The following is a 288,358-nucleotide window of genomic DNA, read 5'->3' as shown; positions in this document are numbered from 1 at the left end:
TTTTCTTTTCTTTCTTTCTTTCTTTCTTTTTGTTTTAAGATTTTATTAATCTATTTGACAAAGAGAGAGACATCGAGAGAGGAAACAAGCAGGGGGTGCGGGAGAGGAAGAAGCAGGCTCCTTGCTGAGCAGGGAGCCCAACGGGAGGCTTGATCCCAGGACCCTGGCATCTTGACCCTGGCCAAAGGCAGATGCTTAATGACTGAGTCACCCAGGCACTCCTCATTCCCTATTTTCAGTAGTTTAAAGGTGTCATCAATCTTCAAGTATAACTACTGGTGAAAACTGACCGCTTGCAGGGTCTTCAACTAAATTATCAATGGTCATTTTCTTTTTTAAAATTTAAGGTATCGGGGAAACCTGGGTGGCTCAGGTCATGATCTCAGCAGGGAGCCTGCTTCTCCCTCTGCTGCTCCCCCTGCTTGTGCTCTCTCTCTCTCTCTTTCTCTCTGTCAAATAAATAAATAAAGTCTAAAAAAAATTTTTTTTTAAAGTATCAGTCTCAGAGTTTGGAAAGACTATCTCTTCTCTTTATTTCTTTATTTTCCACTATATCATCAAATACTTAAAGCTCATATATGATTCTCTAACTGTCAAATTCAGGATGCACTATTACAGTATGAAAAAGCAAAATAATTATTTAAAAAATGTTTCTGCGGTTAGAAGAAACATAGTCTTTCTTTCTTTCTTTCTTTCAAGATTTTATTTATTTATTTGACAAAGAAAGAGATAGGGAGAGAGTGAACACAAGCCAGGGGAGAGGCAGAGGGAGAAGCAGGTTTCCCACTGGCGGGGAGCCCGATGCAGGGCTCGATCCCAGGACCCTGGGATCATGACCTGAGCTGAAGGCAGATGTTTAACCATCTGAGCCACCCAGGTGCCCCCAATCACCTTATTTAAAAGTAGACTTTTCATTTAAAAATTTTAATGGAAATCTTTACTAAGAACTGTCTTCACATACAATTGCCAAGGAATAAAACAAAGAAATCCCATAGACCTTTTCTGCCCAGTTTTTCCCAAAGGTAACATTTTGCATAACTATAATACAACAGCACAACGAGCACAATGTCACTACTGACACCGATACAGTCCACTGATTTTTTTTTAAGATTTTATTTATTTATTTGACAGACAGAGATCACAAGTAGGCAGAGAGGCAGGCAGTGGGGGAGAGGGGGGAAGCAGGCTCCCTGCTGAGCAGAGAGCCCGATGCAGGGCTCAATCCCAGGACCCTGAGATCATGACCTGAGCTGAAGGCAGAGGCTTTAACGCACTGAGCCACCCAGGTGCCCCCAGTCCACTGATCTTATTTGGATTTTCCATTTCATTCCTTAAAGTATAATTTATTTTTTCTGTGGCACTTCTTACCATCCAATGTTTTCTATTTTACTTATTCTGTTTATTGTCTTGTTCTGCTTCACTAGAATATAAGTTCCAGGAGAGTGGTAATTTTTGTGTGTTTTGTTCATGTTGCTATTTCAGAACCTGGCAGAGTGGGAACTTACACTATTTTTTCCCCCTGTAAGGACACCAGCTTGCCTCACTTGTACCACGCAGAACTTTGTAGGCTGCCATAAGACCCAGGTGTCTGGTTTTTTTTTTTTTTTTAATTTAAATTCTAGTTAACATACAGTGTAGTATTAGTTTCAGGAGTAGAATTTAGTGATTCATCTCTTACATGTAACACCCAGTGCTCATCCCAGCAAGCGCCCTCCTTCATACCTGTCACCCATTTAGCCCATCCCCTGCCCACCTCCCCTTCAGCGACCCTCAGTTTGTTCTCTATAGCTAAGAACCTCTTAGGGTTTGCCTCCCTCTTTTTTTTTTTTTTAAGATTTTATTTATTTATTTATTTAACAGACAGAGATCACAAGTAAGCAGAGAGGCAGGCAGAGAGAGAGGAGGAAGCAGGCTCCCTGCTGAGCAGAGAGCCCGATGCGATGCCGGGCTCCATCCCAGGCCCCTGAGATCATGACTTGGGCTGAAGGCAGAGGCTTTAACCCACTGAGCCAGCCAGGTGCCCCATGCCTCCCTCTGTTTTTATCTTATTTTATTTTTTCCTTCCCTTCCCCTATGTTCATCTGTTTCGTTTCTTAGGTTCCACATACGAGTGAAATCATATGATATTTATCTTTCTCTGGGTACTTAAACATTCTTGTTGGTTTAGTGAATGAATAGTATATCGTCTCTCACACTGGACTCTGTGTAAGGGATGGATCCAAGGAAGCAACCCCTGGGCCCGTCTTTGATAGCTGCAGTGACACCACATTTAAAGCGGAAGAAGTGAGAGAAGTTCTGATGGTTCATGGCACTTCATCTTGGAAGTGCTACAGAATATAAGTCTCTAGTTCAGAAAGAGCCGAAGAAGAAGACTTTGCTTTTCTGCCCTAGAAGGTCCCTTTCTGTATCTTAAGCTGTTAAGGGTGGCTAAGCTGGTAACAAGTACGGAATTTCATTTTTATATTAACTAGCACTATAGCCTAGAAATACCAAACAAATCAGATCCAAGGGGTGAGACTGATTTGTCATTAGAAGAATGAACTAATGACACTGCTCAGCCAGGGCTACCCTTATTTTAAATTCTTAGGTCTTCCGCTGTCCGGAACCATTCGCAGATGGTTGGTGAAAAGGATACGGACGAAACCATCCTTTCCCCCAAAGACCTGTTTGGGTTAAAACAGTGCAGAGAACAATGTTTGACTTACCTCTCAGAATGTTAAGAATGTGATTAGAAAAGTAGATACTCTAGATCAAATTTTGACCACAAGATAGAATTTGTTGGTAAGGGACAAGTTATGAGAAACTTGAGGAAAACAGGTATCATATACAATCTCTTTGGAGCATACTTTGTATTTTTCAATTAATATGTGTATTCTTTGAATCAGCTCTTACATTTCTAGGAGTTTAGCAGATATTACTTGCACATTTGCTATTAACAGAGACATTGAACTTAAGTTTCTTTCTTTTTTTTTTTTTTTAAGATTTTATTTATTTATTTGACAGAGAGAGATCACAAGTAGGCAGAGAGGCAGGCAGAGAGAGTGAGAGGGAAGCAGGCTCCCTGCCGAGCAGAGAGCCCGACGCGGGACTCGATCCCAGGACCCTGAGATCATGACCTGAGCCGAAGGCAGCGGCTTAAACCACTGAGCCACCCAGGCGCCCCTTAAGTTTCTTTCTTGATAACTGTAGATTTAGGACTGATTTGTCACTGACAGAAATACTTTGTTAAGTAGAAGGAATGTTTATATCATTTTCCCCCTCATTTCATTGGCTATGCAGAATTCTGTAATCTGCCAGAAGCTTTGTTTAGAAAACTCTAATATATCCTATGCCTATAAAAGGTTAGAATCATTATTAATCAAAATGACACTTTCCTATGACATTTGTATTGTTTTTTCTTAAAGATTTTTACTTATTGATTTGACAGAGAGAGAGAGACAGCGAGAGAGGGAACACAAGCAGAGGGAGTGGGAGAAGGAGATGCAGGCTTCCCGCTCAGCAGGGAGCCTGATGAGGGGCTCGATCCTAGGACCCTGGGATCATGACCTGAGCCAAAGGCAGACGCTTGGTTAATGAATGAGCCATGCAGATGCCCCAACATTTTGAATTAAGGATGATATTTGTTTGATTTATCTATAATAGCAGAACTGAAAACAATTTCCTAAGACTTTCAAAATGTATATGTGGAAAAGAGAATATGCATAATTACTTATGCACTATGGTTATTTATATGCTGTATAATATGTATATATGATGTTAAGGATATTTATCACAGCACATTTGTATGAACATTGATATGGGGGTAAAAAAAACTAGGGCTCATCCATATAATGGAAAATTATACAAATGATGTAGATTGAACATAAAAATGAGATGTTATTTGTGCTGATATGGAACAATTTCCAAGGCATATTGCTAGGTAAAAAGCCACTTGTAAGACAGCGTGTATGCTCTGATCCAATTTGGGTTAAAAATGTGATACAAAACTGTGTAAGCAAATATAAATGTGCTTGAAAATTCATAGAGTATTTCCAAAGGATACACAAAACACACAATAATGTTTACTTTTAGAAGAAGGGGTGACTTACTTTTTATTTTTATACTCTTTAGTATATAATGTGTGTCTTTTTCTTCTTGTTGAGAAGGAAAAAAAAAAGATACAGTTTCATTTCAGCTAAGGAGAGCCAGAGAGGAAGAAGGTTGGAATCATTTCATATGAACCTCAGCATGTAGGAATACAGATTTGTATTTGGAAAAGTTCATAAAAAATATGTGCATGACTCTGTTGACATGAGTCTCTTTAGAGAAAATGTGGTTCAAGCAGGATGGACCTCTTTCCACAACATAATTCTGACTTTCTAGTCACAAATAATCCATTTTAGAAGAGGAGGGAAAGAGGAAGGTAGTGTTTCTAGAAAGTTCTCTGAGAGACTCAGATCTTTTTTAAATATTTTATTTATTTATTTGACAGACAGAGATAGGCAGAGAGGCAGGCAGAGAGTGGGGGGAAGCAGGTTCCCTGCCAAGCAGAGAGCCCGATGCAGGACTCGATCCCAGGACCCTGGGATCATGACTTGAGCTGAAGGCAGAGACTTTAACCCACTGAGCCACCCAGGTGCCCCTCAGATTTTTTTTCAAGATTTTATTTATTTATTTGACAGAGAGAGAGAGGGGGACTATAGGCAGGGGGAGGTGGCAGAGGGAGAGGGAGAAGCAGGCTCCCAGGGGCTTGATCCCAGGGACCCTGGGATCATGACTTGAGCTGAATCAGGTGCTTAACTGACTGAGCCACCCAGGCACACTTAAACTCATATATATATTTTAAAAGATTTTTATTTATTTATTTGACACGGAGATCACAAGTAGGCAGAGAGGCAGGCAGGGGCGGGGGGGGGGGCAGGAAGCAGGCTCCCCGCTGAGCAGAGAGCCCGATGCGGTACCCCATCCCAGGACGCTGAGATCATGACCTAGCCGAAGGCAGATGTTTTAACCCACTGAGCCACCCAGGCATCCCAAACTCATATTTTAAAGGGATATGAATAAAAGATGAAAAGAAGGGCAAATGCCAACAGGAATGGTTAAGGAGAGGCACAGAACTACATAAATGGTGTCAGAAGAGTTGCACCTACTCTGAGTCAGCAGACGACAAACAGCATTGGACCTTTATGACAGCCCCATGAATTGTTACCACAATTATAATTTGATCCTTAATTGTGAAAACTATCATAATTGTTAATCATCTCATTTTACTGACAAGAAAGTACAGTACAGAGAGGCTAATAACTTGCCCAAGATAATGCAACCAGAAAGGAAAGACTGGTCTTGCTCTTAATTATTCTGTTATTCGTCCTTTGGTAGCCAAAAATATGCCAACAGATAGAAGCAATGGCCTTATTCCAGCAAAGAAAAATGCAATGGAGTTAAAGGAAAGGTTCTACAATTTTCTTAGATCACAAAGTAAAAGGTATTTTTGTTGTCACTGAACTCAATGAGAGTAACATGCAAGCAGGTCTTGTGGTCTTGGGCTGTGTTAGTTGTGATAGCGTCTGAAGTATGATGAAGATGGTGGACTTACAGAATTCGGCAACTAGTCCTCTTTAAAAACATCAAACTTGGGCGCCTGGGTGGCTCAGTTGGTTAAGCGTCTGCCTTCGGCTCAGGTCATGAACCCAGGGTCCTGAGATTGAGTCCTGTGTTGGGCTCCCTGCTCTGCAGGGAGTTTTCTTCTCCCTCTGCCCCTCCCCAACTTGTTCTCTCAATCTCTTTTCACTATCTCTCTCAAATAAATAAAGTCTTTTTTAAAAAATAAAAACATTAAACTTTTGGGTGCTTGGTTAAGCATCTGTTTTTGGCTCAGGTCACGATCCCGGAGTCTTGGGATGGAGTCCTGCATTGAACTCTGTGCTCAGTGGGGAGTTTGCTTCTCTCTCTGACCCTCCTCCTTCCACTTTCTCTCTCTCTCTCTCTCTCAAATAAATAAATACAATCTTTAAATTAAAAAAATCAAACTTTTAAAAATTAAAAGATGACTCAACATAGCATTAAAGAAAATTTTGAAAAGAAAATTTGCTACAAATTTCCCTACTACAACTACTGATTTAAGTTTCTTTCCATATTATTTCCAAGTAGTATTTTATAGTAGATGCATTTTACCGCAATCCATGTATATAAAATATTTTGCATTTTTGTTCCCATATACCATACATAATCGTAATTATCATGTAAAGATATCATTAAAGATTATCATTAAAGATTAATTATCATTCTTAGAGGCTGAATAATTTTCTGTCATGTTGATGCACCATAATTTACCAAACCAAATTGTTGGGTACTTAACGTTTTTGTGTTTTATTTCTACTATAGGAAAATGTCTTTTGATCAATTGCAATTCTAACTCTTCTGTGTAGGATGTATTATGATTGTCTAAACATAGCTCCAGCTGGTTATAGAATTTTCAGAGCCAAAGCAATAAAAAAAACAACCATAGAACATTTCTGTTTTTTCATTAGCCAATGTTTTTTCTGTCAGTGACTTACTCCATGCCTAAGCAAAGGAACCTGAGGTCACTGACAGCCATCCCAAAGTCTGGTATATATGAAAACCAAACCACAGCAATTGTCTTCAGTGAGACAGACAAATACAGGTTTCTTTTGATTACAGTAACTGCAACAGTAATGCGGAAACTGAATGCTATGGTGATGAGATATATCTCATCTCTGGGATATGTTAGTCTGGTTTATGAAAAATCAGTAAGTAGCAAGAACTGAAAATTATTTCAGTCCTTGAGCAAATTCACCTTGACAGTGGTGTTTCCAAAAGCCATACCCTCTCAACATCCACCTGGTGAGCTTTAATTCCTTTCTTAATGGCAGCTTAGCTGTCACCATCCTTGGGAAGCTTTCCTTCTTCCTTCCAAGCACAGAACTCTGTAATTCACCCCTTTTACTGCTTTTACCCTGACATTCCCAACTCCAGTTTTCAGAACAAACTATGAGCTTTTTGGGGGCTCTGACTTTGTCTTGCTCAGTCTTCTAGCCCCGTTATCTAACATAGTGTCTCTCATGTAGCATTGATTTACAAAGAGTTTAATGATTGCTTGTTGACTGTGTTACAGAGTGAACAATAGGAATCTATTACCTCTACTGTACTCTGTCCAACAACTGAAATGCCGAGGAGTGTTCCAGCTCTTAGTCTACAGCACACAGGGGCATGTGTGAGCATACACACACACACACACACACACACACACACACACACTTACTGCGTGGGAGAGTTGGAAAGGGATGATCAGACCTACACCATCATTTATAAAAAGGTAGACAGAAAGTGGGGGAGCTGGGAAAGGACAAAGTTGAGCCATCCTACGGTCTGACGTACCTTCTTTCATAAGTCCCACTAACACCTCCAACAAACGTGGTCATTCAAGGGTTACAGACTGCCTCTTCTAGAATGCATATACATGTAGGCTTATCTTCATTTCTTAAGTTGGTGTTTCATTTCCCACAGTCTCTATACTTTTGTTAAAGCTGAAAAGCACGTTTATTCATCTTACCACTCACAGAGCCAAACTGTTTGAAATAGTTTTTCTTCAGAAAGTAATCAGAGATGTAAGGAAAAGGATCACAGGGTCTGTATATTAACAGGAAGGAAGTTCCAGACATGCAGGCTAGAAACTTCTAGCCTTAATGCCAGCTTTTTTTTCCTTCTTTATTCACTTTTCATTTGAATTTCTAAGTCTCCCATCATGTCCAGACATCTGTTCTAATCTGACAAATATGCCTGCCCCATACTGCCTTTCCAGCTTTGTTTCAGAGTTGAATTCCCTTTTTTTAGGTTGCAGCTGTAGTCCGCATCCCTTCTTCAAGTGCACGTTTGAATTTGCGCTCCATTCCTCGTCACTTTAGCTTGTCACTTCTCTGCTCTTCAACACAAATTGCTGTTTGACCGTAATGATTTTCGTCAAACCTTGCAAGGCTGAGTTACTGGCAGGAAGCTAGGCTTTGACACTGGAAGTGTCTAAACTTCCAGAGACTTCTGCATTAAATGTTTCCAGTCTCTTCTTAGGCTGCTGCCTATTCACATAGAACCAAGATTTGGGATCCTTAGAAGTAGCCAGTAAATTAGAGGGAAGCAACAACTCTAAAGTACAAATTCAAGCCACATATCTGTATATGTTATCTTTTTATTTTTTTTTTTTTTGAGAGAGAGAGAAAGAGTGTGTGTGTGTGTGTGTATGAGCCAGAGAGGATAGAGGGAAAGAGAGAGAGAGAGAATCTTAAGCAGGCTCCATGCCCAGTGCAGAGCCTGAAGCAAGGCTCGAGCTCACGACCCTGAGATCATGAACAGAGCTGAAATCAAGAGTCAGACACTTAAGTGAGCCACGCAGATGCCCCCATACATGTTTCCAATGGAACAGTACATGATACAACAGTCATCAGAGAAAATCCAGTGCTACATTAATTCTCTTCAAACATGGCTGGATGATAAGCACTTCAGGTTTCAGGCAGCAATGAACACTTTCCAAAAGGCAACTCCTGGTGGGCTTAATCTTAATTGTCAAGATTATAAAGTGATTAATTAAAAGGGTGGATTTTTTTGAGCACATAGTAAGCTGGATGATCCTAAGGGCATATGATGTCAGATGAGTCAAATTATTTTGGGGGGTGGGTCAGGGTTGCTAAATTGGCATTTAAGAGGAGTGGCGTTTATTTATATAACATTCGGATTTCATCAAGATGTTTATTTCCTGTCATATTTTCTGAAGTAACATGGGAAGAAATAGACTGGATAAGAGTAAGTTTAATGGCTCAAAATTACTGAACAGCTTTATTCCAAAATGCTTACTAATGTGCCAGTTTTGTTTCAGGAAAGTTCTTTAATGCCAGATGAAAGGATTGAAAACCTGTTCTAGTCAACATTTTTCTAAAATGTAACCCAGATCTTGGCTGCCCATCATTCTCCCATTCTGTTTTGCTTGCATAATGACTACTACCTCTCGAAAATTCCATGAAAAATCCACTCACATCAGAGACTGAGCAATGTAGACTTTACCGAAGTTTTTGGTACCACTGAGTTCTTTCTCTTCCTTTTTCTGATACTTTGTGTTCCTGGTTCTTATTTCTTCTCTGAACATAATTCCCCAAGCGTTTAGAGTTCCTTTATAAAGCAAAGCAATTCACCTTTAGATTACTTTCTACTTCCAGGTCTCACCTATGCGTTTATATACTGAAAGGCATCAAGGCATTCGTCAAAATAAGGAGCTCTCCAGAGTAACAGAATATAGCCTCTTTGGCAAGAAATAGGATTATAAAGAGTTATTCAGGGCGCCTGGGTGGCTCAGTTGGTTAAGCCTCTGACTGTTGATTTTGACTAAGTTTATGATCTCTGGGTTGTGAGATTGAGCCTTGAGTTGGGCTCCACACTGGGCATAGAACCTGCTTAAGATTCGCTTTCTCCCTCAGTCCCTCCCCCCAACTCATTCGTTCATTTGTGAATGTTCTCTCTTTCTCTCTCTCTCTAAAAAAAAAAAAAAAAAAAAAAAAATTCAGTAACAGCATTAACTTAGATGAAAAAAAAATAGAACTCAAACAGAGTGAAGTGAAGAGAATGGTAAGAGGGCTCAAAACCATGTTGCCTGGTTATCTACTGCAGTATAATAAACATTCTAAAATGTAATGGCTCAAAACAACAATGCATTATTTTTTCCATGGTTCTAAGAGTTGTTTGTATGCAGCTGAGCTGGTCTCTCTAGGGTTTCTCTCATGCAGGGACAAGAGTGGCTGGGACTGGAGTCACCTGATGGCTTCATTGGGCTGGATATTCACTCAGTGTCAGATACTCAGGGCTCCTCCACACACCTCTTTTTCAGAAGAGTAGTCTGGACTTTCTACATGGTGGCTCAGGGTTCTAGAAGGAGTGTGCTGAGAACACATATTCTTAGGCGGAGGATGCAAGACTTTTCATAGCTGATGGATGATGTCCTAGAACTTCATTTGCACTGTATTCTGTTGGTCAAGGCAAGTCATTAAAGTGAGCCCAGATTCAGAGGTAGGGGAATTAGCCTGCAGTTTTGATTTGAGGAGCAACATACTTGTGTAAGTGTGGAAGGGACTGATAGTGGCACCTTTGACTTTCTTCCACTGCCCACCCTCTTGCCACAATTCATACCTTTCCTAATGTGCAAAATTATATTCATTCTCTCCCAAGTCCCCAAAACCTCCTTTTATTTCAGCAGCGGGTCACATTCCAGGATCTTTTCTTCTAATCAGATACAGGTACAATTCTTTGGGTACCACATCTTGAGTATGATTTCTGGTACAGTGAAGACCTTGAGCTAAAGAAACAAGTGTACCTGGTGATACAGGAATAGGGTGCCAGCAGTTGACATTCCTGTACAAAAAGGGATGGGCTGACATGTAGTAGTCACTGGTCTAATTCTGAAATCCAGGTAAAGCACCTATCACCTGTTTGTTCCTTTAAATAGCCCAATCCTGCTTCCTGGAATGATCCACCATGGTTCTTGGCTCTGAATTAAGTCATCCTTCCTTTTATACAAGAAATGGCTCATGTTTGCAGCTGAGTAGTTTCCCTAGTCTGATCCTCATAGAAATTTGGGGGTCCAAAGCCCCTTTTTTGCATTTATATGTGATATAAATGGAATTATATAGCATGAAATCTTCTGTGACTTCTTTCTTTTACTATTATACCACCAGTGTATGAAAGTTCTCTTATGCCCCATATCCTCATCTGTCCTTTATAGGGTTAAACTTTTAAAATGTTGCTAATCTGGGGTGGCTGGGTGCTCAGTCATTTAAGCCTCATACTCTTGGTTTCGGCTCAGGTCATGATCTGATGGGTTGTGGGATTGAACCCCACATTGGGCTCTGCGCTCAGTGGATGGAGAGTCTGTTTGAGATTCTCTCCCTCCCTCCCCTCCCCATTTTCTCTCTCTCTCCCTCAAATAAATAAATAAACAGGTAAATCTTTAATAAATGAAAAAAATTAAGATGTTGCTAATCTAAGGGTACAAAAGGACATTTCATTGTGGTTTTAATTTGCATTTTTCTGATTCATAAATAGTAGTGAATTTGAGTATGTTTCTTATGTTTCTGGGTCATTCATATTTCTTGTTATGTGACATGCCTATTTATGTCTTTTGCTTACTTTCCTTTACCAGATTACTTCCAAAAGAACTGTAAGGGCTGTTTATATATTCTGGATTTTTTTAAAAAAGATTATTTATTTATTTATTTCACAGAGAGAGAGCGATCACAAGTAGGCGGAGAGACAGGCAGAGGGAAGGGGGCTCCCCGCTGAGCAGAGAGCCAAATGCGGGGCTCTATCCCAGGATCCTGAGATCACGACCTGAGCCAAAGGCAGAGGCTTAACCCACTGAGCCACCCAGGCACCCGTATATATTCTGAATTTTAATCCTTTTTTGGTGATAAGTGTTGGAAAGACCTTTTTCAAGTTTGTGGCTTATCTTTTCACTTTCTTTATTATGTTGTTTCGACAGAAGTTACTAATTTCAAAGTATTCAAAATTGTCCGGTCCTTCTTTTATGGTTTTGCTTTTTGTTTCTTTTTAAAGGACTTCTTTACCTTGAGATCATAAATATATTCTTTATTTTCTCAAAAGCTTCATAGTTTTGGCTTTTTTTTTTTTAAAGATTTTGTTTATTTATTTGACAGAGAGAGATCCGAAGTAGGCAGAGAGGCAGAGAGAGAGAGGAGAAAGCAGGCTCCCTGCTGAGCAGAGAGCCCAATGTGGAGCTTGATCCCAGGACCCTGAGATTACAACCTGAGCTAAAGGCAGATGCTTAATCCACTGAGCCACCCAGGCGCCCTAGTTTTGACTTTTGTATTGAAGCCATTAACCCATAAGTAGGATGTGAGTTAAGGATTAGTTTTCATTTATTTAATATGGAAAACCTATTTTACTAACTTCATTTATTGTATATGCTTTCAACACTATGTGCAATGTCAGCTTTGCCCTAAATCAGATTTCTATGTATTCAAGTCTCTTTCTGTGCTCTTTATTCTGTTCACTGTCTGTGACTAATACTACATTGGCCTCTGAGATCAATGTTTTATCATTTTAAATACTGTATCTTTAAAATAAATCCTGATACCTGCTATGGCGAGTTCCCCAGCCTGGTTATTCAGGACTGTCCTGGATCTTCTTGACCCTTTGTGCTTTTTTTTTTTTTTTTTTTTGATAGTTTCTATAACAGACATGGGGCTTGAACTCACAATCTTGAGATTAAGAGTCGGATGCTCTACTGACTGAGCAAGCCAGATGCCCTAAACCTTTGTGCTTTCACACAAATTTTAGAATCAGTCTGTCAGGTTCCATAAAAATGAAACAAAGCAATACAAACAATTCTTCATTCATACTTTGATTGGAATGACAGACTTTACTACATTTTTGCTGTCACTCTCATGTTTTTATTTCCTTCCTCACCCAACTTGGATTCCATGTGTAATGCCTTCCTTAAAAATCCCCTTAACGCCCTTGCCCCTGTCCCCCATCTCAATACTTCTACCACATAATTGTTTACTCTGTGCCTGTACCCAATCAGCTAAAATTGCTGGAGAAAAACAAATAACTATACTGAGTGGTTTCATTTAAAATTTATGACCGTGAACCTCAAATAGGCACTCAACACTATCTCACATTCTACTACACTTCAGCATTCTGCAAGACTTTCCCTCTCTTCTCAAACTTCTTATTCTTTTCCCTCCTTTTTCCACTCTTGACTGAAATCTTACCTCACACTTCATTGAGACAGAGCAATGAGCAAAGACTCCCTTGTTACCTTGTCTCCAAATCTACCTACACGTCAGTCCCAGTGTCTGCTATCTCTGTTGTTACTAAGAATGAGGCTCACTGTTCCCACCCACGGTCAATTCCTTAACTTGTGTTCTGGATCTCATCCCCTCTCATCTTTTCAAGATGTCTTCCTTTGCATTCTCTCTCTTCTACATCATCAATTTTTCACTTTCCACTGATGAATTTCCATTGGCACAAAAAGCTCTATCATCAAACTAATAAATAAGCAAGATCTCTTAGGATCTCTTCTTTCAATTAATATCCCTGTAAGGGCGGTATGAGGTAGTAATTGTCAATGTTAACTCTAATGCTAGACTCCTGAGGTTCCAGTTTCATCTCTGCCATTAACTAGTATTGTGATCCTGAGTAGGCTACCCCGTCGAGTACAGAAGCCAAGCCACATGTAGCTGTTTATGTTTACATTTATATTAATTAAAATTCAACAAAATTAAAAATTTTGTTATTCAGTGGAACTAGTCATATTTCAAGTGTGGCTAATGGCTACCACATTGGATGGTACACTATAGAACTCTCCTATCATTGCAGAAATTTCTCTTGCACACCACTGGTCTAGAATACCCACTCTCTCTTTCTCTTTCTTTATGTATTTATTTATTTATTTGAGTGACAAAGATCATGCACGCATGGTGGGGATGGTAGGAGCAAAGGGAGAGGGAGAGAGAGAATTACAAGCAGACTCCCTGATAGGCATGGAGCCCAACACAGGGCTTGATCTCATGACCCTGAGATCATGACCTGAGCCAAAAATCAAGAACTGGATACTTAACTGACAGCCACCAGGCATCCTAGCCACACTCCTTTAAAAAATTAATTTATCTTTATAGTATTTATTTTTACTAATTTTCTAGCCTTATTCAGATGTAATTGACATATGACATTGTGTAAATTTAGGGTATGCCATGTGTTGATTCAATATACTTACATATTGCAAAATGATTCTACCATAGTAGCCAACATTACCATCGTATCACATAATTATCTTTTTTTATGGTGAGAACATTTAAGATCCCTTTTCTAACTATATTCTATCATATCACCATTTAAATTTTTATAACCTTATTCCTGTCTGATATATTTTATGTTCACTTGTTTATTTATTTATTGCCAATCTGTTCCTATCAGAAAGTAAGTTCTGTGAGAGCAGATTCTGCATCACCATCTGATTCTCAGTACTTAGAGCCATACCTAACAGTGCTGAGTTCAACAAATATTTATTCAGTGGTGGCTGATAAGATATTAAAAAGCTTTGGGTTGGGAAGAAAAATTGTTACCTAGACACAGTGTACTCATTTTTATGTTGTCAGTGGATAATAGCTATGATGTATTGATAGGGAGGGATGCAGTAGTTCCTCATATTTAGAAGTTGATGGACTTTAGGAAAGACCACCTGTCCTGAGACTGGGAGATGGGAAGCCTGAGTCCTGATATTTACACTATGTCAGCTGTGCAATATTATGGACCAGCCAAAGTTCTGATTAGAATATTTGAAAGTTTAAAAACTAGAGAACACATGTGAAACATTGTTGAGGAATTATAGACTTTATATGTGGGTTGTTTTGGAAGTAGGCTACCTCACATTCTAAAGAATGTTCATTGCTTGGGGTGCCTCAGTGGCTCAGTGGGTTAACCCTCTGCCTTAGGCTCAGGTCACGATCTCAGGACCCTGAGCCTAAGGCAGAGCCCTGCATCAAGCTCTCTGCCCAGTGGGGAGCCTGCTTCCACCCCTCCCCACCTCCCTCTCTGCCTACTTGTGATCTCTCTCTCTCTGATAAATAAATAAAACCTTAAAAAGAAAAAAGAATGGGGGGCACCTGGGTGGCTCAGTGGGTTGGGCTGCTGCCTTCGGCTTGAGTCGTGATCTCGGTGTCCTGGGATCAGGTCCCACAACGGGCTCTCTGCTCGGTGGGAAGCCTGCTTCCCTCTCTCTCTCTGCCTGCCTCTCTGCCTACTTGTGATCTCTCTCTGTCAAATAAATAAATAAAATCTTAAAAAAAAAAAGAATGTTCATTGCAAAAGTGTCTATGGCAGCAAACAGTTGAAAACAACTTAAATGTTCGTCAGTGTGGCACATGATAAATACATTATGGTACAGCCACAGTGGCACATTGTGGAACAGTAAATTGACTAAACTAGAGATCTTGATTTATCAGTGTGAATAGATCTCAAAATCTAATATGAATTGAAAAGAGCATTTGTAGATGGATAAACATGGTATAAACATTTGTATAAATTTTAAAAACACAAAAAGTAACATGTGTGGCTGCTTATCCAAGTAGTTAAAGTATTAAAGCATTGATAGTGAGGCTATCCATATCTAAGTGGATACTTTTAGGGCAAGAAGAGGGAGAATGGGATCAGGGAGAGGTACACAAGACTTCAAAGGCATTTAAAACATTTTATTTCCTTAAAATTTTGGAAACCAACATACAATTTGAAAATCAGGGAGTTTATTGTTATTCTCTAGAGTTTGCTATATATTTGAAACATTTTATGTGAGGTGTGTGTATAACAAGGGACGACAGGACACATTATTTCAATAGTATGTGTGTGTGTCATAATGCAAGGTGCAGAGGATTATAGAGAACTTGCTCCCCAGAAGTCTCCATTTTTTTTTAAAGATTTTATTTGAGAGAGAGAGAGAGCATGAGAAGGGAGAGGGTCAGAGGGAGAAGCAGAGTCCCGCTGAGCAGGGAGTCCGATATGGGACTCGATCCCAGGACTCCAGGATCATGATCTGAGCTGAAGGCAGTTGCTTAACCAACTGAGACAACCAGGCGCCCCAAAGTCTCCATTTTTTATTTTTATTTTTATTTTTTTAAAGATTTTATTTACTTATTTGACAGAGAAAGAGAGATCACAAGTAGGCAGAGAGTCAGGCAGAGGGAGAGGAGGAAGCAAGCTCCTTGCTGAGCAGAGAGCCCGATGCGGGGCTCGATCCCAGGACCCTGAGATCATGACCTGAGCTGAAGGCAGTGGCTTAATCCACTGAGCCACCCAGGCGCCCCCAAAGTCTCCATTTTTTAAAGATTTATTTATTTATTTGAGAGACAGAGAGAGAGAGAGACAGAGTGTGTGTATGTATGTGTGTATGCAAGTGGGGGGAGGGGCTGAGGAAGAGAAACCCAAGCCAACTCCCCACTGAGTGTGGAGCCTGATGTGGGGCTTGATTCTATGACGCAGGAGACCACGACCTGAGCTGAAATAATGAGTTGGATGCTTAACTGACTGAGCCACCCAGGTGCCCTGAGAAGTTTGCTTTTTTATTTGAAATGATAAAACATACTTATATAAAACAGTTCAGGAACGCAAGTTGGCATGTAATTATGTATCAAAATGAGGTATAGAAGACTGGAAATTAGAGTTCCTGGAGCAGCTGGAGAACTTATTGATGGATGTGTAACTTGAAGAGTGAATTTGGGCAGACAGTATCTTCCAACCTGGAGAAGCATCACGTGCCTAGGTTTAAATGACACTAGGAGAAGCTCTCCTGTAGAAGTAAAGAGGGTTTTGTTGGAGAGAAAATTGAATAGATAGTATTAAGAATACTCTGAGATAGTTTAATGCCAGGTCTAGGAATTTAAACACCATCCAATGATTAAGTGGGAAGCCACCGACCACTGTGAGAATTAGAGTGACATGGTTGCTTTGATTTCACTGAATATTAATCTGATTGCAGGGTGCGGGGTAGACTGGAATGGGGGAAGACTTGAAACAGGGAACTCAGCTAGGTGGTTATTTCTGCTGTGCTCTGATGTGTTCATCTAACCATAATTACCTCCCAGAGGCCCCATCTCCAAATGTCATCACATTAGGGGTCAGGCTTCAAAAGAGGGATTGTGGAGGAGACAAACATTCAGTCTGTAGCAGTAAGGAGTTATCCAGAAGTCTCCTGGCTATTAAATACCAAAGCCTGCAATCATACCTAGGTCTTTTTTATTCCAAAGTTTGTGTTGAAATTTTGAAAAAATGGATCACAAATGATTGGATTTAGAAGATGAAAGAGAAGGAAGGGATGTAAGAATCATGGGCTTTTGGTTGCCAGTAAAGGGCTTGATGGAAACTGGAAATTTGCAAGGGTAAGCAAGTTTGACAGAGGCAAAATGAGTTTGTTGTGGAAGATGGAAAGTTAGAGTTGATGGTGTGCCCTCCCAGTGCAGATGGTTTATAGTCTGATGGAACTCTGGTGGTTTGAGGCTCTTAGATCTACAGTGTTGAAAGTCATCAGCGTAGAGGTGTTAATTAAAGCCTGAAGACAACAGTTCCCAGAAGGAATGAGTAGAAATAAAAAGAGAAGCAGACATGGTGCTCTTAAAAATGTGTAAAGAGGCTAGAGTGCATGTTCAGTGAGTGAATGAGAGAAAGGGCCAGGGGAGTAAATGACAAAGACAGAGACAGAGAGAGACATGAGTGTCTTTAGGAATGCCCGACTTACAACTTTTTACTTGCTGAAATAGATGTACAAAGAAGAAAAGCAATCAGAGAAGAATTGCTCCTTGGTTGGTTGGTTTGTGTCATTGAAGTCTGTTCCTTGAAGGGGTTTAAGGAAGAAGAGGATGGTTGAATATGTCAGATATGATAGTGTTGGTTAAAGAGGATGACACCTGGTGCTGGATGATTGTGATCGTCAGTGATTTGGTAAAAAAGCCGTAGGAATAAGAAGGGATCTTCTAGTTCCTATGCTTTTGGATTTCACAGACCAGTAATACTTCAAAAAATATTTAAGGGAACTAAATAAGATCATTTTAAACACTACAGTCTCTTATCTAGCTCATTTTCATAAAAGGGTAAAGAAAACCTTTTAACATAAATTGAGAAGGCCGTAATTGTAGGGTAAAAATGTTTTGTGCTGAGGGTAGCATTTTTGATGTGGACTAGTGCAAATTTGATCCCCAACTAGAGCAGAACTTGCATTTGGGAAATACTGGAATAATACGATACAATACAAACAATGTGGTGTTTCTCACTCACATTCGCAGTAAGTCTGATGTGTTCTTGTTTCTAAAGCCAACTTTTGGGGATTCCTGGGTGGTTCATTCGTTAAGTGTTTGCCTTCAGCTCAGGTCATGATCCCAGGGTTCTGGGCTCCCTGCTTGGTGGGAAGCCTGCTTTTCTCTCCCACTCCCCCTGCTTGTATTCCCTCTCTCACTGTCTCTCTCTGTCAGTTAAATGAATAAAATCTTTAAAAAAAAAAAACCCCAAAAAACTCAACTTAAAAAAACAACAACACCCAACTTTTGTTTACAAGACATCTTTCCACAGAGCACCAAAGAGGAGGTCTTAGGAAGTTTAGTAGATCTTTCTACACATAACAGAGGCCAGTCGAAATTAACAAAGTGGTAGGGATATTCGGGAATATTCTTGGTGGGAATAGTACTCCAAGTTCAGGAACAAGTGAGACTGAATAAGTAGTAATAGTTTGTCCCATAAAACTGTAGTGGAATTTCACACATGGCTAGGAGAAAAACCATGGCTTATTTATTCCTTGACATTTCCAAGTGTATTTAGTTTCTAAGAGGAATCCAGGAGTCCAATAATTCTGTGAAGGAGCTCCCGAGACACTATAATTTTCTACCCTCTGTCTGCCCGCTGCTACCAAGATGGAGCATTGGAAGCTTGACTTCATTGCCAAAACTTCATGTCCCAAACGAACTGGACAAGTTTAGAATGGGCAGCCCTCAGGACTGGGGCTAGGTAGGAGCCAGACCGGATTCAGAAATAAGATAAAAAGCCCCTAACAATGCTGGGACCTACCAAAGCACAGGCTCACATGGGATGCTTACATGTGGAACCTGAAGTTTTATTACACAAAAACAGTTTTCTGCTGGTTTAAGAAAGAAACATTAAGAAACTAATTATGCAGGCTCAAAAAACAACAACAAAATGTATTATGCATTAAAATCTGTTTTGTTTTTTAAAAATAAATAGCTCTCAGGCAGACACTGAAACGAACAGATTTCAGTGCCAAGAGAGATAAAAATTGCCCACCCACTCACCACACAATATTATCCTGTATCTGTAGTATAGGTTTCTGTTGCTTCTGTGACTATATTTGGCGGTCGCTGCTTTCACCAACTGTTCTCTTAAGTTTGAAAATACTGTCTTTGGTCAGTTTCCTTCATTGGTGTGATCTACAAGAAGTGTATATTTCTAAGTTCTGGGAAAAAAGCTTCTACAGGTCAAAATAACACTGTGCTGATGTTAATGAAACCACCAACATGAAAAACATTTCCTCAAAAAGTACTCTTTGTCATCCAACAGTCTCTAAGGAAAAAAACCAACAGCAATAGTTACAAAACATATTTACAAAGGCACAACTTAATTTTTCCCCTTTTACTATGGAATATAAAATATATAGAGAGAAGTCCACACAACATGTATATAAAACCACATGAATAATAAGACAACCACCATTCAGATGAAGAAGATCAATTTTGCTGGAGCATCCCCCATCATTCCCGTCTACAGATAACAGATAATCTTAATTTTTAAAGTAGTAATTCCTTGCTTTTTCCAAAGTTATATTCTCTATGGCATCTCCTATCAATACAGTTTAGTTTTGTCTCTTTTTGAATTTATGTCTTTGGCTGCTTTTAAGAGGATTTTCTTTTCTTTTCTTTTTTTTAAGATTTTGTTTATTTATTTGACAGAGATCACAAGTAGGCAGAGAGGCAGGCAGAGAGAGAGGAGGAAGCAGGCTCCCTGCTGAGCAGAGAGCCTGATGCAGGGCTTGACCCCAAGACCCTGAGATCATGACCCGAGCTGAAGGCAGAGTCTTAGCCTACTGAGCCCCCCAGGCGCCCCTAAGAGGATTTTCTTTATGTCTTTGGTCCACAGAAGTTTTACTGAGGTATATTCTGGGGTTAGTTGCAGGTCCCGAATCTTCTGTTGTTTTGGAAAATTCTCAGCCGTTATCACTATTCTTTCATTATTATCCTCATTCTGAACCATAACTCTACTTCCTGTAGAGTTAGTTTTTCCCTGCCCCTTAGGTGAAACCACCACTAATTCTGTCTTTTCTAATATCTTTAGATAAAGAAAAGTCTGCTTTTAATTCAATAATTAAAATGCCCATTTAATAGTAAAAAAATCCTAACTTCTTTAAAATATTCTTTAACAGCTTTATTGAAGTATAATTTTACATACTATAAAATCATCCACAGTAAGTATATGATTTGATGATGTTTGGCAATGTACACAGTAGTGAAACCATACCTATACCCATTCGCAGTCTGTTCCAACTCCTAGCTCCAGCTCCAGGTAACCACTCATCTGCTTTCAGTCTCTATTTTTGCCTTTTCTAGAAATTTCATATAAATGAAATCATATAAATGAAGTGTATGGTATTTTGTGACTAGCTTCTTCCATTCAGCATAATGTTTCTGAGTCTCATTCATGAGGTTACATATGTTAAGCATATCCATATCAATAGTTTGCTCCTTTACACTGCTGCATAGTATTCCTTGGACACCACATTGTATTCGTCCATTCACTGGTTGATAGACATTTGGATTGCTGCCAGTTTGGGCTATTCTGAATAAGCTGCTATGATCATTTGTGTAAAAGTTTTTGTTTATATATATGGTTTGGTTTCTCTCGGGTAGATACCCAGGAGTGGAATTGCTGGGTGATATGGTAAGTTTATGCTTAACTTTGTAAGAAACTGCCAAACTGTTTTCCAAAGCTGCAGTACCATTTTATACACCATGTTACCATTCCACCGGCAGTGTACGAGGCTTCCAATTTCTCCACGTCATTCCCCACACTTATTATTATCTATCTTTTCTATTCCAACCTGGTTGGGGTGTGAAGTGGTATCTCACTGTGGTTTTGATTTGCATTTCCTGATGGCTAATGGCATTGAGCATGAACCAATACTCCTTTAATCCTGGTGAAGTACAGATGGTGATGTACACTAAAGGACAGAAAACATTCTGCAAATGGCCGATTAGCATGTTGCTGTTGGAGCACATTTAGCAGTTCTTCCTGAGATGGGCACCCATTGTGAAGACAAGTGGTCTTACTCATTGTCTTCAGCCCCTGTAATCTCATCACTTGGTGTTCTAGGTCAGCATTTCTGATCTAATACACATATTGGTCACGTGTCGCTACATATTACATTGCTCATACCCTGCCCCAAATTATGAACATGAAAAAGAGAAAAAGAGAGTTTGGTACCTCAGTAAGAGACTCCATGGAAATTCATGACTTGATTTGAAAAAAATCGGTGCAATCTTGTATTGTTGCAGAAATCTCGAGTCATAGATCAAAAGCCTCTTTTCGTGGTCACTAGTAAAGAAGGAAAATCTTTCTTTTTGTGTGTGTGTGTGGACACAGGACAGCAAGCTGTTTCTGTAAACAGCTGGATAGTAAATATTTTTAGCTTTATGAATCATAAAGTTTTTGTTTCAGAAACTGCAGTTGTAGTGCAAAAGTAGCCATAGACCATACATAAACAAATGGGTAGGGTCGCATGCTAATAAAACTTTATTTACAAAAACAGGCATTGGGCTGAATGTGGCCCTAGGCTCTAGTTTGCAGATCTCTGATATAGAAGAAATGGGAGATTCTTGGGAAGATCTGTTTCTATAGTAACGTTGAAAATGAACAAGAGAGGATGCTTTTTTATTTTTCCTACACAGATGTTTTACAACTGGACTTGGCTTCTTATTACCCTGGGTGGGTCAACTGATTGATTTTGCGGAAGTTATTTGTCTCTTTCCTTTATAAATTTTATTTTTTTTTATTGCTAGGATAGCATCTTTGAAGCATTTAAAACTAGATCAGAGAGAATTTAGAACAACTTATTCTCTTTTTTTTTAAAGATTTTATTTATTTATTTGACAGAGAGAGATCACAAGTAGAGAGAGAGAGAGAGAGAGAGGGAAGCAGGCTCCCTGTTGAGCAGAGAGCTCGATGCGGGACTCGATCCCAGGACCCCGAGATCATGACCTGAGCCGAAGGCAGCGGCTCAACCCACTGAGCCACCCAGGCGCCCCTTATTCTCATTTTTTGACTACTTTTTTTCTTAGAGTGTAAGAGCATGTAAGTCTTTATTTAATTATTCCATTAATTTAATCAGTTATTTTTTGATCATTTTAAACTTTTTCAGTTGCATCTCATTTCTATTACAGTGGAAAAGCCTATAAAATGATACTAGTTATTTTTTTAATATTATTTATTTATTTATTTGAGAGACAGACATCACAAGTAGGCAGAGAGGCAGGCAGAGAGACAGGGGGAAGCAGGCTCTCTGCTGAGCAGAGAGCCCGATGCGGGGCTCGATCCCAGGACCCTGAGATCATGACCTGAGCCAAAGGCAGAGGCTTAACCCTCTGAGCCACCCAGGAGCCCCAATACTAGTTATTGATAGACATGAGAGGACAGCCAACTAGGGGAAAAAAAAAAACCCTCCAGTGTTTCATTTCTATGTTTCGATTACTAGAGCTGTTGTCTTTAAAAATGCTCTTTAAGCAGCTTAACTGAATCAAAATTTAGAGTGAAATAGAAGCATGAAGTGAATAACCTTCTGGGCTGAGAGGATAGGCGGGGGCATGGGTTTCAGGAAATGTTGAACCCCATCTGTGATTTTTCCTCAGACCCTTCCTAGTTACATAATACAGTAGATTCCCCTAGGGCTCAAGCTAGTCGAGATATATTTCTATCGCTTGCACCTTAAAAAGTCCTACCTAATACAGAAGACTTCATACTGGCATTGAGATTCAAAAGATAGTGGCTGCATTCTAGTAGATAAGGGAAGGAACAGGGTCCAGGCAGAGGGAAAAGTAGGCACAAGTTACAGAGCATGGAAGCAGATGAAAATATTGTGTGCTCTGGGAATACCAGGGACTTTACTATTGCTAGAGATTACAGTAAGAACAGATAGAGGTAGGAGATGAGGCTGGATACGAAGACCAAGTCATGAAGGGCTTTATGTGCCTTTCTGAGGTGTTTAGGATTTATACTGTAGGTGAGAATTTCGAACAAGGGAGCTTGTCTTCTATTCATGTCTTCTGCCCATTTCTTGACTGGATTATTTGTTTTTCGGGTGTTGAGTTTGACAAATTCTTTATAGATCCTGGGTACTAACCCTTTATTGGATATGTCATTTGCAAATATCTTCTCTCATTCTGTAGGTTGCCTTTTAGCTTTGTTGGCTGTTTCCTTTGCTGTGCAGAAGCTTTTTATCTTGAAGCAGTCCCAGTAGTGCATTTTGCTGTTGTTTCCATTGCCTAGCAAGAAATCGCTGTGGCTGAGTTCAAAGAGGTTGCTGCTTGTGTTCTCCTCTAGGATTTTGATGGATTCCTGTCTCACATTTAGGTCTTTCATCCTTTCTTACTTTATCTTTGTGTGTGGTGTAAGAAAATGGTCCCGTTTCATTCTTCTGTATGTGGCTGTCCAATTTTCCCAACACCATTTGTTGAAGAGACCATGTTTTTTCCATTGGACATTCTTTCCTGCCTTGGTTGAAGATTCTGTTCTCTATTCGGTTCCATTGATCTATGTGTCTGTTTTTGTTCCAGTACCATACTGTCTTGATGATTACAGGTTTGCAATGTCTTGATAATTACAGCTTGAAGTCCAAAATTGTGATGCTACCCGCTTTGATTTTCTTTTTCAACATTCTTCTGGCTATTCAGGGTCTTTTCTCATTCGATATACATTGTAGGATTATTTGTTCCAGCTCTTTGAAAAATGTCAGTGGTATTTTGAAAGGGATTGTATTGAATGTGTAGATTGCTCTGGGTGGCATAGACATTTTAACAATATTTATTTTTCCATTCCATGAGCTTGGAATATTTTTCCATTTCTTTGTGTCTTTCTCAATTTCTCTCTTGAGTGTTCTGTAGTTTTTAGAGTACAGATCCTTTACCTCTTTGGTTAGGTTTATTTCTAGTTATCTTATGGTTTTTGGTGTTATTGTAAATGGGATCAATTCCTTAACTTCTCTTTGTTCTGTCTCATTGCTAGTGTATAGAAATGCAAATGATTTCTGTGCATTGATTTTATATCCTGCCACATTTCTGAATATCTGTATGAGTTCTAGCAATTTTGGGGTGGAGTCTTTTGGGTTTTCCACACAGAGTATCATGTCATCTGCAAGAAGTGAGAATTTGACTTCTTCTTTGCCTGTTTCTGTGCTTTTTATTTGTTTTTGTTTTCTGATTGCTGAGGTTAGGCCTTCTAATATTATGCTGAACAACAGTAGAGAGACTGGGCATCCTTGTTGTGTTCCTGAATTTAGGGGAAAGCTCTCAGTTTTTCCCTGTTGAGGTGGATATCCGCTGTGGGTTTTTCATAGAATGCTTTTATGATATTGAGGTATGTTCCCTCTATTCCTGTACTGTAGAGAGTTTTAATCAAGAAAGAATGCTGTATTTTATTAAATGCTTTTTCTGCATCTATTGAGAAGATCATATGGTTCTTGTCCTTTCTTTTATTAATGTGATGTATCACATTGATTGATTTGTGGATGTTGAAACACATTTACAACCCACGAATAGATCCCACTTGGTTGTGGGATAGTCCTTTTAATGTACAATTGGATTCTAGTAGTCATTCTAGTATTCTTCTGTCCAGAGAAGAATAGATGAACAAGAGAACAGAATAAAAAATATTAACCACGGACCTCAGAGAAATACACACTATACTAATCTGAAGAGGACAGAAACCAAAAAAGAAAAGGAAAAAAAAAGGAAAATAGAGAGACTATAATCTCACAGGTGGACAAAACAGGGTGATCTACTTGGTCCTGGGTGTATTTTGCTCTGTTCATTAGAAGATGCTAACTCCCAAAATTGTAAAGAAAGAAAAAAATATGTGTATGCTTACATACAAAAATAAAATTGAATACAGTGAAAGGAAGCCAAAAATGAAGGATATATCTATAAAATATAAACATAAAAATGAAAATTTTAAAAAAGACTTAAAAATAAAGAGTTGAAAAAATAAACTAGTTGAAAGGGGAAAGAAAAAAAAGGAAAAGAAAATTTGGACTGAAAAACCAAAGACATGAGAAAAAAACATCACATTCTATACACTATTTTCCCCTTTCTCAGGAGTTTTCCAGTTCTATGTGATCCATAAACTTGGTATTCCCTTGATGTTCCTGCTGGTCTTTTGGGGGAGGGGCCCGTTGCACTGATTCTCAGGTGTCTTTGCCTGGGCAGAGTAGCACAGGGGACCAGGCTCAGTGTAAGCTGTTTCCAGTTGCTCTATGTGGTTTTTGTTCCCTGAAGGATTTTTGTGCCACTAGCAAGAACTGGTCATTTTCCTATTTGTAGACTTGTAGCAATGCTTTCTTAGATCTCAGGTTGAATTCACAGGTGTTCAGTATGATCTGATAGATATCTACCTGAATTCAAGGGACCAGATGAAACGCGGGACCCCTACTCTTCCCCCATCTTCCCTCCTACTTGAGACATGGCCATTTAAACTGTAGTCAGAAATAATCAGAGAAAGAAGAGAAATAACCAAGGGGTGAAAAAATAAAGGGGTGAAATAATTCTAAGAAGAATGGAGAGGTTAAGGGTGTCTGATATTCTAGAGAGGGCGAGCTTTATAAGAGCTGAAAAGAGTACACTGAATTTGGCCAGTAATGGATAGCTGGTGATGAACGCAAAAGAATAATTTCAGTGAGTCTCCATGAGGGAAGAACCCAGATTGAGGAGCTCAGAAGAGGGATGGAAGATGAGGACTTGCAGGCGGTCAGTTTAGACCACTCTTTTTCTGTGTTTCACTGTGAAGGACAAGAGAAAAAATAGCAGGGAAGGTGGGAGCACACGTGTTCATGTGCTGGGGAGAAAGAGTCGCTGAAGAAGGAAAAGATGAAAATAAAGGAAAGAGAAGGAATATTGATTTAGCAAGGACCATGAAGATGGAGTGGAGGATAGGATCCAGAGAACAGGTAAATGGATGCGTAGAGGATGAAGGGATTGCCTTGGTTTCTGTTTCCCTTTTTCCCAATTTTTCCATTGTGGTAAAATACACATACCATAAAATTTACCATCATCATGATTTTAAGTTAAATATATTCATAATGTTGTACTACATGACCACTATCCATCTGCATAATTCTTTTCATCTTGTGAACCAGAAACTCTATATTCATTAAACGATCTCTCCCCATTCTTCCCTCTTCCCGGTCCATGGCAACCACCATTCTACTTTCCGTTTCTATGATTCTCACCACTCTAAGTATCTGATATAAGTGGAATCATTATAGTACTTGTCGTTTTGCAATTGGCTTATTTCACTTAGCACAATGCCTTCAAGTTTTGTCCATGTTGTAGCACATGTCAAAATTTCCTTCCTTCTTAAGGCTGAAGAGTATTTCAATGTGTGAACACTGGACAATTGAGTTGCTTCCACATTCTCACTACTATGAACATGGGTGTACACAAGCTCTTTGAGACCCGGATTTCAATTCTTGTGTGTATATACCCAGAAGTGGAATTGTTGGGTCATATGGTAATTTTATTTTTAGTATTTTGAGGAACTGCCATACTGTTTTCCACAGTGACTGTATCATTTTACATTCCCACCAACAGTGCACAAGGGTTCCAAATTCTTCACATCCTGGCCAATGCCTGCTATTTTCTGTTGTGATGCTATAGCCCTTCTAACGGGTGTAAGGAGGTATCTCACTGAAGTTAGATTTACATTTCTTCATGATAAGCGATATTGAGCATTTTTTCATGTGTTTATTGGCCATCTGCATATATTCTTTGGATAAATGTGTATTTAAGTCTTTTATCCATTTTTGAATTGGGTTTTGTTGTGATTGTTAAGAGTTCACTAAATATTCTAAATATTAACCATTATCATTGCAAATCCCTTGTGCTTTGCAAATATTTTTTCCTCGTCCTGTGGGTTGCCTTTTTATTCATTTGATAGTTTTTTTGATGCACAACACTTCAAAATTTTCATGAAATCCCACTTGTCAATTTTTTCTTTTGTTTCCTTTCTTTTGGTGTCACACTTAAGAAATCATTGCCAAATCCAATGTCATCAAGTTTTGTTCTGTGCTTTCTTTTAAGAGTTTTTTATTTTAGATCTTATATATAGGTATTTGATTATTTTGAGTTAATTTTTGTATATGGTGTTAAGAATCCCACTTCATTCTCTTACATATGGATATCCAGTTTTCCCAGCACCATTTGTTGAAAAGAATTTCCTTTCCCCATGGAATGATCTTGTTACCCTCGTCAAAAACCACTTGACCATATATGTGAGGGTTTCTTTCTGGACTCTATTCTATTTCATTGTCTATATGTCTTTCTTTATGCTGATGTCACCCTATTTTGATTACTATAGCTTTGTTAAGTTTTGAAACCAAGTGTGAATCCTCCAACTTTGTTTTTCTTTTTCAAGGTTATTATGGTTATTCAGGGTCTCTTGAGATTCCATATGAATTTTAGGATGGGATTCCAGTAAAAAAAATCATGAAGTTTTGATAAGGATTGAATTGAGTCTGTAGATTGTGTTGGATAGTATTGACATCTTAACACTATTGAGCCTCCCAATCCATGAACATGGAATCTGTTTTCATCTATTATGTCTTCTCTAATTTCTTTATGCAGTATCTTGTAGTTTTCAGTGTATAAATGTCTCACCTCTTTGGTTCTTCTATTCTTTTCAATGTTATTATAAACAGAATTATTTTTATAATTTCCTTTTCAGGATTGTTCATGTTAGTATACAGAAATGCAACTGGGTTTTGTGTGTTGACTTTGTATCCTTCTACATTGCTGAATTCATTTATTAGCTCATACTCTGTGTGTGTGTGTGTGTGTGTGTGTGTGTGTGTGTGTGTGTGTGTAATCTTCAGAGTTTTTTTGGGGGGGGGGTGGGTACTATTTTTTTTAATTTAATTTTATTTTTTTCCAGTGTTCCAAACAGGGTTTTCTACATATAAGATCATATTATCCGCAAACAGAGATAATTTTACTTCTTCCTTTCCAATCTGGGCGCACTCTACTTATTTTTCTTGCCTACTTGGTGTGGCTGGAACTTCCAGTACTATGTTAAATAAAAGTGGTGAAAGTGGGCATCCTTGTCTTGTTCCTGATCTTAGAGGAAAATCTTTCAGTCTTTCACCAATGAGGATACTGTTTGCTGTGGGTTTTTCACACATGGCTATTATTATATTGAGGTAGTTTCTTTCTATTCCTTGCTTGTTGAGTGTTTTTATCAGGAAAATGTGTTGAATTTTGTGAAAAGCTTTTAAAAAAATTTAAATTTATTTATTTTTATGTACTTACTTTTAAAGATTTTATTTATTTATTTGACAGAGAGAAAGAGTGAGAGAGCACAAACAGTGGGAGTACACAGGGGGAGGGAGAAACGGACGCTGTGCCAAGGGAGCTGGATGTGGGTCTTAATCCCAGAACCCTTGGATCATGACCTGAGCCAAAGGCAGATGACTGAGCCACCTAGGTGCCCTTATTTATTTTTAAAATTTGAGTGTAGTTGACATACAATGTTACATTGGTTTCACATGTACAACTTAGTGATTTAACAAGGTTATACATTACGTTGTATTCCCCATATGTGTAGCTACCATCCATCCCATTACATCACTATTACCAATCACTGACTGTATTCTTTATGCCATGACTTTTATTCTGTGACTTATTTATTCCATAACTGAAAACCTGTATCTTCCTTTCCCCTTCATCCATTTTGCCCAAACTTCCACCTCCTTCCCCTCTGGCAACCATCAGTTTCTTCTCTGTATGCACAGTCTGATTCTGCGTTTTGTTTGTTAATTCATTTTTTTTTTTTTTAGGTTCCACTTATGAGTGGAATCATATGGTATATTTCTTACTTAGGCTGACTTATTTCACTTACCATAATATCCTTTAGATCCATCCATGTTGTCTCAAATGGCATAATCTCACTTTTTAATTTTTTAAAAAGATTTTATTTATTTATTTGACAGAAAGAGAGATCACAAGTAGGCAGAGAGACAGGCAGAGGGGGAGGGGGAAGCAAGCTCCCCGCCGAGCAGAGAGCCCGTTGTGGGGCTTGATCCCAGGACCCTGAGATTGTGACCTAAGCCAAAGGCAGAGGCTTACCCCACTGAGCCACCCAGGCGCCCCTAATCTCACCTTTTTAATGGTTGTCTAATATTCCATTGTCTGTCTGTCTATCTATCTATATATCTATCTAATATCTCACATTTTCCTTAACCATTCACCTATTGTTAGACACTTGAGTTGCTTCCATAGCTTGGCTATTGTAAATAATGCTGCAATACACATAGGAGTGCATATACCTTTTTAAATTAGTGTTTTCATTTTCTTTGGGTAAATATGGTATTTCTATTCTAGAAATTTTTTAGGAACCTCCATACTGTTTTCCACAGTGGCTGTACCAATTTACATTCCCATCAATGGTGCATGAGGGTTCCTCAAAAACTTTTTCTGCATCAGTTGAAATGATTATGTGGGTTTTCCCTTCATTCTGTTAATGTTATGTTTTACATCGATCAATTTTAATTTGTTGAACTGTTCTTATGTTCCTGGAATAAATCCCAATTGGTCTATCATTAGGTGTCTAAATATTTATAATTGTTGTAAATTCTTGCTGTATTGAAACCTTGCTGTATTAATATACATAATGGTCTTTGTCTCATAAAATTTTTAGATTTAAAGCCTATTTTGTCTGGTATTAATATAGCTACCTCTGCTCTCTTTTGGTCACTTATTTGCATGAAATATCTTTTTCCCTTTTTTCACTTTCAGACGGTGTATAGTTAGAGCATATGTTTTTAGCTAGTCTGACGATCTCTGCCTTTTGATTGGAGAGTTTACTTACATTACAGTAATTCTTGATAAGGAGGGACTAACTTTTGTCATTTTATTATCCATTTTCTCTATGCTTAGAGCTTTTTTGTCCCTCATTTCCTGCATTGCTGTCTCCTTTTGTGTTTAACTGTGTTTTTTTGGTAACAAAATGTTTAAATTTCTTTCTCATTTAGTTTTGTGTATGTTCTAGCTATTTTCTTTGTGGTTACGGGGCTTATAATTAACAGCTTAAAGTTGTAACATTCTAATTTGAATTTATACCAGCTTCACTTGAAAAATATACAAAAATGCTGCTCCTTTACAGTTCTATTCCTATCCCTTTCAGTTGTCAATGTTACAGAGTTACATCTTTCTACATCATGGCGTGCCCCAAAACATAAACCAAAAATTCTCTTAAGACCAATGGTCTTAAGTCTCTTGGGGCACCTGGGTGGCTCAGATGGTTAAGCATCTGCCTTCAGCTCAGGTCATGATTCCAGGGTCCTGGAATTGAGCCCCACATAAGACTCCCTGCTCAGTGGGGAGCCTGCTTCTCCGTCTTCCACTCCCCTTGCTTGTGTTCCCTCTCCCGCTGTTCCTCTCTCTATTAAATAAATAAATAAAATCTTAGAAAAGACCATTAGTCTCTTAAAATATGTAGAACACAAAATATGAAGTAACAAACCAAAGTTATCATAATACTAGTTTTAGACAAAATCTTAAAAAATGTGTTAGTCTCTTAAATCATGTAGAAAAGAGAGAGTTATAAAAGTGTTACAATAATACTAGATATTTTTCATTGTCCTTTTTTGATATCTTAATTTCTTTCCTTTTTTTTTTTTTTTTTTAAGAACAAGGGAGAATAAGAGAGTGAGCAAGTGGGGAGTGGAGAGGGAGAGAGACAATCTTTTTTTTTTTTTAGATTTTATTTATTTATTTATTTACTTATTTGTCATAGAGAGAGAGAGCACAAGCAGGGAGAGGAGCTGAGAGGGAGAAGAAGGCTCCCCACTGAGCAGGGAGTCTGATGCAGGACTCAATCCCAGGACTCTAGGATTGTCATGACCTGAGCCAAAGGCAGACACTTAACCGAATGAGCCATCCAGGCATTCCAGAGAGAGAGAATCTTAAGCAGCCTCCATGTCTGCCATACAGCCCAATGCAGGGCTCAATCTCACAACCCTGAGACCATGACCTGCTCCAAAATCCAGAGACTGACACTTAACGGACCAAGGCACTCAGGTGGCAAAGATCTGCACTTCTTCAAAAGACTTTAAGTTACTGTCTAGTGTCCTTTCATTTCACCCTGCAAGACTCCTTTGAGCATGTTTCAGGGCAGGTCTAGTGGTAATGAACTCCTTCAGTTTTTGTTTTGCTGGGAATGTCTCTGTTTCTCCTTCACTTTTGAAGGACAGTTTTGCCAGATATAAGATTCTTGGTTGAGTTTTTTGTTTTAGCACTTTGAATATATTGGCCCACTGTCTTTTGGTGAGAAATCCGTTTATAATATTGAGAATCCCTTGAATGTGATGAGTGCTTCTCTCTTGTTGCTTTCGGGATTCTCTCTTTGTCTTTGTCTTTCCAAAGTTTGATTATAACGTGTCTTGGTATGAGTTTTTTCAAGTTCCTTTTACGTGGAGACCACTGAGTTTCTTGGATGTTTATATGCAGGGTTTCCATCAAGTTTGGGAAGCTTTCAACCATTATTTCTTCAAATATTCTCTCAGCCATGTTCTGTCTCTCAATGTCTTCTGAGGTTTTTCTGAGCCTTTCCCTGAACATTTCTAATTTTCCAATTTCCCCTTATACGCAATTGTTTTTGGATATCCTAGTTTGTAATGCCTGGTTTCCAAAAAGGTTTTAAAATGTTGGAAGTGTGGGGAAGGGCACCAGCCCTTTAAATTCCCTGGAAATCACTTCAGCTGCAGAGAAGGGGGCTTGTAATAAATAGGGGGAGACACAACAATGGCTGCCCACCTCTTTGCACCTCTGTGATCAGAAGCAGCAATGAGCAATGAGCCATTAGAGCACAGATCCCTCATGATCGGAACACAGGGTCTTTTTGCCCACCTTAACTCCCACAAGCTGTGTGCAAGCTGTTCCAGGGACATGGTGCACAGCTGCCTGCCACATGGCTGAGGATGGGGGATGGTTGGTGCTGTGATAAGAGCTGAAATATCCTGAAATTAACTGCAGTGTACCATTCAGTCTTCTTCCCTTGGAAGTTATGGGCTTCTCTAGTCTCCAGAGTTCCCAAATGGTTACATCAGACATACTCTGCAATTGTTGTGTAGGTGGGCACACAGATTCCTGGTGCTTCTTACTCTACCATCTTTCCAGAAGCCCTCTCCTTAGCTGTTTGTCACATTATTGTGTATTTATACAGTTCTTAATACTGTGCTACTTTGTGGGGATTCTAGGTAAGTAGAAGATACAGTACTGATGGCTATCCTGAAGTTCATTTTACCTGGAGAGACAAACAGAAACAATTATTTATCAATGCTAAGCAATCAATAATGCATAACAAAGTACAAGAGTTTTGGCAGGAATGGCCAGGATATGACACTCTTACCCTTGCTTGTCTCTTCCTGACCCATGACAAACAACAATAACTAATTACAGTGTTTTCTCGTGTGCCCAGTCTTGGGTTTGGAATTCATCACAGGCTTTCTCCAACAGTATATAAGGGTGATGCTTGAGTTAAAGCCGTTTGTCATCCCTGGTTTATGGTAAAAATGTTAAGTACCCTAAGAACTTGAAGAAAGTTACATTGTTTGCTAGGGCAAATTGTATGTTTTTCAAAGAAAAGGACAATGTGTTCTATTTCTTTGGTAGTTCCCACACCATTATAATAAGAGGTTCAGTTATGGAATTAATTTTATAATTTTATGCGATTTTACCATAAGGAAACTTTAACTTAATGTGTTAACTAACACAGGGTTTATAGCACTTCTATAAATGCTAAAGGAAAAACATACTTTTCTTTTTCTTTTCCTTAAAGCATACTCTTTTCTTTAAGAGTTTCTATTCAGCACCCGACAGCTTTTTCTACACTTGTCCTTTAAACTAATTTTCTCTTGTTTCCTTTGTCCTTATGAAAGATGGAAAACGGCTGGTCAGCATCCTCAGCTAATACATGTTAAATGTCTTCTTAAAAAATACCCTTTAGCTTGAGGACATGACGCTAGATGAAATAAGCTAGTCTCAGAAGGATAGATACTGCACAATGCACTTATGTGTGTTGTCAAGGGCGGCCAGAGTGGCCTAACTCCTTGGATCCCGAGTTAATGGGAGTTGCCTGGGCCTGGAGGGAGGAGGCCCCACTGAGTTGTTTCATGGATACAGAGTTTCAGTTTTGCCACATGAAAAGAGTTTTGTGGTTGGAGTAGTGATGGTAGCGCCACAAACTCTATGCTCCTGAAGTATTCACTTAAAATCTGTTACGATGGTTAAAAAGTCCCTGGGATGGGTGGAGAGGCAAACCTGTGCGGCCATCAGAGAAACCATTGCCAGTTTGTCTGCAGGAGTCTTGGCTTTACTTCCCATTTGTTTCTCATCTTCCTTTGTGGCCCCTCTTGCCATGCTTCCAGGAACTTCTGCTCTCTTCTCTGGACCATCTTCAAGCTTCCACAAACCAGATGTCGTTTTGGAAAGATGGCAAGGCCATGCAGCAGGAAGGCTGTCTCAGAGGTCCTCTAGTTTTGTGCTGCATTAGGACCCTGTTGCTAGACAGCAACACAGCATCACCCGTGGTTTGTTCTAATCCACACATATGCCTTCTGTTCTTTTCATCTGTAAAATTGGGGTCGATGAGCTCCAGTGGAATTTATAGCTCAGAATCACCTTTGATACAATTACTTTTTCACTGTGGACTTACAGATGAACATTGCTATCATTTAGGGGTTTAAGTGACAAAATATCATGCTTTGGTTTTTCAAAACTAAGAATTCAGTACAAATTGAAAGCACCGAACTTGTTTTTCCATTTTCCCCTTCTCTTTTCTCTACTGAATTTCACTCTTTTGAAAATTTTTTTTAAAAGATTTTTTTTAATTTGTCAGAGAGAGAGAGAGTGCGCACACAAGCAGGAGGAGCTGCAGGCAGAGGGAGAAGCAGACTCCCCGTTGAGCAAGGAGCCTGATATAGGACTGGATCCCAGACCCCTGGGATCATGACCTGAGCCAAAGGCAGACGTTTAACCAAATGATCCACCCAGGTGTCTCTGGAATGATTTTTTAAAATTACACCCCCCCTTTTTTTGATTAAGGATTGCGATTCCTAAATGGAGCACCTGAATGCAATCAGGCATTATGTCTTAATTAGTGTGCTTTCTTTTCTCCCCAGAAACACTGAGCCAGCTGAAAGTCCTTAATTTCCTAGTTTGTAGCTTACAATTAAATATTATAGGTTGCAGGCTTTACTGGGAATGCCTCATCAATAAAGTAGATCAGCCTGGCTTAATTTTAAATCTCTGTGCCCTTATCCAGTGGAAGCTTGGAAAGGAATTCTTCCTCTGTTACAGTAAGTGCGTGGCTATTTTTCAGTTTCCTCTAAGAGAAAAACGATCATATAACAGAGATACGGGTTTATGTCCTTATCCACGTGATTTGATGATACAGTCGGTTTGGCTTATTATTTGCTTTCACTCATCAGCTGTTCCAGTGAGGTGCAGAGGAGAATGGGGAGGTATTTAGTAGAATAATGGTATTAGTAGAGTAAGAGATTAAGATTTGTCCACCTCCCCAAAAATTTGTACCAAGAACCCAACCCAAGCAATTCCTATGAAACTGATGTTGTGCTGGTTAAAAATTGAGTTTGTGTGACTCTCTTTTGTAACCACCACTCTGAACTCTACTTCATGTCCCCTCCCAGCCAGTAACCCCCCAAAGGCTGCCAGTGGCACAATTAGGTGCTGTGGCTCTCTGCTCTGTGGACGTGCACTATAAGAAATGTGGCTTCAGTTTCAGTAAAGCAATCACATGCAGGACCTAAGTGACTTTGGGTCTGTCTTGGTATTTCATATTGAGGTGACGCTGTTGAACAAGACGGTTGTTGACCTCTGTGGTATGTAGGTCCAAGTTTTACCCCGCACCAGAAGAGCTTAGCTGTTGCCATTGATTTATAGAAGGTGATGTTGGTCTGGAGTGTGATCCCATGCTGGCGCCATGCTGTCTGCTGGCCTTTCAAAGGGAATTCTGGCCTTTCCTAATTTGGCTTCATATTTTTTGGATGACCGTGTGTTTTGGACGGTATGCTGCCTGTGTGGCAGAGTGTAGTGGCGCCATTACCCGAAAGTGGCTCGGCCTTACGTGAGCGCCGTGCTTTGTGACCAGAGCCGGCTTTAGGCTTCAGTCCTTGTTACCAAGCTGATGCGCCAAATGGGCCCGGATCAGTTGTTTATATTAGTCTGTATGCAGTCGACAAAGCAGTGTTTTGATGATCTCAGTAGGTTAAGAAGAAAGCTGTTTCCCCAGTGTCTGGAATGTGCAAATTTGTACTCCCAAGGGAGATGGCATGGCATTTATTAAATAAAATCCATTACGCCACAATGTTGTTGTATTGATGAAGTTAGAGCACTCTAAATTTCACACATGCAATCAGAAAATGCTGGAGAATATTTTTATGCTGCCAAATGAATCATGGAAGCTGTTCCCCAGCCCCTTAACACAACGTATGACAATGAATCTGCACTCAAAATATGTGTGAATAGATGTGTGAACAAATGAACAAATTTAATTAGTAGCTCTCAAAGTCAAGTTCTTCAAATTGTGTTAAAAATTTCCATAAAGCCTCGATATGGTTCCTTGCTATTTTCCTCTACCTATGACATAGCAAAGATCATATCCCCCCAGCTAAGTTGTCTGAGGCTCCAGAATGTGTCTCAACCACTGATGGTGAGAAACGAATCCCAGAGAACTTTTCCTGGGATCTTAGAGAAGAAAAGAGATCCCCTTCCAGTGCCTTCTGAGAATATAACTGAGATTGCAAGAGGTACTCCTTTCAACCCCAGAGAAAACAGCAAAGGCGATCTGAGAACTCAAGAGAGAAGTCAGCAATGACTCACACGTGGGAATCATCAGCTCCAGAGTCAGACCCCAAGTGAATCGCTGCTAGACTTGATGTTATTGACCTGGCAAGGAAAATGTTTTCAGGAGGTCGCTGTAGATTTTGAAGCTGTTGGGGAGGAGGTTGCAAAAGTGGTTTTCTCTCGGGGTGAAAGGGCACAACCACTTTAAAGGTGTTGGAAAAATAATACGTTCAGAAGTGCAGATCCCAGGGAGAACCCAGCGCGTCCAGGGCGATGATGGAAGAAATAAAGACCAAAACAAATACGAGAGGACAGAAAAGAGTCAAAAATGTGCCTTCCCACCCCAGCCGATGTGCCGCACTTGGAAGGGACACAGAAGGAAAGGTTCTTCTCTTTTTAAACAAAAATTACTCTTAATTGAAGTCTGGTTGGCGTACAGGTTATATTAGTTTCAGGTGTACAACACAGGGATCTGACATTGGTAAACATTACACAGGGCTCAGCGTGGTACGCGTCGTCACCATCTGTCTCCAGTTATTTCATTACTATTCACTATATTTCGTCTGCTGTACTTTTCATCTTCCTGACCTACTTACTTTATAACTGGAAGTTCAGATCAGCGTCAAACAGCCTTTTAAACACCAGGTAAGCATAAAGTCCTCATAGAAGGTACATCTGCTTTAGATTGGAAAGACAGTGTTTGTCTCGATCACAAAGAGTTAACCTAGGTTTGATAGAGTGAGAAAAAGCAGTGCAGCCTGTTTGTTTCCAGTTATTTCCTCTATAAGGGTCAACAACCCCTTCTATGGTGTGTGTTACTAAGGGTCTTTTAAGAATCAAAGATAACAGTGGGAAGCCCAGGTGACATGGAAATAATGGGGGGATTGTGTCTGCAAAGGCTTTTGCCCCCGCACACACATCCTGGGTTCTAGGACTCGGGTGTCCCTCTCCCTCCCTGTTTCCTTGTTTGAAGTGTCTGGGGGGACAGCCCACACCTGGAAGCTGATAAGACAGACTTGCTGCACACTCTCAGGGTTTTCCAAGAAAAATAGCAAAGAATGTACTTGTGCTGGGGCACGGGGGTTGCTGACTGGCACCGTCTCTCAAGAATCAACATGCCCGCATTTCTGCCTCCTCTCATGTTCCCAAGCTGGTTCTCAGCTCAAAATGAATAAAATCGATGTGTTTTTGTAAATCAAAATACAAACCCTCAGCTCATTCTTGAACTGTTGCCGTGCCCGTATGAAAGCATTCCCCTCTGTTCAGAACACTCCTCCACTGACCGCGTTTGCATAGAGGGCATTATCCAGAGAGTGGAAATGGATGGACATCCCTTGCTGTATGTTTGTTCAGATTAATGATAATTCAGCTAAGAGTTATTGAGCATGACTATGAAGTACTGGGTTCAGCTTCTTTCCTGTGAGAAGCTTCGGTATTGAAGAGAAGCTCTTGATTATTTTGAAGGGGTATTGTATGGAAAAATTAAACACTAAACAAAATTACTGTGTGCTATTTCAGGCTATATATAACTCCTCAAAGATGTGCTTTTCATACTTCAGTTGGAGGACAACATCAATATCAAAATTGCTATCCTGAGTGGCCAAAATGAAAGAGAAGGAAACTCAAACCCCAGAGGCTTATGATGGTAGCTGGAGAGCTTTTTCTCAGAGCGCTGTTTCAAAAAGAACATCTGTGCGAAGGAAGTTTAGCTTTGGTCCTCTCAGAACTAACTGTTCTGTGTTATTGGATTGATTTATAGTTTCTTGACTTATATTTCAGGCAAATTTGCAAATACCCAAGGCATGAGCTTAATGAATGGTTCAAGTTCTCTTCTCAGTACATTGTGTCTTATTATTTTGCATAATAGTAACTGTATTTGAGAGCAGCATGGAGTCCTGAACAATTTCCTCTAGTGAACCTTGAAGCTCTCCCTGAGACCAAGGAGGGAGTGCAGAAGTAGACCTAACCTCGTTCCTGTGGAGTAGACCTGTTTAAAACCACTGTTCCCTTGGAGCTTTCTTCGTTGATTTTATTTATTTATTTTTTGCTATCTCCTTTTACTGGAAATAATAGCCTCAAGACCATTGGTTCGAGCCTGATAGGTTTAACCTGGCAATTTGCCTTTTCTCTTTGTCCTCTTTCCCCTTGCCTGCTTCCCTCTGGATGCTGCCTCTTCCATGTGTCATTTGTTTAGCCAGTTTGTCTGCGAAGACATTCTCAGCCCTCCATTCCCATTTGCCTTTGTCCCCTCAGTGAAGGAGAGCTTTGATTGGAGGAAATCCCCCGTGAGGCGGTGAGCGTTCAGGCTGCCACTCCTTGAGAGCGGGGCCCCAACCCCCCCAGGTCCTGAGTACAGGGAGCAGCATATTTTTATGCCCCAGGCAGCATGCATAATCTTAGGCAAACAAACAGTCCTGCCAGAAGGGGCTTCCAACAGCTCCTCAAGACAGAGCAACAATTCTTGGCTCCTGGATCAGTAAAATTATCTATTTTCAAAACAATCCTTAAAAAAAGAAAGAAAGAAAGAAAAGTAACAAAGGGGATAGTGTTGTTTATGTAACTTCTTTGTAAGGTTATAAAAAGTTTTTCTCCCTGGGTACAAAACCGGGTACGGTACGTGTTCCCCAGCCCAGAGAGTTTGTTTGGGAAAGCAATGCTATCTCTTGGGATTTTCCTTTGCTGATGACTTTAGCCTTTCTCCCTTATGGGAAAAAAAAAAGTTTTCTTTACAACCTGCTCTGAAAGTTCTTCAGAACAGTGGGTGGTCGGGAGCTGGATCTACTGGAACTCTCTCTGGTCTCAAGAGCTGTTGTCAGGCCCTGTGAGGTGGATAGACTAGCGGCAGCCCCCATGTCCCTGTGTTAAGGTGGGGTGAGGTATAGAGGAGTGATTTCAGCAGCCCCTGCAGCTTGAGACCAGGCATCTGGACCTCTCTGGATGCCCTCCATGACCTCCTTTCCTCTGGGCCAAACACACTCACTTGGCGAGTTCCTCTTTCGTGCTGCTTCTTGGCCATCGGCCTCTACTAGTAGCCCGTGGCTTGAAGTTAGCATACCGGAAGTCCACCTGGAAAGATAGCCACATACAATACATGCTGGGGGAGTGAGGGGTTTTGTGACAGACTTCAAGAGGCCTTCAAAATGGAATAAAAAACTTAAAAATCCACAAATAGATTAAAAATCTGATGTTCTCAGAAGACTTCTGTAGAGAGGGAAAAAGCAAAGATGAAAGAAAGCAAAGGGCACACTGCCATCTTAAACAAAGAAGGCAGAATAAATTATTGTGAAGAATCTTTAGAGAAGGAAGAACGTCCAAACACAGAGGTGTGTGCAAGACCTGACTTAAGGACCAGGTGAAATGGAATAGGTTCGTGGGTGAATCTGTACCTCACGCAAGTACCAGTCATCCAGCCTGAGGGTGAGAAATGGGGGAGACACTGGGATCTGTCCTCCACAGAGGGATTCGGGGCTCCCAGTGGGCACCAGTTCCAGGCCCTCTGCCTGGGGACTGCCCCCCACCTCTTCATGTCTCATGTAGTTGTGTGGCTCAGTCAGTGGGGACAAAAAGTAAGGTAGTTATTTCACTTTCAGGTCAGCTGTATCTGAGCTACATTTCATTTGTTTGTTTGCAGGGAGTAATTTAGAATCTCCCATCTACTACTACTGTTGACTTTGCAAGTCATCAGTAAAAAGCATTTCACAACAAATTTCAACTACGTGCCACATTTTCGTGTCAGTTCCAGGTTTAGACTAAATCTTGTCTTGTGCCCCTCTGGGATCTTGAGGGCATCTCATTTTTCTGTGTTTTTTGGCTTAGTGAGAATTTTCAGATTTGTCTTAACTTATAATTTGTTCAGAGAGAATCTTCAGGAGTAAGGCTCTTGGACCAAAGTTTCCTCTATTGGTTTAGAATTTCTGGAAAGTATGAAAAATCTTGTTACTTCTGGTTATGTGAATTTTAAATTTTAATTATTATTTTTTTAAATTAATTAATTTATTTTTATTCGCTTATTTACAGCATAACAGTGTTCATTGTTTTGGCATCACACCCAGTGCTCCATGCAGTACGTGCCCTCCCTATTACCCACCACCTGGTTCCTCAACCTCCCACCCCACCCCACCCCCTCCCGCCGCCCCTTCATAACCCTCTGGTTGTTTTTCAGAGTCCATAGTCTCTCATGGTTCATCTCCCCTTCCAGTTTCCCTCAACTCCCTCTCCTCTCCATCTCCCCATGTCCTCCATGTTATTTGTTATGCTCCACAAATAAGTGAGACCATATGATACTTGACTCTCTCTGCTTGACTTATTTCGCTCAGCATAATTTCTTCCAGTCCTGTCCATGTTGCTACAAAAGTTGGGTATTCGTCCTTTCTGATGGAGGCATAATACTCCATTGTGTATATGGACCACATCTTCCTTATCCATTCATCCGTTGAAGGGCATCTTGGTTCTTTCCACAGTTTGGCGACCGTAGCCATTGCTGCAATAAACATTGGGGTACAAATGGCCCTTCTTTTCACTACATCTGTATCTTTGGGGTAAATACCCAGCAGTGCAATTGCAGGGTCATAGGGAAGCTCTATTTTTAATTTCTTGAGGAATCTCCACACTGTTCTCCAAAGTGGCTGCACTAACTTGCATTCCCACCAACAGTGTAAGAGGGTTCCCCTTTCTCCACATCCTCTCCAGCACACGTTGTTTCCTGTCTTGCTAATTTTGGCCATTCTAACTGGTGTCAGGTGGTATCTCAATGTTGTTTTAATTTGAATCTCCCTGATGGCTAGTGATGATGAACATTTTTTCATGTGTCTGATAGCCATTTGTATGTCTTCGTTGGAGAAGTGTCTATTCATATCTTCTGCCCATTTTTTGATATGATTATCTGTTTTGTGTGTGTTGAGTTTGAGAAGTTCTTTGTAGATCCTGGATATCAACCTTTTGTCTGTACTGTCATTTACAAATATCTTCTCCCATTCCGTGGGTTGCCTCTTTGTTTTGTTGACTGTTTCCTTTGCTGTGCAGAAGCTTTTGATCTTGATGAAGTCCCAAAAGTTCATTTTTGCTTTTGTTTCCTTGGCCTTTGGAGACTTATCTTGAAAGAAGTTGCTGTGGCTGATATCGAAGAGGTTACTGCCTATGTTCTCCTCTAGGATTCTGATAGATTCCTGTCTCACGTTGAGGTCTTTTATCCATTTCGAGTTTATCTTTGTGAACGGTGTAAGAGAATGGTCAAGTTTCATTCTTCTACATATCGCTCAAACTCCCAAAATTGAACCAGGAAGAAATTGACAACCTGAATAGACCGATATCTAGTAATGAGATTGAAGCAGTGATCAAAAACCTCCCAAAAAACAAGAGCCCAGGACCTGACGGATTCCCTGGGGAATTCTACCAAACTTTCAAAGAAGAAATAACACCAATTCTCCTGAAGCTGTTCCAAAAAATTGAAGCAGAAGGAAAACTTCCAGACTCTTTTTATGAAGCCAGCATTACCCTGATCCCCAAACCAGGCAAAGACCCTACCAAAAAGGAGAATTTCAGACCAATATCACTGATGAATATGGATGCAAAGATTCTCAACAAGATCCTAGCAAACAGGATCCAGCAGCACATTAAAAAGATTATCCACCATGACCAGGTGGGATTCATCCCTGGGTTGCAAGGGTGGTTCAACATTCGCAAATCAATCAGTGTGATAGAACACATCAATAAGAGAAGAGAGAAGAACCACATGGTCCTCTCAATTGATGCAGAAAAAGCATTTGACAAAATCCAGCATCCGTTCCTGATGAAAACGCTTCAAAGTATAGGGATAGAGGGAACATTCCTGAACTTCATAAAATCTATCTATGAAAGACCCACAGCAAATATCATCCTCAATGGGAAAAAGCTTGCAGCCTTCCCGTTGAGATCAGGAACACGACAAGGATGCCCACTCTCACCACTCTTGTTCAACATAGTATTAGAAGTTCTAGCAACGGCAATCAGACAACAAAGAGAAATAAAAGGTATCCAAATTGGCAAGGAAGAAGTCAAACTCTCTCTCTTCGCAGATGACATGATTCTTTATATGGAAAACCCCAAAGACTCCACCCCCAAACTACTAGAACTCATACAGCAATTCAGTAACATGGCAGGATACAAAGTCAATGTACAGAAATCAGTGGCTTTCTTATACACTAACAATGAAAATACAGAAAGGGAAATTAGAGAATCGATTCCATTTACTATAGCACCAAGAACCATAAGATACCTGGGCATAAACCTAACCAAAGAAGTAAAGGACCTGTACTCGAGGAACTACAGAACACTCATGAAAGAAACTGAAGAAGACACAAAAAGATGGAAGACTGTTCCATGCTCTTGGATTGGAAGAATAAACATTGTTAAAATGTCTATACTGCCTAGAGCAATCTATACTTTTAATGCCATTCCGATCAAAATTCCACCGATATTTTTCAAAGAGCTGGAGCAAATAATCCTAAAATTTGTATGGAGTCAGAAGAGACCCCGAATTGCTAAGGAAATGTTGAAAAACAAAAACAAAACTGGCGGCATCACGTTACCCGATTTCAAGCTTTACTACAAAGCTGTGATCACCAAGACAGCGTGGTACTGGCATAAAAACAGACACATAGACCAGTGGAACAGAGTGGAGAGCCCAGATATGGACCCTCAACTCTATGGTCAAATAATCTTCGACAAAACAGGAAAAAAAATTCAATGGAAAAAAGACAGTCTCTTCAATAAATGGTGCTGGGAAAATTATTTTGTTTTTAAAGTGTATCTTTCTCTTCTTTGATTTTGGAGGACAATTTTTATCCACCAAGTGTTAATTTAGTATCTACTAAGTGCTGTCATAGAACAGAGAGTAGAGAGGGCCTGATTTGTGTTGCTGTAGATTTGGGCAAGGTTTCCCTGAAGTGGCCTTTGTCAAATTGAAGTTCCTCAGGTGGAAATGAGGGAAGAGAACATTTCAAATGCAGCCAAGTCCCAAACTCCTGAAGAAGGACTTAAGAGGGGCAGTGGCAGTTCATGAGTGACAAGAGCCTGTCAGGTGGTGGGGCAAGTAGTCACTGAGGTCAAGGTCAGGCTTTGATACAAGTGGGTTCAGATTGTATCCTATAAGCACCTGCGCATTCACCTAGAATTCCTAATCAGAATCCTGACGTGGGGGGTTTTAATGGACATTTTTCACTCTTCTTGGCTGCTCCCAGCAAATGATGATGTTGGAGAGATGATGGAGAACCTACTTCCCGTGTTAGAGTAATTCCCTTCCTTATGATGCAGAGTCTGCCCCCAGTGTAAAAGCTGAAAGTGTTGGGTACTTTGTTTCTTTTTTTTCTTTTTTAAGATTTTTAGAATTTTTTTGAAAGAGAAAGAGTGTGAGAGTGAGCATGAGTGGGTGGGAGGGACAGAAGGAGAGGGAGAAGCAGACTCCTCACTGAGCAGGGAGCCAGCCGTGGTGCTCAATCCCAGGACCCGGGGAACATGATCTGAGCCGAAGGCAGACAACAAACTGAGCCACCCAGGTGCCCCCGAACAGTATGTACTTTCTTTGCCAGTCTCCTTTTTGGTTGACCTAGGCTCTGCCAGTCAGATGTGTCCACTCTAGACCTTAAAGAGTGATGTGAAGAAGCGGGGACTTCATGCAAAATCCATTTGTGGAGTTGGAGCCATCAGTTTCTAGAGGCAGCAGAGGCGAGTACCCAAGGGTCAAGAGAATTGGTTCAGGGTGGTGTTGGAGACTGGTGTCTCTGCCCAGCAGCGCAATGATTTCTTTACTTTGCCATTTTGTGTGATTTGGGGCACAGCTGCTGGCTGCTTAGCCTCTAAACCTGACTTTTCCAGCTCTCCGAGAAGTGCTGTGAGCTGTCCGGTGTCCTTCTTCCCTTCCTGTACTGAGGTGTAATGTATGATCACATGTACTCTTTTAAAGTTTATAATTGAGGGGCACTTGGGTGACTCAGTCCATTAAGCATCTGCCTTTGGCTCAAGTGATGATCCAGGGTCCTGGGGTGGAGCCCCGCATTGGGCTGCCTGCTCAGTGGGGAACCTGCTTCTCCCTCTCCCTCTGCCTGCCTCTCTGCCTACTTGCGCTCTCTGTCAAATAAATAAATAAAATCTTAAAAAAAAAGTTTATAATTGAATAATATTTGACAAGTGTATTCAGAAGGTAACCAATACCACCAGATGCAGACTGCTTCCCCCACAAATTCTCTTGTGCCCCTTTGTCAATTGCCGCTCTTATTCCCAGTCCCAATCTTTAATCCCCCACTATAAAAATTTATTTATTTATTTATTTTTACATTTTTCTAAAACAGCTTCTTTCTTTCTCTCTCTTTTTAAATTAACATATAATTTATTATTTGCCCCAGGGGTACAGGTCTGTGATTCATTACATACTTCAAAGCACTCACCATAGCACATACCCTCCCAATGTCCTTAACCCAGCCACCCCAACACTTCTCCCACCACCCAGCAACCCTCAGTTGGTTTTCTGAGATTGAGTCACTTATGGTTTGTCTCCCTCCCCGGTCCCATCTTGTTTCATTTCTTCCCTCCCTACCTCCCACAAACCCCCGCCTTGTCTCTCAAATTCTTCATATCAGAAAGATCATATGATAATTGTTTTCCTCTGATTGCCCCAGCTCCAATCTAATCTGACTTTCTGTCTTTGGAGTTTTGCCTTTGCCAAATACTCACATAATATATCCTACAATATGAGACTTTGTGTTTTTCTTTTTAAATTCACTTAACATAATGTTTTTGAGATTAATCCATGTTGTTGTGGGTACCACATCATTCCTTTTTATGTTTGAATAATCTAATACTATTTGCTTACCTTATAATTTGCTTAGCCATTTATCACTTGATAGACATTTGGTTCCTTTCCATTTTTTTTTAAGATTTTATTTATTATTTGACAGAGAGAGACACAGTGAGAGAGGGAATACAAGCAGGGGGAGTGGGGGAGGAAGAAGCAGGCCTCCCACCGAGCTTGGAGCCTGATATGGGGCTCGATCCCAGGACGCTGGGATCACGACCTAAGCTGAAGGCAGAGACTCAAACCACTGAGGCACCCGTCTTTCCAGTTTTTGACTATCGTCATAAAGCTGTTTTGACTACTGTGCGGAAAGTCCTTCTATGGATATAAGTTTTCCTTACATAAATACATGGGAATGAATTCACTGGGTCATATGGTTAAGTATGTGTTGAACTTCATAAGACACCACTAAACTGTTTTGCAAAGTGCTGATGGAAACACACAGTGTTGAAATCAAAGTATGAATGTGCCAGTTGCTTTGCACCCTCAAAAGCACTTGGTATTGTCAGTTATATTAATTGTACTCATTTTAGTAGATCTGCAGTAATATCTTATGGCATTTGTCATTTCTCATGTTTTATAATGTGCTTATAAATGATACTGTTTTAAAATTTCAGTTTCTAATAGTTCATGGTTAATGTTGTCCTTGAAAGGAAACCACCCAGTTATTTTACCAACAAAATGGGTTTATTCCAGAATAACACAGGAATTGCAATTCAAGGCATGCAAGCTCTCACAGGCAATTCTGGAGATCAAAGGAGGGGAATGATATTTTATAAAGAAAAGGAGGAAGGTGGGAGTGGCTTTTTGAATGAAAGTCCATTGGAGAAATGAGAGGGTTCAGAGGGGTGATGGTTTCATATTGGCTGAGTTGTGGTATTTTTTTACTGGCTGAGCTTGTTACTGGGCAAGGAGAAAGTCTTCCTTCTTATTAGGGGTTACAATTTAGGTCATGAAGAGGCAGGACATGAGAACTCCCCTTCTGGTTTCCTGACTCCATGTTTTTAAGAATGAACTTTTAAGTTATTATTGTTTTAATCCTTTATTTAAATTCAGTTTAATTAAAATAAATATATTAGTTTCAGAGGTAGAATTTAGTGATTCATCAGTTGCATGTAATACCCAGTACTTATTCCATCAAGTTCTCTCCTTAATATCTATCACCCAGTTGTCCCATCCCCCAACCACCTCCCCTCCACCAACTGTTTGTTCCCTGTAGTTAAGAGCCTCTTACAGTTTGCCTCTCTGTTTTTATCTTACTTTATTTTTTCTTCCCTTCCCCTATGTTCATCTGTTTTGTTTGTTAAATTCAATCTATGAGTGAGATTATATGGTATTTGTCTTTCTTTGACTTATTTTGTTCAGCATAATATCCTCTAGTTCCCGCCATAGCAAGATTTCATTCTTTTTGATGACTGAGTAATATTCTATTATATATAATATATATTATATATAAATACAATCATATAGTAGAATATTATATAATATATAATGAAATTTATATATTTATATAATATATATAAGTATATATTAACTATAAATTCCATTATTATAAAAATATAAATACTATTATAAAAGTATCTATCTATCTATCTCTCTCTCTATATATATATAAACTTTTTAATCCATTCATCTGTAGATGGACATCTGGACTCTTTCCAGTTTGACTATTGTGGATATTGCTGCTGTAAACTTTGGGGTGCATGTGCCCCTTTGAATCACAATGTTACTCTTCTTCAGATAAATACCTAGTAGTACAATTGCTGGGTCATAGGGTAGCTCTACTTGTAACTTTTTGAGGAAACTTCATACCTCTTTCCAGAGCAGCTGTACCAGTTTGTATTCCTACCAACAGTGTAGGAGGGTTCCCCTTTCTCCACATCCTTGCCAGCATCGATTATTTCCTGACTTGTTAATTTTAGTCATTCTGACTGGTGAGATGACCTCTCATTTTGGTTTTGATTTGTATTTCCTTGATGCTAAGTGATGTTGACCATTTTTTCATGTGTCTGTTAGCTATCTGGTTGTCTTCTTTGGAAAAGCTTCTATTCATGTCATCTGCCCATTTCTTGACAGCATTTGTTCTTTGGATGTTGAGTTTGATAAATTCTGTATAGATCTTGGATACTAATCCTTTATCTACTGTCATTTTCCAAACTCTTCTCCTATTCCATAGGTTGCATTTTAGTTTTGTTGGCTCTTTCCTTTGCTCTGCAAAAGCTTTTCATCTTGATGAAGTCTTAGTGTTCATTTTTGCTTTTGTTTCCCTTGCCTTTGAAGATGAGTCTAGCAAGAAGTTGCTATGCCTGAGGTCCAAGAGGTTGCTGCTTGTGTTCTCCTCAAGGATTTTGATGGATTCCTGTCTCATCCATTTGAATTTATTCCAACTTATTTATGGATTCCTTTCATCCCTTTGAATTTATTTTGTTGTACGGTATATGAAATCGGTCCTGTTTCATTCTTTGCATGTGGCAAAATTTTCTCAACACCATTTTGTTGAAGAGACCATCTCTTTTCCATTGGACACTCTTTCCTGCTTTGTAGAAGATTAGTTGACCATAGAGTTGAGGGTCCATTTCTGGGTTCTCTATTCTGTTCCATTGATCTACATGTCTGGTTTTGGGCCAATACCATAGTGTCTTGATTACAGCTTTGTAATAGAGCTTGAAGTCCAGAATTGTGATGCCACCAGTTTTGGTGTTCTTTTTCAACATCCTCTGGCCATTTGAGGTCTATTCTGGTTCCATATACTGGCTAAGGGTTTATTGATCTTAGTAATTCTTTGAAAGAACCAGTTCCTACTTTGGTGATTTGTTCTACTGGGTTTTTGTTTTGTTTTGTGTTTTTAATTTCATTGATTTCTGCTCTGATCTTTATTATTTATCTTCTCTTGCTGGGTTTAGGCTTTATTAGCTGTTCTTTCTCTAGCTCTTTTAGGTATAGGGTTAGGTTGTGTATTTGAGACTTTTATAGTTTTCTTGAGAAAGGCTTGTGTTGCTATATACATCCCTCTTGGGACCATCTTTGCTGCATCCCAAAAGTTCTGATCTGTAGTGTTTGATTTTCATTTGCTTCCATGTTTTGTTTTGTTTGTTTGTTTTTTTGGATTCTTCTTTAATTTCCTGTTTGACCCATTCATTCTTTAGTAGGATGCTCTTTAACCTCCATGTATTTGAATTCATTCCAAATGTTATCTTGAGATTGAGTTCAAGTTTTAAAGCATTGTTATCTGAGAATATACAGGAAATAATCTCAGTCTCTGCTACAGGTTGAGACCTGGTTTGTGACCTAGTATGTGATCTATTCTGGAGAATGTTGGATGTGCACTTGAGAAGACTGTGTCTTTCATTCCTTTAGGATGGAAGATGATAAATATATCTGTGAAGTCCATCTGGTCCAGTGTGTCATTTAAAGCCCATATTTCCTTGTTGCTCTTCTGCTTAGATGATCTGTCCAGTGCTATGAGTCAGGGGTCAAAGTCCCCCACTGTTATTATATTATTATCAATGTGTTTCTTTAGTTTTGTTAGTAATTGGCTCATATAATTGGCTGCTCCCAAGTTAGGAGCATAAATATTTATAATTGTTAGATATTCTTGTTGGATAGACCCTTTTATTATGATATATTGTCTTTCTTCAACTCTTATTACAGTCTTTGGTTTAAAATGTAGTTTGCCTGATATAAGTATGGCTATTCCAGCTTTCTTTTGATAAATTGTTCTCCACCCCTCACTTTCAATCTGGAGGTGTCTTTGGGTCTAAAATAAGTCTCTTGGGGGTGCCTGGGTGGCTCAGTGAGTTAAACATCTGCCATTGGCTTGGGTCATGATCCCAGGGTCCTAAGATTGAGCTTCACATCAGGATCCCTGCTCAGCAGGGAGTCTGCTTCTCCCTTTCTCTCTCACTGCTTGTCCTCTCTCTCTCAAATAAATAAAATCTTTTTTTAAAGATTTTATTTTTTTATTTGACACACAGAGAGAGATCACGAGTAGGCAGAGAGGTAGGCAGAGAGAGAAGGGGAAGCAGGCTTCCTGCTGAGCAGAGAGCCCAATGCGGGCCTCGATCTTAGGACCCTAGGATCATGACCTGAACCGAAGGCAGAGGCTTAACCCACTGAGCCACCCAGGTGCCCAAATAAAATCTTTTTAAAGAAAATTAAAAAAAAAAAAACAAAACCAAGTCTCTTAGAGGCAGCATATCAATGGGTCTTATTTCTTCTTTTTATCTAATCTGATACCCTGTGTCTTTGATTGGAGCATTTAGTCCTTTCACATTCAGAGTAATTATTGGTAGATATGAATTTAGTGCCATTGTATTACCTGTAAAGTCACTGTTTCTGTAGATTGTCTATGTTCCTTTCTGGTCTTTGTTATTTTGGGTTCTCTCTTTGCTCAAAGAATCCCCTTTAATATTTTCTTGCAGGTCTGTCTTAGTGTTCATGAATTCCTTTAGTTTTTGTTTCTCATGGAAACTCTTTATCTCGGCTTCTATTCTGAATGACAGCCTTCTTGGATCAAGTATTCTTGGCTGCACATTTTCCCATTTAGCAGGCCATCCTTTCTGGCCTGCCTGGTCTCTGGGGACAGGTCTGCTGTCAGTCTTACATTTATACCCTTGTAAGTTAAGGACCTCTTGTCCTGAACTGCTTTCAGGATTTTCTCTTTAATCTCTGAAATTTGCAAACTGCACTATGGTATGTTGAAGGGTTGACCTATTTTAATTTTTATTTTTTTTCAAGGGGGTTCTTTGTGTCTCCTGAACTTGAGCGACTATTTCCTTCCCCAGATTAGGGAAATTCTCAGCTATAATTTGTTCAAATAAACCTTCTGTCCCCCCATCTTCTGGGACCTCTATTATTTGGATATTATTTTGCTTTATGGTATTGCTGATTTCTTGAACTCTCCCTTCATAATCCTGTAGTTTTCTGTCTTTCTCCTCAGCTTCCTTATTCTCCATCATTTTTTCTTCTATATCACTGACTCTTCTGTCTCACTTATCCTAGTTGTTAGAGGCTCCATTTTTTTTACTGCATCTCAGTAATAGCATTTTTAATTTTGGCCTGATTAGATTTTTATTCTCCTATTTCTACAGTAAGGGATTTTTGAGTGTCTTCCATGTTTTTTTCAAGTCCAGCTAGTATCTTTATAGTTGTTGTTTTGAGTTCTGTTTCTCACATTTTACTTATATCTATATTGATTAAATCCCTGGCAGTGAGTTCTTCCTGTACTTTCTTTTGGAGTAAGTTTCTCTATCTCCTCTTTATGTCCAAAAAAGAATGGAAGAGAGAAAAGACAAAAATAAACAGCAGGAAAAAAGCAAACAAAACTAACCAGAAGAAAACAGAAAATGGGGGGGGGGGAGAGGAAAAAAATCAAGAAGTAAAACAGAACAGAACAATTAACTAGATCCTGGGTGTATTTTGGTCTGTTTATCAGAAGAAACAAATCCCAAAATAGGAAAGAAAGAAAAACTAATATATATACACAAAAATAAAATAAAATACAATGAAAGGAAATAAAAAAATAAATAAAACCTATATATGAAAATAAAAATTAAAAAATTGAAAATATAAGAAAACAGCTGAAAAAAAACTTGTAAGACTAAAGAATAATAATAAGAAAAAAAAAACCCCATTAATGCTGTATACTGTTTTCCCCAAGAGCTGAAGTTTTGTAGTTCTCTATGATCAGTAAACTTGGTGTGAGCTAGTTGTTCCTTCCGGTCTTCTGGGGGAGGGGCCTGTTGCACCGATTCTCTCTCTCTTTTATTTATTTGAGAGAAAGAGAGAGCACAAGTGGGGAGGAGAGGGAGAAGCAGGCTCCCCGCTGAGCAGAGAGGCCAGTGCGGGCTTGATCCCAGGCCCCTGGGATCAGGACCTGAGCCAAAGGCAGGCAACAACTGACTGAGCCACCCAGGTGCCCTGTGCTGATTCTCAAGTTCCCTTGCCCTGGTGGAATTTCACCTCCCCTGGTAGGGGGCCGGGCTCAGTGTAAGTGGGTTTGGGATTGCACTGTGTGGCGTGGTTTTGCTCCCTGAAGGCTTTCAGAACCAACTAGGGGGCGGGGAGGGTGGAAAGAATGGTGCCCCATCTCCAGCCCCAGAGCTGAAAGTTTGCACCCTCCATCAGGTGATATACTTTGTGTATATATTTCCTATGAGGAAAAGCAGTCAATCACTCTTGTCTCCTTGGTTTCTGTCCAAACTCTGTGTTTACCCACCCTGTGACTGAGCATTTTTATTTGAGTCTTTAAATTTTATGGACTCCTGTGGCATGCACCTGCACTGTTCTTCTTGGGGGAGAAGGGGGATTGGCCAAGCTTCTGCCTTTTGCTGGTCCCTTCCCAGAGAGCAGTTGCACAACTGTGCAGCACTTCGCAGTTTATGGCAACACAGAGCAGAAAGTCAGCACCTAGACATGCTGTTTTCATCCAGTTTCCCTGCTCTGATGCCGGGGAACTCTGCCACTCTGAGGCACCCCTATTCTTTTTGTGACCCTAGGAACCTTAAGACTATACTGTCCCACCTAGGATTCCACCTCACCTCACCATCTGAGCACCTTTAAGCCAGGAATGTCCCCCACTGTAACTGTCTTATTTCCTGACTCTTTTGTTGAAGATTAATTGATCATATAATTGTGGTTCGTTTTTTTTTTTTAAGATTTTTATTTGTTTGACAGAGAAAGAGAGAGATAGCAAGAGCAGGAGCACAAGCAGGGGGAGTGGGAGAGGGAGAAGCAGGCTTCCCGCCAAGTAGGGAGCCTATTGTAGGGCTTGATCCCAGGACCCTGGGATGATGACCTGAGCAGAAGGCAGACACTTAATGACCCGGGCGCCACCACCCCCCGCCCTTTTAAAAGATATAATTGTGGGTTTGTTTCTTGACTTTTTATTCTGTTCTATTCATCTGTCTATTTTGTGCCAGTACCATGCTGTTTTGATGACTACAGCTTTGCAGTATAACTTGAAATCTGGAATTGTGATATCTTCTTCTTTGGCTAATCAGGCTATTCTTTCATGGCTCCATACAAATTTTAGAAATATTCTAGTTCTGTGAAAAATTCTTGTTTTGATAGGGATTGCATTAAATGTGTAGATTGCTTTGGGTTTATAAATATTTCTACAATATTTGTTTTTCCAATCCATGAATATGGAATATCTTTCCATCTGTTTGTGTCATTTTTAATTACTTTAATTAGTGTTCTATAGTTTACAGAGTACAGGTCTTTGGCCTCCTGGGTTAAGTTTATTCCTAGGTATTTTATTCTTTTTGTGTAGTTGTAAATGTAATTTTTCTTTCTGTTGCTTCTATGGTATATAGAAATATAGTAGATTTCTTACATTGATTTTTGTATCCTGTAAACTTTCATTTGTTTCTTTTTCTTTTTTCTTCTTTCTGTTTTTTTAACTATTAAAAACCATTATGTTTTGTTAATTGAAGTACATTAAGTTCACACATAGACTATGTTATGCATTTCAAATCCACTGTTAACACTTGTTCAAAATACGGAATGCAAGCATTAACCTCCATAGCTGATATCATGATGCAGATGTGACTTCCTTAAGTTTCAGTCCTGATGACAATCGTAACAAATGTGTATGTCCAGCTATATGGCATGGTAGGGAAGAATTAGGTAACCTCTTTCTGTTATTGGAGAGGATTTCCTCATTTCAACCGCATCCACTCCTATTCTCTAAAGATTGCTATTACGAAGATACATCAGTAGTTAACTGGTGCACCACCTTTTTTTCCTTAGAGAGCAATCAGTAAAACCTTGTATTTCAAATATTCAGTAAGTTCTTTAGTTTTAGTAAATGGAGAAACATATTGTTCTGAACACCTATTTCATGGCAACTTACATCAGTGCTATAACCCTAAGCAGTGTCTCCATTTAGATTTTCTTCGTTCATGTTGTGTATTGTCTTCCATTTGTATCCTATAAACTTGAATTGTCCTGTAAACCTGTATCCTGAATTTGTTTCTCAGTTCTAGTACTTTTTGGTGGCATCTTTAGGGTTTTCTATGTGTAGTATCATGTCATCTGCAAAGAAAAAGTTTTACTTCTTCCTTACCAATTTGGATGCCTTTTATTTCTCTCTGTTGTCTGATTGCTGTGACTTGGACTTCCAGTCCTATGTTGAATAAAAGTGGTGAGCATGGACATCCTTCTTATTCCTAATCTTAAGAGACTAGTTTTTAGTTTTTCACCAATGAGTATGATGTTAGCTGTGGGTTTTTCACATAAGGCCTTTATTATGTTGAGGTTTATTTCCTCTAAACCTACTTTGTTGAGGGTTTTTATCAGGAATAGATGCTGTACTTCATCAAATGCTTTTTTCTGCATCTATTAAAATGATCATATGGTTTTTATCTTTTATTGATGTGAAGTATCACATTGATTTTTGCAAATACTGAATTACCCTGGCATCCTGGAAATCAATCCCGTTTGATGGTAGTGGATGATTTCTTTTAATGCATTGTTGGATTTGGTTTTTTGAGGATTTTTGCATCAGTGTTCACCAGAGATAATCACCTATAGTTATCTTTGTTTGTGATGTCTTTATCTGGTTTTGATAGTGCATGCCTAGTAGAACAAATTTGGCAGTTTTCTTTCCTCTCTTCTGACTCCATTTTAAACGAAGTTTCCTCTATTCAATTTCATACTAGTATATGCAGTTGATTTTTGTATATTGGCCTTAAAACTTGTCACTTTGCTAAACTTAACTATCAATTTTTGCAACATTCTTTGGTATTCTCTGTGCAGATAATCTAGTCATCTGTGAAAAAGATTTGCTCCTTTCAAATTGGATGCTTTTTATTTCCTTACCTCATTATTATTATGATTATTTTAAAGATTTGAGAGAGAGAGTATGTGAGTGGGAGGGGCAAAGAGAGAAGGAGAGAACATCTCAAGCAGACTCCCTGCTGAGCATGAAGCAGATGCAGGGCTGGAATTTGTGACCCTGAGGTCACAACCTGAACTGAAACCAAGTGTCAACTCCTTAACTGACCGGGCCACCTAGGCACCCTTTTTTTTTTACCCAAAGGACCTACGTATGTCCTTTAATGGTTGTTGAGTGAGAGCAGTGAGAACAGACTCAATTTGAAGTCTCTCACCACCAAGTATGGTGGTAACCATAGGTTTTCATATGCATTCATTGCTAGTTTCAGGCACACCATTTATACTACATGGCTGAAAATGTTTATTACGAAGGGATGTTGAATGTAGTCAAGTGTGTTTTGTTTTTTCTGCATCTGTTGAGGTCATCATGGGCTTTTTCTTTTCTCCTCTTTCGTGGTGTATTAGACTGATTGATTTGCAAATGTAGAACCGGTTTTGCCTCAACCCTCCTTGGTTGGGATGTATTCTTCTTTCATAGTCGTGGCTTCAGGTTGCTAATACTTTGTTGAAGACAAATTTATTTTTCTTCAGTATGTTGTTTGGTTTTGGTGTTAGGGTAATGCTGACCTCATATAATGAATTTGGAAGAGATTGAGTAGAATAGTTGTTTTTTTCCTTAAGTGTCTGGTAGAATTAATCAGTGAAATCATCTGAGCATGAAGTTTTTTGTGGGGACTTTTAAAACTAGGCCTCCAATTTCTTTAATAAATACTGGGTTACTCAGGTCATGTATTATTTTTAAGTGAGTTTTGGTAGTGAAGTGTCTTAAGTCACCCATTCTATCTAAGTTATCAAATTATTGCCCTAAGTTCCTAATTTTTCTTTATTATCCTTCATATCTTTGACATCTGCAGTGACTTTTCTATCATTGTCAATATTGATAATTTGTGTCTTTCTTCTAGATCAGTGTGGCTAAAAGTTTACATGTTTTATTGAAATTTTTAAAGAACTAGCCTTTAGTTTCATGTATGTTCTGTATTTTTCTCTTTTCCACTTCATTGATTGGTTTCTGTTCTTTATAATTTGTTTCCTTCTGCTTATTATGATAAAACTTGCTCTTTTCCAGGTTTTTAGCATACACACTTAATTATTAAGACTGTTAAGGTTTGTTTTATGGCCCATTATATGGTCTCTACTGATGAATGTTTGATGCTCACTTGGAAAAAAAAAAGTGTTTATTCTCCTACTTCTGGGTGGAGTATCCTATTAATATCAGTTAGGTCAAGTTAGTTTAAAATGCTGCTCAAGTTATCTACACCATCGCTGATTTGTTTGGTATTTGTTCTATCCAATCCTAAGAGAAGAACATTGAAGTTTCCACATATAGTTGTGTATTTGTCTGTTTTTCCTTTTAGGTCTATCAGTTGTCCCTTACATAACTTGCTCTGTTACTAGGTGCAAAGATATTTAGGATTGTTAGGTCTTCTTGATGAATTGGCCCACTTACCATAGATAAATGTTTCTCTTTACCTTATACTCCAAAGATAACTTTGTTTGACTAATGTAATGTAATGTACTATAATCTCTCTAGCTTCTTTTTGATTAAATGTTCACATTTTTCCATCCTTAGTGCTATTGGTTTATTTTTTGCTTCTATATATGTTATTAACTTCACAATACTTAGTTATTATGCTTTAGACAACTGATAATCTTTTTAAAATGCTAAAGAAAAACTCTTAAAAAAAATCTATCTCCACTTTTTACAATCTTCAGGACTCTTTAATCCTTCATATGACTCCAAATTGCAATCTAGTTTCAGTCTTTAAGCCGTAAGAATTACCTGTTAACATTCATGCTGCACCAGAGCTGATAATGCATCCTCTTTGTCTAAAAAAAGTTTTTATTTAGTCATTATTTTTGAAAGATGTTTCGTTGGGCATAAAATTCTGACCTGACCTTTTTTTTTTTTTTTTTTTTTTACCGTTGTTTATGCACTGTAAGACAATGTCACTTGTATGATCTTGAGGTTTACAATTTTTCTGAAAAAAGGTTTGCTCTCTTTCTTTCTTACTACATGATATTTCTTCTCTGATTGCTATCTAGCTTTTCTCTTGAATATTGATTTCTAGCATCTTGACTCTGATATGTCTAAGAGTGTGTGTGTGTGTGTGTGTGTGTGTGTGTGTGTGTGTGTGTTCTGGTTGGATTATCTGAGCTTTTTGGTTTTGTGTTCATGAATTTTGGAAAAATGAATAACTATTTTCAAATATTTATTTAGCTCCATTATTTATCTTTTCTCCTTTTGTATCTTCAGTTACTTCTTTTCAAAATTATGTCACAATATCTTGAATGCATTTTATACCCCTCACTCTTTTTTCTCTTTGTGCTTCAGTGTGGATAATTTCTATTTACCTATTTTCAGGATCACTAAGTCTTTTCTCTGCTGTGTTGTCTTCTGGTAAACCCATTAAAGGAGTATTTCATCTCTGATAGGTTTTTGCTTCTTGAATTTCCATTTGACTTAACATTTTCACCTATCTGCTGAAATGATCCATCTGTTGTTCTTGTCAAATTAGTTTTCATTTTCTTTGGATAAACACCCAGTAGTGAAATTACTAGATCATAGGGCATTTCTATTTTGAATGTTTCGAGGGACCTGTGTGCAGTTTACTACAGTGGTTGTACCACTTTACATTCCCTTCAACACTGCACAAGTGTTTCTTTTTCTCCACATCATCACCAGCACTTGTTACTTATCTCCTTGATACTCCCCATTCTGACAGGTGTGAAGTGGTATCATTGTGGTGCTTATATGCTCCTGGCTAATCATCAGTGAAGTGAAACTTTTCATGTGTCTGTTTGCTATCTGTATGTCTTTGGGAAAATGTCTATTAAGATACTCTGCCCATTTTTAAAGTGGATTATTTGGGGCTTCTTGGTGTTGAGTTGTGTAAGTTCTCCATACAGTTTGGATATTAATCCTTTATTGGATATAACATTTGCAAATATCTTTTCCATTCAGTAGATTGCTTTTTCATTTTATTGATAGTTTTCTTTAGATAAAATTTTTAAAATTTGGTATACTCCCAATAGTTGATTTTTTTTCTTTGTTTCCTTTGCCTGAGGACAGATCCATAAATACGTAGCAAAAGCTAATGTCCAAGAAATTACTGCTTGCACTTTGTTCCAGGAATTTTATGGTTTCAGGTCTCCCATTTGGGTCTTTAATCTATTATTTTGAGTTTATTTTTATGTATGGTGTAAGGAAGTGGCCCAGTTTCATTCTTTTGCATGTAGCTATCTAGTTTTCCCAGCATCACTTGTTGAAGAGGCTGTCTTTTCCTCATTATATATTCTTGCCTCCTTTGCCATAGATTAGTTGATCATACAAGTGTGGGTTCTCTATCCCTGAGTCCTCTATCTGGGTTCTCTATTCTGTTCCATTGATCTGTGTTTGTTTTTGTCCCTGTACTGTATTGCTTTGGTTGTCATAACTTTGTAGTATATCTTAAAATCTTTTTCAAGATTGCCTTAGCTATTTGAGGTCTTTTGTGGTTCCACACAAATTTTGGTATTATTTGTTCTAGTTCTGTGAAAAATGTTGTTGGTATTTTGAAAGAGTTTACATTGAATCCTTATATTATTGCCTTAGGCAGTATGAACAATATTCTTCCAGTCCATAAGCATGGACTATCTTTCTATGTGTTTGTGTCATATTCAATTTTTCTCATCACTCTTTAGCTTTCAGAGTTCACATCTTTGTCCTTTTGAATTAAGTGTATTCCTAGGTATTCCTTTCGGTGAAATTGTAAATGGAATTATTTTCTTACACTCTTCTGCTTTGTTATTGGTGTATGGAAACACGACAGATTTCTGTGTATTAATTTTGTGTCCTGAAACTAAATTTACTTATCAGTTCTAGTAGCTTTTTGGTAGACTTTTTACGGTTTTCTCTGTATAGTATCAAGTCATCTACAAATAGTGACAGTTTTACTTCTTCCTTACCAATTTGGATGCCTTTTATTTCTTGTATGATTGCTGTGGCTAGGACTTTCAGTACTATGGTGAACAAAAGTGGAGAGAACAGACATCCCTGCCTTCCTGATTTTGGAAGAAAAGCTATTTTTCACCATTGAACATGATGTTACCCATGGAATTTTTTTTTTTTTTAAGACTTATTTACTTAACAGACAGAGATCACAAGTAGGCAGAGAGGCAGGCAGAGAGAGGAGGAAGCAGGCTTTCTGCTGAGCAGAGAGCCGGATGCGTAGCTCAATCCCAGGGTCGCGGGATCATGACCTGAGCCAAAGGCAGAGGCTCTAACCTACTGAGCCACCCAGGCACCATGGAATTTTTATATGTGGCTCTTCTGTCTCTCATATAGTAGGAAGGTTTTATCATAACTTATCAACAGATGTTGAATTTTGTCAAATACTTTTCTGTATCTGTTGAGGTGATCATATGATTTTTATCCTTCATTTTGTTAATGTGTATCACATTCATTGATTTGTGGATATGGAACAGTTCTTACATTTCTGGAATAAATCCCACTTGATTATGGTGAGTGATTCTTTTTTTTCTTTCTTTTTTTTTTAAGTAGGCTCCATGCTGAGTGTGGAGCCCAATGTGGGGCTTGAATTCATGACCCTAATATTGAGACCTGAGCTGAGATCAAGGTTTAGATGGTTAACCAACTGAGCCACTGAGGCACCCCACTGATCCTTTTAATGTATTGTTTAATTTAATTTGCTAATATCTAGTTGAGGATGTTTTCATCTATGTTCATCAGGGATATTGGCCTATAGTTTTCTTATTTATTTATTTATTGGTGTCTGTCTGATTTTGGTATCAGGATAATACTGGATTCATAGAATGTATTTGGACTTCCTCTTCTACTTTTTAGAATAGTTTGAGGAGAATAGGTATTAACTCTTTCTTGATTATTTGGTAGAATTCACCTGTGACTCTACCTGTCCTATACTTTTTTGGGGAAGGGAGTTTGTTTTTTTTTTTTTTTAAGTTGGTGTGTGTGTGTGTGTGTGTGTGTGTGTGTGTGTGTGTGTGTAAATCTTTATACCCAACTTTGAGCTTGAACTCATGACCCCGAGATGAAGATTTGCCTGCTCTTCAGACTGAGCCAGCCAGGTGCCTTTCATAGGTTTTTCATTACTGAACCAATTTTGTTACTACTAATTAGTCTGTTCAGCTTTTCTACTTCTTCCTGATTTAGTTCTGGAAGTTATGTTTCTAGGCATTTATATATTTTTCTAGGTTGTCTAATTAATTGGTATGCAGTTTTTTGTAGTGTTTTATTATAATCCTTTATATTTCTTTGATGTTGGTTATATTTCTCCTTCATTTCTGATTTTATTATTTATTTAGCTCCTTTTTTTTTTTTTCCTGAGTAAGTCTGGCTAAGGGTTTATCAATTTTTTTTTTCTAAAAATCCAGCGTTTGGTTTCATTGATCTTTTCTATTATAGTGTGTGTGTGTGTGTGTGTGTGTGTGTCTATTTCATTTATTTTCCCTTTGATCTGTATTATTTCCTTTCTTCCACTAAACTTGGGCTTTGTTCTTCTTTCTCTAGTTCCCTTAGGTGTAAGATTAGATTGTTTGAAATTCTTCTTGTTTCTTGAGGTAGGCCTGTGTTTCTCTAAATTTCTCTCAGCATGACGTTCACTGTAAGTTAGATTGTAGACTGTTGTGTTCTCATTTTCATATGCCTCCATGTAATTTTGGATATCCTTTGTTTTTTTTTTTTTTTCATTGACCCATTGCTTGTTTACTAGCCTGTTGCTTAGCCTCCATGTGTTTGTGTTTTTCCAGGTTTTTTTTTTTTGTAACTGACTTTTAGTTCCATTCCATTGTAGTTGGAAAATATCCTTGATATGATTTCCATCTTCTTAAATTTATTGAGACTTGTTTTGTTGCCTAACATGTAATCTATCCTTAAGAATGTTCCATGGGCACTTCAAAAGAATGTGTATCCTGTTGTTGTTGGATGGAATGCTCTGTATGTATCTGTTAAGTCCACCTGAGCTAATGTGTCATTCACAGCCACTGTTTCCTAATTGATTGTCAGCTTGGATGATCTATGCATTGATGTAGTGGAGTGTTAAAGTCCCTTACTATCATTATATTATTGTCAAATTCTCCTGTTAAGTCCGTGAAGATTTGCTTTATGTATTTAGATGCTCCAATGTAGAGCACATAAATATTTATAATTGTTAAATTCTTTTGTCTGATTGATTCCCTTCATTATTATGAAGTGTGCTTTGTCTCTTGTCAATCTTTGTTTTAAACTTTATTTTGTCTGATATAAGTATTGACATACTGACTTTTTTCCCCCACTTTCATTTGCATGGAATATGTTTTTTTATCCTTTCGCAATTCGTATGTATCTTTGAGTCTGAAGTTAGTCTCTTGTAGATAGCATAGTAGATGGCTCTTTGTTTATTTTTATATTTTATTCATTCTGTCACTCTGTCTTTTAATAGGAATATTTAGACCCTTTAAATTTAAAGTGATAAATGATAGGTATTTATTCATTTCAATTTTGTTAATTATTTTCAGGTGGCCTTTGCAGGTCTCTATTGCTTTCTTTTGCTCTCTTTCCTTGTAATTGCTGATTTTCTTTAGTATTGTGTTTGTTTTCTAATTATTTTTTGTGTATCTATTACAGATTTTTTGGTTTGTGGTTCCAAGAGGTTCATATATAACATCCTAAGTATATAGCAGTGTATATTAAGTTGATGGTCACCTAAGTTGAACACCTTCTAAAAGAACTTCATTTTTACTCCCTGCATCCATTGTCTAATGTGTAATGTTGTCTCTTTTACATATTTTTATTCTGTGAATCTCCTTTCCTTTCATGATTTTCTTACTTCTAATTATACCTTTTATTTTCCACCTTAAATAAGTTTCTTCAACATTTATTGTAAGGCCAGTGGTGATAAACTTAACTTTTGTTTGTCTGGGACACTGTTTTTCTCTCCTTCAATTCTTAATTACTAACCTTGCTGGTTAGAATATTCTTGGTTATGGATTTTTTTCCTTTTAACACTTTGCAGGACATTAGGGAGTAGTTTGATAATATTCCAAATTTTTGCTGAAAAATAAGCTGATAGCCTTATGGGGTTTTGCTTATATGTAACTAATTGCTTCTCTTTGTTGCTTTAAAAATTCTCTCTTTATCTTTAATTCTTGACATTGTAATATGTGTCATGTGTGGGCTTCCTTGGGTTCATCTTGTTGGGAACTCTCTGTGGTTCCTGAACATAGATGTCTCCAGGCTAGGAAAAGTTTCCATTATCATTTCTTTAAATAAGCTTTAAAGAATAGGCTGACTCACTTGTTAGAGGCTAATGTAGCTAGTTACTCTAAGTTGAAGCCATAGTTCATTTATCCTTCCAAAAATCCTAGGGCTTTAAAGAATCATGCTAAGTCTATATTACCTGTGCTCTATAAAAGCAACAAAGCCTGGATGTTAACACATTTCTTTACAACATGGTTTAATGAGTATTCAAAGCCTCCTGTTGAGACCTACTGCTCAAAAAAAAAAAAAAAAAATCCCTTTCTCAATATTGCTTCTCATTGACAATACAAGAACTCTGATGGAGATGGGCAGTAAGATTAATTTCCATGCCTGCTAACACATGCATTATGTAGCCCATGGATCAAGGAGTAATTTTAACTTTCAAGTCTCATTATTAAAAAAAAAAACAAAAACGTTTTGTAAAGTGATAGCTGCCATAGACAGTGATTCCTCTGATGGATCCGCAAAAACTAAATTGTCATCCTTTTAGAAAGGAGGATAAAATATAACAGGAGTTTAGAAGAAATTGATTTCAACCTTCATGGATGACTTTGAGGGGCTTAAGACTTCAGTGGAGGAAGTAACTGCAAATATGGTAGAAATAACAAGAGAGTTAGAAATAGAAGCGGAGGGTGCCTGGGTGGCTCAGTTGGTTAAGCCACTGCCTTCGGCTCAGGTCGTGATCCCAGGGTCCTGGGATCGAGTCCCGCATCGGGCTCTCTGCTCAGCAGGAAGCCTGCTTCTCCCCCTCCCCTCTCTGCCTGCCTCTTCCTACTTCTGATCTGTCTGTCAAATAAATAAATAAAATCTTAAAACAAAACAAAAAAAGAAATAGAAGCGGAGCCTGAAGATGAGACTGAATTGTTGCAATCTCATAATAAAACTTGAACAGATGAAGGGTTGCTTCTTACTGATGAGCAAAGCAAAGAAAATAGTTTATTGAAATAGAAATCTACTCCTGGAGAAGACGTTGTAAATATCCTTGAAATGACAAAAAAAAAAAAAGATATATAATATCAAGTAAACTTGATAAAGTTTGTAGTAGAGTTTGAGGGGATTGATTCCAATTTTGAAAGAAGTTCTGCAGTGGATAAAATGCTATTAAACCACCATATGATAGAGAGAAATCACTTCTGAAAGGAAATTCATAAACTTCATTGTTTTATTTTAAGAAATTGCCACAGCCACCCCAACCTTCAGCATTCACTACTCTGATTCATCAGCAACCATTACTATTGAGTCAAGACCCTTCACCAGTGAGATTACAACTTGCTGAAAGCTCATATGATGGTTAGCATTCTTCTTAGCAGTAACGTTTTTTAGCAATGAAATTTTTGAAATGAAGGTACATTGTTTTAGACATCATGCTATTGCACATTAGACAGACTATAATATTGTATAACCATAACTTTGTATGCACTGGGAAACCAAAAAAAAAAAATCTTTTGACTTACTTAATTGCGATATGCCTTTTTTTTGCAGTGGTCTGGAACTGAACCTACAATATCTGAGATATACCTACATTTGCAACTTTTCATTGAATGCTGGACACTGTGTCTAGAATAATAGATAATGAGAGAAATAAAAAAATAGGCACACTTTTTATTCTATCAGTCCATGACTGTGGGGAGTTGAGTTCATCTAATCGGCAGTTTAAATGGACTTGAGTTTTGTTGTGTGTATGGTTATCTGCTGTTGAAATTCTTCTGGTAGTGGTTGGCTAGTACCGTATGTGTAGTAAGTGGCCCTAGATGCTCAAAGGTTTTTTTAAATTTTGTTTTGTTTTGTTGCAATGTGTGCTCTCTACCTGCAGCTTTTAGGAGACCTTTGTGACCTGATCATCTCAACAAAAGTTAAAATTTTTTGCACTTAATTACTCAGTTTTCATATGGTTAGGGTATCTTGTATTCTCTCTCTTAAGTGGAATATAACTATACAATATTTTTTAAATAAACCACTTTTCTGTTTAAATCAGTTTACATAATAAGAATTTTGGCTGATAAACGAGGAAATAGATGGCAGTAGTTTAGGGCAAGCAAAAGCATTCAGACAGAACTGGTTTTGAATCCCAGCTCTACCACTTAGCTTGTTAATTTTATTAGCTAAGTGATCTTGAGCAAATTATTAAACTCTCTTCTTCAATTTCCTCATTTGTAAGGGAAGGATTGAATGAAATAATGTAAAATGGTTAACATTCCCGACCATAGAAAATGCTCAGTGAATGGTCATTATTGCCAGATTTAAATTTTGTGTGAGTAAGCATGGTTAGAGTGGAGTGCAGACGGTAGGGAAGAGACCCCATGAGTCCAGAAGAGCAGTTAGCAAATACATTCAGGAGAAGAGATGAGAATCACGAGGGCTTGAAATAAGACTGCAACAGAAGAGATGGAGAAGATGAATTTAAAAAGCCTTATGTAGAATCACCAGTTCCCTCGTGTGGTGCCAAGGGCCTGTTCTTCCATCATCCCTCTGCTTCTCTGCCTTTTCCATTAACCTCTGTTCAGTCTAATATCCCATAATCTTAAAGTTGCTTGTCTAGATGTCTTTGTCTCTCTATTCAATGGGAATCCTTTGAGGGATGGGCCAAGTGTGACTCTCCTAGTGCTTCATACAGTATCTGGCATATAGTAAGCATCAGCAGGTTTTTTGTAACTCAGCAGAAAAGTTGTTCTGTTCTCTTTATTGCTTGTGCAGCTACTGTTCAGGTTGTTATTTAATGTACAATTGTTGGAACATTTCCAGTAGTTGCGTCAGGCTGAGTAACTCTTCATTTTGATTTTAGCTAGATTGTCGATTTTCTGGTGATCTTGTCTTATCTCTTGGTGTTCTGGAGGGAGAAACAGGGGTGGTACCTATGCTGTGAAATATGTTGGGGCTTGGGGCCTCAGTCAAACAGCTAGACAATCCCACTGCTTTGATTTTTGTTTGAGAGTTTCATACTCTTACTTTCTATTTATGTCCTATTCCACAGAGATAATTTTCTTGATTTAGGTCCCTATTTCATTGCCTATTGGTACACAGTTAGCTAACAGGTAACCTGAAGGGCAGAAGTTACCTGTGCTGCCAGTGTTTCTTCCCTGCTCACAGGAAACGCATGATGGGGTGTGCTTGCTGGCTTCTAGGGTTTATCAGCTTATTTCCCCACGTGTAGGTCCTTATGTAACAAGATGAAGAAAATTATATTTAGCAGAATTCCTTTCAGCAAGAGGGTTGTTTTGTTCAGAAGAATTTCCTTGACAAATTTTCTTGGGGTGAAGAAGAGACCTCAAGGGACCTCACTGGGAAGAGAACAAATAGTGAAAAGATGGGAGGTTTGTCTCTGGCGCCTGCAGGAGACCCAGGATCTGGAGCCAGAGAGACGAGGGAGAGCAGCTCGCTTTGTAATGTGACTCCTCTTGACTCTGCTTCACCATCTCCCACATTATTAGTAAACCTACCAGGTTCCTGTCATACTTGTAGTGAGTGGCTTAAAGAAAAAATTAATGTAAGAAAGAATCGAAAACAAAAAAACTTGTACATGAATGTTCATAGCAGCACTATACATAGTAGCCAAAAGTGGAAATAGTCCAAGGGTCTGTCAGTGAACAAACACATGAATAGATGGGGTACATGCATACAGTGGAGTATTACTCAGCCATTGTAAAGAATGGAGTACTGAGACAGGCTCTAACATGGACAAACCATGCAAACACTGCTAAGTGAAAGGGGCCAGGCACAGAAGGCCACATACTGTATCATTCCGCTTACGTGAAATATCCGAATAGGCAAATCCATAGAGACAGAAAGCAGAGGTTCTAGTGTGTAAGGCATGTAGCGCGGAGTGAGTGCTTCCTGGTTACAAGGATTCTGTTTGCGGTGATGAAAACCAGAGCCAGATAGTGATGACAGTTGTACAACATTGTGAATATGCTTAGTGCCACTCGATGGTGCACTTCAAAATAGTATATTTAACACATACACGCAGTGTGGGGGCTGGGCTCTGAATGCACATGGGTGGGAGAGGGCAGCCAGGGCAGACAAGGGGATGTGAAATCAGAAGAAGTAAATTACAAGAATACCTAGAGAAATGTGGAAGGCCTTTGACTCCTTTAGCCCATGGCATTGGGGTTTGGGTTGAGGTTAACCAGATATTTGGCAGCCCTGATGAATACCCAAAGAGAAATGAGAAGTTTAGAGACTATTAATTAAAATTTGAAAGTGCAAGCAACATCTGAATGATGTGTAGTATAATGAAATACAAAGTACATAGACATTTATAGACTTGCAGTTGATCTAAATTTATAGTATTGTGAAGAATGATTTTTTTAGGGGGCAATTGTGTGGCTCAGTCAGTTAAGCATTTGCCTTGGGCTTACATCATGATTCTGGGGTCCTGGGATCGAGCTCCACATTGGGCTCCCTGCTCAGCAGGGAGCCTACCTCTCCCTCTGCCATTCCCCCTACTTGTGTTTTCTCTCTCTCTCCAATAAATATATACTTTAAAAAATGATTTTTAAGTAGTTTTATGGGATGAATGTTTATATCCCCCAACCCCAAATTCTTACATTGAAATCCTAAATCCCTATATAGTTGTATTAGGTAGTAGGGTCTGTGGGAGGTAATTAGGTCATAAGGGTGGGGTCTTCATGAATGGGGTTAGTATCCTTCTAAGAAGAGACAAGAGAGAACTTGTTTCCTCCCTCTTCTCTCTACTATGTTTGGATATGACAAGAAGATGGCCATTTGCAAACCTGAAAGTGGCCCTCATCAGACACTGAATCTGCTGGCATTTGATCTCAGATTTCCCAGCCTCTAGAAGTACGAGAAATAAATGTTTGTTGTTCAAGCTACCCAGCCTGTGGTAATTTGTTATAGCAGCCTAAACTGACTAAGACCTATAGTGCTGGGTGTTCACTTGATCTACTTATCATTATCAGTTGTGGGTATGGTTTAAGTCTGTTCAGCGATAGAATTCTCAGATCAAAGTTGAGCTTGGTGAATATGGAAGTAAGACTGATTCCAGTTTTTACCACCATTACTATATCTCAAATATGGATATAGGGATTCATATAATAAAAATGACCCTTGTATAAAACTTTCCTTACAATTGCCTATGGAGGATGATGCTGAGGAATCCCAAAATACTAGAGATGCAGGCTAGGGCAGAGGAAAAAGAAGGGACTTTGTCATTGGAACACATGCTTGCATCGCATCTCGCTAGCACTGATGGGCCTGGTTGTGGACATTGCTGAAGAGCTGGTGTGGAACCAGCACCAGCAGCTCATCCTGAAGAAGAGCAGAGAAATGCTAGGGTTGTTGTCCTTAGCCCCCCTGTCTCTATTGGAATCCTGGAAGGCCACTTGATCCTGAACACTGAGTCATGGTGGCAACACTCTTGTATGAAGAGATCACAAAGTTTCATCTCCTTCAAGTCTTTGCTCAACTCTGACCTTCTCAACAAAGCCAGCCCTGAACCATTGAACACTACTTTTCCCAAACCTACTTCCCATTCCTGACTTTGTAGTACTTTGTCTTTCTCCAGTAGAATTTATGATCTTTTACCATAATAGGTCATTTATCAAAGTAGTTATTTATGTTGTGTCCTCTCTCTAGAATATAAACTCCATGAGGGTGATGGATTTGTCCTTTGCTTGTGAGAAACTAGAATCCTTTTCAGTATGAATTATATTGACCTTCTGCCAACTTAGAGATGACTTTACCTATATCATGTCACCCTCCTGTTGGCCCTCAGGGATAAAATTATCGTTACTCACCTCACCAAGGTCATTCCTGCTGGAAATCCAGTTCATAGGTACCTGACTTCTGTGGAAATCTTCTCAGCAAAAATTAGTTTTTATTTTGCATGTTAACAGTGTTGATTTTGAACTTCAGTGAAGTAGTTGAAAGTGCAGTATGTACAATTTCAACCACATTGGAAAACAGATAATGATGTTGCCAATTCTTAAAATAGATCTTGTTTGGCCAGTAAGAGCCACTTTTTAAAATAGAAGCTCTAGCTACATAATTTAACATTTAAATTTTAGCTTAAAAGTAATTTGTATACTTATCATAGCCACAGTAGCTCTGTTCTGGAATTACTCTCAGTGGGGGGATATCTAAGAGGACATCCAGTAAGACCGCACCATCCAGTGACATCTCCAGACATTTCCTTAAAAACACGAAGAGAATAGCCACATTGTTATAGACACAAACAGGTCAGTTCTAGTCCTACGTGGAGATGGGCTGAGGACTTTGATGATTTCATCTTTTCTTTTTTTTTTTTTAAATGTATGACAGAATGTACGTATTCAAAGAATAATTTGACCTGAGAAAAAAAATGTAGTGGCCGGGAAAATTGAGGACAGCTTGTGCTTCTTCTTGTAATGGGTAGGCTCAGGAGATTTTATAATATCAAACATACAATTTTGATGTGTGGTCCTAAAATTTATTCATGTGCGCTGCCCTCTCACCCCTTCCCATTCTCCATCAATCCATGATTTCTGAGCCTTTTTCAAGTATCAGGCCTCATACTAGTTGGGGGGGTGCAGACTGAGACTATTAAAACTCTGATTCTGTACTGGGTAACACCTTCTGGCTTAGTGAGTAGGTCAGTTTACATATTGTAAGCCTCTATCACTTAGATGTGTAACAGGCATTGCAAAGATCTGGTATGGTGGAGAGACGCTCATGAATAATGCACTAACAGGCCCGAACTAACACACATTTTTTATACCTGAAGAAATATTTTCTTCAAAATTAAGTGTTACATATTTTCAGGCCTTCCTAATAAGAACAACAAATCAGAGTCCAGACTAAGGGGTCACTGAAATTTTCCTAGCCCCATAGCCATCCAAAGTCCCAGGCATGAGGAAAAACACGAAAGGATTTTTGATTAAGGCCAGCAGTGTGCCTTAGAGTGGGAGGGCGGTCACATTTGTTAAATGCAGAAGAGAGTAAAAACTCCAGTGGCAAACCTTGGCTAGCATGGGATGTTCTGCAATGCCTGGAAAGGAGGCCAGACCACTGTTGCTTTGGTTTGGTTGTAGATTAGCCAAGGGAAGTAGACAAAAGTCAATGAAGACATGGTAATGTTTGAAAGCAAGAGATGGTAGTAGCAGGCTCCAATCAATGTTACAGTGTTGTTTTTTTTTTCTTTTCTTTTTTTCTTTTTAAAATCAGTGCTTTTTGCCTCTCAACTCCAAGAGTATTAGATTTCATTGTCAGAAAGGAAATAAGATCATGAGTGCGGATAAGTTGGTGGAGATACTGAGACTACATAGAAGTGCTTGTGTGATTTGGGATGAGGACCAGGAAGAGTACCAAGGCAGTAACAGCATGGAAAATCCAAGCCAGACATATTCCCCATAAGGCACAGTGTCTCAGCTTGTTTGCTTCCTGCTCTGCCTTTGCTAAATCTTGATATTGTATTGGAAGAAGTAATCATTCCTCAAATATTTTCATTGAACTAGAAACTGACTTTGGTTTGTACGTTGTGTGACAGTATAGTTCTTTTGGTGGTTACTAGCTGTGTGATCAGAGACTCAGTCCAAGGTTGGGTGGCTTCACTGCATGGACCCACACAGACCCAGGTAACAGTCCTGTTGCCAGGCTCATGGGAACCCAGGAACACCTGTGGCCAAGCTTCATGAGCTGGGGAAAGAGTTCAGTCCCCAAAAGGTCAATGAGGACCCATTGTGACTCCAGTGGTATAGTCTTCTCCCTTCAGGATCAGGACTTCACAAAACCAGCCCTAGTTCTCTACCATCGCCCACCTCAGCCAAGCTGAGTTTTCTTTGTTCTAACAGTCTCTGAATGTCATTCTGCCTAGGAAGCTGGTCCTAACTGCTCCTTCTTCTCGAAAATTCCTTGAGCGAGAAAATCTTTGGGTTTAGTCACCACCCAATGTGGGATTCCCCTCTCAGGCTAAGATTGCCTTACAACAGCTTATAGGTTGATGTGACAGTCTGGTCACCAGTGGCTCGGGCGGTAGGTCACATGCTACAGAATGTGCTTAGGGCAGCGGGGTCAGTAAATAAGGCAGTTCCCCTCAGAAAGGGCCAAACAAGGGGTAGGTACTCAAGGTTCTTGCTAGAGCAGTTTCACTATTACTAGAAGGCAACGAACCATAGTCCAGTCCCCCAGGGGAAGGGGTGATGTAGGTCACGTGCACAAGATCAAGGATGGCCATGATGTCAGACCCTATTCAGAGGTTTATAAATAAACGGACAAAATTCATATGAACACATCCCTTGTCTCTCTTACACATCTGTGGGGCTAGGTCCAGATAATCCAAATGCTGCCAAGGGGATGGGGTGGCAAAGTCAGGTGAGAGTGCAGTCTTGGGAACCACGGTCCTGGCTTCTACTCCCAGCACTGTGACTTGCCTTTCTACACCTGTGATGTTAGATAACTTCTTTCTTTCTTTGTGTGTGTGTTCTAAGATTTTATTTCTAAGTAATCCTTATACTCACCAGTGGGTTAGGACTTACAACCCCAAGACCAAGAGTTGTGTGCTCCACCAACTGAGCCAGCTGGGCATCCCCAGAAAACCTCTTTCTATGCCTCAGTTGCCTTACCTATAAAATGGTGTATGAATACCTATCTTATGGAGCTGTGATGAGGCTAGAGAAGAGGGAGTATTGTCTCCGGGGTGTTCCAGGCTTTGTCGGCACAGTGCAAATACACATGTGCTGTTAATGCCTCTGATGTCAGCTGGGTAGACTCTCACATCTCCCTGTTCTTGGGCCATTTTGGTGTCCCCTGGAAGAACTTGGTTATCTAACTTGCCGAAGTGAATTCCTGTGAACCTGTAGTTCTTGAGACACAAAAGATATTTCTCTCAGCCACTTGGCCCTTTCTACTGAACTTTCTCTCCAACAGGAAGGGAACTCCCTCTTTCCCCCTTATTTCTAGTTCTTGTTGGGAGACCGGCAGAATCTACCATGGTAGCAGCTTTCATTGCCCACTTCACCTCCTTGGAATGGGCTACTTCCAGCAGCATGGGTTGGCTTTGGTGGTGCATTTTGTGTTTACCCCAGAACCTTCCCTTTCCTGGACCTCTAGATTGTCTGCAAAGGGCTGGTTTCACTATATTTCTTCCCCCTTTACTGGTGATGGTCTTCCTCCAGGGGCTTCTCCTGGCTCTCCTTCTTGTCCATTACCTGCATCCAAATACAAGCCATGGACAGGGATTGAGTTCTCTGTTATGTGGCTCAGAGAAAACTGAGAAGGTGTTTGATATAGAACCCACCTCTTCTGTCTGTGTCGTGGACCCAGCAGAGCTCTTGAGGGATGGTCATGCCTTAAACCCACAGCCAGGGCCTTTCAGTCCTCTCCCCTCCTGGCTGCAGCCCCAGGATGCATATGTGAAGTGCTTGGCCCTTTTCCAGCACAGGAAGAAGCTCAGGCACTGGTGGTTACAATCATTTTTATTGCTGCCCAGGACGACTTTAAACTTGCTTTCTGGTTTTTTCAATCTAATCGAATCTATCCATTCAGCCAACCAACTTACCTGGTCTCTCAGTATTGGAGTTCTCCAGAGAAACAGGAACAAAGTCGGTAGGAATACATACATACATACATAAATCTATATCCTTATATGTATATCTATATGTGATATATTCCAGCATGAATGTGTATATATGCACATACGAAAAGGTATAATGGAAGCTTTGTTATGAGGACTGGGCTTCCATGATTAAGGGGCTGGGAAGTCCTAGAGTCTGTTGTCTGCAAACTGGAGCTCCTGGAAATTCCTCCTGTGGTGGAATTCTAGCCTGGGTCTGAAGCCCCACAAGCCAGGGGAGCTGATGGTGTAAGTCTCAGTCCAAGGGCAGCAGAAGACCAGTGTCCCAGTGCAAGAAGGCAGGCAAGTAGAAAGAGGTCAAACTCTTCCTCTCTCCACCCTTTGTTCTATCCATGTCCTCCATGAATTAGGTGATGCCCACTCACCAGCGGAAGGGCAGTCTGCTCTACTGAGTCTGCGTACTCAAATGCTGATCTCATCAGGAAACACCCTCAAAAACACACCCAGGGATGTTTTGTCTGAAAACCCAGTGGTACCGTTAAGCTGACACAAAATTAAACCTCCCACTCTACTATCTCGTGTGTGTGTGTGTATAAAAATATATTTATTTTACATATGATATATGTTTAATAAATGCGTAAATGGTATATGTAGTAAGTATGTACATATCACCCCCAGAATATCCCCACACACGATATACATTACACACGCATATGCGTACGCACACCTGTGTAATCAGTTCTTTGAAATAACGGGCATTCTGGCTGGTTGCTCACCATACTTGGTATTTTCAAGGATGTTTAGGTAGTTGGTGTCAAGCTTTTATAACTTCAGCAACTGTTAAAAAGAGGCAGCAGCTTCTTTAGGAGAAATTAGTCTTGGACCTTGTCAGTAAGAACAGGCAGAACTTCTGCAGGACATTTGGATTTTCCTCCTTCTGGTCTCCTTTGTACACAACCAAACCTCTCTCCGGAAACGATGTGAGGGAGATGCTGAGTCTCACTGGGGCTCATTTGTGCTGATGACCAGGGCCCCGCCTCTCTGGGTCCATGGGGCACCAGAGAAATCAGAAGATGAGCAAAAGGAAGGCCGGCTGCGATCTGATGCCTGAGTCTTCCTGTGATGAAGGAGCTTTCCTCATGTTTTCTGCTCATGGTGGCAGGTGCCTTTCATCGGGGAGGATGCCGGCAGACCTACTACCTATAATTCTGTTTGTGGATTCTAGTCCTCATGAATACCTGTGCTGCCCCACAGAGGAGATGATTTCCAGCACGTGGAACTCATAAATCCTGTGTCATGGTTCATAGTCCCTTTATGACCAGGAAGACTTGAGGAGCCTTCGTGAGGTTTCTCCCTGCAAGGAGACTTAGAGACACATGGGAACTTGTAGAATTACCTGCTCTCTGATGGCTGGTTGATAAGCATTTGCCTTAAGCCAACTCGTGATCTGTATGGTTAGCAGTTTGTCGTGCCCATGCTTACATGAAGGTGGTGTTCTGGAACTTTCTTGCGGTTTGGTTCTGCTGTGAGGATGCTGCATGTTGCTTCCGTCTCGGGACGAAAGCACAGCCCCGTGCCTGGAGGGCTGCTGGCCTGGGTGGGGGCCGGCTTGGTGGAGGCGTCACGGAGGGGGTTGGAGCAGTTCAGCGAGGTCTCTTAGGATCCCCCTTCAATTTTGAGTGGCTTTAATCTTACAGTTTCAGAGGTGTTATTGAAGAGAATAATAAGGCAAAGGCTCCTAAACCCCGATGTGCTCTATTCACTTACTACCATTCTCTTTCTCTTTCCTTTAAAATGAAATGATTTCTGTACAATATTTGAAAATAGGACATGCAGTCTGGACATGCAGACATAGGGACCTAGTGTGAGGTCTCACGACCCAGTGCTCCTTAATGAGAGTGCATGAGAGCTTCAGATTTAAAGTGGTCTCCTCCACTCTCACCGTTGGATTGCTTTCCTCCCAAACATGAGCAGTTCATTACAAACCTGAGCATCATGAGCCCTGGAGCCAAAGCCTTGTCTCTGGAGCTGGCTCTGCCCTCAGGTCAGCATGAGGGCTGCCACAGCCCAACATTTCTCTGGATTCAGGGAGCCTGAATGCCAGGGCTCATAAAGCTGAATCCTGGTCTTTAGTGAGACACGAGGACAGGCTCTTGATGTCGTGTCAGGATTCAGAGTCCATGCCAAGGCAGATACACGAGGTGTAGACACTGGCAGATTTGTCCACCCGAGCATCTAGGGGAGAGGTGACAGCTGGCATGCGTTCCACAGGCAGACCACATGGGGCTGGTCCCAAAGGACGCGGTGCCAGGAGGGACACAGAGCAAATCACAGATGGCACCTGAGGAATGAGAAAATTGGTTGACTTATTTCCTTCCCTTCCTGTTACAACAGCTTGGCGACAACTGGGGACATTTTGTGGTGTTCCGAGAGAAGTTGTTTGAACTGCTGCCTACACAGAGACTGGTGAGGGAGACTTGTCTCCTTAACTGGGGGAATATGATTGTGTACACACTGGGGGACTGTGCCTTTGATCCCAATGTTGAGCAGCTGGGAGAGGTGCAGAATGGGGTACAGATTCTTGCCTTGCTGTCTACAGAATTGGAGCCCATTCCCCGAAGCTTGTGTGATGGCTGTAGAAGCCTTTTGAACAAGCACACCAGTTCGGAACGATCTTGGGACGTCTCTGAGGGGGCCGCACAGCGCATAAAGATGGCAGTGCTGAGGGGCGGCTCCTGGGTTGTGGCCTGTGAGAACCACTCTAAGACAGCCCACCGCATCTTGTGACTGGAAAGGTCTCTGTGTGGGTGAGTTAGCAGCCCCCTGAAGGGAACAGACTGTCCTGCCCTTTGAACTTAGAGTGCGGCCCCTACTTGTAGCTGACATGTCCTGAGCTTCAGACCCTGTAATGGGCACTTGCATGGGTGATGTCATCGAATCTGCACAGTGACTTTATGAAGTTGTGATGAGGAGATCGAAGTTTACAGAAATTAAATAGCCTACCTAGGGCCACACAGTCACTGAGCATTAAGGCTGGGGTTGAATTCAGGCTGTCTGGCTCCAGATGCTCTGTTGGGGATTGATATATTTTTTTAAAGATTTTTATTTATTTATTTGACAGAGATCACAAGTAAGCAGAGAGGCAGGCAGAGAGAGAGGAAGGGAAGCAGGCTCCCCGCTGAGCAGAGAGCCCAATGCGGGGCTCGATCCCAGGACCCTGAGATCATGACCTGAGCTGAAGGCAGAGGCTTTAACCCACTGAGCCACCCAGGTGACCTGGGGATTAATATTTTTTAATAGAGACATTAGCAACAACCTTGTATCAAATAGCTGTTTCAAATTTTTCACTCCTGTCAAGATAGAGGGAAGTGAGCGGTACTTGTATAAAGTATTCTATGACAAATTCAGTGACGCTTTCTTAACTTGATTTTTTAAAAATATTTATTTATTTTGGGGGACAGTGGGGCACAGGGAGAGGAAGAATCTCAAGCAGACTCCCTCCTGAGCATGGAGCCCAACGTGGGGCCTGATCCCACACCCCTGAGTGGAAACCAATTTGGACACTCAACTGACTGAGCCACGCAGGTGCCCCCCTTACCTTGATACTTAACCAGGGTGTGTGACTCTCAGGAATGACTCTAATTGGTACTTTAAGACAAGGAGGCCAACAAAAGAGAATCTGAAGAAGGGGGTAGCCAACAGTGTCCCAGGCTGGAGAGGGAGAGAGTAAAATAGGAAATTGGAAGACTCCATCAGACTTGTGATTAGAGTTTGTGAGCTAAAACTACCTATTGTCTCCTTGTATAGCGAAAGAGGTCTTTCCCCTCTCTCACTTTTATTATTTTTTATTAACATATAATGTATTCTTTGCCCCAGGGGTACAGGTCTGTGAATCATCACATTTCACAGCACTCACCGTAGCACATACTGTTCCCAATGTCCATAACCCAGCCACCCTCTCCCTACCCCCATACCCCCACCCAGCGACCCTCAGTTTGTTTTGTGAGATTAAGAGTCTTTTAGGGTTTGTCTCCCTCCCAATCCCATCTTGTTTCATTTCCCCCCCTTCTACCCCATGACCCCTCGCCCTGCCTCTCAAATTCTTCATATCTTCCCTCTCTCACTTTTACTGAAGTAGGTAATATATACCTGGAACTCAGTTCTAAGCATCGAAAGGGTCTACAGTGAAAGCCCCACTGTCTCCCTCCCATCTCTTACCCCGGACACCTAGGAAACAATTGCCCGTTTATTGTGTATCCTTCCTGAAATTCTCTATACAAACCTAGTAAACCTAAATAACTTTTTTTTTTTTTTACACATAGGGCATTGTACTATATGTAGTGTTTTACAGCTTTTTGTTGTTGTTTCTAATTTAACAATATATCTGTAGTCTTGGAGACCATCCTGTAATAGTACATTAAGAGTTTCCTCATGACTTTTTTTTTTTTTTTTTAAAGATTTTACTTATTTATTTGACAGAGAGAGATCACAAGTAGGCAGAGAGGCAGGCAGAGAGAGAGGAGGAAGCAGGCTCCCCGCGGAGCAGAGAGCCTGATGCGGGGCTCGATCCCAGGACCCTGAGATCATGACCTGAGCCGAAGGCAGCGGCTTAATCCACTGAGCCACCCAGGCGCCCCTCCTCATGACTTTTTGTAGTTTCATGGGGTTCTATGGTATGATGTATTCAAATTTATATAATGAGGGCATATTTTCAGCTGACACCCTACCCCCCAAACACTGACATTTAGGATAGATACTGGAAATGGGTTTTTCTTTCAAGGACAGAGAATGTGTTATCTGGAGAAGGGGGATAGAGTGGAGGACCAGTCATTTGCTGAGGGTTGTCTGTACTGGGTCTAACTGAACCCAGTGAGAGGCTGGATTTACTCCTTAGAGGCTTTCTTCAAAACTACCCACCTTGAATTATGACTGAAAAACGTTATTTCTGAAAATGGCATACCTTCTATACACTGGTTAGAAGCGGCCTGGATACTATCTCCAATCTTTCGGGAAATGATGCAAGTTATAAGTGTTTTTGTGTCTAACTTTGGCATCCCCAGAGTGTCTAAGTATCTTTTCTATCTTTTAATTCCTAATATCCTAATATTCCTATTATCCTTTAATTCCTCATGTCAAATGGAAAAGGTTCTAGACTCAGATCTGGCCAGTTCAAATTCCACTACTTACTCGCTGAGTGATCTTGGATAGTAACTGAACTCTTCCCTTGCAGTTCCTTATCTGTAAAGCAGGGTTTGTATTACCTATTTTCTTAAGTTTTTTTTTTTTAATTAGGATTAAATGAGCGGACGTTTAGAGCACCTAACAAAGTTCTTGTCATGTATTTTTGAATTAACAACAACAAGCTTTAGAATGCTACATAGAGTATGATGCTCTATGTGTTAAAAAAAGTTATTTACACTTATTACATGTGTATAGAGAATCTCGGGAAGGATCCAGAAGTTTAAATTGTTTGCTTCCTATTCTTTGCTCCTCTGCCTCTTATTTGATCCATGCCATTGATCATTGCTGATTCTTGGATTATAATAACTTATAAATTGGAAAAGATGTTTGTAAAATCATTCTTCTGTGACTTTGGTTGTAATCTTGGAATATTAATGATGGTAGCACACTTGAAGATTACATAATCTGAGCTTTTTTTTTTTTAAAGATTTAAAAAAATTATTTATTATTTATTTGACACAGAGAGAGAGACATCACAAGTAAGCAGAGCAGCCGGCAGAGAGAGAGGGAGAAGCCGGCTCCCCACTGAGCGGACAACCCGATGCGGGGCTCCATCCCAGGGTCCTGGGACCACGACCTGAGCTGAAGGCAGAGGCCCAACCCACTGAGCCACGCAGGCACCCCCTAAGCTTTTTATAAAGTAGAAGATACTGGGCCAGAAACTCATTTGTGCATGAACTGCATAATTTGAAAAAAAATGCTCACAGAATTAACAATTTAAAACATATTTCAGCAGCACAAACAAAAAAGAGTCCAAAAACAGTTTAGCCAGTCTTATTCTCACAAAAGTTTATGGTTGTAGGCTTAGTGTAAGTAACTGTGGAACAATAAAAATCAGTGAAAATTCTGATATCTAGGGGTGCCTGTATGGCTTGGTTGGTTAGGCATCTGCCTTGGGCTCAGGTCATGATCCTGAAGTCCTGCATCCGGGCTCCCTGCTCAGCGGGGAGTTTGTTTCTCCCTCTCTCACTGCCCCTCCACTCCACTCATCATCTCTTTCTCTCTCATAAATAAATAAATAGATAGATAGATACCAGAATTTTCTTTTCTTTCTTTCTTTCTTTTTCTTTTCTTTTTTTTTTTTAAGATATCTAACAGAATAGGGACTTCTTAATTTGTGGCTTGTATTCTCCTGGCACATTTCAGTTCTGAATCTGTGTCCACATCAGCATCAGTTCTCGCAGTTCTGTGAAATAATGTGTTTCCTCAAAACCAGTTAGACTGATACATTGTCCAGAATTTGCCGATTATTTCATGACTTATTTTTCTCCGCAAATAGTAGAAACTGCTCTCAAACTGTCTTATTCCCAAAAGTAAACATACTAATATGGGTAGTTGGAAAGAAAAATGAAAAAAAAAGAGCTCCAGGTATGTCTTGATCCTGTCTATGTATGTTTTTGGTCATAAAAAATATGTAGGAGCTATTTTTTTTTTTATAAAGGTGCCTTTGTTATGTTAATGAGGTGTCTTTTTTTTTTAAATACTTTTTTATTTATTTGACAGAGAGAAATCACAACTAGGCAGAGAGGCAGGCAGAGAGAGAGGAGGAAGCAGGCTCCCTGCAGAGCAGAGAGCCTGATGTGGGGCTCGATCCCAGGACTCTGGGATCATGACCTGAGCTGAAGGCAGAGGCTTTAACCCACTGAGCCACCCAGGCGCCCCTGTAGGAGCTATTTTTGTTCAAACAGTTTACTTCTGGGGTTTCTGGGTGGCCAGTTCGTTAAGCATCCAATTCTTGATTTTGGCTCAGGTCATGATCCTCAAGGTTATGAGAGCGAGCCCCACATTAGGCTCCCCATGCAACAGGGAGTCTCCTTGGGACTCTACCTCTCCCTCAGCCTCTCTCCCCACTTGTGCACACACACTCTCTGTCTCGCTCTGAAAAAAAAATTTTTAAAAAGATTTTACTTATTTATTTGACAGAGAAATAGATCACAAGTAGGCAGAGAGGCAGGCAGAGAGGGGGAAGCAGTCTCCCCACTGAGCGAGATCCTGATGCGGGGCTCAATCCCAGGACCCTGAGATCATGACCTGAGCCAAAGGCAGAGGCTCAAACCACTGAGCTACCCCAGCGCCCCTGAAATATATTTTTTAAAAAAGGTGACTTCTGGTTCACTAAACCTGATCTGAAAAGCCCAGTTCTTCTTAAGGTTTAAATTCTATTCTATTCTGTTCTGTTCTGTTCTATTTTAGATTTTATTTATTTATGATTTTATTTTATTCATTTGACAAAGTGAGAGACACAGCAAGAGAGGGACCACAAGCAGGGGGAATGAGAAAGGGAAAAGCAGACTTCCACCGAGCAGGGAGCCTGATGTAGGGCTCCGTCCCCAGACCCTGGGCTCATGATCTGAACCGAAGGCAGATGTTTAATCACCGAGGCACCCCTAAATTCAATTTATAAATGATATTATTCTACAGATATATCGAGCAATTTTTTCATCTCTGATAAACTTGAATGTTTATCATTTCTAGGAGTCCTTTATGGGCCTTTAAAAATATTTTCTATTATCTTAATGCCCTACCTTCGTGAATATATGGAATATAGTTATAGTAACTATTTCAGGGGCACCTGGGTGGCTCAGTGGGTTAAGCCTCTGCCTTTGGCTCAGGTCATGATCTAAGGGTCCTGGGATCGAGCCCCACACTGGGGAGCCCCACATCTCTGCTCTGTGGGGAGCCTGCTTCCCTCTCTCTCTCTCTGCCTGCCTCTCTGCCTACTTGTGATCTCTCTCTCTGTCAAATTAATAAAATCTTTTAAAAAAATATTTCAATGTCTTCGTCTATTAATTCTGTCATCTGTGGCATTTCTCAGTCTGTTTGTGTTGAAATGTTTTCTCTTTATGATGCTCTTTCTTGCCCTGTGTCTCATCTGGTAAGATTTCATTGGATTGCAGACACTAAACTTACTTTGTTGGGTGCCCCTTTTGTATTCCTCTATTCCTGAGCTTTCTTGCATGTGGTTAAGTTGCTTGGAACAATTTGATCCTTTTGGGCTTTGCTTTTAAGGTTTGTTATGGAGGACTAGAGCAGCATTTAGTCTAGGCCTTATCTTCCCTATCACTGATGAGTACTTGGCGAATCCTCCATGAATTATGAGTTAATTGGTTGAAGGGAACAGATGCTATTCCTGGCCTCACGTGAGCAAAGAAGGTTGTTCCTGCTTCCTGTGATCCTTGTAGGTGGATCTTTGCCTGGCCTCTGGTTATTTCCTCACCATCTGCCCTAATCAGCATTCATCTGATCCTCTGCAGATCTCTAGAACTTTCTTCCTTTCTTTCAAAGCTATCTTTGCTCTATTACTCTGCCCTGTGACGGCTAGCTACCTTGACCTAATGCCCAACTTTGTCTCAGCAATTCAGGGAGCCCTCTCTCAGCTTTACTTGTGCTGCAGCCTAGGGGGGAAAAATCCTGACAGGAAGAAAGATGGGGCAGGGCACCTGGGTAGCTCAGTGGGTTAAAGCCTCTACCTTCGGCTCAGGTCATGATCTCAGGGTCCTAGGATCGAGCCCCACATGGGGCTCTCTGCTCAGCAGGGAGCCTGCTTCCTCCTCTCTCTCTCTCTCTGCCTGCCTCTCTGCCTACTCATGATCTCTATCTGTCAAATAAATAAAGTCTTTAAACAAAAAAAAAAAGATGGAGCAATTGTGGGACTCCTCTTTTGCTTTCCTTCTCTTAGGGATCACTGGCCTGTGCTTCCTGATGTTCAGTGTCTGAGAATCACTGTTTCTTACATTCGGGGTGGCATTTCTTTGGCTCTTGTAGGATGTTTAAATCAGCCATTGGATTTTTGTATCTTGTTTAAGGCTGTGTCTGCTACTCGCTGCAAGACTCAAGTTATACTAATGATAGACCCAAGGGTTCAAATGATGTCATTAGGACATGTCTGAGCTCTGCATTGTCTTCATTCTCAGGTGCCTTGGGGCCATATCCATAGCCTCATTTTAAGGCCCTTGGGTTTATGTCAGGCAGACGGTGGCCCTCTTGTGCCTTTCCAAGCAGTGACATCAGCAGGAATCTAATTGCTTCTCATTGGCTGGGTTTGACTTCTCCTCTATCCCGTGATCAATTACTGTTGTTGTCGGGGTATAGTTGGCTGCCTCCAACACACAGGAGTGAATGAAGAGGAAGACAAGATTAGGATGACAAATATAGGAGAAAATGATTCTGAGAAGCAAATCAGCCTATGACAGTCACTTAGCCATAATCCTTCAGGAGAACCTAGAGTTCCTGGGGGTGTCTCTGCATTCTTAGGACACAGTGTCATCATCTTGGTACCTGGAGCTTGCTTTTTCAGCACAATCAACTGTTCCTATTTCAAGTGAGTCACGCTGATGGGGTTGATGCTTGGTAATTTAGAACCATCCTGAGGTTTCCGTTGTAAAAGTAGTTACAAATATTTAAAGTCTGGTACACGCTCATCAATATTCAGGGGTCTTTGGGGCACCTGGGTGGCTCAGTGGGTTAAGGCCTCTGCCTTCGGCTCAGGTCATGATCCCAGGGTTCTGGGATCGAGCCCCGCATCGGGCTCTCTGCTCAGCAGGGAGCCTGCTTTCTCCTCTCTCTCTCTGCCTGCCTCTCTGCCTTGTAATCTCTGTCTGTCAAATAAATAAATAAAAACCTTTAAAAAAAAATATTCAGGGGTCTTTGGATATAATTTTTTGAAATTCCATGATTCTTTTGAACCCAGGATAACTCAAAAAAGTGAGGTCGAATAGTTCCTAGTTCTCTCTGCCTAGTCTGTGTTTATTTTGATGCGGTCATGACAACACATGAGAAATTGTTTCCAGGTGTCTTTATTCACCTGTCACCTCAATATAGTCTCCTCAGCCTGCGGAGTCATGTAGCTCTAGGCCTTGCAATTTGAAAACAAAAAATTTCTGTGAATGACCACTGTCTGATGACCTGGGTATATTGAATGGAATTTAAATCTTCACACCTAGCTTCAAAATTCTTTTGAATATTACCTAAAAATTGTAAGTTTTAAGGGCGTGATTGGAAGATGGATAATTTAGATCATACTAGGATGTGAGTTTGTCTTACAGTTTGTCCCAGAACTAAAGTATGTGATGGAGCTGAAACCGAAGGTTTGGTTTCAGGGCAAATGTTGTTTTGACTTGAATATTCTTCTAATCTTGTTTTTTTTTTTTTAATTTTGCCTTTTATTTTGGAGCCCCATCTATGCCAAGTGAACTGATCTTCCTATGTTGATACCAAACTACTCAAATTCTGTCAGGTGGCTATGCTTGTCAGTCCATGCGTGAGCTCATCAGGTGGTTTCCGTGAACATCCTGTGCTGTCTAGCCCAGGTGAGCTGCATACCTTGAGGGCCCTGGGTTAGCCGCCCTTACTCTGCACAACTCATTCCACACAGGAGGTGAAGGAGGGAAAGTGCCTGGCTCAGGTTGATCAGTGAGGAGTGGCTGGGCAAGACTTGAAGCCTCCTGCTTCTTTAGCTAGGTGGTTTCCAGTAGTGGAGAGAACAGATGAGCAGACAGATGTGCATTCCATCTATGGCGCCACCATGTACCAGCTGTGACTTTAAGCAGGGTCCTGAGCTTTGTTTCCATCTATAAAATTGGTGCTGTACCACCTGTTAGTGCTACCGTGAGGACTGATGTAACTTTTGTAAATTGCCTGGCACAGCATTTCCCTTTCCTACTTCCTCTATTCCTGATGTGCACTTTACAATGGCAGGAACCAATTCCCTTGACACTCACCCTTGGGGGCAGATAAAACTGGTTCCTGTATCAGCCACACTGGGGGCTTGCTGGGTAGACTTGTTGAGCTGCCCATCCCAAGACCACAGCAAAGTGACCCTTGCCTTATTGTGGACTGCCTGCTGGGAAACCCATACCAGAAAGATGGGGCTAGGCTGTGGACAGCTACAGAAAGGCCAAAGCTGCCCCAGAATTTTTTTTCTTAATAGGTCCCACAGAAAGGTTTCTATCTCAGAACCTTGGCAAGGACCTTCTTTTGTGTGAATTTAAGGCAAACTTCGAAAAAAACCTGTGCATTCATTGATGAGACTAGTTTATTTTTGGCTGCAAACACAACATGAAAAGAGACCACCTCCTATATCTTTCATGTAGTTTTAATCTAAAAAATACTTTCTGAACATAAAGTCAAACTTCTTTGTTACTGAGGAAACTGGGGCATTGCTTTATCTTCTCTATAGCTTATCACCTTGATTAACATTACTGTCTCTATAATATTGTCTCCTTAAGCCCTGAGCATGAAAGCACTTTGATTATTTTGGCAGATGATGTGGTATCAGATGTGGTACCAAATGTTTGTGTTCCTTACAAATTCTTTTGTTGAAGCCCTTACTCCGAATATAATGGGATTTGAAGGTGGGGCCTTTGAGAGGTAATTGGGTTTGGATGAGGTCGCAGGGGTGGAACCCCCATGACAGGATTAGTACTCTTATAAGGGGATCACAGTATTAGGGCTCCTTTCTCTGTGAAGATACCAGAAGATGGCTTCCAGCCGTACCAGAAAGAGGGTCTTTACCAAACACAGATCTGCTGGTTTCTTAGCCTCCCAAGCTGTGTGAAATACATATAAGCCATTCATCTATGGTTATGTGTTTTAGCCATAAAAACATTAAATTCTATCTCAAGAGCAAGTCAGATTAGTAGGCCACTAACCAAACAGACCTCTTTTTCTTGACCTGAACTTAGAATGATGGCATTGACTCATGAGGGTTGGGAGTATAGAAACAGTCCTACGACTCCTCCATCTTATCTATTATCAGGATGTTATCTATAACATTATAGATTCCTCTTAATGAGGCTCATTAGGAGGAAAAGGTCCCTGGCTTTTCAGTAAGATTTTTTTCTCTGTAGCGATTGGCTTGCTTTTATCTTACAGCTGCCTTGAGTTTCAAGATTGATAAACATTACTTGTTGGTGCTACATACCAGGAAGGTCTGAACCAAATTTAACTCCTAATTTTACATATTTTTTAGAACTTCATGGGATAAATGTTTTGTATTGGTCCAATCTAGATATCTGTTGTTGCCATTAGATAAAGAAGGATTCTGTGATAAAATGTACATAGGTGTGCCAGAGGAAGAAGATTATTAAAGTATTCATTTAAAGGCTAGAGGCAACATGGGGGGACCAGAAAGACATGGGAAAGTAATTTTACAATTAAAATGCATACAATTTAAAAAAATGCATACAAATAGGAGATTCATGAACCAGTCAAGCAACAGTTGCATGTTTCTTAAATTTTCACTGGCTTCAATCATAACAAATCAGTTGCCATACTGATATATATATATATTTTTTTATTTTGCCATACTGATACTTTAACATTATATTCAGTTTTCTTTCCTAAGTACTTTGTTTCTCATTTGTCAAACATGAGAGAGAATGTACAATTTTAAAAATTTATTTCTGAAATACTTTATTCTTTTAATTAGTACACATTATATTAAGTATAGAATTTCCTTAAAAATTAACTCTTGGGTTCACGGTTAGGACACTGATATGAAGAAGAAATCCTCTGGCTCTTTTGACTTTTCTTCTACATTTATCCAAATAGATTCTCATATTAAAGTTCTTCCATGTTATTTCTGTCCAAGTTGTGACAGCTAAAACAAAACAGAATAACTTTAATCAAAAAAGAAATTTATGCATTCAAACATATTTGTAAACACCTTAAAAATATATGCTTAAATCATGGTAAAATCCTAGGTTTCTCATTTTGTTCACTGCATTTATATATAGAATAATAAAATTTCACTCAATGTTTACCACCAATTCTAATGTTTAAGTAGATCTTTTAAAACTGAATAATAATAAAGGCTGTCATGGTAAAAAAAAATCAATATAGGTAGAAATCAACAAATGGAAATAAAAACTCTGAGAATAAAGTCAACATTAACTCAGTATGAGACGTAAAGGAAAATCAGTTGCAGCTTTACAGCTGAGAGTTTACTTCTTCACATAATTAGTTTGATACTTCTAGCACATCATTAAAAATTAAAAAAAAAAGTATTCAATTCTGGAAGGCTGGATAAATTACTGGCCTAATTCTCCCAGGGATAGCAATCATAAACCTTAAACAAAATACAAAAAACCAACTATTGGAAGGCCATGGAGAGCAACTGAAAACTGGTAGGTTTGGGAAGAGAACAGACACTTGGAAGGGGAGACTAGCTAGCCCTGGCTGAGTTCCCTGGTTCTTTGGCTATTAGCCAAAATTCCCTGGTTCTTTAGGCTAATAGCCAAAGAACCAGGGTACAGGGAGCAACTAAAGCCTCTGAATATTAGAGGAAATCCTGGAAACGGGAGGGAAAGAGTGAGGGAGCCCTAAATTTTGTGTATACACTTTTCCTAAACCTGTAGTGAAACCCTAAACCATGCATGAATGAGAGAGACTAAGAAGCAAGATGTGAACTGCTGCCCAAGAGACAGTTTGACATGTTGAGTCTAACCAAGTTAATTGACTGCTCAAAGCCCCAATCAACACTCCAGAGAAACAGAATTTAGTTTCCAAAAAATATATTCACAATATTTAGGATACAATCTATCTAAAATTAATATATGAAGGAACAGGAAGATTGGAACCATTCTCTAGGGGTAAAGACAGGAGATACAGTGAGATAGATGATCCATGTGCTGTAATTAAAAAAGACAAGGGCTTAAAAGCAGCTATGACAACTATCCTCAGTGAAATAATGGAGAGTATGTTCACAATGAAAAGACAGAAAATCCCAGCAGATAAATACAAACTCTATTAAAAAACAAAAAACACAAATGAATATTCAAGAACTGGTAAAATTATTCAAAATTATTCAAACAGCAAAAAGAAGATAATGAAAGAGTGAATCTGAATATAGTACAACTTAAAGTATATACTCTAAAGAACAGAATCAGGGGTACCTGGTTGCCTGAGTTGGAATGACATGCTACTCTTGATCTTGGGGTCCTGAGTTCAAGTCCCACATCGGGTGTAGAGATTATTTAAATAAGTAAACTTAAAAAAAAATCTTAGACAAAAAAAAAAACAAACAAATAGAATGTTCAGAGATGTTTGGCATAATATAAAAGGTTGAACATATAGGTGACTGGAGTCCGAAAAGGAGAGGAGAAAATTGGGCATAAAATATGTGAAGAAAGAACAGCTGTAAATGGCCTAAATTTGGTGAAGGTACAAACTGACAGAGTCAAGAAGCTCAGTGATCCCCAAATAAGATAAATATACAAGAAGTCATAAATACACAAGAAGTGGTAGGTGTATGTATATATATATATACCTCCTAACTGCTAAAAACCAAACATAATGAAGAAATCATGAAAGAAGCCAGAGAAAAATTTCACATGTAAAATTGTATGAATCTTAATACTGCTGCCCTTCCTATCAGAGACAATGGAGAGTATAAGACTGTGAAATAACATCTTTAAAGTTTTGAAAAACTGTCAATCCAGATTTCTATATCCAGTAAAAATATTTAAGAATAAAGGTAAAATACATTCTCATGTAAAAGAAAATTAAGAGAATTCACTATTTGTATACCAGAGCTATTTTAGGATTTATTATAAGTTTTGCAGTCAACAGATGGAAATTAAAATCTACTAGAGGTGGTAGGGATGAAGAACGCTGGAAATCAAATCTGTGTAAATGCAAAGGATTTCCTTGTGATACAGATGACCGAAGCGGAAATAACCTCACAAGACAGTGGATAATGTTAATGATACGTAGAAGTAAAATATATCACAATCACAGAAGAGCTGAGGGAATGGGTCTATAGGGCTGCAAGGTTTTTATATTTAATGCAAGTGGCAGAATATTAACTCTAGTTTCTAAACAGTTAAAGATGTATAGATTGTGATCTCTAGAGCAACTGTTAAAATTAATAATGCAGAGCTCAGCTAAAATACAGAAGTGTTCAAATAATAGAAAGGAAGGCAGGAAGGGAGGAATAGAGGGTGGCCCAACTATTTCAAACTAACAGAAAGCAAACAGTAGGGGCACCTGGGTGGCTCAGTGGGTTAAAGTCTCTGCCTTCAGCTCAGGTCATGATTCCAGGGTCTTGGAATCGAGCCCTGCATCAGGGTCTCTGCTCAGTGGGGAGCCTGCTTCCTCCTCTCTCTCTGCCTGCCTCTCTGCCTACTTGTGATCTCTGTCAAATAAATAAATAAAATCTTAAATAAAACACAAACAAACAGTAAAATGCTGGATCTACACATTACTTTGAAATTACTGAAGCTGTAGCAATGAATAAAGAATGGAAAAATGAGTAGGTTATCTTATAAAGCAAGTACAGTAAAATGTTAATGGGGAGTGTACCTGTGTTCACTCATCTTCTTGAACTTTTCTGTATTCCCCTATCAGTGGGCAACTACATTAAGGTTAAAAATACAAAAAAAAACATATCCTGAGGATAAGAAAGTTATGCCGGAAAAGGATGGTAGGAATAGGGCATTGTTGGGGTTTTTATGGCAGCCCAGGCAAAGATGAGTGAACATTACGGGTTAGACTATGGAGCATTCCCAGTAGTTAGCTTCGAGAAAGTGAATTTCTTAGCCCAATTTGTGAGATGGTTGGCAAATGTGGACAGTAGAAAAGGAAATGGTGAACCGAATTTTGCCTGAGTACACTATTCCACTTTTAAATCCTCTGAATTTATCTTTTCATAGATTTGGGATACTAGAAATAATGTTATTTATCAGAGTTTTCTGTATAGTCGTTCATAGCAAAATCTTGTATTTTTATAGCTCTATGGGTTTTGGCTTCAGCTGGTTTAAATGAATATGATGATTCTCTTGCTCTCTTTTAAAAAACATCAACAGCAAATTATGGTTTGTTAAGAGAAACTAACAAGGTGCACTTTACCTGTTTTATGAACTGTGTAGCATTAAAAAGTTCACTGCAGCCATATAAAATATGTTTGCCTTGTTTCCCCTGTAAAAATAAGAGAAAACTCCTATAAGCAAGTAACAAGTAATGTTTTCAATATTCCTAAGAAGAGTGATCAAGGCTAATAAGACTTTTTATTATTCTTTAAGGTTTTCTTCGGGGGTGGGGGCAGCTGTTGAATTTTAGTGTACACATGTTGTTCCTAAAACTAATGGGAAAAAAAGTGGTGAAAGGGGAATGTACCCTGTTGGTACCATTTATACTGAAAACAGAAGGAATGTGATGACCACCATATTTCATAAGAACAACAACTGTCTACAAAATCCTAGGCCAACATTCTTCCCATGTAGGATCTGTACTATTTGAAGAAAACATTCCTATGGTTTGGTTACGCTGACAGTAGGATATGGTACAAATAGCATGAATTGTCACCACAGTTTCATTTGTGCAATACAGTACTTATATATTAATACATTTCATTTTGTAACTCCTTATGAATTTCATTCCTAATTTTGGCAGAATGCTGTAACCCAATTATAGCAGTCAAAATGTCTACTGCAGAATTTTGGTAAGTCCTTAATTATTCTATGTATTGTGTACTTCAAGGAAAATTCATTTCTTCTTTAATGTAAAATGTTTATTCTACAACAAAGCAAATATGGTAATTTGTCAAGAAACAGAATTATGGCTTTGTAATACAAGAGAAGAACCGTTTTTTGTGATGTATCAGTTGTTTTAAACATGGTTGGCTCAATAAATGTCCTAGCTGGCCATTTCTGAGAACAAATAAATCAAGAGTCACACATCACTCTCATTTTTTCAAAATGAGATGTTATGTGCAACAACTACATAGGGTTGGTCATATAAGTCGGATTCTTGAGGCTCCACAGGATATACTTACACAATACATTAATAAAGGTAGAGATTACAGCAAAGGAGGATAAAAAAAAGCATAGGAAATATTAGAAGGGTCCAAATATCCCAGGCACAGCTTCCAGGATTCCATCTTAGTAGCACAGGGCACACTTAATTTTTAATTGTGAACCACCAAGTTAGAGTGAAGATAGACACACCCTGGTTGCAGGGGAGCCCCAGTCTTGTCCAAGGGGTCTTTTATACCTCTCTGATCATGTAACCAAAATCAAGGTGCATGACCAGGCTCAGTAGCAGAAGAAAACATGACAGAAATTGGGCGCAAATCATCAATATTTACATTTTCTATTAAACAGTGCTGACAAGCTAGTGCAAGTTGCCCCCAGTCTATCTTGGGCCCTAGCCCAGGACTATATTAATGATTAGTTAGTACCTTATATTCACAGTTAGCCAGATGTCAGCACATGGCTCCCAAGAGCCCCAGAGATAAGTAAGCACAGGGTTGAAACAAACTAGCTGAGATTAATACTGTACTATAGGTTTAAACATTGCAGTTTACCAATATTCCTGTGCAAACTTCTCAATTATGCACAAACTTGATACTTCCTTCTTCCATTAAAAACTGAACTTTAAGAAATAATACCTGGATTCAAGGTAGCAATTATTAACTACATCTAGTGATTCTCTAGCCAGTCATCTTCCATCAAGAGCACAATCTGTGGTGGCTTTAAGTTCAATTATCAATACATCTGGTTACTTATTACCAACTTTTTTTTTCCTTTTGGGGTCAGCACACTTTTACTTCCAAATTGCTTTTGGATATCAGTGCATATTATTTCTGCAACTATAAAAAGAAACAAAAGGCTACAGGTACACTTATTCAAAGCCTATTGTATACTTTATATATTTGTTCAGAGCACCTATGCAAATGACTGAGTCCCCAAATACCCTCAAGAGTCTGAATTACTCCTTTTAGAAATTTACCTTATAACTTCAAAATGTCTGATACTATTACTGGAGAATCAGATATTAGAAAATTTCTAAACTATACTTTTGCTTTAATAAATATACCTCCACATATAAATGTCTGCTCTCAAAATTAGACAAATTAACAAGATGGTTGGTTACTTAGGGGCACATGGGTGGCTCATTCAGCTAAGTGTCTGCCCTTGGTTCAGGTCATGATCCTGGAGTCCTGAGACTGAGCCGAGTCAGGATCCCTACTCAGCCCAGGGCCTGCTTCTCCCTCTGCTCCTCTTCCCTGCTTGTGTGCTCTTTCAAATTAATAAGATCTTAAAAAAAAAAAAAAAAAAAAAAAAGGAAGATGGTTATTTGTATGATAAGGATTGACTACCAGTTTCATTTCACAGCTGGTTCTATGGGTATGTTCAGAAGGTCACTGTCCATGCAGTTTTTTTCTAGTACATTTCATGTGTAAGGCAGGTACAGATTTGCAGAGATGTGAAAAGCCTTTGTGAAGCATACTGATTTGGAAGCTACTAGAGTGTCATTTATCTAACCACTGTCGTGGCAGAGCTAGTATGTTCTATGTAACAATCACAAATAATTTTCTTATATTTTTGGAAAGTTGAGTCTCAGCCTCAGTATATTTGAATTTTTTTTAACCCTTTGACCCCTTTCACCCATTTCTCTCACCTACCTGTGGCAACCACAAATCTGTTCTCTAAATCTAAAAGCTTTTAAAATTAATTAATTTTTAGAGAGAGAACATGTGAGAAGAGGGAGAAAGAGAATCTCAAGCACACTGTATGCTGAGTGTGGAGCCCGAAGCAGGGCTCAATCTCATGACCCCGAGATCATGACCTGAGCTGAAACCAAGAGTTGAATGCTTAACTGACTCAGCCACCCAGATGCCCCATGAGTTTTTCTTCTTTTTAAATGAGTCCACATATAAGAGAAACCACAGGGGGTTTGTCTTTCTTATTTCACTTAGGATAATGCCCCCTCTATCCATCCATGTTGTCACAGATGGCAAGATTTCATTCTTTTTTATGGCACATATGCATGCACAATTTCTTTACCATTCATCTATCAATGGATACTTAAGTTGCTTCCATATCTTGGCTCCTTTAACAATGCTGCAGTGACTATGAGGGTACATATATCTTCTCCAGTTAGTGTTTTCGTTTTCTTCACATAAATACTCAGAAGTCGAATTGCTGGATGGTAGTTCTATTTTTACTTTTTTGAGGAAACTCCATACCGTTTTCCGTAGTGGCTGCACCAATTTACATTCCCACCAACAATGCATGAGGGTTCCCCTTCCTCTGCGTGGTTGACACACTTGTTATTTATTTATTTTGGGGGGGGATAATAACCATTTTAACAAGTGTGAGGTGAATTTCATTGTGGTTTTGACTTACATTTCCCTGATGATTAATGATGTTGACCATCTTTTCATCTGTCTGTTGGCCATATGTACGTCTTGTTTGGAAAAAAATGTCTGTTCAGGTCCTCTGCACATTTTTAATTGGATTACTATTTTCTGGTTGAGTTAAGTTCTTTGTGTATTCTGGATATTAATCCCTTGTCAGATACATTATTTGCAAACATATTTTCCCAATCAGTAGGCTGCCTTTTCCTTTTGTTGATGGTTTCCATTGCTGTGGAGAAACTTTTTTTTTTTTTTTTTTTTAAGATTTTATTTATTTGACAGAGAGAGATCACAAGTAGGCAGAGAGGCAGGCAGAGAGAGAGGAGGAAGCAGGCTCCCTGCCGAGCAGAGAGCCCAAGGCGGGGCTCGATCTCAGGATCCTGAGATCACGGCCTGAGCCGAAGGCAGCGGCTTAATCCACTGAGCCACCCAGGCGCCCCGCTGTGGAGAAACTTTTTACTATGATGTAGTCTCATTTATTTTTGCTTTTGTTGCTAGATTAAAAAGATCACTGCCAAGACCTATGTCAGTCACGGAACTGACTGCTTGTTTTCCTCTATGAGTTCTATGACTTCAGGTCTTATGTTCAAATCCTTAATCCATTTTGAGCTAATTTGTATGTATAGTATAAAATAGAAATTGATTTCATTTTATTTTTTTACATGTGGCTGTCTAGTTTTCCTAGCACCATTTATTGAAAAGACTGTCCTGTGCCCCACTGTATATTCCTGACATCTTTGTTGTAAATTAATGTGCCATATGTTGTATGGGTTTATTTCTGGGCTTTCAGCTCTCTTCCTGATATATGTGATTGTTTTTATGCTAGTACCATACTGTTTTATTACCATAGCTTTGTAATACAGTTTGAAATTAGAACATGTGATGCCTCCAGCTTTATTCTTCTTTCTCAAGATTGCTTTGGCTATTAATAGTCTTCTGTGGCTTATGACAAATTTAGGATTGTTAATTCTATTTCTGTGAAAAAGTGCCACTGGAATTTTGTCAGGGATTACAATGAACCTGTGGATTGGTTTGAGGAGTATGGACATTTCAACAATATTGATTCTTTCAATCATGAACACAGAATTTCTCTCTGTGTCTTCAGTGGCTTATAGTTTACAATAAACACGCCTTTCATTAAATTTATTCCTAGGTACTTAATTTTTTAAAATGTGACTGTAAATGGGACTGTTTTCTTGATTTATGTGATAGTTTGTTATTAGTGTATAGAAATGCAACAGATATCTGGGTATTATTTTTGTATCCTGCAACTGTACTGAGTTCTGACAGTTTTTGATAGTCCTTGTATTTTCTCTATATGTCATCTGCTAATAGTGACATGAGTTTTACCTTTCTTTCCAATTTGGATGCCTTTTCTTTCTTATTGCCTAATTCATACTACATGCAAAATTAACTCAAAGTGGATCAAAGATCTACATCTAAGAGTGAAAAGGTTTTTCTTTTCTTTTAGAAGTCTTTTCAAGACTTTAGTCTTAGATTTGGCAAAAGACTCCTAGATATGACACCAAAAGCATGAGCAACAATACAAACTGGATTTTAAAAAAATAAAAAGAACTCTTGTACTTTAAAAAACACCATCTAAAAGTGCAAAGGTAACCTAAAGAATGGGAGAAAATATTTGTAAATCACGTATCTGATAAGGGACTCAATAATAAAAGGGCAGAATACCTAAATTTTTAAATGGGCAAATAATCTGAATAGACATTTCTCCAAAGAAGAGAAAGAAATGACCAATAAGTAATGAAAATATGCTTCACATCCTAAGTCATCAGGGAAATGAAAATCAAAAACCACACTGAGATACCACCTCACTCCCACTAGTATAGTCAGAATCAAAAAAGTCCAATAACAAGTGTTGGTGATGACGTGGAGAAGTCAAAATCTTCATACACTGCTTCCGTGAATGCAGAATGGTGCAGTCTGTTTGGAAAACAGTCTAACAATTCCTCAAACAGTTAATCATAGAAGTTACAGTGACCCAGGAATTCCACTCCTAGGTATACACCTAAGAGAAATGAAAACATATATTTACACAGAATGACAATAGCCTATGACTTTTGGTTCCAGGTGGACAGCAACAGGTTTCATCCAGAATGACAATCATTTTGGATTTGGGTTCGTATACCTGGTTATTGGAGCAAACACCTTTAACACTCTATTAGAAGCCTCAGCAGACCATTTCATTTTGGGCTCTTTTTATATTTTACTTGACAAACCCATTTTGCTACAGGTGCAGTTCATTAAGTGTGCTAAGAAGCCTCATATACAACAGACTGACTTACATACCTCACCAGACACAAAGTAGCAGACTGACTAAAAACTGGAACAGACATTTAGACACTTATTTCCTAAACTGGACACCTGTCCTGCTGAGACAGTAGCTTGTATGATGGAATGTGTGTTAAAATATAACAGGCATACAATTATAGGGGAGAATCAACAGGGGATAGATTTTTAAGATACTGCAGGAAGAATAAGGGAGAGATAAAGAGGGTAATAACACAGGAACTAGCAAAAATTTATTCTGCATTTCTAAAAATTTTTTCTCTATGTGATCCTCTAGTACAGGGACATGGATTAATCGCAAACATGACACCAAAATACTACCTCTAAATCTGTCTGAGGCATGATGGAAAGGGCTGTTTCTACTTTCTGCCTGTCTAAATTGGGCTTAACAGGTGGACCAGACAGTCCTATAAGCTTGCACTTACCCAACCCTACCTCCTATCACTAGGAATGGACCAAGGGGAAAGCATTCTCCTACTGCTGCCTGCACTATGGATCAGTCATCTTGCTGAATCTGACCGTCTTCTAAACCTGGGGTCAAATTCTGAGAAAAATGACAGACACATGCAAAGAATGAAATCTTGGATTCTCCGAAAAGGAGCCAATAAGTGAGTCACACAAAAGGGAAAAGGTAACATTATCTCTGTACCTTGTAAGAGGCCAAGAGCAAGAGTAATACTCTGAGCTATCCTTACACATGCCCACAAGGTTTGCAGAAAACTGCCTCCTTCATTTGAAACTTAAGGTCCAAGATGGGTTCCAGTTCAAAACACCGAATTTGCAGTTACCCATATTGTAAGTCCTGATGATGCTAATAACATCTAGGGGATAGACACTTGGAATAATTCTAATCCTTTTTCTTTTACAGGTTCTCATTTTATAGGTTTGATGTATTTTCTAAGATCCCTCTGGGGAGGCAAAATTAGGATACTACTACCACTAAAATGTATACAAAATAATTCGTTCAACAACAGAGCTGAAGACCACAGTGTAGCTGTTAACCTAAGTAATGATCTGTTAAAAGTGCTTGGATATGGGAACTTAAAATATCTACTACATGCCTGACCGGTCCTAGTATCATATGCTCTACTGTCTATATGCCATGTTTTTGTGGGTGGAGGATAATAATCAGGGAAAAAAAAATACTTAGTAAACTGTCATCAAGTAAAAGATAAAGGGCTTACATACCTATTGCTGATAGTTTGATGTTCTTCTGATCAAAGTGACTGATCAGAGAAAAAACTAGATTTAGTTAACTATCAATTACTTGTTACAAAGAATCAACTTACTAAAACATTTCACAAAATTAAAAATTCTGTAGTAGAAAGAGATGAGTAGTCAAGCTTATACATGATTAAAAACAAGTTTGCAGTAAAATATTTGGTAGACTGCAATGTTTCTTCAAAATTATGCCTGCAAAATCTCGACCTTTTTAGACTTCCATAACATAGGACATAAGGAATGATCATTATTTAATGTTAATTCTGTTGCCCCTACATTTTAAATGGTGTTTTCCTCTTGAAGTTACACCCTCTCCTTCATATACTTTTGCACAGTTGTCTGTTATTCCCTGCTGCTGTGAGCTTCGAGTGGTCTCTGAATATTTAAAGTCAAATTAAGATAGCTTCCAAGTACATTACATCAATAAGATACATTATTTTCCAGATTAACTACAATTTTAGGCTAGAAATGTGACAGGAATTGGAAAACAATGAGCTTACAGGCATTTCCCCTTTATGAGGACTTTCAGCCTACGTCCAGGAAAGGGGGTATGTAAGAGTCAGAAGAGCCACCAGAGAATGCTAGTATGCTAAAGACACAGAACAACTGTGAAACATCAAAGGATTAAAGAATAAAAAGGCCAACATATACCTTTATATAGTCAACAAGATTTTGGTATTCAATGTAGTTGCCTCCTCCCACTACAAAAACAATTGCCTAAAAATGCAGACAAAAAAAAAAAATAGGTAAGTTGAAAGAAACAGTATTTTACCTTTTAAGCAACATGGTTTTTAGTTCAAAGCATTATTCCACAACTTACATAAAAAAAATAAAAATTAGCAAAAGGTCACATCCTAAGCACCTAATGCTACTTCAATTAAAAAGTGTAAAGAGGAAAGTAAACCTCATTCTTCAGTTAAGTAATAGCAAGTAAATCTAAAAGGCTTCCTCCAAAAGACTTTTTAAAAATTTAAGGTTATTTATTGTAGGTAGAAAAAGAAACTTGGCCTATAATTTCCAAAATGTTCTTTACTAATTTTTGTTAAGAAGCTTCTTGTATTTCAAATGAAAACAGTCATGGTTATCTTCACAAAAGTTTGGAAGCTAATTTTAGAAACAAGTTCCACACATATAAAACCTTTACCATAGTCTTAGATTTCTTTTCCATGAATTACCTAATTTTGTGTCCCTTTTTAAAAAGATTTTTACTTAAATTCCAGTTAGTTACTATACAGTGTAGTATTAGATTCCAGTGTATAATACAGGGATTCAACAGTTCCATAAACATCAGGTGCTCTTTGTAGCAAGTATACTCCTTAATCCCAGTCCCCCCACCCACATCCCCTCTTGTAACCATTAGCCTGTTCTCTATAGTTAAGAGTATGTTTCTTGGTTTGTCTCTTTTTTCTCCATGCTCATTTGTTTTGTTAATTCTACGTATGAGTGAAATCATAAGGTATGTCTTTCTCCGGCTTATTTCACTTAGCATAATCTACTCTAGCTCTATCCATGTTGTTGCAAGTGTCAAGATTTTGTTCTTTTTATGGCTAAGAGTCCACTGTAAAAATACATCTTCTGTACCCATTCATCAGTCAAGGGACACTTATATGAAAAGATGCTCAATCAGCATCACTCATCATCAGGGAAATACAAATCAAAACCACCATGAGATACCACCTCACACCTGTTAGAATGGCTAGAATCAACAACATAGAAAACAACAGGTGTTGGGGAGGATGTGGTAAGAGGAACCCTCTTATACTGTTGGTGGGAATGCAAACTGGTGCAGCCACTGCGGAAAACAGTATGGTGTTTCCTTAAAAAGTTAAAAGAACTACCTTCAATCCAGCATCATACTACTTGGTATTTACCCAAAGGAGACAAAATACTAATTCAAAGGGATACGTGCACACCAATGTTTATAGCAGCACTGTCTACCATGGCCAAACTATGGAAACTGCCCAAGTATCCATTGACTGTATCAGTTTTTAGCTTAAAACTATTCTAAGTAGTTTTATAAATCAGGAAAAGATGGTTACTAATTTAGAAACACAGAATTGGATTTATGAAAATTACCATACAGTAATTTTAATAAAGCCATATTTAAGATAAAGACAATTCTTCAAGACTGCTTGGTAATCTTCCTTCTGTTTTAGAGACAGAATTTTTATACAGAACTTACCTCCTGGAATGGATTTTTGTTCCTTGGAACTGAGCTGCAACAAAGAAAAATGTTGGTGAAAATTTCACTGAAGACTTTCACTATGGATAAAAGAAGTAGGGAAAACACACGTGCACACACAATTAGATACGTATTACAGTTCTTCCCCCTTCGCTTTCTTTGAGACAGGATCCTTTAGTTCTGTGTACCCAAATAGTGAATTGGGATGCAGAGGAATATGAGGCACATGTGTCAGTATCTAAAAGGGAGTAGGGCAATCTGTTAACTTTAAAATAGAATCTAAGAGAAAACTGAACGGGAGAAGGAAACACTGAGCAGCAGCTCTCAGAAGGAATAAGCTAAGTTGATAAAATATATTTTAGTGGTAAATTATATAAGATTTTACTATATTCAACATAATTTTACAATTTGTCAGTATCTACATCTATGGAAAAAACTATAAACGCATGTATGGGAAGTAACAGGAGATGGGGGGATGAGAGGAGGAATTTGCATTTTGCTGCAGCTTATTTCTTTGTATTTCTATATACCATTATATATTATTACATGTATTAGCCTCATATTTATATACTTAAAATGTATTTTAAAAATACTTATTTGGTGTCCAAGAGATCTTTTAATAAAGATATTTTTCAAAGCTTTTACGAATCACATATATTTGTTTTGGTGCTAAGACAGGCTATACAAAGAGAACTTAGGTTTTCCTCACAAGCAGTTTTTAAAAATCTTAATGAAAAGAAGAGTGCTATTACACCATCCTTAATTACTGAAAGGCCAATTTCACAGCTTTATCATCTTTTCATCATTTCTATGGCCTGTGAATGAATTCTCCATAGAAAGGGCCAGAAGTCCACTTGACTTCAACACCTCATTAGCGATTAACCTCCTTCCAGAGTGCTTTAGGTTCCTCTAAGAGTATACACAGAATGAGGAGAAATTTAAATAGCACAGTATTACTAGTTATTAATAACCAAGGTTAATTGTGATGAAATAGCTCAGGAGAAGGCAAAGAAGTTTCTAAGAAGCAAAATATGCCTACTTGTTAGCCATATGCAAATACAAGGATAAAACATAAGCCGGAGAATATCAAGACAGGAAAAGAGTTGTAAATCCACTGTCTTAAAGTATACATACCAGTGGGTTTTACTATATTTACAGAGTTGTACAACTGTCACCACTAACTTCAGAACATTTTTTACCACTCCCAAAAGAAGCCCCATACTCATTATCTGTCACTCCGCATTCTCTCCCTTCTAGAATTTATTCTTTGTCAGATTCTCCTTTGCCAGCTGCAGCTGCTCTTAGCAGCTTCTTTCACAACTTTAGCAATATTTCTGTTAAGAAAATAACCTTTTAAGTTACAGTATAATCTAACAATCAACTATCTAGTACTAGATTATCTGTTCTATTGATAAAGATAAAAACTTAGGATAAAGCAGAGACAAAGTTCTAAAGATCCCAAACAAAATGTAGGCAAGAAACTAGCTTCATTCAAGTCTAGGTGAGAAAGAAGATCACTCTAAAAAGGTTTTTTTCCCCCCCTCCTATTTAGGCCTATTCTTTCTCTATGACTTGTAGCCTATTTTTCATACTCCCATGAAGTAAATCCTGAAAAATGATATCAATAGTGAAGCAAACAAGAACCTTACCACACCATGTTTGTTATAGAGAAATCATCAGTAGAATGTTTCACTGCCATAAAGAACTATTTATAATAATCTACGGGGGCTTAGCTTTTATGGGCCAGTTAAATAAAACAACAACTGGTATCCAACATAAAGTTCCTGTCTTTGCTTTGGTTCAATAAGAATGTTCATTTAAATACACATCCAAATTCCCCTCCCCCAAACGGTCTGTAATACTGCCATCTCGTCATAAAAAAACAAAAATAAAACAAGGCCAAAGTATTTTTTTGGTGTGTGAGTATATATACTTGAAAAGAACCGAATGTCAAGTAAGATTAGCAGTGATTATCTCTAGGTAATAGGATTATATATTTTGTTTACTTACCAGTTTTCTACATAGTTTGAATTTTTAATAAGCAATTACTGATTTGTAACAAAAATTAAGTTATTTCCATTCTTAGCCAGGTGGGAAGACCTACAAACCAATTACACAAGTCAAGAGCTGCTTACCTGTCATTGCCCCGCAGCATTTTGGGATCAAAATATCTATAGTCATCAGTTTCCTATTAAAAAAACAGAACTTGATTTCTCTGTAGAAAGTTCCTGTTTGGCTTTGAATATGTTATTTAATTAAGCTATTACTCTGGTGGATTACTTAAATAAATTTGTGTCACCACCACTACTACTAACAGAGCATTTACTACATGTTAAACATTATTCTAAATCCTTTAGATGAAATTACTCATTTAAATCCCCAAAACATCTATGAGATAGTTATTGTTACCTCTGTTTTTTTCAGATGGGCAAAGTGGGGTACAGAGAAGTTATCTAAATTTCCTAAGGTCACATAACTAGTAAGCATGAGAAGTACAGGATTTGAACCCAAGTAGCCTAGTTTCAATGCCCAAGCTCTTAATCACTGTACTATACTACACTATATTGCTATACGGTCTTGAAAATATACCCATTTTATAAACCAATATAATTTTTATTTTGTTTGTTTTAGAATTTTATTATATGTCCATGATTTTACTGAATATACAGAATAACCTAATACAGGTTCATAATCTCTACTATCTGAAACATTCAGAGTTAGATGTATTCTGGCATTTTGAATTTAAAAAGTTCTTAGATGGTATCATGCATGAACGATAAAGTATGACATTCCCAGTTATGGGAGTGCAGGTATACAAAATCCTTCAGTTTTCAGAACTTTTTAAATTTCTGACATTGTGGATAAGGAGTTATGGAATCTCTCAACTGGAGACCAGCTTCTAAATAGTGAAGAAGCTGCAAAGTACTGTTTTACTGCTGGCAGTGTAACCACTCCCTAATCTCTGCCTCCCTCTCCTTCTGCAGCACAGTCAGCCGAACCAGTCTGTGGCTTGCTGGAGCACAGATGGCTCAATGGAAACCTGACTATGACAAACCATGCATTGGCTGCCACCACCTAGTACTGTACTCAGTGGTGGACAGTGCCTAACCAATCACAAAACTCTCAGTGCACTCAAGAGTAGCATCAGAACCCTTTAGCACGCTGCTCCAGGAAACCATTACCAACCAGGGTTACAAGACAAAACCCATCTGATATTTCTTTAATTCCCTTTTAATTTATCCAGTCAAGACAAATCAAAGGGGAACATCTACTACGTGGTAAAAATGCATCTAGAATTAGGTTATAGCATTTTTCAGGCCTTTGAGATAAGATGCATTGAAGATCACTAGCCAGATTTAACGTAGCCCACTTTGCTAAGCTCTTAAGTATTTTGCTAATCTCTCTTTAATGCCTCCAAATCAAGTTGTCTACCTGGGAACAGGAAAAGGATAAGAGAAAGTGCAGGTAACTGCCTCATCTAGCAGATGGATAAAGAAATGCTTTCAAAGCAGAAAAAATTTACTCTTTCTAGTTAAAAAATATCTGTCTGTAGTAATATATTTTCAGGTATACAGTTAGAGTTACCAGTTAACTAGTAAAGGAACTTACATAATCTGGAGAAACATTAGAATAAGAACCGTAATTTAGCCATCCATGTGCCTATGACAAATATTGTGGAACACATGTGTATGCTGGAATAAGCAGTAAGCAGAAATACAGGAATAGTAGGTTTTTGGTTCCAATTCTGCTATTAAAAATAGTGTGACTTGGGAGAAGTCATTTAGTATCTCTTGGTTTTCCTCTCCCCCTCTGTTTAAATTACTTCTAATGTTTCTTTAAACTCTAAAGCTCTGTGATTCCATGTAAAGCATGTTTCTTGCCCTCATCAATATAGCACAGTGGTGAAAAATGTGGCCTGCCCAGCTCTGCCATTTATTAACTTTGTATCCTTGGGCAAGTTAATTAACTTTATTGTGCCAAAGTTTCCTCACCCATAAAATGAAAATAACAATAAAACGGTATTTTTGGGGGGGGTGCCTGGGTGGCTCAGTGGGTTAAGCCTCGGCACTCGGCTCAGGTCATCATCACAGGTCCTGGGATCGAGTCCCGCATCAGGCTCTCTGCCTGGCAGGGAGCCTGCTTCCTTCTCTCTCTCTACCTCTCTCTTTGCCTACTTGTGATCTCTCTGTCAAATAAATAAACAACAACAACAACAACAAAAAACCCCAAATAACAACAACAACAAAAACCTGGTATTTTTTGTAAAAGGTTCTAATAAAAACTAAATGTGAAAAATGTTTTGAATGATTCCTGACACATAAAAAGTATGTAATAAAATCTCAACTTCAAAATTAGGGAGTAACAAAATATCCTAAATTTCCTTAACGCCGTGTATATTTGGCATCTAAAATTCTGCATTTATTTATATTTTTAATCTTATTAGTGTTTAGGACAGTATCTCCCACAAATTGAGAGTTTATTATGAAGCAGTATTCTCTAAGATAATTAGTTATAAATGTATACTTCTCTCAAGCTTTCAGGCTTTTCAAGAACTATGTCTTTGTATATTCCAGGATGTTTTAAGGAAATCTATTGTTACACTACACTGTATACCAGAGAATACACTGTATTCTCTGTATAAATTCCCAGACTGAAGAATCCAACCCTTTTTAGCTTATCATTCTAGAACATCCTCTCATCCCGTTCATAATTGTAATTGTCCCCCTTGGGGATGTTTTACTACACTCTTTGTTTTCACATGGGCAGATTTTTAAATATGTTTGTTTGTTAATTTAATGTTATTATCATGTTTCAACAAGTACAAAAAGTGACATAATTATCTCAAGATTCTATTCCATCTTTCTTAGCATGGGATCTTAAGCCTTGCTGCCAAAATCTCCAGAGACCGAGATCCACCCAAACTAGGGATCTGATGCTGCCTTTCTTGATTCTAGACTTGTGATAACCACTTTCTAGTCGCCACAATAACAGGATGACCTGCTGTATGAAACGGACTGTGACAACCTTCACATTCCTTTCTTGAATTGTGAAAGGATAGCTTGGAAAACCAGTAAATGCTAACAATATTTACCCATTTCTCTATTCATCCAACAATTTCTCCCACTCAATTTACTTTTCAACCCAAGACTTCTGTGCCATCTGAACACATGCACTGTGTACTCCTCTCCTAATTTTCATAAAGTTAAATTGGTCTGGTATTCCGTATACTACACCAGCTGATGCCCACTAGTTCTTTGTCCTTTACAGAAGCTTGCTCCTTAGGATATGTTTTAGTATATAGAGAATACAACCTGCAATTAATTGCAATGAGAGCTGGCCAGAACAGTTAGAGCAGCTGAGAAAACCAATTCTCATTATCTGTGATAATGGCTAACAAGGCTCTTTGAGAACATGGACTCTTTCCTTTATGTAGTCTGCTGTGATTAAGCCCACAATGAACTCAGATTTTACTGCTTTTCATGTACAGAATTTGATATGTTCATGAACTTATAAGTACACTGTTAGATGCTACTCACAGGATTTGACTTCATCTCCATGAGATTGTCTAAAATACGAGTAACAGGTAGATTCTGTGGAAAAGATAAGTATTTTGTTAAATATCAGAAGGAAAACCGAAGTTTTTCTCTATTAAAAAAAACAGGTGAATCATTCCAGCTAAGTATGCTTACTTTTCCATTAAACACATTGTAAAATTAAGTATTCTGTGAATGGTGTCATAGATGTAAATACCCCTGGCACTACTCAAGTTTCTAGAGAAAAAATATAATTCTAAATCAAAAGGTCCTTTTGATGTGAAAGTGTAACCAGGTTTTAACACAAATACATGTTTGGGATTTTTACTTTGTTGGAATGTTTGCTTTTTAATATGACCAACTGCAAACTTTTGATCAAATAAGAATCCCATTTTTCCCCCTATTTCCTTTGTGCAGGTAGTAAGAGTTTCTTTAGAAACAGAGTAACTTTGAGTTTGAAAATGTATGAGATTAAAGAACCTCAAGAGTCTTTCATTTCTAATGTATATTCTTCTGAGCCAAAAGATACTTGTGCTCTTGAAAAATGGGGAAATGGATACATAAATTTTATTGACCATTTTTGTTTTGCCTGGGATAAATTCCAAATTTCCAATGACATACTGCACTGTCTTCTTACAGAAGAAATGCCACTCTGACCGTGACATGTGTAACACTGGTGTTGGCAGAAGACTGCCTCTTGACATGCTTACATGCCTTGGGATAAGAAACAGTATTGCGACATTTCAATCTACTTTTGCCGTTATTTTGAACATAAGACATGAAGTACAGAAACTTCACTAACTAACTATTAGGCTTATTCAAAATGCATTCCTAATGGGATGGTGTTCTGCCTACTTTGAACTGATATTTCCTTTGTAAACTGTGCAGGATGTTCTATAAAGAATATTTTGTATCTTAGAGACTTCCTACAACAAAGGCAACATTAAATCTGACTATTTAAATACATGTAGATAAAACATTACTATTTTACAAGAGTTTTGCTTTCTTTAGGTTATAAAACATTTTATTGTTACTAAAATGGACTACCACTAAAGAAAATGCTGCTTTGGCCAGACAGAAAATATGAATTTTTTTTTCTTTCTCTAAATTAGCAAATAAAACTTTTTAATATAATCTTAGCCAAGTAAAATTAAAGCTATTTCATTATTCCCATAAACAAAAGCACCCAAGGTTCAATCTAACTGAATGTACTTCCTGAAATCTATTATATGGAATTGAACAAAATAGCATGGCTCAAAATTTTACCCTGTAAGTTTGGTTTCAAATAAAATTGAGTAGGAATAAGTCTAAACTATGACTTTCTCTGAAGAATGACAGGAGGCAGATTTATATCTATAAAAATGTTTTATCCCAAAGAAATAACGACAGTTATATATCTGTTCCAAGTAACATTAACAAACGATGAAGTACTTTGCAAAATAAAAGGAGGGAATAATTTTTAAAGACATCTGGAGAAAGAACACATTAAAATTGTAAGATTTTACTAAAATCAATTTTATACCAATTTCTCTATTTACTACAGCTCTCTACTGAGCTCCCTGAATTGCACTACTAGATCCATGCCATGGAGAAAAATTCAGAAAAGATGTTATATAATGATAGAGCTGTAAGAGTCATATTATTTTTATATTTGTGACAATAATTGGAAATTTGAATATATCAATGTGTTCTGATAAATCCTCATGGAGTATAAAAATGAGATTTTTCTAAAAGGTGCAACTAAATTTAGCTTTGTATTTTATAGCAATACAAAATAGGTATCTGCAATACCTAAAGACAAGCCTGCTAGTGAACAGGTCATTAAATAATGCAAGAAAAACTTCTTTCTAGCAGAATAATCCCAAACTTCATGAGCCCAGGGAGAGTTCTTTATGTTTTTGTCTGGTCTTTACAACCACATAACACCCAAAGAATCATCTACCACTGTTGCACCATAGGATATTCACATACTACCAGAGATTTAAGGAAAACTTCAAGTGTAGAGAATGATAAAAGTCCATAATGTTGTTAAAGGCATAAGAGTACTTCAGAAAACAACTTCTGAGATCCTAGTCACCACTAATGCTCTACCTAGCTTTTGTTCTTTACTTAAATGAAGACTTGAACTGAGTTAATCATTAAATTAATATTTTTGAGAGAGAGTTAGCAAGAATGGGGGTGGGGGGTGGGCAGGGAGTGGCAGAGGGAGAGGGAAAGAGAAGAGAGAAATCTAAGCAGGCTCCACGCCCAGCATGGAGCCTGAGCCTGATGTGGCACTTGACCTCACAACCCTGAGATCATGACCTAAGCCAAATCAAGAGTCAGACACTTAACCCACTAAGCCACCCAGCTAATCGTTTAAAAGTTTTTTTGTTTGTTTGTTTGTTTTTCTTGAGAGAGATGGGGATGGGGCAGGGAAGGGCAGAGGAAGGAGAGAGAGAATCTTAAGAAGGCTCCATGCCCAGCCTGATGCAGGGCTCGATCTCACAATCCTGAGATCATGACCTGAGCTAAAATCAAGGGTTGGACACAATTGACTGAGCCATCCAGGTGCCCCCCAAATCAATTTTATATTAGTAATTTATATACAAGTAATTTATATACAATTTATATACAAGACTAATCAACTTTTGAAAAAAACTAAACTGTGGCAGCTAAACACTAACAAAGAGAAAACAACAGAACAAAACTATAAAATTTTCTTTGTTCAACAAATGTTACCTTACTTATCTTTGGAAACAAAAAATTTCTGTAGCTCAATAAATGAGGTATAAATGAAATTTATTCAAATAAAAACCACTCCATTAACCGTTTAAAAAAAATTCCCAAGCATAGTTTTCAACGTTTTTGGAAACTGTTTTAGAAAAGAATGTAAAATACTATCATACAGGTCAGCAAATAAATCTTCAGTAGTCAAAAGCCTTATTATAGGGGCGCCTGGGTGGCTCAGTGGGTTAAAGCCTCTGCCTTCAGCTCAGGTCATGATCTCAGGGTCCTGGGATCGAGCCCCATATCAGGCTCTCTGCTCAGTGGGGAGCCTGCTTCCCCCCCACCCCCGTCCCCACCTGCATCTCTGACTACGTGAGATCTTTGACTGTCAAATGAAAATTAAAAAAAAAAAAAAAAAAAGCCTTATTATAGACACAGACTTGAAAGACATGTCTCATACACATGAATATCCTAAATTAAAGATCAGTATTTATAAAATCTTCAAATTTCGGATATAAGTACTGGAAATTTTACGTGGAGAAAAAAAAATCTATTTCTAAAAAACCCTTACAAGTTTTATGACCATAGTCATGTTGTATGATTTTAGTCACTGGAGAAGTTCAAACAAAAACAATGTTAGTTTTATCTTTGACAGTGTCATTGCTTAAAAGCAAAACTGAAATAAAATATGCAGAGAAATGAAAAAACAATCTAAGAAAAGCAACACAGCTTTATACCTGAAAGAGTTAAAAAATTTTTTCCCCTTTAGTTCTAGAATTAGCTAGTTGTTGCCCTATATTGCCATCTGGTCTATGGTGACTATTTCTAACTCTCCCCTTGCAGCCCTGGCCTTGGGATGATATTCTGATGCTGAAGTCAGCATTGAGGCTGGGACAACAGTTGCTGCTTCTGATTATCAAAGCCCTAGACAATGAATACTAGTAATGTGGACTTCCTTGAAGAAAATGTTTATCTTGAAGACTGTATTAGCTAAGTAAAGAATAAGATGAAATGTGTGGACACCAGAAAAACATTGGGAATGAGTAATTATCAACGATGTAAGGGACAGAAAGCTGTCAGTGAAGTAAGGACAGGAAAAGGGAGGGGGAATAAGATCATCTATTTCCAAAATTTTGAAATTATAAATCAGAAAGGGATCTATAAGTGAATCCAATATCCACATCAGTATCTTACAAATGAGGAAATGATAAAATATATAGTGTGTGTATGTATGTGTATATATATAAACTGTATAGTATATATATATTACATACACAAATGATAAAATATACAGTCCTTTCATTTTGCATTTTTATATGATAAATGTTTTAAGCTATAAATGAAATAAAAAGAATATCTACTGTCTAGTTTTCTGTGATGCTTGTAAGAGCTTTGTATACTTTGTTTATTGGGCAAGGTAACTTTTATGCATCACAAGTATCAGTTACCACATAAAATCACCTGAATGATATTCACAGATTTGGAATTAACGTGTGTAATCGTACAAGAATGTGATGAATAGGGGCGCCTGGGTGGCTCAGTGGATTAAGCCGCTGCCTTCGGCTCAGGTCATGATCCCAGGGTCCTGGGATCGAGCCCCGCATCGGGCTCTCTGCTCCACGGGGAGCCTGCTTCCTCCTCTCTCTCTGCCTGCCTCTCTGCCTACTTGTGATCTCTCTCTGTCAAATAAATAAATAAAATCTTTAAAAAAAAAAAAAAAAAAAAGAATGTGATGAATAATATAGCCCAAAGTTGCATAATTTAGAAGTCTTATTTAATTTTTGCTTATTTGTTAAAATAATCCCTTTAAAAAATGAATAAACAAATAAATTGCAAGCACTGGCAATCAGAAGGTTAAAAAAGAGTTAAAAGAGTATTACTAGGGGCACCTGGGGGTTCAGTAGGTTAAGCATCTGCTTTCCACTCAGGTGGTAATCTGGGACCAAGTCCCGCATCGGGCTCCCTGCTCCTTGCTTCTCCCTCTGCCCTTCCCCCAACTCGTGCTCTGTTTCTCTCTCAAATAAATAAAAGCTTTAAAAAATTATTAAACTGACAAAGCCTGCACACATATACACACACACAAGGTTGGGAAGGATGTAGAGAAACCAGTGCTACAAGTCACTGCCAGTCAGTATGTATATCTTTTCTGGAGGGCAATTTGGTAATATTTATTAAGAACAATGAGAAATGCTCACCCCTTTGATTCCATAATTCAGCTAGAGGAATTTATCATATGGAAGTAATCAGAGATGAATACTCATGCAGAAAAAAACTAACATTTAAAAATTAGGCATATAACCTTCAGTATACTTATTTTTTTTTTTGAAACAAAAGATCATATTAAACTTCATTTTTTAAAAAAGATTTTATTTATTTATTTGACAGAGAGAGATCACAAGTAGGCAGAAAGGCAGGCAGAGAGAGAGAGAGGGAAGCAGGCTCCCTGCTGAGCAAAGCGCCCGATGTGGGACTCGATCCCAGGACCCTGAGATCATGACCTGAGCCGAAGGCAGCGGCTCAACCCACTGAGCCACCCAGGTGCCCCAAACTTTATGTTTTTTAATATGCATTTCTTTTTACTTCACAGTATAAAATGAACTACCCTCTGACCACCCCCCCAAAATCAATAACTATTTCTCTAATTTGAGCCTGAAGTGTATGTCTTATTAACACACACTTTAAAAAAAGGGACATGGCTCTTCTAGTTGTGGCAGCAGAATGTCCTACAGATGGTGATAACTACCAATCATGCCAAATTTTACTATTTCTTTTTTTTTTAATATTTTATTTATTTGACAGAGAGAAATCACAACTAGGCAGAGAGGCAGGCAGAGAGAGAGGAGGAAGCAGGCTCCCTGCGGAGAGAGAGCCTGATGTGGGGCTCGATCCCAGTCCTGGGATCATGACCTGAGCCGAAGGCAGAGGCTTTAACCCATTGAGCCACCCAGGCGCCCCCAAATTTTACTATTTCAAAGTAGTTTGTTATTTGCAATGTTAAGAAAAGCAAAGAAATTTGAAGTTACAGATGCCAGTTTGTTTTTATACTAAATGAACTTTAAAAAAACCAACTTTTGTTGTTAACACAATAAAATACTTAAGTTGATCAGTTCAGACACTTCTTATAAACATTAGTGGACATGCAACATCTGACTCTTATGGTAATAAGTTAAAAAATTGATCATTTCAAAGGTTAAGTTTGTAAGTTTCCATGCTTCTTCCATACTGTGATTTCCTTATAAGAGTGACCCATTAAGAAAAATATGTAAATCTCCTTACACATCAATTTAACTGCATGTGGTTATACAACAGCCACTCTGTCTAGGGAAAGGCTGACAGTGTCTTAGGGGTTGGTGGTTCCCCTTCTGTATCCCATAACAAAATCATCTTGTCCATAGTTAATGATAAATTGAGTGATGTGACAGAGATTATCTCCTTGACTACTCAGGGTCCCCTGAGCTCTCTTTCAGTGGGGCATTGATTTCTGAACTGTCTATCTTTGCATAGTCCAATTTAAAAAGAATTCTGTTAAGTTGGTTTAGTGAGAATCTCTCATCTTCAATACCTGATCACCCTAATATCTGATCAGGTTCCTCATTGTCTACCATCTCCCAGGTCTGATCATTTGGCCTGCCTTTAGCAAAAATCCTGTTAGGTTGGTTTAGCCAGAATCCTCTTTTGTCCCTGATATTTCCTTGTAATTTTATATTCACTGATCCCTAAACTGTTCCTTGGCTATTAATTCCCACTTTTCCTTGATGGATTTGGAATTGAACCCAATCTTCCTCCCGAGCTACAAAACCCTACTGTGGTGGTCCCAATACCTTTTGCAGGTATTGCAATGTCTCGAATGTCTTACTGTTCTTTAACAAAAGTCATTAGTAATCTTCTCTTTCAAGGTGCTAGGTTAAACTTTAAAATACAAAATGTTGGTCTCTAATGTGCCCAACTTCCTATTTTGTGCCTTTTGACCTTCTACAAAGACAGTGAAGAACCTGATTCAGGGAAGTACTATAAACCAGCAAAAGAGTGGAGTAAGTATTTACTAGTAGCTCCTTACCCAGAGAGAGCTAGACTGGGAAGGATTGACCAGAATTCCTAAGAGGGATAGCAAAGCTCAAAAATATTCCCAAGTAATTAGGAAATAATGCAAACTATCTGGAATGTATCCCAAGTAAAGTTTGGAAAGTCATCAGCCTTTTAATTAAATACAACAAATTAGAATTTTTTCACTGTTCCTCAGTAATACTACATGGCTTTTATAATAAAATGTTGCCGATATAAAAACATAAATACCTACTGTATGCAAAGTGCTATTGAAAATTCAAAGATGGGGAAAGAACTACTTTCCTTCAAGGATCAAGAAGTAGTAAAACACACATTAATTTTATCTTGGAGGGGGAATAAAAATAATGTCAATATAAAATCCTACATGTAAATATTGTAATAAAGATAAAAAGTATGGAGGAAGTTCAGAGAAAGAAAAGAGCTATTTTTTTCTGAAAACAAGTAAATACTTAATCTTCACATCTGAATAACTGCTAATTAACTCTCTTTTTAAAATCTGTCTTTAAAATCCTTCTCATTATAAATTGAAATATTTACATGTGCAATATTATGTCTCAGATTTTCCTTAAACTATCTCAGTAAAAATAAATAAAAATATATATATTAAGGAATACAGAACAAGAATGACAGGATGTTGAATACTGAAGCCTGGTGAAGGGTTCGGGAAAGATTGCTCTACAATGCATATTTGAAAATTTCCATAATAAAAAGTAAAAAACAAATCCTGTTTGAAAAGAAACCAAATTAATGGTGACTCTGAAGCAGAATCTATATACTGGAGTAAGAAAAATTAAAAGGTCATTAAAAAGTGTCTTCTGTATAAAACTAAAACTATTATTACAAAATGAAGTGTAAAATCAAGCTACAGTTTCATTACCCCAAAACATAAATTCTACTTAAAGTATTTTGTTCTAATTTACACACTTTTAGACTATTCATTCCCTTATTCTCTTAATATATGATAAACCCTAAATCATAAGCATTAGATGGCAGTTCATTATTCCAAATAAGATATGTTCATTTCTCAGTTAATGTACTTTCACAAACCTGACAGCAGTTAAAGGAAAATCAAAGTGTCAATAAAGTCTAAATGAACAAATTAAAAAAAACTCTAACCTATATATGTAAAAAGATTGTCATATTCTTAACTATGCCAGAAACAAAGACCCTTTGATTTTACTTTATTCCAAATATTTATAACTTGAATATATCTAGAAAGTTGTTCTAGCTGAACAATCAACCTGTCAACATGTATGTTACCAGACTGGGGGGCACCTGGGTGGCTCAGTCAGTTATGCATCTGCTTTTGACACAGGTACTGATCTCCAGGCCCTGGGACAGAGGCCGTATCCGGTTTCCTGCTTAGCAGGGAGTTTGCTTCTCCCTCTCTCTCTCCCTTTCCCACTGCTCGTTCTCTCCCTCTCAAATAAATAAATAAAATCTTAAAAAAAAAAGTTACCAGAATGTTTTCTAGTAAGTGTACTCACTTGCTGTTTCAATACCAGGTTCTTCACTCCTTCCATAACAAACTGTGATCCTGTATTCATGACTCGTGATAAGAGACTAGGGGCAAAAGAAGAAGATCACACTAAGTATAAATTATCTTTCTAATTTGTTACAGATAAAATATTTGCCTGATTATACACGACCTGCTGATGCTCACTTACCTACTACTTTTATTCTCAGTAAACAGAAGTGACCTTAACATTTTTGCTTCTATAGGTATCACTGCTGTAATTTTATCTAACAATAAAAGTGACAAAATACTCTGATAAAATACTCTGACTAGGGCTCCTGTGTGGCTCAGTCATTCAGTGTCTGCCTTCAGCTCAGGTCATGATCCCAGGGTCCTGGGATCAAGCCCTGCATTGGGCTCCCTGCTTAGCGGGAAGCCTGTTTCTTTCTCTCCCATTCCCCTTGCCTGTATTCCTTCTCTCACTGTCAAATAAATAAAATCTTAAAAAAAAAAAAACAAAACCTCTGACTAGTCAGTAATGATTCATAAAATCTAAAAAGCTGTCTTTAAATTAAACATTTTAATTGCTTAGTCTTAGCTGTTTAAGCATACCTTGTTTTATCACGCTTCAGTATAATGCACTTCGCAGATAATGCTTTTTTAAAACAAATTGAAGGTTTGTGGCAACGTTGTGGAAACCTTGTATGAAACAAGTCTATTGGCACCATTTTTCCATCAGCAGTTGCTCACTTCATGGCCCTGTGTCACATTTTGGTTACTCTCACAATATGTCAAACTTTTTCATTATTGGGCACTTGGGTGGCTCAGTGGGTTAAGCCGCTGCCTTTGGCTCAGGTCATGATCTCAGGGTCCTGGGATCGAGTACCGCATCGGGCTCTCTGCTCAGCAGGGAGCCGGCTTCCCTCTCTCTCTCTCTCTGCCTGCCTCTCTATCTACTTGTGATCTCTCTCTGTCAAATAAATAAATAAAATCTTTAAAAAAAAACACTTTTTCATTATTACTGTATTGGCTATGGTGATCTGTGATCAGTGGTCTTTGATGTTACTACTCTAATTGATTAGGGGTGCCACAATCCTCACCCATGTAAGAATCCTCACAGCATGATCACACCATGACCCCAATTTTCTACTCCAGGTAAAATGCTATCAAGCCATATGCACTGCTACAAAAAAACTGTGAAGGAAGAGCCCATCAACGCAACAAACTTTACTGTAATCTTACGGTAAGAAACTGCCACAGTCACTACAACCTTCAGGAACCACCACCCTGATCAGTCAGCAACCATCAATATCAAGGCAAGACTCTCCACTATCAAAAAGATTATGACTCGATGAAAACTCAGAGAATGTTTAGTGTATTTTAGCAATAAATTATTTTTAAATTAAGTATGTACATTTTTTGACAATATGCTGCTACACCTTTAATTGACTACAGTATTGTGCAAACAAATAACCTGCACGCATGGGAAACCAAAAAATTAATTTTGAGTTGCTTTACTGCGATATTCACTTTATTGCAGTAGTCTGGAACTTAGCGCACAATATCTCTGAGGTATGCCTATAGATTTTAGGCAAATTATAATTTGAAGAGAATTCCCTACTTTCTTGATTGACTTAATACTAAAATAATAAAATTAAAGTAGTAAATAAGATAACTTGTCTTAGGAATTAAAACACACTAACAAGTTGAAAATATATATGAGTATAAGTATTATGAGTAGGTCAAAAGTTACTATTTTCTCTACATCACAGAAGCTAGATCTAGTCCTGTTTATATGACCTCCCCACAATACATAACATCTATGATATAAAAATGTGAAGTACAACATAACTCAATTCTATAGCAATGTTTATTGTCTGAATTTTTAACAACAAAAATAACACCAAAAAATGACGTGCCACATTGGGTTTACATTTGTGGCTTAATCTCTCACTCTGAATCAAAGGATGCTTTGTGGGATGGAATGGTATTCCTGTATTATGATTATCAGAAGGCTAGGGATATCCTTCAAATCAAGATTTTCCTATAACACATGTTATTAAAATTCTCAAGTATGAAATCCATAAGAACTAATAGGCTCTTAAAATGTAGTTAAAATTTTATGACATGAAACTGGAAAGTCTATTAAAAAGATGAGTAATTTTCCAAATAAACTTCCTTTCCCTTTACTCCTTTATGAAATGAAGACCTGGATAAGATGGAAAATCCTTTAATAGAAACAAGAGAAAGTAATCTTTGTTTGAGTAAGAGTTCAGAGACAGTTCCCTGGTACCAGTAAATTTCAGTGCTAACCTACACAGCACTGCAGGAAGGTGAGACTAGCTGGATTAATTTTATCAAAGCATTTACAAGGTCCTGCCTTAGGCTGAGTGTTTTTGCTTTTTGCAAATTGTTCCATTAAAACCTGAAGCTCAGGGTGGGGCTAGAATAAGACTGTTTTCCCCTGGGCTACACACTTTTCTTCTAAATTCTAAAAATTAAGGAATTTGAAATAAGTACGGTATAAAAAAATAGTATCTTGTTTGGCTACTTTGAAAATCATGCATACTATAGGATGTTCTGGAATCAGAAGTCAGACCCACCTCTGGGGACTTCCTCTTTTCATTTAACAGTATGCCTAGATCCATCCTGAAGCTAAGTCTAGAATGCCACGCTCCAAATCTATATTACTTATCAACACTGATGTAAGAATAGCTTTAACCTTCATATAACTTCTGTAAATGGAAAATGTAATTTTTTAAAAAAGATTTTATTTATTTATTTGACGGACAGAGATCACACGTAGGCAGAGAGGCAGGCAGAGAGAAAGAGGAGGAAGCAGGCTCCCTGCTGAGCAGAGAGCCTGATTCAGGGCTTGATCCCAGGGTCCTGGGGTCATGACCTGAGCCGAAGGCAGAGGCTTAACCCACTAAGCCACCCAGGCGCCCCTGAAAAATGTAATGTTTTAAGAAGGCAGCAGGAGGGAGACAAACCATAAATGACTCTTAATCTCACAAAACAAACTGGGGGTTGCTGGGGGGAAGTGGGATTGGGAGAGGGGGAGCGGGCTATGGACATTGGGGAGGGGAGGCGAACCATAAGAGACTATGGACTCTGAAAAACAACCTGAGGGTTTTGAAGGGTCAGGGGTGGGAGGTTGGGGCAACCTGAGGGTTTTGAAGGGTCAGGGGTGGGAGGTTGGGGGAACAGGTGGTGGGTAATGGGGAGGGCACGTTTTGCATGGAGCACTGGGTGTTGTGCAAAAAGAATGAATACTGTTACGCTGAAAAAATAAATAAAATGGGAAAAAAAAAAAAAAAGGCAGCAGGAGAAGCCAGTCTCTCATACCATGTAAAATATATCAACTTACATTTAAAAATGAGAATTTAAACTTAAGGAAGGCAAAAGCATGTTGACATTCATAGCACAATGAAAACATTCTGAATTCAAAGTGTCAGTGTGTTTCTGGGTGCCTGGGTGGCTCAGGTGGTTAAGTGTCTGACTCTTTGTTTCAGCTTAGGCTCCCTACTCATCAGAGAGTCTGCCTGAAGATTCTCTCCCACTGCCCTTCCCCCATCGCTCACTCCCTCTTTCTCTCTAAAGTAAATAAACCATTAAAAAAAAAAATGAAAATTGGGGCACCTGGGTGGCTCAGTGGGTTAAAGCCTCTGCCTTCGGCTCAGGTCATGATCCCAGGGTCCTGGGATCGAGCCCCGCATCGGGCTCTTTGCTCAGCAGAGAGTCTGCTTCCCTTCCTCTCTCTCTGCCTGCCTCTCTGCCTACTTGTGATCTCTCTGTCACACAAATAAATAAATAAAATCTTAAAAAAAAAAAAAAATTAAAAAAAAACCCAACCTCCCCGCAACCAAAAACAAAGTGTCAGTGTATTTTTAAGGCATGTGAGTCTAATTATGATCTGCAGTACCAGACTTATTCAATCAGAATTATTAAAAATACTTACCCCATTGGTTTCGTGGTAGTGTTACCATAGCTGGCAGGAGCTGAGGCCATCTTGGCAAAAGCCCTGTGAAATAACAAAGTTATATTAAAAAGTTGATCATCAGAGCTAACATTGAGCATCACCAAATTGAAAACTCTATTGGCTATAACTTTTACTATGCAGACATTTTCTGAAAATAGCAATCATTTTTCAATTAATACAGTGTTTCAGTACAATTGGCACTGGAACAAGTACATAAATACCCTTTATATGATTTTTAATCGCATAAAATGATACCCAAGTACAATACAATTAGTGCTGAAATACTGAGATCCTTAAAAAAAAAATGCATTTATTTTCTAAACTTCAAGTTTTTCCTATTATTATAAACTGATCATTAACATGAAACAGACTTGCTGCCTTAAAAGAACAATCATGTACTGATTAAATCTCTTTATTGTTCCCCACATTCCATACTTCCTCATCCTCAGACATATAACTGTTCATGCTGTCCTTTGAGGGGAATAAACTGACTGCTTTCTTCTCCAACAGAAATTGTGCATTTCCTTTTAATACTCAGCTCAAAACCACTTCCTCCATTAACACTATTCTAATTCTACTACCTGATGATTTCTCCTTTTAAGAGTTATATTCCACAACACACACTTTCATCAATTACATAGTCATTTATTTTCAAATCTTTCTAAATGTCCAGAATCTATTTAACTAAACTACAGAACTCTGAAGGCTGGGCAAAAAGATGGCACTCAGATGTGTTTTTAAATATACTTCCCTTCTGAGAATATGCTTACTGTGGAGAATCCAGAAAACAGAATGGTCCCAAAAGAAGCCTACCACTTTGAGGATCACTATTGGGATTTTTGTGTATATTCTTCTAATCCTTGGATATATGTATATTAACATATAGATTTTCAAAAATAAAATCATATTATAAATACTGTTCTATAACATTTTAACAGCATACCATAAATATTTTTATGTGACTCAATATTCTTACAATAATTCCTAATTATTTCAACTGTTTTTGTAAAAGAAGAAAAGTCTGTTTAAATATGAGAAAACTTCATGAGAGTAAAAAAGGAATGAGAATCACTATGATGTGATAGTTGAGATGCTAAAAATACTCTATTTCAATCTGGACAAAATTTGCTGATAATACCGTTAGAGAAATCCCAAACACAAAAATCACACTCTTGTTCAGAAAGGAAGATGTGAATCAAATGTTTTCAGAAGTAGACGAGAATTTCTGCCCTCAACCGATATTTATTTTTCACTAGAATTAACTGAATCTAGACAATAAAGAAGGGTTAAATATGTAATGGTACACTTATAGGGCTGAACATCATGCAAACACTAAACACCACCACTGAAGAAAATTTAAAAAAACACTACTTAAGAAAACGAATTGGTAAAATGAAAGTTAATGGAAAACTAGAATACAAAAACTGTATCTATAATAATGATTTCCAAGTCTTAAAAAAAACATGTAATTTGCACATAAAAAGATACACACCTCTGGATAATGAGATTACAGGTAATTTACTTTATACCTGAGTTTTCTAAAATTTTCTTTGAAGAAGTGGTGTTACTCATAATTGGAAAAAATAACCTGTTAGAAATTACATATTTTATAACTATATAAAATGATGCCCATGGCTGACTCTCCTCTTATAACAACAAATGTTTGATTAAGGAGTTCCAGACAAATCGTAATATAGGCAGTTAAAGTTTCTCTTTTTAAAAAGACATTTGTTGTATGTTTTTCTTATTGCAAGAACACAGTCAAATAAAAAGAAATTTGAAAAAGCAGGGGTGCCTGGCTGGCTTAGCCAGTACAGCATGTGACTCTTCTTGAGTTTGAGCCCCATACTGGGGGCAGAGATTACTTTAAAAAGGGGGGGGGGAAGGGGAGTGCCTGGCTGACCCTCCAATCCTCCAGTCAGTGGACTGTGTGATTCTTGATCCCTGGGTTCTAAGTTTGAGCCCATGTTCGGTGTAGAGATTACTTAAAAATAAAATCTTAACAAAAAATCTGAAAAAGGCAAACAAAAGTATAGATAGTAAAAAGCACTCAAACTAAAAAACTCAGAGATAACCCCTGGTAACAACTTGGCACATTTCTTAATACAGTTCAGCTTGGAAAGTATATTAAATCTTGTAGTTTTAATTATCTTAAGAAAAATTGTGAGGGTAAAGTTTGTTGTAGACAATTTGGAAAACAAAGATAAGCACACAAAAATTAAAAAATTCTACTACTTTGAATTACCCACTATTAACATTTTAATGTATGTCATTTCAGCTATGTAATGATATGTATATGTTCATGCATACACACAAACATAGAGATGAATGGATAAATAGAGAGCATACTGTAAAAATTGTCATCTAAGTTTTAGCTCAAATACCACCTACTCAGAGACTTTCTTGATCTCCTCGACAAACTTAACTCTCACCCCCAAGTTAAGATCTTGTCACTTGTACTCATATGTGGAATTTAAGAAACAAAACTGATGAACATAGGGGAAGGCAAGGAAAAATAGAATAAGAACAGAGAGGGTGGCAACCATCAAAAGCTCTCAACTACAGAGAAAAACTGAGGGTTGCTGGAGGGGAGATAGATAGGAGGATGGAATAATTCGGTGGTGGGCATTAAGGAAGGCACTTGATGTTATAAGCACTGGGTGTTATATGCTAATGATGAATCACTAAATTCTACCCAGAAACTTAATACACCAAAAGTTAACTAATTTGAATTTAAATAAAATCTAAAAAAAAGAAAAATCTTATCACTTGCTGTTATTTTCTTTATATCACTTAGTATGGTTTAATATTATTCTGTTCATTTTTCACTTATTGGTTGATTTATTGTCCCCTCAATGTAAATTCAGTGAGTATAGGGGCTTTCCACATGTTCACAATTGTATTTCCAATGTCTAGAAGAATCTCTAGGCATCGAGAAGAGGAAATCAATGAACAGTGTTATAAACTATTTTTTCACTTTGTCATATAACATACACATTTTCCAGTGTTATTAAATAAGTCTTCTACAACATGATTTTTAATTTTCAATTGTATTCTATCTTTTGGAAATGCCTAGTGTAGGACATTTAGATTGGTTGCTTCTAAGATTTTACAACACCAATTTTACAACACCAATTGAGATAAATTCCTTAAGAGCAGAAGTGTGCTGTCAAAGATTTTTTAAAAACAATTATTTTTAGAGGGCTAACATGATGGCAGAGGAGTAACCTAAATTTCGTCTGGTCCCAGCAACTCACCTAGACAGTTATCAAACCATTCGAACACCCTACGAACTCAACAGATCGAAGAAAAGAATAGCAGCACCACTATGAACAGAAAAGCAACCACTTTCTGGAAGGTAGGATATACAGAGAAATGCATCCAAGGCGATATACCGGAATATAGACCATGGGGGTGGGGGGAGCTCTGTCAGCTGGCTCCCGGAAACTGATAGAGCAGCGGAGCACAACACACAAAACTGGAACTTTTAAAAGTCTGCTAGACTGAGGGAATGTCACTCCAGTGGCTAAGTGGGGGTAGAGCCCTCACTGGCACACTGTGGTCTCAGGACCCTTGGGGTCACAGAAAGACTGAGTGTGGCAGAGCTTCCAGGTATCAGAGCAGGGAAGCTGGCTGCAAAAACAGAGCCAAGGAGTGGGCTCTTGGTTTGGGGTTGCCATAAACCAGATCCCCAGCACAGGTGGGCCACTGCTCTTCAAGCAGGAACCCAACAAGCAGCAAATCCAGGGAGACTCCCCTACCTCCCCCTGGGAGGAGTGGCATGGGAGCACACTACAGGAATCTACGGTTTGGAGATTCCAAATGGGGCCCTGTGCTAAAGATGGAAATGCTCAGTCATAGGCCAGGTGAGCAAGGAGTGTGGCCTGAGACCAGGGAGACAGGAGTGACTGACTGCTTTTCTCTGAGGGTGCATTGAGGAGTGGGGCCCTGAGCTCTTAGCTCCTCCAGGGCCAGAGATTGGGAGGCTGCCATTTTCATTCTCTCCTCCAAAGCTGTACAGGAAGTTTTCAGGGAACAAAAGCTACCAAGAGCAAACCTGAGCATATTAGTTAGTCTGGCCCCTGGCAAGGGCTGTGCAATTCTGCTTGGGGCAGACACTTGAGAATCACTGCAACAGACCCCTCCCCAGAAGGTCAGCAAGAACATCCAGCCAAGACCAAGTTTCCCAATCAATGAGAACTGCAAAACTCCAGTGCTGGGGGAGTATAGCACATGGAATTCACGGTTTTTTCCCCCATGATTCCTTAGTCTTCCGAAGTTAACTTTTAAAATTTTCTTTTTTTTTCCGAATTTTTCTTTTTCTTTAAATATTTTATTTATTTGCCAGAGAGAGAGAGAGAGAGAGCACACACAAGTAGGCAGAGCAGCAGGCAGAGGGAGAGGGAGAAGCAGGCTCTCCGCTGAGTAGGGAGCCTGACGAGGGGCTTGATCCCAGGACCCTAGGATCACAATGCCAGCCGAAGGCAGACACTTAACCAAATAAGCCACTCAGGCACCCCTCGTCTTTCCCTTTTCAACCAACTTATTATCTTAACAATTCCTTTTTTAAAAACTTAATTTTCACTTTTACAGTCATATTTTATTCCTTCATTGTAGTTAACCTTATTTTTTGTATATATGTAAGTTTTTCTTTCTTTAAAATTTTGGCCGGCAGTCTCTTCTAAAAGGCCAAAATACACCCAAATCTAGTGGGTACCTCTGTTTTATTCCCTAGCCTGACTTTATTCTTTTTTTTTCTTTTTCCCTTATCCCTTCAGTTTCGGGTCTCTTCTGATTTGTGTAGTGTATATTTTTCTGGGGTCTTGTTACCTTTTAGCATCTTGTTCTCTCATCTATCTATTTTCTGGACAAAATGAAAAAAAACAGAAAAATTCACCTCAAAAAAAAAAAAAAAAAGAGTAAGAGGCAGTACCAACTGACAGGGACCTAATTAACATGGACATTAGTAAGACACTGGCACTACAGGTCAGAATGATGATTATAAAGATAATTGCTGGGCTTGAAAAAAGCATAGAGGATACTAGAGAATCCCCTTTTGGAGAAGTAAATTCTAACCAAGTCAAAATCAAAAAGGCTATTAATGAGATGCAAAAAAAAAATGGAGGCTCTAACACCTGGGATAAATGAGGCAGAACAGAATTAGTGATATAGAAGACCAAATGATGGAGAATAAAGAAGCTGAGAAAAAGAGAGATAAACAATTACTGGATCACAAGGGGAGAATCTGAGAGATAAGTGATGTCATAAAACAAAACAATATAATAATAGGGCTAGAAGAAGAGGAGAAGGGCAGATGGTATATTGGACCACAGAATAGTGGAGAACTTCCCTAATTTGGGGAAGGAGACAGGCATCAAAATCCAGAAGGCACAGAGAACCCTTGTCAAAAATCAATAAAAATAGGTCAACACCTGATCGTCTAATAGTAAAACTTACAAATCTCAAAGACAAAGAGAAAATCCTGAAAGCAGCTCGGGACAAGAGGTCTATAACCTACAATGGTAGAAACAATAGACTGGCAGCAGACCTAGTCAGTGACCCGGCAGGCCAGAAAGGACTGGCATGATATATTGAGAGCACTAAATGAGAAAAATATGCAGCCAAGAATACTATATCCAGTTAGGCTGTCACTGAAAATAGGAGAGTTAAAAAGCTTCCAGGACAAACAAAAACTAAAAGAATTTGCAAACACCAAACCAGCCCTACAGGAAATATTGAAAGAGGTCCTCTAAGCAAAGATAGAGCCTTAAAGTAACATAGACCAGAAAAGAACGGAGACAATATACAGTAACAGTCACATTACAAGCAATACAATGGCACTAAATTCATACCTTTCAATAGTTACTCTGAATGTAAATGGGCTAAATGCCCCAATCAAACTGTTCAAAATCCTTGGGATTCAGCAAAGACGGTACTAAGAGGAAAGTATATAGCAATACAAGCCTTTCTCAAGAAACAAGAAAGGTCTCAAATATACAACCTAACCCTACACCTAAAGGAGCTGGAAAAAGAACAGCAAATAGAGCCCAAACACAGCAGCAGAAGAGAAATAATAAAGATCGGAGCAGAAATCAACGAAACAGAAATGAAAAGAACAGCAGAACAGATCAATGAAACTAGAAGTTGGTTCTTTGAAAGAGTAAGATTGATAAAACCCTGGCCAGACTTATCAAACAGAAAAGCTAAAGGACCCAAATAAATAAAATCATAAATGAAAGAGGAGAGATCACAACCAACACCAAAGAAATACAAACAATTATAAGAATATATTATGAGCAACTATATGCCAAGAATTCAGACAATCTGGAAGAAATGGATGCATTCCTAGAGATGTATAAACTACCAAAACTGAACCAGGAAGAAAGAGAAAACCTGAACAGACCCATAACCATCAAGGAAATTGAAGCTGTCATAAAAAATTTCCCAAAGAACAAAAGCCCAAGGCCAGATGGCTTCCCAGGGGAAATCTACCAAACATTTAAAGAAGAATTAATACCCATTCTTCCAAAACTGTTTCAAAAAACAGAAATGGAAGGAAAACTTCCAAACTCATTTTGAGGCCAGCATCACCTTGATTCCAAAGCCAAACAAAGACCCCATCAAAAAGGAGAATTACAGACCAATATCCCTGATGAACATGGATGCAAAAATTTTCACCAAAATACTAGCCAACAGAATTCAGCAGTACATTAAAAAGATTATTCACCACAACCAAGTGGAATTTATTCCTGGACTGCAAGGTTGGTTCAACATCCATGAATCAATCAATGTGATACACTACATTAATAAAAGAACAAGAACAATATGATACTCTCAATAGATGCAGAAGAAGCATCTAACACAATAAAGCATCCCTTCTTGATTAAAAGTCTTCACAGTATAGGAACAGAGAGAACATAACTCAGTTTCATAAAAGCCATTTATGGAAAGCTCACAGCGAATATCACTCTCAATGGGAAAAACTAAGAGCTTTCCCCCTAAAGTCAGGAACACCGCAGGGCTGTCCATGATCACCATTGCTATTCAACATATTACTAGAAATCCTACGCTCAGCAATCAGACAACAAAAAGAAATAAAAGGCATCCAAATTGGCAAAGAAGTCAAACTCTCACTCTTTGCAGATAATATACTTTACGTGAACAACCCAAAAGACTCCACCCCAAAACTGCTAGAACTCATACAGGAATTCAGAAAAGTGTCAGGATATAAAAAGAAGGTACAGAAATCAGTTGCATTTCTATACACCACCACCAAGACAGGAGAAAGAGAAATTAAGGAGTCGATCCCATTTACAACTGCACCCAAAACCATAAGATACCTAGGAATAAATCCAACCAAAGAGACAAAGAATCTGTACTCAGAAAATTATAGAATACTCATGAAAGAAACTGAGGAAGACACAAAAGAAATGGGAAAATGTTCCATGCTCATGGATTAGAAGAATATTGTGAAAATGTCTATGCTACCTAAAGCAATCTACATTCAATGCAATCCCTATCAAAATGCCATCAACTTTTTTCACAGAAATGGAACAAATAATCCTAAAATTTGTACGGAACCAGAAAAGACCCTGAATAGCCTGAGGAATGTTGAAAAGGAAAGCAAAGCTGGTGGCATCACAATTCCAGACTTCAAGCTCTATTACAAAGCTGTAATCATTAAGACAGTATGGTACGGGCACAAAAACAGATACACAGATCAATGGAACAGAACAGAGCCGAGAAATAAACCCTCAACTCTATGGTCAACTAATCTTCAACAAAGCAGGATAGACTCTCCCATGGAAAAAAGATGGGTCTCTTCAACAAATGGTGCTAGGAAAACTGGACAACCACAGGCAGACGAATGAAACTGGACCATTTCTTTACACCACACTCAAAAATAGACTCAAAATGGATGAAAGACCTCAATGTGAGACAGGAATCCATTAAAATCCTTGAGGAGAACACAGGCAGCAATCTCTTCAACCACAGTCACAGCAACTTCTTCCTAGAAATATTGCCAAAGGCAAGGGAAGCAAGGGCAAAAATGAACTATTCAAGGGACTTCATCAAGATGAAGAGCTTTTGCACAGCAAATGAAACAGTGAATAAAACCAAAGACAACTGACAGAATGGGAGAAGCTATTTGCAAATGACATATCAGATAAAGAGCTAGTGTCCAAAATCTGCAAGGAATTAAAGTCAACACCCAAAGAACAAATAATCCAATCAAGAAATGGGCAGAAGACATGAATAGACAATTTTCCAAAGAACATATCCAAATAGCCAAGAGACACATGAAAAAGTGCTCAATATCACTTGGCATCAGGGAAAAATAAATCAAAACCACAATGAAATAACCACCTCACAGAAGCCAAAAGGGCTAAATTAACAAGTCAGGAAACAACAGATGTTGGTGAAGATGCAGAGAAAGGGGAACCCCCCTACACTGTTTGTGGGAATGCAAGCTGGTGCAGCCACTCTGGAAAACAGTATGGAGGTTCCCCAAGAAGTTGAAAATAGAGCTACCCTACAACTCAGCAATTGCACTACTGCGTATTTACCCCAAAGATAGAAATGTAGAGATCCGAAGGGGCATGTGCAACTCCAGTGTTTACAGCGGCAATATCTACAATAGCCAAACCATGGAAAGAGCCTAGATGTCTATCGATAGATGAATGGATAAAGAAGACGTGGTATACACACACACACACACACACACACGGTATATATGTGTGATGGAATATTATGTAGCCATCAAAAATGAAATCTTACCATTTGCAATGACATGGATGGAACTAGAGGGTATTATGCTAAGAGAAATAATCAGAGAAAGACAACTATCATATGATCTCACTGATATGTGGAATTTGAGAAACAAGGCAGGGGATCATAGGGGAAGAGAGGAAAAAAATGAAACAAGACAAAACCAGAGAGGGAGACAAACCATAAGAGACTCTTAATCTCAGGAAACAAACTGAGGGTTGCTGGAGTGGAGGGGGTGGGAAGGATGGGGTGGCTGGGTGACGGGCATGGGGAGGGTATGTGATATGATGAGTGCTGTGAATGGTATAAGACTAACAAATCACAGACCTGTACCAAATAATAATGCATTCTTATGCACTATATGAAATAATGCATTATATATTAATTAATAAAAAATTAATTAAGAAATAAATTACCACCTGACCAAAAAAACCCCACAAAAATTCTAGTTCTCTAAAAAAATTATTTTTAGGGGCGCCTGGGTGGCTCAGTGGGTTAAAGCATCTGCCTTCGGCTTAGGTCATGATCCCAGGGTCCTGGGATCGAGCCCCGCATCGGGCTCTCTGCTCAGCGGGGAGCCTGCTTCCTCCTCTCTCTCTGTCTGCCTCTCTGCCTACTTGGGATCTCTATCAAATAAATAAACAAAATCTTAAAAAAAAAAATTCTTTTTATACCATCTAGCAAAATTTGTGACAATTTGTGTTTTTTAATAGCAGAATTTAATGCACCAATTAACCTGCCTATATCCTTGGCACAGCACTTTGCTAAATCTTTGCCCTATTTTTTTTTTTTTTTTTTTTAAGATTTATTTATTTGACAGAGAGAAATCACAAGAGAGGCAGGCAGAGAGAGAGGAAGGGAAGCAGGCTCTCCGCTGAGCAGAGAGCCCGATGTGGGACTCGATCCCAGGACCCCAAGATCATGACCTGAGCTAAAGGCAGCGGCTTAACCCACTGAGCCACCCAGGTGCCTTTTTTTTTTTTTAAAGATTTTATTTATTTGTCAGAGAGAGAGCGAGCGAGAAAGCAAGCACAGGCAGACAGAGTGGCAGGCAGAGGGAGAAATAGGCTCCCTGCTGAGCAAGGAGCTTGATGTGGGACTTGATCCCAGGACGCCGGGATCATGACCTGAGCCGATGGCAGCCGCTCAACCAACTGAGCCTCCCAGGTGTCCCAATCTTTGCCCTATGTTAATCTGCATTTCTCTACAAGTGAAATTAAAAATCTTCTTTTAATGTCTTTGAGACACGTGACCCAAACATTTTAGTTTTTGATGTTCTTAATCTAATCAGTACAGAAAATATAAACTTGTTTTAGGAAAGAAAGTTACCACCAGTTTATGTAATTTTAAATTGTGGACAGGGAGGGCCAGATAGGGAAATATTTATGCTACTGAATTTAAGAAAAAGAAGAAAAAAAGGTACTATTAAATTTTCTTGTTAACATTCCCATTTTCTTGGGGACTCTACTTCTATTGTACTCTCTTATATAAGAAGAAAATAAAACTTACTTCCACTGTTTGATATATTGTAAGGGATTAAGGTTGCATCCTGCATCAGTTAAAGCTTTTTTGTATTGCTCCAAATCAGCCTGAAATAAGCAAAGAATGGTATCATAAAAAATTTTACTTTTGTGAAAGAGAAGACCATTTTGTTTGTTATTATTTGATTAATCAGAAAGTTAGACCAAAGACATGAGTTTAAATTCTAGGCACCCAAGTAGAGTGGAGTCATATTTTAAGTGAGTATATAAGTGAGCACTTGAGACAAAAATCATATCTAACGAAAATTATCTTTGACAGGCTCCCAAATCACCTAGCCAGTATTCTGTCATCCCTCAGTGAGTCCAACAAAGCCAGTGTTTTCTCCATTTTTGAAATAGACTGCCTTTCCTTGGGATAAGCACTAAATGAATATCTGACTAGACAAAGAGTATTTTAAAACCAGAAACACAAGGGGACATTATGACATGACGCTGACTGAAGGGAAATGTAGATTCAGGTTTTCCCCTCTCATATGCACTCTTATGGTCCAAATTCATTAACTGAGTATCAGGTGTCTTATACTTTTTAAACTATTGTTTTCTCTTTCTTGCTATTTTTGTTTCCTGATGAGTAAGTGTAGTTGAATTCCTGTACTTTATAAAAGCCTATCATCATAGTGACTCCACCATAAAAATTTTACAAGACAGACATTTAAAGCTCAACAGAGATGTTTACCACTTTGCATTTTTGGGGCTATCAGGCTGTCATAATTTGCTTTAAGCCTCTTAGTGATCACTTAAACTTATGAAAAGACATGGTCCTTACCAAAAATAAAAATAAAATATGTGGTCAAAGTAAGGAAACATTGAATTAAGTTTTAAAATAATAAATTCTTAAGAAAATACTATAAATAGGCTATAATCCTTTATATATAGATAGATACATCTATCTATATATAAAGCCTGTAAAAATCCCCTAAGATACACGTATGAGATACTCCTGAAAAGAAAACCACACTTTCGTACTGAATTAAAATAAAAGCTATATGCCCAAAATAAAGCAGAACTGGCCTAAAGGAAATACTGGGTTTAGTTTACTATTTTAACACACCAGAGATTTTTCACCAAAAGAAGTGTTATGATCAGACTTTTAAAAATAAATGCTGCCAGAGAAGGAAAGAAGTTTACAATTATATCATTCTAGATGTCATCTCTAAAATTCTCATGCTTGTTGCTCATCCTGTACAATTTCACTGAGTTAAATTAGAGAGAGTTAGCTGGTCTCTAACCCGGCAACAACACTGACACCAAAATCACCATCTGCCTTCAAAATCAACTACCTACACATAAACATTTTTTTTTTCTTCCAAAGCAACTGATGGCCTACCACATAAAATGAAAACAACAAAATTACCCACAAAATTATCCAATCTTCCAGTGAGGGAAAAAAAATCAGAAAGGAAAATGTATCATTTTCCAATCATTCTGAGAAATTTATTCATATAGAAGTTATTCGATTGCAATACAAAAAAGTCAACTTTATTTTTCTATGACTCATATGACAGATATAAATCTGAAGTTTAATCTCATTAAATTTAAAATTACAGTATTTACGGAACTTTTTGGAACTCTGAGTATTCTCTCCTACAACTGACTCCTTATATTCTATAATGACATTAGTTTTAATAACCTTAAAATATTACTAAATTTTTACTTTAGGTTATAGATAAATTCACTGGAAGACATTAGTGGCTATAGCTCAAAGAAACAGAACTTTTAAGATTATCACATAATGAGAAATAAGACCAATGTTTCAAAAAGCATAGCAAACTTGGCTAATTTAATTTACAATAGCTATTTTCCAGAAATAAGAATCTTGGTCATTTGAATCCAATTCATAGTCCAACATCTTAGAAGTGGTCAGACATTTCAAGAGTGGGTAGTTCTCTTCGTCACAACAAATATTGCTATAAAACTCAGCAATAAATAGAACTAGCCTTAACAAACTGTTTTTCTTTTAAAGAAAGGAATGAGGTAGTTATTTGGCCATAGTGATCTGGTCTTCTATTTTTGAAACAGACAAATATTTCCCCTTCTACCCAATAACTGAACAAGGAGGACATACCTCAGAGGGTGCTTGCTGTGCACTTATATAATAAATAAGAAACAGCCTCATTTTATCTTCTGGAGTTCCTGCTACATAGGGGAATATAAATAGAAAAACTTTCATAATTCTGGTTAAGTATTATAGTCAACACAAGTATATAAAAATTTAAGGCATATAAATGTGAAAAGATAAAATATGGATCTTGATTTAACTGACTTAAGATTACAGGCACTATATAACCATGTACAATACAGATATGGAAAAAATATTAAATGCTGTGGGATTAAAGGAATGGAATACAGAAGTATGTCCATTCTATCTTTCAAAATATCTGTAAGAGATTTACATTTTATATGGGAACTAAGAAAGAAAGAAAGACATAGGAAGGGTAATCACAGAATTTTAAAACAGGATCTTCTGAGATGGAAAGGGAATGCCAGTAATAATTATGTAAGGACAACAGATATAAAAATGAGACTGTTCTGGGAAACTAGTTATATGGTCATTCTAGGGTTTGGGTTACAAAACTTTGGTACTTCTCAAAAGTGTGGTCACCATATCAATGTCTCTTTCTGAAGGGTACTGTATCACTTATAAGATTTGGAAAAAGAATACATTTATATTAAAATAAACACTGTTGTATAATACAAAATACATTTGCCTGAAATTAAGACAAAACATAAGATTTCAAGGAAATTTCTTGCTTGCAGTGGGTCTGATCTGCTACTCCTATTACCCAGAGCCCAAAACTGGACAGAGAAACTCATTTATTCCCCCCTCTGCTACTGGGTGTACTCTGGTGCAAAGCACTGGTCAGAGGTAACGCAATTTCACCACCAACAAATACAATATGCACTCTCACTTCAAAGTGTGTCCTAATACTCAAGAACTTGAAACTGTTACACTTTATTATAGAATAAAAACTAGGAAAATTTTTTCAAAACATGACTAATGAACTATCGATTTTTTTTTATGGTTCAGAATCCAGATAATCATTCTCAAATTATCCTTATTCTCTAAATATGACAACGAACAGTAATAAAGATCAATGATGCGATTTCCAAAGTTCTGATATTTACAAATAAATGTATCTTGGACATTTTGAAATCAGGTTATGAAATTCAGGGTCTTGCTTAAGTCCTAGGAGAAAGCTGCTATTTTTGTTTAGCAGGTAATTTGTTGGTTGGGTTCAGGCCAAAGTTCCGACAGCTTTCTGTGGGTTGTGGCTCCATCACTGATTTATATTTTCAAAAATTTCTGCAGTGCTACTGGGATCTGTCCAAACATCTAGTGGCCACTATGGGAACTGGGAAACTGTCTAGCCCTTCAACTTGCAGTCTTTGAAATAATACTGTTTAGGATCTAATTCACGTATGTGCAGCTCAGGGGCGAGCCCAGGAATTCATAAACAACTTTACAAGGTTGCTTTCCTGAGCTCCTTCCTCTCCACAATCTTGGTAGTTTCCAATTCCCCTGGCTTTCCCTTTTTGGTGCTCTATCCGGAAAGCTTTGGCTTTAGTTACCCTGTTCCACTGTGCATTTCCTGCAACTATGACTAAGTAGTTAGAAGGCAAAGAGAAAAAAACAAACAAACAATGAGGCTTGCTGCAGGCTCTTGGGACCACCACTCCTAAAACAGGAGACAAAGGCTCCCCTCCTTCAGAGTTTTAGGGGCCTGTAAATCAACATCCTCAGCATCTAGCATAGCCTTTCTAATAGCAGGCACTTATTCTGCTTAAAGAAGAGAGAGTTCCCATTCTCTTCTCCAAGGAGAAACACATTTTATAGTTGCTATAGTGTTAATAATAAGCCCTCAAAATTTCTGCTAAGGGTTTTAAGAATACTATGATCGTAAGAGTAGGAGAATATCCTGATGGTTATAATAATATTAATCACAGGGGCGCCTGGGTGGCTCAGTGGGTTAAGCCTCTGCCTCCGGCCCAGGTCATGGTTTCAGGGTCCTGAGATTGAGCCCCGTATCAGGCTCTCTGCTCAGTGGGGAGCCTGCTTCCCCCCCTCTCTCTGTCTGCCTCTCTGCTTACTTGTGATCTCTCTGTCAAATAAATAAATAAAATCTTTACAAAAATATTAATCACAGAAGAATTAAATGGAAATTACAAAAATATATCCTTTACAACTGCAAGTACTCTAGAACCTCCAACTGGCAGCCTGGATCCTTTTGTCATACCTAAGCTTCTACCAGAACTACCTCAATTTTAAAGACAGTTTTCTTACTGAGTAATCTGATGTATCTTAGGGAAAACTTTTAAGTAGAATTCAGAAAGCTTTTTATCTCCCTGAACAATTTGCGAGTAAGTTTTTGACCTGCTGTCCCATCATTCCCAAATGTCAGACATTCTCCAATATAATAAGCTCAATATAACAACTATCAAAATCAGGAAATCAGCACTGATACATTAGTAATAACATATAATCCTCAGATGTCATTTCAAGTTTCACCACTAGTCTGTAATATCCTTTATGACAAAAGGATCAATTTTAGAATCATGTGGGATATATAGCTGCCACACAGCATACAGTTAACTTCTTCTGTATGAAACAGTTCCTCAGTCTTTCCTTGACTTACATGGCCTTGATGTTTTAAGAGATTACAGGTTTTTTGTTTTGTTTTGTTTTTTTTGGCAGAATATCTCACAATTAAATTTTGTTTGGTATTTCCTCGTGATCAGATTCAAGTTATACACCTTTGGCAGGAATATCACAAGAGAAAACTATATTCTTTGTATTGCATCCTACTGGATGGGGCATTATTTCAATGTCTCATTACTGACGATGTTCACTGAGATTACCTAGTAAGGGACCTATCATACTTCTCCACTGTAAAGTTAGTTTTCTCTTTATAATTAAGAAGTATTTTGCAGAGAGGTAATTTGAAACTAAATATCCTGTGAAACTTCAACTTATTCATTTACTCTATCTCTGTGGACTGATGGCTTCCTATTTCATTCAGTGAGTTATAATCTGTTATCATTATTTATTTTTGATACTCATGATGTCATGATCTCGCCATTGGGGGCCTCTTCAAGCTGACTTCTGGGTCTCTGACATGTCCCATCACTTTCTGAGTATATTCCTTGTTTTCTGACACAACAAACTGTTCTAGACTCATTTTGTATTTTCTCTTCCTACCTCAGCCCTGGAAATCAACTACTTCTCCAATGAGTAGAAAATGGTATTATAAGCTAAAATCTTTACTACTGGAGTATTGTTACTCCAACCCTGCTTATTTGGCTGGACTAGAGAACACATATAGGTGTACACACACCTATCTGTATTTATTTCTCTGATAAATACGTAGTGAAAACACAGGTCTACAATGGCACCTTTAATTCCAATCCAACATTACAGGGCTCATTATATTTTTCTCCCTTTCCATATTTATAACTTCCTTCCCTGCCAACAGAAAACCTAGCTCCTTTTGTATTATCTGACATACACACTTATTTAACCAGTCTGTGGTATGTAACAAATATCCTATCTCTCAGCCATCCCCTTGCCTGCATGGACGTCTTCTCACTCCATTTGGGCTCTGATTCCCTACAGTGGACTCACTCACATGCCTGGCCACACTTCTCACCCTACTAAGATTGATGCTGGGTTGCTACTGTGTACAGTCACCTTCCTCAATCTGTTAGAGCTTTTTTTTATTTTTTAAAGATTTTATTTATTTGACAGACAGAGATCACAAGTAGGCAGAGAGGCAGGCAGAGAGAGAGGGGAAGCAGGCTCCCCACTGAGCAGAGAGCCCGATGCTGGCCTCGATCCCAGGACCCTGAGATCACGACCTGAGCTGAAGGCAGAGGCTTAACCCACTGAGCCACCCAGGCGCCCTGTTAGAGCTTTTATATACCATGCTTTCACATGTGGATACTCTGCTCAATTCACTGGGGGCTTTGATACTTCATGGTAGATTACCAATCCTCCCTCTACCCCACATGTGGTTGCCCTTCTCATCTTGCTCGGGTTCCAACATCTTGTTCTGGGCTAAAGTGACACCAGACTTCCACTTTGCATGAAGGCCTACCTTGTTCTGCAGTTCTTAATGTCTTTACAAATAAACCAAAAAAGTAAGGGAAAGAAAACAGGAAGGGTCTGATTGTTTTTCTATCAATACATTTATTTGCTTCAACTTTACTAAAAACTTATTGTAAATAATAAGGAATAGCTCTAAAGTGATGGGCTTATATATTTTGCATTTTTTCATTACAAATGCAGGAGGTCGAGCCCCACATTGATGGTAGATATCACAAGTGTAAATACCTTCAAAATGCTAGGTTCTCACTACAAATCTAGCTTCTTAAAAGTGTGAGCAATATTTACAGCTTCTTAGAAGTTTTTAGGAGTAGAATCTCTAATTATAATTTGGACTTTATTATTTTTCAACTTGGAATAAGGTCTAAAACTCATACCTAACTCTAACTCAAAAACCATCATCATTCGGCTAAATAATTTGTATGCAAAATATAAACTGAACAGCTTATGTGCTTTTTTATTCATTTTGGAAAAGCACTGAAATTTGAATTGAAAGCTATTCTGAAATGATCAAATCTCTAAAGTATAATTTTAGAGGCTAAAACCTATGCGGATCCCATGATCATTGTAATTGAAAGCGATAATTACAATACATTTTTTAAGTACAAAGAATCCTATCTTGTTTTAAGAAAAGCTAACACAGAAATAGTTAAATGCAGATAATAAAGGGACTGATTAAGGAGTTTCTTCAAAAGTAAATTCCCTAAATATTTAAAACAGAATTCGGTTTTAGATATATCTTTTTAGGAAACTCTTTAGGGTTAAACCAAGGTAATTAGAAAGTATAACACTTAGAGACACCTGCTTTGAATGTTATACCTTCAAAAACCTTCCGAAAATCAGCAGAAATTGAACTTCAGATATATTATCATGTTAAATAAATGAATATAACAAGTTCTCAAATACCATGAGAGAAAAGTTCAATAAAATAAAATGCAAATCATTTTTCCACTTTAAGAAATGCTTTGCTACAAACTTCTCAACAGAAAATAGCTCATTAGGTTATCTCATTATTAGCATGGGTTGTCAGAAAAAAATAATTCTATTCAGATATTACTTAAATTGAAATGCTGGTTTCATCAACTGTGAATCTTAACAGTAGCCTTGAATTTATGGTACATACCATCAGGGTCTGATATTATATCTAGGAGAGATTTATCCAGAGTAGTTTTGCTCATTATTTTTTCTTCGTATTCAAAATATATGTCTAGTTTTCTTGCCTGTTTCAAAATAAATATTAGATTAGCCTACATCAAGTAAAAAAACATACTAAGGGCCTCTCAGCTTACACGTTTCTATTTTTTATGATCAATTTTTAAAAACAAGCATTTTCTAATAGAATTTATTTTCAAAGTTTCTTACTTTTGATTACTTAATGTAAAAAACAATTGCCTATTTTATCATATCTGACTTACAAATTCAGAATTAATTCTGCATATTATATATATTAGCAAAGATAAAAATCACACCAATCTCATTTACTATATTAATTAGCAACTAGCATATAAATTATATTGTATTCCATGCAAATTAATGTCAGGTGGTCATGTTATGTTCACTTTTTTAGTGCACAAATCCATACATTTTCACCTTAACTAGACAGAAAATTACCCTAAATTATTTTCAGTGGTTTTTAAATAAAATTAATTTTCCTACTTAATACTTCAAAGTTTTAGGTAATGGAAAAGTAGTCAAACTTAGCTTTTCTATATGATACCTCCTCTGATTTAAAATTTATTAAAATTATCCAAAAGAAGTTAAAATGTTAGGTTCCTCCAAAGTAAATAAAAATTATCATTACTGAGTATCTACTAGATTATGATTCAATAATACCAAAGAGAAAAGAATATGATTTCTATTGAAAGTGTTAACAATCTAAGTGGGAGTAGAAATCATTCATGAAATAAATTAGAATACTCAGAGATACCAATGAAGAACCAAACTGTAAACATAGAACATAAATATATTAAGCTAAAATGACAGAATGAAATAAACAGTTAACTAACTGTAGAGAAGAAAGTAATGTATTTTGACTTAAGTTTCGAAAGTGATTTGGGGACATGAACAGAGCTCATGTCAGTGAAACGGATCATACCATGGCATAATCAGAGTGCAGAATTCTGAATGGTAGACTAAGGAGTGACTTCATACATAAGGTAACAGAAAGTCAGTCAGAGTCCTTCAGACCCATCCCCCTGCAGTGGCACACAAGGCCAGAGTTTTAAATAGATGAAATACTCAGTTTAAAAATCAAAACAACATAAAAAGGTGTATTTCGAGACCTGTCCTTACCCATCTTCTCTTCTACCCCTATGCCTATGGATATTTACTTCAATTATTTCTTCTATAGTTGTCCAGTTCCGTTATGCAAAATGTAAGAAAATAGGGTCTATATCCTAGTATTCTGCTTTCGGACACAAAGGGAATATACTATACTCTTCTGTTCCTTGCTTTAACTCAACAATCTATTCTGTATCAATACATAGGGAATTCCCTTGTCAGTCAACTCCTGGTAGGAGTATAATAAACTCTGTAAACAGAGTTTTCCTTCTTACAAACGTTTTGACCCTTCATAGTGTTCAGGCAGGAACTATTTTAGCTACTATATAAAGCTACTTTCAGTACCACAGATTTAAGAGGTGAAGTCCTAGGAATGGAAAAATATATTAAAATGGACAAAAGAAATAGAAAAGAGATCCTAGGAAAGAGACCAATAGTGGCTGTGGGAATGGAAAGAGACAGATATGTGATAACATGTGAATGGATATGGGAAGCAAAGTAGTGAAAAAAAGTCAAAGATAACTCCAGGGGAACTAGGATGATGGCAGTACCAACTATGTTAATGTGAACTGAATATTAGACTGGAAAAGGCTAATTATCTGTACAGTGAAGCCAGGAAAGAGGAGGAGGGGGGTGATAAAACTGTATTAAGCTGACTTTCAGGCCCTCACAATCTTCTCTAGCCAACCTTTTCTGTTTCATCACTATTCATTGTATTTAGTTTCCTTTAGTCACATCAAATAACCTCACTTTTCATTAAACATCATGTATGCTTTTAGTCCGCTAAAGCACAGGCTTGGGTTATTCTCTTAGCTTTTTAAGAATATATTCCTTCTCCATTACCTGTGCAGTGAATTCTATTCATTAAGGACGAGCTTCTTTGCAACTCTCTTCAATCTCTATTTCTTTCTCTTCTTGCCCCTCCCTCAATCTCCTTCTTGGCTGGAAGAATTTATTATTCCCTTGAATGTGTACCATCAGCATCATACATACCTCTTCATAGTATGATCACACTTTATTACTCTTCTTTGTTTACATCCCACCCCTCTAGAAATTGTTTAATCATTTCACCCTAGGAGTATAAATAGCACCTGGCTGATAACAAGTACTTGACAAAGTGTTAAATTTCTCAACCAAGAGCAGGACATACACAGATCAAGTAGTCATCTTTAGAAGTCATGAGAGTAGATAAATGAACTTCTAGAAGTGAGAAATGCAAAGAACTGTCTTTGGTCAGGTAATATATAAAATTAGGTATTCTAAGGGCCATAATGGATTTTAATGTCTGTACGTACAAATCAGGGAAGAAACATGGTTCATTAGATTTGTTTTGCTTTCTTCTTGATATATCAACATACTTACATTTAAAGTTCTAATAAGCAATAGAAATAGAATCCAAAATAAGTCAGTTTGACTAATAATGGATAGGGAGCTTCTTTTGGAGGTGATGGAAATGTTCTAAAAGTACATTTTGGCTGTGGTTGCACAACTCTGTAAATATACTAAAAACTAATGAATCATACACTTTAAATAGGTGAATTGTATGGTATGTGAATTATACTTCGATAAAGCAGTAAAAGAAAAGTAACTCAGCACTTTAATATACCAATTACCATAAAGGAGGGAAAGGAGCGAAGTCCAGATTTTCTAATCTGCATATGAGACCTAGTTTATGTCCAGGATCTATTTGTGCAAGGCACTTTACTTGCAGCTATGGCTTTCAAATGTTTTTAAACAGAGAACCTCAGGACCCTCTCTCTCAAACCATTTCTTCTGCAGAACCCTAAACATAAAATAGATATAAATGACCCATCAAATGTTCTTATAATGATCTAGAGAGAGTACCAGTACTAGTGTTTAAAAACTACTAATTTAGATAATCTCACTTAATTCTCCAAGTAACACTATAAACTAGGAATGATTAGTCCCATTTTAAAGAAGAAACAGACACACAGAAACATATATTTATTCAAGGTTACCAGAGTGGAAGTAGTAGAGAGTTGAGATTCAAATCCCGGTCAGACTCCAATGTACACCACAGATAAAGAGTAGGGAAAATTATATTTTCCTCAAGTATAATTTATTGCTTCTTTTGTATATGCTTTATGAAAGAAAGTATATTTGTTGATTAGTACATATTTGGGCTTTTATTGGTAATACACATAATTTATGTATATGTGGTAAAAGGTTATTTTGGCCAATATATATATTATCTAGAGATCCTTTCTCAGTTTCTTGAAGTAAAGGAAAATACCGAGAAATAATTTCTGTAATCCCAAAGATTAATTATTTTTATATAATGTGAGTTCAAAGGAGAATACAATTTGGATAACAATAGTTACATGTAAAACAGACAAATTAAAAATATAAAACAAAATAACAAGGTCAAGATAATAAACAGATTTTGGTAACTTCAATAAATATCAAGAATAAATAGTTGGAAGGGAGTATTACAGAAAACCAAAGGACTATGCATGGAATACAAACTACATCTAGTGAATATGAACTCTGAAAGCCATGAATTTCTCAAAAATCTCTTTAAAAGGGCTAAGAATCTGATTTTTAAAAAATTCTAGTGTTTTTCTCCCAATTTCAGAATTGCCAGTGGAAAATCAGCCTGATGTTTTTACTCTTCAGTATACTACCTCAACATTTATATTAAATAAACATAAAACACACAAGCACAACTTTTTTGACTGGTAACAGCCTATTTTGAAATAGAACAGAATTGGGCACTTTTAAAAACCAGCTTGCCCCATCCACTCACAAAAATGGAGAATTCTTGAGTCATCTGGGATGTATAAGCAGTATTCCTAATTTGTCTTTTGAAAAACCATTACCAAGAGACATTTGTCAGATGACCTATACAGGGCATGAAACCAATTCCTTCTTCCTTTCTATAACTTTAAGGGATTTTTCCTTCTCTTACCCATTCTTTACATTCTAGTTACAAACACTACCATTCCGGTTGCTCCCTGCTCACTGCTAGCTACAATTCTCATTCCTCACCTGAGTCTAAGACTGGTTGATGACAAAGTCTAGAGTAGTATTTCTTGGCCTTCCCTCTTTTCCAAACCCCAATTCTATCCCCTAGCACAAGTTAGCAGTGAAAGTAAAGGTAAGAAGGATTAGAGTTGGGGCACCTGGTCAGTCAGTTAAGTGTCTGACTCTTGACCTCAGCTCAGGTCTTATTCTCAGGGTCATGAGTTGGGCTCCACGCCCAACTTAAAAATAGAAAAAAGGAAGGATTAGAGTTACACTTCCTTTTACTATTAGGAATCTCAATGTTTTTCTTCTCCTACTTCTCACAGGAGAGAGAGGGGATGATAAACCCTTCTCAGCAGAAAGACAATACTAGGAACATTCCACATAATGAATTAAACAGGGTTTGAAAGAACAGGGGATCTACAATCACATCTTATCTACAGTAAAGTAGAGCCTGGTAAGATGAACTTAGAACTGTATTTTTAGAATATAACCTATACTTAAGTTGAAGATCATTTAAAACCTAGCTTTTCCTTTTCTTTCTTTCTTCACATGTTTAATCCCTACCATCCTTCAATGCTGTATTTGGATATCCAATCCCCTGGGTGGGTAGCATTTGTAAGCTCTATCATAAGTCTGCAGTTGCTCTGTCACTAGAATATGAACTCCTTGTAACTACTTATTTATTATTTTATGCTCTGTCCCTGCAAGGTAACGATTTCTCCAAATCTCAACTGCTTTTTAGGATATAACAAAATAATAGTTAATATATTTTTCATTATTTAGGTGTACATTTTGTTGCATTGCATGCTGGTGGGTTTGAACTAGTTTGTCATCATAAAAAATTATGTGGTACAAAACCCAGATAATACATGAAATTATCTTTGAAGGTGTTCTATAACATGGGTGGATGAATATACTTACTCTGGTGTACTTGTTCGTTTGACAGAGTGACTTAGAAATCATAAATAAAATTCATCTATGCAGTGATGGACACTGATTACACTTTCAAGGTAAGGAACTTGGTTAGGATCTTCAATTTTTACAACAGGCCAACAATCTAACCACTTATCTCATCTCCTGATAGATACATTTTTCTCTCAACCAAGAACACTGAATTTCTAGCATTTCAGGCCCAAATCAAAATATGCAACTTCAACTTCTCTGCTATGAAATCCCTACCAAAAGCCCAAATGAAAAAAAAGTAGGAACATATTATTTAAAGAATATGCAATGTTTCCACTCTAGATACTAAAATGTTATAAACTTAGACCTAACTACATTGGAAATTCATAAACTCCCTCACTGAATTATATATATTTTTTAATTTTTTAAAAGATTTTATTTACTTTAGAGAGGGAGACAATGCGTAAGCAGGTGCAAGCGAGGGCGGAGGAGGGCAGAGGAGAAGACAGAGAACCTCAAGCAGACTCCCATCATGACCTGAGTGGAAATCAAAAGTCGAACACCCAACCAACTGAGCCACCCAGGAGCCCCGAATTATATTTAATATTAAACCCTTGACTTCCATTAAAGTTAATATATAGAAGTAATTTTACATTAAAATATAAATTTTATATGTGTAAGAGTTAAAATTGTATTAAAATTAATTACACAGAAGTGTAACTGATATTAATATACTGTATAAGTACATCACTCAATTTATTCTAGATAACGCCCAATATAAGCAATGCATTTAGTAATATGATGCTAAGGAACAGTTTGCTTAGAATAAAAAATATACCTAAAATAAATAAATATATAGAAAAGAAGAAAGAAAGACAGAAAGAAAGAAAGAAAAATTTAAGGGGTCCCTGGCTGGCTTAGTCAGTGTAGCATGTGACTCTTAATCTTGGGGTCATGAATTCGAACACCATAGTGGGAGTAGAGTTCACTTAAAATAAATAAATAAAAAACTTTAAAAAAAGAAAAAAAAAACTTCTCCTTTCTGACAGGAAGGTTTTTTTGTTTTTGTTTTTGTTTTTTTTAATAACTTAATCACATCTGTCTTTGTTTGAATCTTGGTTGCCTGAAAATACAAAGCCAAATTTGAGAATTATCATTACAACTCTATGTCACCTATTCCATTTTTATTTCATTATTTTTGTTCTATGCGCTATTTGTGAAATCTGCCTCAAATCTGTTCTAGGAAACAGAAACAACTTTAATCTATAAGTTATACTATATATTGACTCCTAAACATAAAATGACTAAAGTGACCTATGTCATAAAAAATTAACATGTAAATGAAATTGTCTTTATAGATAAAAAGTATTAAAAATACAAATATTAGCAACCTTATTATAATGAAACAGCCCAAACTGCTTTACTTATAGTATTTCTGGAAAAAATAGAGATTTATATGGCACTTATAAACATAAGAAGTCTTAATTTACTATGACTCTCAGAAGCACTTAGTTTTAGTTTATAGCAACAATGTGTTGAACTCTTAAAAGATATACCCAGGAAAGGAAGAGTAAATTTAATTTAAAGTAAGTGCCAGAAAGGAAATAATAAAAATTAGAGCAGAAATCAGTGAAATTAAAAACAAGAAATTAACAGAGAAAAATCACTGGAACCAAAAGCTGACTCTTTGAAAAGATCAATAAAATTGATAGATATCTAGCCAGGTTAACTAAGAAAAAATGAGAGAAAACACAAATGGAAAATATCAGAAATGAAAGAGAGGCCATTAATACTGATCCTATGACATCAAAAGGATGATGGAGTATTTGAACAATTCTGTACCTATAAACCTGAGAGTCTAGGTGAAATAACTCACTTCTTTAGGCCACTGCCTTCGGCTCAGGTCATGATCTCAGGGTCCTGGGATCGAGTCCCGCATCGGGCTCTCTGCTCAGCAGGGAGCCTGCTTCCCTCTCACTCTCTCTGCTTGCCTCTCTGCCTACCTGTGATCTCTCTCTGTCAAATAAATAAATAAAATCTTTAAAAAAAAAATAAATAAAAGACACAACCCATGAAAACTCACTAAAAGAGAAACAGATAATGTGAATACATCTACATCTATTAAAGAAATTGATCAATAACAAATAACCTTCCACAACAGAAAGCCTAAGGTCTAGGTGTGCTCACTAGTGAATTCTGTCAAACATTTAAAGCAGAAATTATAACAGTTCTCTATAATCTCTTTCAGAAAATAGAATGCAAATAATGAGAAACAAGATGCTTTCTTGCTAAGATCAGGAACAAGGCAAGGATGTCACCTCTTGCACTCCCGTTTAACACTGTATGGCAAGCCCCAGTTAACTGAACAAACAAGAGAAGGAAATCAGAGGTACACAGATTGGGAATGAAAAAATAAAACTCTTCATTTGCAGAAGACACAACTGTAACGTAGAAAATTTCACCAAAAAAATTTCTGGAACTAGTAAGAGACTATAGCACAGGTGCCGAATACAAGGTCAATATACAATGTCAATGGCTTCAGTAGGAAAAAGGAAAGGATATCCCCTCTTGCACTCTTTCAACATCATAATGGAGGTACTAGCTAATGCAATTAGAAAAGAAAAGGAAATAAAAAGAAAAAAGACGGGAAAGGAAGGAATAAAACTGTCTTTGTTCACAGATGACATGCTTGTTTATATAGAAAATCTGAAAGAAACGAAAAAACTCCAGGAACTAGTGAGTGATTATAGCAAGGCTGCAGGATACAAGGCTACTATATAAAAGCCAACTTCTTTCTGATATATTAGCAATGACCAACTTAAATCTGAAATTAAATAAAAAATACTATTTTTCTTTAGTATTCAAAAAATAAGTAAACGAAATAGTTATAAATCTAACAAAATATGTGTAAGATTTGTATGAGGAAAGCTATAAAACTCTGATTAAAGAAATCAAAGAACAACAAAATAAATGGAGAGAGATTCCATGTTCTTCCCAACTTGATCTATAGATTCAATACAATCTCAATCAGACTCCCAGCAAGTTATATTGTAGATATCAACAAACTGATTCTAAGGTTTATATGGAGACATGGGAGACCCAGATTAACCAAAACAATACTGAAGGAGAAGAAAAGATAGAAGACTTTATGACCTAAAATATAGCCATAATACCTAACTATGTGTTATTAGCCAAAAAGGAGGACAAATACATCAATGGAACAGAAAAGAGATACGCAGAAATAGACCCACACAAATACAGTCAGCCTATCTTTCACAGAAAAGCAAAAGCAATTCAGTGGAAAAAGGACAGTCTTTTCAACAAACAGTGCTGGAACACCTCGATATCTACATGCAAAGAAAAAAAATGAATCTAGACACAGACCCTACCTTTCACAAAAATTAACTAAAAATGAATCATAGACCTTAAGGGAAATTCAAAACTATAAAACTCCTAGAAGATAATATAAGAGAAAATTTAGATGACTTTACGTATAGCAAAGACCTTTTAGGTACAACACCAAAGGCATGATCCACTAAAGAAAAAAAATCAATTAAGCTGGACTTAATTAAAATTAAAAGCTTCTGTTCTGTGAAAGATACCAAGATACAGTCACGAGAATGAGAAGACAAGCCATAGGCCTGGAGAAAACATCTGCAAAAGATACATCCACTAGAGGACATTTCCCCCCAAAATATAGAGAACGCTTAAAACTCAACATTATGAAAATAAACAACTGAGTTAAAAAACAGGCCCAAGAAGGGAACAGACACCTCACCAAAGAAGATCCAGATGGCAAATAAGCATATGAAAAGATGATCTACATCATATGTCATTAGGGAACTACAAATAAAAACAATATTAGAATCACTGAAATCCAACATTGACAATGCCAAATGCTGATAAGGATGTGAAGCAACAAGAACTCTTCATTCACGGCTGGTGGGGATGCAAAATAGCACAGCCACTTTGGAAGGCAGCTTGGCAGTGGGCAGTTTTGTTACAAATCTAAACATGCTCTTATCAGATGATCCAGCAACCAACTCCTTGGTATTTATCAAAGGAGCTAAAAACATAACCACCCATAAACCTTCTCATGGGCATTCACAGCATCTTTATTTGTAACATATATATCCAGATAGTGAATCTACCATTCACTACCCAGAAAAATTTCCTTGTTGTAATGCCTCCCTTTTGGCCCTCCAACACTCTTCTCCAGGTTACTAGGCAAGCACTGATAAGCATTTTGTCACTGCAGATTAACTTGCATTTTTTTTTTTTAAATTCACTTTTTTTTTTTTTTAAGACTTTATTTATTTATTTATTTGACAGAGAGAGATCACAAGTAGACAGAGAGGCAGGCAGAGAGAGAGAGAGAGGGAAGCAGGCTCTCTGCCGAGCAGAGAGCCCGATGCGGGACTCGATCCCAGGACCCCGAGATCATGACCTGAGCCGAAGGCAGCGGCTTAACCCACTGAGCCACCCAGGCGCCCCGATTAACTTGCATTTTTATGAATTTTATGTAAATACAATCATGGATTCTGTACTCTTCTTTAATGTGGCTTCTTTCACTCAGTGTATTTGAAATTCAAACATAGTATTGTTTGTGTCAATAGTACCTTCCTTTTTATTGCTGAATAGTATTCCATTTTACAGATATACCATAATTTATTTATCCAATTCAGCTGCTGGTGGACATTGAGTTGTTTCCAGCTTTTGGTTATTACAACGAAGTTGCTATGAATATTTATGCTGTGTACAATAAACACAGGCTTTCATTTGTCTTGGGTAAATACCGAGGAACAGAATGGCTGGACCAATGATAGGTTTGACATTTTAAGAAACTGAGAAACTATTTTCTAAAGTGGATATACCATTTTATATTTCTACCAGCAGTGTATCAAAGTTCTAGTTCCTCTGTATCTTTGCCATAGGTTGGCATGATTGATTTTTAAATTTTAGACATTTTTAATAGATGTGCAGTGACGTCTCATTGTGGTTTTTGCTTCCATTTTTCTAATCATTACTGAGATCGAACTTACTTGTCACCTATGTATCTTTTTCAGGTAAGTCTGTTTAAACATTTTGCCCATTTTTTAATTAGGTTGTTTATTTTCTTACTATTGAATGTTCTAAGAAGTCTTTATTTCTTTGAATTTAACCTTTATAATTGGGTTCAATGCTTCATCTTAACAAAACCAGATGGCAGAGATGTAAGAGCAAAGAGCTAGAGAAAGGTAATTTCACACTTTTTTTGGAGAGGTGGAAACAGGCTCCCGAAATTCACAGTGAGTGAGAAGTTAAAGGATATTCCAACTCACTCAAGAGCTACCTTTGATCCTAATTGAAGAAAACTTCAAGTTCTGACAGTGACTAATCTTATTTGGGTAAGAAGAGGTAAAAGACGACGATAGCTTGTCCACTGGGGACTTTCTATTATAGAATATATTGTCCCCCTGCCTTGAAAAGACACGAAGGTCATGTGAACATTCGCTTTGTATATATACTGAGATCATTTAAAATACAGCCAGAGAGGGGCACGTGTGTGGCTCAGATGGTTAAGCGTCTGCCTTCAGCTCAGGTCATGATCTCTGGGTGCCAGGATGAAGCCCCTCATTGAGCTCCTGGCTCAGTGAGGAGTCTGCTTCTCCCTCTCCCTCCTGTTCATGTTCTTTCTCTGTTTCAAATGAATAATAATAAAAAAAAAATACAGCCGGAGAAATGTTCTGATTTCTAGTACAGTAAAATTTCTTCCCTACTGTGATAGGGGAGTGGTGATCAGTTAATCAAAGTTAGTTAATGTAAAGAATAACCAAAAGCCCCCACAACCCTGTGGGGTGTGTGTGTGTGTATTTTCTGAATATTGCCTTTTAACTTAAGACCTAAAACACACAATCATCTGTCAATCTTGATGTAGGTCTGATACCTTTTCTTTGAGTACAGAGGTTTCACTGAACTTTTTTTTTCTTTCCTACATAAAGCACACCTATAAGGGATCACCTATGATTTCCAGTTTCAAATTCTCTGAAGTGGAACCAAAAACCTTACAGACATTTACAAAGAAATTTTAGTTTTTTTCAAGATTTTCCAATTTTTATAGTTAAATTTTCTTTTTTTAACCCAGTACAAAGCTAAACAACAGTTAAATCACTATCTTCAGTAAGTCTAAGGTATATACCTTAGTTTTAAAGAAAAAAATCCTCTTTTCCTCCTCATACAATTAGCATAGTTTGGAATCAAATATAAATAACTCTTAGATAAACAAAATTCAACCTGTGAGGCATCCTAGCTGCCAGCTGTCTGCATGTCATAATATGGCCAGCAGCCGCCATGTTTTATAGAGGGAATAAAGGGCACCAGTTAATTTGGTGTGTTGACTAGTGGAAATAAATGAAGAGAGTGTCAACTTTATTTTTAAAGCTTATCTTCCCCTAGAAGAGATAAAGAAGTTGAGCCAAAATAAAATAAGCCCCCTGAAGGAGATGCTAAGGTTAAAAGCTAACATTGCTACCAACGGCTAAGCCTTGTTCAGAGTGTAGACCTAAGGCAGTAGTACATCTGCTTGATCAGAAGATGTCTTTAGATCTAATTCAGTACTTAACATTCTCCAGAAGCAGCAGCAAAACAAAAATGAAAAAAATGAGCACCAATGAAGCCTCAATTCATAACAGCTTTTTAATGGTTTGTTTTTTGCCCATTATATTAGGATAGAGTGTTTGGATGTTAGAGATCTTCCTTTCAGGTGGGAGCATTAGGGGAAGAGTACACCATGCCGCTCTTATCTTTCACCTATTATGACTTACACATTGGTGTCTTTTCCTTTTCTTAGGTAATGCTGAAGAGTACTTAATTTACTTTGACTATGTAGGTGGGATAACAACAACTGAAATAAATTAAAATTTGTCTATAAATTATTTAAGTAATCTCAGGAGTCATTCTCCCAAAACCAGCAAGTAGTGAAGCCGTATTTGTATTAGAAATGAAAGAATTGCTACAAAGTGATTTAAGAGGTATGGATTACTCAAAACAAATGAGAACTCAACAATTTATTCTTTAATCTATTAGGCTAAAGTCAACCACTCAAGCCACTAAAATCATTAGAATATTAATAAACATAGGTAATAATATTTGCCAAAGTTGTGGCAAACAGATGTGCTGTTTCTAGCTTTCCACTAAAACAATGATTGCCAGATAACTCATGACTATTTCCTCCTAGTACTGTTTCAGAAAATGATCTAAGGAAATGTAAAAAGCAGCTATGATCTAAACATCCCAAAAAGAGAAATATGCAAAACTACAATGAAGATGAATACCAAGGGAAATGTTCTAAGAGCTCTGCATAAAAAGTCATAATATTCTTCTTAATGGTAATAAAAAAATATTTACCACTTACATGAATAAAAGTTTACAAAGAAGCTAAGCTCAAACAGTCAATAAACTCTGGTGAAAAGTGAAGAGATCATGGAGAAAAACACTTACTTAATATTAACATTATAGCCAACTTACTTAATATTAACATTATAGCCAGAGGAACATGGTGTAGAATAGTAATGGTACAAATAAACATGCCACTTAAAAAGTATTACAAGGTTGGAAATTTAATAATTATGGAAGACTTTAAGAAGAAATTTTATAACCAGGAGTAATGAGAAATAATGGGAATAGCAGAATTCATATGCTAATTTTGACAAGAAAGAAGAATAACTTAAAAGAGAGGGTCAACATTACAAGGACTCTTCACAGAAAACATATATCAGAATATTTCTTAGAGTATGCAGTTTATTAAATACAACTGTAATTGCTATGTAAATATTTAAGGTAAATATGCTCCTTTACCAATGATATTTAAAGACATTTCGTTGTTGACTGGGTTTCTTAGAATGACCCAAAGGGAACAGTGTATCCTAGAGAGGGCATCATTTTCCCTCTGCAAGTGAATGTCCTTTATAGTATGGTTTCTTTAAATCAGACCCTATTAAAAAGGGTGTCTTCCTTGAGTTACAATAAAACAATCATCCCAAAATGTGTGGCTTTTATGTAAAACCACTTAACACACTGAATGACAAATTAGTTTGAACTTGTCTTATAAAGAGAGCCAAAATACCAGGTCTTAAAGCAGAATTATGTAGATCATGCATGGCAGCATGTTAATGTCAGACACACAGCCTCTATTAGCACAAAGTGATTTTGAAAAACTCACATAAAATCATCAGTGTAAAATTACAAACATCATTAAGAATTTATAGTAAATTCTACCCTATAAAACACTATTTTTCATTTAGACAGCAGTAAAAGCTGTCTTTCAATTCCACGCTTATTTCCAAAACTCACCCATCACTCATATTCTTCAGTTCTCCATTTGAAACATAGATCTGTCATTAATCTCCAATAACTTCCCATCCCACTTAAATTGCTATTTCTCTTGATACCATAGTTTATCACTTTTCCCCTCCTCACCATAAGCACTATTAGTCTTCTTTTATATTCTTAAACACACCAAACTCATTCCCTGTTTTAAGGCTTTCGCCCTTTTTTGTCTGACTGGAACGGTTGGCCCTGAGATTTTTAATAAGTGGTTCCATGTGATTCAAGTATCTAACTCAGACATCACATCAAAGGTGATTTCCCTAACGACTTACTCCTAACCACTTAGAGCAGCCTCTCAGCTGTTCTCTATCATCTCCTATCACCTTATTTTTATATCACCTAAATGACTGAAGTTATCTTGTTTTCTAATTTGGGTACTTTGTTTTGTTATTACAGTATTAACTCCAAGAGATTAGAGACCTTGTCTTATTTATCAAAGAACTTCTAGGGCCTACCACAACACACAGTTATTCAAAAAACATGACTTAATAAGTCAATTAATTTAGCTAGAATTTTCTCAAACCATAAGCTCTAGTCTCTGACCCGGAGTATATTCATATAAATTTGTAGCAGTATAATATTTATGAAGTTTTCTGAATAATATGAAACTGAGTGCTTTCCATAGGTACAATAATGAATTACATTGAGTTACACAAATCAGGTTTGATGGTAGGAGCTGAGCTTGGCATTTTCCTGGTTTTACAGCTATGAGACCTGAGACCAGAAAATAAAATGTTAAGGATCAATAAACTTTACTATGAAAAAAATGGAAAAAAAAACCCCTAAGTCAAAGAAAATCCAAAGAACTACTTAAATCTTAAAGCCTATATAGGATTATTAACAACTGTCAGAACTTCCTAGAATTTGTTTTTACTTGTCTATTTACTTGCATGTAGCTCCTAGCACCCTGCCCAGCACACAGTAAATACTCTAAAAATGTTTGTTTAATGGAGCATAAGACCCCTAGAATTTAATTACAATTTAACAGATGTAAACTAGACTTGTATTTTGTTTTGAAACAATACATTTTTTAGAACGTTTTATATTAGATTCATTCTTCACCTTGTAAGCAAAGCTTTTCTTTCCTACTGAAGGAAATTCTCAATATAGCTCTCTGCTGCATAATGACCTCAGGTATTTACAGATCTGAGTAACCTTTTCCCATTTAACAAAGATGGTACATATGAAAGGGAAAATATCATCAATAGAGTCATCTATAGACAGCACAATTATCCTATTTCTATTCCTGTAGGTACATGAAAATAGCAAATATCAATACTGAGATGTGGAACAAAAGAAATTACACATGTTTAACTTCCATGTTGCACAATGTCCATTATCGATCTGTGCTAGCTCCATCCTATTCTCTATAACTTTTTAGATCATTAAAAAAGGAAAATGTTTAAGTCCCCTTTCCATAATTCAAGGTGTTATCAACATCCTTGATAAGCAACAAGCATATTTAGCTTTTTTACATGCTTTTTCAAATGTAATGTATCACATGGAAAGCAGGGGTCCATAATAATCATGTCCTAACATATGGTCAATCTGTCATTGAAATTCAGCTCCACACCCAGAGACTAAGTGACAGGAGAATACTGAGGGACTGATTAAGTCAGGCTGATAGGGGATAATCATGAACAAAGTAAGGAGATAAAAGAGCTATGATAACAACATATAGAAAATATAATCTACTTTTTTCAAAAAAAAACAGAACAAGGGACAGCAGCTTTAATGGTGAAAGACTCATCTAAAACTAAAAGTTAATGGACATTTTAGATAGTACTATAGTAAAAAGGGTGTCTAAATCTGTATTACTGATGGTTAGACACAAGTCTACTGTTAAGAGTAATAAGTGGAGAGATAGTATTTAGGAAATATTGAGGCAACGTAATAGAAACATCACAGATTCTAACTTCTATTTACTGAACATGTGACCCTGCCAAATCACTATTCTTTCTGGATTCTTAAGCTTCCTCATTTGCAAAAAATGAAGGTAATGATGTTGCCCTTGGTAATGATATCTCATAATGTTATAGTGAGGCCTCAATGGGATAATGAATATGAAATCATTTAAAACCCTACATAAACAGAATATATAAATACTGTGTTGGGGGGAAAAGTTAAATTTACCTTTATATGTTCTAAAACAGCGGTGGCAACATTTGTATGGAGATCAATAAGTCTTTTTTTTTCAAGGAGTTCTGGCAAAGAACTACAAGTATCAAAAAATTGAAAATTAACCATTAAATTTTCTAAGAAAATGACACAGACCTTAATAAAACACACACCTGGGTGTTTCCCCTGAGGAAACTTAGAACAGCAAAAAAGTGACAAGATGACAAGTTTAACTGTTGACCAAATTTAATCTCTAAGCTTTACCATATACAGTATTCACTACTTTAATATAGGTAAAATGCTTCTTGGTTTAAAGTAATCTGTCTATTAAATATTACTATTTCACCATTTCACTTTCTGATTCCAAAATCTGAGGTTTAGAATATAATCAGATTAATGAAAATATGATTTTAACTATAAATGTAAAACACATTTCCTCTCTTCTTGATGGCATTTCATATCAGAAAGAAATTGTACTTAACCTTTAGTTAATAAAATAATAGCAGCAATGATAAAATTAATAATAACTTATTTTATCACCACTAATATCTTCTTGGTAAAAATATCCCCATTTTATAATTCTAACTAGAGAAAGAGGCAAATGATCTGCTATATGAAACACGGAATTTAAATCAGTTTGAACATGTTAAAAACACAGTTTAGTTTTTTAAGGGTCTATGCTATTACCTACTATTTCTTATTATTAAAATTAGCCAAATTTTTAACATTCAAAATAAATCTTTCTGTAGACTTAAGAGCAAAATAAGTCTTTCTGTAGACTTAAAGAGCAAATATTGTTTACTTACCTAACAGCTGATGTAAGCTTAGCAGTATTGTCAGAAAGCATACTTATGGCTCCTTCGTCTTCCCCTTCCAGTCCCTGAGGAGGAAAAAAAGATCTCAGAAGCATATAAACCAATATATTCCTAAGGTCAGTGATAAACACTAAGGTTTAAGGTCACCCAGAGTAACAATTCTTCGCCTCTAAGGAACAAGCATATCCATTGTTGACAATTCCAGAAAAGTTCTGGTCACCACCAGTCTAATTAGTTGGATGATTAAGGACCAGTGGGTATTTTCAGGTAAAGAAATAGGGCCAGAGACTTGCCACAGGTCATGTAGTAATATATAGCAGAGCTGAACTCTAAGGTCAGTTCAAAGTGTAGTAGAGCAAGCAGCACTGGAAAATATACCCCTAAAATAAAGCCACATTATATATTTTTTCAGATCATAAATTCAGACTATTCTTTTATTTTTATTTACTTATTTATTTTTTAAAGATTTTATTTGAGAGAGAGAGATCACGAGAGGAGAGAGGTCAGTGGGAGAAGCAGAATCCTTGCTGAGCAGGGAAACCAATGTGGGACTTGATCCCCGGACTCTAGGATCATGACCTGGGCTGAAGGCAGCCACTTAACCAACTGAGCCACCAGGTGCCCCAGACTGTTCTTTTAAAACATTTTGCTCTTCTCATTATTCAGGTTTCTTTTTGACAAAGATCTTTTCTGTAAGTTAATACTTTTCTTATTAAAAACAATGAATCATTTCAAATTTTCATGAGAAAAAAAAGTTAATCACTTTCTCTCTCCAGATGTCCTGCTTTTCTGTAATTCTAAGAAAGCAAAAGGAATCTTACCATGATGCTTTTAAGTCGTTTAACCTCATCTTCCTGTGCTCTGTAAGATTCTAGTTCTTGCTGAACTGATTCTGCAACTTCTGGGAATGGACTGAAACGGTATTGAGCAAGAGGAACTATGAGCATGACATTAAAATGCTGATTTTTGTGTGATTCCTGAAATATATTCAATGAGGATTTATTTTGATTTTAAATGTACCTATTTGAATATATTTAACATATGATACAGCACAAATTTAGCATAAATATAACCACATATCTCCGTGGATATCTATTTAGATTATTAATACTATTTCTTTAAAATGCCTATCATAATTCTTATACACCTAAGCAAATTTAAATTTATTTCTATTATTTTCATTAACTATATCACATTTTTTTCACCTATACACTATTAGAAAAAAATAAGTAAAATATTTAAGTGACTGAAAAACAAAGAAGAGAAGGCATGGTATATGAAACATCAATTAAATATTATCATCCAAATTAACACAGAGTGTCACAGGGTTCATATAATTACAAAGATAGCATGCAAAAAAAATTTTCATGCAAATAATTGTGAAAAAAATCTTTTAATTCTTTAAGCTTAATATCTGAGAACACTGCTAGTAAAAACAGAACATAGGTCACAGTTTTTTTTTTGGTCTAATGCCTGACGTCTTCATCCAGGTAAGTGTGTTTTAGCAGTAATTTCTATAGACTTCAGACACAAGTGATCTGCAATCATTGAGAAGCTTTGATAGAAAAAATTTCATATGGCACTAATCTTGAATAATTCTAAGTAAATGTATGTTGACCATAAAACAGTTCGTAACTTAAGTATTTTTCATTTACAGCTTTAGAAGTGGCCAGAAGCTTTTCTTTCTTTAAGAAAGAAAAGGTCATGTCTGTGCAGCAATGAAACAAAAACGTTTTAACACTTCATTAATGATCAGCACATTTCATTCAGAGAAATGACAGAAGACCCTGAGAGGATTTTGAAGACCATGGTCCAGTTTTGCATGACAATCACAGGCCCTAAACTCAGCTTCAAAAGACTGTATGCTAAATGAAACAAGATGGGATTGGGAGGGAGACAAACCATAAATGACTCTTAATCTCACAAAACAAACTGGGGGTTGCTGGGGGGAGGTGGGATTGGGAGAGGGGGAGGGGGCTATGGACATTGGGGAGGGTATGTGCTATCGTGAGTGCTGTGAAGTGTGTAAACCTGGCGATTCACAGACCTGTACCCCTGGGGATAAAAATACATTATATGTTTATTAAAAAAAAAAAAAAAATTTGGAAGGGGAGGCGAACCATAAGAGACTATGGACTCTGGAAAACAACCTGAGGGTTTTGAAGGGTCAGGGGTGGGAGGTTGGGGGAACAGGTGGTGGGTAATGGGGAGGGCACGTTTTGCATGGAGCACTGGGTGTTGTGCAAAAAGAATGAATACTGTTACGCTGAAAAAATAAATAAAATGGAAAAAAAACAACAACTTTGTATTAATGGGTTAATAAAGTGACTTAGTGCTTTCTCTTTTTATGTACCTCGATTAAATACATTCTTGTCTCTTACAAAAAAAGACTGTATGCTGGCAGAACATAGCACTGAGCATATTAAAATGTGCTGGTTGAACTAGAAGATCCTAAAATCTCCAGTATCTTCAGATCTTAGGGCTAAAAGACATCCATAACAGCTAACATTTACGGAAGGTTTACTGTACGCCAAACACAAAGTGCTAAGGCTATCTCTCTATTCTTTCACATAATCTAACCATAGTCTTGCTGAGGTACATGCTATTAATAATTAGGACCACGCCTTTTGGGATCTTCCAGAACTGGGCTTTATTCTTGCTTTTATCTCTGATAACTGAATGACTCTGGGCAAGTTACTTCTTTATTTCACTTCATCTTCATAACAACCTTCTGAAATAGGGCAACAGGTGGAATAATCATACCTACATTTTACTGATAGATATTGAAGCTCAGAGAGATTTAAATTACTTGTTTTACTCTACACTAACTGCCAGTGTCTTTGTGCCCACATTACTGTATTTCTAGAATATTGTAGTATGACATTCAGAGTGAGAGTTATTCAGAGCTATTCTTATTTACAAACAAAAATTAAAACTCTTACTATTCAACTGACTTCTAAGATTGTTCCTAAATACATAAAAGAAATATTCAAATCTTCCATATTTGAATGAGATTTTTTTCTTAAGGTCTTTTCTACCAGAAAATATAAATCTTAAAATTAATTTTAAAATATCCTGTGCCTTTTTTAGAAATAATGTAAATGTAATTTTTTGTACTTTGCCATTATGGCAAAAATCACAGACTATGGAATTCCAAAGAGAAGAAAATTATTTAGAATAAATTGTAACAGCACCCAAATTGCCAGTCAGAAAGAGAAAAACAATGACTTTTCTCTGCAGAGAAAATAAAATTCCTTGTTATAAGCAATGTGACTTCGCAATGTTAAAAAAAAAAAGTTATAAATAAAAAGATAAAACACACAAAAAACCTAGGTGGTTGAATCAAGTCTCTATCTTACTTCTCTATTAACATAAATGAGGTAAAAAAAAAACAAAACAGCCATATCAAGGACTTGGTCACATATATAGTTATAGTAACACTTTAAATACTGAAAATAATAATAAAAAATAACATTTTATTCCATAATTGTTGATAAGCAGCATTTTTCTCTCAGAGGAATGCTTTTTTTGGGGGGGGGGTAGAATGATTTCTCTAACCATGATGACCACTAGATAACTATTTTAACAATTACTGAGCTCATAAAATACCCTAAATTTTAAGGGCATATAGCAATACATGGGATCTATATATCTGCTTATAAGAAATCACACAACTCATTATTATTTCTAATGTGCTTTAAATAAATGTTTTTCAGGTTTAGGTATTCTTTCTCCACGGAGATTTAAAACTGTGTTTGTATAAAGGCAAACATGGAACAAAGAAGGAAGATTACACTTTGACGTTTATCACTAAAACCTATTTTAAAGAAAGGCAGAAATGATCTTGCAGAAGGTCAGTGGGGACAGCAACAAAATTTAGAAAGACTATCTGTAAAACCTACAAAATCATATGGTATGAGCTTATTGAAAAACAACCAACAAGAACAACAACAACCTAGGAACTGAGAAGAAATAGATACATCCCTATAGACTATGTAATTATAGCTTCTACTCATTGTGTAGAAGAACCACAATCATCTTTTCGATTTTTTTCATCAAATTCATTAAGTCAGATGACATCTTCATTTCCCTGTAAAGGGGTGAATCTTTAACTTACTGATGTTTTTCTTACCTTCCCTTATGTTTCTGCCAAAATTTATCAACTGGAGTTAAATCATAAGACTTCTTGCTTTTTCTCTTTGGTCTAGCACCAGCTGGAGAATTTTCTACTCCTGAAGATTCTTCCAAATTAACTCTGTTTAAGTGGAAATCCTAGGAAAAAGTAAACCTTTCTTAAGTAACAGTTCAAGAACCATAACATTTCCTACAACAAGGAAAATAACACAGATTTTTACTGCCTTTTCTAATAATTCTAAGGACAAAATACACATTTGAAATTTAAAGACCTCCTTCCAACGTTTCGTTACACAAAGGTACCTTTAATATTTATGTATTTTAGTTAAAGTAGTAGATGCAAATGATTAAAACTTCAAAAAATACATAAAAATCATGTTAAGGCTCTTGTGTATCCTTCTAGAAAAATATTTTTGCATATGCCAGCATACACATATCCTTTTAATTTTAAAGAACTGCATTACATTATACATTTTTTTGTACCTTACTTTTCTCACGTAGGATGTATTTTGGAGTTCTTTCTCTACGTATATGTATACATCTACCTCATCTTTTTTTTTTTTTTTTTTAAAGATTTTATTTATTTATTTGACAGAGAGAGATCACAAGTAGGCAGAGAGGCAGGCAGAGAGAGAGGAGGAAGCAGGCTCCCCGTGGAGCAGAGAGCCCGATGCGGGGCTCGATCCCAGGACCCCGAGACCATGACCTGAGCCGAAGGCAGCGGCCCAATCCACTGAGCCACCCAGGCGCCCCACATCTACCTCATCTTTATCATGGTTATGTAGTAGTCCAACATTTAGACATACCTACTTATTTACCCAAGTCTTTGATGTTTACTTGTTTCCAGTAACAAATATAATCTTAAATAAATATTTAATTTCTTTTGAAAGGGGGACAGAGAGAAAAAAAGAAATAGGGAGAGACGGTGAAGAAGGGAAGGAGGGGCAGAGGGAGAATCTTAAGCAGGCTCCATGTCCAGTGTGGAGCCCAATGCAGGGCTCAATGTTACAACCTGAGATCATGACCTGAGAGGATATCAAGAATCAGACACTTAACTGACTGAACCATCCAGCTGCCCCTTAAATATAATTTTTAAACTCTTAGAGTCTTAATGTTCTGATCTGTTAATTGATATATTTTTAAAAAATAACTACAACAGAAGCTACAATAATAAAAGCACTTCCTTTTACATAAATTCTAGGAGCTAGATACCACTATGTAATTATAAATTTTTCTGCCTAGAACTAATTTGACTGAAATGAGGCTTGATTTTTGTTCTTTTTCAGAAAAATGAACACACAAAAACCAAAATAAAAATATTTTATATTTTCCCCATCCTTCCTGCCTTAGACCTGGAGGCTCCTTCATGTAATAGCAATATTTTATGGTTCAACTCTACTCTGAAGAATAGTAAGCTAAAGACAAAATATGGCTATCGGATGCCTGGATGGCTCAGTCAGTTAAGGGTCTGACTTGCGGTTTTGGCTCAGGTCACGATCTCATGGTCCTGGAATCGATCACAGCATTGGGCTCTGAGCTCAGTGGGGAGTCCACTCAAAGATTCTCTCCCTCTGCACCATTCTCCCCACTTGTACACTCTCTCTCTAAATTAATAAATCTTTAAAAAATTAATAAAGACAAAATATGGCTATCAAGAAGTGAGTGAATGATGAACAAAAAATAAATTATATGGAGAAGTTATCTAGCATGGCAATATTACTATCATCTCTGTTCTAAGATATGTTAATTAATAATTAAACTTCTAGGTCTTAGCAGATTAAATGTACTGAATATAATTTGATCTCTTGATAAAACTAGGTCAACAATACTGACTCTAAACCATTAGACCATATCCTGCAACTTTCTCAAGTCCTTTAAACAGTAATTTATTTGCTTGTTAATTTTTCCTATGACACAAAAAACAAGAGTGCAAAATATACAGATGTCCAATTGCCATAGCTGATTAGTAAGTCTATTGACAAAGAGTATACAGTGCTGTATTTTGGCCTGCTAATACCGTATCTTTCCTATAGACTCTTCACATCCTCATAGGATAAATACATCAGTAAGTTCAATTGCTCTTGCATCCTCATACTTTAAAAATAGTTTATGTAACTAACCATCCAAATAGGAATAAAACACAGTAAACAGATAGTAACAGCTAAATCTGAGAAGAACTCTTGCTTTAAAAATTAACAATAGATACCAATAGTTAAATAGTTATGCCTTATTAACTAGAATTTCTAACAAAGTACTTTCCATAGTGATGAGACAGCTCATTCAAAATAAAGTAACTTGTTAACAGAACTACTGGTTGAAAAATAAGAGCACACGGGGTGCCTGGGTGGCTCAATCAGTTAAGCATCTGCCTTCAGCTCAGCTCATGATCCCAGGGTTCTGCGACTGAGCCCTGCATTGGGCTCCCTGCCCAGCGGGGAGTCTGTTTCTCCCTCTCCCTCTGTTTGATGCTCCCCCTGCTTGTGCGCTCTCTCTCTCAAACAAATAAAATCTTAAAAAAAAAAGAAAAAGAAGAGCACATACTATTACTGAAGTACTGATGGAATACTTAAAACACAAAACGAGAAAGAAATAAAAAATGGTAAGAATTTTGAGAAACAATGTAATAGCAGCAAGAAACTTCCACTGTTTGCACAACTGCCAGGCAAATAAGGAAAATTCTAGTCTTGGAAATTGGGAAATTAGAACATTCTGAGCTGAACTTAATCATGTTAAAGAAAGTGGACATTTATACACAAATAAAAGACAACAGAATTAGTTTCAACATCAGATAGAGTCTAACTTTTCCTACTGATAGTCATACTTTCTTGACTTAGCAGACAGGACAATGGTGTCCCAAATCATGAGATATAAATAAATCCCATTGAGATGAAAAATATGGATACATCTTCATCAGTCTTAGTTTCCTTTTACAAGTTAAAGCAGACCAGTAAACCCAAACAGAGCTAACATTTGGATGATATGGGTGATACTCATTTATGCAGAGCGAAGATTTATATTATATTCACATGAGAAAAAAAGCAAAGTAAAATAAAAGTAATTTTTCTTTTGGCAACAATTGAGCCAAATCTAATCATGTCTCTAGATCTATCAGTTTATAGAAAATACTGGGGATAGAGAACCACAACAAACTGTGTACCTCAAGAATACAATCAACCAAACACATAAATGTACGAAATTCTTTAGAAAACCAACCCAATTCCTTCAACCAAAAAATGGCAATAAAAAAAGGAGTAGAAAGAGAGGAATTGTTGTAAACTGAGAAACTTAAATATGTACCAACCAATGCAACGTAAGGATACTGTCTGGATCCCTATTTGAACAAACCAAATATAAAGATGTGTCTTTGAAACAATTAGAAAATGCTGAATACAGAGATAGTAGCAGATATTACCAAAGAATAATTGCTAATTTTGTTAGGTATGATAATAAAATTATGGTATTTTTTTTTTTTAGATAAACACTGAAATATTTATGCATAGATCATATAATGCCCAGGATAAGATGCGTATTGTCTGGGAAACTAAATGATGCACATGGGGGGTTCATTACAGTATTTTGCAACTTTGTGTTTCTATATGAAATATTCCCTAATAAAAGTCTTAAAATTTTATTTATAACAATGAAACAGGATTTATACAGAAGCCACAATTGTTTGCCCCTTGACATAGTGATTGTGAAAGTATGTGCTAAGATAGGCCTCATTAACCTTAATTTGGGAGTGACTATGATATATTAGAGGTCCTCCTTGCTCACCCACATTGGACAAGAAACAAGAAATACTGTGAACAAAAATAAGTATTTGTTATTTTAATCCACTGAGGTTCGAGGGTTCTTTTATATTGAACAGCACTACCTAATTTATCCTAATTCAGATGCCGAGGTATTCTATATAGAATGAGCAAGGTCAGGAACTTTGATAAGCTTGTTCATTCCTATTAAGGCAGAATTCCTTATAACTCTAGGAGTCACGGGCTAGAAGCCTCTAGAGATATATTGCTGACAGTATGCAAATATTTTCTACCAGTGTTCATGTAATAATCTCAATTTACAAGTAATTTATTTAGTCTCTAAACTAGTAAAGAACTTGAGCTGTAGTGATTTAGAAACACGCTGTCCAATACAGTTGATACCAGTCAACATGGCTACTGAGAATCCAGAATGTGGCTAGCCTGAATTGAGATATAAGTATAAAATATATATCAAAATCTTGAGACTTAATATATAATAAGAGAATATAAAATAGTTTTTAACTGATTATGTGTTAAAATGCTAGTAATTTAGACTTATGGGATTATATAAAATATATTATTAAAATTAATTTTATTTGTTCCTTTTTATCTTTTTAATGTGGCCATTAGAAATCCAAAATTAGATCCATAGTTCATATTTTATTTCTCTGAGACAACAGTGATTCAGAAACCCTGAGTTTTGGTCAGAAGGTGATAAGAAGGAAAAGAAATATATGTGCAGAAGACCAAAAAAAGAAAAAAAAAAAAAAGGAAAGAAAAATCTAACTTAGAATATTTAATTGAAAAAGAAAATCTGTATAATGCTCCATCACAGACATGGACAAATGTCTCAGAATCTTATGTACTAAGCAACTGGGATGTAAGGGAAAAAAATAGTATCAACCTAAAACAGATCAGTAAATAGCAAATAATACATTCAGCAATGAATATGGAAACACACTGAAACAATATCATTTTTTAATAAATGAATGAAATCAAGGGTGTTTTCTTGGACTTCACAGAGTCTACACAACTTTAGTAGGAAATTCCCATGAACAACTTGGATTTAAGTAAAAATTTACCTAAGATATGAAAAACCAAAGCCCAAGTAAAGAACAAGATACCAACAGGAAATAATGCCCATGGGTTTGCCTAATGGTAACTACTCACCGCAGAAGAACAATCGAATCTACCCCCCCACAACCAAGATATAATAAGAAGGAGTTATGACTTTCTAATTATTACTTTTGCTTCTTACATCCCACTAAAAGCAAAGGCGCACTGTGAAGTTTTTCACCAGAAGAGTTTATTTCCCACATTAAATGACAAGAATCTTTTTGGCATGCAGGGAAGTTGTATGAATTTTCAGTTGTTTTCACAGTCTGATATATAAATACTATCAGCGTTCGAGATTTTCAGGTAAAGATATTTAATATAAAAAGCAAGCTCCAATTTCAGGTTAACAGTTCCTATCTAGAACTTTTACTCCATCTTGTGGAGGTAAAGGGTATAATTATTAAGAGTTTTAAAAACTCCAAAGAAACTTCAAAAGCAGCAGTTTTAACAACAACAAAACATGACATGATAACAATTTATGATATCCCAGTTATAGCTGTTTCACATCTAGAAACTGCATTAAAATTAACAGGAACTACCATATGATCCAGTAACTGTGCTATAGGGTATTTACCCAAAGAATATGAAAACACTAATTTGAAAGGATATGTACACCCCTGTGATTACTGCAGCATTATTTACAGTAGAAAAATTAAGAAAGCAGCCCAACTGTCCAATAGAGGAATGGATATGGGTACCTTATTGGTTCAGTCAGTTGAGCATCTGACTCTTTCAGTTCAGACTGTGATCTTAGGGTCATGGGATCGAGCCCCATAGTGGGCTCCCCTCTGAGCGTGGAGGCTGCTTGAGATTCTCTCTCCCTTTACCCCTTTCCCTGTCTATACATACACACACTATCTCTCTTAAGTAAATAAATAAATCTTAAAAAAAAAAAAAAAAAGATGATTGGGGGCGCTTGGGTGGCTCAGGGGGTTAAGCCGCTACCTCCAGCTCAGGTATCTCAGGGTCCTGGGATTGTGCCCTGCATCGGGCTCTCTGCACAGCAGGGAGCCTGCTTCCCCCTCTCTCTGCCTGCTGCTCTGCCTACTTGTGATCTCTGTCAAATAAATAAATAAAATCTTAAAAAAAAAAAGATGAATGGATAAAGATGTGGGGTGTATGTATATTCGTGTGTGTGTATTGGACTATATATGCCTGAATAATGAAACATTATTTACGCATAAAAAAGAGTGAAATCTTGCCATTTGCAACAACATGAATAGATCTAGAGAGTATAGAACTAAGCAAAATAAGTCAGAGAAAGACAAATACCAATATGATTTCTACCCATCATTGCCAACAATACAAATAATTTATCTTACACTTTAAAGATCGTTAAGTTTAGAACTTTACACTTCAATGCTTCACTATTCTCCAGTATCCAGACTCAGTGATACCAAATTCCATCACTTTTTTGTTCATATTCTCAGCTCCATCGTTCTTATCTGTGTTTCTGTAGTCATGACGTTATTTTTAAGTTAAAAGGACCATTGAATATAACTACATTTTAGTAGAATGTGATATATTTAGCCTCTTACCAGTACATCATGCACCAAAGCTTGATATGTCCAAGTATGGTGTAAAGGAGTTGCCAAATCTATGTTTCTGTCAACAAGGACTAATAAAGGTCTTTGGAAGCTGTAAATATATTTAAAAAAATTATGTAACTCTTGATAACAGTTTCTACATCTCAATTTTTCTAATGCTTTCTGGTTTTATCATTTTGACATGAACAGGAAGTATGCTAATATTGACATGCCATTAACAGTCTGCTTTAAAAATATTTTTTTAAGTATAGTCAGTCAAGTAAAGTAATAGTTTGGACTACTTAGAGTCTGTGTATAGTGCTAGATTATAAGTCTTGAGGAACTGTCTAAAAGGAAAAAAATCTATGCAAGTACTTCTACAGAATAATTTTTATAGTTATCAATGTAAGAATAAATTGCTTCTACTTAGATTTTTATTTCACATTTTTGGCGAAAAAAAGGAATAGCTATTATCAGTTCCAGGGGAAACTATTAGAGAAAGCAGAATCTTATAAATTTACAGAAATGTTTGACAGTTTCATAAATTACACCTTTTTCTGTAAACACAAATTCAAAAAGCAGACCCTAGAGAAGACCCTCGCAAAGCATCCCGTTATAATACATAAAACTAAAACATTAAGTCACAGTGGTACCTACCTATATAATTACTCACTTACCAAACACTTCATATATTGTTTACTGCATTACTACAACTTAGATGTGAAACAGACTATACTTAAAGCAAAGAGAGGCACAAAGTCATGTGGTTGCCATGCATCTCCAAAAGCTGTAAAGGTCTGCTTTGGCAATACTGTATCAAGGGTATACATCAATTTTCAAAAGATATTGTTATGTAATTATATTTACTATTCATATTTTGTCCTGCAAGAGAACTCTGACCATTTTAGTAACTCATTACACTGCAATGACTATAAACGCGCACTGCACTGATTATAAAACTCTGCAATAAATAAATAGGAATGGCACCTTTACCAGCTACCTCATTTATTACTCCAGAGCTAGGTGAAAGGCAAGGAAAGATTGCCTATAGTGAAGTTTCTTGGCTCAGCACTACTGAGATTTGGGGGCTTGTCCTGTGCATTATAGGACATTTAGCAGCATCCTATAATGCAGCCCACTAAATTCCAGTAGCATCTACCCAGCTGTGACAACCAAATATGTCTCCAGGCATTACCAAATTCTTATTGAGGATCATTAACTTACAACTGGATTCAAATGTCCAAAACAACAGTCCAACAAAGTTACTCACCCCTATAATTAATTTAGAAATGTACCCAACAAATTCAAAATAAGACAACTATATTATAACATTAATAAGTTTTTAGGAATTATCCAAATAAAATAGCATCTTTATGTTAGCTTCTAAGGCTTTTATAAGAACACTGTAGAAAGGTACTATTAAGTAATAGATGCTATAGTGGGTGGTTCTGTGGGGAAAAAAAAAATCAGGTGAGAATTTGATGTTTCTGCTCTCCTTAATGAGAAGCATTCTGCAGAGTATTTAAGACCAGCAATGAAATCACAGAAGAGTTTAAAATAATGTGGGGGCTGAGACAGTTGGAACAAACAACTGAAACATAATGTTACTGTTAACTCCAAATTATAGGAATAGTATGAAAGACAGTAGGAGCCATCTAAATTGACTTGAAATGAAATCTGTGGAAAGTTACCATAGAACTATTATCCTTGGAGGGCAGTTATACTGAGTATCAATTTATTTTTACCGGCTTTATTTATTAATTCACTTAAAATTGGGGGAAGGGATTAATATTCCAAAATACTGTCTGTTCCCCTTGAAATAATTCTCAGCCATTTTTGTATGTTTCCTTACTTCTTCATCCGAATATCATCTATTATTTTTAATAAACAAGTATTTCAATGTAAAAATAGAAACTAGTTGATAGGTAGAACTAGACATAAGCATCACAAGTTTTTCACTTACTTTTGTCATTACCAAGAGACCTAATGATAACTGAAATTAAATGGCTTCTGATCTTCAAAGCCATATAAAACAGGAAAATCTCTCCTACATTTGAGAAAAATGCAGAGCAATTTTCATGGGGCTTGAATTGACAACCCTGAGGTAGAGACCTGAGCTGAGATCAAGAGCTGGATATCTAACTGACTGAATGATGCAGATGCCCCCAAAACAGAAATTTCTAACAGAAGGTAAATTAAATAAAATATTCCATTTGTATTTCAAGAACAAACTGAGTCAAAACCCTGATAAAGCATAGTACCTGAACTGGCCAGCTCCAAGTGTGTCACCTGTAAAAAGACTGTTTCTTGCATCTCTTAGATTTTCTCGAAGTTTCTTATCTAGTTTCTGAAAAATCAAATTTGATAATAACTCTTAAAGAAAAATTTCACAGAATTTTATATAGGATAATAAAATGTGTTATTATGAACATTAAGAACATAATGTGTTCTTAGTTTCATAACCAAGAAACTTGGAACTTTACAAAATAGCAATTCTAAAATCTAAATATTTCAGTTTCTTTACTATTCAATAACATCTTAACTTGGACTTGAAAAGACCAATGCCTTTTCTATTGTGACTCGGGCCTGATTTCACTAACAATCACTTTTCACGGACTATTTTTACTTTAGGTACAGGACTGATTTGCAGTAATGAGCCACCCTCTTACCCAATCATGATTCTGTTTCACAAGGAATGTCTCTATATAGTGATGGCTGCAAGAGGCTCCAAAATAGAAATGGAAAATATGAAAGAAAGCAGCCCTCCATTAGTCAATGATTCATTGTGGTTAATAAAACTCAAAAACGTCAGTGTATCTTTCATCTTTCCATATCACTTATCCTTTCCTTTTAGTAATTCCATAATGTCTCTAGCCCCTTACTTGTTTTTTAATCTTTAAAGCAAATTTTTGAATGCCTAGTTTATACTGTATATTTTACTCCAATATAGTGGGATAGCAAATGCACTGCATTTTAAAAATGGTTATGATTGCCAATAAACATTTCCTAAGTGAAGTTAAATGTAAAATGATCTGGGGGATCAAATAAGTGTAAAAACTACTTGGAGAAACAAGGCAGAAAGACAAATATACATTTTAGTAAAAAAGAAACAGAGCTGGAATAACATGTCAGAGTAAATCATTTTCTCCATCACATAACAGTATACAATGACTATTTTTTTATTTTTGGTAGAAACCCACTGTTATAAAATACAAATATTTGCTTTAGTATTTAATATATAACCCATAGCAATCATATACTTAATATTAACAAAAACACTTGAGGTACTTATGGAAAATAACTGATAGAATATTATTTGTCATCAATGGATATCTGTATGAACTCACCACTGCTACCATTTCTGCTGCTGTTCCTCTTGAACATCTGATTATAGGAACAGCACCTATTTTAACAACAGATGTTAGCAATGATTTCAGCTGTTAATAATTAAAATGGATACTTAAATAAATACCAAACCATCAAAAATACAAGAGAAGTATAAATTTCAGGCTAGAAACATGAGGATTTATCATCTCAAGAGTAAAAGCAAGATTTCAGAAATGGACACTTCCATTCAAAAAGAAAATATAAGGGAGTCAAAAAAAAAAAAAAAAGCCATTTCCATATGGTATTGGCTTATCAGTGTGACCAGATTTTTTTCAATGAATTAAAACTAAGTTAGAATTTGACTCCCTACAGGCAGTTTCAAAGAGTTTGCTCACAGGAATCACTTTAATTTGACTTAATGGAAAAGAATGAAAAGAGGTAAGTTAATTTAGCAGTTTGGTATTATTATTCAAGATTTAACAAATTAACGATGAAGGATTTAAAAAAAAAATCAATTTAAAAGATAAAAAAAAATTCTTTCAATGTGAAAAGCTCCTAAAACGTGGCTTCAGTTCATTATTGAATCAGCTCATTAGACCTCTTAATTTCTTTCTTTATTACTCCAAGTTTTATCAAAGGCTGAAATCCTAAAACAACAGGAAAAAACCCAATTGCACTGAAAACCTCAGAAAACAAACTGAGAACACTGTAATCTTCATATGCTAAAACTGTTGCATTCTAGATTCTATACAAAGCACGTTCAACTAGAAAAGTAAAATTATAGAATATTAGCAAATTTTATAAAAAACGTTTTCTTCCAAGTTATACATGCTTGTCATGTAAGATTCAAATATTAGAAATGTATTAAGTTAACCCTTTGATTCCAGCACCTAAAATAATCTCCATTAAGAATTAGATATGGATGGTTTCAGATCATTTTTTACATGTAATCTTAATAAATGCATTAATGAAGACTACAAAAAAGAAAAATATGGTATTACACAATTATACATACTATTCTTTTTTTTTTTAAAAGATTTTATTTATTTATTTGACAGACAGAGATCACAAGTAGGCAGACAGGCAGGCAGAGAGAAAGAGAAGAGGAAGCAGGCTCCCTGCCAAGCAGAGAGCCCGATGTGGGGCTCGATCCCAGGACGCTGGGATCATGACCTGAGCCGAAGGCAGAGGCTTTAACCCACTGAGCCACCCAGGTGCCCCTATACATACTATTCTTAAATTTGCCTTTTTCCATTTTTGTTAACATCCTTCTACATCAGATTGGCAGTAGTTTCAATTACTCTTCTGAAAAAAAAATCACTTTCTGATACTTTACATAATAAAGGTTGCTCTAACACTTCAGTGGTCTTCTATGCTTCTCTTTTTCAATCTACCTTTACCCTGAAAATGTATCATCATGGAAAAATAAGCTAATGTCCACAAAAAACCTAGCATTCAGTAAAATTTTGGAGTGTGTGTAGGATGGCAAAATAAGTAGGTTACTTAAAGACTAAAAGTTGGGGGCGCCTGGGTGGCTCAGTGGGTTAAGCCTCTGCCTTCGGCTCAGGTCATGATCTCAGGGTCCTGGGATTGAGCCCCACATCCGGCTCTCTGCTCAGCGGGAAGCCTGCTTCCTCGTCTCTCTCTGCCTGCTTGTGATCTCTCTCTGTCAAATAAATAAATAAAGTCTTTAAAAAAAAAAAAGACTAAAAGTTGTATATTAATGTGCTCTGTTTAAAGCAACAACAACAACCTCATTTGAAGGTACTCGAAAGCATGCAGTAAGTACGGGGGTGTGTGTGTGTGTAAGTGTGTGAGTGAGAGAGTGAGAGAGAGAGAGAGAGAGAGAAACCTTGAAGGAAGAGATATATTTGAAAAAGGAGATACATTTTTAACCAGCTTTTCTCCTGAGGGTACTTTTCAGCTTGCAAGGCACAGAGGAAAAAGAGTTCAAGCAGAAAACAGAAACAGAAGACATAACGAGCTGAGGAATCAGACTGATATTGAGGGCTGGAAATTAAAGGAGAAAAATCCCTGAAAGGAGGGAGCCCCAAAGCTCACATGTAAATTCTCCTCAAACCTCTGTTTATATCCTAAACTATTCATGGTGTCTCTCTTTTCCTCAATTTTCATTTGTGAAATGAAGAGAAACTTCAATAATTTAGTGTAAGGGTCATTTCAACTAGGGTTTTCAGTGTCTGCAGAATTAAAATTGCAGTTAGACGGTTTCTAAACAGATCCATTAGTAATAGTAAAGCATGAAATCACACATTAGATACTGAACACAAAGTAGCTGTAAGTAAATTTCGATGTACCAAAGGAAATGTTTAAAATTCTGAGTATAGTGGATTAATAGTATATGTAAATTTAGTGTTTTCTGGAACCTTGGGAGTGTGCCTTAATAATCACATTTATCTCTATACTTAAAAGTGTATTTAAAACTTTCCTAATGGAATATTAATTCTGAACTTACCCAGTGTAACAAAAAAGCAGAAGAGGCTGTCAACAATAGTGTCCATAACAGTTTCCATCTCTGTGTCTGTGATATCTGGCCTGTTAATAGCTAAAATAACATACAGAGGAAAAAGTTACCAAACTTCTTTGCCTTGATAACACTTGTAATACTCAAACAAGTAAAATTTTTCATGTGTTACACTTTGAAGTGAACAAGTATCCATTAAAAATGACACTACCTTAAAAAAACCCACAGCACTTCAGTATCAATAGTAGTGAGTAGTATCAATCAACATCAGACTAGTACTAAGAAAAAAATCTGCCACATAATATATATAAAATTTTTGTCAGAGCAAATAAAAAAATAAATATCCTATTCCATAATTTTATTCACAAACATTAGATAGCCTCAAGAAACTACTGAACTTATTACCCAACTACTGACAGAAAGGACAATGCAAATCAATTATCACAAGACCAGTGTCCCACATCATTTTTTTTGTATTATAGTAAGTTATAGGAACTTCTTTTCTGATGTATTACACTGTACTAAAATGGTTTCTAAACTTAAGTGGCTACATGAATCACTCTAGAAATATGAAACTCTCTCTGGAAGCTATTAAATATTCAAGATTCTTAACTGTTTTCCCCAGGGATTCAATTCAATACATAATTCTGGATAATTCTACGAAATCTGCAATTTTGGCAGGCACCTCAGGTGATTCTTAGGGCTACACTTAGGGGGAAAAAAAACTTCCCTGAAGACTATACTTGACAAAGACCTTGCCTTACTCCTCCTCCCATCTCTCACAATACCTAGGCCTAGTATCTGACAAGTAGATGTCCAATAAATGGTTGTTGAAAGAATGACCAGAATAAAATATTATCTGTATAATAATTTAAATTTCCCAACACCCTGAATATGAAAACAAATATAAAATTCAATTCAACTTGTGATTATCATGAGAGGAAAGCAGAATCCAACTGTATATACCAAAGTATTTAAAGAAAGTATGAACCATCCAGAGGACTTAATAAAGAATTCAACCACGCAATATAGAATCTGGATGAGGGAATATACTGCTACTTGGTGTTGCAGATTCAAATCAGAAGACAGAAATGGCCAAAAGACACAATGTTAATTATGTAAATTCAAGGAACACCAAACCAGGGAAATACTCAGCTCATTCCATCAATCAATGGTGTAGGTAAAATCCAAATGGAAGCCTTCAGCTCTTAGGTTCTACACCTTGGTCTCACACCTCTAAATAAGAACTGACTCGACGAGTCAGAAAATTGTCCATCAATAACCTCAACTCCCTTATATTAACAGCTTGGTTTGTCTGAGATAGTACCCTGACAAATCTGCTTCCTTTAAAAAGATAAATAAATTTCCAATGCATGAAAAGTAGGGGAAATAAATAAAATCCAAGATAGTAACATATTATGTTTGGACCAATCTGCTTATCAGCTGAAGCACTTGAAACATTTGAGAGGATCTGGCATATAATTATGTAATGGTTAAGAGCACTGACTCTGGAGTGAGTGACTTGGTTCAGTAATCTGCTTCTGCGATTTCCTTATCAAGTTACTCAGTATCTGTGCCTCAGTTACTTCATCTGGAAAATATAAGTAATCATACCACCTACTTCACAAAGTTACTCTGAAGAGTAAATGAACTTACACTGTAAAGTGCAGAGAGAACAATCTATTATTATTATATACACTGAGAATCTGGGTAATTAACCATATAATTATACTTTAAAATTAATAAATTAAACCTATACTTTAAATTTCATAATTTCAGACTTGTGATTCTTTAAGTTGAGAGGTAAAGAAAATTAGTTACATTTATAAGTACCTGAAGGTTTAATGAATTTAGACTCACTATAAATTTAATTATTCCTAAAAGTAACTTGAATATTTGGGAAGATTTTGCTTATTAGATTAATAAATTTGCCTGGCTTCACATTTAAAGTACTTAAAAATGAAAATGCTAAACTTACAGATGCAATTTAAACTAAGGGAATTCAGCGAACCAAGTCTGTTGACTAAGCTTGTTAACTGGGGCTGTTTAGAATCTAATCTGTTCAATCTGAATTAACTGATCAAAGAAAAAGCTAAGGTGCTTCACTGTGTTTTTGCTGTTGTTACTGTTGTTGTTTTTATGGAAAACCTCATGAATTTGCATGTAATCCTTGCACTGCAGCCATGCTAATATCAGTATGGTTCTAATTTGAGTCTACATGCTGCGGAAGTGAGCACAAGGTGCTTTGTTTTTATAGTAACAATTTATAAATAACAATTTAAAAGATTCGCTTAAAGGCTTCAGGAAAACTAGGCTTTAAATGCGTAACTTAAATACTTAAGTAGCTAGTTAATTAAAACTCGATTCACTGTAAATAGACTTCTGTAAATAACAACCACTGTCAAAACTCTCTGACAGAGGCAATTCAGCAAATGCTTAGACCCTTTAGGGATGTTGTTTAATTTCTAAAACACAGCACACTATGCAGCTCAAGGAAACAAAAAACTGATGTTCCCTTCTCAGGGAGCTTAACATCTGGTCCAGTATTTTATAACAGGGTACCACTGGCATTGTGGGCAGAACAATTTCCTGTTATGAGCATGTTTACACACTTCAGAACGTCTAGCATCCCTAGTCCCTGCTCACTGAATGCTAGTAACAATCAAAAACAACCTGACACATTTACAAATGCCCCTTTCCGGGGCCCACTCTCCACTCAGGAACCAATGAAATGCTAGTCAACCCCAAACATCTCAACCCTTCAGTAGCAAATTAATGATTATTTGAATGAACTGGCTAATCATATCTAACTACAGTTTGTGTTTTTCTTTAAAATACCTGAATAATTAGTGGACATAACATTTCAGTTAAACAAGATGAGTAACTTTTAGAGATCTGCTATACAACACTGTATCTAGAGCCAACAATACTGTATTGTACACTTAAAAAGATAAAGGGGCAAAAAAGTGTTCTGAAAAAAAAAAGCAACATAGATAATAAAATGGGGTTTGGGTGTTGTGTGTGTGTATGCATGTGTGTGTATTAGTTTTAATCAATATCCAGGAATGGTCAGTTTACCAAAAGACTGAATACAAACTCCAGAGGTAGTTAGCATTTGATCAAATACCAGTATTCAATCCACTAGTGCACAAACAGGGTGTAAGAATCAAGGAGTCTAAAAATCTGTATTTGAGAAAACACCTATGCTTCATTCCATAATAATGCTATAATAGCTGTTGACGGCTGCTGTACTAGAAACTTTTCCAGGCATTTTATACAATTAATTCATTTAATTTCCACAAAAACTCTGTGAGGCAGATAGTATTACTATCTCCAGTTTATAGATGAGGAAACTAAAGCACAGAGAAGTAGAGTAAGTTGGTCTTGTCCAAGAGTCAAAGTACTAGAAGACTCATTGACTCCTACTACTAAAATACTGTCTTACTTGCCATGACTAAACCATTCAGGCAAGCTACTATGTGGTACCTAAAAGGTCAGAGCATTGGTACTTCACTGAACTTAAAAACAACTTTATTACATGTTGCTTCTAAGTGACAGAATTCAGTCTAAATTCTGTGTTTTCTTTGTGTGCTTTAAAATATCTTTTAGAGTTCTGCTGCTATAAACAAAGCTGGCTTTTGATTGTACCAAATATGCTACTTTTGTTTACAGTACAACTCATTTTGTTAACAACGAATTATAATATTCCTGTTTTTACATACCACGATACGAAACAAGCTCCTTATTTTGATTACATAATACAAACATATCATCTTCCAAAGTAATAAAATTGAGATACTGATCAAAAACCTAGAAACAAAAGAAAAAGGTTTATAAATCAGTTTTACAATATATTTTTTTGAGAAGACTCCATGCCCAACGTAGGGCTTGAACTTATGACCCTGAGTTCAAGAGTCACATGCTCTACTTACTGAGTCAGCCTAATGCCCCAATTTTACAATACTGAAAGCACATTTGGTTTGATTCAATCAACCAATGGTAAAAATTATAATTATATTCAATAACTGAAAATTATACTATGTAGCAGACAGCCTCCCTGGGTAAGAATAAGGAGTTAATATCAAAAAGGAATATAAACAAGACTTTAGACAATAAATTATCAAGGAGGGGAGTAATATTTTCAGAAAACAAAATTTAAGAAGATACAAAATTTGTTTTAAGACTGTGGTAGGGATGGGAATTTATATCAGTTTTGAAGGAAAAAAATCACAATTTTATTCATTTTAATCACATTTTCCTAAGAAAGTCATAACTATTTTTCCACCATGAACACTTATAAGTGGGAAAGAAGTTATACTAGGTCTTTAGAAGTGCAAATCAGGAGAAAAATTAAGAAAACTCTTTTTAAAATACATTAAATTAATTAAACAAACTGAGAACTATTTCTACTATTTTATGTAAAGTTAATGATAAACTTTGAAAAGAAGAACATTTAAGACATACGCCTCAAAAACTAATCAGAAGTAGTAGTAGACTATCTAAATCTAATCAGTGGGGAAAAATGGGAAGTAAATACATAGTTGTTTAGTCTTTCATTTGCCCTCCATCATTCCTTAGAATTTCAAGTGTTGTTCAAATTCAAGAAGCATAGGGCACAGTAGGGCTATAACTAATAATAAATTTACAGATTTATTTATAACTAAGCTGAACCTATCTAAAAAGTAACTATGATATAGAATGGATGGTCCATCCTAAGTTCCTTCTTTTCTTACACTATGCAATGTAACTTCTTTGGATCCTCTCTCCTAAGTAGATCTGAAGTTAGAATGGTGACGATAGTGATTATAAATAAAATAATGTCAACATATTTTTAGTATAATTTATAACAAAACAATTGTCAAACTATTTTTCCTTTTTTCAAAAGATTTTATTTATTTGACAGAGCAAGAGAGCACAAGCAGGGGGAGAGAAGCAGGCTCCCCACTGAGCAGGAAGCCCAACATGGGGCTTGATTCCATGACTCTGGGATCATTACCAGAGCTAAAGGCAGATGCTTAACCATCTGAGCCACCCAGGAGCCCCTGTCAAACTATTTCTAAGTCAAACTAAAAAGATTGCAAATCCTAGCCTAAAACAAAGACAGATTTCAGCATTTCATTTTTATCTTTCAAATTCATTGGGTAATAGGTACCTTTAGTTTGGTTTATTTTCCCTCGTTCAAACTGTAGATAATTTGCATTATCAGAACTCTTTCTAAAAGTAATGAGCCTAAATATTTGTTAGGTTGATCTGGTCCTCTACAAATTAGGCACCTAAGTCAATTAACAATTTTCAGAATATACTAAATTTTACATTAACAAAATGTCATCAGCCAACCAAAATCTCTTACCTTGGCTACTTGTGTTACTGCACTGGCAGCCAATGCTGCATTCGCAATATCTTCCAGTTTACTTCTTGAAATAGCAGAAATAAAATTTAAATAATATGATTCATAGAGTTGATTTCGCAGATCCTAGAAATACAATGAATACTTCATTTTTATGAGCAAGTATAAAGGATGACCACAAATAAGAATCTCTTAGATAACTATAAGAGCAAGATACTGGAGGATAATAGACATATTTAAAAGATGGATTATATAAATGACAATCAAAAACAAGAGTCCCAAAAGAATAAAGTCATGAAGAAGTTACTGGTTATTTGTTTGCTAGATATAATGGACCTATATATTAATAAAGTTATGATATAATATTACCAATAAAATTCTATTTTAATTATAATGTCACATAAAACTGCTTGAAATAGTATATCTGCATTTTTATTAAAAATATCCAGAAATGGCTCTCATATAAAATGCTTATTATATTTTGCAGATACTGTCTTCTACTGCTCTGGTCATGTAATAATACAACCTATTTCCTTTGCTGCTCAGACATAATTCCAAAGACCAATTCCAGAAGTATTACTTCTCAATCATCCAAAAGTAGTATAATTTAAAGTTATGCCAATTCTTAAATCAAATTTACTGATGTTTTCAAACTCTAGGCAAATAGGTATCTAAATAACCATACAGAATACCTTGTATATACTGCAGGTTCAGTTTCAAACCACCACAATAAAGCAAACTTTGTAATAGAGTGAGTCAAAATAAATTTTTAGTTTCCCAGTGCCTATGAAAATTATGTTCACACTATACTGTAGTGTCTTAAGTCTGCAACAGCATTATGTCTAAAAAGAGTATATACCTTACATAAAAAATACCCTATTGCTAAAAAATGCTAACCATCATCCAAGCTTTCAGCAAGTTATTAGTGATCACAGATCACCATAACAAATACAATAATAATGAAAATGTTTAAAATAGTGTGATAATTATTAAAATATGACACAGAAACATGAAGTGAGCAAATGCTGTTGGAAAAATGGCACTGGTAAGACTTGCTTGATGCAGGGTTGCCACAAACCCTCAATTTCTAAAAACGTGCAGTTTCTGTGAAGCACACTAAAACAACGTATGCCTGTATTTCCTCAAACCTAAGATACTGTCAGTTGCAAGAGGCATCATTATGTAACAACAAGAAAGAATTAATTCTGCCAATAAAATTCTGTAACACACCATCAAATTTTTTATTTATTTATTTGACAGAGAGAGAGATCACAAGTAGGCAGAGAGGCAGGCAGAGAGAGAGGAGGAAGCAGGCTTCCTGCCAAGCAGAGAGCCCAATGAGGGACTCGATCCCAGGACCCTGAGATCATGACCTGAGCCGAAGGCAGCAGCTTAATCCACTGAGCCACCCAGGCGCCCCAACCATCAAATTTTTTTAAAGATTTTATTTCTTTATTTGACAGAGAGAAAGATCACAAGTAGGCAGAGAGGCAGGCAGAGAGAGAGGGGAGGGAAGCAGGCTCCCTGCTGAGCAGAGAGCCCCATGTGGGGCTTGATCCCAGGACCCCGAGATCATGACCTGAGCCAAAGGCAGAGGCTTTAACCTGCTGAGCCACCCAGGCGCCCCTACACCATCAATTTTAAGATGCATCTGATATCAGAGATGTTTAAGTGTGAAAACCTGAGGGTTTGGAGCGTGTGTGAGGAAGGCTCCTGAGCAGGACAGTGGTTTTAAAAAGGTCGCGGGGTGGATTAAAGGATGAAGGACTGAGAATTAAGAGCAATGAGGAAATAAGTAAGTATGCTGAAGATATTGGGAGTCAAGTTTCTCACTGTCAGAAAAAAAAAAAAGTTCTAGATTTGTAAAGGGAAAAAGAAAAAACTAGGATGAATCCTGTATTTCTGAAATGAAATAGTTTTGGATATTACCTGTCTTTTTATCTAGAGAGATAAGGAAGATTTTTAGAGTCAAATATAGATATAAAAGTATTCGTATATATACACATACATATACTTCCAGTTCTGTCCATTGTGATGTCCTAAGAACTCTAACATCTTAGTAGCAATAACTCTGCCTTATTCCCAGTTGCTGATTTCTAAATACAATTCTCTACAAAACACAACCAGGCTCCTTAGAAATTGGCTGAATCTTGCGCTAGAATAAAGTATGAGATGAGACTGAACAATCATATTGTGCCTGAAAGTAAGGAAGTGGTTTAAGAATGATGAACACATTTCAAAAGGATGCAGAAATGCAGGATATAAGATAAATTATAAAAGTCAACTGTATATCTATACACTTGCAATGAACAATTCTAAAAACAGAATTAAGAAAACAATTCCATTAACAATAACATAAAAAAACATGAGGGAATATATTTAACAAAAGAAGTGCTTGGGGGCGCCTGGGTGGCTCAGTAGGTTGGGCCTCTGCTTTCGGCTCAGGTCATGATCTCAGAGTCCTGGGATTGAGCCCCGCCATCAGGCTCTGTGCTCTGCGGGAAGCAGGCTTCAAATATTTATTTATTCAAATAAATAAATAAAATCTTTAAAAAGAAAAAAAAAGTGCAAAACTTATTTGCACAATACAGAACATTATTGAGAGAAATTAAAGAAGATCTAAATAAATGAAATGGTATTCCATGTTCATGGATCAGAAAATTTAATATTGTAAAGATGACAGTCTTCTCCAAATTGATCTACAGATTTAATGCAATGCCTATCAGATGCAAGCTCCAGGCAGCTTTCTAGGGAAATTCACAACCTAATCCTAAAATTAATATGAAAATTTAAGGGACCTAGAAAAGCCAAAAAAATCTGGAAAATGAAGTATAAAGTTGGAGGACTCAGTTTCCCAATTTCAAGCCTTGCTTTACTACTCTTGTAAAGACAATGTGGTATTGGCATAGGACAGACATAGAGATCAGTGAAATAGAACTCAGAGTCCAGAAATAAACCAATGTGTCTACCGTTAATTTTCTTCTTTTTTAAGATTTGTCAGAGAGAGAGCACAAGCAGTGAGACCCGCAGGCAGAGGCAGAGGGAAAAGCAGGCTCCCCACCTAGCGGGAAGCCCAATACAGGACTCAATCCCAGGACCCTGCTGGGATCATGACCTGAGCCAAAGGCAGATGCCTAATCAACTGAGCCACCCAGGTTTCCCTTACGTTAATTTTCAATAAAATGCCAAGACAATTCATGGGAGAAAGAACAATCTCTTCAATAAATGATGCTGGGGCAACTGGACAGCCACATGCAAAAGAATGAATGAAGTTGGACACCGCACTCATACTGTATATAAAAATTAATGCAGAATGGATCAAAGATCTAAATTTAAGAGGCAAAAGCACAAAAATCTTTGAAGAAAACACAGAGATTTGGCCATGGGTTCTTAAATATGACATCAAAAGCATAAGCAACTGAAGAAAAGACCAACTTAAAACTAAGTTTAAAATCAAAATTAAAAGTTTTTGTGTTTCAAAGATAAACTCGAAATGGATAAAAGACCTCAACCTGAGACAGGAATCCATCAGAATCCTAGAGGAGAACATAGGCAGGAACCTCTTTGATATCAGCCACAGCAACTTCTTTCAAGATATGTCTCCAAAGGCCAAGGAAACAAAAGCGAAAATGAACTTTTGGGACTTCATCAAGATCAAAAGCTTCTGCACAGCAAAGGAAACAGTCAACAAAACAAAAAGGCAACCCACGGAATGGGAGAAGATATTTGCAAATGACAGTACAGACAAAAGGTTGATATCCAGGATCTATAAAAAACTCCTCAAACTCAACACACACAAAACAGATAATCATATCAAAAAATGGGCAGAACATATGAACAGACACTTCTCCAACGAAGACATACAAATGGCTATCAGACACATGAAAAAATGTTCATCATCACTAGCCATCAGGGAGATTCAAATTAAAACAACATTGAGATACCACCTGACACCAGTTAGAATGGCCAAAATTAGCAAGACAGGAAACAATGTGTGTTGGAGAGGATGTGGAGAAAGGGGAACCCTCTTACACTGTTGGTGGGAATGCAAGTTGGTGCAGCCACTTTGGAGAACAGTGTGGAGATTCCTGAAGAAATTAAGAATAGCGCTTCCCTATTATCCTGCAATTGCACTGCTGGGTATTTACCCCAAAGATACAAATGTAGTGAAAAGAAGGGCCATCTGTACCCCAATGTTTATTGCAGTAATGGCCACAGTCGCCAAACTGTGGAGAGAACCAAGATGCCCTTCAACGGATGAATGGATAAGGAAGATGTGGTCCATATACACAATGGAGTATTATGCCTCCATCAGAAAGGACGAATACCCAACTTTTGTAGCAACACGGACGGGACTGGAAGAGATTATGCTGAGCGAAATAAGTCAAGCAGAGAGAGTCAAGTATCATATGGTCTCACTTATTTGTGGAGCATAACAAAGAACACGGAGGACATGGGGAGATGGAGAGGAGAGGGAGTCGAGGGAAACTGGAGGGGGAGATGAACCATGATAGACTGTGGACTCTGAAAAACAACCAGAGGGTTTTGGGGGGGGGGGGGGGGGCGGTGGGAGGTTGAGGAACCAGGTGGTGGGTAATAGGGAGGGCACGTACTGCATGGAGCACTGGCTGTGGTGCAAAAACAATGAACACTGTTATGCTGAAAATAAACAAATAAAAAAAAAAAAGTTTTTGTGTTTCAAAGGATACCAACCTACAGAATAGGTGAAAACATTTCCAAATGATATACTTGATAAGGGTCTAGGATCCAAAATAAGAAAGTACTCTAACAACTCAACATTAAAACAACAGCCCAATTAAATACTGGACAAGGGATCTGAATAGACCTTTCTTCAAAGATGGACAAATGGCCAATAAGCACACTAAAAGATGCTTAATATCATCAGTCACCAAGAAAATGCAAATTAAAATCACAATGAGAGGGGCGCCTGGGTGGCTCAGTGGGTTAAGCCTCTGCCTTCTGCTCAGGTCATGATCTCAGGATCCTGGGATCAAGTCCCGCACTGGGCTCTCTGCTCGGTGGGGAGCCTGCTTCCTCCTCTCTCTCTCTGCCTGCCTCTCTGTCTACTTGTGATCTCTGTCTGTCAAATAAATAAATAAAACCTTTAAAAAAAAAAGATACATATAGTAAGATTTTCTGGTTTTTAAAAACAGGGTAAGTCTTAATCAATATGCTTCCTCAGCCAAAAAATTTGAAATTTTTCAGTCTCTTTAAAATTCAAAGATAATCTCAAAAATCAAAGTGAGTAATTAAGTAAGACAATTTTTGATTTTTCGCACTGGAAATCTAAGAAATTAAAAAAAAAAAGAGTTTATTTATTTGTGAGAGAGAGCACACAAGCAGGGGGAGGGGGAGGCAGAGGGAGAAGCAGGCTCCCTGCTGAGCAAGGAGCCCAGTGAAGGACTCCATCCCAGAAACCTGACCCGAAGGCAGATGCTTTTTTTTTTAAAGATTTTATTTATTTATTTGGCAGAGAGAGATCACAAGTTGGCAGAGAGGCAGGCAGAGAGAGAGAGAGGGAAGCAGGCTCCCTGCTGAGCAGAGAGCCTGACGCGGGGCTCAATCCCAGGACCCTGAGATCATGACATGAGCCGAAGGCAGCGGCTTAACCCACTGAGCCACCCAGGCGCCCCCGAAGGCAGATGCTTAACCAACTGAGCCATCCAAGCATTCTGATACTAAGAAATCTTTTGAAAAAACCTGTTTCCACATTACAGGGTCAGGAAATTAAGAACTCATATTACCTGGCACATTCTGTCAATATTTTCTTCAGTTGGCATCACAAAATACACTGCAGGAACATCTGGTATAGGATCTCGATCAGAGTGCAAAAGCCTAAAAGACATAAAGAATGTAAAATTCACTTTTTTCTTAGTCACTTATCTAAAAATATAGTTTTTAAAACAGTATTTCTCAAACTAGGGATTAACCAGTTCAGGGACAAGGAGACCAGTATACTAAAAGCGCTTGGTGAAATTAAGCTTTCTCCTTGTATCAGTGCTAATATTATTTATTAATAAGATCCTAATGTCAGTCTTCATCTCCTCTACTACAATCACCTGGTACAGAAATACCAAAATTCTTCCTGAAGAAAGCACATTCATTATCAATTTTATTTCCAGTTTTTGGTTGGGGGAGGGTGAGTGGGAAGAAAGTGCAATTCTGTAAGACAAATAGAAACCTGAAAGAACCTTTAAAAATAATGAAAAATTTTACCCATAAATAAAATCAAATACATTTTTTTAAGTAAAAGATGTATGAATCCTCCCTTAAAACTTTAAGGCAATCTATTTTTTTAATATTTATTGCATCATAAGAGAATGCACAAGAGATCATCTAGGCATCTCATAGATTATACCACTTGATAGTTTTCTCCTACAATTCAGGGAGTACCTTGATTCAAATATCCTAGTATCGAATCACAAAATGTCTTTATTCTTCACTGTAAGATTCTGCTACACTTATATCAGGAAATATGACAACATGTTATCTGTACAATATTCTAGTCATTCTTCTGTGAATAATCTACATACAATCTTCCTACACATGCTCCTATACACGATAGTGTAGTCACCTCTCTATAACAAAGAGAGTGAAAGAGGCTGCCACTGAGTCTGCATTTTATGACTTCCTTCCATTTGTTTGGCTGCTGCTACTGACACCAGAAAGATTACCCTGTTATGGCAGCCACTGTATGTTATCTTCTTATGCTGGCTGTCCAATTGCCTAAAGGGGTACAACCACCATTTCATCTTCTGGAAACTTATTATTTCCTACAAAGCAGCCTAAACCAGCAAGCAGTGTATAAAGTAACTGACAAAGTATTCTTCAGCAGATAGGGAAGAATAGTCAGATGCACCTTGCACAGAAATTCACAAGGGTAGCTGTGTGATCTTTTCATGTTCTGGTGACAACAGCAACAGGTAGGCAGAAAGAATCTATTACTCTCAAACTGGCAGTCTAGCTTGTCACTCCTTAAGGAAGCACTAAGGCTCACCTCTGCTAGTCACTGTTACTGAACCATTATGGTTCAGTAGACAAATAGTACAGAATTCATGGTCAAGCAATCTGAACACTGCTACTAACTAGCTGTATAATCATGGGACAATCACTTAAAGTCTATAAACTTTAATCTTTTTGTTAGTAAAATAAAGGAATTAATCAGTAAGGCAGCAATAGTAACCAATGCTTGTTAATAAACCACCATTTCCAAGGATGACATCAAGCCAAATATTCAGGTAAGAAGGATGAGCACATTACCAACAACAAATTTTTATTTTAACTCTGAAATAAAAATGAAAGGAAAATCCATATTCCATATTTCATCAAACCTAAGGTGCTATCAATTTTAAAACATATTATTAAAATAATCTGTTAAAAGTGACAGAAAAATGCTGCCAATTTAACCATGATATAGCATTAATTAGAAGATAGATCCCAACTTCAGAAATATAAAAAAGTGAAAAATGTATTTTAGAATTGATGCAATATAATATTCTATTAATTTAAAACAAATGCTCAACACAAAACTGAAGAATTTAAGAATTTAACCACATTCTGATATGTTACTCACTGGAAATCTAAAACCACATGCCCACTAAAAGAGCACATTTCACTCCAATATCTCATAATAGAGTAAGAATTGGTTATAACATCATAAATAGAACAAAATACAAATAGTTAGAATATCTTAAAATTAGACTCCTTTAGTACATAAAAGTATTAGTACATATGCATGAATACAGTCCTTCTCTAAATGTTCTATTCAGCCAAGTCTACAGCTGTATAGACTTAATTGCTTAATGCAATTTGTTTTATGAAACATACCAGAAATAATATAATCAAATACAGTCAGTAATTAAGAAGACAACACAGATAGTTCCTATGGTGATTAAGTCATTATTTCATAGATACTTATATTTTCCTTATTAATGATAAACTAATTTAGATATTCTTCTTTTTAAAAAGTATATTTAAATTGAGGAATAAAAAATTTTCAGAGATGGAAGAGACCTTAACACAACCAGTTCTTTTTCTTCATATAAGAGAGTAAACCACTCTGTACAAAAAGACACAAGAGAGAAAATTTAAATTCTGAAATTATAAAGCCTCAGATTGAGAATTATTTTTAACTTCAGAAGAAAACAGATAAAAGGAGATAAGAGAAAAAAATGTTGTTTTATACAAGCACAATAGCTAGTATTATTTTCTCTATAAATGTCCCTTAATAATTTGATTTCAGGTGGCCAAATATATCCTTTAACAATGTATCTGAAAACAAATGTCACTATTAGAAATATGTTAGAACTCACAGATGCAGAGTGATTCCCATGTCTCTCAGCTCTTTCACAGACAGCAATGGAGAGATGATGTCTTGGCCAAATCTGTCATAAATAAGCACCTGGTTAAAATTAAAAAAAAAAAAAAAAGGATTTTTAAAGCATCATTTATCAGTGAATAGTCATGAAGAACTCATATTAAGACAATGTTGACGTATATCTTATTTTAATAAATCATGCATGCGGAGTTTTGCTTGATCTCAATTTAATATTTTCCATCTTTTACCAAAATGTCCATTCATGTCATAACCTATTTTTTAAAGCATTACCACTTATGCTAAAATAAACTGATGTTACATAAATTTATTTCCTGAAATATTTTTTCTAGAATAAAAAAGCATACTAGAAACTATAAAATATTTATAAAATTTTCGTAAGCTAATAATAAAGGACTTTGAACATACAGCAAACTCAAATACACTTCCCCACCAAGTTCACATATATCCTTTCTAAAAACAGAGAAGTACAAATTAGTCCCTCTCCAAACTAATGTGTAACAAGTGTAAAGGAAATTTCGTAATTTAAGCATCTCAGGTTATAAGATTCTCATTTAAATAATTAGGTCTTTTAACAGTACTTGCTAGCCTTATTTTGTCACATACATTTTTTCACATCCTAAAATATTAAAACTGACATCTTCGAGGGGTAGTAAGAACTCTGAGTTTTCTAACAAAATTAGCTTTAGAGTTAAAGCAAATAAAAGAGAAGCTTCAATTTGTGTTTTTTTTATAACTACCTCAATAATTCTTTATGGAGTAAGAAATTTCTAATGGGAAGATGAAACACGCTCTCATAAAAAAATGCTTTTGCTATATGCCAGCATTTTCTCTAGAAAAGCTAAAACTCGGGCCATCTAGTTGGCTCATTTGGAGGCACTTGCTACTCTTAATCTCGGGGTCATGAGTTTGAGCCTCACACTGGGTGTAAAGATTACTTAAAAATAAAATCTTTAGGGACACCTAGGTGGCTCAGATGGTTAAGTGCCTTTGCTCAGGTTATGGGATCTCCAGGTCCTGGGACTGAGTCCTACATCAGGTTCCCCTCTCAGAGGGGAGTCTGCTTCTCCCCAAAATGCTTCTGCTCCAGTTGTAAGAGGTTGGATGTTTCATCTTTCAAAAGTCTTCCCTCTTTAAACCTCATCATATTTGTATTATTAATCTTGGGATATGGAAGTAGTGGGAAGGGAGAGAATCTGATAAATCTGTACCCAAGAAATTCTCAGGCTATTTAATTCAAAAGCTTAATACAGACTTTAGAAACAATAAATGAGCATTGCTTATGCAAGGGGCAATAAGAAGATGCCTGCAAATGAACATGAAGAAGGCAAAAATTAGGGGTACTCTGAAGCTTAACCTACGAATTCAAAATAGATGACTTTAACCACCTTCAGAGTTAACCCAAAGGAATTTGAAAGGACTCATCAGAGTTTTTGAAACATCATAATATCAGGTTGACTTATTCTCAATTATTAGCAAAAAACAAGTATAAAGTGACTATAAACTGGTAAGTTTAAACCTAATCAGCTGTTTTCTAATCTCTCTGAAGAAAGAAAGTAGCAAGTTTAAAATGAAGAAGCTCAAAGGACAGGAATTTTTAAAGGTTCTCCAGCATTTCTCAAAGGAGAAATTTTATAGATTGCTTTTTAGTCCAGTTAGCAGTTTCACTGACAGTTTTATAGATCATAAACTAATAAACTGGCATTCTAGTTTATAGATCACTCTCACTCTCTCATTAAAATGGACCAGTTCCCCTGAGTCTGACTAACCTTGAACCAGCTTGCAAGATCCAGATTTGGGACTTGCAAAACTAAGGAACAAAACATCAACTTACTAGTGAGAGGCCAAGATATCAGTTGGATTCCCTAGGTGAGTATTACTATCCTTGTCTCCCTCCATAACGTGTTTATTAAAAAGATTCACATTAAGAGGCTCCTGGGTGGCTCAGCTCAGTTGTGCATCCGACTCAGGTCATGATCTCAGGGCTGTAAGATAGAGCCCTCATTGGGCTCCTCAGTGACCGTGGAAACTGCTTAAGATTCTCTCTCTCCCTCTCCCTCTATCCCACGCCACCCCCCACCACTTACTAGCATGCATACACTCTCTCTCAAAAAAAGAAGAAAAAAACACTTAAAAGTTAGTGAAAAAGAAACTATTCATGCATTAAAACTAAAATGTGCTACTGTTCAGCATTAACAAGAAATTCCCTCCAATCACCACCAATAAGAGCCAAGAAAAAAGGAAAGAGTCCCCATTAAAACAGTCTCTTACCTTCCATACTGGTTCTCCAGTGCTATTTTTAACATGAGGCACATTGAAATTCAACATACGCTTCAAAGCCACTGGAAATGAGAAAAATCATCATTATTTTTCAGGATTTCATTCCATGCCCCCCGCATTTATTACTCACCACCTCAGAACAAAATGCGCAAATCATTCTAATAAAACTGATTAATCAAATGACTGATATACAAAGCAGGATAAGACTTTGTAAGACCATCTCATCTAACAGCCAACTGGCAAGTGTTTAGGAGATTTTTCTGTCACCAGGTGAAAATGTGAAAAATGTTCAGGAAGAAGCATTTTTCATTCCTCATGACAATGCCACTAACTTTTAAGTGTTAAAAAATTTTATTTTAATTCCAGTATAGTTAACATACAGTGTTATATTAGTTGCAGGTGTACAATAATACACAACTCTGCACATTAGTCAGTGCTCATCACGGTAAGTGTGCTCTTTAATCCCCATCACCTATGTCATCTACCCACCCCCACCTCCGCTCTGATAACCATTAGTTTGTTCTCTATAGTTAAGAGTCAGCTTCCTGGTTTGTCTCTCTTCTTTTTCCTTTGCTCATTTTGTTTTTTAAATTCTACATATGAGTGAAATAATATGGCATTTATCTTTGTCTGACTTACTTATTTCACTTAGCATTATTATACTGTCTAGCTCCATCCATGCTGTTGCCAATGATAAAGGGTTAACCTCTAAAATACAGGAAGAACTTATACAACTCAACAACCAAAAAATAAATAATCCAGTTAAAAAATGTACAGAAGACACAGATATTTCCCCACACTACTTTACAAAGATGCAAAAAGAAATTTTGTCAACTGCAAACTTGCAGTGGTCTCAATAGATAACTGGAGCTATTGTCTATTTACTGTTGGGCTGATAGCATAGATCAGAATCACTTGAAAAATAAAAATTATGTATACTTAAGTGGTTCATATACAAAACCATCATACAGCAGATCTATGTTGTAGTTGTCTTGCAATACATTTTATGGCCAATTTACCTCAGTATCTACTGAAAAGTTGTACTGTTTAATATTATATGCTCCATGAAAAAAGTGACTTTCCCACAGATACGGCAGTTAACTCCTGCTAAGAAAATACGTAACTTCTAAAATCAAAGCAGTTATACTCTATATGTTATTGTACTTTGAGGTTTTTATTGCTCATTTTTATGTATGATAACAGACTCAGAAACATGCATTTATTTATTTATTTATTACATATAATGTACTATTTGTTTCAGGGGTACAGGTCTGTGATTCATCAGTCTTGCACAAGTCACAGTGCTCACCATAGCACATACCCTCCCCAATGGCTCAGGTCATGATCTCAGGGTCCTGGATCGAGTCCCGCGTCTGGCTCTCTGCTCTGCGGGGAGCCTGCTTCCCTCTCACTCTCTCTGCCTGCCTCTTTGCCTGCTTGTGATCTCTCTTTGTCAAATAAATAAATAAAATCTTTAAAAAAAAAAAAAGTCTCTTATGGTTTGTCACCTTCTCTTTTTTATCTCTGTTTTATCTTGTCAGAAACATTTTCTAAGGAAAATAAAAATCTCAAAATACTTCTTTGTGAGACTGAGAATGCCAATATTGAGGAAGGGTATTAATTAGGTAATTTAATTTTTAAGACTGTCAGCTCTGAAATCTACCTGGCTTATTTTTTTTTAATATTTAATTTTTTTTTAAGATTTTATTTATTTATTTGACAGAGAGAGGTCTCAAGTAGGCAGAGAGGCAGGCAGAGAGAGAGAGAGGAGGAAGCAGGCTCCCTGCTGAGCAGAGAGCCTGACGCGGGGCTCAATCCCAGGACCCTGAGATCATGACCTGAGCCGAAGGCAGCAGCTTAACCCACTGAGTCACCCAGGTGCCCCAATATTTAATTTTTTTATAAACATATATTATTAGCCCCAGAGGTACAGGTCTGTGAATCTACCTGGCTTATTTTTAAAACCATTTGTATTAGGCTTCATTAAGTAGTACAAAATAATTTACAAGTCAAACTTCTACCTATATAATATGTAAAACTACATACTGTATACTATATATAGAATATAGAATTTATCATATAATATTCAAATCACCAGTGTTGTCAATTTATAGTAGACTGATTCATTCACTAGAAAAATTTCTATTAAATGCTTATATTTCTTTGGGTAGGTATAGTAGTATCAGTGTGCATACAGATATGACTTTTTGGTAAAATGTTAGTAGTTAATGCCTAGCTTTACCAATAATTTACAGCTTTACCAATAATTTACAGCTGCTTCAAAAGCTTACAGATGTTAGGATATTATATAAAAACACACAAACACACACCAAAAAAACTTTGGTATTTAAAATCGAAATAACATAGAAGGCATACAGGGTGCTGCAGAATTAACTCTCCCATTGAGCTTTAAGGAGTTCTTCCTCCCACTTCCAGGTAATATAGACAACACCACCTTGGCACCCATGGCCTAATGGAGAGAAAATCTTGTTTGTGGGAATAGCTATTCACATTCTTGACACAAAACAACTAGGAAAAAACCCCAGGCTGGGCTGCATGTGAGTCCCAGGTGTATAGAGTTCTCTAGAGCTAGGCCTCACCTTACTGAAAAAGGTGTTGGGGCGCCTGGGTGGCTCAGCGGGTTAAAGCCTCTGCCTTCAGCTCAGGTCATGATCCCAGGGTCCTGGGATCGAGCCCCGCATCGGGCTCTCTGCTTGGCTGGGAGCCTGCTTCCTCCTCTCTCTCTCTCTCTGCCTGTCTCTCTGCCTACTTGTCAAATAAATAAATCTTTTTTTTTTTTTTAAAAAAAAAGGTGTTTCAGCAGATATTCCCAATTTGCCTTCTCAAGTTTCCTCAACTTGGACCTTTGGTTAACTTGTTAACAGATTTTGACACAGTGGATTTGTTAATAAAGTACAGGGTCGGGGCGCCTGGGTGGCTCAGTGGGTTAAGCCTCTGCCTTCGGCACAGGTCATGGTCTCAGGGTCCTGGGATCGAAGCAGGGATCCTGCTTCCCCCTCTCTCTGCCTGCCTCTCTGCCTACTTGTGATCTCTGTCTGTCAAATAAATAAATAGAATCTTTAAAAAAAAAAAAAAGTACAGGGTCTGTTTAAAGAATGTGTAAGAATATAATTTTACTTTCATCAGAGTAACTCCCTAAAGGCGTAAATGATTGCTTTTAACTGAAATAGCAAACCAGTTTTCTTTATTGACCCTAAATATAGTATCCACATTTGTAGACTTAGTTAATGTAATTTCACGGTCCCCTGGAATGTTTTCTTCACTCATTCACTATATATTCAATTCTACTAACCATTCAACATATGTTTAGTGATTGTTTACCATTTGCTGGATACTGCTCCAGCTGTAGGCAATAAACACAAAAGATTGAAAAAAAAAGTACCTATACTCAAGAAGCTTTCATTTTAGTTTGGGGAAAAAGACAACAAAGTAAGTTAAACACATAGCATGTGAGATCATGACAAGTGCTATGGAGAAAAACAAAGGAAAGAGGGAAAAGAGAGTTGCAGTGTAATTTTAAATAGAGTAGCCAAGAAAGGCCTCCTGAGAAGTTAACATTTGAATAAAGGTCTAAGGGAGGTGAAAGAGTGAGAGACCCAGTTATCTCTTAAAGGATATTCCAGAAAGAGGTAGCAAATAAAAGGCTCTATAGTGAGAGCACTCTGGTGTGTTCAAGGAAAGAGGAGAGTAATAGAGAGTGAGGTCAGAAAGTTAAGTGGGTAACAGATCATATAGGGCCCTGTAGCCTACTGTAAGATTATTTTGGCTTTTACCGTGATTGAAACGGTAAAACAGAAAGTTATTAGAGAGTTCTGAGCAAATATGTGACAAGATCATCCTGGTACTGTATGAAGAAAAATGAAGAACAAGAATATAAAAACAAGGAGACTAAATAAGAGGTTGCTACAAAAATTCATGGTGTTTTGGACCTGTGTAATAACAATGACAACAATTAGATTGTGGATATATTTTCAGAGTATAACTGATAAGATTTACTCACAGATCTGATATGGGATATGAAAAACAGAAGTCAAGAAGCCTTAAAGGCTTCTGACCTGAGCAACTAACTACAAGGATGGAACTGACATTCTGACCTAAGCAACAAGGACAGAGTTGCCATTAATTGATACATTAATTGATACGGTAGACAGAGTTCAGGGGAAGGGTCTAGGGCAGAGATATAAATTTAGAAATCATTAGCATATATATAGTACCTAAAGCCAAGAGGCTACATGAGATCACTGCAAGAAAGAAAGCAGTTGATCTCTGGATCCCCAGTGTTGACAAATGGGGATGTTGAGCAAGAACCCTCAATGGAGAGGCACGTATGAAATGCTATGGTAACACAAGATTCGCCCTGTTATACTGAAGGTAAGAATGAAGAGGGAAGTGTTCCTGGGAACTCACAAACAAGATGCCTTTTGAGGTGACCTTTAAAGGATAAATATTCTTCAAGCAGGCAAAGCAAAAAACTGGCAGGCTAGTTAACCTCCCTATGCCTTGGTTTCCTCATCTACAAAATGGAGACAATAATACATGTAAAAATCACTTAAAACAGTGCACAGCAATACTAAATGCTCAATATCAACTATTATCTACCCAAATAGATTGCAAATTCCTCTGTATCATAGTGTTCTGTACCTAGAATACTTGAGAATTGATTTTGATTTACTTCCCAAAACTTTCTCAATAGTTAAGAGGGAAATGTTTACTTCTGCTACTATAGCGCATATATAGGGTTTTACCCTTTGCTGAAAATAGGACAGAACTCAACTAGAGTAGTAATTTGATAAATGATTAATGTGTTATAACCTATCTGGTTATAAGATGAAATCTCACTATAACGAAATTTATTTCCACAGAAATCAAAATTATACTGTTGGATTTTAATATTCTACAAAGTTTCTGCATATAAAAATTACGACCATACAAATTTCATTTTTTGAGAAGCTGCTTTGTATTGGATAAGTCTTCGTTGATATGTTGTTTTATTTTAATATGTAGTATGACCTAATTCATTGAGCTTCATTAAGCTGCCAGAACCATACTGCAAAGACAAGTGGGGCTTCAATTTGCTTACAGATAAAATGTATGGCAGGTATTCCCCAAATCTTACTTATTTAAATTGTGCCTAACTTCATCTCATAGCTTATACTAACTTATCTAATGGGAAAAGCAGAACACAATTCCATAACACTTAGTGTCATTACTAGATTAAAAATCTATCAATTTTTTCTTTGAATTCTAAAGGAAGGAATCAAGCACTTCTGTAAGCCATATTAATTGTAACCATTTATTTTTCCTTTCAGATTAACATGCAGAAGAACATGATTACAAGGGACAGAATTTCCAAATATGCATATTCTTGATGGTTTGTTCCTATTTGTTCCTCAGAATTAACAGCTTTCCAACTTTCAGGACAATTAGCTAACAGGCATAAACCATTAGTCTGTAGCTAACAGGTATAAACCACGTATTTACCAGAAATTTACAGAAAATAAGGAAAAACAAAGTATCTAAGAGGGAAAAAAATTTGAAGCTCAAGGGAAGAAATATGTACCTTAAAAAAAAAAGATTTCTCTGTACAAATGGAAGCTACATAACTGCTCTATGGAGAACGAAACGAACAGCTTTAAAATACTAATCTATCAAACGGTTAAAATGACAAAGCTACCAATCCATTTGCTTTTTGCCATTTTTCAACTCCATTCCGGCAAGCTAAAGAAGGAAATCTTTATCACTAGGCATGTCTCTTCAGGTACCCCCAAAAGACTGATCCAAAGAAGAGAAATAGCAGAACGTAAGTTGCTCTCAAAGAATGCCTAAATTTTGTAATTGTGGAGCAAGTGCCCAAAACGAAACTCCCTCAACATTAAAACTAGCAGAGAACTGAACCATGCACAGAAACAAACCCAGAGACTTGATAGGTGGCAACAAGGGGTAAAATGTCAGCTGCTAGATCTTCTTGTGATGCCCTTCGGAGGCCCAGCAGAAAAGGGACAAGAGCAGGACGTACCAAACGCCCCACCCTGAAGCCCCTTCTCCTGAACCACTTATGAGGGGGCCGAGTTCTCAAGCTACTGGCATCTTTCCTAAAAACTCAAAAGGGGAGGGGTTCTCATTGCTCTGGAACTGGACTGAGCCTCTGGAGGGCCGTCTCGAGCTGCACGCACCGCGACCGAGGGAGGGGGACAAGCAGAGGAAGAAGATGTCTCCACCGCAGGCGTAAAACCGCGGGCAGAAAGGAATAAATCGTACCAGTTTGTCTCTCTCGAATACTAGCTGCTGCAGCCGCCGCCATCTTGACTCCCACCATCCACTGCAAGGTTGGAGAGCGCAACCCGAGGATTACGTGGCCGCCCTGACTGCCCCGGAAGCAAAGCCCGGAGGGGCGGGGCCGAGGGAGGCACTTAGGGCCTGGATACCGCCTCCTTCAGCTTTCCTCAAAACTGGGAAGACCGAGGGAGTAGTGTTTACTTTTCGGCTGTGAAATAATAGAGATTTTTATCCTATCTAATCAAGCTACAGCTTCTCAAATGGTAGCTGCTTTAAATCGAACTTTCAGGGGCGCTTGGGTGGCTCAGTGGGTTAAAGCCTCTGCCTTCGGCTCAGGTCATGGTCCCAGGGTCCTGGGATCGAGCCCCGCATCGGGCTCTCTGCTTGGCAGGGAGCCTGCTTCCTCCTCCTCTCTCTCTCTGCGTGCCTCTCTGCCTAGTTGTGATTTCTGTCAAAGAAATAAAAAATTAAAAAAAAAAATCGAACTTTCAGGGAGGAGCGTGTTGGTAGTAATTAAGTACTAAATTGGTCGTTTTCACATCTCTTAAATGTTGAGAATGCGCTACGGGTTTAAAGATCACTAGACTTAAGTAAACAAAGCTCCAGGAACAAAGTAGGGGTTAAAATGCTAGCTCATTTCTGCTTCCAAGTGCAGCAGAGGTCTCCCCCTTGTTCCCCCTTTTCAGGGAAACAGGCAGTTTTGGAGCATTGCTCTAAATTCTGGCAGATTTCCCAATCTCATCTGTTAGGCAAAATGGTCTAGTTTTATGCTGATTTTGCCTACATGTACAGAGGAGCTAAGAAGCTACAAAATGGCAAATTGGTAGCCTCCTCCCTTTTAGGTAACTCCAAGATCACATAACGGGTGGGGGAAGTTAGTGGACAGAGCTGGTATTTTAGCAGTCCATCGCCTTACCCACTCGGCCACCTAGTCCCCAGAGCTGGTATTTTAATGTACGGGTGAAGCCATGATTGACAAAACGTATCTGCTGATTTTAGTTTTTGTGTAAAAAAGTTTTTCGACTTGGAGGTATAACTGACAAAATTTGTAGTGTACATAGTTATGATTTAATAAATTATAACACTATGAAAGGATTCCCCCCCATCTAGTCATCACATCCATTACCTCAAATATTCATCTTCCTTTATTTTGGTGAAAATATTTAAAACCTACTCAGCAAATTTCAATTACACAATAGTTATCAACTGTAGTCACCATACTATATATTATGTCTCAAACCATATTCATCTTACAGTTGAAAAGTTATCACTACATCAAATGAACTAAAAAAAACAAAAAACAAAAAACTCCAAATTCATGTAAATAGACCAAGAGTGGCTACCAGGGGCTGGTGGGTGGGAAAAATAGGTTGATAAAAGATTATGAACCTACATTCTTTAAGAATTGCATCATCTCTCATTATTACAGCTAACTGGCATATTCACTAAGAAAATATTTTTTATTCAGTGTTATTTTGAAGCAATATTTTGAAGGAAACACCAATGATCTAAGTGTACTGTAATTAAACAAATGACAATTCCTGCCCGAGGGAAAAATTCTACTTCATTGCTTGTTCTCATGGAATGTAAAACATACATTTATCTTCTTCCAATATGTGAGAGCCCAATCTTGTTGATTTGGGTACTTTCACTTTCAAATGCAAATCTATCAGCTAACCATTTCAGTTCTATCACAGACTTCTTCCCTAGACTGAGTCATATTAATATAAAACATTAAGACAATGTTTAACATTTTATATACAGTATATACATATGAAATGATAAAAACTGTTTTGACTAAGGTGTGCACATAGGGTGGACAAAAAAAACATAAAAAAATATACCCCACAAAATGGTGGCAGTAGACAAATAGACCCTGTAAGGCTGAGACTGAGAAAGGAATTTGTTAAGCATTCTTAGAATCAGCAAGAATCAAACTATGGCTTCCAAGTGTTAACCTAATTTACTGTAGACTTTTAACTAACTGACTCTACCTATCCAGATTTTTGGCTTAAATAATTTATTCTGGTAAACTATTATTTTACATTATAGAATAGTTTTAACACAGAATGTCTCAATATGGCTCATTAAAGAGAGCTTCTCAGGTGTCAGTCAACAACTACTTACAGGATCTCTCAAATATGAAAAAGATCTTTTATCTATTTAGCATTGTCAGAATCTTAAAATCCTAACAAGTTATTTAAAATAGTTCATATAACCACTTCACATTTAATAGCATGAACATATTTATTTAGGAATGTCATTATCAGTATCATGTTTTCAGGTTACATCTGAAGTCAAGAAAAGTGGAGGAAGGAATAGGCTGCCACAACAACTATCACCTAGCATAATACCTGGCATACGGCAGGTATTGGATGAAATGTTTGGCAATTGGAAAAGATAACAGTCAAAATGAGAACTTGAAAACTGGGTCTTTTCAAAGCAATCCAAATTCTTCTAAACTACATATACATTCAAGTAATCCATTATGCAATGTGATGTTCTACTTTGTACTGAATTACTTAAAGCATAAAACTTTGTATTGATTACTTATAGCGTAAACACTAATTTAATAGCTTCTTCTAAAATTAACAATGAACAATGTGATAATCCCTATATAAAAGAATTACATTTAAATGGAATTTTGTTCTAATCATTTTCTTACAATGACTAAATACTAAAGGCAAACTCATGGAAAAAACTTACCTATTATAATCTCCTTCACTTCGCAATCATCACTGAGTACAATAGCTTCCACAAATTTAGGGAAAGAATTATTACAAGTTTGGCATAAAGTAGAGGACAAAGTGAATTCTCAGGTTAGTAATCAAATGAAGGCTTTTTACTTGACCCAAATAATGGCTCATTCATAATGTAGAAATTAAATATTACAATGTGTAAAATCATAACCCAGTTTCTGATGAGATATTTTAAAGAAACTTTAACCTTAAATACTAAAACATTAAAATGACTACAAGAATAGTAAAGAATTGTATAAAAGGTCTTCAGATGAACTTCCCATACCAAAAGGTTTAAAAAGTGTCTAAAAACAATGAATTTAAAACTAATCAAAGACTGTTAATAGTAGATGTACAATAGATGACTTTATGGTTTTCCTCAATATTGAGTATAGAAAACACACTTGAAATATATGGCATTTAGATGACTGAAACAGTTAAATACAAATACACATTTATAAGAGTTTATAGCATAATTACTTTAAAAATCAATGTCAGCAGGAGTTGTGTACTGGCTAGAACAATGAACAGAAAAAGAACATCACAATATCAACCATGTGACATAGTAACACTGCAGAAAAATAAATAGCCTATAGGATTCTCTACTATGCCTTGACTACACAGACTAACTTAAAACTAAAACTAATGGAACATCCTTAAACCTAGAAAATGCTTTGCAATGAGTATGCATCACTTTAGAAATGTGAATATATGAAATTATTTACATCACACTATATCCCAAAGGCCCTGTCTACACATAAAATAGTGAAATGAGGAACTCAAATACTGTTTTTAATTATAGTCAACCCAAGCACATCGCTTCCCTACCACCCCACCCCACCCAAAATCTGTGTGAATGTTCATCAATTTTAATTACCACTGTAGGAAAAATTAAAACTACAAATGACAGAAAATAGATTTAATTAGATTTTTTTGGTTTCTATTTGTTTAATGGCTTTTTAAATTTTATAAAAACTGGGTATGGTTGAGAAATATCCAATTTATCAACACATTTGGAATAAAAGCTATATGGCAAATTTGAAGTTTAGATATTCAAACTCTTAATCCTTGAATTACTTTTGACGATCTAACAATTCAATATAAGACAGGGGCACCCAGGTGGCTCAGTCGTTAAGCGTCTGCCTTCGGCTCAGGTCATGATCTCAGGGTCCTGGAATCAGGCTCCATATTGGGCTCCCTGCTCAGAGGGAAGCCTGCTTCTCCTCTCCCACTCTCCCTCCTTGTATTCCCTCTCTCACTGTCTCTCTGTCAAATAAATAAATAAAATCTAAAAAACAACAAAAATAACACAATATAAGACAAATAAATGCCTTCTACAATGTTCTTAAAAACTTCAAGTCAAAATGAAACTGTAACTTGCTGGGTCTGTCAATAACTGTAACAAGAAAAATTATACTAGGAATATGTTTTAGCTTTCCTTTGGTATTAAAGAGTTACATCACCAGTATCAAATCAATCCTCTTGTTTTTCTTTGAAAATATCAATAATTTAAGGATGTCTTGGAAAGGATGGGAATATGATAGTTGATAACTGTTTTTGTATATAAAAAAATGTGGTTAAAACCAACCTCTCATAATGATTTAACTCTCATGCGATTTAAATTTACTTTGGTGGAACACGATTTATATTTGATAATAGATTAGGAACATAAAACTTTTCCACTTTCTTCTTTTGCAAGAATATAAACATGGGGACATAACTATGGGACTATGTATTTTCAAATTGTTAGTACATGATTTCTTGTTACTTTAAGGTATTCTTTGACTTTCAATAACAATAAAATTTAAAAGGAAAGGAAAATAGTTTATAGTAAGAATAAATGAAACATACTAGTCAATTCTGCACTGTGAGATTAGAGTGGGTTTTCATTCTGTTTGTACTTCTTTCTTACATATTTTTCCATTGTTTATATAATAAAGATATCTTTCAAGAGCAAAGAAGATAATGTATAATGCAATGGTACCAGCTTACCTATCATACAACCAACTTGATAATAAATAACTGTCAAAGAGTCATGGTAATCCACAAAGATAAATGACACACCCCCCCCAATGATTCTCAATGAGACATAATGTGGTTTTAATACCACACATGGGATATAGAGAAAAAAAGAAAATCCTATGATCAAAGCCAAGTCTTTAAACACTTTTTAGGTTATTTTAAAATATATTTTATCCACCTCAGAAGTGTTCTTAAGACTATGGAATGTCCATAGGTTCTACAATATTTGTGCAATTCTGCTTTTTCATAATACTTCCCATTAGGCATAGTCTAATTGCATTGTGGGTCTGTTTCAATATAAATCAGTAATCTAAAAACATTTTTAACCAATTCAGTGCCATCCTAGGAAAAATATTTATAACACATACCCCAGAATATATGCCTTTGATTTATATAACACGATTTATCAATTTGCTTTTCTATTTAATGCTTTAAAATAAAATAATAATTTGAAAATTATATAAAACTAGAAAAACCATTGTGGCATCCTATAGCTAATCCTAATTTGCAGAAACAGTGAATACAAGTTTTTTTCTTATATATATATATATATATACACACATATATATATATCTCAGGTTATTATACTTGAAAAAGTCTGTACAGCTGTCTTAAAAGTATTTATATTAAAGTTTATGGCGCATGTATATTAAGAAAATAGAAAAATATCATCAACTTTGACTGGTACACGTTAACAAAAAATTTTTTAGCTTAAGTGGCCAAAACATTCCTTTATGTTCATATAAATTTTATTGGGCCAAGAAGCTGACAAGTTTGTTCAAATAATGGACAGATTTCTGAAACAAAAAGTATCAATAGCAGCTTTTAAAGAAGCATTTCTTTGTTCAAAACATTTTAATGTCCAATGTAGTGAGAACTTCCTTCCTTTTCTAGTCTTAGGGTGTTTCTTATGGCAAAGTCCATATTTTCTTGAAATTCTTGATACGTATTGGTGATTGGAAGAGCTAAACAGTTATTACACTTGTTCCCAACAGGAAAATCCATATGAAGGCACTCAATTGAAGGAGTAGGTTTAAATCCTGCAGGTGGAATGGAACTGCAACCGGTTGCAAAAATAAGAATGTCTTCCATTGTTATTGCAGATTTACCATCTGAAAAATTTACCAAAAAAGAAATTCCATGTTATATATATATATAGTAATATATATATATATATTATTATCAATATATTATATCAATATAGACGCTTTCCCAACTAGACAGGGATTGCTTAAGAGACTCTAACTCTAACATCTATCTTGGGCAAAATAAATCACCAGGTCAAGCACAGTAACAGGAAAATAGTACACTCAATAAATGTTTACTGAACCTCAAAGTATGACTCATTATATATTTGAATGTCTTCTCTAATATAAAATTATTATATAATCCAAGAGGTTCAGGGGGCATGATAATAAAAATAATTTTAAGCCATTTTTAGATCATCACTATTTGACACACTAGTTCATCAAACTCAGAGAGGAAAACTAAGTGGTATAAACTAACTGAATAACCTAGCTAAAAAAGAATTTCAACTCATATCTTTCCCACTCTATTAAACAGGATGATTTTACACTGCTAATGCTCAATGATATTTAACTTAAAATTGAAAAAGATGAAATAGAAGTTAATTAGCTTTAAGATTATGCTGTGGCAACGACCCATATAAAGTTTTCTAGGAAGAATGCCTTTTACCTCAAATTATCTAGAGGAAAACAAATTGCAAAATTGAAATTTACTCTGTAATCTTTCCTCATCACTTTGAACTCAGTCATATACACTTGTCTTGAAATAAATTTTGTAAATGTGGAGTTAGCAGATGAAAGTCTTATCATCAAAAAGAAAAACTCAAAGAAATAAATTAATATATCAAATGTTCTATGACAGTTAAATAAAAATAAAACATCCGCATACCCTCAACAGCCTGTAGATAACTGTTCCAAAATCCCAAAGCCTGTACATCAGATAATGTGCGTACGGTAAAAAGATCACTAAGGATTTTTGCAGTAAGATTCTCAGGTTTATGACAGAAGATGCTATAAAAGGCTTCTGGGTAAGTCTGAATTTTCTCCAAAACACCAAGAGTTTTCAGACCCTGCTTAAAACTTATAAGAAGATAAACAATAAGCCAACATTCATACATGTGTTTGGTATTACAACGACAAATTAACATTTCTAGCTAACTTACTATCACACATAGTTAGAGGTGAGGAAAAAACATAATTATACAGATATACATGATATGATACTTTTAAATCAATAAGAAGCAAGTATATTAATATAAAATTTTATCTGCCCATACTATTTGATTTTGTAAGATAGTTTTAAAATTAAAACAATAAAAAAGAAATAAAATTAAGCTAACAATTTTTAAGAGGGAAAAAAGTAGACATGTGAAAGTATTTTACACTTCACAGCTAGAGTATAAAATGAAGTTTCCTAGAAACGGCAAAGAAAAAGAGTAATAAATCTTAGCCACAAAAAAATTCAACTTATGTACTGCTAAAAAGAAATTAACAAAGTCAAAAACAAAGTGGTAACGTATATGACAGAAAACTAATTTCTCTAATGTACAAATAATACAAGTCATTTTTCCAAAAGAACAATTTAACAGGAAATTAGCAAAATATGAAGGGATAATGAACAAAATACAAGGAATAAATAAATTATTTTAAATGCAAATTCTCACTCGTTAGGAAAGAACTGAGGTATATTTTTATCTATCAGACTAAGCCCAATCTGTGGCTCTGGATCCCCTACCCACCTCCTCAGATACCCTGATACAGATTCATCCCCCCTTCTACTGGGTTATTCTCAAGAGCACAGAAATGTGCTTATTTTTTCCATCTTTAAATGGAAAAAAAAAATTCATCCAATGCCATGTTTTCCTTTAAGACAACCTATCTGACTTACCCACATTCACTATCTTCCTTTGCTAATTTCCAACTCACTTTTATTCTACTCTTGTCTACACCTGAGGAAAAACTGCCCTAATTCATGAATGAACTCCTTCTATGGCATCAGTCTTCTGGTTTCCCTTCTTTCTATGGTCAGATCTTTTCAGTCTCTTACAAAGCTTCTTCTTTCTTTACTTTGCTTTAAATGTTGATGTTTGTGTCTCAGGGATCTGTAACAAGGCCAATTTCTCTTCTCTCTTATCCTCTCCCATGGCTGTATTTAGCAGGTATATACTCATCACTATAAAATCTATTATTTCAGTGAGCCTGGGTGGCTCAGTCAGTTAAGCATCTGCCTTCGGCTCAGGTCATGATCCCAGAGTCCCAGGATTGAACCCCACATTGGGCTCCCTGATCTAGCAGGGAGTCTGCTTCTCTCTCTGCTCCTCACCCTGCTCATGCTCTCTCTCATTTTCTGCCTCTCTCTCTCAGATAAACAAAAATCTTAAAAAATAAAACCTGCCTTGTCTTTAAAAAAAATAATTAAAAATAAACTCTAGTATCTCTAGCCCAGAAATATATCCAACAGGCTAATGGTAGCATATATTTCAAGTACTCAAACTTATTAAGTGCAAAAGAAAGTTCATCACCTTACTACTAAAATCTAAACCATAACTGATGGTATATGCCTCCATTATCCATCAAATTAGTATAGCTGAATCTTAAAGTCCTTTTTAACTGTTTCCTCTTCCATTTCTAATTACCAAGTCCTATGAATTTCCTTGTCTGAAATCCCTTTTATCTGCTCATTTCTCTATATACCACTTTACCACCCTCTTACAAACCACCTGCAGAAGAACTGCTTTACCAGTTATGCAAATTCCCGAGTTCATTCTCCACACTGTAGCTCCAGGGACGTGCCAGAAATAAATCCCAATACTGTCATTTACCCTGATGTAGACTGAATGGAGTCCTAGCCCCCCAACGCCTCCAATAAGTCTATATCCTATTTCCTGGAACCTATGAATATGATCTTATTTGGAAAAAAATTCTAAACAGATAAAATTAAAGATCTTGAGATCATCCTATCTAGATTATTTGGACTGGCCCAAAATCCAATGACATGTGTCTTTACAAGACACACACAGAGGAAAAGACCACGTGATATAGATTCTAAAAATAGAAGTATTTACCACCATGAAATGATCTCCAGTATATATTGCCAATTTTAAAAAATGACTAGAAAAAGAGTGAATGTAATGTTACTATTTATGTAATAAAAGAAATTAGTACATATGCACACATATATTTATCTATCATTTAAAAAACCAACAAATAATGGCTAAACAATGTCACCATTTTAGATGACAAAGTCATCTAAAACAAAGTCATCATTTTAGATGACTTCATAAGGGGATGAAAAGTGGATGTGATAAGGATGAAAGCTATACTTATTTGAATGCAATTTGTATCACAGAGCTGAGTTCTTTTGATAAACTTTCATTATAAATTTGATTTTGGAACCATGTAAATATTTTAAAAAACCGTAAAAATTTTTTTAAATCACTAAAAATGAAATAAAAAATGAAAATAAAATGTATATACAGCTCATAGTAGAACACCACAGAATAAATATTCCAAATGTCTTTAAAATATAGTAATTTGACTACACAGCTGTAGAAAAATAATGCTAACCTGTTTTCAATAAAAAGTTATTGGTAATAATGTTGGTAATGTTACTGAGACTACTGTTTATGAAATGTGGAATAAATGAAGTGAGTAATTATTTCATAGTCTAATTCTCCTGTGTTGTGAATTGATCACGGAGGTTCTCAACATGGGACAAAGAAAAGGTTAAAAAAATCTTTTAGCAGTGAATTTGAAGTATCAGTAAAACTCAAGATGTATTTTACCTTAAAAACCTGAAACCAAAACCACCCTATATGTCCTAGTTTGGATCCACTGAAAAGGCCTACGAACACTGAACAATCTGGCAAAAAAAGCATCCCTAGCATCCAGACTGTATTTTGGAAGTATCATTCACCATTCAAAGAAACAAAGGTTCCTCATTCGAAAATGCACAAAATGAGCCTGAAATATCCTGCTATATACCAAGAAAGCTATCAAAGATCATTAAGGTCAATATCAAAAGAACTCAAAAGAAACATAAGAACATTTACAATGGCCAAACATGGAGACAATGAGAACTCCAGTTAAGTTTAAGAAGCATAACAGTTGTGAACACATCGAATATATTTAAATTCATAGGTTAATGATACTTAAATTTTTTTTAAAAGAATGATCACTTATGGTTTGTCTCCCTCCCAATCCCATCTTATTTCATTTATTCTTCTCCTATCCCCCTAACCCCCCATGTTGCTTCTCCATGTCCTCATATCAGGGAGATCATATGATAGTTGTCTTTCTCTGATTGACTTATTTCACTAAGCATGATACGCTCTAGTTCCATCCACGTCGTCGCAAATGGCAAGATTTCATTTCTTTTGATGGCTGCATAGGGTTTTGAAGGGTCAGGGGTGGGAGGTTGGGGGAACAGGTGGTGGGTAATGGGGAGGGCACGTTTTGCATGGAGCACTGGGTGTTGTGCAAAAACAATGAATACTGTTACGCTGAAAAAATAAATAAAATGGAAAAAAAAGATAAAAAAAAAAAAAGAATGATCACTTCTGGGATGGTATTATGTTTGGAATTTGCTTGAAAATAATCCTGGAGTCAGGGCGCCTGTGCTCAGTTGGTTAAGTATCTAACTCTTGGCTCTGGCTCAGGTCATGATCTTACTGGGTATGGGATCGAGCCCCACATGGGTCTCCATGCTCAGCGGGGAGTCTGCCTGAACATTCTATCCCTCTGCCCTCCCTCCACAGGCACTTGCTCTCTCTTTCTAAAATGAATAAATATTTTTTAAAAATAAAAGAAAGAAAAGAAGAGAAGGGAAGGGAAGGGAAGGGAAAGGAGGGCAAGGGAAGGGAAGGGAAGAGAAGAGGAGAAGAATCGAATCCTGGAGTCAATAATAAAGGTAGGCTAGATGAACAAGACTGGCCACAGGTTGACTGGTAATTATTAGATCTGTGTGGTAACTACATGGTGTACCATTCTCCCTATTTTCATATACATTTTATACATATACAAACAGAAAAATGTGAGAATAAGTTTCAAACTTCTTTTAAGAATTCTAAGAACAAAAAGTCTGAATGAAGACCAGTGCTCTAAGGTTATGAAGAGCAAGACTCATATCTACCTTGTTAATCAAAGAATGTTTAGTACTTATTACCTAGCAGACACACAGGTACTCTATAAATAGTTATTAAATGAATGAAAGGAAATGGAAGGGGTTGGCTTACATGCTAAGAATTTAAAAATTTTTTTAGAAGGATAATTATAAATTGAGGTAATGATTACTCTTCCTACCCAAGCATCATACATTCACACCAATTCTGTATAAAATGGTTAGAATGGCAATCATTCTTAAGACATTACTTTTAAAGCATTACTTTAAAATAGCACTTTAATTTTTATCAAATATATCTCATTGTAAAACAATCACTTTAAACATGTAATTTGAAAGAATCACATATAAACAACTTACCTTTCAAAGGGTGCTTGGACTCTCTTAATTACATGATAAACTAGTATGTCTTTTGCCAACATATATTTATCACTTAATGAAGTTATAAGTCTTAAACATCCAATAAGCTCTAGGTAGTTATAACATTCATTTACTACTGAGTTTAAGTCAGCCACATTTGTTGCAGTATTTACCTATAACAAAGAAGGAAATATACCCAGTTTACTCATTTACTTGTGAATGATTTTTACATTTCAAATAACACATTACTTTATACTCAATTCTGGAGAACACCAGTGTGGAGTGCAAGTATATCAAGAATTATTTTTCTAGAATAAAGGACAATCCAGTTTAAATAATATTGTCAATTTCTGCCTTCAAGAAACCTATAGTAAACTGGCACTTTAATATAGGAAATTATTTACATAAGAGATAATAATTGACACAGAACAGTTACATAGCACTAGAGAAGTAAGTGAAATAACCTGAGATTTCATGAAAGAGAAAGAATATCAGCTGTTAGACTTGAATGAGGGACTTAAAGACTAAATGAGGTACTTCAAACAGGGACAGAATCAAAATAATTCAGGAAATAGTATTAAAAAAGGAACACTTGACCATTAATGTGCCAGACACTTTCATATAGATTAGCTCTTTAAAAGAGTTACACAAGGAAAGAAAGACTAAAAATAGGAAGCAGTCAATGGTCTATTTGAATACAAATTTTACTTTTTATCTCTTCTTTCCAAAAAAACTCTTTCCCAGTGATTTATATGATTTCCCTCATTCACTTCAGATCTCTGCTGAAATTCCAGAAGTTTTTCGACTACCCTGCTCAAAATACTACCTTCACACACTGTCACAAGTAGTAGTTGGGTAGATATTACTTTTGTTCCCAAACCCACCACCCTGAATTTTAGTTGACAGCCAAACTTTCCTTGCAGCTAAATCTGGCTGTATGTGACTGAGAGCTATCCAAAAGAATGTGAGTGAAAATGTGTCACACTTTCCAGAACTCTACTTTTATTTCTTCCCTTAAGAGCAAGCCTCATGTAGATGAAGATGTGATTACACAGTGAGAGGAAGGAATCCAATTCCCTAGATGTATCATAACCATACCGCTAAAATACAAGCTACCTGAAAGACCAGACATCTTATGCTTTGTAGGCCATAACTACTCAACTCTTCCACTATAGTGTGAAAGCAGTCATAGACACATAACAAATGGTAAGTAGGTATGGCTGTGTTCCAATAAAATAAATAAAACATCTGTTGGGGTCTCTGTTACAGAAGCATAGCCCAAGTTCCATCTTATTATACCCCAAACATTATCTCCTTTCTCTTATTCTTTTCTATTTTTACAATACATTTTACTATACAGCAGTATATTACATATTTATTTATCTTCTGTGTTTCCTCTAAAAGGTAAATTTCAAAGAGGCAGGGACTTTGGTTCACTACTATATCCTCAGTGATGAAACAATATGAGGTACATAGTTATTTGCTGACTAAATGAACAAACATTAGATAGGAGCATAGAGACAATAGATAAAGCCATGAGAAGAGCTGGAAGTCTTAAATACCCTAATGAATAGCTTGAACTTTATTCAATAGGCAATGAGAAGCCACTGAAGATTCCAAAGAAGGAATCATCCTGATTATTAGAATAATATCCTAATTGTTTAAACCTAGGAATAATTTGAGTTTGGTATAGTAAGTACATTAGAAATCAGAGGAAAATGCTGAAGATAAACTTCACTTTTAGAGACAGATGACTTGAAACACCCTGATAAATGGAATATGGCAGAATAAAAATGACACTTCTCCAGAAAGGCATGGAAATGAGAAATCTTTTGAAAAGAAAAATCAGGCAAGCAAGCAAGCAAACAAACCAAAAACTCTGGGGGGAAAAAAAAACAGTTGGCTTAAACATGTTGGACTCAGTGTGTTAGAAAGGCTCAGACCCTATCTAGATATAAAAGTCTAGTGGCTCAAAAACAGAGGTCTGGGAATCATTCAGAAAGGTTATGGGCAGGAAGCAGTTTTCCAAATAGTACAGAGGGAAGACTAGGAAAACACTGATCAATAACCCAAGTTTCAGGGGTAGGAAGAAATGCAGTATCAAAGTAAACAGAAGAGATGAATCAAAGACAGTGGTGATTACAAAAGGAGATGAGGAATTATTAGGAAAGAAAGGCCTTTGCATGCAGTGATTTAGATCCCTGGAATCAGCTAAAAACTAGCTGACTTGGAAGAATGCTCTGTGGGAACAGAAGCCTGACTACAAGAAGCAAAGAAATGAGCAGGAAAAGAGGAAGCTGAGACAATGAAGTCATACTAAAGTACATGTTTTGGTAAAGAGGAAAAACGGAAAAATCACTTGAGTTAAAGGATAAATTTTAGGATGAGACATCTTGGGCCAAATAAAAGGACACACTTCCATGTTATTTACTTAGTGATTTTGAAACTGAGGCTTAAGATTAACTAAGGTGCCCAAGGTCACAGAGCTTATAGTAGCTATTTCAAACTAAAATCTGACTTCTGAACATTTGCTTTTTTTTTTTTTTTAAGATTTTTATTTATACATTTGAGAGAGAGAGTGAGAGTGAGAGAAAGCATAAGAGGGGAGAAGGTCAGAGGGAGAAGCAGACTCCCAGTGGAACTGGGAGCCCGATGCAGGACTCCATCCCAGGACTCCGGATCATGACCTGAGCCCAAAGCAGTCGCTTAACCAACTGAACCACCCAGGCACCCTGAGCATTTGCTCTTCACCATTAAACCATACTGCCTATTAATGGAGATAATGGATAGAGTAGGCTTAAGCAGGAGGGAAGATAAAGGAAAAAAAGTTGGATGACTTTCATTGTCTCAATTAGTTTCCAAATCAGTAACATGCAGGCAATGATTTAGAGGGCATTATTATAACTAAACTGAGTTTGTACAGGTAATATGTAGTACAGGGCTTAATAAATGGTAACTATTTTTCGGTAGAAACATTAAGTCTCCCCACTTGTTTCTATAAAGAAATTCAGCCTGGTCCTTCTCTGCACCTATCACACTTATCTCCGTATAGGAGTGAGACCAAGTTTTTTGAGTGGTAAGCTAAGTCCTCCCTCCTTGCAGATCTACCTGCCTATAGAAAGTGCACCTTCCCCTGCTACCTAGCAGACAATAAGGAACCTGCCTTATATTGTCTCTGGCAGGGTAGATAAATCCATTTAACTCTGAGGAGTGGTAACAAACCATTTTGACCACAGACCAAAGTCAAATACATTATCTAACTGGTTATATCAACATTAAGTGTGGCCCTTTGATCTCAGCTGTCTAACCTTAACATCTATCTCTTAACTGTTTGTGAATTCTGCTGGTAAACAGAAATAACTGATACCTCTTGATTCCTGCAAAAAGAGTATTATTTTATCATAGATCCATCATTTACATTCATATAACTAGAACGTAGTCTGTATTTCAATAAACAAGTACATTTCTTACCCTGATTATAATTTGTGCCACATCAAAGTCTGAAACATCATCTAGAATTGGTTGGGTATTTTCTGGTCCATAAACAAGGCAGTTATACAAGGTTTTAGAAAAGAAACCAGGTGAAGGACCACCATGGACCAAAGAAATGGCAAGGATTTTGCCAGCTTCATAGTAAAGATTCTCTTTCAGAGCTGTAGATACAGATGAAAATATATCAATATAATTCTTTTATTATTATAAGATAATCATATATAATGAATGCATATACAGTAAATTAAAAGCCCCCCAAAACTAAGAATTAGATAAATGTAAAATAATTTACAGAAACTAGAATCATATATAAAATACAGATCTCACCTAAATACATTTTTCTGAATACAAAATAACCTATAATAGAAAAAATGTAAATACAGGAAAGTTTAATAAAAATTACATAATACCATCACAATAACCAGTATGCACATTTTGATGTGTATTTCTAGTATGTATATTAGTACAAATAGTTTGACTTGTGCTTTTTTTTACTTACTATATTGTAAACTTTTTCTGTATTATACATAATTATTCAAATCTACAGTTAATGACTAAGACTAAATTATAGATGTGCTGCAAAGGAAACCATCTCCTTATTACTGGCTACTTTGGCTAAGTTATACTTTCAACTATATGAGACACAATATTATAATCAACATCTATTCCCATATTCTTTTTTATATATCTTTGATTATTTGATTAGTATAGAGTCCTACATTTGCTGTTAGGAGATCATAGGATATAAACATTTTTAAGGTTGTTGATAAATAGGGATAAATTATTTTCCAAAATGGCACAAAGGTACTCCCAGGAGTATATGCTATCTAACCAAGTCATCACAGTTTTCAGTATTTTTTAAATTGTCATTTAAAATGTTTTAGCTATGAAGCAAAATAAGTCAGAGAAAGACAAATACTGTATGATTTCATACACATGTAGAATTTAAGGAACAAAACAAACAAGGGGAAAAAATGAGACACACACACACACACACACACAAATCAAGACACCGACTCTTAATTAGAGAGAACAAACTGATGGTTACCAGACGGGAGAAGGGTGGGGAGGTGGGTGAAATAGGTGGTGGGGATTAAAGAGTGCACTTGTCGTGTTGAGCATAGGCTGATATATGGACATGTTGAATTACTACTTTGTACACCTGAAACTAATATAACACTGTATGTTAGCTTAAAATAAAAACTTAAAATGTTTTAGCTACCTTGATAGATCGAAAGATATAATGTAAATTTTCCTTTACTTCTCTTAATATTGTTAAGAGCAAATTATTAATAAGTAACATTATCACTACATGAACTAATAAGAAAATCTCAACAATAACCTTATTTGCTACGTATTAGCAGTAATACTTTATGTATCTGTTAAATGAATTCCAGATAGACTATGTAATTAATCTAAAGAAATAAAGCAACTGAAATAGGTGTGTACAAAACTGAATTCAGATTTTGTGAATTCATGCACTCACCTACTATACCAAAACTGTCTTGAGTTAGTGTTACTTATTATTTAGAATGATTTGTTTTAGGGAGTTTTGAATTAAACAGTGTGTACTATACATAGTACAAATAAACCTTGGTAGTTCCTCAACTATTTTAATGATGCTTTAGGCAACAATAAGGAAGTTCTAGGGACTATACAGGAGAAAATTCAAGTGGAATGAAATAAGTCTTCTCACTTGTCTGAATTTCCTATTACAGCAAAAGTGGTATAAAAGCTCCTAAAAAAGAATGCTAGAATTAATCACTCTTCTGAAATGCATTTTTAAAATTCATCATAAGACAGAAAAGTATCATATACATAAATATGCATGAAAAATTCTTAAAAAGCAAAAGTACATTAAAAAATCTGTTAGATGTGGACCAGAAAATGATGTGATAAAATCCTAGGTTGTGAAGAAACATCCTATCTGCAAATTCCAAAGATGTGAACAAGAAGGGCTCAAATAATCATCTATTCCATTTGGTGACTCTATTCAAATGAAATTAGAATGAATATAAAGTACATTTTTAAAGAAGTTACACTTAATTATAAATTCACTCTAAGGAGGCTATTACTAAAAAAAATTGAGCATATTCTTTTTTTTTTTTTTAAAGATTTTATTTATTTGACAGATAGAGATCATAAGTAGGGAGAGAGGCAGGCAGAGAGAGAGAGAGGAGGAAGCAGGCTTCCTGCCAAGCAGAGAGCCCGACGCAGGGCTCGATCCCAGGACTTTGGGATCATGACCTGAGCGAAAGGCAGAGGCTTTAACCCACTGAACCACCCAGGTGCCCCAAATTGAGCATATTCTTAAATAAAAAGTTTCAGTAGAAAATTTTTAAAATACCACTCCCCTTTCTCTACTCTTCTGTGATTCAATCAGTATTTTATAACCAAGTAAACTATACATTTCAACCACAGGGACTGAATATTAATTTTAACCAGCTATCTCTTTCACATGGTATATTCAGCAGATACAATAATAAAATTACCTTGAGAATTTAGAGACAAATTCTTTGACAAGGACCCTTCAAATATTGGTGAGTTCTCAAGATGTTGCATTAAGAGACTTAGGAATTCTTGCTTTGATCCAGGATGCTCTCTTCCAAAGTTATCATTTTCATCGACATATGCTACTTCAATTGTGTATGAAGGATTAAAGTTTTGATTTCTGAATCCATCTAAGGCACTATTCCAGACATTGGCTTTATTAATCCATAATCTTTTAGTTTTTTTTTTAATTTGAAAACCTAATTCCACCATTATTGTTGAAACTTCTTTTCTAAATTTATTGCCTTGCCTATAAGACATGAATTTAAACATAAAAGTTAAGTACTCTAAAGTACTTTACATGACACACAGCAGTTATTCAGCCAATAAAAAATAGAAAAATTAATTAAAAAGGAAATTCTTCCCCAGCTCCCACCCAAAAACAAACAACAGCTTCCACCAGAACCAAAAAGCTATTTGACTTGATTCTAAATTCTTGACTCCCTCCCCAGTTTCCTACAAATTAAAATCTAGTAACATAAATGATCTATGAGAATACTGATAGATCACTATCTCAAATTTGATCAATTCAGTGGACTCAGATGTAAGAGTCAGAAGCTCAGAATCTTACCCTCCTGGCCAATGGCTATAACAAACAGTTGCTTCAAGGCATTTCAAGTTTACTAGATCCTTTAAAAAACAGAACAAATGTAATCTCTGCTTACTCTATGAGAGAACCATAGTTTTAAGAGATTACACAATGTATTTCTCATCATAAAGTTAGTTAACAGTACAGTTAATATTATGAACACAACTCACAACCCTATCAATAGTATTTTTTAAGTCTATAGCTATAATTTTTTTTTTTAAGATTTTATTTATTTGACAGATAGAGATCACAAGTAGGGAGAGAGGCAGGCAGAGAGAGAGAGAGAGGAGGAAGCAGGCTCCCTGCCAAGCAGAGAGCCCGATGCGGAGCTTGATCCCAGCACTCTGGGATCATGACCTGAGCGAAAGGCAGAGGCTTTAACCCACTGAGCCACCCAGGTGCCCCCTATAGCTATAATTCTTAAAGCAGCAACAGCATTTGGAAACTTGTTAGGAATGCAAAATTTTTTTCCAAAGACTTCAAGTAATCTCTACACCAAATGTGGGGCTCGAACCTACAATCCTGAGATCATGAGTTGCATACGGCACGACTGAGCCAGCCAGGTGCCCCAGAAATGCAAATTTTTGAGCCATGACAGCAAGTAAACAGAATCAGAACCTCTGAGCATGAGGCCTAGCAAGCTGTCTTAGTAAGATCTCCAGGCAATTGTATGGACCAAATCAAATGTCTCTGCCTCAATTTCTCCATCTGTAATTGAAATTAATGTACTCAAAATGATCTCGTTTGGAGCAATGTCCATGGATGATCTTTCTACATCAAGTATAAATTTTTCTCATTGTAAGACATTACGATGCCCCAGTGAGGATCAGGCTTTGCTTTTTCTTTCTTCACACACCCCCTATTCATTAACCCAGGTTGCAGGAAAACTTAAGTCTTTGGGAAGTAAAACAATCCTTCAGAAATATGCCTTTGTGTAGCAAGTTGATTCCTTGCTCCTACCTGGAATGGAAATGCTGATGTTATTCTTTTAGAATATGATTTTGAAGCATGGAGCAAGGAATCAAACTTCCCCAGTATAACATCTTTGGAAACCTACATATTAAAAGTTTTAAAAGTAATGTGAACATCTTTTTTGATACTAAATATATTATAAAAAATCTGTAATAAGTTTTCAGTTAACACAAGTGGTATCTTAAAACAGCAATTCTTCACTTTTTGAATAGTACTTCATATTCCACTTCTATCTATAAATCTACTTATCAAGTATTTCCGCAGAAATTCTCTTTACCTTCTAAGTTTTAACTTGATACTATTTTTCTTTAAGATTTTATTTTAGAGAGAGAGTGTGCATGGATATACGTGCTGGGAGCAGGGGGTGTGGGAAGATGTCAGGGGAGATACAGAGGAAGAGTGAGAGAATCTCAAGATTTCCTGCTGAGCACAGAGACCCACGTGGGGCTGGATCCCGGGACCCCAGGATCATGGCCTAAGTCAAAACCAAGAGTCGGACAGACACTTGACCAACTGAGCCACCCAGCTATCCCTAACTTGATACTATTTTTAACAAAAAAGTACTTCATCTAGCTACTTATGTTAGTTTTGCGTATTTCTTCTAAAAGCCACATATATTTAAAAATTCTAACTTAAGCTGAATAAATAAATACCTGGACATGGTACTAAGTTATAATTCTAGTCTTATTTAAATGTTATGAATGATTTTAAAAGTTACTTATTTTACTACATACAGTGCCATACACCTGTAGTCCCAAGTACTCAGGAGGCTGAGGCAGAAGGATCACCTGAGCACAGGAGTTCTGGGCCGTTGTGTGCTATGCCAACTGGGTGTCTGCACTAAGTCTGGCATCAATATGGTGACCTCTCAGAAGCTGGGAACCACCAGGTTACTTAAGGACAGGGTGAACCAGCCCAGGTAGGAAAATATGTAGGCAACAATACAACATAATAATACTTGTAAGTATGCCTTGAAATTTCTAAAGAGGTGACATTTAGACCTCCAATACTGACAGCAAATATAATAAGCACATGATTACACAATTAAAAAAAAAAACACTACATTAAACATGATTCCTTCCTTTCAACCAAGTAACATGGTGTACTTGATATTTTATACTACCTTGACAATGATCTATAATATGTATTTTATATCACAATTCAGTATACAATAAAATAAATTTCATATATATCCTATTTGCAATGCAATCTGGTATTTTACATTCTATTCTATCCTGTTTTGTTTTCTTTTTATTAATGCTGGCTGCAATGACTTCATGATCAAATCTTGGTCCTGCAGTTTGAAAAACACTCTTCCAGAATACTAAGGTCAGTTAATATTCCAAATATATATATATATGCCACTTCCCAGTCTAAATTTTCTCAAAATAGAGCTTTAAAGGGATGTCTGGCTGGCTCAGTTGGGAAAGCATGTGACTCTTTAGCTGAAGGTAATGAGTTCAAGTCCCACATTGGGCACAGAGCTTACTTTAAAAAAAAAAAAAAAGTTTTGTATTTTTCTACATTCCAAAATACATACCTCAGGAGATCTTTACGCTGGGCTCCAGGTGACTGTCTGGGTAATTTAGGTGATGATTCTTCCAACAAACAATCAGTTATTCCCACACTATTAGTGTTGGGTAATGTATGTTTTTTGGCTTTTTGGAAATCCTCTGTATATTTAAAACCCAATGTTAACATTACAGATATACAGGAAGAATTTTAAAATAATATACATTTCAAAAAAAATCTTTATTCAAAATTACAAAATATTACCTGAATTGTAGAGAATACCTCTACATTCCAAACACTCCCAATTTTGTTCCCATGATCGTAATGAGGAACAAGCTAAATGTGTTCCGCTAGAACCACAACACTGACAGCGCTTTATTTCCCATTTGCTGAGGACATAAACAGAAGCAGATGTTTACATTTTGGTATTAACTTGGCCTAATTACAACTACCTGCACTGCCACAGGACATACTGCCCATCTCACATATAAACAACTATTCTTCCAAAGGAGGGAAAATAAGATTATCTGCTTTGAAACTACATGACTCTTTTTCTTTTTTCTCTTTCACTTGTTTGTAATCTCCTCCTCTAAATATTCACTAACTTAAAATACCTAAACTAAATATATGCATGTGTACATTTACCCATACACAAGACCATAAACACCAGAAAGAATAGGACTAAGAAGGAAAAAAATTTTCTTTTTTATTTGGAAATTACTAGCTCATAGGGAAATTGCTATATAAATGTAGCCAACAAGGAAGAAGCATCAGTAAAAACATTATCTTACTTAAAATATTATTTTTCACATTCATTATACAGAATTACTTCCTATAAAACTTGTTTAGACACCCAGTATTGTGCAGCTCAACAGGATCCAGACTTACCATCTTGCTCATGTTTGTATTTTCTTATTTGCTCCCTTCCAACCCCACCTCCATGTTTCTCTACTGGATTGTGTGATGTATGCCAGTCCATACTCACATTTTTTGTATAGGTGTGGAGCCTACTTTTTGTTTGGTTATGAATATACTCTCTATGAATAAAAAGAGATATACTCCCTGAGTGTGTGGATGTGTAGGTGATGAGAGAGGTAGTTGGGGGGCACCTGGGTGGCTCAGTTGGTTAAGCATTTGACTCTTGATTTAGGCCCAGGTCATGATCTCAGGGCCGTGAGACGGGGCCCTGTGTCAGGCTCCATGCTGGGTGTGGAGCCTGCTTAAGATTTTCTCTCTCCCTCTCCCTCTGCCCCTGCTCCCTGCGTGTATGTACACAATGCTCTGTCTCTCAAAAAAAAAAAAAAAAAAGAAGAAGAAGAAAGAAAAAAGAGGTAGTTGGATACCCTCCCCTCCATTAGGTGTGGGTGAATCTCTGTGTGGAATGGGTATGGAGGTATGTGTCCTCTCTGCGTGTCTCCCCCACTATCCCAGATAGTTCTGCCAAATGATAAAGAGAAAGAAAGAGGACAACTAACATGAGTGCTTACTATATTCTAGCCCCAGTTCTTAGTCTACATAAAAAGTTTAATCCTCATAATTTTAAATGATAGGAAAAATCACTATTATCCTTCATTTTATTTTTAAAGATTTTATTATTTATTTGACATACAGAGATCACAAGTAGGCAGAGAGACAGAGGAGGAACCAGGTTCCCTGCTGAGCAGAGAGCCAGACGTGGGGCTTGATCCCAAGACCCCGGGACCATGACCTGAGTCAATGGCAGAGGCTTTAACCCACTGAACCACCCAGGCACCCCTTATCCTTCATTTTAAAGAGGAGGAAACCAAGACATGAAGGGGTACATAACTTGCCTAATTAAGTTCACATGGCTGGGAAGTCCCAGAGTGGGGCTTCCAACCTATCTACCTGGTTTCGGACCCATTCTCCTAACCACTACACCATGGCGCCTTTCAACAAAACCAGCTTGCTATCACTAGGATGAGGGAGTGAGATTAAAAACAAAATTTTTTTTTCAGATGGCTAGTATTGTGTCCCAGGAGAAAAGACAAGGGAAAGCAATCTCAATCAAGTAGCTGCCAGAAAGGAAGGGAATTTGGTAGCTACTGACTAGGCGATCAATAATATATAAGCAATATATACAGGTTAAAAAAGAGCCCAAAATAGCGGCACCTGGGTGGCTCAGTCAGTTAAGTGTCTGCCTTTGGGCTCAGGTCATGATCCCAGGGTCCGGGATCGGGCTCTTCACCAGGCTCTCTGCTCAGCTGGGAGACTGCTTCTCTCTCTCCCTCTACCTGCTGCACCCCCCGCCATCTTGTGCTCACATGCTCTCTCTCTCTGTGTCAAATAAATAAAATCTTAAAAAAAAAAAAAGCCCAAAATAAATTTAGAAAATATCAATATTCATAAATGTATTGTTTCTTACAAATCTAAAGTGCCTTATTATTTACAAAGCACATTTATATACATTATCTCATCTGTGCCTTAGCACAACCCTTTAGAGGTTTACAAATGAATAATCAGGGTCACCAGTCACATAAGCAAGAATATACCATACCTGACATCTTCAGTAAGATCTTTGCCCTTAAATAATTTTTAGTCTAATAACAAAAACAAATTCCAATAATGTCAATTGCACTGTAACAGGAAAACAAAAGAAAAAGCCCAGCCCAGAATGGGAAATCAGGAGTGGTAAGAGCTGTTAAGGGTAATGTTTCAAAACTGGGAAGACATTAGCTGTGTCTTTGCAAGTAAGAGATTGCATACTCAGTCAAATCACTTTCCATGAGAAACAAGGCTCCCAGTATTCTGCCTTGCATTTTAAGTTTTGGCTTGCGATGTTAAGATTGTATAACAGATATTAAAAATTTATTGAAATATCCTCCATAAATTCAAGAAAACTGGATTTGTTACTGCTTATTCTGCATCTTAAAAAACGAAGACAGTCTTGGGGTGCCTGGGTGGCTCAGTGGGTTAAAGCCTCTGCCTTCGGCTCGAGTCATGATCCCAGGGTCCTGGGATTGGGCCCCGAGTTGGGCTCTCTGCTCAGCAGGGAGCCTGCTTCCTCCTCTCTGTCTGCCTCTCTGCCTACTTGTGATCTCGGTCTGTCAAATAAATAAATAAAATCTTAAAAAAAAAAAAGTGAAGACACTTTTGATTTCTAGTATCCAACACAGTATAGTGTACATAGAAGGCACAAAATAATGGTCGATTTAGAGACAGTATCTACTGACATTGCAAAATAATAATCAATAAATTTCAAATATCAAACCCTTTTTCTAGGGATCCAAAAGAACACTGCTAGATTACTTTAAATTAAGCTCTAGAACAGTGCCATCCGATAGAAATACAATGCAAGTCATTTAATGAATTTAAATTTTTCTAGTAACCTGATCTCAAAAGGTAAAAGAAATAGGTAAAATGAATTTCAACATTTCTAAATTATTATTTGCTTGACATGTAATGAACATAAAAAGTTATTAACAAGATACTCTTATTTCTTTTTGTCTTACTATTATGGGCTGGATTGTGTCCCCTCCAAATTTATAAGTTGAAGTCCTAAAACCTAGTACATCTCACTATGTGTATTTGGAGACAGGGCCTTTAAAGAGATAATTAAGATATTATGAGGTCATATGGGTAGGCCTGAATTTAATATTACTGGTGTCCTTATAGGAAAAGGAGATTAGGACAGACAAAGGGACAATTATGTGAGGACACAGCTAGTAGGAAACCATGTGCAAGCCAAGGAGAGAGGAAATAAAACCTGCTGATACCTCTATTTTGAACTTCTAGAAGTCTGTAGAATTGTTAGAAAACAAGTATCTGTTGTTATAGCAGCCATAGCAAATTAAGACAGTGAGTCTTCACTATGTATTTCACATTTATAACACCTCTCAATTTGGAATAGCCACATTTCAAGTGCTCAATTAGCCACATGGTGGCTAGTAGCCACCATATAGGGGAATGCAGCTCTAGAAAATGAAGCTTCATGAAAATACACCACAGAAGTAAGTTACCAACTATGCTGATAGCAATAATTTCTCTGTAAACAGATGTAAACAGGCATTTAATAAATATACTCTTCTCAAGTTAAAACTTAAAACATCCTAAGAGCAAAACTACATTTCTTTAACTAGAAAACCACTTCCTCAGCTGACAGTTAATAAAATAATAAATAAGTACAATAAGCACAACTGGATTTCTCAATATACCTATCAGGCTCATTATAGTCTCGCCCTTCTTTGCAACGACATCTTCGGACATCACAATGCTCATAGTGCTGCAGAAGTTCTTGATAAGCATTTTCCTCTAATTCCCAAGACGCATCTCTGTAAACAAAGAAAGATATAAAACACACTTTGAACCAAAATGTTACATAAAAGGATTAGTAATGAAATCTAAAAACAAAAACTTGTCATGCACTTAGGAACAAGGAAAAAACTTTTTCTTTCTAGGATTAATCATTCTGTTCAAGATATGTACCTGTTAGTGTCATTTTATCCTGCAGTTAATTATTCTCACAGTGAATTTTCAAATGTTAAATGAAACATTAGAAATTTTTTAAAACTTACATTTTTCCTAATATTTCACTTCTAATTTTTAAATTTCAAGTTTAATAACATTATTTCTGGACTCCTCATCCCATAAGTATTAAGAAAATCCTTATTATATATTTTAAACCACATCTTGATTCTCTTAGATAATTTATACATGCCATTTTGAAATCTATTATGCTTGTGTCTAAGTCAATCAATTAATATTGTACACACTTGAGGTATTTATTAAGAGACTATAAGTCAACTAATAAGACATTAAAGTCACAGTCCCTGCTCTTAAGAACTAGCAATCTGGGAAGGAAAAGGAAGCAGTGGTAGGGGCAGGTTTCAATTTCCCATTTAAGATGACTGCTTCTCTATGACAGACATAAGTGATTACTTCCATTGTTATTAAATCCTACATTTAACGAAAATAAATCTTTTTGTTAAAAGACTAAATGATACTCACTTTTCAGGAATATGAATTCCCATTCTTAGCATCTCTTTCTGAAATATATCACTATTATTGCATATTGTGCATCTAAAGAAAAACACTCCTGCATTTATTGCTTGAACCTATCATGGAAAACAGGAAATCTGTTGTTACCAATTTAACCAGGTATCAGGTCATAAATTACAACAGCTAACAGAATATGTGCTACTTTTCACTTAAGATATTATGAAAACATATTTTCTATGCCAGTTCTCAAGCTTTGATAAATGAAGTTATTCTACTGCTAAAATTTTGAGATTTCCCCCCTGCAAAAAGTTAATGAACTGGCTGTTCTTAGCTTTACATCTATCTTTCTCAACCTTTTTATTCAATGTCCTTTCCCCACATATCATGCTGCCCATCACTCTCAGTGAATAAAGCAGTAAAAATATTGAATTACTTCATCTAGGAGAAATGTTTAAGTGTTACTTTATAAAACATCCTTAATTCTGTTTTTAACTCAATCTCTAAGCTAGTTTTTTTCCTAAAAGGGGAGAAGTATAAAACCTACTCTCACTGCTTCAGTAAACAGATATACAGAAGCCACAGACAGTGGGAACTCAGGAACAGAAACGTATAAACCTACTAGAAAGAGTAGCCAATCCCTAAAATCAAAACAAAACAAAACTAGTAGCACACATTTAACAACTATTTAACCCGTACTGTGTAGGTAACAAACACTATTTTATGTACCAAAAATAGAAACAAAATAACTTAGATCCTATTTTTAAGGAATAATGGTGAGATACATTGTATTACTTTGTAAAATGTGTGTGTGTTTTAAAGTACATATATGGAAGAGAAAGGAATAAGTACCTAAGCCTACATAAGAGCCTGACAAAAATGTCAAAAGAATAGTGAGGTCAAAGTTAAGTTTGGAAGAAGAAACAAAGGTTTGCCACGAAAACAGGACAAAAGGCATTACAAGGATAGGGAATTGCATATATCAAGTCTCTATGGCAAGAGTACAACGTGATCAGGGAACTAATTAATAATATGCTTAGGGATTACATAATGGCAATTACATTACGTGTCTAACTCAGTAATGAGATTAGACAGAAAAATCAAACCCAGTATTGTATGTGAAGAATTAATATAGATTAAGGTATGCAGGAGAAAAGGCCAGTTAGTATGCCCCTTCAAAAGTCTAGTTATTTTTTGTGTGTGTGTCTAAAGTTATATCACAGAGGGTTTAAGGCAGAGGTTAGGAACAAAAAAAGATATACAAAAAATATCTAATAGGTACATCTGATAGACTTGGGGATGGTTTATGAATGATAAAGAAAACAAAAGAATTCAGGTTCAAAAAGCACTAGCAGCGGGGCACCTGGCTGGAATGGTCAGAAGAGCATGCAACTCTTGGGTCTCAGGGTCATGGGTTTGTGTCCCACATTGGATGCAGAGATTACTTAAATAAATAAAATTAAAAACAAAACAAAAAAAATTAGTCACAAGTGGGACATACACACAAAGAATGTGGGAGGAAAGCAACCAGTTACTGAAATGTCTGAACCTAAAAGGCCTTTAGGAGTAACTGTACACAGATATCAAGATCTTAGTAAATGTATATGATACAAGAGAGTGCCTAGTAGGGAGCAAAAAACAAACAAACACAAAAACAACAACAACAAAACATAGGGCATAAAGAAGATACAAGACCACTGCAATGATGGAGAAATCCAAATTGAACAATAGTGGCAATTCTCTATACACACAGAATGAGAAGTTAGCTTTAAAATACTAATCTGCACTCTCTCCTTATAAAATCCCAATGTATATAGCATTGTAGAGGCCCCAAATGATGAAATATGCTTAACTACATACAATTCTCCTTCTATTATATAGGACTGTGGTTCCTTCAACTCTTGTATTAATGAAGTTCAGAGAATAAAAATATTTTTCTTCAGGTATTGTTATATAACAGGGTAGACTCCATTCACTATTACAGTTAAGACTTGTGACAAAATAGAAAAGGCACTGTAGCTCCTTTACAGAACATGACTCAAGAATTAGTTCTTACTGGTCTCTAATCAAGTAACAATTGCATGTTCGTATTTATGTCATAGAGAAGTGTCCATGTGGCTGTGATTTTGTTTTACATTTGCATAAAGTAGACCTATATTTTTGTAAGTAATATTATTTTCACTTAAAAAAAATTTTTTTTTTAAGATTTTATTTATTTATTTGACAGAGAGAGAGATCACAAGTAGGCAGAGAGGCAGGCAGAGAGAGAGGAGGAAGCAGGCTTCCTGCCAAGCAGAGAGCCCAATGAGGGACTCAATCCCAGGACCTTGAGATCATGACCTGAGCAGAAGGCAGGGGCTTATCCCACTGAGCCACCCAGGCGCCCTATTTTCACTTTTTAATGACAGGATTAGAAATTTGGTATTTTCAGTACTCACAAAAAGCTCTATGAATACTAGAGTCAAATCTGAGAACCTCTCTGCATTTCATTACTAACAAATAACTGAAGCAAATCTTTTCTATTTGTTGACTGATGCAAATCTTAATTGTTTTGAAAAATAACATGCCCTTATAAAATTAACAAGATGACATCTTTGACAGCAATTATTCATTCAAATACAAACTCTTAATTAAGATAAATTACTTTTGTAAAATTCTCATACAATGTGTAATTGTTCCTCATTAGGTAAAGATAAGTGTTTATGGTATTTATGAACTACACTCCCTACTTTTATAAATACTTCTTTATAAGAAATAACAGAATATAGGGACGCCTGGATGGCTCAGTTCGTTAAGCGGCTGCCTTCAGCTCAGGTCGTGATCCCAGGGTCCTGGGATGGATCCCACATCCAGCTCCTGGTTCAGCAGGGAGACTGCTTCTCCCTCCCACTCTGCCTGCTGCTCTCCCTGCTTGTACTCTCCCTTTCTGTTAAATGAATAAATAAAATCTTTTAAAAAAAAGAAATAAAATTTATAAAATTTAGCCAACAAAATAGGCTTCATCCTGACACTTTTAACAGAATAATCCTAAATATAAAAAAGTTCAAGCCTCATGCAAAAAATTAATCAAGTACTTTTCTTTATCCAAATTATGTTTTTATTAGTAAAACAAGTAAAAATAGTTTAATCAATCTTCACACAGACTGCAGATGAAGGCGTAGTTTTAAAACAAAATGCACCACATATGTAAGGACTTTGGTTCTATGGTCTCATTAACTAGAATTGTTATACTTCTTCCCATATACCAGATGCAAAGCCTGGAAGTCAAGGCTTTGATACTTATATAAATCACCTGTAATAACCCTACTTATTTAAAAAAGATCCATTTGCATGATAGTCATCATGATCTCCTTTTGTTACATTTTCAGCACTTCCCTTCACCCCACTGTAAGCATGGATATATAATTTCATAATTTTTTTTAAATGTATAGTTATTTCTTTTTCTTGATTTCGTTTAGTTATATATATTCCTGGCCATCTGAATATTTGCTCTTTATAAAAATATATTATCAGAATAAAGAGATGGCTTAAGGTTGCTTCAGTGTTCAAATTTTGCTTTTTTTTTTTTAGCTTTTCTTCAGTTGTCCTAAATATGATTAGCTTTGTTTTACAAATACACGATACTGCCATCAAGTTATGTTTAGATACTGAGGGTTCCAACAGTAAGGCATTTAAACCTCTCTGGAAACCAAGGCTGTTGGTACTGCTGCTATTGCTGGTTTTGAAAACTGTACTTTCCCAATATAGTTTCTTGTGAAAGTTCTGTGGGACACCAGGCAGATGAAACAAGCTTAACCTTGTTGCTCTATCATTGGGTTAAAGATATTTTAAGCTTCCCTGTGGAAGATTCACACTGTGTCGTGTCACCTACTGCAAAAGTCAATATATGGTGTGACTTTATAGACATGAGTCTTGTAGTATTTCCTGCAGTTCACTGGGCACCACCTGTCTGCATCTTCATAGAACATCAGCACTGACAAGGGCAAAGTACAGAATAAGTAGAGGAAAGTTATTTTGTGCAGTTTCATTTCACTAAAAGAAATGAAATAAAAATTTTGTCTTAAGGCACTTCTTCTCTCAGGTAAGGCTTAAAAAGGGACACGATCATGCTTAATCACTAAAAGGGGAAAAGAAAATCAGTTAACAAGACTACTGCACTATACACAGAAATAGAAGAAAACAATAAAGAAAAGAAATCACTTAAACTCAAGAGACTGGTACAGTAGGAAAAGCTTTGGGATATTTCACTGTATGTTTTCATTTTTATACCCTATATGCAGGCTGGCTTCACAGAGTGGAGACATTTTTAGGGAAGACAAAGAAAAGGCCAAGAGTACCAGGAAATCATGAAGTTTGTCCCCTGTCCAATGGCACCATGAGGCAGCAGTTTTTAAAGAGTTAAACCTTGTTTCTTTTCTTAATGTAAGTAGTGTTTCACCTAAGGCTTAAAAAGAAAGAAAGAAAGAAAGAAAGAAAGAAAGAAAGAAAGAAAGAAAGGAAGGAAGGTATGAGGTGCCTGGGTGGCTCAGTCAGTTAAGTGGCTGACTTTTGATTTATGGCTCAAGTCAGGATCTCTGGGTCCAGGGATCATGCCCCATGTTGGGCTCTAGGCTCAGTAGGCAGTCTGCTGGAGGATTCTCTTTCTCCCTGTTCTTCCTGTCCCTTCCCCCACAACACTCTAGCTTTCAAATAATCTTAAAAAAGAAAGAAAGCCACTGTTCTATTCCTTCATCCTATCAAAATTCAGTAGCGGGGCACCTGGGTGGCTCAGTGGGTTAAAGCCTCTGCCTTCAGCTCAGGTCATGATCCCAGGGTCCTGGGATCGAGCCCCACATCGGACTTTCTGCTCCACGGGGAGCCTGCTTCCTCCTCTCTCTTTGCCTGCCTAGTTGTGATTTCTCTCTGTCAGATAAATAAAATATAAAAAAAAAAAAAAAAAATTCAGTAGCGACATGAGGGGCGAAAGGTATTGGGCACTGAGGGTTATATGTTAGCAATGAATCACTAAATTCTACTCCTGAAACCAGTATTATACTTTATCTTAACTAACTTGAATTTAAATGAATTAAAAAAAAAAAAAGGTGCTGGGAACACCTAGGCATTAATACATTGAGAATTATCCACAATGGGCTCCTGGGAACACTGTACATGATTAGGCAGCAGGCAATCCAATCTTCAACAGACTACCATTCACGGGATGAATTTCAACTGTCCATGACATTGGACTGAGAGCTATTACCACCTCTGTGGGCTCTTATTTAACATTAGCAGAACACCATCTTGCCACACCTTCAATTTGACAAAATCCTAGGAGGCTGTAGAACTTTGATGACAGACTAGTTTCTTGAACTTCAGCTGTGATTTTTTTATTTTTTTTTAAAGATTTTATTTATTTATTTGACAGACAGAGATCACAGGTAGGCAGAGAGGCAGCCAGAGAGAGGGAGGAGGGGAAGCAGGCTCCCTGATGAGCAGAGAGCCTGATGCAGGGCTCGATCCCAGGACCCTGGGACCATGACCGGGGCCGAAGGCAGAGGCTTTAACCCACTGAGCCACCCAGGTTCCCCTTCAGCTGTGATTTTAGAGATATAGGGCCTTTTGGCTCAGAAATGCCTTGGCATCTTTCACAGTTCACAGCAGACTGAGGCAGTCAAGGATGACTCAAAGAAATACAGGCAGTACAATTCCATGGAGACCTCTCATCATTTTCTGTGTCTTGAATCCTTTTTTTTTTTTTTTTTTAAATTAACATATAATGTATTATTTGGCCCAGGGGTACAGGTCTGTGAATCGTCAGGCTTACACACTTCACAGCACTCACCATAGCACATACCCTCCCCAATGTCCAAAACCCAACAGCTGTCTCCATACCCCCAGCAACCCTCAGTTTGTTTTGTGAGATTAAGAGTCTCCTATGGTTTGTCTCTCTCCCAATCCCATCTTGTTTCATTATGCTGAGCGAAATAAGTCAATCAGAGAAAGACAATTATCATATGATCTCCCTGATATGAGGAATTTGAGAGGCAGGGTGGAGGGTTTGGGTGGAGGGTTTGGGGGGTATGGAAGGAAAAAATGAGTCCTTGGTGTTTTAATGGTGGACCCTTTGATCTTTGGGTTTTGGTGGTAGAGGATCTACCAATTCTGTCATAAAGTTACGAATAATAATAAAAATAAAATGTGGTCCTTGTACCTGAGAAAGATAATTTCTTTTGTTAATGTCAATGTTAATCTGGAGTTGTCTATTACAGATTCTCAACTGCTGCCTTTCTCTAAGTGAAGGTATTTGGGATATGGAATTTGATCTTTTCAGGTACCTTTGAATTAGATTATTTTCCATTTCATTGACCTCAGATTTTAGTTTACCCAGCTTTTTCTTGTGAATGTCAAGTTCTCTTTGAAGTCGTTCCATTCTGGTCTTTTGGTGTACCAACAGACCTTGAGTGTAGGCAGCAGCATCAAATCCCATACTCGTGCTCGCTTCGGCAGCACATATACAAATCCCATACTCAACTTCTATGCTTCACTCATTCTATCCACGTGTGCTATAAAGTAGGGTCCATTAAGATACTGAATATTCTGTTTCTACATATAATCAAGATGGCGTAGAAGATTCGTAACTTCAAAGGCAGGAGACATCACCCCTAGTGAAACTGCAGGGGTTTAGTAGGATAAACTATAATTCTGAAAGTTTACTTTACACTAGGTTGAATGATCACTACTTAAGAAGTGGCATAATTACTGTCTATTGTTCGATTCACTCATGTACTTTGACTATTATTAGTACTTTTAAGACTTTCTTGAAATATAAGGGGATTTACAACATCTCCTAACTTTCAAAAATACTTTTGTGAATAACCTGTAATCATTAATAACATTTTATTTTACTAAACAATAATAAAAGTTAAGCTCTAAAAAAAAGTGTTAAATTTAATTAAATTCTTTGTTATTTGGCATTCTATTAACTGTAATTGTCTATCAGTTGGCACTTTCACACATGTACACTATTATATTTGATGTCATTAATAAGTGAGATCTTCCTAAAATCTTCAAGAATTTTCTGAATCAAATAAAAATTAAAGTGTTTAATGTTGTATGTTTTATGATATTTGCCTAAAAACTCGTTATTAGGCGTGCGTAGGTGGCTTAGTTGGCTAAGCATCTGTCTTCAGCTCAGGTCACGTTCCCTGGGCCAAGTCATGGTCCCTGCTCAGCAGGGAGTCTGCTTCTCCTTCTCCCTCAGGCCTCCTGTCCCCCTACCCTGGCCCCTCCCCAGCTCATGCTCTCTCTTTCTCTCAAATAACTATATAAAATCTTAAAAAAAAAAAAAAAAAATCAAAACATCAGGTCATCAGGTTTGACATATAAGGTGGCTTTCAAAAAGAATACCTTTAATTCAATAAACAGTAATCAGTCCCTGTCAAGAAGCTGTGATAAAGTGTTTACCATAGTTTTTTTTTCTTTAAAAGGCCTCAACATTTAAAATTTTAGCTTCCCATTAAATTATCATTTCACATATCTTGGTTTTCTAAGCTTAAATATGTAAATGAACTTGGCAATTAAATCTGTGTTTTAATCATTGTGAAATACAAACAAAATCCTTAGGTCAAAACAACAAAAACTTTTAAGTGTAAATATACATTAAAAGGTAGTGTTCTAAAGTATTTATTAAAATATTAGTTGTACATTTTAATAGAACAAATTTTGTATGTAAAATATGCTCTAATAAAGCTGTTTTTAAGTTACAAGTAGAGGTTGACACAGGTCAACTTTTTACAATTGGGGTGCCTGGTTGGCTGTCAGGAGAACATGCAACTCTTGATCCTGAGTTTGAGCTTTATGTTGGGTGTAGAGATTACATAAATCAGTAAGTAAATAAACTTAAATAAAATAAAATTCAAGTCAGCAAGGAACAAATTTTATATCAGAAAAAGCTTACAAAAGAACTTACCTGTAAACAGTCTCTATGAAACCAAGCATTCTTACAACAAGGACTTCGTAATATGCTGTAAGTTGGAACAGGCTCAAGATATTCCAAACAAATGGTACATGGTAAGGAGTCTCTATAATTATTAGATGTAATTATTTGAACAGGTCGATGTTTCCAACAAAATGACCTAAAAATGTAAATTATTTAAAAACAACACCTAATAAATTACAAAACACAATGAGGCTAGCAATAGCATTACAATTCACATTTATAAGAGGAAACTCAGTTGTATCTCCCTCGTAATTAACCTACAAGACTGGAGCTTTGGCACTCTTAATCAGTCTCACAAACTAAGACCAAGGACAGCAGGACTTTCAGAATGTGAACCTTTTGGTGCTAAGACTTAACTCCTAGAGGGGCCCCTGGGTGGATCAGCTGATTAAGCGTCTGGCCTTGTCTCAGGTCATGATCCCAGGATTGAGCCCCATGTTGGGCTCCCTGCTCAGTGAGAAGCCTGCTTCTCCCTCTCTTCCCTGCTACTGCTCTCTCTTAAATAAATAAAATCTTAAAAAGAAAAAAAAGACTTAACTCCTAGAATTGCAGTAACTAGTATTATGTTGAGAATTCTATGTAATATTGTTAGCAACACCATTATACTCAATATTACGTAAAATTAAAGAGGGAACGTAAAAAGAAATACTTTAATTATGTAACATGAAATATAAAAAGCCTATTCCTAACCCACTAAATTTATTTCCATTTGCTAAAGTCCAGTTTTATACATGCTAACAATCCATTAAATAAGTCAAGAACACAAAACTAAAAGAAATAGAATATTCATAAAATCAAATACTAAAATTCATAAGTCTTGATGTTTAAAGCTGGATTCAGAAAGTAAATATTGTCAGGAGCACTCCAGGGCACAATATTAATTTTTTTGGACTCCACCAAATTTAAGTGCCTTCAGTTTACTCAATGAGAAATACATATGGCCTTTGGAAGAAGAGTGGACCATCAATCCAAAGAGTGACATAAAAATCTAGAATTATATAAGCTGGAAATTTTTATAAAATATTAATAAATTAAGTTTCATATTATATTCTGGAGCTGAAAATTGAAGGTAAATATTAATTGTTAAGCCCATTTAAGACTGGCAGTTCCCAAGACTTTGCAGATAGAGATGACTCCAAAAAGGAAGAGGGAAGCAATAAAAAAAAAAATACACACACACACACATATACACACATATATTTATATATATATATACATATATTTATATATTATGTAACATATACATGTAAACTCAGTACAGCTCTGAAAAGAAATTTTACAAAGGATTTATATCATTGGGATATCCATATCCATTTTCCACTTTTCCTTAACACTTATCTTTCATATTCAATGATTAACTTACGCAAAATTGCCAGTAAATTGGAAAATACATTCTCTCTGAAGTCCACATGGGAAATGATAACTTCGTTTACATCGGGGTGTAACACATCCGATTGAAGCACCAGTCTTCTTGCAAATACAGCATTTCTAGAAGAAAATATGAAAACAGAGGTCATAACATACAAAATCTGAGTAATATAGTATGACTAAGGTATAAATGAATATTCCTGTGGGGAGTCTGAAAATTATTTTCATCACACAACAGCTATGATGATGGTTTATTAAAGCAATTTCTGAAAAAAACTGTTCTACCCAGAGACAGTCTAAAGACTCACTCCTATAACAATTTCTGGTTAAGAGTCATCTCTAATCTAACATGTGGATAGGACAGAGAAGCTTCTTTTCCTTCTTAACTGGCTAAAACATTTTCAACTGAAAGGTTTGTAAACATAATGGCTATAATTAAAGCCTCAAATCTCAATTAAAAAAACACAAATAGGAGGCAGCGCCTGGGTGGCTCAGTGGGTTAAAGCCTCTGCCTTCAGCTCAGGTCATGATCCCAGGGTCCAGGGATCGAGCCCCACATCAGGCTCTCTGCTCAGCGGGGAGCCTGCTTCCCTTCCTCTCTCTCTGCCTGCCTCTCTCTACCTGCCTCTCTGCCTAATTATGATCTTTGTCAAATAAAATCTTAAGGAAAAAAAAAAGGAAAAAAACCCACACACACAAATAGGAAATATTCATCAAAGAGAACAGCAAAACAACACTAAAAACCAGTCTGTGAAAATAAATCAGCTAGGCTCACCCTATCCTAACCAAATGCAAGAGTGTTACATACCCTTAACAGGTTACGTAGTGACACCCCTCATCCCCCACAAAGATATGTTCCAGTCCTTATTCTTGGTACCTATGAATGTGACCTCCTTTAGAAATAGGGTCTTTGGGGGCACCTGGGTGGCTCAGTGGGTTAAAGCCTCTGCCTTCGGATCCGGTCATGATCCCAGGGTCCTGGGATCAAGCCCCACTTCTGGCTCTCTGCTCGGCAGGGAGCCTGGTTCCTCCTCTCTCTCTCTCTGCCTGTCTCTCTGCCTACTTGTGATCTCTGTCTGTCAAATCAATACATAAAATCTTAAAAAAAAAAAAATACGAATAGGGTCTTTGTTTTTAAATATTTATTTATTTTAGAGAAAGCTAGCGCCTGTGCAAGTTGGGAGAGGAGCAGAGGGACAGAATCTTCAAGCAGACTCCCAACCAAAGACAGGGCCCAACTTGGGGCTCAATTTCACCACCCATGAGATTATGACCTGAGCCAAAACCAAGCATGGTACACTTAGCTGATTGAGCCACCCAAGCATCCCAGAAACAGGGTCTTTGTAAATGTAATTAAGTTAAAGATCTCAAGATGACCCCATCCTGGATTTAGGGTGGTCCATAATCAAATGACCGGTGTCCTTATAAGTGAAAGGAGAGGGAAATTTAAGACATATACACAAAGACAGGAAGACCATGTGAACATGTGAAGCTTGAAGCAGAGACTGGAGTTATGTTGCCACAAACCAAGTAATGCCAAAGGTTACCAGCAGCCACCAGAAACTTGGAGAGAAGCACAAATAGGGATTCTCCCTCAGAGCTCCCAGAAAGAACCAATCATTCTGAGAGCCTGATTTGAAATTTCTAGTCTCCAAAATTATGAGAACAAACTTCTGTTTTAAATGGCTCAGTTTGTGGTAATTTATTATGTTAGCTCAAAGGAAAAAAATACAGTACTGCTGCCACTAACTAAAATAAAACAGGGGTATATGAACACAAAGACTATTAGATGATTCAGTCATTACTAAGATACAGAGCAGTATCTAAAACATCTTGGAACCCTTGAAATAGCCATTATAAAATGGTCACTGATGAAGGGATAATACAGTCTTACACACACCCATGAAGTAACACTAGGTTACTGGAGAATACCTTGCCAACATGAGGCTCTTCCAGTAAACTGACATAAGGAACTTTAGCTTCATGTCACAAATGGAGACAACTTCTTCAGAATAAAGATATTCTCCAAGGTTCACAACAAGGGAGCCTGGGTGGCACAGTTGGTTGAGCATCCGACTCAGTTTCAGCTCAAGTCATGATCTCAGAGTTGTAGGGTCAAGTCCCAACTTGGGCTCCACGCTCAGTGCAGAATCTGTTGATATTCTCTCTCCCCTTCCCCCTACCCTTCCTGCTGGTACTCTCTAAAATGAATAATCTTTGAAAAAGGTGGGGGGGGGGGGTTCCACAATATAGTCAGAGAGGATTCAGATGTTTTAAGAAAACAGGTATTTTCAAAACTGAAGGTTGTCGAAATGGAAGGGGATGGGAGGAATGGAGCAGCTGGGAGATGGGACACCAGGGAGGGTATGTGCTATGGTGAGTGCTGTGAATTGTGTAAGATTGATGAATCACAGACCTGCACCCCTGAAACAAATATTACATGTTAATAAAAAAAATAATAATCTTCAAAAATAAATAAATAAATAAACATCCCCAGATATTTCCAAAATGCAAGGAGACCTTTTGAGGTTATCTTTCACCACAAGTTCACTATCATCAGGAGGTTGAGGAATTTTAATACAAATACTCTCAACATGGTCCTTAGATAAATGCCACTGCTAACCCTTCTCCCAAGATTTTCTCTTGTGTCCCATAGCCTCTATTTTACCATCTGGTCCCCAGAATCCTTCAAAAATAATTGCCTCCATTTTTTTTTTTTTTTTTTTTTTTTTGCCTCAACTAAAATAAAGGTTTCTATATGGTTGCTTCCCTGATAGGATTTCTTGAATGAAAAATTACTTATTTTCCCATCCTCCTTTACTCTCATCCAGACTTGGCAAGGGTTAGGTGTAAGATATGGAAAAAGGCAAGGGGGGGGGAGGGGAATCAGAACATTATTTTAGTTCTCTGTTGCAGGTTGTAGGCCACAAATTTGCCTTCATACTTTAAAGAATCTGGTCCTTTGAGCCTGATGCTATTTAACCTCTGTCACCTACTAACTTCCTCCACACTTTGGCACCTTTCTCTATATCTTATCTTGCTACCATTGTAAACAACTTCTACATTGATGAGACAACCTTTGACTCTCTTCAACAATGATGGGTCAATACCTTCTATCACTACTCCAGTATAATAATGAATTCTCTCATTACCCAAAACTGCTCCTCCATTGAAACCATCAGTTCCAGCTATATTCTCTGAAGAAAAATTCCCTGTACTTCCAACATCCCCATTTTTTAAACCTTATTATTTTCTAACTCATTATTCCTACTCAGACCAAATGGAAACCTAAAATCCTCTCCTTGCATTTAATATAGTAGGTATCAAAGAGAAGATTCACAAACTACAATTAAATGAACAAGGGGTTAAAGTGTAGAATACTTATCTTGAAGAACATGAGAAGGCAATGAACAAAGGTACACAATGTTACAGAATGTCCACAAGAGATGAAGATATCATAAATTACTAGTCTGCATAGCTGTGTAAATTTTCACCTCAACCCATTATGTCAACCCAACAACTGAGGTATAAGAATGAAAAGTGAACATCCAGGCTGACTGAGTGGAAGTATGGTCATTATTCTGATGGTAGGAGTGAGTGAAATGATGGATAGGTTGGAATAAAATAAGGACGTGAAAATAGCATTGTCACATATCTTATTCAGGGTTGGTTAATCTCACTTTCATTTGCAAATAGTTCTTCTAAAATTTATAACAAAACTTACAACAAAATTTACCAAAAAACCTTTTGTAAATTTGCAAATAGTTCTTTTAAAATTTACAACAATTTCTTCTAAAACTTACCTTATTTGACAAAAATAAGCATTTGAGCATAAAATTAAAGTCTTTTAGGTTTCCAGAACAGAAAAAACTTCCCTAGTATGATTATATTTATGGTATTTAGTACAATGAGTAAAACAATTTACTTACCAGTTTAGAAGCCCTGTTCACTTCTTTTCTGATATCTTCTATTAGAAAACCGTAAACTCCTTCTTCTTCTTTACCTCTCTGCCAAATTCCACTTGACATCAACTATAAATATATTCTCAATTAGAAAACAGACTTCAAGAAATTAGAATATATATACACACATATATGTATGTATATACATATATACGTAAAATGTGTGAATATATAAATATATAATGCATGTGTGTTTATTAATATATAATATGTATGTTCCAATAAAAAATGGACATAACTTAAATTTCAAGGAACTCTTATCTATAATAGTTATATTTCATGGTTAAAGTAAGAAGCTACTCACATTCTTTGATTTGGAAGACACTGTACATTAATAGTTCATGTAACCAAAGTGATTTCTAAAAGTATTCCAGGAAATAACAGAAAAAGGAAGAATGCAAGGCAGAAAACATCTATAATGAAGATTTAGGAAAAAAAGGTGGTAAATGCTGAAAGGTGTAAATGTAATAATAGTAAACTTTTAGGAGCTAATTCAGTTTATCAGTGATATTTCAGGCTAACTTTAAATGTAGCTGGATTCTGAATCATAAAAGGTGTATTTATGGAAACCTATTGAATCATGGTTAACATAAATGTTTGAGTTTTTAAAAATCTTTTAACTTCATATTGTCTACCCTTTAGGGCCTAAATGAAAAAATAAATTTTTTTTTAAGGAAATATGAATCAAGAAAACACATGGAACTATGACTAAGAAATCCTGGCTGGCAAACCAGGCTCTGTGTTCAACTTTCTGAAACTCCAGGCAAGTAATTTAATGTCTCTCATCTTAAACACAAAAATAAAAACGATACTACGTTGCTCTAAGTCTCTTTAAGCTCTAACATTCCATTACCATTTATAACATTATTGCACTTTCCTGTTCACAGTGAAATAGGATCTTGTAAGTGTTGAACCTAAGGTGGGTATCTTTTGAATTATTATATTCATTAATGAAAAACAGACTATAAAGGATATTTGATCAAATTAAATATATTATATAATTCAAAAATACTTCAAATTTGTGATTAGAGGATTATTTTAATCAATATAATATATCCTAGAGAAAACAAAAAAATACATGTTACTTAGGAACTGGTTAAGAAAAAAACCCCCAATGACTAATAAAATAGCTCTCCTAATTCTACTGCATAAAAAGTAAATTAAACTCTCCAAAAAATGAAAAGGTTTCCTTTGGCAATACAAAATATGAGACTTCCAACTTAGAAACAAATTTGGAATGCCAAATTCATGTTCCCTTAAATCTCAGTACAAAGTAATTAGGTTCCTAGACCAGTCTAGAAGTCTATTTAATGCACAGAGTACTTGAGACACAAAACTGTAGTCTTAGAGAACCACCAAGAAATATGTTAGATGGTTTCTCAAGGAAACATCTAGAGTTTTAAAACTGGATGCAGGATGGGTATAAAAACAGATCTACAAACTTGTTGATACTTCTTCCTTTAAGAGATGGGGCCTAGCTCCCTTCTCCTTGAATGTGGGCTAGCCTTAATGACTCACTTCTAACAAAGAGAATAAAGTAGAAGTGACAGTAGTATGTGACTGTGAAGACTAGGTCATATGGTTCTATCTTGGTGTCTTGTCTATCCGTCCCTCCCTCCCTCTTTTATCACTTGCTCTGGAAGAAGTCAGATGCCATGCTGTGAGTCCCTTATGGAGGTACCCAGGAAGTAAGAAATGGAGGCCTCTTGTCAACAGGTATTAAGTACTAAGGCCAAAAGCCACGTGAGTGAGCCATCAGAAGTGGATCCTCCAGCCCAGTCTAACCTTCATGTGACTGAACCCTGGCTGACATCTCACAACCTCATGAGAGCCCCTGAGCCAGAACTACCTAGTTCAGCCAATACCAGATTCCTGACCCTCACAAAACGTTAAGGATAATAATTGTTTAAGCTGCTAAAATCCAGGATAATTTAAGTGGCAATATATAACTCATACAGTATCAAGAAATACTGTGTCTATTAGCTGCAGTCTTGGCATGCTAAGGCAGTGATGGTGCCATTAATATCTTAAGACACAGATTCAGGGAGGTGAAAAGTTGGTGGAGGGAAGGGGAAACAAATGAAAGACTAATTATCAGTACGAAACCACTTTTTCTTTCTTCTGAGTGACCCATAAATTTATCTACTTCCTTGCCCACAAATTTTTAGTACCTTTATTTAGAACTTTTCTTTCCAGGTTATCTGCAAAATAAAATATTTCCCTTCTTCTCCCTGAACCTTCAAGCAACTCTTTTCTGAGATTTATCACTAGCAATAATGGAAAAAAAGAAAGTGGTAAAAAGACAACTCCCTTAGAGACCTAACCATTTTTTTCCTTTTTTCATTTAGGCCCTAAAGGTAGGCAAAAATAAACAGATAATGATGACAGACCTTCCTACATACATAGCAAATAATTTCACAATCTTACAATTTGATAAATAACCTTATTTTATATATATACAAAATGAGATCCAGAGAAGCAAAATGACTTATCCAATTCTCAGAAACCAGCCATCAAGATCCAATTGTCTTCTTTAGAAGAGTATCAAATTTCCAGGATGTAATTATAAAATTATACTCACCAAACAATAGTAATGTACGGTGAGATTCCATTTCTCATTAGTTTTCTTTTCTCCATATTTATTAGGACAGTCATCATTTTTTCGACAAAAAACACAAGCTAACAGTGAAAAAAGTAAATAGATATAAAAATATTTTTAAATTTTTAAAATAAAACCTATGGAACTGGAGCTTCTCTCAAGTAATGCATTCAATTCTTTCTGAGAGAGCAAATCACATTATATCATCAGTAACTTAAAAATTTCTAATACCTATTTTTAAAGCAATAAACATCACTGTTTTAAGACTTTACATTTTTAAATAAATTTTAATGATGAATTCCAGTGCATAATTAAAATGGCAACTTGTAGGGTAACATCACAGAATGTAACGGATTAGGAAACTCCAAAACTCTTATCTTCCCACTAAAGCAACAAATTAAGCTGCCAAAACTGTCAGAATCAACTTTTCAGAAATTCTGAAATCTAATTTTAAAAATTACAACAATTAGGAGAATGCTCAATAAAGAAACAGAATGGCATATTCTGGTGAGCACTTTGCAGCATTTTAACTTACCTGCCTACCATCCCCCACTCTTCATCTGAGCAACGAAGGGCCTTAGGTATGATGGCCCATGTTCCAGGTTTGGATTGTCCAAGAGAAGGAAAATGAACCTCATTCTTAAAGAAAAGTGATTATGTGGTTTGATCTGTGTGGTGGATCCCTGAGGGATGGGCTCAGATGGCTGCCACTGTTTTGCCTACCTCAAGACTTTCTCTGTCAAAAGTATTTAAGACTAGATGAAGAACCTGGACTAAAGGAGAACAGACAGAACAAGCAGGTGACAGAACAAAAGACCAAAGAAAGAAGAAGTTGGGAAAAGGAGATACATGAGTAAATAAAGGCTTTGAAAAGCTCCCACAGATAACAGGGAATCTAGAGGACACACACACGCTCAAGGCTGGATGATCTTTTTGTAAGCCAGTATGAAAAAATAAAGACCCCCAAATCAGTAACAATTTTAACCTTAAAGAACTAGAAAAATAAGAGCATATTAAGCCAAAAGCTAAAAGAAGGAAGGAAAAAAATAAACACTATAGCATAGACATATGACACAGAAAACAGAAACAATAGAGAACCAATAAAAACCAAAGCTCCTTTTCTGTAAAGATCAACAAAACTGACAAAACGTTTTAGCCAGACTGACCTAAGAAAAAAAGAGGAAATTCAAAACTTAGAAAAAAAGCTACAAAATCAAAAGTGTTGTAGTGGCATAAGGACAGTGATACAGAACAACAGGAAAAGAGTCCAGAAATAAACATATATATCTATGGTCAATTAATTTTGAACAAGAATGCCAAGGTCGTTCATGGGGAAAAAAAAGTCTCTTCAATAAATGGTACTAGGACAGCTTGATAGCCACATGTGAGATAATGAAAACGAACCCCTACCTGACATCATAATACAAAAATTAAATCAAAACAGATCAAAGATGGGGTGCCTTGGTGGCTCAATGAGTTAAGTGTCTGACTCTTGATTTTGGCTCTGGTCATGATCTCGGGGTGTTGAGATTGTGCTCCACATCAGGCTCCATGCTCAGCAGGGAGTCTACCTAAGATCCTCTGCTGCCCCCCTTGCAGCTCCCCCAGCTCACATTTTCTCAAATAAATAAATAAATCTTTAAAAAAAAACACAACAGATCAAAGACCTAAATGTAAGTACCAAAACTAAACTCTTAGAAGAAAATACACAGGTAAATCTTTATAACCTTGGATTGGCAATGGTTTCTTAGCTATCACATGAAACCAAGAGCAAAAGTAAAAATGAAAAAAAAATAAACTAGACTTTATCTAAGTTTTAAACTTTTTTGCTATCAAAGGACACTAAAGAGAGTGGAAAGACGATCTACAGAATGGGAGAATATATTGGAAACCATATACCTGTTAAGGGTCTAGTGTCTAGAATGCATAAGAAATTCTTTTAACTCAACAACAGAAACACAACCAATTTTAAAATGGAACAAATTATTCGAATAAATATTTTTCCAAAGAAAAAATATAATTAGCCAATAAGCATACTGAAAGATATTAACTGTCTTTACTATTTTAATCATCAGGGAAATGCAAATCAAAACCACAATGAGCTATCACTTCACATCCATTAGGATGGCTATAATCAAAATGTAAAAAAAATAACAAATGCTGGCAAAGATATGGAAAAATAGGAATCCTCACATACTACTGGGGGAAATGTAAAATCGTACAGTGACTTAGGAAAAATAATTTGAGAGTTCTTCAAAAACTTAAACATAGTTACCATGACACAATACTTCCACTCCTGGGTATATATGCTAAAGAACCGAAATTGGATGTTCAAAAAATACTGGTATACTAATATTTGTAATATTTGGCTTTTCTCAATAGCCATAAAGGGAAAATAAACCAAATGCCCATCAATGGATGGATGAATTGGATAAATTAATATGTTATATCCGTACAATGGAATATTATTCAGCTGTAAAAAGAAATAAAGTACTGATACCTACTACAACATGAATGAGACTAGAAACATTATGCTAAGTAAAACAAGCCAAGCACAAGAGGTCACATACTATATGACTCCATTTATATAATAGCTTACATTTTCCAGAATAGGTAAATCCACAGAGACAGACAAAAGAGCAGATTGGTGGTTTCCAGGGACCAAGGAGAAGGGAAATGAAAAGTAACTGCCTAATGGGTAGTTTCCTTTGGGGATGATGAAAATGTTCTGGAACTAGATAGCGGTGATGGTTGTACAATATTGTGAATGTACTAACTGCCACCAAACCGCACACTTTAAAATAGTTAAAATGGTGAACTTTATGTATATATATATATATATATATTTTTTTTTTACCATAACAATAATAATTTAAAAGGGCAAATTGTAGAGTCAGGGAGATCTGAGTTAAATCTTGTCTAACCTTGGAGAAGTCACAAGTATAATTAAAAGGGTATGGCAACTATATATAACTGAATAAACATTAGTATAATTATCAATCTTTTCTAACTTATGATGTTAACATCTACAGATAATTTCTAATAATATATTAATGAAACAATGAGAAAATCACTGGCTGAAGAGAAAAAACTGAGAATCTCGAGACAGCAGATGAAAGGAGCTTGAATCTCTAAGTGATTGCATGGAACAGAAACTCCCCATTTGTTTCAACCCCTAACCAATCCACACGGAATTATAACATAAGGAAGTAATAAACTTTTGTTGTGTTAAACCAGTAAGACTGCAGCATTTATCTATTACAGCAGCTAGTTCTATTTACTAATTATTTAGCCAATATATGTAATCAAGAATGGATATCATGCATTGAAATGGTAAATTTGTTAACAGGCTAATCACAAAATAGATTTCAGGATTGGAAAAAAAACATCATGAGCTAATACTTAATGTCATTAAAATATCTCCCCTATATTTGCCCTCCCTCACTACAGGTTAATGAGATAAGCCATAACTGAAAGCCCTTTCCTCAATCTTTCAAAAGATTAAAACTCCCCTTTTTTCTGACATAAACTCCAGAAAACTGCCATTTGTTTATTGGACACCTTATACCGGCAGCTCTCATCTTAATTCCATCATCCCCAGTGCCTATACTCTTAGCTGTAAATGTGCATACAGCTATCAAAAGGAAAAGGAATACAAGGAATGAGCTGAGACTTGAGAACAGAAGTACTCATGATGAGTGCTGGATGGAGCTGCTTTTGCTATTACACTGTGGACCAGTAGCTTTTCCATTTGTTCCCTTTCCCTCTCTTCATCCAGTGTATGGAGACACTGGATGCAGAACTGACTAGGTTTCAGGCATGCATGCATTTTTTTTTCAGGTCTGCATTTTTTTAAATTTTTTTTATTTCTTATTTTTTTATAAACATATAATGTATTTTTATCTCCAGGGGTACAGGTCTGTGAATCGCCAGGTTTACACACTTCACAGCACTCTCCATAGCACATACCCTCCCCGATGTCCATAACTCCCCTCCCCCTCTCCCAACTTGCATTTTTATAAGTAGACTGCTTTTGTTCATATTTGTACTTAGTTGTTTTTTAATTTTAATATTTAAAATTCAGTAACATTGTTCTGACTTCACTAAACTAAGATCATCGTCTAACTATGGCAAATGATATTGGCTGTATTAAGATGACATAAACACATTCATATAAGTAAAAAACTAAGTCAATCTTAGGAAAAATAAGAGTAAAGGTAGTATTTTCAATCCACAAATACATGAAGGTAGACCGTGAATTACTAAGTTTCAGAACAATTAGCACGATGGACAGAAGTCTACTGGTAGAAGCAGAAAAGCAAAGTAGAGGGAGGATTAAGAGCACAAATTTCCTTACCCAACATGATGTGGAGTTAACAGATACTCTCTATCAGTGATGGCCAAAATAGGGTTTTAAGTACCATATTTTAATTTGTGAGGGAATAAAAAATTTTTTAAAAAGGGTAGATGAGAGGAGTACTGGCAAAAGAATATAAAATGAAACAACTTAAATTTCTCACTTTCCATGGTAGCAAATAAATACATACTGTTAAAACTAATGAAGAAATCGACAACTAAAAGCAAAAGTCTCTGAATCTATTTTAGATTGTTGTGAGCACCTACAGATGAGTTTTCCTTTTCATGTGAAGTTTTATTTAAAACTTCAAATTTAAAACAATTAAAATTAAAAGTTTAAAACAATTTTAACCATAGTTTAAAATGGTCTCATCTGCATTTTTCCTTATATAAGAAAAAGTCATACAAAAAGATGATAAATACATATAGAGAATACAAATAAAATTTGGCAAATTGTCCCCTTACAGCAGATTTTTGTTAAAATGAATCTACGTAACACTATACTTTCATATATGGATGAATGAACAAAAGCACGGATTAGGGAACTCATTCCTATATTTTGAGTCAGAATTCTAAAAAGTTTTTGTAATAAAAAAGCAAGAATAAAATATCTTAATATTTTAAATTATATTTGAAAACGTTTTAAGTATTTTACTTACCGAGATTTTGTGAGGCACCAGGTTTATTTTCATTCATTTTACTAGGAAATGAGAACATACAATACAGCCATCTTAATTTCCAGTGTTTCAAATTATCCACCTTAATAAAATTTAGTCACTGCATAATTACAAATAAGTTGTAATTATCTGTAATCACACATCTAAAACCACTGGTTTTCAACAAACATGTTAAAGTCTGGGATCAATGTTAAAATCAGAGGAAATGGGGGCACCTGGGTGGCTCAGTGGGTTAAGCCTCTGCCTTCGGCTCAGGTCATGATCCCAGAATCCTGGGATTGAGTCCCGCATCGGGCTCTCTACTTGGCAGGGAGCCTGCTTCCTCCTCTTCTCTCTCTCTCTCTCTCTGCCTACTTGTGATCTCTCTCTGTCAAATAAATAAATAAAATCTTTAAAAAAAAAAATCAGAGGAAATTTTTTTAGTGGTCAAGAAGATTAAGATGACTACTGGGATTTAGTGAAAAGACGTTAGGACTACAGGATAACCTTAATGCACCAGAAAGACCTACAAACAAATAGTCTAGACCTCCAAATTTCCAACTGGACATTTGAATAGATTAAAAAATATTGTAGGGGCGCCTGGGTGGCTCAGTAGATTAAGAGTCTGCCTTCAGCTCAGGTCATGATCCCAGGGTTCTGGGATCAAGCCCCACATCAGGCTCCCTGCTCAGCAGGAAGCCTGCTTCTCCCTCTCCCACTCCTCCTGTTTGTGTTCCCTCTCTTGCTATGTGTCTCTCTCTGTCAAATAAATTTTTAAAAATCTTTAAAAAAAATATTGTAATTACATTAACCTAGAACCTAAGCCCATTTGACACATAAACACAAAGACTTTTGCCTTGCTATTTTAGAACAAAATTATTTTCAAACTACGACTCCTATGTAAGTAAAGAAAATATGTATTTTATTTTTGTTTATAACTTTATCAGGAGTTGTTCATTATTTAGGAAAAAAAGTTGCATCATCAATAGCAATGCCACTGAGTAGCCTACAAAACAATCCTTATCAAGCTATATTTGTGACCTGCATTTTCAGGGATTCTTCACAGAGCTGCAAGCATCTGCCATATCACATCTTCTTGTAGAACATTCAACCTTGTGCATACTGAAAGACAGTGATCTGCCTGTCTCCTCACTCTGTACTAGTTAACAAAGTTATTTATATTCATTACTGAAACATACCTTGTTCTAACTGTTCTCTAGTTTGAAAGGATCAGAAGAACATTATCTTAACATCAAAGTTTCACTTTACCAAAAATATATAAACAGCCTACTTAAAATGCTATGAGATTCAAGTAGACAACGTATGTGTAAACTCTTGGAATTTAAGTAGTAAAGAATAAACTTAATAATGCTACTAGGTAAATAAATGTAATCTCATTTTAGTTTTCAAACCAATGCTCAGAGAAGTTAAATATCTGTCCAGAGTCAGAGCTCATTAAGTGGGAAGTGACTATGCCACTTCACATGAAAATAATAAAAGACCACAACAAATAACACAAAATATTAAATGGCAAAGAAAGGACAAAACCCCCACACAAATATTACTATCAAATTCCATCAATGCTTTTTTACAATTTGGAATTTATATTTCATACTGATTGTAAGAACTGTTTTGGGTTTAAATACTGATTTTCTCATATCACTTTTGTGTTTTTATAAAAAGTCACAGTCCAAATTTGGATCATTTTGTCTCCAAGCCTTCGGTATTTCCTGGATCATCCTTACAAAAAATCATATGTGCCAACAAGATAGAGTTCTTAAAAGAATCCATAAAACAGGGGTGCCTGGGTGACTCAAGTGGGTTAAAGCCTCTGCCTTCGGCTTGGGTCATGATCTCAGGGTCCTGGGATCGGGCCCCGCATCGGGCTCTCTGCTCAGCGGGGAGCTTACTTGCCCCTGTCTCTCTCTGCCTGCCTCTCCGCCTATTTGTGATCTCTGTCTGTCAAATAAATAAATAAAATCTTTAAAAAAAAAAATCCATAAAATAACTAAAGAGCCCCACAGTAAGTAAGCTTTGCAATTAAGTAGGTCCAGTCTATCTTTCCCATCTCCTCCCTACAACCATTCATGCAATATTATAGTAGTATTTTAGTGTTTTCTAAGGGCGCCTGGGTGGCTCAGTTGGTTAAACATCTGCTGGCTGAGGTCATGAGGGTCCTGGGATTGAGCCCCCCATCAGGCTCTCTGCTTAGCAGGGAGTCCGCTTCCCTCTCTCTCTTCCCATCCCTCTACCAATTCGTCCTCTCTCTTTCGCTTACTCTCTCTCAAATAAATAATACATTTTTTTTAAAGTGTTTTCTAGAGGTTTTTTGTTTTGTTTTAAGAAGCACGGCTTTTACTCTACAGGCATTTGACAACACTTTTGATATTTACACATGTTCCTACAATGACTGCGGACTGCCCCACTGGCCAAACTAAGGACCACAACCTGATTTTATTTTGTTTTAAATTTTTTTTAAAGATTTTATTTATTTGTCGGAGAGAGAGAGAGAGCACAAGCAGGGGGAGCATCAGGCAGAGGGAAAAGCAGGTGCCCTGCCAAGCAAGAAGCCTGATATGGAACTGGCTTCCAGGACCCTGGGTTCACAACCCGAGCTGAAGGCAGACCCTTAACTGACTGAGCCACCCAGGCATTTTAAAACATGCTAAAAGATGTATGTAGATAGAGGTCTATCTTAAAACTGATGAAATACAATAAATACAAAAATTAAATACCTCTTTTATTAGGAGTTCTTTATAATTCAACTTCCTTTCCCTCCCCAGTTATATTATTTTTATTGCTTCAGAGGTAGAATTTAGTGATTCATTGGTTGTATATAATACCCAGTGTTCATTACAACAAGTGCCCTCCTTAATTGAATGCCCATCACCCAATTATCTACTTCCCCCTACCCACCTCCCCTCCAGCAACCCTTAGCTCATTTCCTACAGTCCAGCCTCTATAATTCAACTTCTGATGAATTCTGTATAAAAATCTATTCACACATAAGTATTGAGGAAAATTCCATAAACATAACTGTAGTTCACCTAAACATAAAAATTTTAATTTATAAGTGATGTTTAATCAATATCCAATAACAAAGATTTACATCTGAGAGCCACTCTCTCCAGTTTATAATTCCTTACCTTCTCCCAAATTGCAACTGTTTTTTACTTTAAGCTTCATTGTAACTCAGAATAATGATTGAGGTCCACAACACAGACAACTATAATAAAGATATCTTAAATTCTCTTAATGACCTTAAAGCAAACATTAACCACATATTACTTTGTATTATGTTTATTTCAATTTTTTTAATTCTTCAGCTACACTGGCAAATTCCCTGAGGGTAAAATTCCCATATCATTCAGCACAGTGCTAATACCTTTTTTTTTTTTTTTAAGATTTTATTTATTTATTTGACAGACAGAGATCACAAGTAGGCAGAGAGGCAGGCAGAGAGAAGGGAGGAAGCAGGCTCCCTGCCAAGCTGAGAGCCCAATGCGGGGCTCAATCCCAGGGCCCTGGGATCATGACCTGAGCCAAAGGTAGAGGCTTTAATCCACTGAGCCACCCAGGCACCCCAGTGCTAATAAATTTTTGAATATGACTGATACATATTCCAGAAATATTGATATGACAGGTAATGTTCTACACTACATTTTCTATGTGGCTACATCTCTTCCTGTTCTCCTTCCCACCGCAAGGACCCAAGGCATCTGTTGGTGGATAGTGGGATGAAGTTCTATCTAGATCTTTGTAACATATATCAGATAATTATGTTACCTTAAGAAAAAAGGTGTCTGAATTTTTTGTTATTACTAGTCTCAGAATTCTGCCCTAAAACAACAGCTTTCTCCTAATTACAAATATAAAAGAATTAAAAGTGAACATCAATCTCATGTCACACACACACATACACACACAATCATAGAAGTATGTAGAGAACCATGCTGAAAAGCCTCCAAATGTCATTGGCTATAAGCTGATTGCAAGAAAGATCTCTGGGGCACCTGGGTGGCTCAGTGGGTTAAAGCCTCTGCCTTCGGCTCAGGTCATGATCTTTTTCCACTTATTCAATTTTTAACAAAGGTAACAAAGCAATCAGTGGGGAAAAGAAAAGACTTTCCAACAAATAGTGATGGAAAAACTGGATATCCATCTGGAAAACAAATGAACAAATGAACCTTGATCCATACTTCTCACCATGAAAATACTAATTTCAAATGGATCATAGACCTAACTGTGTAAGCTACAGCTACAAAAGTTTTAACAGAACAAGTAACAAATTACACTACATAAAAATTAAAAGCTTCAATTTATTAAAAGATATGACTAAGAAAGTAAGTAAGTATGCCACAGACTGGGAGAAAGCATTTGTAAAAGATGTGTCTGACAAAGACTTGTACCTAGAATATATAAAGAACTCCTATAACTCAACAAATACAAAGCAAACAATCCAATAAAAAAAAAAATGGGCTGAACACATGAACGGACACTTCATGATGGAAGATAATATTAATGGTTAATAAACACATGAAAAGATGCTCAACATCTTTTGTAATTAGGATAATAAAGATTAAAACCAAGGCACTGCTGGCTGACTCAGTCGGTAGAGCATGGAACTCTTGATTTCAGGGCTGTTAGTTTGAGCCCCAACGTTGGGTGTAGAGATTACTTAAAAATAAAATCTTGGGGCACCTGAGTGGCTCAGTGGGTTGAAGCCTCTGCCTTCGGCTCAGGTCATGATCTCAGAGTTCTGGGATCGAGCCCCGCATCGGGCTCTCTGCTCCACGGGGAGCCTGCTTCCTCCTCTCTCTCTGCCTGCCTCTCTGCCTAGTTGTGATTTCTCTCTGTCAAATAAATAAAATATTGAAAAAAAAAAAAAGAAAATCTTAAAAAAAAAAAATTAAAACCACTATGACAGACCACTTCATACCCACAATAATGGATAAGATTAAGAAGACTATCAACACCAAAGATTGGAAAGGATATGAATCAACTGAGAAACTCACAAAAATTGTTGGTGGAAATGTAAAAGTGCAAGTTCTGGCACTTTCTTAAAGGTTAAACATATACCCAGTACATTGGTCTTTGATGCAGGAATTTCACATCTAGTTATTTATCCAAGAAAAATAAAAACATAGACAGGAACCTTATGTAAGAATGATCATAACTTTCTACACGATACTCCAAAGCTGAAAACCATTAGTTTACCCCTAAGAAAGTGGATAAACAAATTTCAGTTTACTGATAAGATATAATACTACTTAGCAATAGTAACACCTGGATGGCTCAGTCTGTTAGACATCTGCCTTTAGTTCAGGTCATGACCTCAGGGTCCTAGGATCTAGCTCTACATCAAGGCTGCTGCTCCGGGGAAGTCTGTTTCTCCTTCTCCCTCTGCCCCCAGCCCCACCTGCCCCATGCCCACGCTCTCTACCCCAAATAAATTTAAATCTTTTTAAAAAGTACTACTTAGCGGGCGCCTGGGTGGCTCAGTGGGTTAAAGCCTCTGCCTTTCGCTCAGGTCATGATCCCAGGGTCCTGGGATCGAGCCCCGCATCGGGCTCTCTGCTTGGCAGGGAGCCTGCTTCCTCCTCTCTCTCTCTCTCTCTCTCTGCCTGCCTCTCTGCCTACTTGTGATCTCTGTCTGTCAAATGTATAAATAAAAAAAAAAAAATCTTAAAAAAAAAAAAAGTACTACTTAGCAATAAAAAGGTAAGTGCTGTAAGATGCAAAAAAACAAATGAACCTCAGAGATATTCTGCTGAATAAAAGAAACTACATACCATTCATATTTATATTATTCCATTCATATGATATTCTGAGGCTGGCAAAATTGATCTACCATGAAAATATCAGAACAGTGCTTGTCTCTCAGTCAGGGAAATGACTGGAAAAGGACATGAGGAAACTTTCTGATATATCCTATTTTTGCTAAGAGGACCTAAATCATTAACTGATAGAGAAGAAATTTCAATTTCCAAAAAAAATACACAGCTATAGATATGGGTTTTCTGAACACAACATTTCTCCTTCCTCTTAATTTTGTAGTTTTCAAGGAACAACACCATAGGTCCACTGTGTAGTCCACATCTGATGCTGACTCCTTTAGTTTACACACAGCCCTAGCTTTGCCTGACCTTATCAAAACACTAGTTCATTTAAATTTCACCTGAGTGTCACCATTCTCTACAATCCTTTAAGAAATTGTTTTACCTTTTGTTTGGTGAGAAACCCAGAGGTTCCTCTCATCTGCAATCTCCCTCACTACAATGAGTTAATAAACCCAACTTTACCACATTGTACAGGTTTATCTCTGGTGATTTTAGGCTTTTAGGTCAGAAAACAAACAATTGCTGAATATTATTCAGGAGTTCTGTATACTATTCTTGTGACTTTTCCCTGAGTTTAAAATTATATCAAAATTAAAAGCTACCCCCAAAATGGATGTTCTAAAGATAGTACATAATCCATACTTTCTACCAGTTGACATTAGCCTTCTTCTTAATCCCCAGATCTGAAATAAAACTTTTTTCTAAATCCTGAATGATGATCACTTTCAGTCTCCAAAACAAAACTTTAGCCAAAAAAGAAAAAAAAAAAAAAAAAAAAGAGGGGGTACCTGGGTGGCTCAGGTCATGATCCTGGAGTCCTGGGTGAGTGGCGGGCTCTCTGCTCAGCAAGGAGCCTGGCTCTCTCTCTTCCTTGGCCCCTCCCCCCGACTCATGCTCACACACACTCTCTCAAATAAATAAGTAAAATCTTAAAAAAAAAAAAAAAGACTATCCACATATTTTAAAATTGATTTTATCATTTGTTTTCCTTCCAGTGTATGAACTTTGAAACTTCCTAAGTGGAAGTAGGAAAATAAGGTTATGTAAATCTATGTCTCAAGTTAACAGCCCTAGTCTCAACAGACTTGGTCTTCTAAATAATAGCAAACTATTCTCTCCTTCCTTGAGACACCATGAACAGTTTAATGAAGAGTTCCAAGAAGCCACTGTCAAAAAGTATTCTGAATCTCGTCCACTACTTACCTCCACTTGGCCAATCAGTGTTACTCCTCCCTTCAAAAGGTGAAGCCTGATTTCCCTCTCCTTGAGGGAGTAACTTGCTTAGTAACTTGCTTCTACCAAAAAGGCTCGCAGAAATGACAATGTATGACTAGGTCATAAAAATCACTGTGACTTCCTCCTTACTCTCTGTCATGGAGGAAGCTGTCAGGATATAAAGACTTTGAAGATGCTCCTTGGAAAGGCCTACTTAGAAAGAGTGAGCCATTTTAGAAGCAAATCCTCCAACACCAATTAAGCCTTCATATAACTGACGACTAGCTAACAAACTGAGAGTAACTTCATGGGGGACCCTAAGCCAGGACAACACAGCTAAGATGCTCCCAAATTTCTGACCCACAGAAACTGTCAGATAATGTTTGTTGCTCTAAGTCACAAAGTTTTGGGCTGATTTGTTACACAGCAACAGAAAACTAATACAATAAAGCAAGCCAAATTCCTTTCTTGTTACAGCTGGATGGCTATTCCAAAAGTTTTTTGGTGAGATTTTCAGCATTTTCAATATATAAGATTGCGTCATCTACAAATTAGATAATTTTACTTTCTCCTTTCTGATTTGGATGCCTTTTATTTCTTTTCCTTACCTGACTGCTCAGGCTAAGAATTCCAGCCATATTACATAGGAATGGTTGATAGTGGGCACTCCTGTTTTAATCCTGATCTTACAGGAAAAGCTTCCAAACTTTCACCAGTGAGTATGTTAACTGTGGGGTTATTATGTTTGGCCTTTAATATGTTGAGATACGTTCCTTCTGTACTCAATTTGTTGACAATTTTTATCATGAAAGGATGTTAAATTTTCTTAAATGCTTTATCTGAATCTACTGATATGATCATTTGATGTTTATTTCTCATTCAATTAATTTGATGTTACACATTTATTGATTTGCATAGATTGAACCATGCTTGCACTTGGAATGAATTCCACTTGATCATGGTGTATGATTTACACTTTTTAAAAAACTGAAGTATAGCTGACATACAGTATTAATTTCACATGTACAACATAGTGATTCAACATTTACAAACATTACAAAATGCTCATCAAAATAAATCATTACTCTTGCCATATAACATCACTGATTATATTTCCTATGCTGTACTTTTCATCCCTCATGACTTCTTTATTTTATAATTCTAAGTCTGTACCTCTTAATCCTTTACACCTATTTTACCCATTCCCTCTCATACCCCCCTGCTCTGGCAACCATCAGATTGTTCTCTGTATTTGTTCTTTGTACTCAAAAATCTATTTCTGTTTTTTGGGGTTTTTTGTTTGCTTTTTAGATCCCATATATAAGTGAAATCATAAGGTATTTGCCTTTCTCTAACTTATTTCACTTAGCATAATACCCTCTAAACACATCCATGTTGTCACACATGACAAAATCTTATTTTTTATGTCTGAGTAATATTCCAACGTGTATATACACACACCCCATATCTTTTTTATCTATTCATTTATAGAAGCACACTTGGGTTGTTTCCTCATCTTTTAAATAATGCAATAAACATAGAGATGCAGGTATCTTTTGTTATTAAGTGTTTTCCTTTTCTTTGGGTTACTATCCAGATGTGGAACTACTGGATCATATGGTATTATGATCATTTAATGTGCTGTTAAATTTGGTTTGTGCAGTATCTTGTTGAGAATATTTTCACCTATACTCATCAGGGATATTGGCCTGTAGTTTTCTTTTCTTACAGTGTCCTTATCTGGCTTTGGTTTTAGGGTAATGCTGGCCTTAGAAAATGAGCTTGGGAGTCCAACATACAGTTTCAAAAAGAAATAAAACAAGACCAACAAACAAAGGAAAGAAGGAAAGCTGGGAAAATAACCACAAAACTGCGGAGTGTCCCTCCACATATGAATTTCAAGGATCCCTGAATAGTCAAAACCAAAAAATAAAAAGCGAGTGATTTTTACTTCCCAATTTGGACACTGACCACCACAGTTATAGAAACTGGAACAGGTTAGCACTGGCATGAGTATAAACATATAGATCAAATGAAAAGAAGAGTATAGAAATAAAGCCATACATCTATGATCATGAATTTTTGACAAGTGTGCCATGACTATTCAATATGGAAAGAACCGTCTGTTCAATAAATGGTGCTAGGACAAATGGGTAACCTGGAATGAAGCTGGATCCTTACCCTGCACTATATGCAAAAATAAACTCAGAACAGACTGAATACTTAATACGTAAGAACAACAAGTATAAAAGTATTAGAGGAAAACCACAGGGTTATGTAAATCATCATTACCTTGGATTTGGCAATGGTTTCTCATATGACATCAAAGCCATAAGCAAACAAACAAAAAACAAAAACAAACAAAAAAGCCCAAAATAATTTGGACTACACAATCAAGAGAGTAAAAAGACAATCCACAAAATGGGAAAAAATATTTGGAAATCATATACCTGATAAAGAGCAAGCATCCAGAAATAGATAAGAAACTTTTAAAACTCAACAACAAAATGACAACCAAATTTAAAAACAGGCAAATGGTCTGAATAGACATTTCTCTAAAGAAAATATTTATACAATCAATAAGCACCTAAAGAGATGCTTAACATCATTAGTCATTAGGAATATGCAAATTAAAACAACAATGAGATACCACTTGATGTCCACTCCAGTGATTATAATTTTAAAAGCAAGAATATAGATGGGTGCCTGGGTGGCTCAGTTGGTTAAGCATCTGCCTCCCACCCAGGTCATGATTCCCAGGGTCCTGGGATCAAACCCTGTGTCAGGCTCCTTGCTCATCAGGGAGCCTGCTTCTCCCTCTCCCTTTGCCTGTCACTCCCCCTCCTTTTGGTATCTCTCTGTCAAATAAATAAATAAAATCTTAAAAAAAAATTTTTTTTAAAAAGCAAGAATAGAGAGAAATTGGAAACCTCATATATTGCTAATGGGAATGTAAAATGGAGAACCTACTATAGAAAATAGTCTGGCAGTTGCTCTACACATCACATGTAGAACTACCATATCACCCAGTAATTACACTAGGTACTTACCCAAAAGAACTGAAAGCAGATTTTCAAACAAAAACTTGTACACAAATGTTTGTATCAATGCTACTCATAATAGCTAAAAAAATGGAAATAACTCATTTGTCCATTAAACTGATGGTATACAAAATGTGGTATATCTATAGAATGTAATAGCTATAAAAAAGAATGAAGCATTGATACATGCTACAACATGGATAAACTTTAGAAATAAGCTATGTGAAAAGGTCAAAAATAAAAGGTCACATATTATATAATCCCATTTATATGAAATAATCTGAACACGTAAATCCATAGAGACAGAAAGCAAAATTATGGTTTCCAGGAACTGGGGGAATAGAATATATAAAATGATTGCCTAATGGGTATGAGTTTTTCTTTCGGGGTGATAAAAATGTTTTGAAACTAGATCAAAGTGATGGTGATCGTACAACATTGTGAATGTACTAAATGTCACTGCATTATGACATCATAAAATACTTAATTTTATGAGTGAACTTTATTTCAATAAAGCTAAATGTACACCTATCATATGATGCAGCCAATAGTAATAAAGACTTGTCCATAGTGGCTAAAAAATGTCTTACTCTTATAGCCAAAAGCTATAATAAACAACCTAACTGCCTATCAACAGACACTGGATATGATAAATTGAGGTATATTCATATAATGGAATACCTTTATTAAAAGTAAACTATAGGGGGTGCCTGGGTGGCTCAGTGGGTTAAAGCCTCTGCCTTCAGCTCAGGTCATGATCCCAGGGTCCTGGGATCGAGCCCGACATCTCGGGCTCCCTGCTTGGCAGGGAGCCTGCTTCCCCCTTTTTCTCTGCCTGCCTCTCTGCCTACTTGTGATCTTTGTCTGTCAAATAAATAAGTAAAATCTTAAAAAAAAAAAAAAAAAAAAGTAAACTATAGGGGCGCCTGGGTGGCTCAGTGGGTTAAAGCCTCTGCCTTCGGCTCAGGTCATAATTTCAGGGTCCTGGGATCGAGCCCCACATCTCGGACTCCCTGCTCAGCAGGGAGCCTGCTTCCCCCTCTTTCTCTGCCTGCCTCTCTGCCTACTTGTGATCTTTGTCAAGTAAATAAGTAAAATCTTAAAAAAAAAAAGTAAACTATATCCATAAATGGGTGAATTTTACTCTATACAAATTCTATTACCCGAAAGATACATAAAGCTAATATCTTTGTTAAAAATAAAGACATTTGCTTAAATTAAAAAGAAAAGCAGCATGTGAGCAGGTTAAGTCCCCACTCCATCCTGACAGCAAGAGCTGAAAAGACTGGAAAAAAAAAAAATCAACATTTTTTTGATCAGTAAAAGGTAGGGAGGGACCAGACAAACCACTGCCCCCAAGACAGGTGAGTACAAGGAGTCACAACTTACTTTAGCAGAGACTTACCAGCTGGAACCACGGTGGGATCCAGTGCTGGGGTAGGAAAACCTGAACTGTAATTGAGTAATGGCTGGAGACTCAGTGTTGACAATTTGAGAGTTAAAAACATCAGGGGGATCCAGTTATGGGGATTCCCCACAATATTATTGAGATTTATCACCAGGAACTTGACCAGGATCTCAATCACAATCCCACAGTAAGTATCAGGAAAAAAATTCTTGTCATTCTGGCAGAAGAAGGGAAAAGGTACCATTCTGAAATATGTCAAAGCATTCCGTTCTTCTCACTAAGGCCTGCCCTCAGGAGAAACTAGTTAACCCGAGTCTAACCTGCTACGGTATTATCAGAGCCTAACTGACCTGGGGAAAAGGAAGTAACTGACTCCAAGCTACTCTAGCCATCCTATCTCATATGAGGGGGAAGATGGGGGAAGTTGAGAAATACATATAAGTTCACAGACATAAGCTCATGAAAAGACTAAGACCTAATTAAGGACTACTGAACTCCTTCCCTTCACCCACACCTTAATACAACATTACTAACAGCCTATTTACAGTGATTCCTTTTACCCAGTCTGGCTATCAAGAAAAAATTACAAATCATTGTGGCAAGGCACAATTCAAAAAGAGCAAACATCTAAACCAGACATGGTAGGAATGTTGGAATTATCAGACTGGGAATTTGAAACAACTCTGATTAATATGCTAAGGGCTCTAAAAGATAAACTACACAGTATACAATAACAGATGGCAATGTAAGAAGAAAGATGAAAATCCTAAGCAAGCACCAAAGAAATGCTAGAGGTCAAATAACATTGTAACAAAAATGAAGAATGTCTTTGATGGGATTCCAGGCAGACTGGACATGGTTAAGTAAAGAAATTCTGAGCTTGAAGATATCTCAACAGATACTTTGAAAACTAAGCAAAGAGAACAAACACTGAAAAAAGAAAAATTAAACGAAAAAACAGAACAAAATATCAAGGACCTTGCGACAATACCAAAGATGTAACATAAACATTTTGGGAATATTGTAAGAGAGGAAAGAACAGAAGGAATATCTGAAACAATGTTAATGATAAGTGCCCGGCTGGCTCAAATGATAGAGCATATGATTCTTGATCTTGGGGTCATGAGTTCAAGCTCAAAAAAAAAAAAAAAAAAATTAATGACAAGTCACTGTCAAAATCAAACCACAGATCCACTATATTCAGAGAACACCAAACAGAATAAATGCCAAATAACTATACCTTGGTATTTCATTTCAAACTACAGAAAATCAAAAATAAAGAAAAAAACACCTTACTTATAAAGGAACAAAGGAAGGAATTACATCTGATGTCGCCTCAGAAACCATGCAGGCAAGAAGTTTTGAAGGAAAAAAAAAAAAATTCCAATCTAGAATTCTGTATCTTGCAAAATTATCCTTCAAAAGTGAAGAAGAAGGGGCATTGGAGTGGCTCAGTGGGTTAAGCATCTGACTTGATTTTGGCTCAGATCATGATCTCAGGGTCATGAGATGGAGCCCTGCATCAGATTCTGAGCTGGGATGGAACCTGCTTGGGATTTTCTCTCTCCTTCTCCCTTTGCCCCCCAACCCCAACTTGCACACTTGCACACACTCCCTCTTAAAAAAAGAAAAAAGAAAGATATTTCTCAAACGAAAATTGAATTTGTTGCCAATAGACCTGCTTTATAAGAAATGTTAAAAGAAATTCTTGAAAGAGAAGGAAGATAATATTCAGAAATTCAGATCTACATAAAGAAAAGAAGATCATCAAATAAGGAATAAGTGAATGTAAAATAAAAACTTTAATTTTCCTTATTCTTAACTGACCTAACAGAGAACAGTTTGTTCAAAATAACAAAACCAACAATGCTCAATTATTGTACTAGTTGTAAATGCATATTGCACATTCTAGGACAACCACTAAAAAGTTAGAAAGGAAATATAGCTAATACCCTAAGAATGGAAAAAAATTCATATGAAATGATTAATTAAAATCACAAAAGGCAGGGGCGCCTGGGTGGCTCAGTGGGTTAAAGCCTCTGCCTTCAGCTCAGGTCATGATCTCAGGGTGCTGGGATCGAGCCCCACATCGGGCTCTCTGCTTAGCAGGGAGACTGCTTCCCCCTCTCTCTCTGCCTGCCTCTCTGCCTACTTGTGATCTTGATCTCTCTCCTCTCTGTGTCAAATAAATAAATAAAATCTTTAAAAAAATAATAAATAAATAAATAAATAAAACCAAAAAAGGCAGAAAAAGAATGGAGACAAATAGGAACAAAAAACAAAGGCAGCAAATGGAAAACAGTAACAAATAGAGTAGACATTAATCCAACTATCTCAACAGTCATGTTGAATGTCAACAGTGTAAATGTATCAATTAAAAGACAGATTTATCAGGCCAGATCAAAAAATAAGACCCAACTACATGTTTTCTACCAAAAAATCCACTTTAAATATTAATTAAACATAAATGGATGGAGAAAAATAAAACATGCTAAGACTAATCAGAAGAAAGCAGTAGTAGCTATATTAATTTCAGACAAAGCAGACTTTAAAGTAAGGAAATTACAAGGGATAAATAGGGCATTAAATAATGATAAAGGGATCAACTCTCCAAGAAGATGTAACAATACTTAATATGTATACACCTAAGAACTATGTTTAACTATGTTAAATTATGTGAGGCAAACTATGGGAAGCAAAAACCAATTGCACTGTAAAGAGAAACAAGTAAATCCATAACCACAGTTGGAGACTTAAACACCCCTCTACCAGAAATGGACAGATCTAGTAGGAAAAATCAGTAAAGAACTGATTTGATAGTTGAACTGAACATCTTCATGAAACAACTAGATAGAATGGACTACTTTATCCTACAACAGCAGAATGCATATTCTTCTTAAGCTTACATAGAGCATATGCCAAGACAGACCATATACTAGGCCATAAGACAGCCCTTAACAAATTTAAAATCGAAATCAATGTCTGCTCAGACCACAATGGAATTAAACTAAAAATTAGTAACAGAAAGATAGCTGGGAAATCTGAGAAATATGTAGAGATTAAACAACACAATTTTAAATAACACAAGAATCAAAAAAGAAATCTCAAGAGAAAATACAAAATATTTTGAACTAAATGAAAATGAAAACACAACTCAATAAAATTTGAGGGATGCTGTAAAGCAGGGCTTGGAGGGAAACTTAGATCATTGAATGATATTAGAAAAGATCTAAAATGACTCATCTAAGCTTCTACTGTAGAAAACTATAAAAAGAAATTAAATTAAAATTAAGTAGAAGAAAATAAGTAATAAGATTTAGAGCAGAAATAAATGAAATTGGAAACAAGAAATCAATAGAGAAACAAAACCAAAGCTGGTTCTTTGGAAAGACCCATGAAGTCTAGATGTGCCAAGAAAAAATTTTCTAGATATGCTAAGAAAAAAATCAGACAGGACACAAATTACTAATATAAGAAATTAAAGAAGGGATATCATGACAGATCCTATGGCATTAAAAATATCATAAAGGTGATGATATAAAAATATCATAAAGGTGATGAAGACGCCAGTTAGGTGTCTGCCTTTGGCTCAGGTCACAATCCAGGGTCCTGGGATGGAGTCCCACATTGGGCTCCTTGCTCTCAGGGAGCCTGCTTCTCCCTCTGCCTGCCACTCCCCCTACTTGTGCTTGCACTCTCTCTCTCTCTTTGACAAATAAATAAAATCTTTAAAAATACATATAAAATAAAGGAATACCGTGAACTCTATGCACACAAATCCAGATGAAATGGGCCAATTCCTTGAAAGACAATTTGCCAAAACTCACACAAGGAGAAATAAACATTCTGACTAGGACTGCATCAGAGAAACTTAATCAGTAATTAATCACCTTCCAAAACAGAAAGCACGCAGCCCAGGTGGGCTTGCTGGTGAATCCTACCAAACATTTGAGGAGGAAATTATACCAAATTCTGTACAACCTCTTTCAGAAGATAGAAGCAGAAGGAATGCTTCCTAGTTTAGGAAGCTATAAACTATCATCATTACCCTCATACCAATGTCAAAGACATCATGGACGCAAAAAACCTCAATGCAATATTAGCAGATCAAGTCTAACAATTTATTTAAAAAATTATACACCACAACCAAGTGGAATTTACCTCAGTTATGCAATCATGCTCCTTGGTATTTACCCAAAGGAGGTCAAAACTTACGTCAAAGTCAAAGCGTTCACATATTCACTGCATCTTTCTTCATAAATGCCAACCTTTAGAAGCAACTAAGATGTCCTTCAGTAGGTTAATGGAAACTATGGATCATCCAGACAAACTATGGATCAAAAGAAATGAGCTATCAAGCCGTGTAATGATGTGGAGAAAACTTCAATGCATCTTACAAAGTGAAAGAAGGCAATCTGAAAAGGCTACAAACTGTATGATTCCAATTATCGGGTATGCTGGAAAGGGCACAACTCTGAAGGCAGTAGAAAGATCAGTGGCTGGGAAAAGGAGAGGAGTGTAGAGGATCTTTACAACAGTGAAAATACCCTGGATGATATCATAATGATGGACACTTGTCATTATCCATTTGTCCATATCCAAACAATGTACAAAATCAAAAATGAACTGTAATTTCAACTACGAACTTTGAGTACTTATCACATGTCACTGTAGGTTCAACAATTTCAACAAATGTACCACTCTAGTGGGGGTATACAGATAAAGGGAGAGGCTATGCATGTGTGGGGAAAATCATTATCTTGCCCTCATTTTTGCTATCAAGCTTAAACTACTCTAAAAAAATAGTCTTAACAACAAAAGCAAAAACAATAGTTATGTTTTACTGACTTTTTTTTATATTTTATTTACTTGGGGCACCTGGGTGGCTGAGTGGGTTAAAGCCTCTGCCTTCCGCTCAGGTCATGATCCCAGGGTCCTGGGATGGAGCGGACATCACCATCGGGCTCTCTGCTCAGTGGGGAGCCTGCTTCCCTTCCTCTTTCTCTGCCTGCCTCTCTGCCTACTTCCGATCTGTCTGTCAGATAAATAAGATCTTAAAAAAAAAAAAAAAAGATTTTATTTACTTGACAGAGAGAGAGAGAGAGACAGCAAGAGAGGAAACACAAGCAGGGGGAGTGGGAAAGGGAGATACAGGCTTCCTGCTAAGCAGCGAGCCTAGGTTGGGGCTTGAACCTAGGACCCTGCGATCATGACCTAAGCCAAGGCAGACGCTTAAAGACTGAGCCACCCAGATGCCCCAGTTTGACTGACTTTTATAACTAGTCTCTGGAAAACACGTTGCCCTCCCCCACTGTTTATTGGCTTCGTATGCCACACTTTCTTAATCATGATTCCACTGTGATCTCAGAAGTATAAGGACCTTTCTGGCTTGGCTCCAGTAGTTTTTGGTATTTCAGTTCCAAAGTTCAAGAAGAAATAATGTGAGTGGTCTAGATATTCAGCTCTTATTCAAATATCTGGTACTACTTTGGCTGGAGAAGGTGTGTGGAATGGGAGCATATTAAGATCATAAGCTCCTTAGACCAAACCCTACCCAATGGTCTTTAAAATGATGTCTCTATATTTTGGGGCAGCTTTTACAAGAAATGATTATGGGCAAAGAGATCAAGTAACAGCTATTCAAACTCAAAAGGAAAGGCAAATTTTGCTGTTTTTTCACTCCCCAATATTTTCTTAATTTAGAATTGAATTAACATAGAAATGAATTCTCACATGTGTACCTCTCAATTATACAGTTAACTATCTAATTACACTAAACATTTATTCTTATTCTAAAAAAATTCCACCAGGAGAAAATTAAATGCAAAAAAAATTTTTTTTAAGTTACTAAATCTTTTGATGACCGGTTTCTTCATCTTAATATGGGGATAATAGTAAAGTCGCTATAAGGAATAAGTGAGAAAGCATGTATAAAGCATCTGGAGTTCTGTGAATGTTAGTAAATAGTACTTGTAATTTTTTACCACTTGAAATGTCTTCTGAACCTACAATTTCTATACATGTTTTTCTGTATTTGTGAAATTTACAAACCATATGGTATCACTAAAATCTCTACTAAACTATCCAGAATTACATTCAATCACTTCAGAAAAAAAGTTTAAAAACAAAACAAAACAAAACAACCTTCCTCAGTATTTCACAAGACACAATGTGTTAAATTGTTAAAATAACAAGCACTCACGAAACATATACAGTTTCAGAGTACAAAGACACTCACTGTTCCTGTACCAAGAATTGCATATATAAAGACAGAGAGGACAAGAGCTCTCAGTCTAGTGCTATGTTTACAACTAAATTGCACTGAGGAAACACTCCACCTGGGGAAGTCTAGGAAAGTACTGGAAACCCACTGGGTAAAATCTTACAGGGACCTAAAAAAGTTGATGGCAAAGTATATATATATATATATATATATATATATATATATATATATATATATACATGAGAGAGAGCAAATTTGGACAATGGTACTAGTACAGATAGAAACATCACAGGTTGGAAAAGAGTGGTGGAGTATTATGAAGCTTGCAAACAGAGGTTGGAACCAGACTGACAAGGGCTTTGTAAAAAATGAAGAAGTTAAGAAATCTTGAATTATATGTGGTAGACAAAGAGGAGTGATCAGAGATTTGTAAAAGGCAATATTTGGAAGGATGGACTGCTGAGAGGCTGGAAGCATTATTTAAAATAATAATGACAAAAAAAGAGACATAAACTTTATAATTAAATATAGTTTCTGAATCTGGTTCAAACATTTTGGTAGTTGTGTAAGGACTGAACCCTCGTAGCCTCCATTTTCTTATCTGAAAATAGTAAATATTGCAATGTTATATGTGAAGATTGAGATAATGTATGTAATGTGGCTTGTACAATGCTAAGTAACTCAATATAATCACAGATACATGTATCATTTACTATGTGCCACACACTAAGATTTTTTTATGTGTTGAGTCATTTGACTCTCACAATAATCCTACAAGGTTTAAGTATTGTTATTATCCCATTAACACAGGTCAGGGATCTGAAACACAGAACGATAAAGCAGCTTGCTTGGTCATACAACTACCAAATGGTGGAGATGAAATTCGAACTGAGGCAATCTGACTGCAGTTCCGTGCCCTTAACAGTTACAATGCCCCTCTAGGAAAGATCAAGTCAGTGCTCTTAAAACTTGTCAGCGGGGAGCAGTTGGTTGGGCTGCTGACTCTTGGTTTCTACTCAGGTGGTGATCTCATGGGCTGGGAGATCAAGGCCACGATGGGCTCTGCACTGGGCATGGAGTCTGCTTGGGGCTTTCCCTCTCACTTTCAAATAAATAAATCCTTTTTTTTTTTTTAAGATTTCATTTATTATTTGACAGACAGAGATCACAAGTAGGCAGAGAGGCAGGCAGAGAGAGAGGGAGGAAGCAGGCTCCCTGCTGAGCAGCGAGACCAATGCAGGGCTCAATCCCAGGACCCTGAGATCATGACCTGAGCCAAATGCAGAGGTTTTAACCCACTGAGCCACCCAGGCGCCCCTGAATAAATAAATCCTTTATTTTTAAGTGTAGGAATCAGCACCTAACGAACCCTTCAAGGTAATATGTACACAATAAAGTTTGAAATTCGCTAATGATTTAGGTAGATAGAGCAAATATAAATGAAAAAGTCCAGGTAAGGCCAAGAAATACATTAAAATGTAGAAACTAATTTTTTAAAATTACAATTTCCTGGTAACTCACGTAAAATGAGCAGAACAGCTGTCTGCAATTCTTAGGAAAGTACAGCTAATGTCTCCACTGCAATCTTACACAAATATCAACAATCATAAATACTGAATACTTAAATCTATTTTTCCTGGCTAATAATGAAACAAAAGCTCACTAGAGTAGGAGAGTAGGAGCAGCCAGTAATAGATGAGAAATGTCTACTTTTTAAAAGATATTTATACATTTTTATGGTACCATACCCTGGTGTTAAAGTCTTAAAAGAAACATAAAATATCGGTTTCTATAAAACAACACAATATCAGTCTGATTGTTCAATAAGGCAAGATGTAAAATTTCTATACATTTAAACTCATTTATATTTTAGATGTAGGGTACACATTGAAACTATTCCAGAAGAAGGCAGACTTTCCTATGTGGTTAAACAGCGTTTGATATTTGAGGTAATTCATCACCAAAAAAAAAAATAATAAGAAAATAAAATAAAACAAACAACAACAACAACAAAAACCAAAACAAACAAAAAATAAAGAAAATTCAATTCTGGAAACATTAGTAGAATGTTTCCATAATAACTCCACAATAACCCTGTTGGCCAATGAATGGAGGAGGTGAAGAGGCAGATCCGTGGAATTAGCTAAACCTTATCCCTATTGTTACCAAACTAAAACCTTTATGACTTACCGCTGTTACTGTAGTCAGTTTAAATGACCAAGAGCCTCGGATTTTTGCGGTACAAGAAAAATGTCGATCGTGAAAGGAAAATATCCAGGTTTTATATACAAAGGATACTCAGATTTCAGTTTAAATCCCCACCGGGCATTTCAAAGACTGTCACTTCCCTGCGGTCCAGAGTAATAAAGACTACTCTGAGTATCCCTCTTAGGAGGAACTCGGAGCCAGGTACAGTACAGCGTCTCCTCATTCTAAACCTGCCCCCAACCTTCCATCTTTAATAAAGGAAGATTCTTTTACCTGTCGTAACTTTTTCGCAATTAGATCTAACTACTGTTACTACTAACTACTGTTCAGCTTCAGCATTCGAGTCCAACTGGCGGAAATACTAAACTGTGTTTACCAGAAAGATTAAACAAACCTTAATCTCGGGGGCGGGGGACCTCGGAATCCTCAGTACTCAGCAACTCAGCAACACAAGTTGGCTCGTGTGCGCCGTCCTGGGAGACGCTTCCCAGCGCCCCGAATTCCAGCCCAACCCCACCACCCGACACCCCCAAAGGCACTCCGAGGCCTCCGCTGCGCTGTCCCGCCTCTCGACCCCTGTCGGCCCGAATTCTGTCCCTGGAATACTCAGTTACTTCCCGTTCTCTATTCACTCACCAAGGCGCGCTGGGCAGAAGTTCTAGAACGGTCGTGTCACTTTTCCCTTCTTTCGCGGAGCTGCAAAGCCGACCGCAAGCAGCCCCATCCAACGGTCCACAAGATTCAAATTCGTCTACTTCCGCCTGCAATCCGGAAGGTGCACTAGGCTCCGCCTCCTGTGGGGCGGGGCCCGAGGCAACGCGGGCCATGGGGGTGGGTGAAGCACGCCAGGCCTCTCTCTGGAGGAGTGCGGTAGCTGTGTTGTGCTGCTTGCGCTTCAGTGTCTTTTGTCTGTGTTCTTACTTCAGGTCATAGAAGAGTCCTGGCGTAGAGTCGGCGTTTCTGCCCGGTGACTCTTGAGAGGATCTTCTTGTTTATGAAATGGACAGAGACGTACTGCAGTTTAGTTCCTTCAAGGACTGGAGAGAATAAAAGCACTAATGGGGGCCTGACGTTTTTACTCCGCCCATCGCCCCCGCGTAAACAACTACAGCGAAGAGGCAAAAACAAACCCTACGCAAACCCATTTTCCCTGGGCCGCCTCAGTTCCCGCACAGTCAGGACATTTAACTTCCCCTCCCCTGTTTGAGGAAGACAAAAAGCCAAGTGCACCAATCACGCTTATTCCAATCACAAATTGAAAGTAAGTGGTGGTCTAACGAGTTCCCGGTACCAAATAAAATACTTGAGGGTAAGTGTTGGAAGGCGACAAACCGTTTCCCCCCGCCTCCGATAGAGACTATTTTACATGATTATTACGTAGTCGTCCTGTGAGATTCTTAGGAGAACAGTGTCATTTTCCTTTACCAAGGACTGCTTCTGAAGGGGAGCGGGGGGCACGTCTGGGATCTATGAGAAAGGAAAGAAAAGACTGAACATTTTTTTAGCCCCAAACTCCTCTAAAAAGGAAACTAAACAACTCTGATTTTGACGTTGCCACCAGATAATCCTCACATCAATAGTACTGATTTACCTAAACAGATCATTTCAAACCAAGCCGTGACAGAACACCTTCGGCTTCTGTCAAGACTGCAATTTGGAAGATTAGATTTCTATGAATTTGTTTTACAGATAATCTGACAGAAGGGAGTATAAAGCTATTAACGGGTGTACTGTGTTTAGCTGTGGAAAATAGGAAATAACGTGTTTATCAATAAGGAAATGATTAAATAAGTTATGATACTTTAGGATTTGATACACTCGACACTGTACAGGAACTAAACATAAAGATGTAGGTCAGTAGGTACCCAAATGAAATATTTTAAAAAAACTGTAGAAGGACTATATATTGTATCATTTAAAAATATGTATATGTGCATGGCATACAAAGTTTCCAGATGGACAGTAGACTGTAAAAAGTTGCCTCTGGTAGTCAGATTGGTGAATGGAGATGTGAAGAGACTTTTTATCTTCTGCTTTTTAACCAGTTGAATTTTTAAAATAAAAACATATTTTACTCTTGCCATTTTAATTGTTTTTTAAAAGAAATTGTTAGAAATTGTATGTTCTAGATACAGAATCAGACTTAATAAATGTATAAAAGTATAATGTTTGAATAGTCTGTCTCCATTCATTCATACATTCATTCAATAATTATATGGTAATAGTTTGACCACAATTTATCATCCATGATATGTTGTATTATTTAATGTATTATTAATGTATTTAATATGGCCACATTACATACATTGCTCCTTCAAGTTCTTTGAAGGCGGAAATGATGTCATATTTTCCTATGTCTCTCATAATTCTTGGCAACTTCCCACCATTAAATTCCATCCTTCACAGGAATTAAATTCTCAAGTTAATCTGAAAGCAAAAGTTAAATATTCAAATTGCCCTTGAAAAGCCCCAAGACAATTATAAAATATAAAAAAATATGATTTTTTTATATACATAAGTTTTGTTTTAACTTATTTTAACTGTTAACTTTTGTTTTAGTGTTTTCCTCTGATTTTTCCTTACCCAGTTCTTCTTTTTGGACTCTAAATAAATTCAATTCTTCCACCAAGATGTTGACAAAGTTATCACTAGCAGCCCTGCCATCAGTCAGACGAATGATATTAATTTCTCATCCACAGTGGAAAGTCCCTTAAAGTCACTGACATATTTTTTTTCACAGAGGACTAGCCAGGCTTTATTATATAAATTGTCTAGGGCTCGTGTTTATTGAGTGGAATGTCAGGTGATTTGCACTTTTTAAACTATTACCCCCCACCAAGAGTGTATATAGATGATTTTGAATACAATAGTATTCAAGTAATGCTATAGCATTTCATTAACAAAGAGGACCTGCAATAGATACCCACTGACTAAATCAAAGAGCCTAATTAGACTTAAGAACATTCTGAAGAAATGAGCCACCTTAGTGGCTCAGTGGGTTAAGTCTCTGCCTTCAGCTCAGGTCATGGTCTCAGGGTCCTGGAATCAAGTCCCGCATTGGGCTCTCTGCTTGGCAGAGAGCATATTTTCCCCTCTCTCTCTGCCTGCCTACTTGTGATCTCTCTCTCTCTGTCAAATAAATAAATAAAATCTTTTAAAAATATACATTTAAAAAAAGAAAATATTCACTACAGGATATATTTAAATCTAACAAATCAGGCCATCGAGCTGTGCATTCAAATAAATTTTTAAATTAAGTAAAATACATTGATATGAGTATTCCTCTTACTAAAAGCTACAAAAACTGGAGGGAAAAAAAAACATGAAAGTGTCTTATTTAGTTTCCAATAACCCCTCAGTAATCTGAATTAACTGAGAACTGCCCCATAGAAAATTTGAATCATATCTAATATAACCTTCTCTCTTCCCTGCTATCCTCCTCCTGCTCACACATATGTTGCAGAAAACAAGACAAAAACACTTTTGGGGCCAATGGTCATCAGTTCACACACAAGAGCCAACACAAAGTGCTTTGGCAGAAGAGCGCCTAGAACTTACTTTGAAAGGTTCTTATCACAAGCAACATGACTGACAAGAACAATAAAATGCTTAGAAATAAATTTTTTAAAAGTACAGGATATGTAAAAAATCTGAGAATATAAATGATTTCAATATTTACAAAAGGAAGATGAATATTTAAGAATGGTTTAGAGAAAGAAGAGTAGCAGAACCTGGTAGTAGGCAACGTGTCTTACTAGACAGTAAAACTTAACACAAAGCTATTATGATCAAGGAGTTGTAATGGAAAAATTATTAGCATAAAAAGAATAAATACATAGAGAATGCAGAAAAATTCAACTGTACTTAGAATATTAATATAAGAGTGGCATTTCAGTTTAGTGGGCAAGGAGTATTTTCATTCATTAATTGGCAAGAGAAGGCAATAACTGGCTATCTATCTGGAAGATAAAAAATTAGGCGTCTACTTGGCACCATACGGCAGATAAATTCTACAAGAATTGTAGGTTGAAATATAAAAAATATAACAAAAGTGTATTGGGAGAAAAATTAGAAGAATAACTGTGACTTTAAGTAAAAGAGATTTCTCAAGGAGGGAAAGAAACTTGAAGCCATAAAATAGAAGATGCATAAGCCATGCCAACACTTCAGAATAAAAATTATTTTGAGCTGAAGGCAATGGAGAAACAAACACAGGAAGAACTCTACCTTCCCCCATCTTACAAAAGCAGGGCATAAATTTCCCTTTGTGAAGAGGCTCCTTTCTTCTCTAGTACCCAAAGGAGGAGAACATCCCCTAGCACTGGAGATGGAGTTGGCACTGGCATAAAAGTCTTACTAAATAACATTTATCTACCATTAGTTTCCCCCATTCCCACAATTTACCACTCCTGGAAACCCAAACTCCTCTTCCTTTGTCCAGTCATTTCACAATTTATTCTCCTTCATTAAAATAGCATAGAGGCTCTCAAGCCTAACCATTTCTTTGAGTTTTTACTTTTTACTGTGGACCCCTATGCATGTAAAATTAAAAAGAAAATTTTACAGCTTTCTTCCTGTTAGTCTGTCTTTGCAAGTTTAGTTTGCAGGACTCCAAGTTCTACCAAGAGGGTAGAGGAAAAATCTTTCCTCTCCTGCAAATACACATGGCTATGTTAAAGCTTAAAGTATTTAGTTGGCAAAATTCACCATCAAACCTCAAAAGATAAATAAAAGAGTTGTGGTAACATTTAAAATACATATGATTTAAGGTTCACAACTATAATGTAAACAATTTTTATAATTTGATTTTTTCAAAAAGTATTAAAAATGAGCAAAATAAGGGGCACCTGGGTGGCTCAGTGGGTTACGCCTCTGCCTTTGGCTCAGGTCATGATCCCAAGGTCCTGGGATGGAGCCCGAGATGGCCTCCCTGCTCAGCGGAGTGCCTGGCCCACCTGCCTACTTGTGATCTCTCTCTCTCTCTGTCAAATAAATAAATAAAATCTTTTAAAAATTAAAAAAAATTTTTTAAATGAGCAAAGTAAGTGATCAAGCAAAGAGAAAATGAGAAAGGACAATAAACAAGAAAATACTCAAACTTACTACCAGACAACCAAAAACCAATTTTCCTTTCTTGGAGTGGCAAAAATTGAAACAAGTCATAACCTCTAATACTGGGAGGGTGTGGTGGTAAAATGCATATTCTTGTCTACTGGGTGCACGCATTACTACAACTCTTTGAAAAATAACTCTTTGACCAAACGTTCTCACCTTTGGGATTATCCTATAGAAATATGCATGATAGTGTGTTTTGAGACACTCCTAATTAAAAACAACCATCTATCAAGAGGGAGGTGATTGAGAGTTAGGGTACATCTATATTATCAAAAGACTTCACAAAACTGTATTGCTTTGTCTCCTAAACTATTGCCTCCAAAGTTAGGGCTATTGAACCTCCAAAGACATATAAGTGAAAATAAAGAATGGCATTATTGAATTAGAAAAGTAATAATATTCTGCTCTACAGTAATACTGATAAACCTGGCCCTGCAAAATGGCATTCATTCTTACATTAGCACTCACCAAGAACTGACACACATTGATGGACTAGATTGTTCTTTACAGCAACTCATTCCTCCCTGAGTTAGTCACATTGAACTTCTGGTAATTCTTTCTACCTTTCACATGAGTCAGATTTTCTTTCTTCCTTCCTTTCGTCCCTCCTTTTTTTCTTCCTTCCTTTCGTCCCTCCTTTTTTTCTTCCTTCCTCCCTTTATCTTTCTTTCTTCCTTCCTTCCTTCCTTCTTTCTTTCTTCCTTCTTTTTTTCTTTGACAGAGACAGAGTGAACAAGATTTAGAGCACAAGCAGAGGGAAGAGCAAAGGGAGAGGGAAAGGCAGACCCTCCACTGAGCAGGGAGCCCCACTTGGGGCTCAACCCTGAGCCAAAGGCAGACGCTTAACTGACTTAGCCCCTTAGATGCCTTAGCCACCCAGGTGCTCCAGATTTTCTTGATCCTCGTCTCCTAATGACACTTAAAGCAAATAGTTAACCCAGACTTTCAGCAGATCCTTGTCTCCCCTTATTCCCTGGTAGGTCCCTGAATGTCTGTTCACCTTGAGGATAAATTTTTAGCTTTCTTCCATTAAATCATTCCTTATGAATCCCTATCAATATTGTGCCTGGTACCCAAGGTTACGTCATCTATCTCTCCTGACCGGTGACCATCCCTGAGACCTTGGAATGAAACTTTTTATTATATCAAGTTTCTTGCTACTCAGAACCCTATCAGAGTCATACAATGAGAAATGTACCTCTAGAAGGGACCACTCAGAGTCGAATCAGGGGCACCTGGGTGACTCAGTCAGTTAAGCATCTGCCTTTGGCTCAGGTTAGGATCTTGGGATCATGGGATTGAGCCCCGAATGGTGCTCCCTGCCTGACAGGTAGTCTGCTTCTCCCTCTTCCTCTGCCCCTCTCCCTGCTTGTGCTCTCTCCCTTGTTCATTCTCTCTATCTCTTTCAAATAAATAAATAAAATCTTGGGTGCTCCTGCTTGTGTACTCTTTCTTTCTCCTCTTCTCAAATAAATAAATAAATAAAATCTTTAAAAAAAAAGAGTCTAATAAGAGGCATACTCAGGTTCTTATTATAGGATACCTAGCCTAGAAACAACATGGGTGTGTTTGGGTTAGGGTGGGGAGGGAGGAAAGGAAAGGGTTGGGTATTGGTAGCTGAGGAGGTAAGCAAGCATGTAAAAATAGTGTAACTTTTATTTTTCCCAATCATGATTTCACACTTCTTTCTTCAACATCTCTTATTTTGTCATTATAGACTTGACTCTAACGTCAAAATACTGCTTTTACAAAAAGATATTTCTTTTGGAGATTATGTTACAGGAGCAACAAACTAGAATAGGTCCCATTTAGTCTGTCAGCAAATTCTTTAGACTAGCACTGCCCAAGACAAATGTTAGCCACAAATAGAGTTTTCAGTTTTCTGGTAACCATCTCAAAACAAACTAACAAACAAAATAAACAGATAAAATTAGCTGAAATAATGTATTTTATTTAACCCACCATATTTAAAATATTTAAATGTTAATATGTAATCAGTAGAATCAATTATTCATGAGATATTTTACAATCTTTTTTTGTGTTAAGTCTTCAAAATTGATTGACAATTGACTATTGAACAATATGGATTTGAACTGTGCAGGTCCATTTATATGTGGATTTTTTTCAATAAATACAGTAATAGTACTCTAAATGTCTTTTCTCTTCCATATGATTTTCTTAACATTTTCTTTTCTCTAGTTTACTGTGTTGTAAGAATACGATATACAATACATACAATATACAAAATATGTGTTAATTGACTGTTTATGTTATCAGTAAGCCTTCTGGTCAATAGTAGGTTATTAGTAAAGTTTTTTTTTTTTTTTTCAAAGATTTTATTTATTTATTTGACAGAGAGAGATACAAGTAGGCAGAGAGGCAGGCAGAGGAGAGAGTGAGAGGGAAGCAGGCTCCCTGCTGAGCAGAGAGCCCGATGCGGGACTCGATCCCAGGACCCTGAAATCATGACCTAAGCCGAAGGCAGCGGCCTAAACCACTGAGCCACCCAGGCGCCCATTAGTAAAGTTTTTTGATGAGTCAAAAGTTATACATGGATTTTTGACTGCATGGGGACGTCGTTGCCCCAACACATGCTGTGTTCAACAGTCAACTCTATATATAACACTTACATCACATTTCAGTTGCACTTACTAGCCGTATTTCGAATGTTCATAGCCACATGTGACTAGTGGCTTCAGTACTGGCCAGCACAGTTTAAAATATGTCACAATTAGTCCCTCCAAAGAATACAGGCTACCAAGAGACTCGATTCCCCAAATTCTTTTTCCCTAACTCCTAACAAACATTTGAAAGCATGAAATAGAAGTAATTATCTTTTCTCGAACTAACTTTGTATCTTAACTATTCCTACTCTACTCACGATCTTGTTACTTCTTCCATATATACCTCAGATTTATTGTTTTCACTTTCTTCTTTAATGACCCTCTCTGTGCTCATTTTTATTTTCTGTTCCATAGGCTTTTTTCTACAATTCTCAGTAATATTCAAATACTTTGGAATGTACTTATTTGCACAACAAATTAGCCCATCTAATCACTTCTTGTGTATGAGTCATAATGAGAATACTGTGCAAAATAAGTATATGACCATTATTAGTGTCTGATTCCATGATCAATAAGTATTTATTAAGCATCTACTATGCTATCAGCAGTACTAATAAATTTCTGAATGGAGTTTTCACTGTGTACACTAAAATATTCCTTATATTAGTTTGCCTGACCAGTCTTTTTACATCAATTTTTAAACTTGAATCAGCATACATTTTGAAGAAGTAGGCTGTTTGCTACCAAACAGAATTCTTTTCCTCAGTGTCTCAGTCACATAAATGTTTTGATCTAAATTTTTAATCTAACTGTGGTTTGCTGTCTTTTAAGTCAAACACACCACCTCCTGGCAGCAGGAAGCACCACCCAAAACAGCAATTTCAGGTTTCTTGTTTCAGGGTTGTTTGGATAATAAGTAGGTTTATTAACAACAGTGATTTGGAATGATACCATTCCTGCTGGGTAACTGTGTGATTTTAGCAAGAAGGGCTCAAAGTTTTTTTGTAGCCAATATGAAACATGGTGTTCTAATATAGGTCAAAGTTATGATCTGTTTTGTTGACATTCTTCCTCTCCAGACTGGTGTTTCAAATGATTGTCTGTATTGCTTTTCCTAATTGCTCTCTTTTGGCCTGAAGTGTTTACATAGAAATCAGAGCCCTCTTCCAGTTAAAAGTAACTCCACATGCAGGCACACACATTGGTAATGCAACGCAGAATAAATCCAGTAATGAACAACATATTTGAACTGAATCTTAAAAATTCTCGGATACAATTGCTGGCAATCAAAACTGTTCTCAGGTTATTTTGTGTACTTTGATTTTTTAATCCCTCCCAGAATACTCAAGGGAAATTATTTCTCAAGTGAGTTGATAAAGTGATTCAATTATAATGAGCCCAATTCTCACCTGCATGTTTTGATGGGGGTGGAAGAAAGGGAAGGGATCCAAGTCCCTACACCGCTGCATCGTCGGGTATACTTGGGCCCAAGCTTAAGCTTGCCAAATAAACCCTCGTGTGATTGCATCGGTGCTTGGCTCCTTGGTGGTCTCTCGGACGCGAAAATTCGGGCATAACACAGCAAACTCTTGAATTTATTGTTCCTTCTTTAATTAAAAATAAATCTTCATTGAGCTATAATTCACAGACCATAAAGTTCACCCATGTTAGGTGTACAATGTAATGATAGTGCATTTACTGATTTGCTCAAAAATCACCACAATCCAATTTTGATGACCTCAAAAAGAAACCTGATAAATAATGTGACTCCTCTTTATACTCCTCTCCTTCTTTCCTTTCCCTCTCTCTCTCATCAGCCAAAGGTTGGTGAAAACATTTTCACTCTTCTGCATTGGCCCACTGACCAGTGGGAGCCACAATTTTATAGCAGCTTCCAACACTAAAATTTTGAGATTCTCTGACTTATCTATTCTTTCATTGCGCTTTTCTTTCTTTCCTGAACTTCCTAACTTATTTTCTAGTTAACAGGGTAGGGGCCAAGGGCAGGCTTGCCAGGCCAAGATGGGTACTTTGGAATGAAGATGAAGGGGTTGAGGGCAATGGAGAAATTTTGTCCCTCCCTTCACAATATAGAAGGATCTAAACCGGGGGTCTTTTCCAGAATAAGGGTTATCAGCAGAGATAAATTTTATCTGAATGACCCCTCTGTCTAGCAGGGCAAACATCTCATTACCAGACATGTGCTCTTCCTAATGCCCCCTGAAATACAGTCCTTTCCTCTGAAGTCCCAGCCCTGACCACCTTCCCCTTAGTTCAGAATGATATATAGATTTTGTTTTGCCTATCTTCAAAATTTCCATGTCTGTGTTTATTTCCCATACATACACTATTAAACGTGATTTTCTCCTACTTACTGACTCATGCCGATTGATTCCTAGTCAAGCTAGAAGGACCCTTGAAGGGGACAGGAATTTTTGCTCTCCAACAATGGCATTATCTTTATTATCTCAGGGAAAATTAGAATTGTTACAGCAGAAATCAAGGGCAAGTTTTACTATTTTAAAGACTTCAGCTAAGTCTCTTAAGAATAAAATATTAAAGTGGCCACTGGGTGGTTTGGTTGGTAAAGCATTTGCCTTCAACTCAGTCATGATCCCAGGGTCCCAGGATCAAGCCCCCCATCGGGCTCCCTGCTCAGCGGTGTGTCTGCTTCTCCCTCTGCCTCTGCCCCTCCCCACTGCTAGTAGTTTCAATCTCTCTCTCTCTCTCTGTGTCAAATACCCCCCCCAAAAGAATAAAATATTAGGGTCCTGAAAGGATAGAAACACAAAATTAGTGCCAAAACAAAGAAAAAAAAATACTGAAATAGATGCATATATACCTAATTTCTTCCAAGGCCTCCTGCCACCTCCTCAGTACACCTCATTCTGCCCTGAGACTTTGTTGAGGATACAATTTAATGCACTATATGAACACTCTCCTTTTCTTAACAGAACAGTAGTAAGCTTCTTCCCCTATTGGAGGATGGGGGTCCTTAATCTCCTACAGTCCCTGTGGGTGACGGTGGTAAAGAAGGGAAAGTTCTGGTGGAATCAGAGGGAGTCATAATAGTGGGAAAACCTCCCCTGATTCTAATTCATTTAGTAAATATTTATTTATTTATTTATTTATTTATTTTTTAAAGATTTTATTTATTTATTCTGACAGAGAAAGATCACAAGCAGGAAGAGAGGCAGGCAGAGAGAGAGGAGGAAGCAGGCTCCCTGCCGAGCAGAGAGCTCGATGCGGGACTCGATCCCAGGACCCTGAGATCATGACCTGAGCCGAAGGCAGTGGCTCACCCCACTGAGCCACCCAGGCACCCTCCTTTAGTAAATATTTATACCAAGCATTCCAGACTCTGACTGTGCTGTGACTTTATGACAGTGAAATTTTAGGTGAACAATGCACTGTAAAAAATTATAATTTGGTAGATTTTATAATAAATATTCATGAATTTATTGTTTATAACATTCTGGAATAAAGTTTCACTATGTTTCCATCTATTCAAGTAAATTAATGTCAATAGCCCTTGTCAATGTTTTTACACTGAAAACTAAGCTTTTAAAAAACTATTAACCATCCACTAAATAAATTCTATACTTCCTCATTTGCCTTTTGAAAATAGTAAAGTCAGCAGGAGAGGAGTCCTTGCCAGCATTTATTCAGGTTCCCTCCTGCTATCCTTCTCTTGCCTCCAATCAACGTTTGCTAAGTCTTGCTAACATTTTGTTTGCAGAGGGAAGATGTAAATAAAAATTTTCATTGAAGAAGAAATAATAGGCTTGTTCCAATCAAAATTCTGACTAGAAGCCAAATACTATGCATGTTGTTTTTCTGGACCCCAAATTTTATTTATTTTTATTTTTTAGAGATTTTATTTATTCATTTGAGAGAGAGAGAGAGAGCGCGCGCGCACAAGCATGAGTGGGGGTTAGGGGAGAGGGAGAAGCGGGGAGCCTGACACAGAGCTTGTGATCCCAGGACCCAAGATCATGACCTGAGCCAAAGGCAGACACCACCCAGGTGCCCCCAGGATCCTAATTTTAAATGAACTTTTAAAGCAGGTTTTTCTAGATAGCTATTAGATTGTCCATAAGAATTTATAGTCAAATATATGCCAGAAAAAAAAAATACCTTATTTTTACCTTACTGTACTTTGTATATTATCTTTTTCAACACAAATTTATTAAATGGTATATTCAGCTAATTGAGGAATACTACAATGTATTCCATGCTGGCACAGCCTAAAGAGGATGCCAGACTCCTCTCCTGTCCCTCCTTTTCATTTGTTACCCCACCTAGGTTTTTCTTGAGGCCTGGTTTCTGAGATTTTCTCTTCTGTATGGAGCAGATGAGAAAAGAACTGTGTAAAATGTGCCTTTGATTACCTGCTGGAGAGACAGAAGAGAGGGTATTTATTTTCAAGCTCCTGTTCCCCGATTTATCAAGGGGTCTGTAGGTGTGTTAGAATGGCTGAGAGGGCTCCCAAGGCATCCCAAACAATGACAGAAGACAAGTCTGGCAGAAAGTAAGAGAGCCTTGCTGCACCTCAGACAAGGTGCTGCCTGGCCACACCTTCCTATAGTTTCTTGTGGCAACAGTTCTGGAACCAAAAAGTGAACCAAGATCATGTAATACAAGACATAAAGGAAGTGCAACACAGCCCAACAGTTCTGGACCCAATTCCAGTGTGTGTGTGTTGGAGGAGAGGTCAGTTTTTCATATCACCAAGCAACCCTCAGACACTAGCTGGGTGTCTTTCCAACTCAATTCTGACACTGTCTACTGGGAGATAGCATCCGATTCCCTTGGTTAAGGGCTCAATCCCACAAGATTGCTTCTCTGTCCCAACTTCAGGCCCCAGTCAAAGACCATCTTATCACCTGTGCTTCTGACTGACATGCTACAGATTGGGGGTTCCAACAACCCCATTCTTGGGCTTCAGAAGTCAGTCAAAAGTCCGTGTCATGGAGCACCTGGGTGGCTGAGTGTGTTAGGCCTTCAGCTCCCGTCATGATCTTGGGGTCTTGGGATCGAGCCCCGCATTGGGATCTCTGCTCAGCAGAGAGCCTTCTTCCCACCTCCCCCCCACCCTGCCTGCCTCTCTGCCTACTTATGGTCTCTGTCTGTCAAATAAATAAAATCTTAAAAAAAAAAAAAAGTCCAGGTCATTACCTATACTTCTGACCAATTGGCTATATATCAGAGATTCTCACACCCCCCTCCTTGGGTTTGATTAATTTGTTAGAATAGCTCACAGAACTCAGGAAACTCATTTGTTCCCTAGGTTCATCCATTTACCATTTTACTATGAAAGGCTATAACTCAGGAAGACAGAAGGGATGCATCAAGGCAAGTTATGGGGGAAGGAGGTAGAGTAACTATGCCTCTCCAGGCACAGCACTCCCCCTGAATCTCTATCTGTCCACCAAACTGGGAGCTCTTTGATTCCCATTCTTTTGGGTTTTTATGGAGGCTTCATTATATAGGCATCAATCACTTCAACCTCTAACATCTCTCCCCTTCCTGGAGGTCAGTAGTGGGACCGAAGTTCTAACACTATAATCACATAATTAGTTCTCCCAGCAACCAGACTTTCTTCTTAGGTGGGGTCCAAAAGTCACTTCATTAACATAAAAAACACACCTTCATTGTCACCTAGGAAATCCCAAGGGTTTAAGAAGCTCCAGGGGCTCCTGGATGGCTCAGTTGGTTAAGTGTCTGATTCTTGATTTCGGCTCAAGGTCCTGAGATCAAGTCCCACACCAAACCCCATGTCAGCCTCCATGCTCAGTGGGGAGTCCACTCCTCTCCCTCTACCCCTCCCCCAGAGCTTGCTCTTTCTCAAATAAATAAATCTTTAGAAAAAAGCAGCAGCAGCAGCTCTGCCAAACAGGGATGAACATCGAATATATATTTCTTATTATTTGTCACAATATCACATGGTCTACTTCTAGCCTAGGCAAAAGGAGACCTTAATGGGTCATGCCCAAATCAACTAAGGACATTTTTTTTTTAAGATTTTAAGTAATCTCTACACCTAACATGGAGATCAAACTCACAACCCCAAGATCAGGAGTTGCACACTCTACTAAATGAGTCAGCCAGGTGCCCCTCAATTGAAGACTTCCAAGTTTGGAACAAAGGTCTCATGGTAACAAAGATTATACATTTCTCTAGTGTTATCTTCTCTGCATATACATTCCTGGGGAGTCTGGCAAGGACATTTAGCTATGGCATAACGAGATTTGGGTCTTTGAGGACCTGGATTCTTGCCATCTCTCCATACCATTCTACCTGGTAGGTATGACTGAAATAGGCCATGGTTCTTGACCTCACACAGCACAAGTGTTTCTGGCATATTGTCAACTGAAATGTCTTACTTTTTTTAAATTTTATTTCATTTATTTATTTGACAGACAGAGATTACAAGTAGGCGAAGAGGCAGGCAGAGAGAGAGAGGGAAGCAGGCTCTTTGAGCAGAGCCTGATGCAGGGCTCGATCCCATGATCCTGAGATCATGACCTGAGCTGAAACCAAGAGTTGGACACAACTGATGGAGCCACCCGGGCTCCATCATTTAGATTTTTAAACTTCCTAGAGGGTTTATTCCTAGGTATCTTATACTTTTGGGTGCAATTGTAAATGGGATTGACTCCTTAATTTCTCTTTCTTCTGTCTTGTTGTTGGTGTACAGAAATGCAACTGATTTCTGTGCATTGATTTTATATCCTGACAGAGGGTATCATGCTTAGTGAAATAAGTCAATCGGAGAAAGACAACTATCATATGATTTCCCTGATATGAGGACATGGAGAAGCAACATGGGGGGTTAGGGGGATAGGAGAAGAATAAATGAAACAAGATGGGATTGGGAGGGAGACAAACCATAAATGACTCTTAATCTCACAAAACAAACTGGGGGTTGCTGCGGGGAGGTGGGGTTGGGAGGGGGGAGGGGGTTATGGACATTGGGGAGGGTATGTGCTATCGTGAGTGCTGTGAAGTGTGTAAACCTGGCGATTCACAGACCTGTACCCCTGGGGATAAAAATACATTATATGTTTATAAAAAAAAAAAATTGGAAGGGGAGGCTAACCATAAGAGACTATGGACTCTGAAAAACAACCTGAGGGTTTTGAAGGGTCAGGGGTGGGAGGTTGGGGGAATGGGTGGTGGGTAATAGGGAGGGCACGTTTTACATGGAGCACTGGGTGTTGTGCAAAAACAATGAATACTGTTACGCTGAAAAAATAAAATAAAAAAAAAATGGAGGGCAAATGAAAAAAAAAAAAAAAAAAACTTCCTAGAGGGACTCCTTTGGCTTGGGTCATGATCCCAGGATCCTGGGACCAAGTAAGTATCAGGCTCCTTGCTCAGTTGATAGCCTGCTTCTCTCTCTGCCTGCTGCTCCCCCTGCTTGTGCTCTCTCTTTCCCTCTCTCTGTCAAGTAAATAAAATCTCAAAGAAAAAAAATAAACTTCTTCTTACGTCCTGCTTTAATTTTATGACTTCCCATAAAATTTGATATGTTTTTATTTTCATTAAATTGAAAATATTTTCCAATTTCTTATTTTGCTTTATCCTTTGCCCATGGATTATTTAGAATTATGCCATTTAATTTTCAAGTATTTAAGCATTTGCCAGAGATCTTTTTGTGATTAATTTCTAATGAAATTCCACTGTTGTCAAAGAATATACTTTATAGGACTTGAATCATTTAAAAACTTTTTTTAAAAAGATTTGTTTATTTGACAGAGAGAGACATAACAAGAGGGGAAACACAAGCCGGGGGGAATGGGAGAAGGAGAAAGCATGCTTCTTGCTGAGCAGGGAGCCTGATGCAGGGTATCTGGCACCTGAGCCAAAGGTAGACACTTAACAACTGAGCCACCCAGGCACCCCTTGAATCATTTAAAATTTATTGAGACTTTATCATGGTTCAGAATGTGGTCTATCTTGGTTAATGTTCCATGTGCACTTCAAAGAATTCTGAAGTTCTTTGGTTGCGTTTTTATAAATTCAATTAGACCAAGTCAGTTGATTACCTTGTTCAAGTCTTTTATATCCTTACTAATTTTCTGTCAGATACAGAGACTAGGGTGGGATTTTGAAATCTCTGACTATTATTATAAATTTGTGTATTTCTCTTTGCTGTTCTATCAGTTTTTCTTTTATTTATTTTGAAACTCTATTATTTGGTGCATACATGTTTAAGATTTTTACATAATCTTTATGATTTACACATTTACCTTTATAAAATGGCCTTTTATATCTCTGGTAATCCTAATTCTAGAGTCTACACTATATGATATTAATATATTAATATAGCCATGATAGCTTTTTGGTTTGCCTGTTTATTGTCAGCATGATATACCTATTTCTATCCCTTTACATTTGCATAGAAATTACACAAGCCAGAAATCAGTGCAGCAATATCTTTAAAGTATTGTAAAAACAAACAAACAAATAAAAACTACTGTCCACCCAGAGTTCTATGCCTCATGAAAATCTTTTTCAAAAATGAAAGCGGGAGGACGCCTGGGTGGCTCAGTCAGTTAAGCTGCTGACTTTGGCTCAGGTCATGATCCTGAGGTCCTGGGTTCGAGTCCCACATCAGGCTTCTTGTCCAGCAGGGAGCCTGCTTCTCTCTCTGTCTCTGCCTGTAACTCTGCCTGTTTGTGCTCTCTCTCTGACAATAAGTAAATAAGAAATCTTTAAAAAAAACTTTATTTAAAAAAAAGAGAAATAAAATTTTTTCTGAACTTTTTCAGACTTTCATTGCCAGGAGAACTGCCTTATAAGAAATGTTAAAGAAATTTCTTCAGAGAGAAAGATCATATACATGATACCAGATGGGAATTTAGATCTATGCAAAAAGATGAAGTGTTCTAGAAATGGGTAAGAATGAGCACAGCATTATAATTTGTTTCCAGGAATTGTCCATTACTCATGCCTCTTCAGCCTTTAACTGTAGTATAAAAATTTAAATACATTTGAGCAAACTTGTGATAGATAAAATGGAAAAACATTTCTTATTATCCTCTGAAATACTACCAATTCATTTTTCTACACCTCAGGTTTTTCAAGCTATATCTTTTATGTATGAAATAGTTTTCATTTCATATATGGAATTCATAGGCAATGTTTCCTATTAAAATAAGTTTATATAACTTGTGTTTCTGTAAGCAGAAACATAAATCATAGGGCTAACATCATTTACTAATACTCTGGTGGCAATCAGAATGAGTACAAATGGCATCTTGACTGAACAAAAGTCCAGTAATATATGGTCTAAAACCATTTATGTCTTGGGGTGCCTGGGTGGCTCAGGCAGTTAAGCATCGGACTCTTGGTTTTGTTTTGGGTCATGATCTCAGGGTGGTCAGATCAAGCTTGCATTGGACTCTGTGCTGGGCATGGAGCCTGTTTGGGATTCTCTCTCTCCCTCTCCTGCCCCTCTTCCCCCTAAAAAAAGAGAGAGAGAGAGATTATTTATGTCTTGGCTCTCCTTTTTTAGAATATTCATTTATTTAAAAAAATTATTCATTCAAACAATGATTATTGAGTACCATGTATTGTTTTAACCCCTGAAGACAGAAGAGTAAACAAAATCCTTTTTCTCCTGGAGCTCATATTCTAGTGGAAAGAGACATAAAATAAACAAGTAAACAATATATATACAATATGTCAGATGAAGGTACTGTGAAGAAAAATATAACAAAGTAATAGAGAGGAGGGAGGTTTTAAAGTGAGAAATCTTTGAAGTCTTTTCTGATAAAATGACATTTGAATTGCAATGAATAAGGTCAGAGAATGAGATCCTGGACAGAAATGTGCTTGACATGTACTAGGAATAGGAAGGGTCAACTGGTTGAAATAGAGTGACTGAAACAGGACTGAAGGAGATGAGGCCTTGGGGGGGGGCGGGTTATGTACACTTTTGGTCCATAATAATGACTCATATTTTATTCTGTGTGAGATGGAAAGTTACTGAAGGTTTTGGGGCAGGGAAGGGACACTATTTGACTAGTGTTTTAGTTTTTTTGTTTTTTTAAAGATTTTATTTATTTGACAGACAGAGAAAGATCACAAGTAGGCCGAGAGGCAGGCAGAGAGAGATGGGGAAGCAGGCTTCCTGCTGAACAGAGAGCCCGATGTGGGGCTCAATCCCAGGAAACTGGGATCATGACCTGAGCTGAAGGCAGAGGCTTAACCCACTGAGCCATCCAGGTGCCCCTTGATTAGTGTTTTAAATGTATAACTTCAGCCATTGTTTTGAGAATAGAGTGAATGAATGTCAAGAGAAGAAGCAGGCGGACGTGTTACAAAGATAAATCATGTGACATAAAGGAGCTTTAGATCAACTCCATGCACCTTGTGCTCTGCTGATAATAGAATCTAAGTGTCAGTTGAAGGAGCAACTGAAACAGCGTTACCTCGGAGCTTCCTGGGCTTGCGGCTCTGTAAAATGGCCTTCGTGTCCATTTGGCAGCTACTCTGAGGAACTGTTGTAAGCATTTGGGTGGCAGTTCATTTTGGTGTTGTTCCAATTATCTATCGCTACCTAATAAATATCCTTAAAACTTAGAGACTTAAAATAATGGCATTTGTTTTGTTCACAGATCTGTCATTTTGGCAGGGCTTGTCAATTCAGATCTCTGTTCCACTTGGCAACTGCTGAGAGGGTTGGAATCCTCTGAAGGCTGGATCACTCACATCTGGCATTTGATGCTGTCAGCTGGGTCCTTGGCTGTGGTTGTGGTCAGAATACTCGAAGATGATCTTTCCATGTAGCTCCATGGCTCCCTCACAGCACGGTGGTTTAGTTGTAAGAGCCAGTGTCCCAGCGGTGGCTGGATTCCAAGAGTGAGCCACATGGAGGCAATATCACCTTTTCTAACCTTGCGTTGAAAGTCATGCAACACTCCTTCTGCTGCCTTCTAGTCATTAGAAGCAAGTTTGCAAGGCCAGCCCACATTCAGGAGGCAGGAAATTAGTTGCCACCTTTATGATAGGAGGAACAGCAAACCCCACTCTGACGCAAGTTGAGTTGACAGACTGGATGGCCTTAGTAATATCTCTGGGCCTTGATAAAAGAAACTTTCTTTACTTAGGTTTAAGAGGATGCAGAGTTTTAGAAGAAAAGCATGTGAAATACAAGGTTAAAAAAGAGAGAAAGCATCAGAACCAAACTTGACAGTTTATTTTCCAAACAAACAGCTGAATCCTTGTCACATTTTAGGAATCCCAAAATGCAAATATGCAAGTCTTTGAAGAACTCATGGTCTAATGGAGAGAAACACACAAACAAATCGTGAGGTCGTCAATAGAAGGGCCCATATCTCAGTCATGCATTCTCAGTGCCTAGCACTGTTCCTGCAACATATTAAACACTTAACAAATGTTAGGTAGTTGAATATTCTATTGTAACAAGTGTTGTATACAAATATTTTAGAGAATACAGAGCAGGGGGAGATATACCATAAGGGGATCACAGATTTTGCAGAGGATGTGGCATCTAAATTAGGTCCTGGGGGTGCCTGGGTGGCTTATTCATTAAGCTTCTTACCCTTGATTTCTGCTCACCATCTCAGGGGTGTGGGATGGAGCCCAGAATTGGGCTTTATACTCAGTACTGAGTCCAATTGAGATTCTTTCCCTTTTTTCTTCCCACTCTGCCCCTCTGCTCTTCTGGTTCATGCATGCTCTCTCTCGCTAAAATAGATAAATAAAAAATCTTAAAAAAAATTAGATCCTGGGTGCCTGGGTGGCTCATTGGTTAAGCATCTGTCTTCAACTCAGGTCATGATCCCAGGGTCCTAGGATGGAGTCCAGCATCTGGCTCCCCTGCTGGGTGGGAGGAGCCTGCTTCTCCTTTTACCCTCTCACCCTGCTCGCATGCTCTCTCTATGTCAAATAAATAAATAAAATCCTTCTAAAAATTTAGATCCCTAAAAATAAAGAGGCATCAGAAATATGTGTAAAGACTTTGAAGCATGAAAGACCATGATTGATTAAGAGAACAGCAAGTTCAGATGACTATGTGGCTAAAATCTATCCTTGATACAGAGTAGGCACTCAGAAATTGTTGAATAAATGAATGGAGGAAGAGTGTTGGATGGTCATCCTAGAAAAGTGAGTTTTATGTTGGGTTGTGAATCTTTATGTCATGTAAAGAATGTTGGAATATATCTTTTTTTTTTTTTTTTAAAGATTTTTTTTTATTTATTTATTTGACAGAGAGAGATCACAAGTAGATAGAGAGGCAGCCAGAGAGAGAGAGAGAGAGAGAGGGAAGCAGGCTCCCCGCTGAGCAGAGAGCCCGATGCGGGACTCGATCCCAGGACCCCGAGATCATGACCTGAGCTGAAGGCAGCGGCTTAACCATCTTACATGCAATATGGAGCTATATAATGTTTTTACACAGGAAAGTGATGTAATTAGAAGTGTTTGAGAGAGAGAACTCCTGCAACAAGAATGGTTTGAGGTGAGGAAAGATTGAACCTTGGCCAGACTAGTTTGGAAGCTACTTCAAGAGTAAAGTAAGACAGTAAAGTAAGAGGAAGAGAGAACAGACAAGAAAGATAGTTTTGATGGTAGAATTGATAGGGATAGATAACTCGATTAAATCTTGGGGAGTAAAAGTGAAGGAGAGGATACTTGTTAGTTTTCTAGTTGGGTGACTATATGCTGATTATGCCATCAAATGAGATAGAAAATATGGGGGTCAAGATGTGCTTTATATGTTTTGTTTTGTGTAGATGTATGATATAATCTGATCAGTTCTCTGTATTATATACTAGATCCTCAGGTGGGACATACAGAGGGAATGACTAGTTTACATTTAGAATGATATAGGTAGGGGCGCCTGGGTGGCTCAGTGGTTTAAGCCTCTGCCTTCAGCTCAGGTCATGATCTCAGGGTCCTGGGATCAAGCCCCGCATTGGGCTCTCTGCTCCGCGGGGAGCCTGCTTCCCCCTCTCTCTCTGCCTGCCTCTCTGCCTACTTGTGATCTCTCTCTCTGTCAAATAAATAAATTAATTTAAAAAAAAAAGAATGATGTAGGTAGCATAGGTTTTTCTAGGGCCCACAGGCTGAGACATAACATAATATTCAAACGAGAGATTTAAAATTGGATCTCATCTAACTACCTGGAAATCTAGCTTCATATTTTTTCTTCCTGGTTCAAGAGTATTTCTGAGCTGTTTAATGTGTCCTAGCAGGTGGTGGTAATAACCTACTTCTTCCTTCCCTGAAACATTCTCTCAGTTTCCCCCTGAGGCTATCAATATCAGGAACTGGTTCTGTGGTTGAGCACTGATTCTCTTCTATTTTTTTTTTTAAGGATTTTATTTACTTTTAGAGAGAGAGAGAGAAAGGGAGGGGGGAGGGGTAGAGGGAGAGAGAAAATCTCAAGCGAACTCTGCACTGAGCGCAGAGCCCCACATGGGGCTTGATCTCACGACCCTGAGATCATGACCTGAACTGAAATCAAGAGTCAGATGCTCAATTGACTATGGCACCCTGGCAGGTCCTAAAGGTTTTATTTTTAAGCAATCGCTATACCCAGCATGGGGCTTGAACTCACGACCCGAGATCAAGAGTTGCGTACTCCACTGACTAAGCCAGCCAGGTACCCTGTCACTGATTCTTCAAGACAGTTCTTGTTTCTGTTTCATTCCTTGATTTTTCACTTCCATCGTGGGGAGCTCACTCAAGGAGCTCCCATGACAATGCTCTGATGACAACTTGGAAATTTCTGAAAGTGGCATGGCTGTTTTTCCATTCTAATTCAGGGGACACCGTCATGATGAAATAAGAAAAAATATTCTCCCCCATAGTTGTGTGCTGGCCATAGAGGTGTGCCTCCTACACGTCCCTATGAGATAATCTCTTCTTACTTGCTTATTGACTTGACAGCCTCCAGTCGCACATCTTTGGATCCAGTGTGGCATTTATCCCGGAGCTATGTTTCTTGAGGGCTGTTCTCAGTCAATAACTGAGCATGGCTGGGGGACTAGAACTGAGCTACCTCAACCCAACATAGGATTCCTTTAAGCACAACCTTTGCTCTGAGACATTCCAGTGGTTTGGTGGAGGCTTTCTCAATGACACTCTAGTTTGAAAATCTTCCTGTCTTGTGATCCTAAGTTTCTTCTCATCTATTCCTGTTCTTCCCTCCTTTATCTTTCACAGGTGCTTTTTCCCCAGGAAGTTTTTTATACATCTAGTCCCATTTGGGCATTCGATTTTTGGAAGACCTGAACTGACACGAGTGGTCCCAAGAGTGGGGCTGTGAAGCAAGAATTCCTACTATGTTCCTATCTATGTTCCCTTCCCTCAAATCAAAGGTGACTTTTTTTTTTTTCTTAAAGTGGTTTCAAGTTGGTAGTTCCAATGGACATTTTTTAGATGCAAACCCAAATCTTTCTGAAGAAACTCACTTTAAACTTGGTCTTCAAATTTCATATATGAAGTTCCGGTAAGTGTGAGTTCATAATAAAAAAAATCACAAAACACATGAAATATATGCCTTTCAAGAATAAAACTCATACCTGTAAATGGGAACAAATGGAGCAATATTGTCCTATACAAAGATTCATCACAATTGATAGATTGATAACATATAAATGGAATAAAAGCAAGAATTACAGACAACTTTATCATAAAATATGATAAAATATCTTGGATATATTAGTTTATAACAACTGAACACAAACATAGGATCCTCATATTCTGGTTTTGTCAAGAGAAAGAACATGGGATGATAATGAGAGGCAATAAATAATACAATTAATAAATACTTCAATGCTTAGAATTGTTTGGAAAATATACCCCCTAGGAGTGCTTATACTCTCCAATGGTATCTTTAAAATCATTTAATAAAACTTCTATTCTTTTAAAAATGAGTTATTTTATATTTGCAGAAGTTTTGACACTGATGTCTTTTAAGAAAATCCAATACCCTTGAGACTGGTGTATCTAATTAATAAAATGCTCTTTGCAAACAAAATAAATTCAGCAAAATTCATGCCACAATTATAATATTGAGATAAACATTTGCATCAAAGCAATTTGATTTCAGATGTTGCATCAAATAACAAGCTGAACACTTCACATGGTATTTATAGACATTCCAAGAGACTAAATTATGCATAATTTATTGTAACTTTGAGCTTGCCACTCACTATGTAGTGTTAGCAGCAAATACTGTGGGATATATATGAGTATTAAAATAAATTATGGAAGGTGGGAGAATATGTCTTTAAAGCTAAAAGCCTCATCAGCTCTTTTTGTATTTTCTACAAAACAAGAATTAAAGTCCTGGGGCGCCTGGGTGGCTCAGTGGATTAAGCCGCTGCCTTCTGCTCAGGTCATGATCTCAGGGTCCTGGGATCGAGCCCCGCATCGGGCTTTCTGCTCCACGGGGAGCCTGCTTCCTCCTCTCTCTCTGCCTGCCTCTCTGCCTACTTGTGATCTCTCTCTCTGTCAAATAAATTAAAAAAAAAAAAAAAAGAATTAAAGTCCTGTCCTTTAAGTAATGGTAAATAAAAATACTCTTGTGATCAATTCCTTCTAGAGCTTCTCACCACAAAGATGCTTATTTTTCCAGGTTAATTTGACAAATACTTTGGTAAGCTTGAAAGTATGGATCTTTTCTTATGTTTCTCTCTTCCATGTTTGAATCTATCCGCTTTCTCTAGATGATTTCTGTTATGAACTATCAGAGGAAAACAGCAATGCAGGCCTAGATTGTACGATGAGCACATTAAGATTCTACGTCATTAGACGTGTACACTACCACCAGCAGGTCCAGTTCAGGAAACTGTTGAGTCACTCTTTCCATTTGGGGCAGATGTGGGGCTTCTGCTCTGAAGAGGGAAGGACTGGCCTGAGGAATTTCAGAGAAGGCAGGGCAGCAGCCTCTTGCAGCCCTATACCGTCAACATCCTGGGATCTCTTTGGGGATGAAGAAACATGGAAGGAAGTGCAGGAGATTGGAAGTGTGTGAATTACCTGATATAAATATGATGTTCTTTGCTCACAAGAAGGCATGGAAGCTGTTTTCTTTCTTTCTTTTTTTAAAGATTTTATTCATTTATTTGAAAGAGAGAGAGAGAGTGAGAGAGAGAACACAAGCAGTGGGGGTAGGAGAGGGAGAAGCAAGCTTCCCGCCAAACAGGGAGCCCAATGCGGGGTTCGATCCCAGGACTCTAGGATCATGACCTGAGCCGTAGGCAGATGCCCAAAGACTGAGCCACCCAGGCGCCCCAACGGAAGCTGTTTTCAAGAAAGACCACTATCAATTCAGACTCTGGTGCCAGGAATGCAGGGACCAAAGAGAGATGGAAAGAGAACACTAGAGATGGAAAGAGAACACTAGAAATGGAGAGAACACTTGAGGTTTTAAATAGATGCAATATATGGTAGGTGGAGAATGTTGCTTTGGAAAAGACTTTATGAGTAGAGGTGCCCCAAATGCAATTTGAATGCAATATGAAAGAAAACAGGGAAGGATTCAAGTATGTATCCTCTGAGGGAGGCAGTGCTGCAGTATGCATAAATGATGGATTTCCCTCTGGATCCCCCATCCCTTCGGAATATGGAATTGCAGGGTCACACCTCCTCATGGGCTCTTGCTCCTAAGTGACATTTAAGTTCACAGATGGGAACTGGGATGGGTTGACTAGCATCCCGGTGAAACTAAAAACCATTAAGTTTTTTTTTTATTCTCGTGTGTGTGTGTGTGTGTGTGTGTGTGTGTGTGTGTGTGTTTTGTTTGCTATAGTTTATGGCTGGTAAAAATTATGTGGGACCCGATTTAAGTATTTCCTGATTTGGGTGCATTGGTTTTTGTTTGGGAAATAGTATTTAACAAATAATTGATACTTGTATTGTAAATTGCTGAAGCAGGTGTCACATTTGTTCTGGAAGTTAGTAATTGTGTTTTGTAATTTTTTTTGTTGAGTGTGAGGTTTGCGATCATATTCTTTATTCCACCATGCTGTACCTCTGGCATTTAAAAAAAGTAGACATGATATGTTTGAGGTCAGAGAAATTCAATTTTGTGGAGGCTTACTGAGGTACATTAATTCCAAGTGGAAGACTGGAGGGGGCCTATTTTTAGTACTGTAGCTTGATTAAGCCTATCACTATGATAACTAGTTTTTCCCAAACACAGGACACTGTTCTGTGGTGCCTTTAGTAGGAATCTTATGGTAAGAGAGTCCGTGGCCAAACAAGTTTGAGAAAAACTTTCTTGAGAAGACTTACCTCATTTTTCTTTTTCTGGAGAACTTCCAGTTTTTAATTCATTAATATGCATTTTATTTTTATTTTTTTAAGATTTATTTATTTTAGAGGGAGTGGAGGAGGGGTAGAATCTTCAAGATTTCCTGCTGAGGGCGGCCTGGGTGACTCAGTGGGTTAAGTCTCTGCCTTCAGCTCAGGTCATGATCCCAGGGTCCTAGGATCGAGCCCCGTATCAGGCTCTCTGCTCAGCAGGGAGCCTGCTTCCCCCTACCCTCTGCCTACTTGTGATCTCTATCAAATAAATAAATAAAATCTTAAAAAAAAAAAAAGATTTCCTGCTAAGCACAGTCCTGGACACAGGGCTTGACAAGGGGCTCAATCTCAGGATGCATGAGATCATTACCTGAGCTGAAATCATGAATTGGGTGCTTAGCTGACTGAGCCACCGAGGTGCCCCAATATACACTTTTTTTTTTTGCTATATATTTATTAAAGACAGTCATTTATGGTTTATAAAAAAAAATATTGCCCTGAAATACACAAAGATTTCTTGATAATGGTAATTAAAAACAGGTACTCCCAATCCCCCTTGTGTCCACACCAGTTTTCAATCTAGATTGGCTTAATCTTAAAGTTTAATCCAATAAGACTGAAGACCAAACACTTCAGGTCCTGGACAAGAGAATAAAATACTCGTAAGCCTTCTGGATCCTTGGATTGATTGACATCAATAAGAGAACCAATTTTTGATGTTGTGAAAGATATGTGTTCATCTCCAATGACAATTTCAAGCTCCTGCCAGCCCACTCGGTCAGGGGGAGGCCACAAGGCATCATCCTCTTTGGTAATTTCACTGTCATCTATTATTCTCTTCAGTTCCTCCATTACACTTTCATGTACATAAGCCTCCTTTCTGATCATGACATCATTTTTGTAATTGCTGTTGTTGGCATATCTCAATTTCCCGTCGGGTCAGAACTCAAACTCCAGGAACTCGTGGCGGAATTTGCCCTTATGACCCACGTAGTAACGCAGATAAAAGTCACTCTCCATGGTTCATAAGGAGGAAACCGAGACGAAACTTTACCAGCAAGCCACACCGTCGCTGTTTGCGCCCAACACTCTATGCACTTTTAAATACCAAGAGGGAAATATACAATGCAGTATTTCCATGATATTTTTGGTCAAAGAATACTTACCAATTAACATATCTTAAATAGTTTCTTAGGAAAAGAGTTGAAGGAACATCAAGCTTTGGAGGGACTTAGGTACTGTTCTTGTTAGTTCATACTCTGGGGCTTTGGACCAAATATTCATAGTGTTAAAGAAGGGACATTTACCTGGCTTTAGGCTCTGCCTAAATTCCTTAGGCATCTTGCAAGGGGGCTAGGGAAGTAAGGGTAGTTTGGACAGAGGGAAGGAAAGGCAAAGGAGAGGGATGGTTATGGCAGGACAAAATACAGGCATTTAGAAATCTTCCATCCTGGCCAAATGCTGTTTCACTTGCACCTTTGACATGTCTTATTGAACCCAGAGAGATCTGGGTTGAAATCAAAGCTATACTACCTATCAACAAGGTGACGAAAGGAATGTTACTTAGCCCCTTTAAACTTCAGTCTCCTCATCTATACAATTGAGGGACTCTAACTAGCTCATTGAATTAGCTTAAGGATTACTAACAACCTACCTGGCACATAAGAAGCGTTCAATAAGAGTTCATTGAACAAGTGTACCTAGTTTAGTGTCTGGCATATAATCCTCAATGACTAGAAGTTTATATGCTTACTACTATCATTATAAGGTCTGAATCACCAAAATAAATGCAGTCAGAATGGACATCAGTGTTGAGAAAGATGTGTTCACCAAACCTAATTTTAGACATGCTTGTGGATATTTTTTGAAGGGATCATATATGGGTCTATAAGTTATCATAGAGCTAATTCTAGACTTGCAACTTATCATAAAGAGTATTAAGTATCCAGATTGGGGAGGAACAATGTACCATGTAATCAGGGCAGCAGACAAGTCATCATTGCTTGTGCTAGAGAAAAAATGGGCCCAGATGTAAATAATAAGTTCTCTGCTCATATCAAACTATCCTACACACCAATGCCAGAGGAATCTTCCCAAATCTAAATATGTCAGTTTGAGGCTCACAACCTTTAATATTTGCCTATTAACAGAACAGCGAACTCCAGCTAGAATCCGATGACAGTTATGGATAGCCTCCCTAGAGAAATGCATGTATGCTTATACACAGAATAACTTCCCTATTCTAAGAAATTCTTGGACACACCCAAACCCATATGAACCATGTATATAGTCCATGGATCCCACAAGCATAATTTCTAGGATTGAATCTAATGAGATATAGTCCAGCATTTTAATCATGACATTAAGACCCCATACAACAGATCTACAATAATTTTATTTTCTATCTTTCCTACCCCTGTTGACCACACACACATAAACTCATTTTTGCAGGGAAAGGATTTATCTACTGTCTTTCAAAAATGTCAGAGCCAGAAAATTCTTGTGTCTGAATCTTGTTTGTAACTATTCCTCCAGCCTGAAATACTATTCTCTGTCTTCTCTTGTTATGTAATTCCCGTCCTCCCTTTAAAGACTATTTTATTTTAATTAATTAATTAATTTTTAGAGGCAGGGAAGGGCTGAGGGAGAGGAAGAGAGAGAATCTTAAGCAGGCTCCATGCTGGCGTGCCTGGCTGATGAGAGCTCCATCTCACAACCCTGAGATCATGACCTGAGCTGAAATCAAGAATCGGATGCTTCACTGACTGAGTCACCCAGTCTTCCCTAAGACCATTTAGTCCCATGTAGTCCTTTTTCAAGCCTTTTTCAAGCAAAGGTGACCATCAAAAACCACACCTTCCTCAGAATTCTTTTATCTGCCTTTCTCACTTGATAATACATGTTCTCTTTTATCACTTTTTGTATACATATGTCAAGTGTCTTGTAACCAGGGACTGTGTTTTATTTCTGGGCTCAAGGGTGAAACACTACAAATAGTAGTGCCATGTTTCTACAGACTGAAATAAAATCCTTCAGAAAACTTACAGAATTTAGCCTAACTCTTCACATAAATACAATGATCTGATAGAAGCATGGATATAAAAACAAAAAGACTTTTAAATAAAGGTGAAATGTATTTTAGAATTTGGGAGAATTACAATCGCTTACCACTAGATGGAGGAAGTGATTTTCTTAGTCTCTGAAATTGAAGTTTTTCCTTTGAAGAATTACAAATGCTTACTTACTTAGGCCTCAGATTGTTATAGATAGGAATTAATCAGATTAGCAATATCTTTAAGAGAACTAGTTTTCTTCCTAGTTTTATAAAGATTTCCTTTCTCAAACCCCCACCACTAACAAAGGCAAAACAAAAAAAGCAAACATAAAACTTTACAAAATGAAACCCACTAAATAGGTGATTTAAAACACACCTTTAGACTCGGGGGAAAAAAATTTATTACGATTTCATCATATGTTAGCATAATTAATGTCTTTTTATAAGATAAGATCTTATTTATGTAGATAAGATCTTATTTTATAAGAAAATAAATGTGCTGATGTTTGCAGACATTTATAGACTTCAGTGTCTTTCAGGGTAACATGCTGTTTGACTGTATTTATTGCTAGTGTTGTATTTTAGACATCAAGCACGCCAACTTTTGCTTCAATTTACTTTTGTTTTGAAAATCCCTTTGTGTTCCTTCAAAAAGGTAAACTTGCAACTTGGAAAAAAAATGAACTCTATATAACGGTAAAATCACTTTTCACTAAGAGCAAAATTGTATCATTGCAATTGGTTAGAAAGTAAAACCCTTCACCTTTCTTTCTTTCTTTCTTTTTTTTTTTTTTTGGTAAATGTTGTTACTTTTCTGTAACTCTAGCAGAAATGTTAGAATTATCATAAATGAGCTTTTGCGCATGCTGTTATTTCATCTTCTGTAAAAAATTTCAATCATATTCTTAATGTTTCTGTTTCCAAGCCAACTGTTTAATGCTCAAGGCTTTATTTCGGATTGCAGCTCAGACTATTCATTTATGCTAACAGTAGAGCTTGAACAATACTCTAAATTAAAGAAAATGTAATTTTGGGATTTGTCTTATAATTTACCATTTTCAAAAAGCACTCTCTGGAGAAATTAATAGCTTAAATATTACGGGAATAATGAGGATCAAGTTTGAGGAAAATATAGCTTGAAAGTCTATTACTGAAAATGATGGAAATAGGCATTTTTGTATTGCTATCTGAGCAAATATAATACCATACCATTTATCTCTAATTATCCCTAAGAAAAAGAACAAGAAGCAGTGAAAAAACAAAGAATAAAGATTTAAATGGATCTGTTATTCTCCTGCTTTCCCTCACCTACTATTTCTGTTATTATAAATATTAACAAAAATCAGCAAATAGAACTACAGAGTAAAAACAGAAGGCCGATATAGTCTTTGGGCCAACAAAGAGCTTCTACCTAGCACACTGAAAAATCTTGAGCCTATTATTCTGGGAAAATATCCTCACATATAATCCAAATGTTCATTTTCAAATCCATTCATGTTCAATGAAGTGTGTGATTTTTCTATTCAAGTTAAAGAAAGCCAGATTGAGAATTTATCTAAATTCAGCTAATTACATTTGGTCAAGCATTGTCCTTGGCACGATTAATCTCCAGATCTAAATTTTTGTACTTTTAATCAGCTATGGCTGCAGGGGCCATTGGCTGCAAAAATAGGAATTTTAATTACCTCGGGATACGGTGCTACCACTAGACCTTTATATTTTTGTGTTGCTTCTTCCTGTCCAAATAAATAGTTAGGTTTATGCAACAAATGTGTCCTAAAGAGGTAAAACAGGGACAGACAACATGGAACAGTTCAGTGAGATTAATCTGTATCTTAGTTCAGCTTTGTCAAGTTTAGAACTTAATTTCTGAATGGTAGGTAGCTTCTGACAGCCATATGCATTGTATCTCTTATGGCAGAGTCATCATTTGGGCTGGGCAGTTTCGCCACTACCCAATTAATTTTTAAATTATATCACAAGGAGTTGACACATTGTCTTGATGCATTTAGATATGTGATCTTGAAGCTTTGATGCTTCCCTTACCCCTGCCCTCCCCAACTTGTGAGAAAGACTTCTCTCCTTTGTAAAGGCAGGGATATGAAACAGAAAAGAAGCAGGCAGAATTTTTACACCTCCTCTTGTCAGTCTGGATGATTCACTGAGCCTGGTAGGCTGTATGCCCTGTATCAATACAATTACATAATCATTACCTGTAAGTTAAATCACTTCACACACCCACTGGCAAAAATATAACAATAAAGCTATTCTTATGATTTTTCCCTTTCAAAGTAATTATATATAGTTGAAAAACGAAACTGCCTTCAAACTAATGTAACTTCAAACATTACCTTTCTCCTTATGAAACTTTTTGCTCTTCTTATCTTGCACTATACTGAATTTAAAAAAAAAAAACTAGTTAGGGTGAAGAGATAAAATGAATTTCTCAGCTATTCAACAGATATATTCAGAAAAAAATAATGGAAAATAGTAGCATTTTCACATTACCTAACAGGTAGTAGGTGCTCAAAAATCACTCATCAAAGAAATGTTAAATACATAAAGTTTTTTCAAAATGACCTGAAAAAAAGGTCAAAATTTCCAAGAATAAAAATGTGCTTAGGGGATTATTTTTCTATAATAAATGCAAGCAGTAATAAAATTTACATGAACTAAGAGTAAAATAAGGATGACTTTCTGATTTTATAATTAGTTAGCTTTGAAAATTAGTATGCCTAAATCCTGAGTATTTAAAGGATTTAGTGATAGGGGAGGAAGCCATGTAATTTCCAGGGGCATGCCTTTGAATCCAACGAAGGTTGTCACAGAAAGTTGATACCATTTGACAACTATTTTGTGAAATGAGCTGGTCTCAGTCCAGTGGACAGATGTCCATACCACAAAATGCTCTAATTGGCAGTCTTAGTGGCGGAGCCAAGAATGGAACGGGCCTGGAATCTGAACCCTCTTCTCACTCTCTAGAGGGGCAGACAGAGGTTCATTCATAAAGGGAGCTTAAAATTGCCGATGGCAATCATATATATGTTTTATGGATAAACAGAAGACTTTGTGTTTAAAAGCTGTCAGTCTAATTTTTCAATATACTCAAGTACTTTTAATAAGGCTCCCCCAAGTTGAGGCAAGTGTTCATTACTTTCTGGGGCAAAGTAATACTGCGAGATTTCCGTTTTGTTAAAGAAAAACCAGAGCTGGACGGTATTTAAAGCAGTAGAAACAGATATTTTATTCAGGAACGGTCGTAATTTGGAAAAAGGACCTTGATAGAGAACTGGGCTCAATTCTAAATACAGCATGGAGAAAAGTGAGGATCAATAGCCAAGGAGCAGGGTGGTGGTTGGCCGGGGGGGGGGGGGGGGGGGGGGGGGGCAGTGAATGGAAAATTACTAAAAGGAAGCATCAGTTGTAAGGAAAGGTTCTGGCTAAATCAACTTGATAGGATCCTTGCTCAAGACAGGCCTGGTCATCATATCACCTGGGGAATGAGGAATTGGATCAGATACCAAGGGTGATCAGACACCGAGGGTGGGGATTCTTGGTAAACTGACTTACCAGGGTTTTTGCGAAAGTTGGGTAATAGAAAGTTAGACAGGGAAGTCTGAAGGTTGAGGCCTAGTTGAGAAGATAGTTTAGAGAAACCTGACTAAAGTTTGCTTAAGGAGAGAGTCTTTGTCAAAACACTAGTGCGTTTCTCCTATAACATGTGCACTATTGTTGGGTTTAATGACTATCAGCAGTCAGCAAAAAATATCACACATGCCATGAAAACTGGCAAGTAAAATCCAGTAAGTATTTGAACTTAGAATATTTTGCCTGTGGCTTAAAATATGCCCAATCTGCTGTAGCTTTTCTGTGTGCAGATATTCCCAAGGCCTGCGAAATCAGATGCACTGAATTACTGGCCATGTCCTTTTAGAATTAATGACAGAGCAGTAGGGTTGATTGGGGTCTTGATACTGAAAAATGACAAATGATTGCCTGTTGATACGATTTTAACAGCTATGAGAATGTCTGTTGTCTCCATATGCCTAAAATTCCAACCTGAAGGGTCATTCTTAAAGCTTTGGTTTGTGCCTTTGGGAGAGGTCATTTTCCACAGTCCATGGAACACCATTAGCTCTATAGCTGTTCCACTAACCGCTCCTCCCTCCCCATCACACCCAGAAATTGGGGGTGTGTTTGTGTGTGTTTGTGATTCTTCCATCATACAAATTTGGGGGAAACTTAGTTAAATAATGTTAAATAGGTTTATTTACATAACATTTACAAGGCCTTTAACATACAAATATGTCTTTTGACTCTCAAAGAAGAGAGAGTATGCAGAATTTCATGTAACATATCTAACTCCACTGAAGCCCAAGGTGGCCCCAGACTGGCCCATTAACAACCCAGATACCAAACCCTGCCCACAACAGGCAGAGAGCATCACTGCAGACTAGTGGACTGAATGCAAATGCAACTTAGCCGCAACAGTAGGGAGCTTGCAGCCCACCCAGGAGACGCCCACCCTCACCCCCCCGGAAGTGCCAGGTTCTGGTGAACAGGGCATACTACACTGATAAGTGCAACAGGACCTCTTCTTTATAAGGCCACTACTTTTAAGAGCAGGAGACGTAGCTGACTTTCCCAACACAGAGAAATGGATGCAGATAATTAGATGACAAGAGGAGACAGAGGAATAGGTCTCAAATGAAAGAATAGGACAAAATCACAGTGAGAGAGCTAAAAGAAACAGAGATAAGTAATATGCCTGATAGAGAATTTAAAGTAATGGTCATAAAGATACTGGACTTGAGAAGAGAGTGGAGGACCTTACTGAGACCCTCAACAAAGAGATGGAAAACATAAACGAGAATCAGTCGGAGACTGAGAACTCCATAACTAAAACATATAATAGCCGTTAACATTGCTGGAGACTAGTGTTCTAAGGACCACAGATTGAGATATGCTTTTCTCAGTCATTTAGAGGTTGGTGTGCGCCAATTGCTAATTGTCACCTGACAGCAGAATTTCCAAAGGAAAGGGGGGAAATGGGCAAAATTTGTTACCTGGAATTCCTGGGGACGAACTGTCTTTCTACAATTCTGCTGACATCAAAACACTGTTAAAAGAAATAAACCTTTCCGCAGAATGAAAACGTTTCCCTCTCTGAGAAGTTTAGTAGATTCTCAGTAGTGTGTTGCTATGGGTAGACTATTCTCAGTAAATCCTCAGGACAGTTCAATTTCTTGTTATCAATTTTCTTTGAAATGTTAGATGAGTAAAGTGCTATTTGGAGTCCTTCAGTGCCCTTTCTCTTTAAGCCTGCAGTCCTCCTCTGCTTGGGACTGTCACAGCAGGCTACCACCAGTAACATCTGCATAGTGGAGGAAAAATATATGGGACACGTATTCAGGAGAACTATTTGTGGGAAATTCTTTCAATCATCATATGTGGAAAATTATGGGATTTGATTCTCACTGACTCCAGTCAATTTTTCTCCTGTCAGAAATATATTTGATAATGGAGCAGAGACAATTAAAATTACAAATGTGCCACTCATTTTTTCTTTATTAATAGGAACTGCAAAAGATAGAACTTATTTTATATTCCTATTTGTAGCGCACAAACGTGTAGCAATACTATTATTCTTTCTATAATGAGTATTGTAAAATCATTGCCATATGAAAAAGGATTCAAAGAATATGAAGTCAAAAGATATGGGGGAAAAGTATCATAGAGGTGTGTCAGGTAGTTAATTCACAAAAATATTATATCATTTTTCTGGCATTTGGGATTTACTTAGCATTTGTAAACTTTTAATATTTTTTAACTGTTTTGATTACTCTCATTAAAAATTAATATTTGCTTTTATACTTAATTTTGTACTATTTAGCTTTAGGCACCACAAAACCTGGCTCTCTCCCTGATATACTGATCCTAAAATGAATTAAAGTAGTATTCTTTTATATGTTACCGTTACATTAGCCCAGCATGTTTTCAATTAAAAGAATCAGAAAACAACTCTCTCTTTCTCTCTCTGTCTCTGTCTCCAATTTAGAAGGAAATCCTTAGTTGATGAAAGTTAATTTTAAAAAAATTGTGATAACTCCTCAAAAGACATGTGTTTGATTGGGTGAAGAAGCGGAGCTCAAAAGAAGACTAGAAATAAGGAGATGAGGAAAAGATGAAAAAAGCGGTAGTGCAAATTGAAAAGAAGAAAGAAAGTTAAGGCAGAAGAGAAATAAGAAAAAAAAAGGAATTAGCAGAGAACAGAAAAAAAAAGAGAAAGGCAAGAGAAGAAGAGAGGATGGATAAAATACTAACAGGCTTTATAAATAGTTACTGACAGCTGAGTTCCATAAATTACAATCTCTGAGTAGGAAACATAGTGTAATGATCAATTTTCTGTGGCTTTATTTCTTAGTTTCATCTGTGTTTTATACCATATACACTCTCCCCTCACACGATCTAATGCTCATTCATACGAAAGTGGTAGAGATCAATTGTATTACATAGGAACTTAGGAATTACCACATTTGGGTGAGATTTATGGTCTCTCAACTCAGCATTTTGTTTAAACAGGGCCTCCAAGATGTAGGAGAAAGTGTTTTCAAACTGTGTTTATATAGATTTGAAACGGCTGGAAGTATTCTTTATTTCAAGCTGTCCATAAGGAAAAGCTAGACCAAGAGAGTTTAAAGTATTCTGTTTATCAAGGAAACCTAAGTAATATAGGACCAGTGAGTTTGTTCATGTACAGCTTAAATTAGCAGATGTAAGTTATAACAATTACACAGATTAAATGGAAAAATACAATTTTCTATTAAAAATGTTTATTACATACTTTGTGATTAAAGATTGAAATAATTAGGAAAAAAACTGTAATTCATGGCCTGGTAAAATCTTTGAATCACTGCCCTCCTGATCCTCTTATTTTTTTTTTTCCATTTTTATTGATGGAAGCATGATCTCTCCAGTTATTTAAACTACAAATTTTGGAACTCTCCCAAATTTCTGCCCCCTCAGCCACAATATCCCATTTGTCACCAAGTCCAGCCATTTCTACCTTCTTAATGTTTCTGGAACTGTCTCCTCTGTAATTTCATGTCCAGTGCTCTAATTCAAGCTCTCATTATCACGACTATTGCAGTTACTTCCTAACTGATCTTGTTGCTTTGGGATAAATCATCTAATCCAGGGGTTGGCAAACTATGTAGCTCATGGGCCAGATCCAGCCTGTTGACTGTTTTGTTTTATTTTGTTTTAAATAAAATTTTTATTGGAACACAGTCATGCCTATTCATTTACCTATTGTTTATGGTTGTTTTCATGCAACAACAGCAGAGTAGAGTAGTTGTGACAGAAACTAACCCAGAAAGCCCCAATATTTACTATCTTGCCCTTTATAGACATTCGGCAACCTCTGATACAATCCATTCTCCACTCGGTAGCCAAGGTGATATTTCAAAAACTCAAATCTGAAATCACTCCTGCTTAATATCCTGTACAACTTTCCATAATCCACAGAGAAAATTCTTATACTTGTATACCAAATATAATTCAAGGCCATTATTATTTTTTTGGCCCATGCCTACTTTTCTAGTCTCATTGTCTATTTTTCCATCCGCTTTCTGTATTCTATTATGAAAAAGTACTTGCAGTGCCCTGGGGTTGCAATATTTTTCCTCAAGTTCTTGGTGCTGGTAAACAGACATTTTTCAGCACATGTACACTGTTGATCCTTATGAGACTTTCTAGGTCTCTCCATGCAGAGTTAGATTCTTCTTGTGAATTTATCATTTTTAAAATAGTTATCACTCATTTTAATTTGTTGTCATTTTCAATGACTGTTCTGACCTTCCTGATAGATTATGAGCCTTTGAAGGATCTGGATGGTATCTTATTTATTCTAGTATCCCCTCTGTCTAATATAGTGCCTTACATATAATGAACACTTATGAAACATTGCTGAATAAATGAATGAAGCAGCTTTAGCTGAATCTTCCTTGCATTAACTTTAATGTGATCTGTGGAAAAGTGAACTTTTTGCCCCAAAGAGGGTAAAACACTACTGAATGCTTTTATACCAAAATTTGCTGAGGACTATAAAAGTAAAACAGAAAAATAGCACTTCTCCATTAATTTATGTAGAAAAACAAAAACCACTGTTTTAAAGTCAGAGGAATAAAAAAAATTTTAATGAGAAAAACAAAAAATATTTTTATTATTGATTGTGACTATTAATATACTACTATTTAAATTAAATTATGTTGTTATAAGTTGAATTCATGAAGAGATTCAATTTGGATTCATAACATAAGATGATTTTTTAACCTTCTAATAATGCTTTACCAGGTTTAATAAACTGAGCTGATTTGCAGAGACTAAAGTTAGGACTTGAAAGGCTTCACACTTCTTTCTTTCTTTTTTTTTTTTTTTTTAGATTTTTTTGCTTATTTATTCATGAGAGACAGAGACAGAGAGAGAGAGAGGCAAAGACAGAGGGAGAAGCAGGCTCCCTAGAGCCAGATGTAGGACTTGATCACAGGACTCTGGGATCATGACCCAAGCCAAAGGCAGACACTTAACTGACTGAACCACTCAGGGACCCCTGAAAGTCTTCACATTTCTTATGTGAAGGTAAAATTAAAGGCTCTGAATCC

The 288,358-nt window shown here is 37.0% G+C and overlaps 2 protein-coding genes and 1 pseudogene across 5 annotated transcripts; all 3 read right to left on the bottom strand.

Annotated features, from left to right (window-relative positions):
• Positions 1 to 82,788: 82,788 nt before the first annotated feature.
• On the bottom strand, positions 82,789 to 185,562 carry SCFD1 (sec1 family domain containing 1). Of its 3 annotated transcripts, none has more exons than XM_046008779.1 (25): positions 185,466 to 185,562; positions 179,178 to 179,248; positions 176,884 to 176,972; positions 174,316 to 174,406; positions 168,554 to 168,676; positions 166,926 to 167,013; positions 163,195 to 163,284; positions 160,742 to 160,797; positions 159,656 to 159,741; positions 157,407 to 157,506; positions 151,002 to 151,141; positions 147,691 to 147,781; positions 146,861 to 146,934; positions 146,070 to 146,151; positions 130,522 to 130,618; positions 125,364 to 125,434; positions 123,267 to 123,346; positions 112,968 to 113,030; positions 109,038 to 109,113; positions 100,780 to 100,833; positions 97,378 to 97,430; positions 95,243 to 95,276; positions 93,712 to 93,777; positions 86,241 to 86,309; positions 82,789 to 82,992 (listed from the first exon to the last, which is right to left on the bottom strand). In XM_046008779.1, exons 1-25 carry the CDS (start codon positions 185,521 to 185,523, stop codon positions 82,969 to 82,971), a joined length of 1,926 nt encoding a protein of 641 aa, XP_045864735.1. In that variant the 5' UTR covers positions 185,524 to 185,562; the 3' UTR covers positions 82,789 to 82,968. The 3 variants fall into 3 exon arrangements, with proteins under 3 accessions (XP_045864735.1, XP_045864737.1, XP_045864736.1); XM_046008781.1 differs by having other exon boundaries at positions 176,884 to 176,955; positions 185,466 to 185,519; XM_046008780.1 differs by lacking the exon at positions 93,712 to 93,777.
• A 1,061-nt stretch (positions 185,563 to 186,623) lies between these two features.
• Positions 186,624 to 252,652, bottom strand: G2E3 (G2/M-phase specific E3 ubiquitin protein ligase). 2 transcript variants are annotated; one of them, XM_046009557.1, is made up of 15 exons: positions 252,306 to 252,652; positions 231,738 to 231,778; positions 226,705 to 226,802; positions 224,091 to 224,192; positions 220,157 to 220,281; positions 218,764 to 218,929; positions 210,828 to 210,934; positions 210,035 to 210,151; positions 206,127 to 206,251; positions 205,891 to 206,023; positions 202,732 to 203,039; positions 200,219 to 200,400; positions 196,748 to 196,920; positions 192,158 to 192,348; positions 186,624 to 191,355 (listed from the first exon to the last, which is right to left on the bottom strand). In XM_046009557.1, the coding sequence occupies exons 1-15, from the start codon at positions 252,494 to 252,496 to the stop codon at positions 191,099 to 191,101; spliced, it is 2,316 nt and encodes a 771-aa protein (XP_045865513.1). In that variant the 5' UTR covers positions 252,497 to 252,652; the 3' UTR covers positions 186,624 to 191,098. The 2 variants fall into 2 exon arrangements, with proteins under 2 accessions (XP_045865513.1, XP_045865514.1); XM_046009558.1 differs by lacking the exon at positions 226,705 to 226,802 and having other exon boundaries at positions 252,306 to 252,440.
• Positions 252,653 to 277,177: 24,525 nt separating this feature from the next.
• LOC123944575 lies at positions 277,178 to 277,691 on the bottom strand (annotated as a pseudogene).
• Positions 277,692 to 288,358: the final 10,667 nt, after the last annotated feature.

The sequence above is a fragment of the Meles meles genome, chromosome 6 (assembly GCF_922984935.1).
Source record: "Meles meles chromosome 6, mMelMel3.1 paternal haplotype, whole genome shotgun sequence".
NCBI lineage: Eukaryota > Metazoa > Chordata > Mammalia > Carnivora > Mustelidae > Meles > Meles meles.
Note: the sequence above shows the minus strand (reverse complement) of the source record. Positions and strands in the feature narration are given on the sequence as shown.

What these genes read in the sequence shown, in the direction of transcription:
- SCFD1 (XM_046008779.1), bottom strand. Translation starts at nt 185,523, where the DNA reads ATGGTGGGAGTCAAGATGGCGGCGGCTGCAGCAGCTAGTATTCGAGAG. An exon ending in ATGGGAATCACTCTGCATCT is followed by an intron (nt 174,407 to 176,883) that starts GTGAGTTCTAAC and finishes TATGTCTTTTAG; the next exon opens with GCTTTTGCACTCTGATCGAG. An exon ending in CTGCTTTTTTGTTACACTGG is followed by an intron (nt 160,798 to 163,194) that starts GTAAGTTCAGAA and finishes TTGTTAAAATAG; the next exon opens with GTGCTGTTCCTATAATCAGA.
- G2E3 (XM_046009557.1), bottom strand. Translation starts at nt 252,496, where the DNA reads ATGGCCCGCGTTGCCTCGGGCCCCGCCCCACAGGAGGCGGAGCCTAGT. An exon ending in TGAACAGGGCTTCTAAACTG is followed by an intron (nt 220,282 to 224,090) that starts GTAAGTAAATTG and finishes ATTTTCTTCTAG; the next exon opens with AAATGCTGTATTTGCAAGAA. An exon ending in CAATTTACTGGCAATTTTGC is followed by an intron (nt 218,930 to 220,156) that starts GTAAGTTAATCA and finishes TTACATTTTTAG; the next exon opens with GTCATTTTGTTGGAAACATC.